Source organism: Copadichromis virginalis, linkage group LG14 (assembly GCF_057382275.1).
Source record: "Copadichromis virginalis isolate Kocher_CV1m ecotype Utaka linkage group LG14, C_Virginalis_male_GT1.1, whole genome shotgun sequence".
Classification (NCBI taxonomy): domain Eukaryota; kingdom Metazoa; phylum Chordata; class Actinopteri; order Cichliformes; family Cichlidae; genus Copadichromis; species Copadichromis virginalis.
This window is the reverse complement of record NC_140631.1, coordinates 23,745,512-24,031,310: the sequence shown is the minus strand read 5'-3', so window position 1 is coordinate 24,031,310 and position 285,799 is coordinate 23,745,512. Positions and strand designations below refer to the sequence as shown.

The following is a 285,799-nucleotide window of genomic DNA, read 5'->3' as shown; positions in this document are numbered from 1 at the left end:
AATGGGCTAATGAGACAGACAGATAGATAGATGGATAGATGGATAGATGGATGGATAGATGGATGAAGTACATTGGTCTAAATATTGGCCATGTATTGGCCATACAAAGCTCTAAATTGGATGTTGGCTGCCTTTTGTTCCTCTGTCAGTATGATCCCACACTGCTTCTGGGGAGGCCAATCCATCACTGATAGTGTTCCATTTTGTGTGTTTCTGTCCAGGTATGCTTTTACTGCATTGGCAGTGCGTTTAGGATCATTCTCATGCCGAAAAGTGAAGCTACTTCTAATCAGATGCTTTCCAGATGGTCAAAATGTGAAAGTACTTCTCTCCCTTCATACATGACAAGATTCCCAACACCACTGGCTGAAATTCAGCCCCAATCCATGACTCCTGCGTGTTTCACAGATGGCTGTAGACATTCACTGTTCTACCAACAGTTTCAAATTTGGACTCATCTCTCTATAAAGACCTGTTGCCTCTGATTTTCATTCCATACCTCAGACTCATCTCCCTCTTTCCCTTCTTTAAAAATGACTACTTGACAGCCACCCTTCCACTGAGACCGTTTCTGATGAGGCTTTAGCAAACAACAGATGGATCTACTGAAGGGCCACCATTTCTCCAGTTTTTAAGGACACACTACACGTGCAGACATATGCAGTGTTTTCAGCTAATAGCTCTTTAGGGATCAACTTATTGGCTAATAAAATACTATTTTATCCCTGTCAAACTTTAGTATCTTTAGCATCTTTTCAGCAATTTGAAGAAATGGGAACAAATTTTGTGATTAAATGATTCATGGCTCAGTCTTAAGTGGCTTTACAAACAAAACAACAGTCTGCTGAAAATGGACTGGATTAAAAATTAGTGAAAAAGCAGCTAAAGTCCAAAGAAAAACTCTAAGGACCTTCAGAAAGCCTGGAGAAATATTGCTCAAGACCACTTTTAATAAAAATCTGACTCCTAGGAAGGAAAATGCCAAAAATATGGGGGTAGCTCAAGACTTTTGCACAGTATTCTATGTAATACAAATATTTTTTTCTTTTTGATGCTTAAACTGTATTTGACTTATCCGTGCTTGCTAATACATCTTCCATCACTGACTGCTGCAGGGCTCATAACATTTCCACTATGGGAAGATAAGGCACAATGTGCCAATCGTTATTTTTCTGCACCTCCACTAACAGGTGCACTATGCCGTTCTCATTTTAACTACTGCAGTCGACCCCATTAAGCCCTAAACAAACTGAAACGGGCAACAGCTCCTGGTGGTTTGAGGAGGAAATATTGGTTTTCTGATAAAGGCCTCTTGAGTTCCTGCGTTAATTGGCCGTCAGAGCACAGAATTATCTTAATCCCTGAGTAAATGATTCATTACCCCACAGATGAGAGACTAAAAAAATGCACTGGGCCACGAAAAAAGATGCACAAGTGACAGCCTTGAAAATAAAATGTGTTTATCTCGCTCCCTGCAGGGAAAGTCAGGTTTTATTGATGCGGGGCAGCTGAATCATATTTCCTGCATGATTAATTTTTTTCCCCCCGTGCCTTTCTCTTGTTATTGCTTAGTATTAATCTGCTTGATACTGAGCATTAGTTGTGGTTTTCTTTACATCGTGCATTTGTTTCACGTCTCCCTCGTTGTCTTTTACCATATTTGGCCTCTCAAAGGCTGCCACAGAGAACTCTATCTACACTGCCATATCTGCTAGCATGCATACTTGTTGTGAAATCACAATAGTTACAGTTTTTTCACCAACAGCTTTATTCATTTTCACCACTTTATTGTAACCCCCAAATGTTTTATGCAGCTTTTTTGGATTTTGCGCTCTTCTATATAAACAACAAAATACTTACTGTACTACTAATATTCATATAAAATACAGTATACACATTGTAATGCTCTAATAGCAACTGAGTGTCAGTGGCCACCATCTTTCTGACCACAAGCAGTCATTTGCTACATCTAGTGGGCGCTACATGCCACTACATGGTGATCTATTTCCTATTCTAAAATATACATTAACATCCATACAGTTACAGGTGAGCCATACACAGCACTCTAGCAGATCAAACAGAGTCAGTGCTGTAGCTACAGCATTAAACAAACACATCTCACTGCTGTTCTTACTGTATATGTCAGACTCCTGTATTTTAAAGATCCAGGGCATTTAGGCCAAATTCAGAGAGCAGCTCCTTGTACTTTTGATGAAGAGTTGCGCTTTCGTCTTCCCAACCCTGTCGAGTCGCAGACAGCTGGGAACTCAGGCTGTCGAGAGTCTCCTGCAGAAAACATGGGCAGCATTAAAATGCAAGCTAAGATTTTCCCTTCAAGTCACCGACTTGTCCAACCTGATTTCCCTCCCTTCTTAACCACCTTTATCACTGATGAGTTGTAAGGGTGCACTGAAGGAGGTTTAATTAGATTCTGTGTCATACTTGGGAAGAGAGGAATAATGTTAATTACATATTAAAATCCTATCTCTGCGATCAGAGGCTGAGCCCTCGAACAGGGCTCTAAGCTTGACCACTTACCTTTGAAGATCTGAGCGCTGAAAATTTGCATGCACTGTCTGTAGCCAGCCAGTTGGACTCGGGCGCTAGCGAAAAGGTCAACAATGACCCCATCCCTCATCCATTACATCTTAATGGAAAAAACTCCCAGGAAGTGGAGTTTTTTTTTTCTTCATATTTGTCTCACTTAAATGTTTTGGGTCATAACACAAACTCTAATATTAGATGGAGATAACCCAAACAAAAAGCTGAGTTCAGTTTCACCTACCACACCCAGTTTAAATTGCTGACATAGCTGTTGAATCAAGTAACAAGAACCTGTCTGACAAAATGTAGCAGGCTAAAAGGCAACACATCATGCCACGATTGACAGAAAACAACTGAGAAACAAAGTGATTGACATCTATCAGTCTAGAAAGGGTTACAAATCCATTATAAGGCTTTAGGACTTTATGGGAAAAAAAACTTTATCGAGAAAACTTGGAACAGGGTTGTACCTTCCCAGGAGTGGCAGGCCTACCAAAAAAAAGCACTTTGATGACTCATCCAGGAGGTCACAGAAGAACCCAGAACAACATCGAAAAAACCGCAGGCCTCACTTGCCTCAGTTATGGTCAGAATTCGTGATTCAACAATAAAAACAGATTGGGCAAAAATGGCATCCATGGGTGAGTTCAAGAAGAAAAACCACTGCTGAAAAAGGAGGCGCTCATATCACATTTGCCAAGCAACAACTTGATGAACCCCAAGGGCTTTTTGAACATTTTCTGTGGATTGACGAGACAAAAGCTGAACTTTTTGGAGGTTCCCTATTACATCTGGCATAAAACTAACACAGCATTTCATAAAACGAACATCATATCAACAATCAAACTTGGTTTTGTGGTGTGATGGTTTTGGGCAGCTTTGCAGCTTCAGGACCGCATACTACTCATACTTATAAACCCTCCAATGTAGATGAATGAAAATAATTCTGCGAAGAAGAGTGTCTCAAATGGCATGTAAATGTCACAAATATGCAAAAAAATAAGAAATCAGGAAGAGGGCGAATACTTTTCTACAGTACTATTTGTGGCTTCTTTTTTACAGCAGTTTCTCGGTCATGTTGATTGCATAATTTCTGGTGTTATGTGCATTGATAGTTCCGTAAAGCTGCAAAGTTTGTAATGGCGTAGTAAGTTTTCTGAACTAAGCACCATATTTCAGGCCTGCTTATAGAAGAAAATTACTCACTTTGCATCAGAAGTTAGTGAGGACATTCTCTGCCTGTGCAGCTACACTTGGAAAAAAAAAACTACTCTAATGGTCATAAAAGGACATCTTTATTGATACGTACTAAGGTGTCAAAACTTGAGGATACAGGGGAAGTCGGCAAATGTCATTTTATGGGGGAAGAATTAAACCACATCTATACTGTACACTCCATCTAGTTTTTTAGTATTTCTGATCTACGATTATTAGACATAAACTGCAACAGTTTTCATCAGCATCATCATAATATCATATGAATCATTTTTAAGTCACTTAACTCATATAAAACATCCATGACAGCTCTATTAGCGTTTGCTTAGTTTGTCATTTTAGACTGAATTATCAGCTCAAAGCAATCATACATTCAGGAGCTTGACTTTCAAGAAACTGGTGTCATCACACTGCTCTTTCAAGAGTCACACATAAGCTGCAGGTCTGACCAACAAGAAGAAGTGCTAGTACCTTCCCATGACTTTGGCGGAACTAACTCTGAGATCAAGTTCTCTGAGGGTTGGCCTAACTGCACATACAAGACAAAGCTGCCCCACATTGTGCAAAAGGTTACCTCAAATGGGTATTTTCGTATACGTGTAGGCTTTCAAATGCGTATTGTTGCCACAGTGTGTGCTTGAACTGCCTTGTGTTGAAACTCACATGAAGGATCTTCTCATAGTCTGACTCCATGTTGTCCAGCTTTTGTCGAAGGTCTGCTATGATGGCATCCTTCTCCTGCTCCACTTGCTTACGCTCACTTTTCTCTTTACTCAGTTCCTCCTGGGATAGGGCTATACAAATACAGAGAGTAAACTCTTATGTGGATCCATTTGTTTGATTGTACTTTAAATATAGATAGACCATACCAAGGTCTTCCTTCAGTTGGCTGACTTCCTGTTCCAGTTTCTTCACCTTGTTGGTCAGTTCGGTCTGCATGGTTTTGTACTGGCGACTGAGGTCTAGAATGACATTTGCGTCAGCTATTTCAGACTTCATTGCTGATTCACTTTGAAAAGCTAATACAGCAATCAGCTTAAGCGCCCGGCTAATTAGATTTTTTGTTCCTCAAAAATTACCCTAACCTCGGCAAACACACCCCTTGTCCTCACTCCCAAAGGGATCCGCACTTTGATCAGGTTATTAAAAGACAGACTAATTTTGGATTCGTGCCCCATCTGTACCCACCCCAGTAGATGTCCCTGTGGTCTTGTCTCTCGCGCTGCAGCTTCTGTTCCATGTCTCTTACACGTCTCCTCAGGTCAGCTCTGTCTGACTGGACCCTTCTTAAAGCCTCACACTGTAAGGCTGCAGGAAGTCACACAAACACATGCAGGCATTGAACGTACAAACCAGAGGGAGCTTTCTTTGTTTTTTGTTTTCATAAGCAAAAGTGGAAATTACTTTCTTATCAAAACTTGTATTGATGCAAACTAAATTATCCATTAAACATGCCCAAATATGCAGTCAAGTTTTAACATGTGGGCTTTCATTTCCACTTGTATTGCTTTTAGACGTTTTAAAACATGTTTTTTTTTTTTTTAGTATTTTCTATCCTTTTATGGGCCAAAAGACTGATCTCTTAATAACTCACTTAAAATCTATATACAACCCAATAACATGGGAGATCAGCGATTTAAAAGGGAACAGACATGACAAGGAATGGATCTGCTAAGTCATTTTCAGTTTGACCCTTTATGTAATAATCATACAATCTGTTTTTATTATTTATAAAGGAATAAAACCTCAAGGCTCACCTATGTGATCCTGCAGAATGGCTATATCCAGAATACTGTGCCTATGCTTTTCTTCCACGTCATTTTGACCTGTAACAACACAGAAATATGTGTAAGAAATAGAAGATCTGCAGTCACGAAAGAAAAAAAAGAATCTCGATTACATTTTTCTGGACTTTTCTCTGCGGTCTTCTTTGTCTTCTTCTTCGGGGACATGCTTGCTTAAGGCTGCCTGTTCAACCCACGGACACGCACAGGCTCACAGAGGGCCTACGCTTACTGTATGGTGGTGAGACTCTGTTGCTGTGCACTGGTTGCTGAGTGAGCAGCCATAAAACAAAGTGTCCGGTTTAATTGATAGTTGAGTGACTTTTACAACAGCCAGTCACACATGACTGGGGAACGCGCACAGCGCCAGCTGCCTTCAGTATATGTGAAAGCGTCTTTTGTTGCTAGGGGTTACCGAGGCCCGAGCCGGGAGAACTCAGAGATGCACTCAGCATCTCACTGAGATTTTATGAATGCTCTACAGGCAGACGCGCGTGCTCGGTTACATTCATTTATCGAGAACGCGCTTTAAAAAGAAGGCGGGGAGTTTAGGGTTTGGGCAGCGGGGAGAGAGACGAGAGGGTGGGGGTTAACGGAAGAGGACGTACAGGAAAGGAAAGGGCCGCACATACACGTCAGAGGGGGGAAACAGAAAATGCTGGGCAATGTTTAAATCCCATAATTATTTATTCACCCTAGTTCCCGTCTATGACCGTGAGGCTTTCGCAGCTTTAAGTTCAACTTCCTCTCCTCGGTCGTCGCTGAGCGCTTTGTGTCGTCAGGCTCGCAGCTCGCAAACGAGTGCTGACAGTGTCACACAGCCTCTGAACTTCCCCTGAAGACACGGCACAGCCGAAAAGAGCTGCTGCTGACAAAAGAGAGGAACGACATCGCGGCTTGGACGGAGGCGAGGACACGCTCGAGTCCTGCGAAGAAACCGTTGCCATTGTCCTCCAGCTGAGGGCGAGAGGAGCCAGGTCTGGTGCTCCGTTAATTAGCCTGCGTGGGTCCCTGCAGAGAGAGAGGGAGACGCTGAGCAACGCAGCCTGCTAGCTGCGGCACAGAGGGGGACTTGTGCAGGGTGTGAGTGACCGTTGGGCTTGTTTTATCCACAATCTGGACATTTATCTACCAAATAATCATGTTATATTTACTGATGGGAGCCTTTATCCAATAGTCATCTCTTCCTCCCTCATTTTACCCCCGTCGGACCCTGGCTCGGATTCGCCGCTCGGGCGCTGTCCTCACAGGGGGTACGGGATCACCATCGCCCGGTCCAACCAACTCCAGGCGGCGGTTCGGTCCCCCTGACCCCCTGCCCTGCCTCACCTCGCCTGTCTGCCGCTGTGGCCGACCCTAGCCGAGCCCGAACATGGCTGGGAACCTGAAGAAAGGCGGGGGGATCATCGGAATGATGAAGGATGCCTTCCAGCCACACCATCACCACCTCCACTCCCATCACCAGCCCGGGGCCGTGGACAAAAAGACGGTGGAGAAATGCTGGAAACTAATGGACAAGGTTTGTCAACGTTAAGCCGTTAGCGTTTGCTTACGCGTCGGATGGCTAGAGCGACTGCTAGCTAACCGTAGCTAACTTGCGATAAGCTAGCTAATCTTCGCCTGCTGAAGGTCTGTTGTTGCTAAGTTAGCTAACAGGCTGGTACAGGATATGGTTAGCTAACTTTAGCTCACAGATAACCTGAACTCTTGTTTTGTTCGTCATGTGGCACGCCACTTTCGTAGCAGCTTAATATTAACTGGCATAGGAAGGCTTAGTTTATTACTTGGCAGGGTTGTTAACACTTTCGGGTAACTACTCTTTAGTTGTGAAACCGCGGTGCATAGCGTTACATTGTTTGACCACGGCTAAATATTTTAAGGTATATCACAATCTTTAGCTCTAACAGGGAGGTTAGTATTCTTTAAATATGTCACATAAGAGCTGAATCTAACGACTTTGTGACAGGAAATTGAAATACAAGGGCTCCCAGCACTGCAACGGTGTCTCCTGTAGCTCGTTTATGAAAAATCTATAGTCAGCTGTCTGTCAACCCTTGAAAATTGTAACAAATTGTTTAGAGAACAAGAAAAGTACGCATTTTACGTGTCCAGCTATGGTCTTTACCAGGGGAGAGTCATCTCACTGCTTTACTTCTCGGAAAAAAGCCTGCAACAGTTTGACCCCCAGTTTCCTGTGAGATTCACACACGGCTTTTTTGTTTCTCAACTTCCAACGCGACGCATTATAAACTATGATGCCTTTGCAAAACTACTAGCACATTTAAGTGTGTTTTGCTTAGTCGAGCCTCAATTAGCACAGACAAGAACACAAGTGGCAATGAAACGTTGATCTTTATTATCACCTTGTTTTCTGTGAATGTTCAACACTTCTGTAGAAAGCTTGTCTAATACAGACCAAAGAAGAGGGAGGCCGCTGATCTGATCTGCCACACATTAAACTACCTGCCACCTATCAGTCTGGCTCTTGCAGTTTACAGAAGGGATTATTTTGCCATGTTAATATGTTTTTTTTTTTTTAGAAACTGATTGACTGGAAGAAAAACAGCCAGATAAAGGAATATCTTACCTTTAAAAAAAAAAGAAAAGAAGAAGCTATACCTCACGTGCCAAAGTGATTTTACTCCATGGGACTGCGTAAAATAGCAGCAGAAGTATATTTAGTATTATCTAAAGTGAACCCACAAACCAACAGATACCACTGACCAAGACTTGCAGAACTATAACGCAGTTTCTCCTTGAAAACACCTCCCACGTAGAACTAAGTTAAATTTTGATCCTCTGTTACTTGCTGTACCTGTTCTTCAAGATCTGTATCTGTTGCAGTGGCTAATTATTATCTGTTGTCACATCAATTTTGTGCTGCCTGAATGCTCAGTGATAGTGTGACGAAGAGCTCAAATCACTTTATTTTTTCATGATGAAGATATGGTTGTTTTTTGTTTTGTTTTTTTCTCTGGCGGATAAAGAAAATGATTGTCAATTTATTTATAGGCAAATTGCTAATCAGGCCGTGGTTTTACAGTTGGGGCATGTGTCAATGTGTAAAGTCAGTATTCTTAATTTAGCTTTCCTGTATTAACTATAAGTTATCTGATGTTTTAAAACAAGTTTAACATCAGATCCTGTTCTTGTCTCTGTTGTTGCACTGCCACATCCTTTTGGCTAATTAGGTAAAGTAATACTCTAAACTAAAATCAGAAGTATTAGCTACGGAAATGCGTTTAGTAAGATTTTAAGTTTTGGCCAATATCAAGCCCTGAATTTCACATCATAATCTAAGACAGTCATTTATTTATTTATTTTTTTATTTTAATCAGTTTTATGCGTACAAGACATTGTTCGCGGTGTGGAGGTGTATAGTTGAAAGGTACTTAACATTTACACAGCTCGTTCTTCGTCTTCATTCTTTTTCATGCCTTTTTGGGACTAAACAAGTGTATCAAGACGATGATTGCTGCTTGGCCTACAACATGGATTGACTCTATTTAGTGTATAGACACTGATCATAATACCACATTACCTTCTCCTGCTGTGAGGAATCATTATTACTCTTTCAACATTGAAAACGTTTAGGGGACATTGTCTCACTAAAGTGTGAGAAAGCACTTAAAATGGCTGTTTGCAGCTAAAATCCCCCAAAATTCAACCAGCTCCAACTTGTCTTCAACCTGTAAAATACCTTGAAGTTCATGTGGAAAAATCTACATAATCACACCAGGTGTAGAATCACCTGAGAGCGAGAGAGAGACAGAAAGATCAGTGGAATGTAATTTAGCTCGGAGGGGATCAACATTTTACTTCAAGTCAGAAGCTTTAACACATGCTGACATAGAGCATTCAGCAGTTGTGACCTTGTACCAGCGCATGCATGGATTATGTTTGGCTGAGGGTTGGGCAGAAGTGTTAGCACTAAGCGCTTGGAGGCCTGGAGAAGGTTAATGGAATTGGGACACATTGTTGGTAATATTGGCTCTTTTTTTTTTTTAAGTTCTCCAACAGTCACGGCTCAGTTTGGTAGACTCAATCATTTTTATCAGCCAAATCATCAAGGTGTTTTTATTTTTACTTATTATGCATTAATATTTGTATAGTTTAATTTTTGAATCATGATAGTGGAATATGTTGCACGGTAAAACAATGTAGTCTATACAGCATAGATTCATATGCCTAAAAATAAAACTACATTAACAATTGTAATACACTTAAAAAGTTTTTCCATTGATGATGATTAATAAACAAAGTGTTTGAGCTCTTTGAAGTCTCATTACTTCCACAATGCCACACTGATGCCTTTTAAATGGAGGAAGCAAGGAAGTTCATAACGACATTCTTGTAATGCTGTTCCTGCCATATCTCTTTCGTACATTTTCACATGATCAGTGGACAATAATTTGGCCTGGTCTGCAAAGAATAAGCCACGTCCTGTTTTTGACATACAGTTGTTCAGTAACTGAAGCTGACAGCCTGGCTACACAGATGTATAAAAGCTCGGGCTGGAATCGGGACATGACACCCAAAATGTTTGGCTGTGTGTTTCGTAATGATTCATGAATTGACCCGGCAACACTGCAGTTAGATTTGTTGCACATTTTTGAGGATGAAACATGTTAATGCGCTCTCCTGAATGTCTTCAACGTTGTCATAAACTTGGTTCCAGTCATGGTTAACATGTTTTATAAACCCATGTGACAGATGATTGTCACGTTCACGGTTCGGGTGAGTCGGTGTTCGTAGATAGACACTCGTGTTTGTCAAAAAAAATTTGGCTTTTGTTTGCATTTGTGTTCTCGAAGTTGCTCACTTGAGGTTTTTCAAATTTGCAAGGCAATCATGTCCAAATGTTAAGTAGAGAGAATTTGAGTCTGTAAGGCAGAAGTAGCATAGGATGTGCAAATTAAAATGGGGAAGTGTAAACTCATTAACAGCTTCTGTAAACATGCTCAAGAAGTGGAACATAGAGGGACTACATGCTTAAAACATGCTAGTCAAAAGGGGATGGGAAGGGTGCAGGAATTCTTGTTTACAAAATGTAATATCTTAAAAAGGAGAGCTACTGTAGGGTTAGGACTATGCTCTACACCAGCTAAATCTCTTTTTCTTAAAGTTGAATCACAATGCACAATATGTATGCATTTTCTACTTAATGTTCAGTCAGAAGTCAAAGCCACATGTGACACATCACAGGCCCTTTTAGCATATTTTGAAGCAGCAGGTGCAGAACGCTATTGCTTCATAAAAGTTTAAATCTGCTGGTTAGCTCTTTGCACTCTCTCACTGAGCCTGCATAATTGTATGGGTTTTATTCTGGTTGGTGCAATTTTATCTCACAGTTCAAAGACACAAAGGTTAAGTTGGCTGATGATTATAAATTGGCTTTAGTTTTGGATTAAATGGTAGAAACTGCTGTCTCTCGTTGAGTTAGACATGTTATGGACTGGCTACCTGTCTAGGGTATCCCCCGCCTGTTGTGTTAGCTAGACTTCAGCCCCCTGTGACACAATTTGGATAAACACTTGGGAGTGTAAATCACCATCCAACTGTGTCTGTTGTGTTTAAAAATGTATATTTTCACATGAAATGCTGCGTAGCTGTAGTAAATGAATAAAAAATGCAGGCGACTAGCTACATAATTAATGTAGGTTTGCCATCTAGGTCATTCTGATAGTACGGTGATAAGTAAACTAACTTAAGATGTCACAAGGTATTTAAACTTTGCTACTCTGTCTATATTTTCGATTGCATAATATACAGACTTGCATCACTCTGACTACTCTTAACTTCACAAAATGTTTAGGGAACACTTTCTTTGTCTTTTTAACTTTATTGGCTTTTTCTGTTCTGCACGTCTCCTGTCTAGGCTCACAGACACTACTTTGCACTAAAGATAAGTGCTCTAATGCAAGAAGAAGCTAATTTATGTGAAATTCTCTATATGATATAAATACTACCTTAGTGATGTAGAGAGTGAAAATGCATAGTGACACATGGAATGGATTGTGCAGATTATCTTTCTGTTTCTCTGTCCCTTTAACTGCTCTTTCATCACTCACTTTCTACCACATCTTTTAGCTTGAGTTTTATCTTATGTATTCTTTCTAACCGTATCTTGCCCTCCCCCTCACATCCTCCCTTTCTGCAGGTGGTGCGGCTATGCCAAAACCCCAAACTGGCTCTGAAGAACAGCCCTCCCTACATCCTGGACCTGCTGCCAGACACCTACCAGCACCTGCGCACCATTTTGTCTCGTTACGAGGGCAAAATGGAGACTTTGGGTGACAATGAGTATTTCCGGGTCTTCATGGAGAACCTGACAAAGAAGACCAAGCAGACCATTAGCTTGTTCAAGGAGGGCAAGGAACGCATGTATGAGGAGAATTCACAACCAAGGTGAGAAAACTGGATGAAATACATGGAATAGATGCCCATCTTAATCGTATCAGTGTCTATGTTATAAATTATTTGCCTTCTCAAGTTCAAATGCTTTTCTCAACCTTGCTGAGCTGCTGTGTTCATTGTCTTCAATGAAACACATCTGAAACGGGAATTTCAAGGTGTGAAACCTTCTTAATGCAGCAGTTCATTGTGAATAATTCTGACAATGCAGGTACAGCGTGAACAATTGCTCCCACCCCCAGCCCCAAGGCTGGCTGTAGCTCAAGAAGCATCAAAACAAGAGGAAAGATGTGTTGTGGTTTGAGCATGTGAGCGTTTGTGGTCAAAATGGCGCTTAATCTACAGCTGCCTGCCTGCATGCTGCTTTGTTTTTGTGCCTTCATATCTCTGCCATCTACTCGAGCATAGTTTCGCCATGTAGTTTATTTTACTTTTTTGAAAAGTCACATGGTGCCTCCCGCTTGTCTCTTTCTTTTGTCTTTCTTGAAGTTTTTTTCTCTATCTAGAAACAGAGTGAAGTGTATAGTCTGTCCCGAAAATAAGTAGATGTCATGGCTTTGTTTGGAGAGACTCAGATTATTGAAAAGACATTCCATTTGGGTTTTGTTTTTGTTGTTGTTGTGTTTTTGTTTGTTTGTTTGTTTGTTTTTTACAAAAAACAAAAAAACCTCAGTATAAAGTGAGGTTAGTGGTAACTGGCAGCCTTTCTTGAGGTGCAGACTATACTGGAAGAAGCTGATCTTCTTTGTATATATTTACAGACGCCCTTTTAGTTTCATGTATGCTGTGGGTGAATGCTGTTGGACTTTGTTGTGATTTGAATACTTTTTCCTTTTACAGCAGATCACTCCAAATGACATGAACTGCCGTCAGATTTTGTGCCTGCAAGGACTTTGTCCAGAATATCTTTTCTCACTGGTAGTAGGCAAGATGACTTGCAGCAGTTTTTTTTGTGTTGTCAAGGAAACCTTTATGACAGACTGCCATCTTCAGTAGATTTTGGACCCTAAGTTATTTGAAAATGGGTGAACTGAGACCATAGTCAAAGGACATAATACCCACTATGATACCAAGTACATCGTACTTACAGGTAGTAGTTTTGCCTGAGCACACATGTTCTTCAGATGTCAACTGGGAAACTAACCATGGCAAAGTTTCCCAGGCATCATTTGTTTTTTCACAATGCACATTACAGAATGCATGTGTTAGTTTAGTCAAAGGAAGACAGCACAAGTTCTACCCACACATAGGGCAAAACTATTCATAGTTCTCCATTATCTTCAACACATAAAGGCACCTCCTTGGCAATTCCAACTCCAATCGAAAAACCCTGAAGGTTCCCTGCAGCGTGAAGAAAACACAGTCATTTGTTTAAGCCGCCAAACTGAATAAACAGGTTTTCTATAGGGCACAAAAGTGGATCCCAGCAGTAAGACAGGCGGTGCTATCAGTAGTAATAAACATGTAGGATCCTGACACAGTACATCTACTACTTGTACATCAAGACATTTGTAAATAATAAGTGCGATATCCAAGTTTCAACTGTAGGCTACTATATTTCTGCAAGATGACCTTTAGCATTTTGACAGTAGGAATCTTTTGTTGTAGTGGTATGTGGATGATTGAGAGACCGGAGGTGGATTGACAAAAAATTAAGAGGTATTGTTTTCTAAATAAAGTTTAGAACCATAGAAACAATAACATCAAAACAACACTGTTTTTAAGTTGTCATATATAAGAATGAATGAATGACCTGGCACCATATTTCTTTGCTGATCAGAGCTGATAAGGTTGACCGCGACCTTTTATCTAGTTTCCGATAGACTTTTCTTAGGATTAGTCTAGGACATTAAAGAAAATATAATTGTGATATCCTGTTAAATTAACACTGTCTAATTAACATTACAGATGGGTGGGACTGATAACATTTGCAAGCATCATTTTATTATTAGCCATAGCCGCTACCTTCTACCAATGATAACAAACAGCATAATGTTGCTATCAGGTAATTGCTAATGCTAGGCTAACATTTATTATAACTGTTTAATACTTAAAGCTTCGTTTTCAACAAAATTTACTGACGTTAGTGAGGAAAGGGCTTTATGCCAGTATTAGCCAGTACTAAGCTGATATTTGTACTGAGTGTGGGATCTCAAGGTGGTTCATCTCTGCCAAGTAAAGCTTATATGTGAAGTTGATCAAAAGTAGTTTATTTGTTATATTGGTGCTAATCCACAGACTGTATGTATAAGATGGAAGCAGCTTCCAGCTTTGAAAAGTGAACACCCAAATGTGGTAAACCTGCATTTTTAAAATAAAAAAAAATAAAATAAAAAAAAGTAATTAATTAATGGCCAACAGGGAGTTGCTCTTCCAGTTACACAGACTTCCAGTAGTATAAGTTTGTGGAAAATTGGCCATCGACTCCCTTTCTCTGTAACCTCAGTAAACACTTAACAGATGATTCAAGTCATGCTCAATAGAATATTAACTACATTTTGTAGACTTTGGTCATTGTGAGAGTCAGAACCGTGCAAGAAATGAGAATTTGTAACAACTTGTTACGGACAAGTCTGCAATCATGATATCAGGGCTACCCACCCTTGCTCATTGCTCATCTTGGGATGATGACTGACATTACTGTGGCAGCGTCTTGTTTGTTTGTTTTTTTTGTTTGTTTTGTTTTGTAATACTCCGTGTGCTAAGTCCTCCTTTGCTGTTGGCATTTTCTTAATTTTCAGAGTTTTCTGGAGTGTAACTATAACCATGTTACTATTGTCTGACCTCGGGAAAATTTTATTTGTGTTGTGCATTATAAATTTTCTAATTTCAAGATCAAGTAATCAAGTAAACTTATTCGACCATTCATAATTTAAGACTAGTATGCACTTTTTAATAAAGTCTGTAAACTTTGTTACAGTAATAAGGAGTGTGGCTATCACTTGATCTTAGTAAAAATGATAATAACAATAGAAATAAAAGTCTGAAAGTTTCAAAGTTTGCAAAAACAAAATTTTGCCAAGCACTTGTGATAAGATTAAACGTGCAGTCAAAAAGAGAGAGAGAGAGAAGCCAAAAAATGTATGTCATTGAAGAAGCCACTAGTGGTTTACTTTGGACAGCTGTAATGCTTCACCACTGTGAAAAAAAACCTCTAGAGCAGAGTCAGTGTGCAGCAAATTGGCTCACATAGTAGCCCTCTGTGGATAGTTGCTTTTCCAGTGTTGCTGTGCATGCTCTTTGTAATAATGCACTGAAAAGTCTACAGTCATACGTGAAAGGAAAGTGAAGATTTAGACTATTTATATGCCTGCAACGAGGAAGTGGATTTGTTGTATGGCTTGAATGACAGCGAGGAAAAAAATGGCTTAAAAGTGGGCTCATCGGTACCACCAGATTTTGATTATTGCAATAAAAACGAACACAGGTGGCTAAAATTTGGTAGAAATTTAGTTGATCGGAGTAAATTTCCCTCCAAGGCTAGATCACTTGATCACTTGCAGAACTAAATCAGAAATACATGGTTCTAATGTTTCTTCACACATTGGTGTAACCTGGTGTTTCCTTTGAACATAGTCTCTTTTTTTTTTCTTTTAAATTAAGCAATCATTTTATCAAGTCAGTTGTCAGATGTACATCCTCATCTAGTTGCTCAGTTCCTCAATAAGATTGTTTTCTTTCAGCTGCCATGACCGTAATGTTGCAGACATAGAAGCAAAAAAATGCCAAAGCAACCAGAGAGAAGAGGAAATGTCTATGTGAACCACTCCTGTATTTGACATGAGGCGATAAAGCTGTTTTTAGACATTGTGTCAATTTCTCTGTGAAATTTGTTTTTATCATTGCTTGATTAGACCAAGAGACTGTGCAGAAAGAAGGGGAAAAAATCGTGCTTGAAGGAGAGGAAATGGACACACAGACAGTAGCCAGGCATTACACACAAAGACTGCCATTGTCTCAAAGGAGAAGGCAGTGGCAGTGACACTAACCAATGGGTGTCAGCCCACTTAAAAATGCTATAGAATTGACCAATGACGGAGAGATGCTAGGAAACTAATAAAACAGAAACTTGGTTAAACAGAAGATGAGGATAATATGGGCCTCAAATAGAAAAATGAAAATGCAAGACCGACTGACACTTGTTATCTCCACCACTTTAACTTCAGCCAACATCAGTGCTTGTCAGCCATTGACTTCAGGGTCTATGATTGGGCTTTATGGCTATTTTCAAATCAAAGTGAAGGATCTCAAGTGTGTTATAAGAGCCCCAAATGAAAAGTGGGTGGATATGCTGTGATGCGATGTCGTGCAGACTTCTCCGCAGTTTTTGGCTTCTATTTATCCAGCCCCCCACTAACGCATAAGCCACGCAGATTGTTTAGCTTTAGAGATGAAGCAGAGTCGCGGTAGCACAGTATACGCCTGGGTTTGTTGAGCAACACTTTTCGCTTGGGCTTTGACTGTGGGAGCAGCTGAGTCGGGTGGAAACGAGGTGCAAACATAGTCACAGAGGAGAGGAAAAAGAGGGGGTTCGTTGTTGAAAGTCGAAGAGGGTAAGATGAAAGTGAGTCGACTCTAAGCAAAACTTAATTAACAGTGACAACCCATATTCGGTCAGAATCGACATGACACAGTCAGCACTTCCCCCTTGTTTGCTTCACTTACTTCCTCTTCTGGCTTTACGCAGCACAATCGAGACATTTTCCGCTGTAGGAGTTCACAAAGAGCCAGACTGTTAGTTTATTTTTAATATACAGTTTAGATTAGTTTTAAATTTCAACCCAAGACCAAATGTACATTATTGCCTGTTCTCAAGATGGCTAGAAGAGTAGGATTAGCCCTTAAAGCTCTTCCTTTTCTAAGCAGGAAGTAGAGCTACAAAGTCAGACCATATTGTGCTATAAAAAATGACCAGTCACTACTTCTGCACTTAACAGCCCAGTGTTTTGTAACTGTGGTCTCTTGTTGGCTGTTAATTGGTCTACGTTGAAAGTAATTGACTTTCCAAATCTCTTCTTGATTAATACAGCTTTTCTCTCTTTTTTTTTTTTTCAAGCCAGTTTATTCATTTATGTGCAAACAGGATAGGAAGACTGTGTTTAAACATTACTCATGGCACATTCTCTAAGAATAGTCATACAGTAGAAGGGTTGATCAATGTGTCCTCAGATAATCCCCTCTGCCTGCCCTCCCATGGGTCTAACCGGATACAGCTTTGACCTCTCTGAGAGAGTCTGTTTGATCATCTTCCTGGGCTAAGCTGCCATCGCATCCTGACCACCGTTGATAGGTCCAGCTGGTTACAGGAAGTGGTGAGCTTATAGACTGCACAGTCATGTATTGCGGAATAGTCTGCACTGCAGAAATATAATAATTGCAGTGCTGGTGTTTATGTAATATGATCTAATTTATCTTAGCTGTATTCTACCACTCTTCTGTTAGTGAGACATTATGACAAAACCCTGTTAGCACTCTGAGTATCCCCTGTGAGCACCCCCCCACCCCCCCCCACCCCTTTTCTTTTTCATATCTGAAGATGAAACGAAATGTCCCTAACTGACTTAAACCACCTTAAGCAGCAAAAGGATCACATTTGCAGCGCTATTTTTAGGATTTCTTTAAGAATTCATTTTGTGGTAAACTGATGACAGTATCACTCAGGTTTCACACAGCTTCATGTAAAGCAGACATTAATAAAAAAAAAAAAAAACCTTTGCTTCCTGTTTAACCACAAGGAAGCAAAGAAAAAGAAATGGTTGATTAGCACAAAAAGGTGAATTGCGTGCTTGGCGTTGCACATCATGTGAGGTATAACAGATTAGGTTGCTTCCCTGTTCCCATTTTGTACACATTAACAACATTTGCACACATACTAAGTTCAAGGAAATAATAAATCTGTCAAACACCTGTACTGGCACTTTGTATTTAATCATTAGTTATGATAAATTTTTGATTCTCTTCCACAGTGTCTTCGTCCCATCTTCCTCCCCTCCCTGAGCCTTGCTCTGCCAGAGGTTTCTTCCTGTTAAAAGGGAGTTTTTCCTTCCCACCATTCCCAAATTGCTTGCTCATGCTTGGTCATATGATTGTTGGAGTTTTTTTTGTTTTTCTCTGTATCTTTACCTTACAATATAAAGTGCCTTGAAGCAACTGTTGTTGTGATTTGGGACTGTATAAATAAAATTTAATTTCATTAATTTATGCTCTGAACCACTTATTGGTCACAATTTTCTGCTTGTCTCTTAGAGTACTTTTTTTTTTTTTTTTTTTAAATCATTGTAAGGTAAATGGTTTTTATCTTGGGAATGTTAAATAAAAACAGTGCCTTTTAAAGACTAAATAAGTAATTAAGTAATAATTTAATAATAAAACAGCATTCAGCTGCAGCCCCACACTCAGGAGTTAACATTTTATTCCACACACACCCTTTAGCCTTTCACCCCATTGCTCTTTCTCCTTCTGTGCTTACTTCCAACTTCCCTTAGTGACAGCACATTGCTCCAGTCCTTTGCACAATAGAAAAATGCATTCCAGGCATGTTTCAGTGATATTATTACAATGCTCAGTCAACTTCCTCCAGCTTCTACTCATTCAATGTTCCCTGCAGCTGGGCTACTGTACAGCCATTCATTAAAACAATGATTTGGGTCCATTTATCTCTGGTCAAAACACAAATGTAGACAGAGCCTCTCGCTAGCTCTGCATTTGTTTTGGTCCTAATCATCCATCTCAAAGTTAATTTTTCTTTGCTGCACCACTCACATCTTGCTAATGCTATAAGACCTGAATGAATAAAATATCCTAGCATGAACTGTTATTTTCCAGCTGTTCACAGTGTTGCTGTATTGTCAAAAATTCATGTACTCAAGCCTTCGTGGACAAAGAAAAATGACTGTGTCTGAGAAAAAGCTTTCCTATAGCATGGCTTCCTATATTTTTGTAAATGTACCTGACATCCACGTGAAACAAAGGTGTCTCTGTGGACACAGCTTTTGAATTTGCTTATCTAAAAACCCGTCTTATCACTTTAGCTACTATACTGTAGGAAAGGTTTGTTTCTATTATAGAATTGAGTTGAGGAAATTCTGCAGTGTATTTTGTTATGTCAGATAAAAGTGAATAGAGGAGAAATTTGCATGGATATCATTCATTCCTCCTTAATCAGTACATGCCTTAGTTTTGTGCTTTAACTAGACCAGCTCATTTTTATCATAGCTGTTGAAAATATTGAGTTTCTTTCAAATGGACAATTTCATATGAAATAATAGCTCAGTTAGAAACTTGCTAATCTCAACTGATAGCCCTGTACTGCTGAGGTTTTTAATCATTTTGAAGTTGTTAACAGAGGAAGTAGTTCCGGCATTACGTTTCCCACGAAAATGAAACACACTCTCACTGAAGTCTTTGTTAGTTTTTACACCTCACAAGAAAGGAAATAAGAGTCAAAACCTTTTAATCCTGAACTGTATTGAACAGTCACCCTGAAATCTCCCAATGTAGCTCAGGGTGACGGGAATAGGGCTCAGTCCTCCTTTTGCATACTCATGCCTAAACCAAATTTTTGTACAGCCTTAAGACGATTTACTCTAGCGTTACGTGTCATTTTAGAGAAAGCCATTGTTCAGTTTCCCCACCGCTGCTGTTCTGTGCTGCATTCAGTCTTATATGAATCACACCAAATGTGCTTCCTTCTCAGCTCAATTCCGTGTACAGACTGATATGACATGAAAAACAGCCTCTCTGTGTGATGCTACAGGGGGAATACTTGTTGATTAGTTGGTGCTGATGTAGTTGGAGTAATTTAAGGAAAGCTTTTAGTGGTTAGCCTAACGGCTACTGGTGATGGGAATGGAAAACACGGTTCACACTTCAGAGGCTGCGGGTGTTTCGGCTTCAATTACATTTTCCTACACTCGTAGCTTGGGGCTCTATGCACGGATATATGCAGGCACACAAATAGCAGAGCATCACGGTTATTTATGTCGCAGCGATATCAGTGAGCAGTCGACTCATGTAGTCCTCACTTAGATTATGGTGATTAGCATGATGCAACCCACTATCTTCTCTGCCTCGCAGGGTACAACAAGCAGTTGCTGTTTATGCACACAGAGATAAATGAGCTCAGATATGCACTCAGATATGTGAGAGGATTTGGCTGAAACGGAGCTGTTTATTATATAATTTATTTCTAATCTGGATTTAAGCATGTCTGATTTACTGCTGTGATAAAGTGTTTATAAGAAATATGAAATACATTGAAATGTGGTGAAAGACGTTTGAAAAGATTTTCCCAATGTTTTTATTTATTAAGGACTGCTCAGGAACAGATAAGTGTGCTTGGATCATTGCTAAAGCACACTGTCTCGTGGTTGTTGCTTGTTTGCTGTCATGGCCGTTTCCTGATATTGCTCTGGAATGAGGCCAGTTTCTGGAGGTTTAAAAGTGATGACTGAGGCAAACCGGAAAGCAGAATTTCATACACATTGTGTACACTCCAGTACAACAGCTACATTCATTTTTAATATCTTTGTATATTTTTATCACAGTTTACCACATTGTTTATTTATAAGTTCAGTGCTGGAGTTACTATTAACCCTGATGGAGAGTGCTCTCCCCATTTCCCTGGACCATCATGAGTCAATAAAAATGTGATCTGTCAGTGCCTGAAAAGTACAGGATGGTAGGACTGTAAGAGTGTTTCAGTTTGGAGAGAGCTTTGACTGGTCTAATGGATTTTGTGTGTCTCTGTGTGTGTGTGTGATCTCCTGACATTCTGACATTTAATTCTGGAAATTAATTTACTTTGTTCTGAAATACTTGTATTTGGGAACTTATCTTCATGATGTAGATACCTAATATGCCAAATCTTAATCAGTGGTATTAACACAGTTGCAGGCTGTGTCCTGTGTACAGCGCTTTGCATTCTGCTGAAACAGCAGTGGCTTCTCATGTTGTAGTAAATGAGCTTGTAACTGCTCGGTGTACTGAGGCTGTGTTGTCTGTTTCTCTTAGGAATTTTTCAAACTGAAAAAGCCAACCACAGACTCAGAAACAAAAAAACACCATGATAGTCTTATGATGCGATGCAAATGTGACACATTGGTGTATTTCCTCAAAAATGCTTTTCAAATCTATTGAGAAATTTACTGCTCTTGTGATTTCCCCAAAATCTCTGGATTACATAAAATTGTAATCCACTGGGAGTGAAGGAGGCGAACATAGGCCTATGTTTTTTCGGGTCTCTGGATTTGTCCTCAACATACTTAGCTCTGCTCTAGTTTTAATTATTTTATATGATGTTGTAAATGACTTTCTGGTAGCTTTGCCGAGCACGGCTTGTGTTTGATCTGCGTTTCCCTTTTGGCCTCGAGCACAAGCGATAACACAGCTGCGTGATAATACCAAAGCTACTTGTGGCTATCGCGAGTCCAGAAAAGCTCTCATTCTGTGAGGATGACCCATGCTGGCTGTGCTGAGGTGAATTAACGTAGCGTAATGCATTACTGGCCGGCTAGCTGTGCTACTTTATCACAACCAGCAGGAAACAGGAAGGGAGCAGCCAGCTGCAAGGTCAGAGGTCACTCTATAGTATGAGGGGGATGGAGGACAAAAACCTAGTGTTCAAAAAAAGGTTTGGCCTTTGACTGTGGTTAAGAATGACAGTGTAACTACAGGAAAAACAGAGCACTATAGAAGTATATGACAGTCTATATCAGCATGCTATTTTGTATGATTGTAGCACACTTACTCTTCATCGTCGCTGCTGGCACAGCACTTCAAATAGTAGTGACTGTTGTAAAGCTGGCTATTGAAGTATTGGCTACTGCCAAGTGTACACACAGTACAGAGATGCTGTTTTAGGGTGAGATGGGCTGAGAGATACTAAATCAGTTTATAGTTTAAATTAACTTGTATCTTAGCTTTGAATATTAATATTCACTCAGCTAATTTTAGTGCTTCCTCAACATTACAGACAAAAATATACAATGTTTTATTTTCAATGCTAATATTGTGCCATAGACAGCTGTGAAACTGTGATGCTAGTAGGACCAATGTTAACTTTCAGACTCCTTCTCTAGTTGTGAGTCACACTAATCGAATCACTACACACTGTACCTTTTACTTACAAAACACAAGATTGATGGATAGCAAATTGCTAATGCAGGTTGCTTTAACTGAAATCGATCTCGATCTAAAGCCTAGCAGCACCAAACATCATCGCAAACTCAGCAAGTAAGAGCGCAGTCCCATTTTTGACTGAGCTAATTACATAGTTCCACTTCCTGTATGAAGCTTCTGGTGCTTTTGTAGTTTAGGCAACTTAATTAACTTGCCTCAGCAGCTTCTTCTGCATGTTGATCTGTTTTATTACGGTAGTTTCTTGATTTTTAAAGCCAAAAGCATCTTTAGCAGTCAGCTTCGACATCCAGATTTCTCACAAGAGTTAAATGGTAAATGGCCTGCATTTGTATAGCGCTTTACTAGTCCCTAAGGACCCCAAAGCGCTTTACACATTCAGTCATCCACCCATTCACACACACATTCATACACTGGAAAGTAAGACTGAACCAAAAAAGACACTTTTTTTCCCCCAAAGACTTGATGCATAGTGCATGTTTTTGCTTTACCTTCTGTCTGAACTTATCCCACTGTGATCTAAGGATTAGCTGAACCTGGTAGGATTTGTTACTTTTTCTCAGTCTCACAAGTTGGCCACAAAAACTTTTCAGTTTATTCCCCTTCAGTGCACATGAAATTCACCTCAAACTTTGAATCTGTTAAGATCCAAATTTCAATGCTCATTGTGCCTATATAAATGTGTCTACCCCAAGTGGTTATATTCAAATGTATTATTACATTTGGTGAATTAGAATTTAAATTAAATGGTGGGTTTGAAGAGATGGTTTTATAAGCTCAAACACTTAAGTAGTCTCCATGATTGTTTTAGGTTCAGAGATGAAGGGAGTGGATGAGTAGATGAATAAGATGGCAAAGTAACCCTCATGAAAATGAAATGAAAGCTGTGAGTCAGTAGAGAGCAATTCCACACAAACTTGAGAGAGGTGAAGACTCTTTATGTGATTATGTTGTAGGTAAAAGAAAAGCAGGAGGGGGCTGTTGTAACTTAGATCTAAGTACAGAGTAGAGAGAGCTTGACAGAAGAAAGGATAAGGCAGCAGCTTTAAGGCTCAGCAGGCCAGTACAGCCAGGAAGCAGAAGTAACTGAGGGCGACCTCCTGCTGAGATGATAGCTGTTGAAGAAAGCACACAGAAATATAGTGTCACAAACATCTGTCATTCCTGAGATGATGCTGGAAAGGGAAGATGCTCTTAAATAGAGCTACATGAGCTCCTAAGGGAAATGCTGGGAGTAGTTGGTCTCATTTGTCACATTTCATCACTGAAGAGGCTAGCCTGGACTTCAAAGACAACAGCAGTCATTGCATCTAGCTTCAAGTCTTTGCTGTAGATTTTAAGTGGGCAGAGCATTTAAAAAGATTAGACATCAGGACTACAAGAGTGATTACTGTCATCATTTACTATCGCGAGGGTGTAAGTGTAAAACACTTGTGCAAGCCTTGCATCATTCCCCCCAGATTCTTGTATACCCCTCTGTGGTAAATGGTCTTCTTAACAAGTACTACTCTATTTTGGCAGGATGTCAATATACACTAATCTTATTCATCCATCTCTGGTCACTGTCCTGCTTCCTCATTCACTCTTTCCACTCCCCGCTTTTCCACTCATAGGGCGTGTGCTGTAGTGTGGGGCAGCTGCAGCGTAGCCGCGCTTTCATTGCTGTCTCTCTCGTGCATGTCAATTCACCCTGCCCGACAGCCAAGCACAATCTCCTTCTGTGCCGCCTCGTAAATCACCGCTTTCTCAGCTTAACGCTTATAATGCTGTGATGTGGTGCACGGGCATGGTGATAATGTTCAAATTCATTCTCTTATTTCCCAGTCAAGTATTTTCTCATCTTTATGTCATTTTCTTGTTTGGCTTCATGGTCTTCAGTTATTTCCTCCTTTGTTGTTGACCAACTGAAGTCACACCTATGTACTACGATGTCCTAACCTTTGCATCGTATTCACTCTAAAGATGCATGCATGCATGTACTTGTGAAATGTATGCAAGAACCTGAAGCTATTTCTAGATCATAGAACCAGCTAAGGACATTCTCAGTAAGAATGTCCTTAGCTGATTTGCTATTTATTTGTTATTTAAACCTGGAAGCCCGTTCTTTTAACTACCATCCATGTTTCGGCAGATTTGAGGAGCAAGAATCTGTTATCTCTATGGTAGCCTGCACTTCGCATTCAAATCTCAAATTTCTTTGTGTTCCATGATGGTATCCCCCCTTTTCACTAACATAGATTGAATAACAGGCTGACAAACAGATGAAATAGGATGAAAAGTAGTCAGAAGTCATACACAAAGGGAAACGATAAGGGTTTCATGTTTTACCAGACTCATCATTTCCATTGTATATTCTGATGTATTTGTTATATACATTTTGCAGTGACATGGGGGGAAGGGTAGGCTTATTTATCAGCCAATTAACAGTTTGTAAGTCACTGAATCCTATTGCCACCTCAACTCCATTTGGAGGAAAAAAAGAACAGAAAGTCACATTCCATGTGACACTGTATGTTTGGGTGTGTGTGTGTAATATGCTTTGGGTTGTTTTTGAACACTTGACAGTCATCCACAGCACATCACTGCATTTCTTTTTTGCATTGACACAGATGGCTGAGCAAGCAAGAATGCTAAATAGGTTATTATTTTTGGTGGACTCAGGAAACTGCATGTTTGATGTGCATTTGAATATTTACTATTTCTGTTTCAGTGTTTTCGCCAGTATTTTATCCACAAGTAAAACTGTACTTGAATACACTCATGTTAGCTGAAAACATTGTTTTCTCACTGTGTATAGCTTGTGACACTAAGTTGACTTCTGCTTATTTGCCGTAAACTACTGTGTGTGACACGTTAAAACTATAGTTAACACTGAGGTTGTGTATTTGGTGGGGGTTTTTTTTTTTTTTTTTACTTTTGAATTTCAAAAACAGATTTTGTTTTCTGGAAATTCCAACCTTGGTAAATAATACACACGGTATAATCTGAATAAAATCCAGCTGTGATGCTAATAAATTACTAATGTTACTCAGCATTTCTCTCTTGTGGCCTTTGCACGGTCTGGTGAACATCTAACAGCAATTCACTGTTTAACATGTTAAATCTGACAGTCTTCCCTCTTTTCCTGACTTCCACAGGAGGAATCTTACCAAGCTGTCTTTGATCTTCAGCCACATGCTGGCTGAGCTGAAGGCCATCTTCCCCAATGGTCTGTTTCAGGGTGACAACTTCCGCATCACTAAGGCAGATGCTGCAGAGTTTTGGAGACGCGCCTTCGGGGATAAGTAAGCACATTTGTGTGTGTATTATCATAGTGGTTCCTGGAAACTTAAAGAGTCACTTTTAAATTGTAAAAAGGAACTTCAATAGTGCAAATCAGTAAGAAGATATATGGTGATGTGAAAAGAGAATCTGTAGTTCTGTGAAAAACTAAGTGCTCCTTTCCACAGGAGTTGAGAGGATAAATAGCAGCCATTCAAATGAACTAGATTTATTGATTATCAGCAACTTTGATCAGCTCTACAAAAGCAAAGGTTTCAGCTATTTGCTGGTCTGGATGGTTCAGATTTGTGTTAACAAAATGCCACAATCTCATCAGTACATCAGTGGACATCCCAGCAAATTCAGGAGAAAACAAACTCAAACGACTAAAGAGCTCAATCTCAGACTCAATAGTCCGGCTGTCAAGCACGGTGATGGAGGGACGATAATTTGGGCTTATTTTGCAGCTACAGGACCCGGATGCCTTGTAGTTACCGAGCTCACCACGAACTCATTTGTGTATCAAAGTATTCTAGAATCATATGTGAGGTTGCGCAGCAGGGTAATGATCACAACAAGCACAGCAGCAAATCAAGGTGTTGTAATGGCCCAGTCAAATTCAAGACATCAGGTTGATTGAAATGCTGTGGTGGGACCTTAAGAGAGCTGTGAATTCATAAATATCCACAAACCTCAGTGTGCTGAGGCGACGGAAAGAAGAGCAGGCCAATTCCTCTGCAGCAATGTGAGAGAAAAAAATAAGATTACTTCCAATTATTGGTGCTAAAGGTGGTTCTACAAGTTGTTCAATCATGGGGTATTTTCCGCTTTTCACAGGATTGCTGAGGAAAAGGGTCTTTTTTTTTTTTCTTTCCCCTCTCACATGACTCTGTGGAACATCTGAGAGGAGAAGGTTTTGCCTTCTTTCACAGAAATCAGACAATGAATATCTTCCCTGGGACAAATGTTGGTCCAGTGACTAAAGAACACTAATGTCTTTTTGTGGTTTATTCACATGCAACTATGGACACAACTAATGTTCTGTGCGCACATTTTGGTTAATCAGTCACTATATACACAGACAAGTCAGATACCAAGGGGATGTAATCATCCTAGGGAACAATCGTTAGTGTGTATGCGTAATTATTCCCTAAAAGAAAAGGGATTCATAAATATTGCAAAGTTGAGTATATTGAAAATGTTGGTCAAAGGACTGAAATTCAGTTCACATCAGGTTTATATTTATGTCCAGTACAAAGATGACTTGAATATAATAGCATTTCCTCTTTATCAGATGTTAATCACTGTAGGTTTTACACACAGGCTATTCATGGCTGCATTTCGAGGTATGTGTTGCGTGTTAGATACAGACATACCAACCATAACCTGTAAAATGCTCTTGTGAAATGCATGTAGCATTTCACAAGTTAAAACCAAAACTCTTATTGCACCTTTACCTTCATTGTGCAAGACAGCATGCTGGTAGCCTACATTTAAGAATCATTATTTATGAGCTTTGAATTCTTGATGCTTTATTACACTTTTTTTGAGGGGATGTCATCATCCAATGTGTGTTTTTGTGTGTTACAGAACCATTGTGCCTTGGAAGGTATTCCGTCAGTCTCTCCATGAGTTTCATCCCATCAGCTCTGGGCTGGAGGCTATGGCCCTAAAGTCCACCATAGATCTAACCTGCAATGACTACATCTCCGTCTTTGAGTTTGACATATTCACCAGGCTATTTCAGGTAGATATCACACAGATGCACACTGCATCTTTCTCTTTGTTTTATAGTGGTCTCCTGAGCTAATGAAAGCAGAAATGTGCAAAGGAAGAGAGAGACAGAGAAGACCAAGATGGAGAGTAATTCCTAGGGGTTTGTTAGCCTTGGTCTAGGAAACGGATTTCATTTAAGCAGAACATAATGAACTTAAACTAATCAGCCGCATCTTTTTTTCCAGCTAACTCTATCAACTTATTAGCAGGATGTCTGTTGACGTATATACACCATCAGACAGCACTGACAATGAAAGTTTCCTCCTTCTCTGCCCAGCCAGTACACAAGGATATGTTCGGGAATTATTTTTCACTCTTTAATAGGCATCTGTTGTTGCATCATGTGGCCTAGATAAGTCCGTTTGTGCTAGAGAGCGACACTGCGATCTTTCTCAAAGAGTCATTAAATGTGCTTCCCTGAGGTATTTTATTACTTCCAGAAAAGTAATAAGTAGCAAGGTTGAAAGTAGAATAGTAGAAGTAGAATTTCTTTGACATGAAATCTTTGAGAGGTTAAGAAATTAAACTTTTATTTTGCTATCCCCTAAATTAACTGTGTGTTTTATAGCTCATATTACTGGTTGTCTACTTGCATCCTGTGTCAGAGGTAAAGGGCTAAATACAACCCACAATTTATATTTCACAATCATGAAGCAGCGCATTTGTTTCTGTGCCATTTTGTCATATACTTCTGGTGTGCAAGTGCTGCAAATTTCTCTAAGTATAGAATGAGGACAGATTTAAAAAAAAAAAAAAAAAAAAAAAAAAAAGAAGCAAAGGATATTGGGAAGGGGAGCACAAAGGCTGCATTTATCTACCTTCTTCAGGGCTTATCTGTATTTTGTAGTACAAGTTCTTTGCATCAGTATTGCAATTAAAACTGTATCGAATGAGAACCACTGATCTCTCGAGTGAACCACAATTTCTTGTATGCAACAGCTAATGTTTATTCCTCAGTGACATCACCCCTACTTATGTGTATGTTACTGACAGGCTTAATAAAGCCTAAACAGATTACAGACATTTCCTATGGCACTCCCTCTTACAAAAACGTCCTCCTCTAAATGTCCTCAAACGCAGAAGAGGAAGTGAGCCTGTGGCCATTTTAAGTTCTGTCCTTGATATGCAGCAGACTGTTATTTTTATTTATTTATTTTTTTATATTGCTTTAAAAGCCCTCTCAGATATCTCATCTCTCTTCATGCAATATCTTTAGGCTGAATTATGATTTGATTATAAATAGGCACATAAGAAAACATGCATTCTTAGTGCAGTTAGGTGAAAACGGAGTGGTTTAGGATGAGTTGCCCTTCAAATGTCGTTAAGATGTACCTGAAAAGTAATTGTACAGTTGCTGGATATAACCTTACTCATCAGACTTTATTGCACTTATTTAGTGCAGTCTGTTAGGGGGAAAAAAATACTAAAGCCTACAACAGACATGTGATAAAATATATTCCAGAAAAGAGTCCAGAGGAGACAGTTTTGACTTGTCACTTCCTGTGTTAAGTGCTGCTTACTGCAGAGCCAAATGGGCGGCGCTGGACCACGTCCAGCTCCCCCTCTCTGTGATTAAGGTTAGATTGAGGGTGGAGCTGGAGCTGGACTAGGCAACTGGCAGTGTTAGGTTTTCATTTGGGCAACTATTGTGATGCTGAAAGAGGACTGGATGGGTCTCATTAACATGTTTGCATCTCCTCAATTTTGCAGCTCACGTTAAGTGTCATATGTGTTAATTCTGCTTCCTTTCACACATCAGACAGACTAACGATAGCAATTGCAGAACCACCTACTCACCACAGCATGCATTCAGTGAGTGTGCTGTGGAGTAGCATGATTTTTTTTTTTTCCTCCCTGTTCTTCTTCATGTTAAATTTTTACTAGTTATTGTGAGCATTTCTGGATGTGGGTCAAGTCGCCTTTAAAGAAAGAAACATGAGCTCCTATAAACCAGGCTTTTTTCTCTCTCTCTTTTTTTTGAATGTACATTATGGAAAGCAGTCTACTAAAGTCTAGGAGTCTTCATTCTGTGATCCAGGTGGTGCCAAATGAGTTGCTTTGCTTAAAATACCTTTTTGCGCAGATTGATCCCGGTCATTGTACATCACAATGAGGTTTGCCGAACAGTTGTTTAAACCTTGAATATCACCAGTGATGCAATATATTTCACTCTTGCTGTGCTCATTCTGTTACTGCCATGTACATTCACACATCAGATGACTCACTTTCTCTGTGTGTGTGTATGTGTGTGTAGCCTTGGTCATCCCTGCTGCGGAACTGGAACAGCTTGGCAGTTACTCACCCGGGGTACATGGCCTTCCTCACCTACGATGAGGTCAAAGCTCGGCTTCAAAAGTTCATTCACAAGCCTGGCAGGTGAGATATCATGATACCAGACATCCACACCAGACTTCGTGAAATATTCATCAACACTGAATGTCTAACATGGTTCATAAAGCATTAGCTATATCAGACATAGATAGATAATTGTATAGGAACTTAATCGAGCATCACCATTTCTTTTTACCAGTACCACCTTGTAGTTGCTTGGTAACTTTACAGTCTGTTGTAATCTATAGATTACTTGGACATATTGCACAATTTGGTGAAAAATGCTGGGTGCAAAAGCAGAATATGCAACACGGGGCCAAAACAAAAAGCCTTGTTTTGCTATTCATGCAGCCCTACACAGAACACATATTCACTGCACTGCACTGTGCAGTGCAGTGAATACATAAAGCATAACTGCCCATTTGTAAATGCAGTTCATACCCAAAATGTTTCTACCATTACGGTGACCTTTCATTGCATGTATTTTTACAGTTTAGTTTTCTATCAACATATATTTTAGCACTGAGCAACATGATTCTGTACATTATTAGACACACGTCTCACACATCAAATCATCACTCTGGCAACTGGATAGTTGCACCCAGGTCCTATTTTTGTCCCTGGTAGAGGACAGAGAGGGCACAGTTTTAACCTTAATGCCAGATTCACTCACAATTAATGCAAAAGTTTGTGTGTTCATGTGTCTTAGTTTGTGTGTGAGGAACCCAGGGCAGCATGGCACTGGTACCTTGCATCAATGGCCTGATTGTATGCTGAAAGCTGATGTCACTTTTCAGGCCTGGCCCGTGTAGGGCCACGTTGACATTGGAGCAGTAGTTACTGGTTGATGTGAGTGCAGCGTTTTTGACGCTCTAAATTACTGTGCCCCATTAAGAGAATGATGTTGGTACTATGGCTACAACAGTTCTGTGCTAAACATCGAGGCTGTGACCAACACTTAGTCTTGCCAATTTTTAAGCCTATTTATTCCTTCCTCTTTTCTTTCATTTCTGTATACAAATTGGTCAGCTTGTGCAGTTAACTAGAGAAGTGCATATTGGGGGGAGTGGTCCATCTCTTATCTCTTCAGTTTTGTTCTTGCCTTTCTACTGTCCATCCCACGGCACAAACGGCTATTTTTATCTGATATAACATGCCGTGCATTCACCTCCAGCTCCACAACAGTGTCATTCTTATGAACCAGTATTAGTCCAGTTGCAGTTGATGTTAGTTATTGATCTTTTATTTTGATAAGCAGTGATGGGTTTTGTGTCTCTGTCATTCCTACAATCAGTTCTGTCCCAGTTGTCTTCTTTAGCAACGTCGAATGGTAACTACGGCAGTGGTGTAAACGCAGCTGCTTTAATGTTTCTATAATGTGTTATATACACGGAATGTAATGTGTGTGTCTGTGATGTGTATCCCATGATCTAGTATATATTTATGTACATATGTGTTCAGTATTGTAATGAAAATGCAAATTAGAAAAAAGTAGCTGATTTTGCCACATTCTGTTATGCATGTTTATTATGCAGCCTGCATATTTTCATTTGGATTGTGCTTACTTGGAAGGTATTTCTTGTGCACATTTTGCAGACACTGCTGCCCTTTTACTACATTTCATCTCATTGTATTTTATTACTTTTTTCAGAGTTAAATCTGACCATTTAACACCATTCAAGCTCTTCTTATTTAAAATTTTCCTCTCTTCTCAGTTACATCTTCCGACTGAGCTGCACAAGACTGGGCCAGTGGGCTATTGGCTACGTGACTGCAGATGGAAATATACTCCAGACCATTCCCCATAATAAACCCCTCTTCCAGGCTCTCATTGATGGTTTCAGGGAAGGATTGTAAGTCAACTGGCATTTTGTGAGCCTCACTTAAAATCATGTCATTTTCTTGCAGCTTTCCATCCAGAGCTCTGAGCTTCTGTTTTTTTGTCTTTGTCACTGGTTCAGTCTTGATTCCCTTGATTCAATGTAATTTTTACTTGCAGAGCGCCTCTTTTTCTCTCGTTCTCCTGTTCTGTCCTTTCTTCCTACAAAGCTTGCACAGTTTTGTGTGTGAGATTTGCTCTAAGCCAATTCAGATATATCATTTTACATGTTCCCATCATTCCAGTGTTCTAACCACAATAGAGTTGTTGATTTAGCTGACTGGCGTAAAACTCATCTTTTTAAGCCAGCGCTGATTCCTTTGTTTAATAACAGCTATAGTTGGTCTGTTCCACCGTGTAATCAAATGGTGATTTCAAGTGGGAAATCTTGAAAACTTTTCAAAGCTTATAAACCGCCTCTATCTTCGAAACATTTATCAAATGGTAATTACAGAGTCTGACTCATTTAGAAAACACTCACGTATTGTACATGCACAAACTCGTAGCGAATGAATGGACTGAACAGATGTTTTCATTACTGCAGCCTGTTAGGTATACATGCCACATAATTGCAGTAACTAATAATGATCATTACTTCTAAATTAACATACCTGCCAAAATACCCAGGGATACTTTATATAGATTTACTAATTTGTTGTGTCTCTACATCTGCAGCTATTTATTCCCTGATGGCCGGACTCAAAATCCTGACCTGACAGGACTGTGCGAGCCTTCGCCTCAAGACCATATCAAAGTCACCCAGGTCAGAGCAGCCTTCTTCTAAGACCCTTGAAAACCCTGTGTTTTTTCGTGAGCTTTTTATTTTATTGCAGTGTTAAAATGGTTTGTTACGTTTGGATGACTAAACAAAGGATTTAAACAATTTATACATCTGTTAATAAGATTGGTTAGATGGGATCCAGTACTGATCACACTCTTACAGCAGTGCATCCAGTGGGAGTCCTAAAGAATTTTGAGTATTATCAACATCTTTATTCATAACTTTGTTTTAAATACTGTAGAAGATCTTTTCAGACTCATACATGTTCTCAGAATTTTGTAAGTACAATGAACAGACTCATTTTGCAGCCACTGGACTGAAACTCAAACTACACCCCCACAACTACCTATTGCTCTAGATCCTTCCAGGCTTTTTTTTTTTTCTCTTCTCCTTTTTTTTTTTCTTTCAAAAGGATCTCAGGTGCTGTTGTTCCTGTGTGATGTTACAGTCTTGTCATGTTTTTTTTTTTCTCCCCGCAGGAACAATACGAGCTGTACTGTGAGATGGGCTCCACTTTCCAGCTTTGTAAGATCTGTGCCGAGAACGACAAGGATGTGAAGATTGAGCCCTGTGGTCATCTCATGTGCACTTCCTGTCTCACTGCCTGGCAGGTACAAGAGTGGGTGTATGCAAGGGGGTTTGTGTGGGTTGTTCATGTGTCATAACTCAAACCTGTTGAGAAGTGAACTGTCTGTTGAAGTGCTCTTTTATTCAGACATGTCAGACACAAAAAGAAAAAACCCTTTTCTCATCTCTGCATGCTCTAACCATCTGCCTTTTGGCCTGTGTTGCAGGAGTCAGAAGGTCAGGGAACAGGATGTCCCTTTTGTCGCTGTGAGATTAAGGGTACGGAGCCGATAGTTGTGGATCCCTTTGACCCAAAGGACAACAGCGGAGGGTCTTCCAAGAGCACATTTGGGGCTGAGGGTGCACCCTCACCCAGCTACGACGACGATGATGATGACAGACTTGAAGACCCTCATCTAATAATGAGCAAACTTGCCTGCACAAAGGTAAGACGGTGACAGGAGTCGGACTTGACTAAAAAAAAAGTTACTTCACTCAAAGTTTCCAGTCGTGGCACTGGGTGAGCTATTCTGGTCTTTTTCTATTCATAAAACGTTGAGGCACTTAACACCCAGAGTGCACCTCACAGGTTCCTACTGTCCTCTTATCTCCTGCTTTTCTGAGAGACCCTGTGCAGATGAAACGCTCCCTGCCCTGGCCTTTTCACTTCTTGTGAGCTTCAAGCTCACATCTCCTATCTAAAGTCTTTCATCTCCATCTTTCATGGCACCAAGGTAGCAGCTTTTTGTGCCTCTTTGTATTTGATATGTGGGGAATTCTCCTGTCTTACATCTTTTATGTACCTCTGAGAAACTCTGTGTGCATTAATCTGTTTATAGAGCAGGCGAATACCTGAGATCATACACACTTTGATGTGGTCCCGGGAATTTCTTTGGCTTTGATTGCTGGCCTGACCTCTTTGACCATTTACTCTATATTTACTCATTTCTTGTGCGTACTTCTTTGTTTCATCTGTGTTGAAACAAGATACGTTTGAGGAACTGCAGAAAAAATAAAGCTCTAATATTGAACAGTGCTGTAAAGTAACCTTATAAGGTTATGAGAGTTTTCAGTTGGCCTGATGTTATTGCAGAGATATGAGAGGAGATTTGTGATATTTGCAAAATGAGAAGTGGCATTTGGACTCCGTCTGATTGTGTTTGAATAATGCTGATCAGGTGAAATCTGTGTTTGGCTCTTTTGTGCGTCATCCAGGTGGAGCGTCCCCCATCACCTATGTCTGGGACTCCTCAGTCCTCTCTTCCCCCAGTGCCTCCCAGACTAGACCTATTACCGCACAGACCTCCCAACCCCCCTGGTGCCTCCAGCCCTGGAGTCAGCAGTAAGGTAACTAAATGTACACAAGAAGGGATTGTAAAAACTTACAAGTCTAATATTGATGTCCAGTCTATGTACAGTAGAGTGTGTCATGCCTTAGTGGGTGCCTAATCCTAATCTACTCAACTTTTGTGGTGGGTTCAGAGTCAGAGCAGGTAAGAAGGGGGAGGGGGAAAAGCCTAAGATTGAAAAATAGACTAGCTATGCGCTCGGAAGAACCTACGCGTAATGCTCCTTCATACAGGTAAGGAATTTAAAAATGGCGGTCACAATCATCAGGGCATTTTATGTTCAGATTTCCTTCTCTGGGAAACTGCCATATTTCCACATTTTTATTATCTTTTAAATGTAGATAAAATGAAACTGCAGATGAAAAGCTTGATTATTCTGCACATGATAAACAGCATCTTTGCTTGGTGTCGTTCATCTAAGTTGCGTGTATTGTTGGAAATGATGACTAATGCATAAACAGTGTCTTTCTTGCTAAATGGATTACTTCCAGCACTGAAGATAACAGCACAGAGCTTTCTTTGGTTTCACATTAATATCGCATGTAGTCTAATTGAGATCCCTCCTCCTTGGTTTTTCCCTCCAGGCACCATCTCATCACAAAGACAAGCCTCTTCCCCTTCCCCCAGCACTGCGTGATCTCCCCCCTCCCCCTCCTCCAGACCGTCCCCACACAGCCGGGGCAGCCCCTGATGGACGGCTTCAGAGGCGGCCCTTGCCCAGCACACCCGGGGAGCCCCCTCGCGATAAACTCCCTCCTACACCCCCAAACCGACCCCTGTCTGACTGGACCTCCAGGCCGGTTCCCAAGGCTCCCACCTCCTCTTCGTCATCCTCTTCGGTATCCTCTTCGTCCACCCAGTTCCCCTGTCTGGGCGGAGACCTCCGAGCAGGTGTCAGGGAACTCTCCAACAGGCACTCCCTCCCCTTGGCACTGCCCTCCGCCATGGACGCTCGCTCAGACTCCCAGAACAACAGCTCCCTCAGTCTGGACCACCAGCTGGTCAGAGCAACCACAAAACACAGCACATTCAACTGCCCTTTGATTCATTTGCTGGCACACATATCACTAAAGTTATTACTAACTTTCCAAACAAAACTGAAATTATTGAGAATACTGTTTATATGGATTCCAGTAAATTGTTATCTGTCACAAAAACAGTGACAATGACATTAAGGTTGGCTTTTTACTTTTTGGACAAGCAGGCCTAGTCTTTTTGAGAGTTTAAAGTCTTTGGTTCCACTGTATTCTGATACATAGTCTTCTACTTTACTACTGGCATGTCTGTGCAGGTCTAAATCCTAAGAGCTGCCTTTAATGTGTTTAATTTATTTATGATTCTTAGTTTTAACTACAAAAATATTTGTCTTTAGTGTTTCTAAGATGCCATCTTTTGTTTCCTTTTCAGAATTTTTCCACGGGAGTTGGTCAAGATTACGACAACCCCAGAGTCAAACCTTCTGTCTCAGCCAACGCCATTTATGCACTGGCAAACAGGTACGTTTCAGTGCTGCTGAAAGCATCTCAGTGGAGTGGATCTTGTCTTTCCTGAATCACTGACATGCTCTTTGCTTACTTGCAATCCACAAAGCTGTACAAATTACCTTGTTTGAAGTTGATTTATACTCAGTACCTTTTTTAAGGATCATTTTACATAATATAAATGGTGCTTAATAAATAATATTCTTGGATCTGACTGCAGAGCGTCCCCAGCTACAGCCAGGCCAGCAGGAGGAGATGAAGGACATGACAGTGATGATGAGTACATGATCCCCTCTTCTCGGCCCGTTCTGCTCCCCATCCCGACTCCACTCATGGGGGAGACCCCACCAATCCCAAGACCCCCACAGCCCGTGTCAGCAGTCCCGACACAGACCCAGGCCTCTGCACTGAACACACGGTACTCAGGCCTTTCTATTACTCTCTCGCAGCACATAAGAAAAATAAACTGTCACTATTGATTTATTTTTGCTTTTGGCCTTGCAGGCTGATTCTGGACGATGTACCTCATTCACTCCAAATGTATGAAGCCATGTTCAACGCCCAGCCCAGGTCACAACAAGCGAGAGATTCAGGTATTTGTGACCCACTAATCTCAGCTGGGCTTTGTGGGGCGGGGCCGTGTGCAGTGTTCAGGGCAATTCTCTTTCACGTAATACTTTGAATATGCAAAAATCTTACGTTTTAATCAGACAAGCCTCATCTGGATTTTCTGAAGTTTTATTTATTTGCTAAAACAACCACTGCACATCCTGGGAATAAACACCTCTGTATTGACATAAATGTGACTTATACTTCTGACTGCACTTGTGAGTTATCTGAAACTGTTTTAGACAATGTTAACCTGTTTAATTTCATCTGGTTAAGGTCTCAAGCATGTATTAAACTTTTAATCTCTCTGTTTGATGTCATATTCTGATTTCCGTTCAGACTATTCAGATTTGCCCCCTCAACCAGTGAGTAACGGTCCCAGAGACCATGAGGCTGACGACGGGGAAGAGGAGGAGAACGGCTACGACTTCCCAAAACCCCGACTGCCTTTGCCTCCCGCCCGACGGACCCTTTCAGAAATGGGGGGGTCTTTGTCTTCATCTTCTTCATCCTCCTCATTATGCGCTGCAGCAGCTTTCAATCGTCTTTCTCTAGATGCGGATGCTGGAGCGACAGCGCGTAAGTTTAACAGTTTATTGATTTAAAAAAGTGTTTTTTTTGTTTTGTTTTTTTTCTCTTTACTATGATTTCGGTTCTTTATCAATAAACATACCCATGCTTGCCACAGCTGATTTTAATGTTGTATTTCTACTTGCATTTCATCTGTTATTCAGCTTATCCTGCTTAAAAATGGACTTCTACTAAGTGCTTTGACATTTTAAATGTTTTAAAAGTTTTTTACGTCTGGGACAGCAGCTGCAGGGAAACTGCCTGTCTCTTAAAATCACTTGTATATAGCAATTTTATAACTACAGCCTTCACGTCCTTTCTGGCTCAAAATCAGCAAAAACTGCTGATGAATCAATAACTCGACGTCCAAAAGTTCTTTGACCAGATCACAGCCTGAAAAGTCAGCTAAAGCATTTTGCTTCCTGGTCTGGGGCCAAACATAATGCAGATTTTCCAGAAGCTCTCTGGAGTTAATATTAGACTCAGCTCTGGACTTTGATTGTCATGGATTGATTTCTTTTACTGCACATCATCTGCATTTGTGGGTGCGTGCAGATTCAAAGAAAAGTAAAGACCAGTAATTACAGAGAGCTGTTTCGTTACATTAGTGACCTTAAAATAGTTTTTTTTTTTTTTTTTTTTTTTAAATCCAAAGCGATGTCCTCAGAATGGTGGAAACAACCTGATGTGGGATGACCTGCTGTGTCATCAGAAACCCGTAGTGACCACACAGACGTCTTCCTCCAAAGACTGCGAGGAGCTAACACAGCAGTACTTGCCTCAGCAGACACAACACGGTGTGAAGAAAGAAGTTAAAGCAGAGAGTAGATAAAGGGAGCAGTGTTTTAGATGACTTAGGAGAGACTCCATGTTAGAAGCACCACCTCTGAGTTTAAGTGTTCAGGTGGTTGCTGATGAGACTGTGTTCATTATGTCCTGGCCTCTGTTGTGACTTGACATTTACTGCTGGAGGATGATTGCAGTGTCTGATTGTTCCCATCTTCAGTCCTCATGTCTAAGGATCAATGAGTGCTCACACAGTCTGATTAACTCTGAGATTCGAGCTTATGACTGGTTTATTGAAAGCCACTACACTGGAAAGGACATCAAATGTGTGTTAAGATAAAAAGTTCATAGCTTACCTCAGTGATCAAGATCCTTTGTTCCACATTATTTTCACATTATTTCCAGTAGTTTTATTTTCTGTCTTTGACCCACACTGGCTGTTATGTTTAAAACTAGTTTATGTTGGTTGTCATTCCACCAAAGCCAGACCCTTTGATTTCACTCTTCCCATTTCCTCAGCCTTCCCAGATCCAATGGAGGCACCAGAGAGACCTCCAAAGCCCCTTCCCAGACGAATCAATTCCGAGCGCCGGGCCAGCCCAGTCCCCCCCACTCCGCTCGGCGGCGGGGCAACAGGAGGAGAAGCCAACCCGCAAATCAGTAGCGAGATCGAGCACCTAATGAGTCAGGGATACACTCAGCACGACATCCAGAAAGCACTGATGATTGCACAGAACAATATCGAGATGGCCAAGAACATCCTGCGCGAATTTGTCTCCATTCCCTCTACCGCGCACATTCTCACATAGCACATCCTCCCGCCTCTCTCCTGTTTGCTCTCTTTTGCCTAGCTTGGCCCAGCCTGGTTTGGTTTAGGCTGGCATAGACCAGCCCGAAACCCAAAGCCACTGCCTGCAGCACTAGCTCCAGTGCTGGCTGACACCCTACGCCCCTGTGGATTTTTAACTGGCTGTTACTCCAGCAAGCTCGCAGTGTCTCGGGACTCTCGCCCTGCACTCCACACGCTTTCACAGTGTCTGGCCTTCTTTGAACTGCTGCAGCCGGCCTCTTAGTTTTCAACAACATCTCCGCAGGACTCATCCCGTGCGGAGCAACGACAAATAATGGAACGCCGTATAATTGCAAGGCTTCTGTAGGAATGTCGGAGAGATGGATTCTTATCCTTTCATTTTGAAGCCTCTTGCTGAAAATGTAACCAACACCTCACAAAGAAAACTAAAATGTATGTCTATATGAAAATTTAATATATGAGTAAATATATATTAAATGTGTGTAATATATACAGTACGTGCATATATAGTATGTGAAAATGATCGCAGCTTTGAGGGTCACGGTTGGTACAGGCGAAAAAAGCGCAGATGGGACCAGGTTAAAGAGTCGGTTGGGGGATTTCTGTAACTGGGTGAGGACGAGTCGGGGTGTCTTCCTCACCCAGGTTTGTTGGTCAGCAGCAGTTTGGGGGGGGAAAGAAAAAGAAAAAAAAAAAAAAAACATGCCGCAGAGCTTCTTCATTTGGAATTCAGTCTGTTATGGCCTTCGATTAACTGTTGCTTTGGTACTTTTTTTTTGTTTTAGAAACTGCTTGTTTTGTCATGTTGTTGTTTTTTGTTTTTTTTCAAAGTAGCATGAAGATGGTTTCAGGTCGTGTGTGTGTGTGTGTGTGTGTGTGTGTGTGTGTGTGTGTGTGTGTCAGTGTCAGTCAGACCTACACCTCATGGCCTGCTCTTAACACGAACCCCTGTTCCTGTACATCATGAATGTGGAATTACACTCGGTGTACTCAAGACTCGTGCTCTGTAAACGTACTACTGCTCGAACTTGTGTGTCAGGGCCCAGTGTAGCTGTAGAGCCTGGCAGTGAGATTAGAGGACGTACTAATGTTGACGCCCCTGCAGTACCAGACAGGCTGAACGCTTTTTTTCTTTTTTTTTTTTTATCATCATCATTATTATTTTTGACTAACTTCTTAGGCTGACTGGTTCAGATTTCTATCTCCAGCTCAGTCCGGTGTTACAAAAACAACAACAAAAAAGTCATTGATTTTACTTTGATAATATATTATTGTAATATCATAAATATTGTTATTATAATTAATTCAGAAGTGCTTCACTGCTGCTACTGTTGTTAGTGCTAAACAATTAAGACTTCAATGTACAATTGTGAATATTGTGTTTAACCGTCTTTAAAGTGACAGTATCATGTGTTTCTCTAGTCTGTAATGTAGCATACTTGAAAGTACAAGCGACTTGTGAGCACACAGCTCTATCAGGTCGCAAATCTTCAGTGTTTTTCTTTTCTGTTTTTCTTAACATATATATAAATATAAAATATACTCTGTAAGTGGAATCTGTAGAGGAACAGAAATATCACAAGCAAAATGTTCTGGGAATGGAAACCAGACGTTTTGCAACAGATTCAAGCTTCTCTTTCACATCGGTTTCCTTCCTCTGTAGGAGTTCGTCCTGCTGAAAGGGAGCGACTGCCGAGGCTTTTTAATCGTAGGCTCATGGGTTTGTTGGCGCACCCCTCCAAGTCTACAGAAAATCAGTGTTTGGGCTGACTGTAAGAGCTAACTCAGGAATAATAATGTATGTCTGAACAAGTGGTGTTCACCCTGTCTGTCAAAAAAAAAAAAAAAAACCCCAGAAGAGACTCATATTGGCATAGACAGCAGCTCACCTGTCCAGCTGTCTGTTCATCCAGGTGACATGTAGCCAAAAGTTTCCGCGTAATGAAGTCACACAAGTTTTTTTAATTACTCATTTTGGTTTGTCATAAGTTGCACATTAGTGTTTTGTTTTTTTTAAGATTATTTCCAGTGTTTGCAGGTCTATAAAGACAGCAGCTTCATTTCCAGGTACTAATTACAAATGCATTATGAGGAATTCATCCAAGCAGCTTCTAGGTACACTGACTGAACCTCTCCCAGCATATGAAGAATGTTTTTTTTGGGGGGGGGGGTTTCACCCACCCTGGGAGTGTGTGCATCGTGTAAGTCAGCCCTGTCTTATTCTGGGTGTCTCTGCATGTTGACTGGAAGCTTTGTGCTGTCTCGCCCTCTTTTATTTCATTTTGGGGTCTTTTTTTACTCTTCCTAGTTGCCTTGAGAAACTTCTTGAATGATGTTTAATGGACAGGAAGCTCCCCTCATATCATCAATACTGTACCAGTGTGTGTTTATATATTAAGAATGGCATGTCATTGTCTTGTATTATTTACCATTGTTTTTGTTTTTGCACATTATACCAGTTTGTGCTTTGATACTGTCACTCTAAAGAAAAGCAAATTGTATAGAGTTAGATATGAAAAGAGGAAGAAAATGGCTGTTATATTTCATTTTGCATTCCTGTACATGTATTTTGTTCCAAAGGATTTGTTTACTTATGTGAATAATTCAGTGAGCAGTGCCATATGTTTTTGTTTTTTAGATGTTTTTTGGAAGAGCGTTTGTTGGTATAGATGTGTACCTGTTGGTCTCCGAAGGCAAAATGATGCGGTATTGCTTGTGTTAATCTGTCCTCTATGCTTCTTCAGCCTCATCAGGCCTCAGACTCTGAGCTTGATGCTAACCAGGGGTATTTCAGTTATCTGCCAGAAGAGGGAGCTGTTGTTCCACACGGCTGCATTGCTTCTCAACAGTAAAAAGCTTCTTTTTTTTTTTTTTTTATTTTAAAGGTTTTTAAAGCTCATATCAATTTGGAAGTATGCACAGTGCTGTTAATAAAATGACAAGCAAAAGCCTTCAGGTGTCTCTTTCCTCTGTTTACACATATATTCATATTTAGCTTTGTATTCCTTAACCCTTGTGTGGTGTTCATATTTTTGTTACTCAGCCAGTGTTCATGGGTGTGGTGGACCCGCTAGAGTTTTGGCTTTCCAAATTAACACTATCAAACAATTTTATGTTAAATTACACAACAGATGTTTATTTCATCCCAATTACAAGACATATGAACAGCAAACATGGTTAATTTTTTCCCTTTACCTTTGTTAGATCACATTTATGAATTAATGTGCTTCTCGTTTTTGTTTTTTTTTGTGGGTTTTTTTTTTCATAAAATGTTATAAAAAAATAAATCCGTTATAATCAAGTGGAGTGAGTGGAAAGACACAACGCATTTACACGTGAAGCAATATGTTTCACAACTAAATGGGATCAGCTGCTCATCAATGGTGACATTAGGCCCAGGGTTGTAAAACAGGGGGAGGTGGTGCACACACTTATCCCACACTGTCCTGATGGCAGCTAGCTTGTCTCTCTGCCGTCGAGCTGGTCTGTCGTCTCTGTTATCAAAACAGATAATCCTGGAAATTTTGTGGAAATTTTCCAGAGACATTGATGCACGGAAAGGTTCTTGCCGGTTTCTGCATCCCACAGGGATTCTGTGGATTCCCCTTCGGACCTGAAAACTCCTGCAAGGATAAGAACCCCAAAGTAGGCCTTTGGGGTTCTTAGATGAATTTGGTCCATCTCCTTCCACCTCTCTCCAAAAACACACCTTCCTTCTAGATTACTGCAATCCAGAATAATTTTCTGGATGGAATCTGGGATGAAAAGCTCAAATGAAGACTTGATGTCCTGCACATGAGTAACTGTCAGCCATGTTGGCCCTGGCTTATCACAGTAACAGCTCTGCAGGGTGGCTCATTTCTTGGGCAAGAAGACCAATCAATTTCACCAGTTATTGACATCCATATTTCTTCACCTGCTGTCTGGTGGGCTTGTTCTGGTCCTGGAGCTGGCTGCTGATGGGGTACTCGTCTTTGTTTTGTTACTAAATGGTGCTCAACCTCATCCTCTTCTTCAAAGTCACTGTCAGACTCTGAATTTTCAGAAATGTGAAATATTCTGAAACCTCTTTGTCAACATCATCATCAGAAGCCCCTCTCTCTTCCAAAATCAATTGGATGGCCCTCGCAGCAGATAATCTTTTGTCACCTTGATCAGTTGTGATAAAGAACCACATCGGCAAAGTCTTATTTATAGTATTATGCCCCTAATTTGCAGGTGGGACAGGGTATGAGAAAATAAAATTTGGATCCCTCAAGAAAGAGGGTAAAATGTGCGGGAATGTAAGAGCAGACGGTGTTGATAGTTGAATTTTCAACAATGTTGCAACTTTGTGCGGGAGCGGGACGGGAAGAAAACACTATCAGCAGCACCAGAAAGGAGGAGGACAGAGTGTGGGAACACAGGACCTACACTTTCAACACTTTTATTAGACCTGGGTCCAGTGGACCCGAACACCTTGTATGTAATGTAAATGCGTGGGGGGAGGTACAGTATGAGGTCATTGAAAATTAGTTCGGATTTATGTTCTTCACAGAAAATAAGCCAAAGCCAATGAATTTCAGGTTAAAAAATATTAACTGTTTAATTTTTCTTTTGAAAAAAACTGAAAACGGGTCTCACAGACCCGAACACCATACAAGGGTTAAAACAAAACAAAAAAAAAACTAAAACTGGGGGGGGGGAAGTCATTTCCCGTGTGTAGCTCCAGTCAGAGTGCACAAGCTTCAGTGATTTTCTTGACTCGGCTGCCATTTGGCAATAACTTTTTAAGGTAAAACTAAATAGAAATTTGAATTTCATCCTTTGGCTCAGGCAGGAGTGGCTGAGAAGACTCTAAACAAGTTAACAGCAAAGCAGATGAAACTGAAAAAGAGCAGTGAGTGATCAGAACTGCAGACCGATTCGGTGCTTTGGTGCCATTTTAATAGTTGATACTCTTGCATTTTCCATTGTGATGCATTTGGTAATTGCATTAAAACCCAAAATGTGATTTGGCTGCCCGACCAGTAGATCACATGACCAATCATCAAATAAAACTTCAATGTAACCTAATAAACTTGCCTACTGTTTGTAAAGGGACTGCTAAGGATAATCTGCTTATTCATGCCTGCTTTGGTGTGGATGTTAGAAGTAGGCACTTTATAGGCATCCACTGTCCATGAACTCCCCTTTTAAATTCATTCAGATACTAATCGGTGTATATTTCTTTGATAGAACCCCTTGACTTAAAAACAGAGTCGCACATTACTCATTTAATGCTGGAAATTTAATTCACGCCATGTTCAGCAGCTATATGTTTTTAGTTGTGTGCACAAATGCCACACTGTCATGTTTAGCAGACCTACTGTGCAATACCTACAACTCATATTACTAATGTTCATTAACAATAATATTTGACTATTTGCCAGTTATCTGTGAGACAACATCCAAGGAAAAAAATATATATATTTTTGGTAAAACCAGTAAAGAACAATTTCTATTTCTACCTAAAATTCACAAGGCTCATTATTTAAAGTGGACCTGTTATATTTAGTTTCTGCCTCCACATTTTTATTATTAGAGGAGAACTGAATGACTCCCTGCTCAAAATTATCCTCATTTACATCAAGTTGCACTTTGTTCATCAAGAACAAGGGTGTCGAACTCATTTTGACCAGTTAAATTTGCTCTTTCCGTCAGTGTAAAGAAGTTTATTGCACATTTAATCCACAAGAAATTTTAATATAAGAAAAGAATTGCAATTATAATAAAACATGTCCGTTATTCTACATGATTTAGCCACAATGCTCCTTTGGGCTTATATTTTATCTTAATGCTGGTATCTCAAGACTGTCCTATATTTATAAAATGGAAACATTTAGTCGATTGACAGTATGTCTGTGTACCTGAAATGATCGTTATGTGCTTCCAGTATCAATCATTCTCCAGATTGTTCTTGACAAACTTCAGTCTGGCCTGAAAGTGTAATTTGAGTTTTTCTTGGGCTGAAAACTCGCAGTGCATCGCTGTGCAGGGCTCCAGTGATGTCTTTATCTTCCTACCTCTGTCAGGCTCGTCCTGTACTCTGTGGCTCTCTTTGAATTTTTTTGATGACACTTCCCAGTGGTACCTTTTATATAACCGATTTCTTTTGTTTTTAAGCATGATATTTTCTCAAGTGACAGCTCAAACCCATCCTAATGATTTTACACTGTGTGTAAATTGGAAGGTAACCAAGTTTTAACTTGTTTTTAAAGGTTTTGACCATTACAGAGTAGAGGCACAGCAGTGATTTGTAGTATGGCTAAATAAAAAAGGTCATATTTTTATGTCAGCAGACACATTTCCAGTTATGTTCATTTAACAGTCCATTTTTATTTGGTAGAATTTCACAAAAAAAACTACAAACAATCAGATTTGTTAAATATGTTATAATGTCTTCAGTGATATTATAACACATTTTATCTTTCAGTCTTTAAAAAGGCATTATACATTGAACAGTGGTCACACGCATCAACAGCAGAAACAAAACAGAGGCTTAACTGTCTTCAAACATGATTTGCATATGCGGAGTCACAGTCAGTCCCCTCTTCTCAGTAGTGAAGTCTAGTCTAGTTACCGAAATGAAAAAGAAAGGCTCTGGTTACATTTAAATGAGGAGTGGTTGATGTTTTAAGGCATCAAGGCTGAGGGGCATTCTCATGCCTCTCTGGGACACAACAGTTTTCAACAGTGTTTCAAGTTTTGCTCGATACATGAATTTCTTCATTCGTCACACAGGAATGTCTTTTTCTTATAAAGAAGGAAACATCATGCCGTGAACCCATGTGTATTCACCAAACACCAATACTCTCCAAGTTTAAAATTTCAAAAGAAATGATTACAGAAGTGAAGCATGTCATGAACGTATAGAACGATGAAAGATGGTGGCTCCTTCCACAACAACAAAGCCTGCATGAATCACCAAAGAAATCAGTGCGCTGAACATTAAATATAACAATAAAAAAATGGCTTCGAATGTAGATTCTAAGGCATCGGTCGTTTATAACTGGACTGCATAACATAGTCAGATTTGTTCACCTGCCTCACAAAATGACTAGTTAATATACTTTATACTCCGCAGGTTGTGTGAAAGTTGAGTGTTAGAGGAATAGATATCAAAATAATGTGAAAGGTACGCGATTCAAATTTTTCTTTCAGAGCCAATATTTGGTGAAGCTGTGAACTGGCTGTAGAGGTGAGGCATCGCTAGAGCTACAAAAACAATTCAGTGTAAAGACAAAATAATAAAAACAAAATATCTACTTAAACTCTCCTTGCTATCTTCCTTAAAAAACACAAAACCCCACCACACTATCTTGTCTTGCTTTTTTCTCTTTTCCCCCACATTGTGTTACTTTAAATAAAGAAATATATACATAGATAATAATATGTACATTAGCTCAGCTGTTTCAGGCTGCTCTTCGGTGACTGAAGGGGCTTGAGGTGATGCTTTTTGGGGTATAAAAATAGTCCCTTGTCGGCTTTGTGCTCTAATTATTGTTCTGTGGACTATCAGCAGTACACTGTGAGGAGAACCTGCGGCATTCCTTGGGGTTGAAGGGAGATTTCTTAGTTCTGAAATGAAACTTTCCAACCTTCTTCATTAAAGCTCGAGATGCATTCCAACAGAGGAGCTGGCACGTAAAGGGCAGAAAGAGAAAAAGCCATAGCTTGGAATAACTTCATTTGTCCTGATAGTCACGATTGGAATAAAAAGCTGTGGGTGCTTGAAGGCAGCAGCGGGGCCTGAGGCTGAGAGGGGAGAACGGGAGCAGCCGTCGGTGTGTCACCTCCTCACTTTCACGCGTGCAGACGCTCATCGGTCTTTACTGCAGAGAGCAAACAATCACAAAAGAGAAAGTTTGGGTGGGGTACTGGTAAGTTTGATATTCAGTAGAAAGACTATTCGATTTAGCGAGTTCAGTTCAGGATCAGATATGTACTTGGTCATTTGGTTGTTGCTTTTCTCCGTTGACCCCAAGGAGAATCGCCTCCTCTGTGTTGTCGCTTTTCATCTCCACCACAATGTTATCTTTGCTGGACTTCCTCTTACTGCTGCAGGGTCAAGAACAAGCCATAGTTATAACTGAACCTATCTGAAGCTTTATGCATTGTACCTGCTCACATAACAGGGGGCGTCACTTCGTGTGTCCTTTAAAGCCACACAAAAAATAATAAAATGAGTATATATATGTACACATTCATCAGTAAGTGTATTGATTTTACCATGTACTCCCAGTGCTGCTGAATATTTCTGGAAATCACAACTGCACATTAAAAAAAACTTTAAACTTCATCCATGAAGGGTCTGGGACTGACAGCCACCGTGTTTTTTAAGCATTTTCTGCTTCATGTGTGTAAACATGAATGTTTGTATTACTGTAATTTTACAGCATGGCTTTGGTAGTGTTACGAAGACACAGGTTTATTACTAAAGTACTTCTGGCAGGTGTATCACTAATATCACAAAATTCAAATTATGCCTGCAACGATCGATCGAGTAATTCGAGGGATTCAATTATAGCAAAAGAAAAGCGAACTTTATAGCTGCTCCATCCACTGCTTTGTTTTACACAGAGAAAAATCTGCAGTAAACTTCATCAAATTGATGATGATGAGATGATGAGATAGCCTTTATTTGTCAGTTGCAGGTATTTTGCCCACAACCGAGTTGTATTAAAATGTGCAGATGATCTATGTTTAAACGAACCATGTCTGATACCATGTTTAAACGAACGGCAGCCGCCCTTTTTACATGGAGGCGATACCTGCAGCAAACAGGGGTGAGTCTACACGGGGGGGAATAGGGTGTAATAGACCCATTGATTTTTTTTAAAGTCTTTCATAACATTTTTCAGACTGAAAGTGAAATAATATAAAATATTGCGTTAATATTTAAAAATATAAAACAAAAGCTTTTTTTCACAAGCCAACAGAAATGTACACGGGCCAGTAAAGGTAAATTTTTTATGCCTTAGTTTGGATTTCATACATATCTTATTTTATTGACTTCAACTGTACTTGAGATTATTTATATTTTTTGCATTTAAGAAAATGTTTTCTTTAGTAATTAAATTTAATATAGCAGGTCATCAAAGGCTTGTTTTCTTTCATATTTTTCTGACACGTTTGCATTAAAACATTTCAATTTCTAAAATGGAAACCAATGAGCAGTTCGTTTAGAAAAACCTGTGTTTTTTTATTGCTCATATTAATTATTGCTCAGAAAAGTATTTCTTATCTGACTACTGGATCAATCAATTGAATAATTGATAGATTACTCAGTTACTAAAATAATTGTTACCTACAGCCCTAAATTAAATATCACTTTTTACCAGAGAGCAACCTTTACACACTCTGGCTTTAGGAACAACACACCTCACAACTTTAACATTTAATGTTTTATGTTATTAAGTGCACTTTTGAATCAACTGTGAACACAAACTGTATCTAAAAGATGGATATAGACACCCTAGTTGTCGCCCCCTGCAGGCTATTAGAGAGAATGCAGCTTAAGGCACTTCCTGACTGGCTTCTCCTTTTAGACACTTTTATATCAAAGGGTCATCTATCATCTGTCTGCTTTCCCAGGAGTTTGGCTGCTAGTCTTTTCTTTTCATCACTTCCTTTTTCCCATGCTGTAAAACTCAATGCAGACATCATTGTTCTAGTCCAATCATCTTTCTGCCAATCAGCCTCCACTCTGCATACCTTAAATTGCCCTGCTCATCTCCCTTGTGCAATCAACCTCTTCCCCATCGCTGCCTCACACAAGTCACTCAACCTAAGCCTAGACCAGGGGTGGGCAACTCCAGGCCTCGAGGGTCGGTGTCCTGCAGGTTTTAGATATCACCCTGGGTCAACACACCTGAATCAAATTATTAGTTCATTACCAGGCCTCTGTAGAACTTCAATACATGTTGAGGAGGTAATTTAACCATTTAAATCAGCTGTATTGGATCAAGGACACATCTAAAACCTGCAGGACACTGGTCCTCAAGGCCAGGAGTTGCCCACCCCTGGTCTAGACTCTGGGGGGTTCTGCCCTAATTCCTATCACTGCTGGGATTTCATTCGGCTGTGATGGGCCATCGGAGTCTAATCACAACATAGCATAACTGAATTTTCTACATCGATGCATCATGTTCAGTTCTTTCTAATGGTCTAGAACTACAATACTGTGATACAGTCCAGCCATAAAATCACATTTTAATGTCTCCTTATGTGGACACATTGTGTGTTTATGCATGGAACTGCTGTCATTGCACTTACAAGTCTTGCTTGCCAGATCGGCCGCAGATCCTGCCCTTCTTGTACAGGAAATAGAGCACGCTTCCCAAGATAGCCAGAAGGAAGATGGCGATGATGATGATTGCGATAACAAAACCTTTGCTCTCTATTGGAGAAGAAGCACAAAACACCCACAGCTTTACTTACTGCACCCGGATTTTGGAATAGAATGAGAGCAGGAGACAGGAGAGTCTGATACAGGTGGAGATACAGTTTGCAATGCGCCTAAAGAGAGTGTGGCAGTAGCATCATTCAGGTGACCCTGAAAGATAAAGAAACGAAGTGGCTGTTTATCAGGGCTGCAGGAGCAGCAGTGCTTTTACAACATGCGCAGGAAGAGGTGAAGATGATGAACAACCCAATGACGCTTTGATGTTTTGTTCATCACCAGGGAGGGTTCTCGTGAAAGCTAGGAGGCGAGAGAGCGAGAAGTGTGCTCACAGAGAAGTGGAAGGAAGGCGGTAGAGAATCTGCAACAGCAGAGTGATGTACAAACCTTTCTTGATATTTGGTGATTTGGTGGGCGTTTGAACTGAGAAAAACCAAATGAACACAGGAATCAGTGGGCATATGCACATAAATACTTCATATAATACTCAAACACAGTTTAGATCAGGGACACGTGGCCCACTTTGATCTTAAGTGGGCTGGACCAGTGAAATGCCTCTTTCACATTTAATCTCCGAGATGTCTTACATATGCAGTTTCAACATTCAGATTTTCAATGACAAACGTTTAAATGACAAATGTTTAAAATTGCAGAGAAAGATCTGGCAGTTGATTGCCCAGTGATATGAATGGCAATGGAAGCGGTCTTTATGAATAGGAAAAGCTGTAAAACTTGAAAATACAGTTAAAAGTTCAAAAGCTCCTCCTTTCAAAGTTGTCCATTGGGCCAGATTGAAGTCTTTGCTGTGTCAGCTCTGGCCTGCGGGCTTATGGTTGACACCCCAGGTTTGTGTTGCTGATGTTCAGCAGAGTCCTGAATAAATGTTTTATTTCAGAGGATCTTATCAGTGTTTTGAATCGAAACATCAACTTTGATATGCAAACTGCGGTCAGCAGCAGAAGAGTCATTTTCCAGAGGGGCCCTGTTTAATCCCGTTTATCAACGCTTTGGGAGGAACGTGGACTCAGAGCAGTTTTCCTCTGAGGGGCTGAAAATTTCCTGGTGTGACATATAAACAGAGAGCAGACACAGAAAAACACAAAGCAGGACCCATAATGGGAGTCAGGAGACTCACTCTGAGTGCATTTAAAGCATCGGCTTTAAATGCACTCAATGATGAGAGTCACAATGATGCATGTACGTGTGTGAACCTTTCTCTTTTTATTTCCACATCATTTGCAAGCATGCCTTCATTCTCAAACTTTAAGACTACATTAAAACAAAACGTCTACATTTATAATAACCCAACACGCAGAACAGCAGTCGTGACAATAAATTAATAATTAAGACACCCTGTGACAACAACAAACCTCACTTTTAATGACCTATCTATCATACCACAGCGGTAACTAAGGCCTGCAGGTGTTTCTGAGTTTGCATCACGCCTCCTTGCTCTTATCCTTTCTTTCTGACTTACAGAAAAAAAACTGCCCCACAAGACTAAATAAAAGAAAGTCTGGAGACTCTGAATTTGCTGGTTATAAGCTTTCAATTCAATCAGTTCCATTCAGTTTTATTTATTTATTGCCAATTCACAACAACGGTCGTCTCAAGGCACTTGATTCTGCAAAGTAAAGAGCCAACAATCAGCAACAGCCACCTGCCGTGACTGGGTGTAGGCTGAACGGGAAGAATAGAGGGGAAAAAGAACGGGAGAACATAGAGAGGGTAGACAAAAGTTACAGCATGCAGCAGTGGCACATAAATGCATCAGGAGTGAAAAAAGGTGTGTGGAGAAGATCAAGCCCTATCTAAACTTTAACAAAAAGATTAATCCTAATGTGAAAATGATGGAGGGCGTCTGTCTCCTGAATCCAAACTGGGAGCTTTTTGATAAATGAACTACCTATTTCTGTCAACCAAGTTTAATTATGCATTTTGTAGCTGATTTAATTGCACGGTGGTCTTACCTGGGTCATTGACATAGTTAGTTGATGTGTTTTGTGTAACTGAAAGCAGGCAGAGGCACAGAGAGGAGGTTATTTGGGTCACTACACAGGGGCGCACATTTAACATCACAGAGGTTAACAGTGTCAAAAGGTCTGTATAGGTTCTCAGTCATCAAGGACATGCGAGCTATGAGTTCTTAAAAAGAAGGCAAATGGACTTGTGTAGCTTCACATCTCATCCAAGAGGCTTCTTCAGTTCTGAAACAACTGGCAGAGATTTAAACCCCACTGGGAATTGTCTCCTTGGAGGTTGAAATACCTGGGAAAGGATATCAAGACTGTGTGCCAATTTATTTAGAACTGAAGAAGCCTCTTGGATCAGAGTCGAAATGTCTTCCCAAACCTAAAGAAGTCCAATTGCTCTTTTTAAGCACTTAAGACATCAGTGTGAAAAAACAACAACACAGTGAGGAATATGAAAAATCACAGACAACACATTACAACACTTGGCAAAGCTCAGCATCTTTAGATCAAAGTCAAAACACACAGAGACATGGATGTGAACGGGGGGGACACGAGTAAAAGGGAAAAGTGAGGGGACTTTAATTTATACAGCAACAGTTCTTCAAGGTGGTTTATGTAGGACCCAACAGTGCTAGAGAGAAAACCTCAACATCAGAGGATTCCCCATTAGCACTCGGCAACAGTGGGAAGGAAGAACTCCTTTTTAACAGGAAAAGGTGCAAATGCAGCCAGTAAGTTCAAAGAGAAGAGAAAAAAGAGAGAGAACAAAACACAAGCTACAGGAGAGAACTGACAAAACTTAATAACATGCATTAGAGACATATTACGGGAGAAATGCTCAGTGCATCATGGGAGGTCTACCAGCAGCCTAAATCTATTGCATCATGAATAAGGGATGTCTCAGGGTTCACCAGATCCAGCCATAACTATAAGCTTTATTAAAAATAAATGTTTGAAGCCTCGTCTTAAAATGAAATAAAGCCTCATAGCGGATTTGAGTTCCATGTCAAAAATCAGGCACAGCAGAATGACTGTGATCTTACCGGTGTCATTGATAAAGGTAATGTTTGTTGATGGTATGGTAGTATTGGTAGTTGATGTGTTGTATATAACTGAAAGCAGGTAGAGAGGATGCGACTTCTGTTATCACACAGGGGTGCACATTAAACATCACACGGGTTAACAGTGACAACAACACAGAGTGAAATACAATCACTGACAACATGTTGGAGCGTTGTTTTAACTCAGCCACATTGGAACGTATTTATTTTTGCCATGTTTTAAGGTCATGCCAAAGCATCTCCATCTGAATTCAGTCTGTACTTTAAGTAGTCCGATCCTAAAGCTTCACCGTGTGAGTCATTCAGAGGTGGACTTGCTGGTGTGCTCTGGATCATGGTCCTGCTGTATAACCCAGTTGCTCTTAAAAACTGCATGTTGTTCTTACTATTTTTGTCTAACATTAAAATTTGTTCGCTGATTTGAAACATTTGATAAAAATATACTTAAAATAAATCTAGAAGGACAAAATACGGTTTCAGAGCAGTGTACACAGACATATTCAGTTCAATTTTAACAACAATAATATACAAAAAAATGCCAGTGATCAGATTCTCCATGAATAAACACTTGGCAACAGTGACATGTGGCAGTACCAGGCTCAGGGAAAGGCAGCCGGTGGGAGGGAAAAAAGAGAAAAAAGGGGAGAACAAAACACAAACTACAGAAAAGAGTTGACAAACATTAATAACATGCAGCAGTGACAGATAAAGACACGGGGAAGGATAAAAGGGGATTGAAGAAAAAATGTTCAGCGCATTGTGGAAGGTCTATCAGCAGCCTAAAATTATTGCAGCATAACTAAGAGATGGTTCAGGGTGACCAGATCCAGCCATAACTATAAGCTTTATTAAAAATAAATGTTTGAAGCCTCATCTTAAAATGAAATAGAGCTCTACAGCGGATTTGATTTCCATGTTAAAAAAAACAAAAAACAGGCACAGCAGAGTAATCGTGATCTTACCTGTGTCATCGGTTATAGTATTGGTTGATGTGGTAGTGGTGGCTGTTGGTGTGGTGTGTACAACTAAAAACAGTTAGACGCACAGACAGGAGGTCATGTTTGTTACTACACAGGGGTACACACTAAACAGCACAGGTACAAAATGACAGCAACAACACAGAGTGAAATATTCACAGTCACAACAACAGGTTACGGCACTTGGCAGAGCTTAGGCCATTTAGATGAAGAGAAAACCCAACAATAAGAGGATTGCCTATGAGCAAGCATTTGGTGACAGTGGGAAAGAAGAACTCCTTTTTAACAGGAAGACTGCCAGCAGAAACCGGCTCAGGGAGGGGCAGCCAGTGAGTGTAAAGAAAGAGAAAAGAAGGAGAGCATGAAGAGCCAAGAACAGAACACAAAGTATAAGATATAAGACAGACAAAAATCAATAGCATGCAGTAGTTACATATAAACACACAGGGAATGAACAGAATGTAGAAATGCTCAGTGCATCATGGGAGTAACATTAGTCTCAGCCGATAGCAGCACAAGTAAGGCATGGTTCATGGTCGCCAGTTCCAGTTATAATTATGAGCTTTTTCAAAAGGAAATGTTTGAAGCCTCGTGGTAAAAACAGAGAGTGTGCCTGTCTCGCAAATTCGAGCTGGGAGCTTTCTGACAAGTTAGAAATCTCTCTTTCCCAGTCAAATTTAATTTTGCATTTAGCAGCTGGTTTCATTTGCATGATGAAAAACAGGCACAGCAGTGTAACTGTGGTCTTACCTGTGTCACTGGATATAGTAGTGGTTGATCGTGTGGTAGTGCTGATTGTTGGCATGGAAGTGATTGTTGTTAATGTGGTGTTTAAAACTAAAAGCAGGTAGAGGCACAGAAAGGACGTCATTTTGTTATTTACACATGGGTGCCCGTTAAACGACATGTGGGTTACCAGGGTGAAGAATGTGAAAAACAACAACAAAAAATATAAAGATTGAACAATCACAGACAAGACGTTACATCATGTGGCAAAACTCAAGACCTTTAGATGAAAATGAATAGAGACATGAGGGGGGAGGGACATAGGTAAAAGTGGCAAGTGAGGAGAACAAATAAAAACATGCAGGCATGTTCGGTTCGTTTTTATGTAAAGTGCTATTTCACAACAGTCGCCTTAATATTAGAGAGAACAACCCAACAATGAGAGGATTCCCTTTGAGCAAACACTTGGCGACAGAGGGAAGGAAGAACTCCCCCGTGGTCAGAATGGAGGGTGAATGGAAAGAGAAGAGAAAAAAATAGGGAGACAAAACTTTGGAAGAGAAATGACTAAAGTTAATGACATGCAGTACTGACATATAAACATATCAGGAGTGAAAAGAGGGGAGTGGAAAAGACCTGGTCAGTGGACCTCATGAAGTCCACCAACAGCCTGAGCCTACAGCAGGATAACTGAGGACTTTTCCAGGATCACCTGTTTTATGAACAAGGCTCGAAGCCAAATCTTAAAAGCAGAGTCTGTCTCCTGAACCTGCTGTTTACCAATATTTCATAGATGAAGGCCTTTATGTCTAGCTTAATTAACTGATTTTTGTCATGTCGTTTGATAAATACAACTCAACATCATCTGCGTAGCAGAGACATGTAGACACAGAAGAACTCCATAAGTAACTTTTCCATGTAAGAAAGAATCCTTGTTTGTATTAATAGCTGGAACAGAAAACTAACAGAAATATATGATTCAAACAAAAGCAGTGGATTTCGTCGAATGCAGTGGTGTCCGTAGAAAAATCTTGTGATCAGCCATCTATGATGAGCCATCTGCGCTAAGATGAACTCTAAACTCTGTGACGAACCTGACTGAACTACTAACTACAAAGATTGCAGAAAGGAAGCACAGGCTGCATGAACTCACTGGTTTTGATGTTGAACTCCACCACTTTAGAGCCAAAGTCATTGCTGGCATTGCAGAAAACTTTCACATTGGAGGTGATCTTGAAAGTGACCACACTCTGAGTGCCATCTTCAGTCTCTGTTTGCAATGCATTTAGGTTCTGCAAAAAGGACAGTTAAAGACAGAAATAGAAAAGTAGATCCAAGAGCAAACAGGTGAGAAGACAGTTGAGCACAATATTGATATGGACTTCCAAAGACTAAAGGTTTGCATGCCCATCATCATCGTGAAGGTAAACTAGACATTAGCTAGTATTAGCTCTGTCAGTCCAATCAAATTTATTTCTAACTCTGTAAAATCCAACCAGTAGTGGCGCAACGGATCACTGTTGATCCGTGATCAGAACCGAAGATTCGAAAAAGAAAAAAAATATGTGTATGGTGGGCGTGGTCAGTCTGTCTGCAATAGTCATGGCCAACGCTAGCACTCCAAGTGAAAGAGCAGAGGAGTTTGCGGCATTTAAGCAGCCCTTTGCTGCCTAATCTGACCGTGCTAAAGCTGTTACAAAAGCTATTACAAAAGCTACTGGGGTGTTTATAGCTCCAGACATGAGGCCCTATTCCATTGTGCAAAACAAGGGGTTTAAACATATGATAAACGTGCTTGAGCCACGCTATGATATCCCGTTGCGTGTCCACTTCAGTGACAAGATCGTTCCAAGCATGTATGAGCAGGAAAAGTCAGGCATCTTCTGTTGCCCTAACTACAGATGGGTGGACCTCCAGGGCAACGGAAAGCTACGTGACCGTGACCGCTCATTATATCACAGCGGAGTGGTAGATACAAAGCCCTGTACTGCCCTATATAGCACCTAATTTGTTTTTTATATAATTGCGTGGAATGAGTATTGAGTTGAATGTTCTTTAATGGGCAAAAAAATTAATTTTTCTTGTCTTGTTTCGTTTTTTGCTGATCCGAAAATTGATCCGATCCGTGACTTAAAACCGTGATCTGATCCAAACCGTGAGTTTATTGATCCATTGCACCACTACCAACCAGTGCTGCTTAAATCAGTGAGAATCTGATGTGATGTCAGCTAAATGATAATGTTAGCATGCTAATGCTAATTAACCATTTTTACCATTTTGCTCTAGAACGTTAGCATGCTTTAGTGCTTTTAGCACTAAACAACTGCATAACTGAGGCTGATGGACATATCTAACACACACTTTTAATCATAAAACAAATCACTGCACAAAATATCTCGAGGCACAAAATGTCCGGTAGTTGTTGAAACATTTTGTTCAATTTTCCTGCATCTGTATTGCTAATCTGTTCAGAACTTGCTGATTTGTGGTTACTAAGACTATTAAAACTGTTCAAAAGTGAAGACCATACTCTACTAATGTGAAGTCTCACCCACAGTCCACCAGCCAGCTCTTTTTTAATCGTGTGCCGTAAACGGCAAAATACCACAACAGTATTGAAAAGAAAATGCATTTAAGTTAAGTTTAAAATTCAAGTTAAAAATTGTGTTCTACTATTTGTCCCACTGGACGCATTTATCAAAATGGAGGTCCGGAGGACTTTGGATCAACCTGTTGAAGTCACAACTGGAATAAGCAGATCTCTGTTGCGGCTGTGACTAAGCCGAGAATGAGAAGCTTCCCTCTGCTGTACCTTCCCATCAGAAGTTGTCCACATAATTGTGGGAGCAGGAAACCCTGTGGCACTGCAGGTCAGATTAACAGTTGTCTCATAAGTCTCCACTTCTTGGACATCTGGCCCCAAAATCTGTGGCGAACCTGCAGAATGAGTAGCAAGAAATACAACCTTATGCAATAACTATGCAGTCACAAACTTTGGACATGGTCTCATTTAAAGAAAATACAACTCACCCTTAACATTGACTTGAAGTGTGCTGCTGGTTTTCATCCCCTCCATCTCAGGAACGGTCACAACGCACTTATACATCCCTGCTGTTTCTAACGTTGCGCTCTTCACACTCAAAGTGTTGCCTTTTGACACCAACTTTTCATTCTAGACAAAGGTGAACAAAAAAAGCTTGTTTGACTCAACACGTTTAAATGAGCATCTAAGTACTGGGTGAAATAGGTGTTAGAGGCCTCTAGTCAACCTAACTGCTGGTACGACTCTGCCACAGTGTGAAATGATTGTTTTCTAGGTGCATCTTACTTGTTACTGTTAGACAAGCAGTTGTATTGTATATATGTATGTATCTATGTAACCTTAAACCAGGTTGTGGATGTCTGGAGAGAAGACAGGGCATTGCAGCTGGCCTTCAGCTCCTCTCCTTCCATCACCGCAATGCTGTCTTTAGGCGTTATAACAGCAGATTCAAGGTCTGCACACACAGACAGAGAAACAAGGCATACAAGTCAAACAGAGAACCTACTGGTAAAATGTATTTGATGAAAAACTCATCCAGAGTAAAACACTTACAGTTAACCGACACCGTAGTACTCCCTGAGATCTCCTCAAAGTTATCCGTTTCCTCAAAGGTGCACTCATAAACTCCACCGTCTAAACGCTTCACATTAGTCCGCACCATTGTCTTGTTCTCCACAGAGTATTCACTCTGCAAAGTTCAAGATTAACTTTAATGTCCTCAAAGTGCTCAGGAAAACATCGAATTGCAACCATTTCCACATAAATGAGGAGTATGGAAGTGCTGATTTTCTTACATTTTGGTGCTTAATTGTGGTGATTGAGGATGGATAGTTGCCATTGTTATCGCAGCGAAGCTCAAGTGTGTCCCCTTCCTTGATTTTGCCCTTTGGTGACTCCACCCAAATATTTACTTCAGTGGGGAGATCTAAAACACAGAGAGATGAATTCAAGATTAAACTGCAAACCTGAACTATCCTTAAAAATAGGAAACTGAGGCCTGTCAAATCATCCATCCATCCATCTTCATCCGCTTTATCCGAGGCCGGGTCGCGGGGGCAGCAGCCTAAGCAAAGAGGCCCAGACCTCCCTCTCCCCAGCCACCTCCTCCAGCTTATCGGGGGGAATGCCAAGGCGTTCCCAGGCCAGCTGAGAGATATAATCTCTCCAGCGTGTCCTGGGTCTGCCCCGGGGCCTCCTCCCGGTGGGACATGCCTGGAACACCTCACCCAGGAGGCGCCCAGGGGGCATCCTTGTCAGATGCCCGAACCACCTCAGCTGGCTCCTTTCGATGTGGAGCAGCAGCTGCTCTACTCTGAGCCCCTCCCGGATGGCCGAACTTCTCACCCTATCTCTAAGGGAGAGGCCATCCACCCTTCGGAGGAAGCTCATTTCTGCCACTTGTATCCGCGATCTCGTTCTTTCGGTCACTACCCACAGCTCGTGGCCATAGGTGAGGGCAGGGACGTAGATCGACCGGTAAATTCAAAATTTACCGGCCTGTCAAATCAAATTAAGGAAAATGTTATTAGTATAATATCCTATAATACTTGAACAATAGTGTTATTTTAACTTAGTGAACTTCATGAGAAACTATAGCATCCATTTCCACTTCAAAATATCAAAACAGATCCATTAAGAAACTTCTTGTAGTTTGTTTCTAGTTTTTCTAGTTTGGTGTGCAAGAACATTGCATGAACTGGAAACCAAATGCAAGCCAGTTTGGTTTCAATTGGTGAAACTCACAGTATACAGTGATGCTAATGTGCTGACTCTCGGTCATCTTGGTCGCTCCAGGGACAAAGTAGATGACTTCGCAGTAGAACACTGCATCTTTGTGCTCCTTCTTAACTTTCATTGTCAGCTCACTCTGGACTGAGAAAAGACCACTCGATTCAATAGTGGTGCTGGAGGTTACAACCACCTCTGAAAGAAATAAAAATACTGTAAACATAAAAGAACAGGACAGACACAAACTGAAACAGCTAAGGCATTCCAGTTTTAAATATCAATCTGCCTTACCAGGTGGAGTATTGCGAAGCGGCATGTTGTTTCTGTACCAAGTAATATTTGGCTTTGGGTATCCGTTTTTGACCCTGCAAGACCCAATCTAGTGGGAGAGGGGGTAGGTAAGGAAATTCAAATGATAAAATTGCATCCTCGCATTTTGTAATTTTAGTCTTTGATGTTTGTGATCGCCAAAACCTTTTCACCTTGGATGGAGCTTCTTCATTTACTGATATCCCTGTTTCCACTGCCTCAATTGTAGGAAAGGTTGGTGATTCTGCACAAGACGTAAGAAAGGATAAGAACTAGAAAAGGAAGCATTTAGAAAGAAACAATCATAGATTCTGATAGCTAAAAATTTCAGAAATATTGTAACACTATAGGTATGTTAATACAGTGAGTTCCATAATTTGTTGGACAAAGACACAATCTCTGCCTCCGGACACAGTGGACTTTAAATCGAAAAATCCAAATGCGATTTGAAAGCAGTTTTTAATTTAAGAGGTTTTGCAAAGTAATTGGACCTAAATTGGACAAAAAAAAAGGTAATTGGCCAGGAAAACTGGTAAGCAGTTTCATGAACAGGTGAGGTCTGTTCCATCTTCTTTTGTTTTTCTTCCAAAGCAAATGAAGCAGATACAATATCTGAAGTTGATCCGTTAACTTGTAGCAGCAGCAGTAAGAAACATATGGAAAATATGGAGCAGCATACATTAAGAGAGGATACTGATGACTTGCTTAATGAAAACAACCGTTTCAGTGCGAGAGAGCAGACAGCATAGAAAATGCAATAAAAGCTTTCAGAGTCTTACTAAACACTTGGAGCTGGGTTCGTCCCTCTGCTTCCTCAGGTGTGAGAGTTTTGATGACACAGATAAACTCCAAGTTGTCCCTCACTCCCACATCTCTGATAGCCAGCACAGCAGCGGTTCCATTGACGTTCAAGCTGATCCGATGCGTGAACAGTGTGTTTTGTTCTGCAGCCTCATGCATTGGTTCCTTGTTGTAGATTCTCTGTCTCTCCTTATTAGGTAGCACCTAAAGGTCAGAGTTTACAGAATCAAACATCAATCAAACAGAGAAACGTGACACCCATCACACATCTGTGTGTTTCTGTGCACGTTAAGCTTCACCAAACTCACATAGAACCACTGTATGGTGGTGCCGCCCAGGCCCTCGTCAGTTGTAAACATGCAGGTGATCTGAGCCGTCTCTCCAGCCATTACCTCCACTTTGTCCTCCATGTTCACCTCCACTATGGCCCATGCTGAAAAAAATACAATAAATTACCCACCAACATATATATATTTTTAAAAGAACTGACCAGATTATTAAGCAATTCGGTGCTGCACGTACAACTATTATCTACTTAGCTTTAAACTGATCTCTTTTCAAAGTTCTCATTTAAAAGAGGACCGTTACACTCTGACTCACTGACATGCATTATTTTCACAGCTCTGTAGCTGTTGTGTAGCCAGCTGCTGTATGACAGTTAGTGGCACAGTCAGCCTTTATGCAAATATAGTTTAAAATGATATGACTGATTCAGCAAACCAGTATAATGCTGCAACAGGGAACCATCAAGCTTCATACCAGGACACACTTTATTCTTTCTGTCTAGCCAGTTAATATGAGTCCTTCCTTTAGTATCCAGCCTACCCCTCTCCCTGCTGTACGCCTAGCCTCCCAGTACTCCCACTACTCCCATGTACTTTCTTCACTACTTCCTGCCTACTTTAAATTTTCTCTACTAACATTCACTCTACCACCAAGTCTCCTTGTCCTCTTTCCTCTCTCCAAGGATACACCAAACAACTTCTTGGCAGAAAAGCATGTGTTAAATGGTAAAATGGTAAATGGCCTGCATTTGTATAGCGCTTTTCTAGTCCCTAAGGACCCCAAAGCGCTTCACACTACATTCAGTCATTCACCCATTCATACACTGGTGATGGCAAGCTACATTGTAGCCACAGCTGCCCTGGGGCGCACTGACAGAGGCGAGGCTGCCGGACACTGGTGCCACCGGGCCCTCTGACCACCACCAGTAGGCAAACATGGGGTTAGTATCTTGCCCAAGGATATTTGGCATGCAGCCAGGAGGCAGCCTGGGATCGAACCACCAACCTTCTGATTAGTGGCTGACCTGCTCTGTCACCTGAGCTACAACCACCCCAGTGTTGGAGAAATTGTTTTTAAATCACATCAAACTTTTTTTCTGGCCCTGAATTTCTTGCATCCATACCAAGATATATGAAATTCGGCAATAACATCCTTATATCAACAAGAACAATGAACGCTTAACCACTAATGGAAATGGACAAGATGGAGATACAACAAACCCCAAACAGGCAAAGAATCAAAAATAAATAACAGGGAAGAAAGTTGTTGCGAGTCAAAAGAAAGAGGGAGATGCTATGACAGGAATGAGAAGCCCACCCATGTCCACATTAATGTGCTGCATTCCAACATGTCACCCTCTCACAGGAAGAAAGGCCCAATTTACAGGCAACATAGTAGCCCCACTGTTCCTTTATGATCTGCCTCTGAAGACCGAGTGGTTTTTCCCCCTTCCAGGATCTCCTGATGTGAGGCATCCTTTAAATCTAAAGGAGGGACCCCCAATTACACTTTACATCCCAGTGTCTCAGCGGATGCTTGAGATGCCAATGAGAGATATAGCCTGGAGGTCATGAGGCTGCCAGGTTTGATTTAATCTTTCCTGAGTGTCTGTGTATTGTGAGCGATGGCAGGAAACATCTTAGTTTATGTCAATCGAAGCTTAAGAGAATGTAAATATGATTCCTAAGTGTCCTGCAATAAGCAGTTTGAGCTTCAGGAACCACTGACAGTTTTTAACCAGATTCATGGTGAGTACATATTTAAAAAGACTAAAATTACATGTGAGTTAAAAATGATACTGTGTGTTATTTATAACAGTTTATCAATCTAGCTATGAGTGCATAGCTTAGCATGTAGCACTGGTAACTTCTGATCAAACACAAACATGGAAAAGTCCACTGGCACAAAGCTGATTTTACAAATGAAGATAAAAAGATACTAAAATAAACATATGAAGTGGTCAAGCTCACAATACAGGATGAAAGCAACAAAACAGCCACACACAAAGCAGCAATGTAAGTTTGTGTGTGTGTGTGTGTGTGTGTGTGTGTGTGTGTGTGTGTGTGTGTGTGTGTGTGTGTGTGTGTGTGTGTGTGTGTGTGTGTGTGTGTGTGTGTGTGAGGAAAACTATGGTCTGAGATCAAAGAATAAAAAAAAGAAAGAAGAAAATCTGCATAATAAATTGATATAATTACCTAATTATTATATTTCTGGATATATACTAAGAAAAATGGAACTGTTTTAAAACCATTTGCATTAAGGGATACAGTTTCTTGTAATAATCTATTTTTATAACTGATGCTCATGGCGGAAAGACTTCAGCCGCTTTAGTCTCTGCACACCAGTTACTGAGTGTCACGGTCCTGGGTCGGGTCGACCCAGTATTTTGAGTTTCTTATGTTTTGGTTTATTTTGCATTATGGATTAGTTATTCTCTGGTGATACTGTTTTGATTACAATTATATTCTGATTCTTTAGTTATCTGATGATGATGTTGATGATGATTATTTCTGGTTTAGGTTTTGTTATCTTGCCCTTATGTTTGGTTTAGGTTGCCTGTGCTTAGTCTTCTCTGCCCGTATGTCCCTCTGTTTGTCCATGACCTCATTATGCCTGTTTACGAGTCTGTCTCTGTCTGGCGTGTGCTTCCTGTTTTATTTTGTAGGTCTGTGCCCTTTGTCAGTGCGTTCAGCTTTGTGCTCTCCCTGTCTCGTCAGTGTAATCAACGTCAGCCGTGTCTCCCAGCTGTTACCTCTTTGCTCCGTTCACCTCTTGTATTTAGTGTCTGTGTCTTCCCCTACTCGGTGTCGCATCGTTAACGTCTGTTCACCCTCGCTTCCTCTGTGTGCTCCGTTTGCCAGCCAGCCTTCCTGCCTACTTATTCCGTTCTTCCAGTTTAGTTAGTGTTTTTCTGTTCTGCTTCTTACCAGCAATAAAGCTGTGTGTTTTGAATTACTTCCGCCTCAGTGAGTCCTGCATTTTGGGTCCTCTCTTCCTGCCTGCCCACACTCAGACATGACACTGAGGTATCAAACAGGATTGGTGAAGCTATTTTCGGGCGCACTGATTGGTCATTAAACAGTGATTTCATTCAAGTTGGTCTCTAATCTCAAACACAACCTTCTATGGAGCCAGTTAAGTCTGCAGAATAAGTTACCATGGTGATGTATCACCTTTGTAATAGTGAAGACACAGAGTTAAACCTGAAGTTACCCGGATAAGCCCACATCCTGCTTCTTAGGTGGACTTATTCTTGTTCCTGTAACCTGGACACAGTTCAGCTGTCATCACACAGCTGTCTACTGTTACTTCCATTTATACATAAAAAACAGAGCTTTAAGGCTTTGCTATTTATTGTTAAAGTCACAGTTAAGTCGATGACTGATGAAGCTATGGATTTTATTGGCAGTTGTGATAAATTAGAGACAAATGACACTTCCTTTCCGCTCTGTCATCGCTTCACCCTGCTAGCATTACAAAAATCTATGTGCTGTGATCCAAATGATCAAAGAAGACGATGTAAGCGTCGACACTAAAAGGATATTAAAGGTTTTAGCTTTTAGCTTGATACATTACCGGAAATTTCAGTGCGTTTTTTCCCCCCAAACATTTTAAGTAAAATATTGGTGGACACGTGTGGCTGTGCACTCTTTGTATTAATGACAAATCTGAGCATAACTTGCTGAGGCACTCTTAAGCAATTAGAGCTACTACTGCAGCACGTACACCTACGATGAGTGTGGAGCGCAGCACAGGGAAAACTTGGTAAAGCAGTTTTTGTTCCTTCCAAAAGAAAAACTCCAAATATGTATTTTTAGAAAGGACATTATCCTGCGTCCAACATCAAAAGACACTCCATCCAGGAAAAAGTGTCAGATGTGTGGTCTGGCAGTTAAAGTGAATTATCACAACACCAGGACTGTCCACTGATGAGCTCATCACCCACACACATCCCTGCTCCACACCTGTTGTTTCATCTAATCATCATTTCATTTACAGTAACAGCTGCCCCCGAGCTAAACCCCTCACTACTGCAACAACAACAAACATACTTCCTTCTCTTCCTCACCTCCTGTCTCTCAACCCCCGCCCCTTTTCTCCCGCTCTGCTGCGTGTTACTGTTTACTAATGGAGCTGGACGGATGCTTTCCTGTTAAAGAAATCCAATTAGTTTCTCCAACATAGACATTTCCTGGCCATTAGCGACGGAAGGACAACGCTGACTCACTCGCAGCACCCCATCCCCGACCTGAGGACTCACCTACAGTAACAACTGGGATTGAGATTGCTGCTGTGCAGTTGAAGCTTTATGTTTTGAAAACTCTTCCCCCATTACGTCTGACAGCTGGAGTGTTTGCTCATGGGAATCTCAATCACATCTCATTAGTAACTTGACCAGTATTCATCTCCACAGTGCATCCATCAGAGAAGCTCCCCGCAATGCATTGGATCGATGCTCTCCTCATGATGAGAGAACGGATATTAGTTGTTGTGCAGCGGATATCAGACTTAAATAAACGTGACAGAGAAAAAGCTGTGCAGCAGAAAGCTGGACCTCTCCACGGTTTCCACTTTGCAAATGATATTCTTTCCACTAACAAGTGTTGAGACAATGATTTCACATACTGATGTTGGTATTATTATATCTAAAATAAATCGATTTCCTTACCAATGTGTTTTCATGTTTTTCACAAATCTTGATGTAGGAAAAGGTCAGAAACTTTACCTGCCTTGTTTCATTCAAGTATCCACTCCGTTTTCCATCATGCAATAGGACCGTCAGTCAACTCTCGATATATTACGTGTTTATTCACTCTTATGTATCAGACCAAGCCATTGAGGAGGCCTCTAAAAATCAGTATGCAGCATGACAGCAATCCCAGAAATAAAGGGACATCCTCAGCAGCAACAAGAACAGGGAGTCCTGCAAAAGCTGACAGAGAGCTGTTCAACTGCTCATTAAAAAAATCTAATCAGCTAATCACATGGAAGTAACTCAATGCATTTAGGCAAGATGGTCAAGATGACCTGCTGAAGTTGGCTGAACGTGGCGTGGTTGTTGGTGCCAGATCGGCTGGTCTTAGTGTTTCTCAAACTGCTGATCTATTGGTAGTTCATGAAACACAACTATCTTTGGGCTTTAGTCTGAAAAAGGGTTTCAGACTTTTTTGGGTGAAAATGTCATTTTGATATCAGAAAACAGGAGAATAGCCAGATAGGAAGGCAGTAACAGTAACTAAAAAAAACAACAACACTTTTTACAACCAAGGTATGCAGAAGAGCACCTCTTAAGGTGCAACATGCTGAACCTTGAAGCCACAGCAGCAGAAGACCATATAGTGTGCCCCTCCTCTCAGCTAAGAACAGGAAACTGACCTCAACAAAACTGGCCAGCAGAAGATTCGAAAAATGTTGCCTGGTCTGAAAAGTCTCAATTTTTGGATGTTAGGGTCATAATTTGGCATAAAAGACAAGTATGGATCCATCCTTCCTCATATCAACGGTTCAGGCTGCCAGCAGTGATGTAATGGTGTGAAGGATATTTTCTTGGCAAACTTTGGGCCCCTTTGTACAAAGTGACCATCTTTTAAGTGCCACAGCCTATGATCACAGTGTTTCCATCTTCTGATGGCTGCTTGCAGTATAATATTCCTATATAACCATGTCACAAAGCTCAAACCATCTCAAACTGTTTTTCTGAACATGACAATGAGTTCACTGTACTCAAATGGCCTCCACAGACACCAATTCTCAATCCAACAGAGCATTTTTGGGATGTAACGGAAAATTTGGCATCATGGATGTGAAGCAACTGTGTGACGCTATCATATCAATATGGACCAGAATCACTGAGGGATGTTTCCAGCTCTTTGTTGAATCTATGGGGTCTCTGCATCCATCCGGGGTGGCTGTAGCTCATCAGGTAGAGCAGGTTATTGGTTGCTCCAGTCTGCATGCCAAAGTATCCTTGGGCAAGATACTAGCAACATGTTGCTCTGCAGTGCATCCATTGGAGTGGGAATGTTAGATAGAAAGCACTTAAGCAGGTGTGAATGTGGCATGTTGCATAAGGTTCTTTGAGTGCTCGGGTAGAGTAGGAAAGTGCTGCACAAGAACCATGTTTCTCTGTCTTTCTCAGCAATCTTTCATCTCACCTGATCTACTCCAATCTCAGCATGTATAATAATGGGGGATTGGAGCAGTTTAAAGTCGAGTGTGAAGCCGCTGAACAGGAGGAACCCAAAGATGAGATCACTGCTCATCCAGATAATTTCACTAGATCAAAATCAAAACTTAAAAAAGAAAAAAAAAACTGAATGACTGAAATCTACTTTTGAAAATGCCATCATATCAGTGATTGCACTAGTTGTCACAGAAAATGAAAAGTAATTTGTTTTTGGAGTGAAAAAATTTGGACTTCAAATTCAACAATAAATCAAAGCTCAAAGCTTTTTCTTCTTTGTAGGAGGAGGAAAACTGAATTCTGGATCTTACACATCTGCATATGAGAGCTCCATATGTGTGTCAGCACTGATAATCAAGCCTCAAAGAGCTCTCAGTTTGCTGTCTCAGTTTAGCTGTCCCTGCAAAGCACAGTCCATCCCAAAAGAGGGTGCACTGTATTCAAACACAAAATTAGACCCACTTAAAGATAAGAGGCTCACACGGCAGAGGCGCGCAGGATAAGAGACAATAAGCTCAAGAGGAAGTCATGTCAAAGACTCGCAGGAGTCTTTGATTTCATTGTTAACAAAACAATTGGTTGCTATCTGTTACTGTTTGATTAAAAATGCTTCCTGCTGAGCTCTTAGCATCTGTGGATGCTCACCCACACCTACAAAATCTCATTTCTTTCATGCCTCTGACTATGATAACAAGTGCAGGCAATTTTGAATACATACAAAAGTCTAGTTGCTGCTAATCAGCAAGCAAAGTGAAGCCAGGGTGCATTCATTTTAACACTGCAGGCCTCCATCTGACAGGTACAGAGCACAGAAGAAATGGTCCATGTGGTCGTTCAAAGCCTGGAATCTGTTTTACGTTTAGCACCGCGATGGATTCATTGACAGGCCTGAGTCTGCCGCCTGTTTCCTCTGGCAACGAGCCCAGACCGCAGATGATCGCCAAAGGAGAGGGCAGGACGCACAACTTCAGCACATTCACTGGCGTTTTACTTAACGGTCCTGTGCTCTTTTTAAAATGGTGGTCTAGGTGAGGAACAGCGCCCCACAAGGATGGCTTGAAAATCCATCGTTCACTCATTTTTCATCCAAGCTGACACCGAGCCAAAGACAACAAATACCTCACCACACCTACAGACAATTTAAAAAATCAACAGTTACCCAAAAGGAGAAAACTGAAGCACACTCATGCAATCCCACAGACAGTGCACCATCACGGTGCCCCACAGGAAACCCTCCACCCCCGTTTCTCATTTTCTTAGTTAACGTCTCTTTTTATTTTCCTCTGTACATAACACAGATACAGATGATTATCATTAAAAGTGCACAATTAACTTTAGCTAAACCAACAGCTCTGTGAAAAAAATAAAACATTTCTGCATTACATCCTTATGATCTGTTTCAGGGAGATTTCATCTTACACCGCACAGGAGGGAAATTCTACTTCTTTGTTTTCCAGTTAGATTTTTGACAGGAAATAAAGTGCAGGACCGTGACTCCAACAAACACCCCCCACCCTACCGGTGTGAATACGTTTAGCCAACATAATCTATCGGGCTTTCCTTCCTTAACCTGTGTTGTCAGTGCCTAAGCAAATATTGTAGGGAAACTAAAGCCTGGCATGTTCATTTTCAAAACCCTCCAACTTGACAGATTCATTTATTACCGATATTTCCTGACTGTCTTCATAAAAACTGTGTTTTCTCTGTTTTAAATAAGAGCAAGAGCAAGATTTCAGGTGAAACGGGGGCGCTATCTGTCAAAATATCCCAAATATGGAGGAACAGGCTGATGTTAAGTCTGCTCCCAGAAGGGGCCAGAAGCAGTTTCTCAGATTTGACAGAAAGAAAAAGATCAGATCAAAGCAAGCAGCGGCCGAGGAGACGATTACTAAGGTCGATGGAAAACAGACATAGGAAACCTGGCGTGGTTTTTTTGTCTGTCTGTGAGATGTGCGCTCACAGACGCACACACACGTCACTAAGCTGTAACTACTGACCTGAACTTAAGCCTCGGCTCATGAAATAAGCACATCGTTATGTTACTGCAAACATCTGATCCGCTGGATCAAAACATGAATGGACGACCATCGAATGTTATACTCCAGAGAAGAAGAAGTAACATGGAGGCAGCAGAGCTTATCTCTCTGTACTGCGAGCTGGTCAGTCCTATTTTTAATGGCCATAATCTGTGCGCTATCCTGTCTGGTGACAGCACTGCTGAGAGGCATAAAGGCAGCATAAACAGGACAGCACACGAGAGCTTAATTATCTTAAAAATAACAAGGACCGTATTGAATCTAATTATAATTAATATGCTAAATTTACTGCCCTGGACTCTGTCGTGAAGAACAGGATGCATGCCTCCCGTGTATGTAAACCAAATAATTTCCCATATGCGTGCTGGTGAAATGAGGCGACAGCTCGGTGACATGTTTCCAGCCCTCCTACATCTAAGAATAACAATGGCCTATCAAGCTTGTTTGCTTATATGATACAGCAGATCATATACCTCACTGACACCAGAAATAGGCTGAGAGAGTGAGAGGGAGCATGAGGAGGACGGTGCCTCAGCCAGGCTGCTTTTTGTACAGATGTAAATAAGTCTGAGAAAAGTGAATAGACCATAGATGAGATAGATCAGATAGAGAGGAGGGAAGAAAGAGGGAAAGAGAGGAATCAAGGTGGCTGTACAGGTTGTATTTAGGTCTCTGAGAGTTGCTGTGGCCTCTGACATTTATCACGCCGTAATCCCTCAGCGGCACACTTGCTGTATCTAACACGGAGGAAATGCAATCAGGCTAAAGATAAAGGAGAGAGCCATTCAAAGTGCCAGAACTTTTATTTGTTCCTGACAAGCTTCAGGGTGCAGTTTCCCAGTCGGGTCATGAAACGGCTTCAAAACCACTCAGCAGCCAGGCATTTGTAATGACAGCTATTCAAAGCAGCTGCCTTATCACAGAGAGGCAGCTATGGCTTTGCAAATGTTGGAACTGTAGTCTCTGTAAATTTTTCATCAGCCTACTTAATGTTTTTACCTTCCAAACAAGCTGTCTCCCCTTCCTGCTGCAGTCGGGCTTTTAATCATTTTTTTTCCCCACACAGTACAAAAGAACAAAAGATCGTCAGGTGAAGATATCGCACATAAAGAGAAAAAACCTCAGACGATACCGTGAATTAAAGTTAAATCACTAAACATTAAATCTTTGCATATTTAACAACGTATTAAGATCTCAATATGGTTTATAAAATACATTTACAAGTCAAACAGACTGTATAAAGTGCAGCTAAAGCTAAAAAGTAATAGTTGTTGAAGCAATAGGACTTCACTCACTCCTGATGAACGGTGTGTTTTTGAGGTGACCTGAGGGTGAACATAAAATACTGCAAAGTATTTAATTAAGCTACCGCATTGGTTTTTTACTTCCTTATTTATTTCTAAGTGCTGACATTATTTGGTTTTGGCAGTCATGGGGTACAGTCTAAATCTGATCTTTTTTGATCCCTCGTGGTTGACTAACACGTTTGTCCTATAGCAGCTACCGTAGCTGGGATTATGCCATTGAATCCTGAGGGATATGAAAACAGAATCTGCAATCTAATGACATGTAGCGGAGAAAATTTCACACAATTGCAGCTTTAAATGAGAAGATCATAATCTGCATTTTTGGTTCATCTTGACATCAAGAAAAGATTTTCTGCTAACTAAAAATACTAACTCCCCACAAATGTTTTTTTTTAATCTTTGTATAAATTAGTTTAGCTTGTAATTATTTTTATTATTATTAAACATTGATAAAGTAACTGTTGAAGTGGAAAAGTAAATTGCCGGATGTAGTTGGCATGTTGGCTAGCTAAAAGGTCACAGCTGGGCTAATATAAACACAAGAGGAACGCTGGAGAGGCCCAAAAAGGAACACTGATTATCTTTTTATTTATCAAATAAACAAAGAAATGAAGACGTTTTAGCTCAGTGGCTGAGCATGTACCCGCATGCCGCAAAACCAAATGTAGCAGCCTGGGTTTGATTCTGACCCGAGGCCACGTGCTCTCTTTCTCCTCGCTTTCATGTCTCCTCTTCACTAAAAACATCGATTAAAGGCAAGAAAAGCCCCCAAAAACGATTTGGGAAAGAAGATGGAGGATGGATGGATTACACTGATTACATTGAATGGATCAGTAGACTTTAGTTATATTTCTACTAATAAGAAATGAATGTTGCGTTAGCGTGACCTTGTACCTTTGTCTAAGATCAAGGAGGCAACAAAATAATTTCTGATGTTGCCTTTAGTTGCAATGGCAGATATGACTAAAAATAAAAGCTAAAAATAAAATTGCTTCCTCGAGTTTCCTTAATTGTTTATGGATACCATCCCCTTCCTCTGCATCTTTCTCTTTCCCTCTTCGATCATAGCTTGCTATAATCTACGCAACTAAAGTATCTCGCGTGCAGCTGGAGATTAAACTGCACCTGCTCATGTCACAGGACTCACGGTTGAATTAGTGAAGCTAAATAATATCTTCTTATCTTGTTAGAAAGAGTTTTAAAATGGATCAAAGTTCTTATCTATTTACACTATTAGCACTATTTCATTTCAAGATTATGTTACGTAAAAAATAAAGTATTGATGCGTCTATAACTGAGATTCTTCTGTTTTTTTCGGCTAATAACAGGGCTCAGTGAACAGGAATGCATCCACATTTATTCTTTATCTCTAAATAAATAAATGCCATTGACTTTCTCTGTAGACATATTCGACAGATTGACAAATCCACTGTAGAACAACTGAGTTTGGTCAACTCGTCTCAGTGAAATGGTGCAAAAGAATGTAACTCTTGCAAACACACAGTGAAGTCCTTGTCACATGAAGCATTTTAATGCACATATGCCACGCAAGACCAAGACCCCCCCCACACACACACACACACACACACACATCTCTGGCACAGCAGGCACATTTCTCCATAATGCCATGAGTAATCCACTCAAATAAAAGAAAGATTGACTTTTCTCCAGCATGGATTAATAAATATACATGATGTGTCACCACTGGATTTTGTTACGCATTTCTCATATCTTGCAAACAATTGTGCATGCTGTATTCGTGCAGATAATCTTTCATATTTTTATTATCCACAGTTCACGAAGCCAATTGTAAAGGATCTCTCCATTAACGCGTCAATACCAGAAGCCTCTTAGACCTGGGTGATTGTTCTGGTTTCCCTTCATGAATATGCATGCTCCTTTTTACCCTGTTGGCTTGCATTAGCTGTTACAAGTTAGTGAGGCTTTAGGTAATTAATCAGGACTCCCATGCAGAGGAGACACTGATGCAACTTTTGGCCAGGCGGATGGCTCCATGTTGGCTGCACACAGCAGCTCTCATGAGTACCTGCCGACAGCAGCAAACAGAAGCAGCATCTAAAAACTGGACTCAGTGTGAACATATCAAGAGCGATTCAACCAGATGACGCTCATCAGTATCAAACTAAGCACACATTTCAGATCATTAGTGCTGAATAGCCAGCTAATCACGCGGGATGAACGCACGTAGAAGGAACTTGCTAGATCTGAAACACAGCTGGAAGATTTATTTGCACAGGTGCAAACAAGCGTCTTTTCTCTTGCATTTGAAGTCATTAGAGTGAAAATTATCCAGGAAGATAACAGCTTGTGTGTGTTAGAAGAAAATGAGTACCAGTCTGATTTCTTTCTTCTCCTTTTTTTTTTAAATTGAGTTAAAAATATCCAAGTTGTTATAAATGTTTTGGTGTAATGACGACGGCAGAATGGTTTTATAAGCTGCCTTTGTTTCTGGAACTTGGAAAAAACATCTGGGCGTATTATTTTATGCATGAGATAATATTCAATCAATCAATTAACCAAAATCAACCATTAACAGATGAGTTGAATCAGCTGATGGCAAGTTATCTGGTTAGGTGTTGATTTTGCTGTTTAAGAAAATGTTGAGCGCTGATTCAATCTTTAGGGCACCGTGAGTGATTTTGACCAACACTAACACTACGCAGGAGGTCGGAGTGTACAAACAAGTGCAATAAACACCTAGAACATAACATCACCTGGGATACTGGGACTGTTATGAAGGACCGCACCAATAAAGTTATATAAAGCTTATAAAGACAGTAAATTAATCACATCATACATGTTCTTACACTTATTGCCAGGCAGCAGCCTAAGCAGACAAGCCCAGACCTCCATCTCCCCAGCCACCTCCTCCAGCTTGTCCGGGGGAACACCAAGGCGTTCTCAGGCCAGCCGAGAGATATGAAAAATTAAATGAATTAATATTGATTAAAGTAATATTGAGCAGAATTGATGCTCTATCCACTGAAACAGGATGCTGTGCCTGGACACCACATATTTAGCAATAAGCTGAAATCAATTCTGCTCAGTATTACTTTGATCTCTTTATAAGATTACTGGTGCGGCACTCCACAACAGTCCCAGTGTCTCATGTGGCCCATTGGGAAAATTAAATGCCCACCTCTGATCTAAAGGACAGTTTCACAGTATTGCTTTCATTTACAGCCGTGCGCCTGGAAAATAGAAAAAGACAGAGAGAGGAAGTAAGAATTAACTTATTGTACTTTTAAAATATTTATGCATTTAAAATGCATTAATTAGACCTTAGCAATTTACAGCATGCAGGCTGTAAACTATGATAGTTCAATTTATCTTTAATTCTATATAAAAATGTGTCTTCTTTTGGTCCAGAGAAACGGCACCTGTGATTTTTTTATTGCATCTTTATGAGATTATTTTTGGTGGGGGGTTCTGCTTTTACTAGACAGATGCTCTTCTGATAAAAAAAAAAAAAAAAAAGAAGATGTGGAGAAGGAGACTGGGCGTTTTTATGTTTTTGAACAAAGTCAGAGGCACACTAGGTGCAGACTTAGCTCACCAGGATGCCACCTTCTGATGTTGCACAGACTTTTAATCAAAGAAAGAACTGAAAGTATTATAGATGATAGAGGAAGCCATATTGCACTGCATTGCGAGTAGGAACAGAGCACTCCTCTGTCTGGGGCCCGCGCGGGATCAGGTGATGTTTAAATTGTTGAGTCCAATGACAAAGAGATGGACGGTGGCAGCTGTAGCAACCAAATTGCACGTTCTCACAATGCTTCAGAGAAAACAAGGTCAACTTGTCACGCTGACCTGCCAGACACTTTCTCCAGCACACACAGATCCCCGGGGTGTTCTGGAGCCAAATGCCGGCCAGATCCACTCAACATGCCATCAGAATTAACGTTTTCCAAAAAGGCAGAGGAGACGGAGTACACAAAGAATGTAAATACAGTGGAGAGAATCAGAGCAGACCACACATCAGGGGAGATAGCGAGGGACTAGGCTGACTATATTACATTTCAGCGGACCACCTGTTACAGTGATCAGGCGAAGCTAGACCTGGCTCGGGTCTCAGACTGTGTCTTTCAGAGAGGGCTCTGCTGACTCACAACTGTTACAACAGAACACTAATAAACCTTTGAATGGCTCTGTTATAAGGTCACCTCTGACAGCACTTGAAGTGTTTTAAACGGAGCTGTGGAAATTAAAAAAGACAGAGAGCTCTTTCTTCCCTCAACAATTAGCTGAAAAGTTGATGTTAAGTTAAGGAGGAGGAGGAGGAGGAGGAGGAGGAGGAGGAGGAGAAGGAGAAGAAGAAGAAGACTTGTGTGAAAATGCATTTTAATATCCCAAATATCACCACCCTGTTATTGTGAAGGCAGCACAGGTAGCTTCACTCTTCCTCACAAAACTAAAATGACACATAGCACAGCATTCATGGAGGATTCTACCATTACTTTATCCATGTTTTCTGTCATGTCACCTGCATATACCTGGAATAACGCCACCTTAAATCTACCAACCAGGCCTCTGCCAATGGTGAGGTAAGCATAAAGACCGTCTGGCTATGACCGGTGGGTTTGTTCAGTGAGTCAACGTTTTCTTTTCCTACTCGAATCACCAGCGTTTACTTTGTCATTCGTCCCATTTTGCTATCGTGATTTCTCCTAGTAACATAATCCTGACAATCCAGAAGCTCCACAGACACTTTCATAAGCCCACACGAGTCACATTGAAAAACTTTACTCCCATTTTTTGATTTTTTAATAAACGCCAAGGAAAATCAGGGCATTTAAATTAGTGTAAGAGTGCTGGAAATTTCTGAGCAGTCCCAGAACATAAACAGATCTGTGGACAGGCCTTCAGCAGCAGGTTTCAAAGACCTGAGGCCAGCCCCTCTTTGATACGCAGCTCTTTGGTCTTCCCTCTGCAGCTACGCTCCAAAGAGAGTTCACTCCCTTCCCCGGCCTTTGATAATTACTTTTTCAACAAGATGTACTTCCCCGTGTTCAGAGTTTCCTTATTATTCTATTCTGCTATGCCCACACACTCAGAAACTCACAGACTTTTAAAAATGTGTCCACTCTGTGACTTTTGACTTCATGTAGGATGAGGTCATTTTCCCATGTCTAATTCCACTACTCTCATAATATTAAAAAAAAAGAAAGAAAACACTGTGTAATTACTCTCACAATCTGACACACTGATGCTCACTTGCGTTACTGTCTATGAGTGTAGTGGAATAAATCTCACAGGGCCATTTCCTTATATCTGCTCCCATAATGGTACAAACGCTCCCTTCATCCTCTTTCCCACGTCCCAAGACTGCAAAAACGGTCTCCGTAATCAGATGCTCTGCGAGCAACCAGCAATAAAATAACACACGTAGTTTGGAAGTATGGGAAAGGCCAACAGGGACAATATTTTTGTGCTACGCTGATCGTAACGATACAGAAACCGAGAGGAGGGAAGGGCAGGGGGGGCAGAGAGCGGTCTCATGACATGGCTTCAGAAGTATGAGATGTGTGCTGTGTGCTGCTGGCATATTGTGGCTAAAGATAGATCCCTGATACACAAACTTCAAGCTTGCAATCCACTGACTCTGAGGTGGACAGAAATAACGATTCATTTTGTTTTTACATCCTTTGTGTGCAGATGTCGTCTTTTTAAGTGTTCATTAAAGCAGATAAAACGACATTCTTAAAGTGCGAGTATCACAAAGACTAATTCTTTAGCAGCTGCCATTCCTAGAGCCTGAAAACTGACAGGAGTGTATTTTTCTCACTGCACTTAACGCTTAATTCATACTTCTGTGGTCCACACGTGCAATGTAGTCTCCATAAGTGGGGAGTGTCGTTGCCACCCCTCGTTTCTATATATATTGCAACAAAGTTTAAAACAGGTTTAGAGTTTTACTGAAAGTAGTAAAACTTTTATCTTTTAACTTTTTAGGATCCCCAGAAAACCTGGAGAAGGGTTGCTCAAGGCTGCTTTAAAAATGGCTCTTTGGAAGCTAAAATATAAAGAAATGAGGGGTGGCTCAAGACACTACGAGCCTTTAAAGGGCTGCAGTGGATTTTTGGTTAATGCCGTTATTCACACTAACGTCATCTCAGGATCTCACAAAAACAACGCCAGCGTTGATGCTCACACATCTCTTGCTCACATGCTTTGGTCGCCAAAAGCTTTGCCTACTTATCACAGGACAAATAAAAAAAAGTCAGTTTTAAATGCCCCACATGCTGCGGTGTTTGTGCTGAATTATGAAGCAAGCCATGCGGCGAAAACAATGATCTCTTTTGAGAGCATCAGCTGTTTCTACTTCGAACGCAGACTGAAATGAAATGAATGAATCATATCAGCCACTTTCAGTGTCTTGAATGTGCAGCGTGACCCAGATACACGCAAATATTTCAGTTTCATCTGAAAAGAAGGAACTTTGTTTGGAAAAATAAATTAGCTAGAACATTAAAACTAATGAAGTTTTAAAACATACCCTAATAGAAGAGGGGGAAACACAAACAGTGGAACCGTTAACCAGCAGTTATCTGCCATAACTAAATACTGTGAAGCCGCAGCAAACACACCAGTCTGCTCTGAGGAGTCAGCGGCACGGCGTCAGGGCTGAGGGCTCGTAGGTTGCATTAGGTTAAAAGGATCCTAATGTGCATTAGATCAGCACAAAAACAACATCCATTATTAAGCAGGGTGTTGAACTAACAGAGAGCAGGCCGAGATCCCCAACAAGCCTCCCATCTCCACTTGCGCCAGCACAGCTCCCGGCGGACACATTAGGTCCAAGGATCAACACGCGTGTGAGCAGCTTCTACATGCTATCATGTTCGTGCTGTAAACAACACAACAAAGCATGGAAAATGAGATGATTTAAGTGTTATTGCAGACTGACACCAGGTGCACAGTGGTACACAGAAAGTAAAGGCTAATTTAACCCATGCAAATTAAATCACAAACCAACATGTTATATGTCAGGGCGCGCTCGGTTAGTTCTTATTGTTCCACACAGCATTTCTGGCTTTGGTTGTGGTCTCTGAATGTGAGACATCTTGGACAGTGTTTTTATTCCTCCGTGCAGATTGTCTCAGAGATTTGAGCTCTTCAAACCTTAAGTTTAAGCTGCTCTTATTCTCTTTCATCCACCAGATATTCACCAAATAAATTCCAAGTTGAAGGCCACACTAGTCTGTCCACCACAGGCCAATCATCCTGTCTCACCTGTCTCACGCTCCACACACACACACCTTTGGTAACAGCACCCAATGAGAGCTACATGAGAAAAAAAATCAAGATTTAAAAAAGAATTGTAGTTTTTCCCTTTTCAATAGCCCAACATATGACCCACACACCGACAACACTTAGCACAGAGACACAGAGAGACTGTGTGTGTTTGACCTCAGAGCTGCAACAAGAGACGGCGGAGCACTAAATCAGCTTCGGGGTGGAAGAGAGACAGTTTCCCCAGCAGTGCATCAGCCTTTGACGGAGACGATTCCACATTCCTCTGCAGCCACTGCTACTACTCCCTCACCTTTATTCTCACCAATTACATAACAATTCCTCCAATATATGATTGAAATTGATGCTGTTTGAAGCCTCCATCTCTGCTGTGGTTTCAAACTGAACTTTAGATCTCAAATTTAAAACACATGCACACTTTTTTCCACCCCTCTCTCCTGGGTGTCATGAACTGCTTTCAAGAACACGTTAGACTGTGCATTATGCCAGATTACATCAGTCGCACAGAGTTTTCCAACAGCTTTGCAGGTGTGCCCGCAGTGGAGTCTGCAAACCACAGTTCACTCTTGAACAATGGAAAATCAAAGGCCGTCCTCATAGACTCACCTTGTTTCCATCTCAAACTCCTCTGACAGCATTTCTGCAGGTACCGGTTTTACTATTCTCCTGCTTTAATGTCTCATTGATGTTTTTCAGGGTCACATATTCGCAGCCTGATAGCCTGCAGCTGTGTGGATACTCTTAGTAAAAGTTCTTTTCTTTGATAAGATTTTTGAGATATAAATGTGGTACTATACTCTGTAAAGAGAGAATTCTTGAGTTTTTTATTTCGTGGTAGTTATTGAGATCGTGTCTCAAAAATGTCCCTTAAACCTTTAGTGTCTCTCTTGTTCAGCATAGGTCTGGAAGTCTGCCTTCCACAAGGAGTGTAAGCCACAGAAGGTCAGCGCTGCAAAGGCTGGCTGTTTGCAGAGTGCTGTATCAACGCAAATTAACCAAAATTTGACTGGAAGGGAAATTTTTAGCAGAACATAGTGCACAAGCACCTACGGGAATTTTTGCAGATTTTTAATTAAAGTCCATTGGAGAACTTTAAAAGAAATGACAAATAAAATTTGCATTTCATTAGGAAATTAAGGTCCTAGAGTCTGGAGGAAGAGTATAGAAGTGCAGAATCGAAGGTGTTTCTGCAGTCAGTGAGGATTTGCCATGTCCTCCTGATGGTGTTGGTGGCTGGTGGGTCCGTAGTGCTCTATCAAGTCCAAAATCATGTTTCCATCTGTGGACGAACCAATTTTCCTTTCCAGCAGCACTTAGCACCTGCCCTTGTTTGCTGATCTCGTTATTAGCGTGTTTGATTGGCTAAACAGCCCACCTGACCTATCAAGACAAAGATGAGAAACACCCATCTCAAAAATTAGAGGCAGGCCAAAGGAAGCCAATGATGCAGTGATTTGTCATAAAGAAGCCACAACAAAGTATGGACTGTGTGAGTGAACACACTTGGACATCTCTGTACTGTAAATCCTTTTTGAGTGACCTTAGGAAATATTCCAATAATTGGAGATTCTGGATTTCTGGTCTGCATTAAGTATAAATGATAATCGTTCAAATTAAAGTAACGAAAATAGTATTAGTATTTCTCTTTACACATGTACACAAAAACTCTTTATGACCCATAAAGAGACATTTAATAGCAAAGACTCCTCTGCACCAAACATTGTTCCCACCATCACATTAAACTGGCATTCACCCATGTGATTATTCATGCTTGTGCTTGAATTAGTGACTGTGCAGTTTCTCGAACTCTGCAGAGAGCCATGCTGTATTTTTATATAAAGTACAGCTCATATAATTTGGCTCATAAAGTCTCACCATAATTTTTATCCCGAGGCCAAAGCATCAGCTCAACTCATCCTCCTCTAAGAAAGCAGATCCAGGGACAGGAGCATGCATACGTTCAACCTACATGCATGCAATATGATTTTTGTCCAGCTGTTTCCAGGATGTAGCCCAGACATATTCTCGGGTTTTGGGTTACCCACAGCAGAAACGGGGGGTGCATACACAAATGCAAGAATGTCAAAGTAGAGAAGAGATTGTGCACTCATTACAACAGGATGATTCATGGTTGTCACATTAGTAGAAAGGTTTTTGCGGCGTACCATGATATAAAAATCATTTCCTTACAAAATGAGCAAAGTGTGAGTTTTGCAATGTCACCAGCGTTATGAAGAAATTCTGGAGAGAAATTCTTTCACAATATGGTCACCGGATCACACATCCCACATTCTCTCTGACGTTGTGAAAGTGTTCGTTTCAACATTTAGGTGAAGTTTCTGCAATGCTCGAGAATGTTAATCATTACTTAAGGCCCGAAGATCACTTAAAACCATCAGTTTGCCATCAGAGTCGGTGTGACTGACAAAAATCATTCAAACATACCAGAATTTTAGTCTGGAAGTAATAAGCTGTCAGTAGAAATTGATCTATTTATTCTTAAATAGTCTCAAAAAAGTTTTTGACATTAGTAATTTCATAACCCAGATCTTTAGATTGTCACAAAAAGTCTGAATTTACAAAAGTAAGAGAGGTTTTGCAGGATTGGTCAATACTGAGAGCTCACATATGCAATTTGTACAAGCTGGCCACTTTATTCAGAACTGCAGGTGATTTCAGCAAAGGTGCTGAAAACATTTTGGTCCGTGATGACATGATAGCGTCACACAGCTGCTGCAGATTTGTTGGCTGTGAATCTCCCGTTTCACCACATCCCAGAGGTCTGTTTGACTACAGTGAATTCACTCTCATGTTCAAGAAACCGGTTTGAGATGATCTGAACTTTGCGACATGGTGTGTTATCCTGCTGGAAGCATCTTATCAGCTCGAAGCGATCTGACCTCTGACATCAGCAGGGCATTTTCACCCAGAGAAGTGCCTCTCACTGGATATTTCCCTTTTTCAGACCATTCTCTGTAAACCCTAGAGATGGTTGAGTGGGAAAATCCCACACAACCATTACTAGATCAGACGTACTCAGACCAGCCCGTCTGGCACCAACCATGACACATCTAAATTAGCCAAAATCACTTAAATCACTTTTCTTCCCCATTTTCATGCTCGCTTTGAACTTCAGCAGATTGTCTCTACAATGTCAATATCCCCAAATGCACTCAGTTGCTGCCACGTGATCGGCTGATTAGATGTTTGTGTTAAAAAACAGCTGAGCTACTCTACCTGAGAAAGAGTGTATATAGAAAAAGCACAGTGAAAAATATAAATGGATATATGTTTATGTGCCCTGGTGTTTTTGGGGGGTATTTAGGATATGTCAAATTAAAACAGGGTTCTGTGAATGTATTTCTATAACAAATAAATTCATTGGCAAAATGCTCCTAATGTGTTTACTGATAATGCTGCTTCCATGCTTCTGACGTACAGACACTATTAATAAGCCTTCTCTGTGAGCTTATAATTAATGAAGAGTGATAGAACAACTAATACAACAATTAAGACCTTTTCTCTTCTCCACGTCTATTCTCAGACAAACAGCTGATACTTCCAGTTAACATCCAGAGGCTATGGCAAACCGCAATTATTATTGGATGCATTTGTGCATCAAAGTCAGCCAAAGAGACATACCAACAATCCACATGGCATACTCGCAGGGAAGGAAAGCACAGTGTTTCCAGGATTAACTGTTGACTTTGAATGTACTGTTTGCACTGCTGGTTGAGACAGTCTAAATAAGAAGTTGAACAGTATTCAATGAAATCTGAAAACAAATCTCAATTTAACTGCTGCACACTGGTTTCTTGCCCCACCTTTCAATAACTACAGAAGCTTCAGTGATCTAAAAGCGTTGATGTTTTTGGCTAAGAGATTTCACGATAAAAAGATTTATCACTAAAAATCCCCACACAACATTTTGGGTTTATTTCAAGCTTTGATTTGCTATGAAATAATTCCACAGGGATTGTAATCGTGTCTGAGATTACAATCGTGTCTCTGCTCTGTGGAACAAGGATAAAAAAAAACAAGAAACAAGAAAAACCCCACTCTGCCATTTCATAATTATGTAAAGAGTTCGAAGCTTCAAAAACAGAAAGAAAGAGGAACAGTAGTTAATAAATGACTTATTAACGTATAGTTGGCATGCTATATAAAAGTACCTCAATATAAACTGCTCTCTAGTGCTCAAGTGTAACAAGTGTAACAGGTCAGATTAATTCCCAACAGAGTTGAATGCGAATAAAAAAACAAAAAAAAACTGAAGCTCAAAGATGTAAGACGACCCTTCATCCCGAGGCTTTTCAAGTGCTGCCACCCAATCCCTCGTACTGCAATAAAAAAGGTCAGAGGTCACTTAAAGAAATGAAAGAGATCAATCATATCAGAGGAGTTTACAGTTCCCATGCTTCCCAAGAGTCACACAAACTTACAAAGTTTTTATGTTTAGGCTACAAATATTGGTTTCTTGAAAAGTGTGTTCTGTTTTGTCTTGGTTTCTGGCTGTCTCACAGCTCAAACACCTTCCAGCGCTGACTTATTCATACCGTTTTCACATGAAGTCACAAAAATATGAGCAATTCTACCAAAGCCTAAAATGATTTTTTCCAGAAAAACATTTGTTTTATTACAAATGTATTAATCTGTTGTGACTGCTGCAAGCATGTGTGAATAAAACAGGCCTATTTTACAAAGTAAGATATCGTTTCTGTGAAAAAAAAAGAATGCAGTTTAGGAAGGAAACGCAGCTTCTTGTTTATTTCCTGTGGTAAACGAGTGTTACGTGTCACAGCTTATCAAGTTAAATTATCCACATTTTTTCCACCCACTTTTTGCCCACATGTCATATTTTTGCACGTATCATATAGCGAATACATCAGTTAACCATCTTTTATGCATGTTGAAAGAATTGGAAACTACCGGGTTACTTTTTAATACCAATACGGTCAGTAGAGGTATCAGCACAAACCCTTTAAGGACAAACAGCTAATCTTTTCTCACCGCTTAATGAAAAGTGGTTTGCTCACTTCAGGATGTCTTCAGTCTGCCCCAGGGACAGTTTTATGTTTATAACACTAAAGTAATTAAGGCCTGAGCTAGATAGAGGTAGTGAACAAGAACTGCAAAGCTTAAAAACAGCATGGGTGTGAGTTTAGACAGCCAGGCTGCACAGTGACTCAGTGTTACCCGTGTGAAATAGTAACCCTGCTTTAACAAAAATAAGACACGATGACAACAGGTCATTAAGTGGTAGCAGTGAGCTAACCTGAGAGGGCACGCAGGCTCTGTGTATGTGTGTTTATATGTGTCTCCAAGTCAGGAGTGTGTTGTCAGGACCAGGTGTGTGCAGCTGTCCGTCTGATCTGGACTTCAAAGCCCATAAGAGCAGCAGTAGGTGGTTATAGTTGGAGGAGAGCTGACTCCTCAAACGCTGTTCTAACTGAGGTGATCTTTAAACTGCCTGATATGAATGGATTTGCCCCGCAGCCAAATATAGAGCTATACATCAGGGTACATCATCACTATCCCATGAAATGCTTCATTGCACATCTGCAGATGAGGCCAATGCTGAGTTATGAGGCCTTCTGCGTGGCATAGCTGAAGGTGTGTTTCTTATAAACCCAAGATGTGATAAAAATAAAACATAAAAAGTTGCAAGAATCTTTGAAAATGTGCACGTTTGAGCTTTCTAACATTAATCCACCAGTAGAAGTTGTGAAATCACTTTAATTACAGACTTATTTTCCAAAAGGGAAAAAAAAAGCATTCTTGTTTGAGGGAAAATGTTGACAGAAAGTTGTATTGTATCCTGTTCTGATACGCCGAGCCTGAACAAAGCCGAATATCTGCTTCCTTCCCTTCGCTTCTCACAGTAAACACAAGTTAAACCGCTCGCTCTGGAAACAAAAACTGTTGATATTAAGATATCATTCAACAAGGCTGGATTGCAGAACGTTTCTTTGCTGGAGCTACATTATACAAACAATCATTTGCTGCTACTCAGGAGCACACACAAAATGGTCCCGATGACAACAGCACAAAGTCCTGGGAGCTTTCTCCACCAGTAACAGGCCCCCACCCTCACCATCGCTGGTTTGCTATATTGACCCAGGTAATGGTGATAATGGATGTTATTCCCATCAATAGGAAGATCAAACAGTAAAAGGAAACCTTTTGCTTCAACAATTCAGGTTCCCAAGTGCACAGCTTCAACCCATTATATTGCTCAGCGGGGAAATACTGCACCGGATCAACACAGGATCCGTAGAAACACTTGAAAACAAAACATTTCTGACTCTTACACCAAGCACTACATGTTACTACTAACACTGCCTGAAAGCCAAAGTATTACAAGTTTTTGCTCAACAGCTGTGGCCACAAATGGAAACTGCTGTCTGAGTTACTCTACAAGGTAGCGCAAGATTTCTATATATTTTTACTTCTGCGTTTCAAACGAAAGTAAAAAAAAACAGGAACCAAAAAACCCACCGTCGTGGTAAAATGCAGTGAAGCATTAAGAAAAAGTCCTAAAGGTGTGAGATAGACAGTCATGTTTATCAGCTACTGCTTACACCCCAACAAATATCACAGAAGAATCAAAGGTGGATGCTTTTTGTTTCTTGAACTTTGCATAAAAATAACTCAAGGGTTCAGCTAAAGAACAGTAAAGATGAATACACGCCATGATTCAACAACATTAGGTTTATCGGACTCTAACATCGTTGTGGAAGAATTTTTAATCATTCTTCTTTAGTTCATTGAGGTTTTGGGGGCTTTCTTTTATGCACAGCTCCCATCACAGCATTTGGCCATCGCAGCACCTTCAGTCTTTTCTTTTTCAGCCAGAATGTTGTAGATCTTTGTTCTGTTGCATGAACCAATGTCAGCCAAACTTTGGACTCTGATGGACAGATGGTCTTATATTTGACTCTAGAAGACTGTAGTATACAGAGGGATTTATAATCCACTCAATGACTGTAAGGTTGCCAGGTCCTTTGGCTGCTAAACAATTCCAAACCATCACCCCTCCACCACTGTGCTTGACAGTTGGTATGAGTTGTTTGAGCTGATATGCCGTGTCTAGTATTTACAAAACATGGCGCTGTGCATCATGATCAAACTTTGGCCTTGTGTGTCCAAACTGCATTGTTCCAGAAGTCTTGTGGTTCGTTCAGATGCAACTTTTCAGCCATCCTGTCATCTTCTTATTAGAGAGAAGAGACGGTCTTCTAGCAACTCTTCCAAACAAGCCATACTTGTTCAGCCTTTTTCTAACTGTACTGTCATGAACTTCATTTGATCATTTGGCATGCTAACTGAGGCCTTTAGAGTCTAAAATGTAGCTCTTGGGGGTTTGTTGCAATTTCTCTGAGCATTGCATGTTCTGGTCTTTGAAGCAATTCAATTTTATTTTATTTATATAGCACCAAATGACAGTTGTCTCAAGGCGCATTATATTATAAGGTAAAGACCCTTAAAATGATACAAACAAAACCTAGAAAACCCCAACAATGACACGACCCCCTATGAGGGAGCACTTTGGCGACAGTAGGAAGGAAAAACTCCCGTTTAACAGGAAGTAATCCTCAGCAGAATATTCCAGCGGATATTATATATAATGTCTAACTATAAAATCTCCCTGTGCATTAATACTCTGAAAACTAATATTCATTTTAAAGATACTGTTTGCATGATTTCTTTTTCAGGCTCTAGATTGTTTTTCACTCTTGCTAACAGCCATAAGCTCAGCAGGATTAATGTTGTTTAATGTTGTTTAATATTGCACTCTCACCGCCCATATCAAGCACCAGCAGTGCATGGCTCCTTTGCTCTGGGGTGTCCTGATAAGCCTGTTGCATAGGAATAGTGCAGCTCAACACTCGAAATAAGACAGCATGTGCTTATGACAAACTTTCTCCAGGCAACAACCCTGATTTTTGGCCATAGTGATTCTTCCATCAGTCGTAATATATATGCCAAAATAAATTTCAAGATTATATGCGACACTGGTGTGCTTGAAATTATCTGGGGTGTTATATATTGCCAATATAGTATGTCAGAACTAAATTACTATAAATTACTAATAATGGCTGAGTCATTCAATGCTCAGTGGGAGCAAGGAACAGAAAACTATCCAGGTCCTCCGAACTGCACCATATGTCACAATACAATGCCTGTCCCTCTGCACAAACTGGCCATATGCACAGAAATGAAGCAATCACGGTCCTCGCAGAGAAGGCTGAATTTACAGACTTCCATTTCCAATGTGCTCCACTCTGCTGATGCTCTGCCAGATTACTGGGCCTCAATTTTCTATGCTGCGGTCAAGTCACAACAAGGGTGTTTATTGTACATGACCGGCTCTCTTCTACTGAAAAGCAGAAGTTGTTTTGAGCGCATGAAACTGAGGCACAGCGTCTCAGCTGCAGCAGAAAAGGATGACCTTTAAATGAGAGAGGTCTTCCTGCTGCATGAACTGGCTTGATTAGGTGATTTCACAGGAAACGAACTCTCTCCTTATCAAGAGTCAAAGATAAAATCCAGCAACAACTGCAACTTTTCTCTGATGTTATTGGATGGAGTTTTAGGACAGGCACTCATTCATCTCCATAAGCATATTCATTCAAACAAGACATTACTGTGTACTCAGCAACTCAAATGCATCAGATTATAACCTCTAAAGTAGGTCCTCTATGATTCAAGTTTAGTTTAGACTTCTTTGTTGAATCTGTGTAGACTATTTAAATCTGTTGCCTGACTGATAACTTCACACATTTCTAAGGCGGTGCAAAGCAAGCTATGGCATAGATTTCAGAGCGTTTCCAGTTACTTCCAAAAGGTGTAGATTTAACACTGAAACACAGATCGACTCTCACGACTGCGTCCTCGTGTAAAACGGGGATTTTCCACTTTCTTTCTTTAAAAAAACAAATCAATAAAAAAAATCTCTGTTTTGAAAAAGATTCACATGAAAAAGTGATATCAAGCTTGATTAAGAGCATGTTAGTGCAACCGGTGGCAATATGAGTTGTTAACCCTAATCATTCAAAAATGTCAGCCAATCAGAACCCTAGAAATATCACAGTCTGACATTAAAAAAAGAAGATAAAGGCGCACATCTTTTAAGTTGCAAGATCATGTCTTTGCTCTTCTCTCCACATGCAGAAACTGAGTTTCTAAAAATCTTTACCCTGGAAGGAGTTTTTTCAAAAGCTCAGTTTTCAGTTCCCTGAAATGCAATTTACACCTGCACAGTTTTTAAAATATTTACACTTAATATTTCATCATTGTTCAACAGAAAATATGAATATGCAAATAACTTAATTAGAAAATTGTTTACATATTGTAGTGATATTTGTACCTCTAGAGGCTAAAAGATAAGCAGATAAACAGAAGAAAAAAACAGAAAACAAAACTCACAGCTAGTTCTTGTTTACTACTTTCAAATCTGTCTTAAAAGCTTCCACAGTTTCTGAAAATCTCTCAGTTTCAAAATTCTGATGCATGTGCGCAAGCAGTTGACTAGCGATTAGCCACATTAGCTGTGCAACATGCTAAAGTAAGCCATTTCATGTTGTTATTGTGAAATTACCATAAAAAAGTCTTTATTTCCTTGGCTACTTGTAGTGTTAATTCTTATTTTTTGAAAGCTAGATTTACAACATTTCTACAGTATCTTCTTACAGTGAATCAGCTCTTTCTGACTTCATATGATCCAGTTCTTTACCATTATTTCAGTCAGTTAGCTAGTCAGTATTATGTGTGTGTCAGTGTTAAGTAAACAATTTGATCATATTATACACTATATGAACAAAAGTACTGGGTGACCTACACATTACACCTGCAGGAGCTGCTCGGCCATGGAAGTCGATGCCATGAAGCTCCCAGCACACACTTTTGTGCTGATGTTATGCTAGCATTCACAACTCTTACACATGACTCGCCCCAACCTTCAGCGACTCTGCTTTGCAACTTTGCATAGTCTGCCACTTCATGGCTGAGTTGCTGTCGTTCCTAAACATTTCCACTTTGCATTAATATCACTTACAGTTGATTGTGGATTATCTAGAAGGAAAAGAATTTCACAAATGGACTTGACAGTGGCATCCTATTACAGCACAACAGTTGAATTCAGTGAGCTCCTCAGAACGACCCATTCTTGCAGAAACATTTGTAACAGCAGACTGCATAGTTAGGCTCTTGATTTTATAGACCTGTGATAATGGGAAAACACCTGAAATCAAAGATTAAGAGGTGTGGCCAAAAGCATATTGTGCATCTCTCGTGCAGTACGTACATAAGTAAATAAAATATGGCCTACACGGCTAGTTTATTAATGCTTGGTCAAAAAGATATCTATGGTCTGCTTTTTTTTTCAATATTTTACGGTATTGTATAAAATAAATCCATGATTGTGATTAATAGTCAGGAATCAACAGTTATTTTTCACCATCCATGTTACTGTCAACAGATATCAGCACAATTTAATTGTATTGGAGCTGCCAGCACAGGCATGGCTCCTGGAGGTTTGTAAAGTCAGAGAGGTGCAAGTCCAGGAAACAGACTTTGTAAGGGCAGAGAGCTTGAAGCGATCACAAACAATGGGTGTGGAGTCAAACAGGAGGTCAGCACAATACAATGATGAGGTACCTACACATTACACCTGCAGGTCATTAGGTAAACGGTGTTCAAGGAAAGGTGAAAAGGGGTAGATGAGAGAGCAACACATTCCTAAAGGAGGGAAGTGAGAGGCTTGCAGAGAGGAAGGGTTCAGGGGAAAGCACACTTAGAGCTTTCTTGTACAAACAAACAAGTAAAAAACACAGGAATATCAGAAAGGTCTCTAAAACCTAAACCGTACTGTGGAAAGCCCAGATAGCTGCCCTTTCTCACTTCCAGAGACACCACATACAAATGTACACTTTCATGCTCTCTAAAAATAGCATTCATCAGCACCTCCCTGTGGGTCTCACAACTTTTTACAGTTCTCTCACACAACTGATCCAAAATAAATCCGATTGACAATAAGTACGCAATCCCTTTGACATGCAAATGTCAAATTATAAACCAGTGTGGTGAGAGCTGTATCTCATACTAGGGATATATTTGACTTCTTGTTTCTGTGTGAGAAACAGCCGAGCCATTCACCACTGCCAGGGAGGCACTGGGCCACTCGATCACTGCTGGGAACAGACAAGAGCTGACAGAAAGCAGACAGAGAGCCACCTCACTGCAACTGCACCTCTAAAAATACATGAAGCAAGCAGCATTTCATACTAACCACAGCTTCATGCATGATATAAATCATGATCTCTCATTATAAGAATAGATTTTTATTCACTGTATAGGTGTGACAAGAGTGTCATGTTCATTCACAGCAAGAGCACAAAGTCAGTGTTTGTGCTCACCATTCACCCACATACATACATACATGTATACACATGAATTTAAACATATATTAACAGGAAAATCAGTTCACCTACATATTGCACCATTATAGCCGTGCAGCTGTGCTAAAATGCATTTTCTGTATGGACTTTCAAAAGATGAGGGATGTGAAACTTTTCAACCAGGTTACAACAACTCAAGTGTGTGAAGGACTTATTACTTTTAGCCAAATGTAATGTAAGCAAAAAGAAGGAGGCTGTGCAGCGTCACATCTCTGCAGCTGGAAGAAAAGGCGATATGAGGAGCCCTGCAAGAAAGTAAAGTTTCTGCGCTGCAACTTTTTCAGCTTCCTAAAATCTCTTTGGAAGGTTTCTCTGATGGATTTCCACAGAACACAAATTGCAGTTTAACAGCTGGTGCTTTACTGACAAACATCTTAGTTGAATTCCTTTCTGTCTTACATGAAAAAAAAAAAACACATTTGCATGTACGACAAATATCCCATACAGCTGTGATAACTATGCCTTGGTTCCTCACCTCCAAAAGCATGAAAGAGGAGCAGTAGTCCCACGAGCAGAGGGGCAGTGTCCGGTAAAGCCATGACTATCGGTCGGTGCTGCAGATGTCCGCGCTGAGGTGTGTGTGCGTGTGTGCGTGTGTGCGTGAAAGGAGTCTGACAGGAACTGGTCCTCCTGGAAAACTGTACAGAGTGAAAGAGAGGAGTGGCGGCGCAGCGTGGAGAGGCAAATGATGCAGAAAGGGGCAGAGACACGCTGTAAAGAAAGTCCTTCCGCACAAGTCATCCGAGAGCTGCTCTGAAAGGCATCACGTTTTATTATTTATTGTTTCATTTTCTTTAAATCACTCTGTCTCGGTCATTTCTTTACTCATTTAGTTTGATAAATACACTCGAGATCCGAGCTCCAGCTCCAGTGAGCTGTTGGTTATTTTTTGCAGCGGGCAAATAAAAGGGAGGACCTTCAGAGAGTGGAGCAGCAAGCGGAGGAAGAGGTCTGGAGTTAAATAGTGTGAAGTTATAATTTACAACTATTTTGTCGTTGCCAAGACTCAAATTTGATACATTTCCTCACCAAGCGTGTCATAACTTATGTTTTCTCAATAGGGGACCGTGACTAGTGGAGGATAATTTAGCGTGGAAATTGATGTGAGAAGGTGTGGCAGTTGTCCCGCCGTTTGAATTCAGGTCATGTGGTGCGTTTTTTGGCTTGGTGATCATTTCAGATTGACATCAGGGCTGTTTGCAGTGTTGTGCTGAGATAATAAAGAAGATACTGGTGGAGCTGAGTGTGGAGGCAGGAGCAGAGAGAAGGATGAAAAGCCTAGAAATATGGTATCTAATCAGATTCTTACTCTGGATGGCATTACCTTGGCCTCCAGTAACGCTGTGAGGAACCTTGGAGTCATTTTTGACCAGGACATGTCCTTCAACGCACATATTAAACAAATATGTAAGACTGCTTTTCTCCATTTGCGCAACATCTCTAAAGTTAGAAATATCCTGTCCCAGAGTGACGCTGAAAAACTAGTTCATGCATTTATTACTTCCAGGCTGGACTACTGTAATTCATTATTATCAGGATGTCCAAAAAACTAGCTGAAAAGCCTTCAGCTAATCCAAAATGCTGCAGCAAGAGTCCTGACAGGGACTAGAAAGAGAGAGCATATTTCTCCTGTATTGGCTTCCTGTTAAATCCGGAATTGAATTCAAAATCCTGCTCCTCACATACAAGGTCTTAAATAATCAGGCCCCATCCTATCTTAATGACCTTGTAGTGCCATATCACCCTATTAGAGCACTTCGCTCTCGCTCTGCAGGCCTACTTGTTGTTCCTAGAGTATTTAAAAGCAGAATGGGAGGGAGAGCCTTCAGTTTTCAGGCCCCTCTTCTGTGGAACCAGCTTCCAGTTTGGATTCGGGAGACAGACACTATCTCTACTTTTAAGATTAGGCTTAAAACTTTCCTTTTTGCTAAAGCATATAGTTAGGGCTGGACCAGGTGACCCTGAATCCTCCCTTAGTTATGCTGCAAAACACATAGGCTGCCGGGGAACTCCCATGATGCATTGCGTTTTTCCTTTTCAGTCCCCTTTTTTGTCACTCACTATGTGTTAATAGACCTCTCTGCATTAAATCATATCTGTTATTAACCTCTGTCTCTCTTCCACAGCATGTCTTTATCCTGTTTTCCTTCTCTCACCCCAACCGGTGGCAGCAGATGGCCCCGCCCCTCCCTGAGCCTGGTTCTGCCGGAGATTTCTTCCTCTTAAAAGGGAGTTTTTCCTTCCCACTGTTGCCAAAGTGCTTGCTCATAGGGGGTCATATGATTGTTGGGTTTTTCTCTATATGTATTATTGTAGGGTCTACCTTACAATATAAAGCGCCTTGAGGCGACTGCTGTTATGATTTGGTGCTGTATAAATGAAATTTAATTGAATATTGAACTTGAATTAAAGATGAGCAGAGATTCATCAACATACATAAAACCCCAGAGTCTATAAATTGTTTAAAAAAAAAACACCCAAAAACAAAGGAATAATATTCTTCAACCTAAAATCAGCTACAGCGCATGTTATCATTAAAAGATTGTGTGCCATTTACAAGACCAAAAATCAATTCTGGATGCCCGTGATCTTCAGGTTCTCAGATGGTACTGCATTAAAAACAGACAAGTTCGAAATAACCGCGCAGTCACTTCCAGACATTATTGTCTGTAAGCACAGTTCACCGTGGCATCCGCAACTGCAGGTTAAATCTCCATCATGCAAACAAGAAACAGCGTGTGAACGTGATCCTAAACGTGATCCTAAACATTTAGAATGGACTGAGAGAAAGTGGAAAGCTGTTCTGTGGTCAGAAGAATTGAAATTTGAAATTCCTTTTTGGAAGTCTTGGACGCCACATCCTCTGGACCAAAACTGAGAGTATCATGGAAACGATACGAGGTGAAATATTTGGACTGTATGCAGGCATTTCAGTGTCGTGATTTTGGTATTTGGAGCATTCGCCAAACTGACCACAGTCAAAAAAAGGTTCTCAGAGTAACCGAGGGCAGCAGTGAACTAACAACTGGCAAGTTATCATGTGGCTTTGGCCTGATTAAAATGATACAAGATAGTTTAGGAATTTAGCCCAACCAGATTGTCCCAGACGTAAGCGTTGGACGGCTCATGTGTGTAAAAACTTTGACTTCTGAGTGGGTTTCGGGTCATTTTTGAGGCATTTCAGTGACTCTTGTTATGCTACAGCATCTGTTTTCAAAAAGTAGAGGAACATTTTTGTTCAGGATTGAATAAATGTGGTTATTTAAGTAGTTGGAAGTTGAAAGTTTCCATTATTGTGGTTTTCAAATTACTTCACATAGCTTAGCCATTTCAGGACTACAGTGTCTGAATGTTTATTGGTCAACATCCAGTTTGTTTGTACAAATTCAGCTCTAATAATGCTGAAACAACAGTAGCTGATGTTTTTATTCCATCCATCCATTTTCCTTACCACATTTCAAATTTAAGAACTCAGGGGGGTTGAACTGGTTCCAAGTATACCCTGCACGTATCGCCAGTTACACCAGCCACTCACATCCACACTAAAGGCCCATACAGAAACATAAATTAACCTAACATCCTGGTCTTTGGACTGTGGGAGGTCTGGGGCGAAAACAAAAACAGCATGAAGTTGCTGTAACTGTTGTGATTTGGTCTCGGATCATGGCTGAACACATTCTGCAGTCCGCTCGATCCGTGCTGGAAAATTTCAAACATCTCAAATCTCCAGTTCGACGGAGACCTAATCTTTGAACGTCACATCATGAACTAAACACATGTCACGTTTTCTTTTATTATTTTGGAAATATTTTACAAATACGCTCTAGTTTAACGTTTAAAGACACTGCAACTTCTTTGTGCTTGCCTTCACAAAAACTCTTAAGCGACTGCAGACTGTAGAGATGTGAGCTGCCAGGCTTTTAGCTGGACTAACGAGGCAGGATCACATCACTCTCGTTTTGGCATTTGTACCCCGGGATTTTTTTTTGAATTGATTTTAAGCTTTTATTGATTTCTTTTAATGGCTCTGCTCTCAGCTACATCTCTGAACTCTTAGCACCATATGCACCTTATGCACCAGTATGTGCCTCGAGGTCTTTTCTCTGTTACAGGTGCCTGGATGAAACTAATACAGAACAGACAGGACATGAGGCTGTTGGAAGAACCTGCTGGACTAAAGTCAGGCTTGCGGAGTCGGCCACTTCCAAGTCAGGTCTTACAACCTACGTTCAGGTGAAGGATTTTCATGATGTTATACGAGTTTTTAATGGGGTTTGACCTGTCACTTTTACTACTAGTGCCTTATTACTTTGATATCACACAGTATTAAAATTACAAGGCTGTGCCAAGTTATGAACCCTAACAGAACAATGGACAATGTAAACAGACAGAAAACAAAGAACACAAAATATGTCCTTAAATGTTTAAGGCCCCCCCAAAATGATAGAAAACTAATTGTCTTCGCCCTCCAGAGCAGCCAAAATAAAAATATTGTTCCAGTTAATCCTGGTGTTTGATATGGAAGTGAACACCTGATTAACAGATCACTGTTTGTTTCAGCACTTTCCAAGACTGGCGTTTAATTTTAGTATTATTTGATCCCGTGTGAACTATCACGGTCCTTGCAGCTGGAGACCGATCAAAGGATGGTGCGACATGTCGTGCACACTGATCTCTGTAACCTTTGCTGCTGGTGTCTGCCAGCTGTTACTTCTGCCAAGCAGATTCCCTCTGACTGCAGATCAGAGCCACCTCGAAAAAGCTCCTGACACACTGCAGCACACTGAGAATCCTCCCATTCCCAGAAGGATGGTGCAGTCGCACCAAACCACATTATTGTTGTTTGATATGACCTGAAAAGAGGAAATGAAGCCATTGTCCAGCACAAAACTGACTTTAAGTGATTTATTGAATTCTGGTTGGACCGGAACATTTTGTCAAGGTTGTGTTCATGGCCTCACAAAATTGGGATTTGTTTTCCTGTGTTCTCGGCCATGTCTGCGATCTATTTCGAGCTGCCTTCGTGTTTTATTTGTTTTTATTTGGTGGCATCTAAATAAAGAGGTCGTGAGAGAGCTTAGGGTAACTTTGCCTCAATGAAAAAATTCTCAGATAAGGTTTTCGGGAACAATTGACCTCAGAAAAGTCCCTTCCACTGCAGTTTTTCACATTTTGTGAAGACTGCGTTCTGCGTCTTTAACACTTTAAGGTAAAGCACATCACAGATTAAAGATTTTTACGTCACAGTTCAACATCTCTCGCTCTCCGTGTAAGATCCTAATGTTGTGTCAGCTTCGTCTTGTGTTGTGAGAAGCTCAGCACAACATCCTGTCAGACGTGTCTTATTGCCACCACAGAGCAGGAAACAATTGTAATTGTTTGACCAACTATATATGCTTTATAGCATGTTTCTTAATATTTTTTCTGCAACATAAGGATTTTATCAGAGTGTCAAATCTGCTATTATCTACTCAAAGCGATTCTTAAAAAGTAATTACCAGCCAGGGTTCAGGGTTATACATTAATGTAAAGGAGGATGCAAACTGCAGTGTTGATGCTTTCATTTCCTTTAGAGTGAGGCACAATCCTTGTGGTTTGCACTGATAACGGAGAACTAACTGTTCTCAAAGCAGCTATATTGTTTTTCCAGTCAAGGTCATTAAGACTGAATCTTTAAGGCTGCCAACATGGGTGTGCCACAAAGAGTGTGAGTACAGTATAAGAGATAAACATAGAAACATTGGGAAAACCCTTTTTTCCAACAACCTCTTAAAATTCCTTGTGGACAAATTTCAAGAATGTCCCCTCTTCACCCTTTATTTAATACATCCTGGACAGGGCGTTTGGGAATATCAGGGGGCCACTGGGTTTGGGAATGAGGCAAACAGAAGGAGAAAAAAAAAAGCACACCCCTTCCCCCACACATTTCTCAGCACTGAAAAGCCCCGAAAGAGTTTATAAGGTCATTTTTCAGAGTTGCTGGCAGGGGAAAAACCTCCAGCTAGTAACTGTTAGATGATGCTAATTAACCGTTAACACATCTCCAGTTGATTTTTGTGTTAATAAATACGTAAAATTGACAGACGGCGTGTGTTATCGTGTGATTTGTGAGTAATGATTTACAAAGCGGCCATCTGGTGCCCTTTATTTCTAAAAACATAATTAACCCTCTGTGGTCTTGTTAAAAATGTTTTAAATGCTCAACACAGAAAGTCATAGAGCTGTTTTTATTTATTTTTTTAAGATAAAGGGAGACAGAGAGAGTTCGTGTGAAAACAGTGTTAAATGGTTAATATATCAGACAAGCTAAATGTTGAATTACAGTATAATAATGTGACACAGAAACAACACAGAGCTGAGGTTTATGGCAGAATTTTGCAGAAAATATTTATTAAAAAAAAAAAAAAAAAAAAAAGACAAAGGATGAACTGAAGCTCTGCCATCACGTAATGTCGCATACTGCTGTTTCTGATGTCATTTTAAAAAAAAAAAAAAAAAAAAAAAAAAAAGAATTTTGCAGCAACAAAGATTTTGAGAAAATTATTTTAAGACCTGGGAAAAGATTTAAAAACTTCATGGGACATATTGGGAAGTATTTTAAGTGTTTCTTTTAATTGTCTTTGTGCAAGTTTTATGCCCTGGGCATCACTAAAGTTTATTTAGTTCATGCTTGAAAAAATAGCCCAAATAAGTGCTCAGATGCCTGCCAAGTGGCAAGACTTGAACAATGACTTTGGCGTAACCTCCACAGAAGAAAAGCTTGCCTGGTTTTTACTGTCTTGTGTTTGTTTAAATGTTAAAATGTATAAATCTGTGGTCTTTAGAGATGCTGGCAGGTGAAGTTTGGTCTTGGTAACCTGGCTGTTTTCATATACTAAGGGTGAGTTTAAGGTGACCAGCAACTACCGAGTTCTTTTAGGGTGGAATATTTTCTTACATGTTACTCAGAGCATCTGCTTTGCACCTGCACGTACAGAGAAAGAAAGCTGTGTTATTCAAAAATAAAAAAACAGAATAAAACGTATTTACAAAAATGTCAAAACTACTTCTCCTTCGTAGACATATAAGATGCTTTATCGCTTTATCTTTAAAAGGTAGAAGCAGTTGATCCCCAACTTTATCTAATGCTTAATTCTACCCTTGATCCTGGCTTGTGAAGACTCCCTGTTCTCACACACTGACTTGAGCGTGCCCTTACCATGCACCCCTGTGGGCCATTCCTCAGTGATGGATGATCACTTTTGTACAGAGAGATGTGCTGCTGGGCTAAGACGACCACAGAGGAAGGAAAGAGAGGAAAAAGAGTCACTCTTTCCGAAGGCCACACTCAAGAGCAAGTTGTTTTGGGGGTTGTCTGCCCAACATGAGAGACAACTATTGTCAGTTACTCCAGTGGACGGGAAGGGGGGCTTTTCGGCAGCGGCTGGTATGGCGAGGGGGCTTGGGGAAGGAGTGGGAGAGCAATCTGAATTTCTTCTAAACACCGTCACAACAACAGGGATTGTGACAAAGAGCCACTTTCATAACCACACGGGCCAAGAACTGAGCATTGCTTCACCATGGTGATTATATGTAATGGTGGCATTAATCATAATGAATCCACCCACCGCTGACATGTTTCTTCAGTGTTCAGGCCTGGTGTTTCACATCTTCTGATTCGAAGCGAAGGCACATAAATTCAGTTTGTTGCTTCATAGAGTAATTTGAAATGAAAATGAGGATAAAAGAAGCATCTTACACACTAATCAAAAGATTCAATAGTGTAGTGTTTTACACATTTGCTTAACAAGGTCTACCAAAATCTACCAAAATCAAACATGCAGAGCTACCGGCTGTGGTGACCACAGCTCTGTCAGGGTACAGCTGACAATAGTCTTTCACCAATACTAAACAGCTGATTCACTGCGTAAAGAGAAACAAGCCTATGGACACCCTTTTCATCGTTTCTGTTCTTCTTTGTGTAGTAATCCCATAAAACTGTGATGTAATGCTGGATGCAGCTTTAATCACAAAGAAGATCCCATCACAGAGGTGCACCTTTTAATCACATTTCAGTTACTCAGAAGAAAAAACTCCACACATTGGTTATTTACAGCTTTGGAGAATCCACTGAGTTCTTTGCTCTTCTTTGTTTCTGCTGATGTCAGTCACTTTTCCGTCAGTGCAGAATGTAGTATTTTCCAGTTGAGGTTTAATTTTGGGGCATGTGGTACCCCTCATCTGTCTTAATGTCAGTTAACACCTAATCTGTCCTTTGCTCTGACACAGAAACCTCTCACAGTCGGAGAGCGTTTTTGTGAAGCAGCTACGTTTCGTACATTTTGTACTGCGAGCTTTTTCCTATCAGATCTGGCTGTGTAAGTTGAATGGACTGAAACACTGAAACATTTCAAAAATCTTTTAATCAATTCCTGATACCTACACAGAGAAAGAGTCAGATTAAACAGGATTTCTGTTCTTAGTTGCAGAGGTGTTTAAAAGTATTAGACCATCTGGGTGAGGTAGGAGTGATTTTAAAAAAAACGTATTTGATGCTTGACTCGATGATTAAAGTGATGACTAATAAAAAGTTTTTTTTTTTAAAGACTAGCTGTATGATTTCACGCAGGATCTTAGTGAGTGATGAGTCATGAAGAAGGAAGCTGCTACTGCTGCCTACAAACTGATGGACATCCTGCAGATGTGCAGAAGAGACCCTGAAAAGATGTGACTGAAAGACCGCTGAAGGACCTCTTGGTCATCCCAGTCACGTCTCTGTGAGTCACATAAGAAACATTCCTGCCATCTCTTTTGTCTCACCTTCTTTTGCAGTTTTCCCTCACTGCCTCTTTCGCCCATTGAATGAGCTGCAGAGGCAGCAGGCCTGAGGCAGAGGGTTACAGAGGAATGTGGGGTCCTGCTTTGGGTCTCGACCAGTCTGCACTCCAGTGATTTCTACTGTTTGGAGTTTGTGTTTTCCCAGAGAAGTCTTAAATCCACCGCCTACCCCCTGTGCTCTGTGTAAAACACACACATACACACAAACAGATGTAATCTAAATGTAAATTGATGTGAGTGTAGTGCACTGGCCAGCTGCCAAAGACATCAGTGAATCTCAAAATAAACCACAGAATCTGGGAACATAAAAGTTGAAGTCAAAGCTACAACAGCACATTTCAAAACTGTGGAGAAAGTGATGTAGTTTGCCTCCTAAAATGAACCTCAGTGGATCAGGTCTGTAAAATGCAGAAATCTGAACTTTGGAAATCAATTTAAATCTCATAGTTTAAAACTAAGCACAGGAATCTGAATGAATTGCACAAGGCTATATTTACACCCCAGTATCGTTTTTTTTGTTTTGTTTTTTTAAACCCCAGATGCTCTCCACACAGCTGTTGAAGCATCAGGGAGCAGGATAGCAAAAAGTACCTTAGGGTGGTCGGCTGCTCAACACCAGAGAAAGCTTGTGGTGGACTTCAGGAGGTCCAGGATTAACGCTACTACTCTGTCCATTAGGGGAGATGTGTGGCGATGGTACAGCAGTGAAAATACCTGAGAGTTCACTTGGATGAATCACTACGCAGGAGCAGAAAAAAGGCAGCTTCTGTTGATGTTTTACGACAGTGTGGTCACCAGAGTGATTATGCTGCGGTCTGCTGGGGTAAACTATGTGAACAAGTGTTACAAATTAGTCCATTGTTGGTATAATTAAAAGGATTCTATTTCTCATTCATTCGCATACTAGATGATTCTGCAGTCATAACTTCCATTCAGCAAGTAGCATCTCATCTATTTGATGTAGGTGGGAGGCAGACAGAGGTTGGATTGATGGTTAGCAAACTGCACATCATCCACACATGACTTTTTGTAATTTCACTAAACAAAGAAAAGCTAAACACTTTGGAAGGCATGCTCAAAGCTGGGTGCTAGGTTCTGTTATGCCTTTGACAAACATTGAAATGATGTACTTTGTTTGAAAAAATACAACCATTATCATCATTAATGCTGGGCTGGACCACCTTTTGTTTTGCCTCCAGAACTGCTTTAAGTCTATGTGGCATAGATTCAACGAGTTGCTGGAAACATTGCTCTGAGATTTTGGTCCATATTGACATCGTAGCATCACACAGTTGCTCTACATCCATGATAAGGCTCTCTTACTGCAACACATCCCATATCTGCTATATTGGATTGAGATCTGGTGACAAAAAAGAACTTTTAAGCACAGTTAACTCTTTGTCATGTTCAAGAAACCAGTTTGAGATGAGTTCAACTTTTGTGACAAGGTGCGTTATCCTGCTGAAAACAGCCATCAGAAGATGCTAGAGTGTGGTGATAACGGGATGAACATGGTCAGCTGTCATGTTTTGCAACTTACTTGGTTGGACTCAAGAGCAGGACTCAGGCAAGACAGTGAGATGTAGAATACGCTTTAGAATAGAATAGAATAGAATAGCATAGAATGTCTTTGTTGTCACTATACAGATGTACAATGACACACGGAGCATCTCCTACTCAGTGCAAACATGTGGGGGAGGGGGCAGAGGTGCAGAGAGCCTTAGATCCGCGGGTTACTGAGGTGAGGGTGGGAGGCAGGAGGAGCAGGAGTGGTGATCCAGTGGTTGAGTTTGATCTGTAGTAATAGCAGGTGTTCCTGAAAAGGTGAATGTCAGGGAGTGATCCGGGGTTGGCTAAGTCACTAGAGAAAGGTGGAGAAACAGAATTACACACTTGACTTGGTATCACCAACAACTAGCCTGTTTACCGCTCTAAGAGAGTGATAATCTGGTGGAGTCTGGATGGCTGCACTGGTCCTTAAGTATTGCCGTTGACTGGTGATGAGTAGCCTCCGCCCAGGTAAGGCAGACACGATGGCTGCCTTTCACCCACAGATCAAGGCTTCTTATGACAGTCTGCAACTATACTCTTCCCCGATCTGTTAGTTGTTTTAAACTTTAGCAAGTCGTCTTCCCCTTGTCTACATGTCTGTTCATTCTGTAACAGTTCATTGATGGGTTCATTTGTTTTCAGCTATGGCAGTGACAACCACTCTCACACAGCACACATTTTGTTCAGATTTTCTGAATAAAGCAAAACAGTTTAGTATCTAATAAAGCACACCACTCACCTCCAGTAACAGGAGAGAAAGGTTTGTCCTTCTCCCTTGTCTCCTGACCTCCTTGCTCACAGGAGATCGTCTGAATTGTTGGAGTTTTCTCTTTACTTTCCCTTACAATATAAAACACCTTGAGACAACTGTTGTTCTGCTATCATGTGACTGGCTGATTGGATATTTGCATTAACAAGCTGTTGAACAGGCGTACCTAAAGAAGTGGCTGGCAGTTGTATACATATTTTTTACAGGAGATTCAGAGGTAGGCCGTTCCTCCATTGATTACTTATGTCCTGTCCAACTTTCCCTTCAACTATATACTTTTGTTATGTACCAGTACATGACAAATTAAGACAAATTAGAGCTCTCCTGTCTGTGATACGGTTATATTTATGAAGTCAGCTGGGGGGCGTGGTTCGTGGTGTGGCAGCGGGAGACGCTGACACATCTTAGCTGCATTAGCTCATCATGCCTCCCCTGCTTGTAAGAGTGAACTGGGTCCTGAATGGCGTTGTTGTTGGTGGTGGTGTGTGTTCGGCTGGCAGCTGGAAAGCTGCAGCCGTGAGTGTAAGGAACAAGCAACTATAAATAAAGATGATGAAAAGTGTTGAAGTGTGGTTGAGTCCATTCTTACTGCCACATCAGTATTTTCACTGATTTCTCATTTGTTTTGGCAGTGTAGAATTAACATGATATTCATGATAGTTCACATAGATCTGTGAATAGATGCGTATAGTATCCATATCACCCACACAATGGAGTTAAAGGTTATTCTGTGGGAGTTTCTTTAATGGGTGGAAATGTCCCAGCAGGTGTGAAGCTCCAGATTGGATATCTGTGGATCCTCAAATGTTTGTCTTAGTGTCTCCAGTTCATCCTGTGCAAGCCCCACCCACATGTCCCTGCATGACCTTTTTATGTCCTTTTTGACATTGTATGTTCATTTTAGCTAAACAGTTCTGAGGAGGCAGCTCACAGCTCTGAGTTGAAGACAAATGGTAGCAAGTGGAGGTTTTTTTCATATAAAAAAGTGGAATCTACACTGTAAAAAAATATTCCGTAGAAAAACAGAAAATGTCCTGGTAATTTTCTGCCAGTACATTTTCTGTTTTTTTACGGAGGTTTGACGGACCTTTCTGTAAATGATAAAACGGAAAATTCTGTAGATTTACAGTATACTCTCTGTACTATTTACGGACATTTCCTTCAGCTATAAAACAGAAAATTCCGTTTATTCACAGTATATTTTCTGTATCATTAACTGATATTTTCCGTTAATAGAAAAATTGAAATTTCTGTTTATATTACTATTTCCAAGCACTTCTTTTCACTGTAACTCATTAAATATAGTTCTTTATATCCTTAAACGTACATTTCTATGCAATTACAACCTAGTACACCATGTACTCAAAAATTCATAAATTAAAACTTAAATTAATTTGTGCTTCGTACACAACAACATTGGTACAATTAATGTTAAATATTCTTTTATTCTCCTTAACTCAAACACTATACTTAAATATAATGACAGCATCCATCTTGTCATAAAACTACTAAACAGCTGATACATGAACAAAATAACTCACAAGCTTTCAAATTTGAGCATTTTTATTTCCTTGAAATCAGGTTGCCCTCATGTAAATGTGTTTATTTACATTCATTCAAGTGGCTACCAAGTGTTTTCTTCAAACAGGACACCTGACAAACAAAAAATGTCATATTTAACGACATGTTCACATTTAATAATATCCAGAGTACCTTTTAGTTAGAATCACTGCCTTGTGGTAGTTTTGCCTCAGCCAAATGGTTAAGGTGTGGTTTACATCCATCTCTGTCCACTTATGATACAGTATACACATGTAGTCAGTTATAGCCAAACACCTTTGATTACTGAATTGCATTCACTTCATTAATGAAGTGAATGTAATTCACATTTGTGTGAACATTTGTCTGAGATTAACTCTTTGGGCTCTTTACCTTACAATATAACATACTTGAGTCAAAATTTGTTGACTGTTTAAGTGGTGCCACATGAATACAACTGAACAGATCTAAAGAAGATGTTCCTGAACTTTGGGTTTATTCGAACAGGACTGATGGATAACCACAGGACTTTTCCCCATATGATAACTACAACACATAATAAATTAAGAGAGATTACTGTCCCAAACTTAAAGATAAAAGTGTATTTACGGGACTTGTTTTGTCAGTGAGGAGCAAAGTATAATTAGAAGTGCTTGTTCTGATGAAAAGTTAAACTGTAAACAGCAGCATAGTGAATAAGGATCTGTGTCCACGAATCCTCAGCAGTGACAACACTTAAACATCATAGTTCAAAATCCTTAATGCACACCTTTTTCTCCACGGTGTTCAAATTCTCTAAGCTGGTTAAGTAGAGGAAAAAGTCTGACATATTTCATGACCATTAAATGTTAGACAAGGCTCTGAAAACGAGGTTACAGTTACAAACAAAAACCTCTGCTTGTGCGCACAGACCCTAAATCACAACAAATAAGACAATAGTAAGACAAATTACTACAAAGTCTTGTTACCGCTCTTCATATAACAGTGTGACAAAGTCCTGAATGCAGCCTGCATGTTAGTACATCAAGGTCCATCTGAGCTTTAAGTAAAATACACTCAGCTTTTCCTTGGATTTTAAGAGTTGCTCAGTTCATACAGGAACTGCAGCAGTCGGAGTTAACGTGTCGCTGTGTTGCTCCTCCGTGTCAGCCATTGAGACTAGTCGCAATTTATTCTGAGGAAAAAAAGAGAAACAACAAGACATTTTTAAAAAGTTTGTATTTTTATAATTTTTTTTTACCTAGAGCATAAACAACATAAACAAAAAAAGGATTAGGGCTGTGCGATATGACGATATATATCAGATTACGATATAAAAATGTCTATCGTTTCATATTATACACTATTCTTTGTTTTGTGGTGTTGCAAAATAAACTGTTTACGGCAATATTTTTTTAATGGTTTTGATGGTCACTGTAGTTGCTATATTATTTCTTAAAGTTCTCTCCTTCTCTTATACTTAAAATAACCACACTATGGACGGACAAGTGACTGTTTTTACGCGTACTCTCGTTACCAACAATGAGGATAAAACCATCGTGTGGCTCCGCCGTCCGCTTGTTTATTTTCCACATAAACCTTTCACAATAAAGCTCAAGTTTCTGTTGAGACTTTTCAAACTAAACTGAAATGATATACATTATTCTCAAACATAAAATTTCAGAATATGCATCAAACAAATGACCTCAAATAAAAACATCAAGTAACTATAAATGGTGCTTACAGTCACCACGCAGATGAAGGCACAGAGAATACCAGCATGGCCAGCAAGGATGAGGCAGAACCAGAAGGACCAGTCAAAAGAAATCGAGGACCTTATTGTTAAATGAGGGGCTACCTCTGTAGCATGGACATGGTTTGGTTATGAAAAGTCTGACACGCCCCAGAAAACTGTACTATGCAAATTATGCCACAAACTGGTCCCCACCACCACTCGAACACGACAAACCTCTTTAACCACCTACACAAGAATCACATGAAAGAGTTTTGAGAGAGTTTACGAATGAAAAGCAAAAAAGAGTCGTCAGGTGCTCAAAATAATCCTTAGACTCAAACGTTAGAACAGGCTTTTCCTTGCAGCACGCCGTCTAATAAATACTCAGAAAGAAAATGGCGGCCATTTAAACTCATGTCTAAAAATGTATAGTTTCATGCATCGGTCAAAACACTCGACTCCAGGTACACGACGCCCAACTGAAAACATTTCACATAAGTCGAGTTGCCCGAGAATCACAGAATTTACAGAAAATGCACTATTTTGTGATATATATCGTTATCAGGAGAGATACGTCTTATATTGGGATATGAGACTTTGGTCATATCACGCAGCCCTACAAAGGATTATAATTCACGTAGAGTTGCATACACATAACACCATTCTGTTGCAACAAAAGCAGTTTATAATTAAAGTAACATACATACCTTGAAAAACTAAATCAACCACAACATTAAACTCACCTTGTGTTTGTAGAGAAGGTGATCAGGGTTTTTCTTCATTTCCTGAGACCAGCTGCTCTGGATCATCACCAGCTTGTATCTTCATCTTTTTTTTCACTCGGGGAAGTCTTTCCTTTTCTTGGCCATTGCTCTGCACTGGAAAACCAAAGTGTGTGATCAAAGGTGAAATAAGGGATATTTTTCCACTGCAGGACTTAAAGTGCTTCAAGTAGTGATAGCTGTTGATCCATTTCTCAAATAATCTGTAAGGATCTGGATTTTTAAGAAAGATACAAATATCTCTGCTTATATTTGGCTAAAAGCTTGATATAGACAAGGCATATAGAGCCCCTGCACACCAGCACTGCGCTTACATTATAGTTCAATCAAGAAATAGTTATTATTGATTTATTATTGAATTTTTTTAGTAATAATTTTTAGTATTTAATCACATTAGCACAGTGGGGTGACAAAAATATTCCACATACAAGAAATGCTGCTCAGCATTTCATAAATTACATTTTCAACAAATGTTGGAGTAAAAACACAGTTACAGGGAAAATGTGTCTGTCTGTAAATATTAACTAAACATTTCTATGTGCTACAAAATAGACATACTGTAATTGTAAATGTGCTGAGGTGAAACTATACTTTCAATAATTTTACCACTACAGTCTGTTAACCACCGAAATAATCTATGCTGGTCAGCTAGCTAAAAGTCTTTACTTTAGCAGCCCAAATCAGAGGCTAACAGTAGCATTTGCTAGCGTCAGCCAGTAAGGTCTGAGGCTTAAACTAGGGTTAGTGTAACTTTGCCTGAAACCCTTTAAAGTGTACAGTAGAGCCAACTGTAAAACACAGGTATTGATACAGTACTTATTAGAGTCCTAGAATAATTTCTAGAACCATGAAGTTCTCACTTTCCCAGTTATCCACATCGCTGACTTTCGCTAATTAGCTAGTTAGCAGTCACAGCTGTGTAATACCCAGAGAGACACAGACAGCTAACTATAATATTTATGAAAACTGGTTCAGCCACTGAAGGGCAAAACTGGTGGTATCACAGTAAAAATTATTTTAACATTAATTAAAATAAAGCTTAAGTCATGTTAAACCTAAATAACAATTATTTTAAAAAATGAGTCAGCAAAATATTCCTGACTTGTCTGGAGACAGCCGAAACCAGTTAACAAATAAATTAACAATTCTTTCTAAATAAAAACACGGAGTCTTTTGAAAAACATTATTTTAATAAAACGAAACATGAGTTTTAATACTTACCACAGAAATATGAAGGCAGTTTCTCCAACTTCAGAATCCAAAATCCAGATGAAGCCTGAAAGAAGCCTAATGGCTGCTCTTGCGCTTACTTTTCCCTCCTTTTCAGGTTCTTTTTCCCACAATGCATTGCAGTAGTTGAGAAATACAGAAAAATACCTGTAAATGACTAATACGGAAAATTCCTTCACGTTTATACAGTAGATTGTACTGTATTTTTACGGATTTTTTTTACAGTGTACAGTGTCTGTTGACTGATGAGAGAAAATGAAGCAACTCTATGTAGTGCACATTAAGAAAACTTATAGAAATTCTACATACGATTCCATATGAAAGCCACCCTTTGTTTCATCTCGTCTTTTAGAGGGGAAGGATTTGGTTGACCAGTCAACAAACAAAGGAAACTGACTAAGGGTCTGCTTTCGGACCAGAGGGAAGGTTAGCTACCATAAAAGGAGTAGGTCTAGAAGCTCTCCGCCAGAGACAAAGTAGTGCACAAGACCTTTTATAGCTTCTTGCACTGCCCCGTGTATCCCTGCTGCATCATTAAATGCTTAAACAAATGCTGTTTGTCAGGCGTCCAAAGGCTCAAAGCAGGATTTCCCATGATCATATCAGATAGAGTTTCCCTTTGCGAGGAACAAAGTCCAGCGCTGAATGGCTCAGATGGAGAGGATGAGGCAAAAGGCAAGGAAGGAAACTGTTTTGATATTGTTCAGGACCGCAATTCTTTTTTTGTTTCATTGTCACTGAAGTAGCTGATGTAATGGGAGGATATATCTGTTAATGTAAATGGAATGGCTTGAGGAAAATGTAAGATATGGTGATGAAAGGTCAGAGTACTGAAGAGTGGATTTCCCAGGCAGCTGTAACTGGAACTGACTTTCTTAATCCTTAAATCATTTCCTGACCACAACCCACACCTTCAATGTAAAGTGTGATGCAAAATACTGTAAGGACTTATTTTTGTCCCAAGAAAAGGAAACAGATCTCCACTGCATGACTGTGAATGTTTGTCCCTACAACATTAGAGATACACATATAAAAAAAATGTTTTAAAATATCTGGAACCCCAAAAAACTGAACAAAACAAATTCAAAAATACTTTCAAAAAAACTCTTCTCCTATGTGGCTAGTGTTATCATCAACATGTTCCAATCCCTGCGGCGTCAATTAGTTATGCTTTGTCAAAGCTGCTGGCGTGGCTAATTTAATTAAACACAGGGTTTCATTTGGCCTGTGTGCTGTGACGCACTGCATCATGATATAAGTGAGAGTGATCATCATCTCAGTGCATCATTTGTAAGTAGCAGGGTTGCTGTGCTAACAGGCCTGTCCACGATCTTTTCCATATCTCAACCAAGTTGTTTCAAGGGCTCAAAGGCTGCCAGCAAGTGGAAGTGAAAAACACTCCGGATGGGATTATTGGAATTGATACTTGAGTTTTTGAGACTTCTACATCATCAGTGTGAATATTTGATATAGCAAATAGGATGCAAATTAAAGCTCGTATATACTAATTAACAATTACTCTTTTTTTTTTTAAAAAAAAAAGAAAAAAAAGAAAAGCATTTTTCATGTTAAATAAACATTGTTCATGTTTCAGCTGCTTCCTTATGGGTTGCCATAGTGGATCATCTGCCTCCATCTCACAATATCCCTCTCATTCTCCTCCGTCACACCAACCTCTGCCTGTCGTCTTTCACTACTTCCATGAATCTCCATATTCAAAACCCTGTCTAATATATCTATTATCCCTTCTTTGCACATAGCCAAACCATCTCAGCCTTGCCTTTCCAACTCCAGCTCCACCTGAGCTGTCTCTCTGATGTACTCATTTCTAATCCCGTCTATTCTGGTCACTCCCATTCAAAAATCTTAGCATCTTCAGCTCAGCATCGTGTCTCTTTGTTAGTGCCACCATCTCCAAACCATACATCGTAGCAGATCTCACTACCATCTTGTAAACCATCCCTTTCAGTCTTACAGTTATCCTTCTGTCACTCCTCTCCACCAATTCCACTCTGTCTGCACCCTCTCTTCTTCACCTCTCCTGCGTGTTGCCTGTCGCTTTAGATGCTCTAGATTTTAATTCATCTACCTTCGCTACCTCTACTCCTTGCATCTTCACTGCTGCACCTGCTTCCCTCTCATTCACACAGACTTTCATTCTTCTCCTCTTCAGTATATTCCTTCATCTCTGTCTTCCAACAAATCATTTTGATCGTCTAACTCTAAACGTGACTATAAACATGGGCATAACTTTGTGCTGAACACTGGGGGGTGGGGGGGGGGGGGGGGGGTCAAGATCTTTGTCTAAATAAATAAATAAATCTGGGTAAATTCCCAGATGATTAAACATGCAACTATTTTGCTGGTAATAACTGAAATGAGTAAAGAAAACCATCAGCCTTTTTATCCAAGATAATTCAGAAATTTATTGGGGGGGTGGGGGGGGGGGGGGGGGGTATATTGGCTGGGTCTGATTATTTGACTATAAATCACAAGCCTAGAATTATTCTGTATTTAGTAAGATTTGAAACTAGCAGGAAAAACCATAAACTCATTAGGAATGTGCTTCCTGATGCTCCAGGTCATTTTCACAGATGTAGACTATAACTTCATTTTGAAAGCAGAGAAGTTTCTGGACATGAGAGGGAATGTAGATTTAAAGCAGAACATGAGGTTCACTCGTGAGACCTTGAAATGTGTTCATCTTTATATACACTTCACTAATGCTAGAAGTCACATTAACATTCAGTGTCGTAAATTTTGTTTAGTTTAAAAATAATGAAAAAGAGCAACAACAAATAAAAATGATTAAAAAAATAAAAGAGGGTGTGAAAACCCCCAAAAAAGTTAGTTTGATTAAGTCAATTTTATCAAAGTTATGGACAATGCGTAATTTTATTTCTGCATATATTTTTAATATGTTTTGAATGTGCGACTTTTTTTCTAAATCCACTTTTTTCCCGCTTGTAAACACCGGGGACACTGTGCGCATGCTCAGCTTAACGACGCACATACGTAAGCTCACTCGACCAAAACAAATATGGCGGATACAGTAATGATGGTAAAGACTCCAAAACCTTTTGTCTGTTTTTCCCTCGGTTTTTCTTGATTTCGTTTATGGGTTCGGCCGTTTTATAAAGTCGTCGTTGAGCCGGAGAAGTGTTTTTTGGTGGTAGTTTGACCGGACACCCAACAAAACGAAACCTAGAATATAAACGGAAGTGTGTGGACCTTTTTTGAAACTAAACATCCGCCTGTGCAGCGCGTGTTTGCTGTGTTATGTCGTTATTTCAGTGCATGAAAAATGGGGAAAACATGAAAAATAAAGACGTTGAGGTTCAACGACACGAAGAATGGTGTGCTGATTGAGAGGACCAACAATATGTAACTCAAAGCAAAGAAAGGAGAAATGGACTTAACGTGGATACAACCTGAGAGCACCGAGTGGTAAACAGTAATACTTTACAGAAATATTACCATGGGTTTGGTGAACTTTGTCATATCCACTGTAGGAAAATGTCTGGATGCTCTCTGCTTACTACTGGACCTGAACTTTGTCATCGTCCACACCGTGGTGCAGACTCTCCTGGCAGTTATCACCTTCATAACCAGCCTGCCCAGCCTCCTTTATAACTCGGTGCTGGAGCTGGGAAACCTCGTTCTGCTTTGCGCTGTGTCCACCGCGGAGGCGACATCAAACCTAGCTCACAGCACTGTGGCTAATCTGGGGAGCTTGTTGCTGGCTCTGGAGGGGCTCCTGGAGAGCTTGAAGATGGTGGGTTACCTGTCTATGCACGTCCTACTGCGTGGAAAGGAGCACTTGTGTCGAGGGCTGCTGTCAGTGATTGAGGGCTGTGGCATAGCAGTCAGCCTGGTGGTCTATTTTACCAACACAGTGGTAAACTTTGTGCTTATCGCTACCCAGAACGTCTACTTGGCTTTGGTCAGCATGTGGCAGACGGTTTCCACCCCACTGCAGAAGGCGCTGGAGCTCACGTTGACCTGTTTCACCTTTCTGTACAGCAGCCTGGCCGGCACATCAGCTTTGCTATGGACACCCTGCAAGATGGTTTTGGACTTCCTGGTTTCACTGGTGCACATGTTCATTAGCATCTTCATACTGAACATCTACGGCCTCGTGCTCACCATTACTATTGCACTGGCCACCACCGCTTACCTAAACCCGGGACTGTCCCGACAGATTGCTGTGCGCGTTGTAGAATATATAAACTCCTTTTCACTTCTCCGTAGATTATGTTTGGCTCTCAATTGCATCACTTCAGCCTTACTGTGCTTGCCTCACTTTATACGCCGTAACGTGCAGTACCTGCAGAGGATCCTCTATCACATCTACCGACTGGAGAGACGACTTTGGCAGCAGTTGTCTCACCAAAGCAGCCTGATTGGCCTGATGCTCCGACCACATCTTCACAGGCAAAACAATAACAATAACAGCAACAACAGAGCTGGAGGTGACGGTGACCCTGGGGAAGAGAGGCGGGACCCACCAGATGGTAGAGCAGGAGATGGAGCCCACCAGGAGGTGCTCAATCCAGTTTTACCCTCCTCCAGCACAGACAAGCAGCTAAAGAAGAAGTCGCGTTCAGGCGAAGATGGTAAACCTCTGCCAGCTGAGAGTCTGCTGACTCTGCTGAAGGAACAGGAGGAGAGGAAGAAGTGTGTGATTTGTCAGGATTGTGCCAAGACAGTGGTGCTTCTGCCTTGCAGACACCTCTGCTTGTGTAGAGACTGTACACAGATTCTTTTAAGGCAGCCCATCTACCAGCAGAACTGCCCGCTCTGTCGGCAAATGATCCTCAACACCATGGACGTGTATCTATGAGGGACCAGCCAAAGTGGATCAACTGGTGTCTGATACCAAGTAGCCTCACAGCCTATCAGTATCTACATGTATAAGTTTTACCACCACTGAGCTTTACTATATAAGGTTTCTTTTTTGTCTTTTCACTTAAATGGGACTTAAGTGAAAAGACCAGACCAGACTTGTTAAACATACTGGATAGCTCTGGATTATTTGGGAATTGAGAGATTTAATGATAGTAAGAAAACAAAAAGTCACCAGGTTGTCTTCTGGTGTCAGATGCGTGCACACGTTAACAGCACATGTTGTGCCCTGATTCCATACTATACACTAAATGTAAACAACACATAGTATGTACAAGTTCTCATGGTAAACATTTTCTGTGAGTATGCAAGAAGTCAACATATTTATATGTGCACAATATTTGTGCCATGATGCATCACAAAAGTGATACAGCTGTATACATTTTGAGAGAAAGCCAGAGGTTTTGTTTTTTCAGCTGTAAGCACCTCTTTGTGCATTTTGCATCAAAAATGTAAACACAAGCTTCTTTTTCTCACATGACGCCTTGGAAAATATCAGAATTCGTTCTGTTCTCACTTCTGAGAATATTCCTTAGTTTAGGTGAGGTAGCAGCGTGGGTACGCCTTGCTTGCTTAATTCTACGCATTATTTTCCACTCCGTTCCTTCAGGCATCATATAAACTTTATACCCAAGGAGCTAGAAGTGTAAAAAAATAAATTTTCAGAATGATCTCTGTTCAGGGATGCAATGCTTACAATGCTTTAAATATCAGTCACGTGTGCAACTGTGTGTGTGTGTGTGTTTGAGCTTTGCTTTAATTTTTGCCTTCCCAGTGTAAATCCATACTCAAATCCTAGAGTTAGTCTTGAGTTTGGGGGCAAGTCTCTAATTTAAGAGTAAGCTGTGTCTGTTGCTGTTTGCCACAGGGACGCACTGATTAATCAGCCACGCATCAGCTGTTTGCCAGTGTTAACCTTGTTGATTGCCTGCTACCCATTTAAGATGATAACTACAGTGGCCCTGCGAGGTCAAATGGACTGCAACTAAAGAAACATCAGCAAATAGAGAAAGAAAAGACTGCAAAAATACAACAAAAATAGAAAAAAACATTGCCAAAGCTAAAAAAATTTAAGTTTTTAGTTTCTGGGGAAACAACTATTTGATGCAGCAGCTGTGGAAGTTACAGAAACCAAAACGTGAAGGATTGCACTGAGACACACTCGACAGAAGCAAAAGATTCATTATCGTTGTAAAGGAGAAGCAATGCAAGGCAGTACATATTGTTTTAATCACACAATTCATACAGTACTGTAGATGTATGTTTGCTGTTAGCTGTTTACTGTTAGCTTGTCACTTCCACAGCTGTCCTGTCACGTTATTGTCTTCCCAAAAACACTTTAGTTTTCTTTGGTGTTTTTTTTTCCCCTTTAGTTTTTCCTTTAACAGTGTTGTTTCAGTTTCTGCTGTGTTTTGCGTGCTTTTACAGAATTTTTCAGTTTACTGGTGGGTTTCTTTTAAGATGCATTCATTTGACCACTCAGAGTTCTTAGGTTTGGTCAACTGAATGCTCAAAAACAAGGTGGTTAAGAGGTCTGGTATATTCTTAAAATTGTTTGTTTGTTTTAAGTTTCCCTGGCACAAATGGAGTATTAAATTAAAGTAAAATCGGTCCAAATTTCACCTTCAGTGCATCTCTCGTGTTCCAGTGTCGCTACATTGAGCCTCAAAAAAAAGCTTTTCTACCACTCATGTCTTAAATTGTTGTGATTTCAGTGGGCCAAGCTGTGAAGGAAGGAAGCTAACACTGTGCTTTTACTTTATTAGTGAACACATAATTCCACATGCTGTACGCATGAATGTTGTATGTATAAATGCAGCTTTCACCCTTTAGACCAGATTCTGTGAACCACTTCACCATTTTGTCTTTCCAGTCAGGCTTGATTCCATTTATTGTATCTTATTTCTTCCAGCTGATAGGGTCTTTCCTGTCCTCTGCCAGAGGTGAGTTACAGTCACAACTGACAAGTAATCCATAAATGGTTTTCCCTTTCTTTTGACATTGCTGTAAAACTGATTTCTGTGGTATAAAAGGACCATAAACAAATAAGGATTTTGCAATTTAATTTGCGGTTGTTTCTCCCTTTTTTTCTGTTTCATTTAAAATATTAAAATTGATTTATGTTAAAAGTTTACAGGACGATATTTTGTCACCAGTTATTGCGTTGTTATTGATGGTGGGTGGTGTAGAGTCAGATATGGAGAAGTTGTGTAATGGAAAATACTGATGATGTCATGTTTTCTACTGCAGGTGAAAGCGGTCTCGGTGTCAATTTGGAAGATTATTCATGATTCTAGAGCCTGTAGTCAGAATAGACCGCTCTCAGGTATTTCTAAAGCACCAATGGCAGTCCTAACTAAAGATTTCAGTGGGTAGAAACACATGCTGATTGCTGAATGTATGAACTGTGTGAGCAGTGAAGGACTGAGTTAACGACATGAATGTGTGTTATGTTTTTTAAATTGCCATGTGACTGTCTTGTGTTTGTAATAAAATAACAATCCCTGAAACTGAAGCTCTTCATCCAAGTGAATGTTTTTGTACGATTTTACCTGCAGAGGATTTTATTAAACAACCCATTAATTCATTAATCTATAGCATCGAACACCAAAAAGAAGTTTTAAGACCATCTTAAAATGCTTTGTCCAAACAGCTGTGCAAAGATGTGCGGTTTCATAGAAAACTGATTATTAAGTACACCAGTTCAGCTCCTCATTAATGCAAATATCTATAGACAACCACATGGCTGCAGCTCAGTGCATTTAGGCATCTTGACAACCATGTTCAAAACGAGCAACAGAATGGAGGAAAAGGTCATTTTAGGTGACCCTGATCAGCCGGTCTTAGGTTTTTCCATACAACCATCTCTAGGATTTACAGAAAATGGTCTGAAAAAGGGAAAATTATCCAGTGAACTGCAGTTTCTCGGGGTGAAAATGTCTTGTTGAAATCAGGTTGAAGTAGAATGGTCAGACCCTTTTGAACTGATAGGAAGGCATCCTGTGAAAGGTGTGTAGTATCCTTTGGAGCATCTCTGAATGCACAACATGTCAAGGCAGATGAGCAACAGCAGCAGAGGACCACACTGGGTGCCACTCCTGTCAGCTAAGAACAGGAAACTGAGGCTATAACAGAAGATTGAAAAACATTGCCTGATCTGATCAGTCGTGCAAGATATATCTTGATACCTGAAGTATTGTTCATTAGGCTTTTTTATTCCATAGTCGTTGAAAGAACAAATAGGTAAGATAAATAATAGAAGATGAGATTTGCTTTTAAATTTACAAATGTGAAACAGACAACTTGCTCTGACGTCGATCTTAATACATTTCTTTTTACATAAGGCACAAAATCTGCCAGCTGTACAAAGTGAACTGCAGAGGATGCAACTCTGGACAGTTGATGACATCGGTCATTTCAGGACTGAGGCTCTAAAATAGGCTAAATCTCCCTTCAGGTGAATTTTGAGGGAAGATCCAGTCTCAGGAAGGAGGGTACCACCTCTAGTTGAATGCCTCATGCTGTTTCTGTAAACATGTTTCCAAGTGAGCACAGATGCAAAAAGTATATTAAAACTAAAAAGAAAATAAATATTGCGAATGAACATCCTGTGTTCTTCCATGTTTTAGTACTGTGACCATGAAGTTGGTCAAAACTGGCTGACGAAAATGTGACAGGCTAGAAAAGCTTGACGGTTACTGTTATTTCCTGCAAGAAAAAAATAATTCACGTCTGTTGTGACACATCAGACACAAAGGGCGGTTTGGGGAAATGAGTGTAGCTGTGATTCAGGTGCAGCACATGAGAGGAAACAGCCACACTCAGAAAAGGCGTTTAAAAAAAATAAAATAAAACATGTCGTAAAAGAATAACCACAGGTGCAAATAATAAAAGTATCGATGACTGAGTCACACGCAGCACTGAGAGTCGCAGTGTTGTTCACTGTGGCTGTCATTAAATAGCACAGCCAGCAGTACTGTTAATACCCACACCTGTACTTCTCTCGCTATATGAAAATTCTATTCAATTTTATTTATATTGCGCCAAATCACAACAACAGTTGCCTCGAGGCACTTTATTTATAAGGTAAAGACCCTATAACAATACTGGAAAACAGAGAAAACCAAAACAATCATATTAGCCCGTTAAGCAAGCACTTTGACGAGAGTGAGAAGGAAAAACTCCCTTTTAACAGGAAGGGTATGTATAAAGTAATACAGACTTGTTACACATTTATTTTACTTATGGTAGCAAAGATGATGCAACAGTTCAGAGATAGTTTAGCTTTCACGTCTTTTGATTCTGAAGATAAAGGAGCTGCTTTGTGAATGAGGGTGCGTGTCTGGAGCTTGCAGAAAGGCTGCAGGATTAAGGGAGGAAAGGGGTCCTAATGGCCAGCTGGGAATACTACTATAATCCTACTACAATTCATCAGAGCCTTGTGGCTTACAGCTTCAGAGGCTTCATTCTCATTCCCAATGTTCCCTCTAAAAATATCTCCATATTAAACATCTGCTCAGATTTTTAAAGTCCACCTTGACCTCCATAAATATAATTCTAATGTTTCTTTTTGCACTTAAACTATGTTGCTGTTAAATCATTCTGGCTCTGGCTCAGCTGGAGACAATAAGACTTATTATTTAAATGACAGAGAGGTGAGGTTGCTACCTGACCCCCAACCTCAACAGACTGTAAGACACCAAAAGCAAATCCGGGTGCTATTTGTTGTCTCCTGACCTGTGAGCCCAGCCTCAGCAGTGTTTATGTTTGTTGCAAATGAGGGTGGTGTTAACAGAGGAGAGGAAGTTTGATGTCAGGAGAGGAGCAAGAAGAAGTAAACCGAGGCGAGCAAAATGCTCCGGGGATCTGACCTCTTCCTTCTGACCCCGGTGGTCTTGCAGTGTGGGAAAATCTCAAACTCCAGCACGCTCATCTTTGACTCATTCAGGCTCTACTTCTTCTGATTTTAAGCACCATCTAGGTAAAGGTTTAGAGCCACTGTGGCAGAGACAAGGAAGAAATGGGCAGCTCATTAGCCTCAGCCTCAATCCTAACCCTCACTCTACTGTAATTAAGAGATTTGTTGTAATGAATCCAACTAATCCCGATAGCCTTTAATAAACAGAGTTTGTGATGTATGGGCAGCTCAGAGGCTGAAGCTGGTAACCACTGAAGGAGGAAGCTGGATGGTAGCAGATCCAGCAGTTTTGTTGATACTTCGTGGTACTGTGATACCTTGAGCTTTAAACCAAAGAGAAGCACTTGCTACTTTTTGCTATGGCTGAAAGACTACTGAAAACAAAAATAGGCAGTGATGCTGATTTAAATGTAGTTCTTATAAGAAATATTCAGACCATGATTTGTAACACTGACTCTGTGAATGTAATGCAGCTTCTATTTTTAAAAAACACTAATCAACAGAAAATGGGCCATAATGTCAGCGTGAAGAAAAGTACAAGTGTTTGTACAAGTCCCTTTGACGGGACACACCCAAATCGTTTGTTATTTCTATGCCCATTGAAACTTTCTGGTCAAGAGGGACATAAAAGATCTGATTACAGTACTGTACAAAAGTCTTGAGACACTCCTTATTTCTTAACATGTTGCTGGGGAAAGGGAAAACAGATGTAGTGATTTATTGAAACAGTATGTGAGACTGAGCAGACTGGTGTGATTGTCTTCATTATTCAACACAGCCTGAACTCTCTTAGACAGTTTTTTTTTTTTTGTAATTTATATACGTAGTCTTCAGGAGTAGTTCTCCATGCTTCTTAAAGGACATTCAAAGCTCTTCTTTGGATGTTGGCTGTGTTTTGTTCTGTTATCTGTCAAGATGATCCCACACTGTGTCAATAATTTTGAAGTTCAGCTCTGGGGAGGCCAATCCATGGATGACTGTGCTCCACTGTGTGTGTTTCACTGCACTAGCAGTGTGTTTGGGATCATTGTTTTGTTCAAGTGTGAAACCATTGACAGTCAAATGGTTTTGCATGGAGAGTCACAATCTCACAGACATTTCCACGAATGATGTCCAAACCACGACGGAGCCTCCAGTGTGGCTACAGATGGCTGGAGACACTCACTGTTGTACCTCTCTCCTCAGCTCCTCTGCACATAGTGATGACACTTTGAACCAAAACTTTCAAATTTGGAAAGTTTCATCACTCCATCAGACCCGTTGCTACTGATTTTTCAGTCCAGTTCTTGTGTAACATAGCATGACAAGACCTTTTCTGCCTGTTTCCCTTTCTTAAGAATCGCTTCTTGACAACTATCCTTCCACTGAGACCGTTTCTGATGAGGCTTCATCGAGCAGATAGTAGATCAAACAAAGGGTCAAATACAGCTCTCAGATCCTGTGTCAGGTCTTTGCTGGATTTAGTTCCCATTTCTCGAGGGCATGACTTTCAGATACTATTCGTGATTAAAGATACAATTTAAAACTGGTTGTTTGCTAAGTTTTCTGTATTGTGTAGACACAACAATGGTTCACTCCTACAGTTACAGTTGAAAATCTCTACAACACGATTTAAATTCTAAATTTCTTTACAAGGTAGACAGACTGCACCATGACAGGAAGCATGACAGGAGACTTTTGAGAAGCACCGGTGCAATTTAAACTCATAAATTGCATCCTAATTTCCTTCGGGATTAATAAAGTATTCTGATTCTGATTCTGATTAAACTCCTGGATGTTATCAGGTGAAAATATGAAGTTCTCCTGGCGGTTGAATCATCATTCAGCCTACATGCTGACATGCAGCCAGTTCAAAACTCCATTTAGTACTCACACATTTTCACAGTGAGTCCTAATGTTACACCAGCTTTCATACATTCATAATGAACAGAGAAGAGCACAGAGTGAATCGCGAGGTTCACGTATTGATCTGTCTAAAGTACGTCTGAGCTGCTTCACAGATGTGGGTTTGTTTTATGATAACAGTTACTCTAATATAGATCCCGTCTATCAATATAGATACATTTGTATGCATGCATGCAAGTGTTTTTGTCTTAAATAATCTGATGTTTACAATTTTAAAATATTTCATTGTTTCTAATTGTGTTTTTGTGTTTCAGGAGCAGGAAATAAAGTATCTTGTTTCTCTTGTCTAGCTTGTCAAGTGTGCATTCTGTTAAAATGAGAAGAAATGTTTAGTAACTAAGGGAGTCCCTTTGTGACATGATGGAGAGTAGCTACTGGGTCACAAACTGAACTAATAAAATGTTCATTCCTGTGCAGCGTGGGTCTATTTTAACATCAGCAGCTTCTATTGAACGCATCATAAAGGCACCTCAGGAGTGTCAATACTGCTGGCTGAAATCATGAGTCCTGCCCAGACACTGTGAAGTAACAACACTATGAAGTTTGCAGGCAGTGGTGCTGAATAGCGGTGCAACACTGCCCCCTGCTGGATGAAGTGTTTCCATCAGCTCTAGACAAAATATGCAGCTTTGAGCAAAAGAATGGCAGGGCTATAAATACACACGGGGGTAATCAGGGGAATAGGACACAAGAGGGTAAGAAGACAAAACTGAAAGTGTAGCATAATATAATCTAAAATCATGTTACTAGTTTCTTCTTTTTCTTCTTCTTCTTTTTTCAGCTGCTCTCTTTAGGGGTTGCCACAGCAGATGCAACATCCTCTTCTGTCCTTTTCTTTTCCTCCTGCCAAGTAGCTCCATCTTCAACATCCTTTGTCCAATACATCTGGTATCTCTTTTTTCCACATGTCCAAACCGTCTCAGTCTTGCCTCTCTAATTGTCTCCAAATTGTTACACTTGAGCTGTCCCTGCACTCTGTGTGTTGTGGTCACATCTTCAGCTCTGCCACCTCCTTCTCAGCCTCCTGTCTTTTTGTTAGTGCCACCGTCTCCAAATCATGCACCATCTTGTAAACCTTCTCTTTTACTCTTGCTGCTATTTCTCTGTTACAAATTACTTGTGACTCTAGTCTCCACCTGCTCCATCCTGCCTGCACTCTCTTCTTTACCTCTCCTGTGCTCTGTCATTGCTTTGAATGGTTGAAACCAGGTATTTAAACTCATCCACCTTCCCTACCTCTACTCTTCTTTGCTTTTACACCTCCCTCCTACAAGTGTATTCAGTCCTGCTTCTACTGACGAGGAAGAGTAAATCATGACCTTACTTCAATGAACAAATAAAATCAGACAAAAATTAATTTTAGATCTTTTCTTTCTTCTTGGGTGCTTTGATTTGTAGCTTCTTTATCTGCAGCTACATCTTAATCCAAATGTCAGACTCTCATCTTCTTTTTCTGAAGTGCCCAGTCTGTATTTTAGTGAGTGATGTCACTGTCTGCTTTACCCTCAATTCTAAGCCTCAACATAGCGATGAAGGCTGTGAACTAATGGAAATAACTGACGTACGCCAAGGGAAAACTTATTAACTCATTGCATCCTTCTCCCTCCCCGAGCGGGAATAGTTAGAAGGACCCATCTGGAGCTTAATATTGTATAGGGGTTTGACAGAGAAATAAGAGAATAGCATTTCATCATGTCTGAGTGTATCTAACAAGGCTTTCTCGAGCTCTGGTCTTGTCGGAGTTTATTCGAGAAAATAAACAGTTCAGCCCCAGATCTCAAGAAACAGAGGGAGCGGCTCATCTGAGTAAACCATGAGATTAATTCACACCCACGATTATTGTTGGGAGGAGAGAGAGATGCTGACTAACATCAACCAGCTCGTAGTGTATCTGTCAGGGTACTTAGAGCGTTTGGTGAACTCATTAGGCAGAGGTACCTAGCATGAATCCAGTGGAAAATGAATATTTTCCAGCCTTTTTCATTTGGGTATTTACTTTAGCAGTTTTCTGCCTTTGGGAATTAAAGCAAAGGACTTGGGCATTATTCATAGAAATGCCATGTGAAAGCACTTTATGCAACTTTACACTAGAGAAACACTACATTTTGACTTCAGTACATTTGGTTTTTACTTTTCAGATTAAGATGTTACATTAAATGCATTAAATTTAAATATACAGTCGTGTGAAAAAAAGTGTTTGCCCCCTCCTGATTTCCTTTTTTTGTATGTTTGTCACCCTTAAATGTATCAGATCATCAAACACATTTAAATATTAGACAAAGACAACACAAGTAAACCCAAAATGTAGTTTCTAAATGAAGTGGTATGTATCGCATCTTTGGAAAGTTATGTTCAATTTCTATAGCCACATCCTGCCACACCTGCCACACCTTTTCTTAAACAAGAAATTGCTTAAATAGGACCTGCCTGACGAAATGAAGTAGACTTCAAGATTCTCAAAAGCCAGACGCCATGCTGTGATTCAAGGAAATTTGCAAACAAATGAGAAACAAAGTAACTGCGATCTCTCAGTCTGAAAGGGTTGTAAAGTCATTTTTAAAGCTGTGAGACTCCAGCAAACCACAGTCAGAGCCTCCCAGGAGTGGCAGGCCGACCAAAATTACACTGAGAGCACAGCAACGACTCATCCAAGAGGTCACAAAAGACCCCAGATCAACATTTGAAGGATTGCATGCCTCACTTGTCTCAGTTATAGTCAGTGTTCATGACTCCACTATGAGAAAGAGACTGGGCAGATTTCCAACGCTGAAGGAAGATAAAGGCTCGTCTCAGTTTTGCTAGAAAACATCTTGATTATCCCTTCAGATGTTTGGGAAAATACTCTGTGGAAGACAAAATTGTAACTTTTTGGAAGGTTTGTGTCCCATTACATCTGGTATAAAACGAACATCATACCAACAGTAAAATATGGTGGTGTCAGTGTGATGTTCTGCAGCTGTTTTGCTGCCTCAGGACCTGGAAGACTTGCTGTGGTAAATGCAACCATAAATTCTGCTGTCTACCAAAACACCCTGATGGAGAGTGTCCAGCTGTCTGTTCCTGACCTCAAACTGAAGCGCACTTGAGTTCTGCAGCAGGACATTGATTCAAAACACACCAGCAAGTTCACCTCTGAATGGCTTATGAAAATCAAAATGAAAACTTTGACTTGTGGCCTAGTCAAAGTCCTGACCTGAATCCAACTGAGAAGCTGTGGCATGACCTTAAAAATGCAGTTAATGCTCGAAAACCCTCTAAAGTGGCAAAGACGAGTGGCCCAAAATGCACAGTGCTGAAAAACACTCACTGCCAGCTATGACAAATGCTTGATTGCAGTTGTTGCTGCTAAGAGTGGCCCAACCAGTCATTAGGTTTAGGGGGCAATCACTTTTTCACGCAGGGCCATGATGGTCTGAATTTTTCCCCCTCTTTATAATAAACATCTTCATTTTCAAACAGCATTTTGTGTTTACTTGTGTTAAGAATACTAAACCCAAAAAACTTTTATTTTGTATTTTTGACCTTCTTGAAACATCTCACAACCTCATACATTTATTTGCAACTATTAATGAGGGAATAGACTGTATATAAAGTAGTTAAAACAGGTTCCAGATTTTCCATTCATTTATAATTATTACTAGCCCTATTATCTTACACTAGATTACATCCACAGCAGAACGAGGGCTTTTAACACATTTATAAGAGTATATTTATCAAATCATTCTCATGCATTGCTTTTTTTAAATAGCAGTATCAGGGGTAGTTTTACTGTTTTCCATTTGCACTTTGTCTTCAGTGAAGTATTTGAGTTCTTTTCCCTCTTAAAATCAGGCAGGGATGTTATCAGAAAGAGTCTCGCCTTTCCTGTTTGGAGTTAACTGTGCAGCTCCAGCCTAATGCCTGATCCACTTTCATTCATGGCCAGAGACATACTTCAGTCTAGTGTGTTTTCAAAAGTCTAAAAATGTATTAATGTCTCGCGTTAGAGCTGTAGACACTAAAACAAAATGCAATAGAACAGTGGCATAAAGGCTGTTTGAGAATTTGTGGCCTGACATCTGTTAGAAGAATTAACTGTCAGCAGTTTAAAAGCTGAAAGTGCAGAACAGACACAGAGTAAACTGTACCGTTCATTGTGTGCACCTCAGTACACCATGTGCTATTCGGGTTACATTGCCTGGTGTGTTCTTTATTTATTACACAAATACAGCTGTATCGTGTCACGGATGATTCACTTGTCTGTCCAGAATGTCTCAGTAAGGAAATAAAAGCGGCACATGTCAGGCAAACACAGCAGAGTTTTTCCAGTCCGAGTACACCAAGAAGCCGGTGAAGCTGCTGTCTGTCTTGGTGCTGGAGTAAAATCCATTGTACTCTGAGAGAGCCATCTGCACCCACACCTGATCGCCGGGGATGAGGTGAAGCAGGGAGCCGCCTGAAAGAGATGCTGGTTTAGGCCAGTTGCCATAAAACTGAAAATAAGAAGCCACAGCGTGTCCGTTCTTCATCAGGTCGAACTGCAGGCTGGCGCGGTACACCGTGGCGTGGACGGCAAAGTAGTAGACTCCAGGGACTTTGCAGGTGAAGCGTCCCGTCTCTGAGTTGTAGTCGCCTTGTTCATTGATCAGGATGGTGTCAAAGCGGACTGCGTCGCCCACATTCAGGGGCGAGGTTTGGCCCTGAGAGAGTTTGACACTGAAGGCGGATTTAGGAGCCACTGCACACTCGCCCGGCTGCCCCCTTTCCCCCTTTTCTCCAGGGTCACCCCTGTCTCCAGTCAGGCCTCGCATTCCTGTCTCACCTGGAGAGGAGGAGGAGGTGCACAAATATGAGAATCCTGCACCGATTTATCACATGCTCACAAACAAATCCATATAAGTACGTACCTGGGGCCCCTCTCTCCCCTCTCTCCCCCTTTTCCCCAGGAGCAGCATCCCTCCCATCCCTCCCATCTCTCCCTGGCTGACCAGGACTGCCATGAACCCCAGGAGAGCCTGGGATACCAGGGTGGCCAGTACACAGACTGGGGGGGATCTTATTGTCCTCTAACTGGTTGGAAAGATGGACTTGTAGGACGAGGAGGGAGGGGAACAGGGACAAGAGTCTGAGTGAGGTCATTGCAGTCTCAAGGCTGAGAGAAAACGAGAAATGGAAAAAAAACAGATGAACAAGCACAAACAGATCTGTGCACGAGCAACACTGCATTACAGACAATGGGAAATATTGACCTGACTAAACAAAAGAAAACCACAACTCCCACTAAAATAAAACAAAACATTATGAAAATAACAGAGGGATGAAGAGCGCATGTAATTTCTGGAAACTGCAGCATACATAAACACCAAATGGGTGATTTACACACGATTTATGCCCTTACAGTAAAAATGTATTAGTTTTTTCGTCAGACAGGCTCTGACAGAGACTTACAGAAATATGTCAAGTAGATTCAAACAGTCTCATCCTCTACGGAGTGGAAGCTCTCGTTTAAAACTCAACCTAACTGATTGATTGACAGTTTTATATCAGTCACAAAACTCAAATAACAACAAAACAAATTGTAAACAGAGTAAAAGTAAAAGACATCAGGTTTCCATGAATATCTCTATAGAACACGTAATTTACATGCTCCAAACTTATTTCACCCTATCTTCTTCAATAACAATATAATGTAATGACCTTGAATATTATAAACAATAATGCAAAACAGAGGCTTTTGTTAAAAAGTATAATATTTTGCCACTCACCACCTCACAGTTTGATTTATGGACAACATGTCAGCGTCTTAGATTTAGAGTAAAGATGGTGAGGGCTTCACTGAATTCGTTTCGGGCAGCACTCCAATCATAAAAATAATCCCTTTGGGATTTGTTGGACCTGATTATCAAACAAACTAAATATCATGTTTGATCAGAAAGTACATTTTTTTTGTTCCCATATGTACGACAGAAAACAAAGTCACAGCTGTATAACAAAATATTAAAACACTTAATTGAGCATGTTTATGTATACGGTGCAAAAAAGCCACATGAGCATGCAGGGTGCAGGGAGGTTAGACTGGACCAGAGGGAAGTCATTTTAACTCTTTGCATTTACATAACAGCCTAGTTTACAGATTTACAGCAACGGTCATTTCTAAACAGGTCGTTTGTATGACACAGGCTGCGATATGATGGGCATCATAGACAATTTCCAGCTCAGGAGGTGGAAAAAAACATCTTCAACTACTCGTTTAGCAAAGATTAGTGAGCTCTACAAATCAAAACATTAATATTCTAAACAGATGTTTCATATAAAAGTTTGTTGACATGCTGAATACCAGCTGGCCTACTCAGAAACAACTTACAGTCACACCTAACACTCAAATTCTCTCTTTCTCTCCCTCTGCTTCCTGCCCGTCCCTGAACACAAGCGGCCTCGGCCCTCAGACGACTCTGTCCAGACACTCAGGTTATCAAAGTGCTAATCTCTGCTAACTACTCTGTATAAAGTGTGGAATGTTTTTAAAATATATATATTTGTCCTGCAGCACTTCAAAGGCTTTATCTTTCTTTTCCTGCCAGGTTTTCTCTCATCCAGGATCCAATCAAAGAAGAAGAGGAGATAAAAAGCTGCACTGTTGGATCCTCTGCCTGAGAGCAGGAGGAGGAGGAAAGCTAACAGCTGTCTGAAAGCAGGTTTAGTAATGAAAACCTGCAGTTTGCGGTGTGTGACAATAATGAGAAAAGTCGGGTCTTGTTGGTCTCCTAATGGGAAGTTACCTTCACAACAGCTGCAGGAACAGAGAGAAGAGGGCAGAAAGAAGGACGAGGGGGGATAAAAGCAGAAAGTCAAGAGAGAGAAACTGTAAAAAAAAAAAAAAAAAAAAGGAGGAGGAGGAGGGATACTGAGTTACATGAGTTACATTTCTGCATTCTTGGCAGAAATAGAGAGCAGACATGAGAACAAATACTGGAGAGTCTGAGCAGATGTCTGCAGCCACTCCTCAGTAGGCCTCAGATGATTAGAAACATTTATGGTTTCAATAAAAGCACGAAAAACTCAATCTGCTGTTTATAGGCCACTAATATGTGAACCACAAGGTTCACTGGAGAGGATCGCTCAGTCCTCTGACTTACCATCTTTTCCTTTTTTCATGCAGACACTATCCAAAGCAGCACTGTAATCGCTTTGTTTTTGTACTTTTTTAAATCCAATCAGCATTTTTTTCCATCCAATCCACTTCACTGCTCTGAAGCTCTGATGGAAACTTAAGTTTTGCTACCTGGGTGGTTCAGATGAACATTTCAGAGCAGTTTAATGGTTTTATTGCAGCACCACAGCCATTCGGTAAAAAGTCTGGCACGTTGCCTTCAGGCCAGCTGGAGTTTGATGATGTTATCCACATTTACTGTAACTCAGTATCAGGCTGTTAAAGGCAAAGCTGCCTGCTTTATTATGACTCTCTCGTAGTGGGAAGTACTGTAACTAGGTAGAGACAGTAGACACAAATTCTAGTTATTTAATTTATACTCATTCAGCATGTTGCCATTGTTATTGTCATAGTTTTATTTTTACTGTACTACAGTGTCAGACAGCTCCAGATTCAGTCTGTAATGATTTAAATAAAGCTGAGGCATAAAGAAAACCTCCTTTCTGTGATAATAATCCAGTACTGTAAACACAGCAACATAAAAACTGTGTTATATTCTACTGTGTAGCAGCTGTGTACTTCTTCTTTTGATACTTGAGCATTTTTACTGCGTAATTCTCTCTCATAGTTGTAGCTGCGCAGTACATGACGCAATATGTGGAGAAAAAGAGCTTTTTGCTGTGAAATGAAAGCACTGATAAGCAGCTTTCATTGTTTAATTATAGGAAAGATTCAAAACTTTACCAGATGATGCGCTGAAGTCTTGAAGTTCTGCTGCTTCTGATGATGATGATGATGACGACGACGGTGATGTTCGTATATGTGTGACCAGTGAAAGCTGTTCCTCCTGGTCAGAGAGTCCTGCTGGGAAAAACTGAAAGGAAATGGTAATGAAGCCCAATTAGAAACTGCGGTGGGTGGGTGTGTGTGTGTGTGAGAGGAGGAGCCGTGGGTGGAGGAGACATGCAGAGGAAAATATGTGATGTTAGTCCAGCACAAATAAGAGAAAAATGGAGCTGAAAAACAAGTGACAAAACCAGCGTGAGGGGAGTGATGAACGGAGGAGTGTTTAGGATGTTGCATAACAGTGTTGGGGGAAACTCTCCAAGGCAAAACCACAGAAAGTTCAGAGGGGCTGCAGTCAAAAGAAGCAAATGTCCCCAGAATGCATTGCTGCAGCTGAACCTAAGCTGTCCTCAAGCTTCGTTATACAAAAACGCTGCTGCCTACAAAGACAGAGCCTCAAAGAAAGGCAAACACGGACGTGTAATGTGATGCAAGGAAGTCAGATGGGCACGCACACATACACGGATTTTCGTCTCCCTCCTCTGTGATTATCTGCTTCCAAGGTGAAGTAATTTTCTCCATCCAGATAGCATCTTCTAATATCAGGCCTCCACTCAAGCAAGACTCTGACAGTAATCCTCTTTTCCCATGTAATCCTTTGCTGGTAGCATTTAGTTGATAAGGGAAGAGGTCTTAATATGCTTTTGGCAAAAGGAGGCGGAATTTGAGCTGGTTACTTTTTGCAGCTTCCAGAGGGGTAAAAACAACATGTTTCACGGTTTTCATGCAGCACTGACCCCGAAAGGACTCAGCCTGTGCCAGAAGTGGACATGGTAGAGTTTGAGACCACAGCACTCTGAATCTATGTGGAGAAAACAGAGTGAAGCCTTTCAGCAACGTGCAGTTGACTTCCACATCGAGCAAAGTGAATACATAGGTATAAATGGTGTATTTGATCTTTTGCATTTGCAGAGGGATGGTGGTGTCGCTTTGAGGGTCAACATTTTGGTCCATGTGAAATACCTGAAAAACTATTTGATAGAATGCAGTAAAAGTTGCACATACATTCAAAAGTAGTTATATACAGTCTCACATGAACAACAATATATGACATATTACAACTTGTCATTATCCATCCATCCATCCTATTCCGCTTATCCAGGGCCAGGTTACGGGGGCAGCAGCCTAAGCAGAGACACCCAGACCTCTCTCTCCCCACCCACCTATTCCAGCTTGTCTGGGGCAACACCAAACGCGCCTCCGCAAATCCCTACTTTATCCTGGTGGAGGGGTTTGTGTCTCCCAGGGATCCCAGGGGCTATGTTTTCCGGGGGGCTTCTGGTCCCCCGGAAAACTGGTCCTGGGTCAGGTACCAGACAATGAGCGATTCAGAAGACTTGGTGTTCTATGAGTAGAACACCAAGGGAACAGTTCACCCTGCCTGGGATAGGGTTACCAGGGCCTCGCCCCGAAGCCAGGGCCGGGGAGGGTGCCCGAGGATGAGTGTCTGGGGGCCGAGCCTTAGTCCATGGGGCCCAGCCGGGCACAGCACGAAAAGGGGACATAGGCCCAACCTCCTGCAGGCCCACCACCCACAATCGACACTGTGGGGGTCGATTGTGTGCTGAGCAGTGGCCAGGCCCTGGTGGGCCAGTCCCCAGCTACCAAGTCCAAAACCTGTCATGGTTTCTTTAACAAAACCAAAGCCAAAATGCGTAAACAATGTGGAAATATCAAACACATCAGATTACAACTAAGAGGGTAAATAGCAGGCTATACTGCTCAGACTCGACAGGGCTCATGTTAAATGTTAAAGTCCTTTGGTTTGCAAAACTACAAACCAAAAGACTTTTGGGACAATGTCCTTTGGACAGAGGAGAGAGTAGTGAAGATGTTTAGCCATAATGCACAACCCTTGAGTTGGAGAAAACCAAACACAGCATATCAGCACAAACACCTGATATGTCAAGCAGTTGGTATGAGGTGTTTGGGGTGGAGGGGAGAGAGTTTGGGTTTGAACTCCTCTGTCTGACAGATAAAGCTTGGCTGAAATTAGGTCCTTCACGTGATCCCAGCAGCAAATCTACAAGAATCAGGGTGCTGCAAAGTCCAGAGCTCAACCCAACTGAAATGTTGTGATGGGATCTTAAAAGAGAGCTGTGCTTAAATGAATGTGACAAACCTCAAGAGTGGGCCAAAATTTCTCCACAACTATGTAAGAGACTGATAAAGTCACACAGAAAATGATTACTTCAAGTTATTACTGCCAAATGTGGTTCTACAAGCTATTGAATCACAGGGTGTACTCAGTATTTCTGCTTCTGCATTTTTGCTAAATAAACAATGACGCCATGTAATATGTCATGTGTTATTGGTCATCTGTTCATTATATTGACCACTCAAAGTGCCTTATATAAGTCACATTTAGGCATACATTCATACTTTACCCTATATACTTCAAGCCCCTCATTTAACCCTCATCCACAGCCAATTTAGAATCACCAATTAAACCAACATGTTCATCTGTGGACTGTGGGAGGAACCTCACAGTTGGCAGGCTCAGGGAGGACTCCACTCAGAAAGGCCAGGGTTCAAACCTGCTGTGAGGTCACAGCGTTAACCACTATAACACCGTTCCACTTTAACGTTTTGGAAAGTGTACTTTCTTTAAGCCGTAACACATTTCCCACAAAAACTAGTGCAAATCAACACAGCAGTAACAAAGAAAAGGACGAATGAAAACAAGTAAAAATGGGATTCGTGTAATTCTGTTTATTTATTATTAACGTATCAATATTTTATTGTTTATTATCATGGTGGTTACCTCTTATGTTAGCACAGAGAAAGCACACCCTCCAAAGCATTTTGCTGTAACAAGCACGAGAACAAAAACACATGGGTCTTTATGGGAAGATGGTGAGGAGGGGTGGTCAGCAGTTCCTTTGAATTTGAGTCACCCTGATGACTCAAATTCAAAGGAACTGCTGAGGAGGAAGAGGAGTTTAAGTGGCTCCTGCGGAGCTGCAACTGAAGTTGGGACATGTATTTAATTAGCAGCGCCAGATTCAGCACATTCTGGGTCTGCTACAGCGATTTCCTGTAAGAATCCATAAACTGCTGCTCGGAGGATTTGCTCCTAATTTGGACCACCTGACAAATGTAGCTTTCAGTGAGTCCTGGTGAAGTTTCAGTAAGAGTGTGAAGGTGTTGGACAGTTTTAGTTTGGGGTTAAATGTGTCACAGTCACACTGTTTAAAATGACAGATAAATTAAGCAAAAACAAACAAACAATTGGACAATTATCGAAACATGAGCGCAGCCTCTAATTTTAATGATGTCATTGCAGCTTTTCTTCTTCTTCTTCTTCTGTTTTTTTTCTAGCTCTAATGCCCATAGCTGAATGAGACAGTGGACTAAAGTAACACCTATAATGTCCATAAGTATTTGACAGACTTGAATGAGGAAAAGAAAAGGGAGAAAGGAAGAGGGGGGAAAAACAGTGGAGAAGAGGGACGGGGGATAAAGGGCAAAAAAACAAAAACCAACTAAATAAGCAGACAAAAAAAAATACATATATCAATCACCTGGATCACCTGTTGAGAAAGAAAAAAGAAAACAAGCAGAAGAAAAGGAGAGCAATACAATAAACAACATCACGATGATCTATGGGAATATAACAGTAAATACTAAATATTAAACATTATTGTGCAGCACGTAAGATCAACAGAACACAGTGTGCTTTGAGGTAGGAGCCAAAAAGGGTGTAGTTTGTGTGTGTGAGCACCCATGTGTACACCTGTGAGCATGGACATGCTTGTTTTTAAAAGGTTCCTTCATGTAATGATCTGATAGAGGGTGTGGGGGGGGCCACAGCCCCGTCCTCCAGGGCATGAAGCAGGTATGGAGGAGATCAAGACTCCAGACATCCAGAGGCCCCCAGAACACAAGAGACCAAGGAAGACCAACAGCAGCCGCGCCACTGTCCCAGAAAGAGCTGAGGAGAGCCCCAGATGAGGGGTCACTCAGCAGCCGCGGAGCAGAAGCCAGGGGGAGTTGCAGTGACGCGCCCGTGAGCTCCGCCGGCAGCCAGCCGTGCCTGAGTGACCGAGCCCCAGGCCGAGAGGCCGGGGGCACCCCTGGACTATTGACTGAGGACCTGTTTCATGGCTTCCTTGTTGTTTCAGGACAAATTAAGCAGATGATGAGACAAAGTCCAAATGTTCACTGGAACTCTCAATATGAGGTTCAAAGGGACACACTCAAAATAAACCATCTTGAGCAGAGATGTCAAACTCTTGTGTGACTCTTTGGGCTTAAATTGTAAGAAAAGGTGTTTCAATTGAAGAAAAGTTTCAGCAGCTCGTTGCCCAGACTGCCTTGTAATTCTAAAACAAAAGATTTTTTATTAATATAAAGCTAAAAGAAAAAACAAAACACCCTGAAATTTCTATAGTAATGGCCAAGATACATACCTGAAGTTGCTCTCCGATCCATTTATCAGAGCATGAATGTGTATGTTAGAAAAAAGTGCTTGTATGACTTGGTGAATGGGGCGCGTTGTATAGAGTGCTAAGATAGAGTAGAATAGCTCAAAATAAGAATCAATCCATTTACTTCAGATTTTATGAGCCTTGGGAGACTTTGCCCTGGAATTCTGGCCCCTGTATGCTTGACACTCCTGCATTAGAGGGCTAAGAAACCCTTTGGGAATGCCCAAATTAACAACCTGGTTCATCCTTATAAAATGAATACACTGATGAGCTCAAAGTGGAAGATCACAAATTCACTCTGAGTTTGAGGTCAAAATAGATGCTTGTTACCCTTTTTAGTAAACAGCAGTTATACCAATGAAGCATTTGCTGTGGTTCAAAGCAGATTCTCAAAGTTACATTGGAGTAAACTGAATCACTTTGGGATTACTGATCTGTGGGTGGACTTTTTAAAAGGTCTGCTCTGAAAAATTAGGTACCTCACAGAAGGTACAAAATTATTCAAGCTTGATGTTCACTGTAGGAGAATAAAGTAGTATTAGTCATTCAGCACTTTTGTATTGACACTCCTCAAACAAACTGAAACGAACACTATTTAATCAGACTATTACATCAAGTCAGTTAAATTTCTGGAATATTGATTTGGTCAGTTAAATAGCCGTGGAGGTTATTAATCAGTTTCAGCTGCTTTGGTGTCAATGGAATTAACAACAGGTGCACTAGAGGGGCAGCAATGAGACAACCCCCAAAACAGGAATGATTTTCCAGCTGGAGGCCACTGACATTTTTCATGATTGTCCTTTTACAACTTTTGTATTTGGCTAGAGTCACTGTAACTAGTAGTAGCATGAAGGGATACCTGGACCCTGTAGAAGTTGCACAGGTAGTCCTCAAGGATGGCATATCAATATGTGCCTTTGCCAATAGGCTGTGTCTCCCAGCACAGTCTCAGAAGCATGGTGGAGATGACAGGAAACAGAGAGTTACTCTAGGGGAGATGGACAGGGCCATAGAAGGCCTTCAACCCATCAGTTGGACCAGTATCTGCTCCTCTGCAGGAGGAACCAGATGAGCACTGCCAGAGTGCCTTCAACAAGCCACTGGTGTGAACATCTGACCGAACAATCAGAATTGGACTTCATGTGACCTGAGAGCCTCTAGTGCAGCCTGTGCTCACACAGGCACTGCCTGGCTGCCATTTGCCATTGAATACCAGAATTAGCAAGCCAATCATTAGCACCCTGTGCTTTACACAGATGAGAGCAGGTTCAATCTGTGCTCATGGGACAGCAAGGGTCTGAAGAAGCTGTGGAGAATATTAAGTTGTCTGTACCATTGTTCAGCACTATCAGTTTGGTGGTGCTGAACATGAAGGTCCGGGTAGGCATATCAATGCAACGACACACAGACTTCTACAGGCAATAGCATCCTGACTGCCATTAGATATCAGGATGAAATCTTTGGACACATTGTCCGACTTTGTACAGGACCCACTCCCTGGTGCACAACTATGCCCACCACCATGTGGCGAGAGTATGCAGTCAATCCATGGAAAATCAAGGAATTGATACCATTGAGTGACTTAATCCATCACAACACCTTTGGGACATTGTTTCAGTCTCAGAATTCCAGGACCTCAGTGATGTCGTCTCATTAGGAGCATGCCCTGATGTTGTCAGGCATGCATAAAAGCGCACTGGGTTCATACAAAATACCGATTAGCATTTTGAGTTGCTGCAATTAAATCTCAGCAGAATGAACAAAATCACTTTGATTATCGGGGTGTTTGATTTCAGCCCTCTGTGGACTGATCATTTTCATTTCCATCAAACAATGTGGCATCCTTTTTGTTCCTAACACATTACCCAGTCCATATCACCGCAAAGACCTGATTTTTCCCCCCATTGAGATCTGAAAAGTGTATATAAAAGCCAGAGTGTGCAATCCTTTACAAATCACATTTGAGTAAATGAGGCGAGAGACAGAGGAGTAAAGGAGACATGTTTATTATTTAAACTATCACTTAAATAAAAAAGTGCATAGAAAATAAACATGATTAGAAACTTTTCTTTTTACACTTATGTACAACTTTGTTTCCAAATTATACATTCAACCAAGTAGTTTGTGGTTTATTTTCACGGTGGTGGTTTTCCTTCATTTCGTTGATGTGTACAAAGAAAGATCGCCTGTTTTATGGGAGAAAATATGACTGCTGTGAATACCGTTATTACAGAGAGCGGGAAGAAAATGATAAGACAACGGCAGATAATCAAGGCGAAACAAACTAGCCCGTTCGTGATCCCTCTTTTCCACGTCCTACTGCGACACCGCAACCCACCCTAGGCTGATAACGTCTATACATGTGAAACAATCAGAAAAATTACAAATACAGGTTTAAGTACTTGTCTGACCTCTCCAAAACCTTGATTTGTAAAAGAACAATTCAGGGTGGATGTTGCACGAAATAAATAAATTAAATGTTTTCAACATCAGCATTATGACTTTCTACAAAAAACAGTACATGATAAGTACAACCAAAAGCTTCATAGGAGAGAGAGATAAAGAGGTGGTCAGGGAGACGAGAGAGGTTTCCAACGTGAAAAAAAAACCTGATCAAAAAAAACCAAACAAACAAAAACAAACAAAAAAAAAAATTAAATTAAAAGAAAAACGCCATTTTGGTGGTATCTTTAAAATCCTGGTAAGCCTCCACAAACCCATCTCCTAATTTTTACCGCATCAAGTAAGCAGTCTAAAAAGTCCCTGTTAAAACATTAAAAAAACTAAATTAAAAAAATAATAAAAGAAAATTAAAAAAGAAAAAACATTCACTACAACAACCAGAAAAAATGGATGACCTCAAGAAGTTCACAACCACATTAATACAGTTACATTTCTCATCACATTAAAAAAAAACAACAAAAAACAAACAAACAAACAAGAAACTACCCCCCCCCCCCAAAAAAAGTTCCTTTCCAGAAATAAAACAAAAAGAACTGCAACGCTCCCTGCTGCTGCGGAGGAGGAGGAGCGCTCACAGGCACAGCAAAACTGGTACTGGATATCAATATACAAAAGAGTGATGCACGTTAGATTCAGCGGATAGTACTGTAACACAAAACCATTATAGAGTACATTGAAACATTGCTATTAACCATTATAAATCTGCTGTTTTTGCTACTGTAACTAAGTTTGTCTGTCCATTCCATATATTGTATAGATACTAAAGTACAAGAAATTACTATGCATGTTTCCGTATAATATTGTTAAGTATTTATACTATAATTACAGATAATGACGTAGAAGTGCCACTGGTGTGGCGTGGTAAAATGAAGACCAAAGAAACAGCAGACAGCTTCCTTATTTGTATCTATGCCGTTTTAAAAACGGTGAAATAAATGACTTGTCGTCAATAAACACACTCTGACCCTGAAAAAAGCAGAAGTGGCTCTCGTGAAGAGAGAGTCGTAGACAGAGCCCTTGGCGCCGGCCGACGCTAGCGTGAACTGTTTGAGCTAACCTGTTGTCCTACAGACAGAAAACACTGCCCGCTGTTTTACGCCTCAGTGTTAATCCCAGTGCTGAAATGAAACTGCTCCCTGGCTTTGAGGTCGTATCGACATGTCTTCCACATCTACCAGGGGTTGCTGACACGACAACTTAACAAAAAAAAAAAAACCAAACAAAAACCAAACAAACAAAAAAAAGCAACAAAAAAAACCCCTAAACGAATATAGCTGACAAAGCATCAACATCCACCCACGTTGGGTGATGTGGAGGAAGAATATACATTCATCGTTGACCTTTAGCAGCAGAACCCAGCAAGCCCGGTTGTCAGTGTAGGACTGTGTACGCCCGGCTGGCCCGCCGGCGGAGGCGTCAGGGCTCTCGGTGGGAAAGGCGCAGCCGAGGTTTGTACACGCCACACCGTCAGGAAGGAGAGGGCTGCTGGTGTGGTCCCTGCCTTCACTTTGTTGAAGTAAAACAATAAAAAATGTAAATAAAAACAGAGTCAAGTGCACTTTGCTAGAGCCTCAAACACCACTGTCGGAGTCATCAACACCAATCCATAAATTTGAAATATCAGGGCCTGTTGCACAAACTCAGAGACGGTCTGTGCTTCTGGTTTCAGTATTGGGAGCTTTTCCTACGCCTGTTCAGTGCCTGTGTCACAGCTAAAGTGCAACCCATTTTAGCTTCACTTTTACAAAACCAAATGAGAGGGTGGTTGAGGGGCGAGCCGCTAACAACCTTAAAAGGCGGCAATGAAGTCACGATGACGAATTCCTTAAAAGGGACAAACGGAGCAATCGGCTTCAGTTGCTCAGTGGAACCAGTCACTCTCTGTTTAAATACTCTGTTTAGGACGTGAAAGCTTTTAAGAGAGAAGAGGCATTTACGAACTGAGGTGAACCACGAGGAGACTGGATGAAGGTACAAGAACGATCTCAGACTGCTGGTGAGCATTGAAGAGCAGTCACCACAACACCATGCTTCTTTTAATGTATACAATGGCTCTAGTCGGATATGATGAGTGCTATAAGTAGCATTAAAATAAAGGCACCTCTTCATTATAGCCAAAGTCTTTGCAAGGACATAACGCCTTAAACTGACGGGAATCTTTGTGGGGTTTTTACATGTAAATATTTCATATATTGCCAATCGGCTGCAAGCCTATCGACCCTTGGCTCATTAGTGACCGAACCACTTTGATAGAATCGCCTCCATAAGGGCTCTATCCTCGGTTTGATGTGGTGTGGAGACAATAAGGCTGGAGAGAGGAGAAGTCGGCTATGGATCAACAATCTAAACTCTCTCTCTCAAGTGCATAATAGTAGTTCACATGACTGCCATACTGTCAGCTAGGACTGGAACAATTAAAATAATAATAATAATAATAATAATAATAATAATAATAATAATAATAATAATAACAACAACAACAACAACAAAATAATAAAAAAATGTCAGCTCTGACCAAACGGCCCAGGATAGATAAAAGAGCTACTGGTGGACTGAACTTAAATGGGGACCAAGCCATAGATAGACCAGCATCAGTCTTTGGAATCAAAGAAAACATTCAGGGTACGAATTTTAAAAAGAAAACAAAAACAATTATTAAAAAAAAAAAAAAAAAACTCTGGAAGGCAGCGGGATACAAAACATAGAGACCAAGTATTAGTGTTTGTAAACCCCTATTTTCTACAAAAATGGCAATAAAATAAATACAATTTTTTAAAAATATAAATACCATCATTAAGTGCTATTCACTAGTGAGTGCTTTTAAGGTTTTTTTTGTAGAAAAATATACATTATTTACATTTTTTTTTTTAAAAGCAAGCATGATATTTCCCTGTCCATAATAAAAAGACAAAGAGACAAGACTTTAGAAGACTTAATACAAATAAAAAAGAAATAATTTTTTTCCTCTTTTCTATCAGTATGTTTATCACAACAGGCCAAGAAGAAAACAAGCCGAGTGAAAAATTCAATTCAAGGGCGCAAAAGTTTGGTTCTCTTTGCTGCTGTAATTTGGAAAGTGACTCAAAAGTCCAAGCTTATACGATTACCCGAACGAGTTTGATAACAACAACAGCATGCACAAACTTGCAGACGTCTCTGCGTCTGGAAAACAGGCCCCAATCCCACAAAAATAAAGAAAAATCAATTATAAATACGTCTACTCAAGCACATCAGTAGGTTTCTCTGGTCCCTCGGCTGTCAGTCCACCAGAATCTCTAGCTGCCTCGCTCTCTCAGGCCAGAGGCTTCATCTCACTTTCATGTAGCTACCAAGCTGTCAGACTGAAAGTCAATTTTAAGATGGTATCAACCTCAGATATCATCCTTTACACAAACTGACAAAAACAAATCTTTTTCTCCCTTCTTTGTTATTTCCACTCTTCCTTCCTGTGGCGACTGCTCCCCCTAGTGTTTCAACCTGTACGGCTCTGATCAGGCTGCCATACACGAGCAGCTCCTATTTACAGTGTTAAATGTACACACCTACACACTTTTTTTTCCTTCTTCTTCTTTGGGAAAACAAAAAGTCAGATTAGGGGAAGGTTCCAGTAAAATCACAACAATTCTGAAGGCATCGAGGCACATTCAGACGGGGAGATGTGCATCAATAACAGTTGACACTTAGATCAACATGAAAAATAAAAGAATTTCTAACAATTTTCTAATTTTTACCTTTAGTAAAAGTCCCTTCAACAAATTGCACTTTGGTGTAAAATTGAACCAAGTTCTTTGATATTTTTTTTTCCTTCTGTGTTCACATCTGAGCACAAGTAGACCAAGACATTTAGAAAATTAAGGAGGATGGGCCAATGCATAAAAACAAAAATATAAATAAATTATGAAGGGGGAACTTTCTGACATGACTTTCTGACTCACCTCTGAGTGCCAAATGAAAGCGAGACATAAGGAGGCACAATATGTTGGTATTTCTACAAATGGCGCGTCCTCCCAAAAAATGGCCCTTCCTGCATATACAGTGCAACCGACAGCTGCTGAGCCTGCTGTGCTCAAAACCATCAGCGGAGGGCGCCGACGGAGCTCCTGGCCTGCTCGCAGCTGTGGTCCATCATAGACCAGACGCATGAAATCGCCACAAACCCGCGTGCTGCGGGTCATTGTGGTGCTTTTGCTCAACAGTCCTCGTTAAGGTCCTTCAGGTATGGGCATCAGTTGAGGAACTTGCGACACTTCTTTGCGCCGCAGTTGCACGGCAGCTTGTTGCTGGCGTCTTCGATGGGGAACTTGTAGTCATAGGTGAGCTCTTCCCCGCAGTAGATGCGGCGCGAGGCGAAGATGACGATGTGCTTCTGGCTGTCCACGGTGATCACCCGGGAGTAGCAGTTGGGCTCGCAGGAGTGGTTGATGAAGCGGGCAGCGTTGCCGTGCACCGTGGCATCCACCACCTCGTAGTCATCGATGCGAAACATGTAGCAGCCAATGCCCTTTGAGGAGAGAGAGGACAGTTTGTATAAATAATCGAGTTAAGCAAATGACGAAATCATCGGAAATCGTTCAAGTCCTCACCTTCCCATCGTAGTATTTCTCCCGTTTGTCAGTGAGCACAGACCGAATGACGTTCCCCGAGTATTCGATGACCATTTCTCCTGCTTCGATGGTTTTCTTGCAGAAGAGGCCGCGGCCATGGATAGGAGACCTGACGGGAGGATCATAACAGTGGACTGCTCTCAAAATTAAACAGGCAGCTATCTGTTATTTATCTGAGCACTGAAAAACAGCTGATAATAATAAAAATGATGACACAGATTTAACACCACTGATCTAACCTGTAGACTCCCACAGTCTCCTTCGAGGTGGCCTTGAGCTGTTTGAATCTCACAGCAAGTGGAAGCTCCATGGAGGCACGTCTGCGAAGGGAAAAAATTATGAATGTAATATTACATTTCTTTCTTTAAATAAAGCATAATCATTTTTACAAAAAATGAGTTTTTATTCACCTGGCAGTCCTGAGCTGCACTTCATCATCATCGTCTTCCTGCGGCCTATACTCAGGAGGTTGGCGATGTTTTGAGGCCAAGAAATTGAACATGTCGAATACTGACCTCCTGGTGGAACAAACAAGAATCTCAATAAGCAAAGCAGCATCCCTGGAAACAGTTATCTGTACGGTTTATTAACAGTGTGCATTATATAAAGTGCCATTTCTGCTCCGATTGACTTCTGGTTTCCTGACACGTGCTCTACAATTTCATGGTCAGAAGGTGTGTGTACCATACTGACCTGTGGTGGACTTCTGCACGAGCCGAGCCGTGGGGGTTGATGGGAGGTTCGTCCGTTTCCTCCGGTTTGTGGAAGCGGAAGCGATAGCTTCGACAGTGCCTGGTGCCGTACAGCTGCTCCAACAGGAAGACTACAGCCTCATGGACGACCCCGAGCATCCTCAGTCCATTCACACCTGGAAGGAGCGGAGAAACACCTTCATCATGAGGCTTTATTCAAGTATATATGTAAAGTACCTCTAGTTATTATTTCTACACTTTTAAAATTACACCTCACCTTCAAAGGAGAGCTTTTTGAGTCGTGCACTGGAGCGAGCTTCCTGCACTTTATCAGTGAGGGATTTCCAGGCCTCTGTAGGGGAACAGTCGGTATTTTATGCCCAGTGTGTGGTTTCGTTTTTGCAGACTTGATTAAAACATTTTTATTTTTTATCACAAAAGCAATTTAAATTTGAATTCGTTTTGCCAAAGCAGGCGCTACAATCAGTTGTTTTCTTTTACCTTCAATACTCTCACAGCGGATGTGGAACCCGTCCTCACTGCAGATTTCAAAGATGATACCCTTTTTGGGTTTACTGTCTAAACCGTTATCCCTGCTGTTGCCATCCTGGTCGGGCAGTGAGGTCACAGGAAGAGAGCCTGCTCCTCCAGTTGCATGAGGTTTGTCTTTTCCCACCACTTTCCCTGGTAAAACGTGTCCTTCGGATGTCTTCTTTTTACCAAGTACACTAGAAAAGATGCGAACCAAACATTAAAGCTATACCGTATGACGATTTTGAAAACAGGTGATTAATACTGATGCTTCATACCTCTTGTTGGTCGTCTTTTCCGGTGGCTTTCCTGTGTCCACTGGCTCAGAGGAGATCGGCTCTTTGGAGCTGGTTGGGGAGAGGATGGGAAAGGTTGGAGTGTTTTTGCATTTTACTGAACAAAAGTGGGTTGCTTGAACAGCTGTTACGTGGTTAAGTCAAACAGTATAGCTATGATAAATAGAGCAACCATCATCAATAAAGAAGTTCAGTCCAGTTGACATATTTAACTTCTGTGTCTGAAGACACACTGAAAACTATTCTGTGCAAAAAAACAAACACACAAAGCCCACATTCATTTAGGCGAGACATCTGAAGAACACAACATACTTTAACCATTCGTTCCACGAAGAAATGAATCCCAAACTTAGACATTTTTTCAAATATTCTGAACACAGTCAAAATTGAAATTTCTTCCCATTATTACGGTACGTGAAAGTAACATAAAAACGATTTCTTGGCTACAAGTCACAGGTCTGTTAGTGTCTCACCTTGGGTTAGAGGATGGGTGCTGTCCTGCAGGGTTGCTGAAATGTTCCTCAGGCAGAGAGGCCTTAAGCTTCTTCCCGCTGCTTACATCTAGACTCTGCCTGCTCCTCTTCCCTTTCTGTTTGCCTTTCTCTGCTCCTGAAACTGCAGCTGCTGCTGACACTACTGTGGAGGTAGGTGGCATATGCTCTGATAACTTGGAAATAGGAGTTGTTCTACTGCTCTGGGAGTGCATGGATGTCCGTGTTTGCGTGAACACTCCAACAACACGTCCCTTGGTGGGACTTAGAGGAGTGGATGGAGCAGGAGCTAAAGTAACAGTGCTGTTTCCACATGAGTCCACAAGCTGGGGTCTGTTAATGGGTTGAGACTGATGTTGTAAGTGAACACTGCTGGCGTCTGTCTCTCCTTGCTGGTTGACAGCCATGCTGATAGTCTGTTGGGAGGGCAGGACGCAGATGCTGCTAGCTATTGATGTCTGAACAGGGGAGCTTAGCTGTGACATCAGAGGAGCTCCTCCTGCTGACTGAAGAACCACAGACTGATCTGACAGGCCCAGGGCGTGTGGACTTGCTTTAAAAAGGAGGTTGCTAATCTGCCCTGTGATCTCAGTTGAGCTGAGAACAGGGGTGGAGAGTGATACTGATCCTGGGGCAAGAAGTCCAGCTGCGCCACTAGGGGGAACAGACACAACATTTAACACTGACTGGCTGGGGTTCAAGCCAGAGACTGAGCAAGGCAGGAGATGAGCAGAGGAATCGTGGCTCAGGATACCAGGCTGGGCAGTACCAGAAAGCCTCTGCTGAAGGAGAGTAGTGGGATCTAAGTACATCACCCCGCCGGATTTTGGTCTCTTGATTATATTGGGCATCTTGCGTTGAGAAGTGGAGAGAGTGCTTAACTCAACTAGGCCACCAGGTTGACCGGGGATGCTTGCAGTAATCTGAGGGGAAGACAGGTTGATGAGGGTCATATTGGGAGGGCCTACTTCAGATGGGGCCAGAGTGGGCTGGTTACGGGAGCGCCCTGACTTTTTGCTTTTTCTTGGCAGAAGACGAGAAATGGGCCTCTTCTTGCCATGAGCAGAGGCAAGTACAGTCGGGGAAGAGGTGAGAGAGGACGGACTCGACACTATGGCAACACTGGGACCTAACTCGTGTGGTCGACCGGCCTCCGAGACCAGAATCTGGGACTGGTCGTGGGACTGAGACGGCAAACCAATGAGAAGTCCTGAGGTGGTGCTAGGGATTCCTGTCTGAAAGCCTGTCTGTGTGGGTCCTGTGAAGGTGTGAATCTGAGAGGGGTGAGGCATGGTACCCAGAACTTTGCCCCCAGCAGGAAATATTGATTGGGTTGAAGACAAGCCAGTATTTAACCCCGTGGTAAGTGTCATGGAGCTTAGCACTGCAGGCGAGCTAGAATCCATCACTCCTGTTGCACTAATCTTTTGGGTGACACCATTAGGGACAGTCTGGAGGACATAGAAAGGCTGGAATTGTTGATTGACTAAAATAAGCTTATCAGGACCTGGTTTGATGACTGCTGGGCTGGACACTTGAGCCTGGGAAGGTCCTGGGCCTGGTGCTGGAGTGGCGCTGCCTGCAGCTGCTGCCGCTGAAGTCGGGAGGTATTTCTGACCCTGAAGAGGCAGCGAGGGTGAACTTGGCAAGCCGGGAGTACCAGAACTCCTCGGAATATCCTGGTTAGCTGGTGCCTCAACTACCTGGCCAATAGCAGGGCTAGGAATAAACTGCTCAGGAGTCATATGACCTTCTGAGACCTGCGTATCCCTGTTTGCCAACGACGTACCATCATGCTGATTCTCTGATGGTGACACGCCTGGCCCCGCTCTCTTTTTGTCCCCACTCTTTTCCCCGCTGATGGTCTCTGTGTCCGAGTTCAAGCCCAGCATGGTGCGGTCTGAGGTATTTGAGATGAGACTCCCAGCGCTGTGGTTCTGACTGGTGCTGACAGTCGGGCTGCGTGTGGTCAGGACAGAGAGGTCAGACGGCAGCTCCAAAGGAAGATACGGCTCCTCCACAGATATTGAGCTATTGACACTACTCTCTACGACCCCTCCGCTTTCCGCACTGGGCAGCGGCTCGGAGAAGTCATCAAACAGAATGTCTTTACGTCTGTTGACATCCACTCCAACATAGCTCTCATCCAGCAGCAGCTCAGAAGAAGATGGCTCAGACTGCTGACCCAGAGCTGGCAATGACATAGAGGGGGTGTTCAGGACAAACTCCATAATATCTGATGGCAAAATGTTCCCACAGTCATCACTGTTGTTGTTGTCAGAGTCGGATTTAAGCAGGTCTGTGCTGAGGGACAGCTGGGCCTCGAGAGGATCCTGACCCTGACTCTGCGGCTGGGACTTGACCCCACCTCCGAGTGGAAGACAATTTTCCTTCTGATTTTTTCTGCCTTCTCGGGTGTTTCCACTAACTGCTCCGCCACTGCTGTCGGCCTCTTTGCTTGACTCGTGGGAGTCGGCCTTCTCAGTGTGTCTCTCTCTGCCTCTCCTCTTGGGAGTGCTTTTATGTGTGGTGGAAGAGGACGTGGCTGTAGTGGTTGTGGTGCTGGTGGTGCAGATGCTGGTATCACTCTCCGACCCATCATCGACGCCATCAAGCTGGCCGATACGCTGCTTGCCCAAGGTCCTGTTAGGCACAGCAAAGCACACATCAGATTATCAGAGTCAAGGAGATATTTCAGATAATTCACTTCATAAAATATGTGTCTACTTACAAAGCGCTCAGCATGTCCTCTTCAGCTTTTTGCTGAGCCCTTCGTTGCTGCTGCTCCTCGTCCTTTAGAAAACGCTGAAGCTGGGATCCTCTTCCCAGACACTGGTCTAATCCTTCTATAGATGGCAGGCCCTCACCAGGATTAATTATTGTTCGAGTGAAGTTGTAGTAATAAGGATCCTTACCCCTATGTTTCATTCCACTGTCTTCATCCTCTCCACTGTCTCCAGATGAAGATGTGGTGCTCATATCGTCCGCTCCATCGACCTGCCCCTCAGCTGACTTCTTGCGGCCACCCGTCCTCCTCTTAACCACAGTCCCGGCTCCGTCACCGCTGCCATAAAAAGGAAGGTCTTCCTCACCATACGAGCGAACCCCATAGAAAGGCGTGAGACCGAAAAACATGTTGGAGCGTGCGCGTGCGCTGCGTCGAGGGTAACGCCGCTTGGCCGACCCTGATCCGTCACTGTCATCTTCGTGATGTTTATCCTCCATACCCCTGTCATGGTCATCTTCGGGGCCAACGCCCTCATCCTCAGTGCCTTGCACGTGGAGACCGTGGTGGTCTCTGAGCTCTCCACGTGGGCGCTCTTTATGCAGTTCCTCTTCCTCTGTGTGAGTCTGGGTGTCAGATTCAGAGCTGTCACTGCTGCTGGCAGAGGAGAAGAGAACAGTACATGCGGAGCGATGACCCCCCTGGCCAGCAGGAGAGACTATGGGGGCAGTGGTTGTGGGGCAGGAGGACGAAGAAATACTAGTAACGGTGGTGGTCCCATTAGGGTCACTCTTAATATCAGTCTTTAGTGGAGCTGTAGCTGGGGGTTTAATTGATCGCTTTTTCTCTCTGGAGGACAATGAAAGCTGGTTAGTTGCTTGCTTGCTGTGAGACTGTGAAGAGGTCTTCATAGTCTGGTGCAAGCTGTCCAGGCTGGAACTGTTCTTCCTCTCTGGACAGGAGTAACTGTCTCTGTTCTTTGAGGATGACCTGTCCCCACCCTGGGTATCGTGCTTCTCTCCCTGAGCCTTCCCATGGCCTTTGGTGCTGTTTCCTAGCATTGGAGCTTTGCTTTTGCTGCTGTTGTGAGAAGTAGGGTTGGTAGCGTGCGTGTTGGAGCTGCCGGCAGCTTTAGCATTATTGTTGAGAAGGGGAATCTTGTTGCTGATGTTGACGTTTTGAAAGGTCTTCTCTCTGTCACGGTCTTTGGACACATCTCTGCTGCCTGCTGTTTTAACTTTGGGGTGTTTATCTTTGGCAGCTGAGGCTGCAGCTGGAGAGGCCAGGTGCACGGAGCCTCGTTTAACAGCATCATCCTCCGCTGACGTCCTCGAAGGCCACAGAGGCTTTGCGGTCGCTGCCGTGCCTGAACCTGACGAGTACTCGTTTGATTTCCGTGTACTGGACTTCTGAAATGGAGGTTGCGGGGAGCCGGATTTTCCAACAACAGAGTCCTTATGGAGTGATGATGATATTAAATTTCCAGTGCTGCTACTACTCTCCTTCCCTGAGCTGGGCTTGTCCTTGTTCTGGTTATTGTTGGACGCTGGGCTGGACCTCTGACGAGGCAACAAACTGAGGCTTGCCGAAACATCCTGATCTTTGCTTCCATGTTTCCCTTGCTTGTCTGTCTGCTTGGTGCTGCCACTTCTCTGCTGGCTTGTGTGAACAGCAGTGCCAACGGGAGGGGAAGACTGGCCTGAGCCTGCAGGTCCCAGTCTTGGGTTCTTACTCTCTCCTCCAGAGTGTTTAGACTGGCTGTTTGCGTTACTGTCCTTCCCTGAGCCAGAGTCTTTGTTTCTCTCTGTGCTTCTATAACTGGAATCTCTCGACGGAGGTCTGCCCTTGTCAGCATCTCTGCTGGATGATCTGTCTTTACCTTGGCCTGAGTCTTTTCCTGTTTCCCTGCTATATGGTCTATACTTTTCAGAGTCCCGTAGTCCTGTATCTCTATTCAGTGACCTACCTTTGTCCATATCCTTATAGCTGGGATCTCTAGAGGATGACTTACTTTTGTCAGTTTCTCTAATGCTTGATTCTCTGCTCGCCTGTTTTCCCTTCTCAGTGTCTCTGTTTGTTTGTCTCCCCTTTTCGGAATCTCTTAAATGATCTCTACTGATCGGTCTGCCTCTGTCAAAGTCTTTCAGACCAGAGTCTTTACTCAGCGGCCTCCTCTTTTCTGGCTCTTTGGTTGACATTTGGTTCCGGTCAGAGTCTTTCTGCCCAGGTTCTCTGGATGATCTACTCTTGTCAGTATCCTTAGAGTCACGCTCTCGACTCGGGAGTCTCCCCTTGTCTGCCTCTCTCGTCGCTTGGTCTCGGGAAGGTTGCTGTTTGCTTCTGTCCGAGGAGAAGTGTCGACCTCTTTCTTCGTCTTTTTGAAGTGGGCTCCTTGCTGAGTCTTTGCTGAAGTGTTTGGACTTTTCGGGGTCCCTGGCGGGGGAGGGAATGAGTGGAGGGGGTGAGGTCAGGGGTCGTGACAAAATGTGAGATGTGGCGGTGATTCCTCTCTGTCTGTTAAGATGCTGGGGCGGAGGGGAGAGGGAAGGCGAGCTGTGACGACGTGAATCAATATTCCGCGTACCGGGATTCACCAGGGAGTCTCCCACTGTCACAATCTCGTGACTTTGGGGCTGTGAAGAACCTCCTAAAATAAAATAAAAGAACTGTTAAATTCAGACTAATTAAGCCAAATAATCAGTTTGAAATCAAAGTTTTAAGTGAAAAAAAGGCTGCACATTTGTACCTGGAGATGGCATGGGACGAGGACCTATTGACCGTTGACAAGGGGGGTAGCTGGGATGTCGGTTCCTGGTGTAAACCCTGAGCTTGGGGGTGTTGGCAGGGGAAAGTGTGTCAGAGCGCCTTGGTGATTCAAATGGATCAGGAAAGTCTAGAAGTGAAAAAGAAAGAGAAATGCATTAGCACATTATAGCTCTGAATATGGTTCTCACTGTAACACACACATTTCTGAACTATGTTACCTGTTAAGGAAGGTGGGCTGTGTGCTATTGTGCGATTCTCCTCAGGAGCCATCATGTTCTTTAGATCAGAATCTGCCACTGGAGGGTGACAAACTAGGATCTTGCAGGTATACACGCAGCGTTTTCGTGCATCTAAAGTACTCCAGTACACCCTCGAACACCTGCAAAGACAATTTATTTAGTTGAGCAAAGATGGCAGCTTCCTTCGCCAATCAGCAATTTAACTGCACAGAGCAAAATAACACTGGCTTTTAAAACAGCAAAAAGACTTTAAGATAAAGGTTAAAAGCAACAACAAAACTCACTGGTATCCCACAGGAAAGAGTTTGCGTTTGCAGTCTGAGAGTTCAGTTAGTATTCCCAAACAATCAATTGCCATCGAGCCTGAAATGATGATATTTAAATCAGCGGTCAGCAGAGCAGGAACTGCGAAAGGTCAGGGAAATGTCACAAAAGAATGTACCAGCAATCAACCTACCAATCATCATGTGGACATTTTCAGGCTCCAGTCCTGCCAGCCACTTCCTCCTGAGATTAATGCCCTCCATGTCCACCAGGATCCTGCGGGTCACCTCAAACCCAGACACCACCTCAAGAAAAAGTACATAAACAGAAAAGGTAAAGAGAGAACTGAGAATCTAAAGTCAAAGCCCTGGCATCGCATGGTTTTTCCACGCAAAACACCTAAGTGTGCTTTTAGTGATATATAATGAGATTTCCTTACTTCTCCTTTGATGAGGTCCCTGTGCTTTGGACAGTAGACTTTTTTATCTTCCAGGAAGCTGCAGTGGCACTGGCGGGCACACATGAAGTGGTAGTTACTGGTGCAAGAGGTAAGGCAGCAGCTAACGGTGGCTCCTGGCTTTTGACACTTCTCACACCGCTAAAAGAAAGTACAAATTGTAAACGTCCAATAAAGGTGCACTGAAAAAGAGTGGAAGATTATAAGGCACTAAGTGTTCTGGTTTACCAGCTGTTTTCCCCTGAGAACAGCCATATGAACATTTTTCAAAGACCCGTCATCATCCTCGAAGACCTCTGCGGACCACAGAGCACAATTCACATGGGACCACTCATTCTGACCGATGTACAGCAGCCTGCCTCCCTCCTAAAACAAAGAAAAGAGTGAAAAGTAAGAAAGACTCAACCTTGCGGTCTGCGTCCTGAATTTTGCTGCTACCGGTAAGGCACTCACATTGGTGTTCTCGTCTCCATACTTCAGGCACAGGACGCACTGCCTGTTATCTGTGACGCCTGGTGGAGGAGGGAGCTCTGGGCTGTCCTCGCGATCTGAAGAGAAAGCAAGAATTCAAACGCAGCTTGAATCTATATGAAAACCAGTCGACAAAGCAGCGTGCAAAACAGCACGCACGCAGGCATTAGTAACATATTTGTAGTCCGCCTTACCAGGCGAGAGTAGGGGCGGTGGGAGTATAGAGGGAAGTAGCGGAGGAGAGGAGGCCGGAGAATCAGGTTCGCCGGGGGTCTTGGGCTGGGGAGCAGGGATGATCTTCTTCATGAAGTGTGGGTGCTCAGCACGGGAAAGCTCCTGTCTCTCCTGCCACTGGGCGTAGTTGTGGTCTAGGGACGGCGGCAGCACAGCGTTGGGGAGGAGCCCACTGCTGTGGAACAACAACAGAGACGGGCACCATTACCTGGCAACCTATCAGCAATGAAACTGATTGGGGGGGGAAAAAGCACATTTATTTTTGTTTTGTTGCAAATGACCCCATGTCACATAAGCAACTGATGACAAAATATGATCACGATTTGTTACGTGGGTTTAACCTCCACCCAGTAAAGATATAGCAGATGATGTGGATAAATAATGTCGGGTTTTTCAATAAATAAATGTAAACCATCTGCTTCATTGAATCAACACAAGTTATCAGCAAACGGTGAGAAAAAGCCTTTTATTCCCGTTCATGTGTTCTTTCTGATTCATTAGTTGACTGCCACATTTAGAATAGGTCATTGCCATTGGAATATATTGTGTGACAAGTAATATCTACCCCTATGGTACAGATGATATGCTGGAGCTGTTTTTTTAAGATACTAAAAAAATAAATAAAGTCTGAGCAGCAAGTGAGCAGTGACACCCATGTTAAATAACCACATTCGAGGAGTTCTGCCAAGTCAAGAAAGCCTGGGTAATTGGTGTGATGTAAAGTCTCACACTTAATAAGCCAGCAGAGGCTTCTAAAAGCAAATCCACCCAGCAATGGCCACAGGATACAGAAGAATCATTGGTTTCCTTGACTGGAGCACTGATAAATAACACAATGAACTAAACTGACAAGCAAACCGCAATTAGACCACAAGTATTTATCAGCGAGTCTTCAATTGAAATATGACACTGTTACGGTTTCCCCTTCAAACAATGCCCGAAGGCAAAGCAGAAGAAATAGTCTGAGAAAGCAGAGCGACTGAGAAAGTTGGTGAATGGATATGTGTCAGAAAAACTCCAACATGCAGAGCAGTAAATTTCCATCAACTGTCTATTTAAAGACTGAAAAGTTAGGGGGGAAAAGTCAACTTGTAGCTATTCCCTCTAAAAAATGTCAATGTTCTTCTCTCTGTACACATGAGGACAAAGTATTTAAATTAAAAGCAGGGGATTTTAAACACAGCATTTCCAAATGTACTAGTTTTCTTCAGAAAAAACACAATACTAGAATAATTTCAGGGAAAAAAATAATTACCAGGTTCAGTATTATTAGCACAAACCACAAACCACTGCTGTAAAGTGATGGGATTTAACTTTGCAATGCTCAAAGCTTGTAAAATCAAGTTTAAACTCAGGGTCATCTTCCAAATAACACACAATATAAAAACATCAGCAAGGGTTTGAGCTGTAACTTGAGAAAACATCATGTCAAAAACTAAAGAAATCAGTTTAGACTTCAGAAAAAGAACTGTTGATGCTCACAAAGCAGGAAACAGATATATAAAGTCACCACAGTGTTTCCAAGTGTCATGAACAGGAGTGAGAGGTATCATCAAGAAATTCAAGGAGAGCCAAACAGAACAGATCCAGCCTGGCAGATGTAGGAAGCAAAAGATTTCAGACTACAAAACGACTGCAGACCAAAAAACCCCTCAAATTCTGCATAAAGAGACACCTTTGCACCAGACTGAAGTATATTAAGAAATCCTTTGGTAGGATGAGAGTAAACTAGAGCACTTTGGCCACAAAGACGATGATTATATTAGGAGAAAGAAGCGAGAGGCGTACAACCCAAAGAAAACGGTGGAGTGAAGCACGGTGGTGGGAGTATGATGCTGTGGGGATGTTTCAGTGCATCTGGAACTGGGAGAATCTCGTCAAGGTGAAGGAATCATGATGAAAGAAGGATATGTGAAGATTTTGATAGAAAACCCAACGCAGTCACCAAAAAACCCCAAAAACCGGGGTCTGGGTTGTTGCTCTGTCTTCGACCGATAACCCAAAACATCCATCCCTCTTGGTGAACGACCTCCAGAAGACCAAAGTGAATGTTACTAACTGGTATGCAGGCTGCTATCAGGCCAAAGTGACTGACTATTGACTATTAGCATCGTGGGAGCAAATAATTCTGACCCTCATAATTTTTGGTTTCTGTGAAATAATTTTGTTCCTGTGTGGAAAATAAAAGTAGGATGTTTGGAAGTGCTGTGTTTCAAAATTCCATTAAAAATGATTACAAGGGGAAAAAATAATCCTGCCCTTATCTATTAATAATATGAGTTCTTCAGTACAATAACAATAATATTAATTCTTAGCACAAAGGCATGACATGACATGCTCATATGTCATGTGACTGGAAATAACTACAGTTTATCTCTGTGATCCTGTCTTCTTCTGTCTTTAAAAACAGCACTAGGTATTGTATAGTATTGTATATAGTATAGCCTGGGACCTTTAACAGCCACTGCCAGAAGGAAATGTTGTATCAGCGATATTCTCCACTCAATCATCAGTTGATCAAGTTGTTAAAAAAAAGTCTGGATTGAAGTGTTTTAGCTCCCTATGTTTGAAAACAACAAAACGATTTCCTTTACCAATCAACGAGACACACGGACTATCACATGACACCGTGATCTCAGCCCTTAGTTTGCATTTCCATTAAATATCTCGGTGGATGTTTGTACAGCAAACCCACACGTTTTATTCTTTTCAGTTCACAGCGCTCTGGTTCCCTCCTATATACAGATGATGATACGGTGCCTCCCAAAGAAACCACATCTTGCTTCTCATTTCAATAATTACAGACCAGCAGCTCTTGAAAACTGCAGTTCTCTGAGGTTTTTGGACAGGCTCACTTTACACGAGTATTAAAGTGAAATCTTCTTCTCTGTAATTACAAACATAACTTGCGATACAAGTTTAGAAAATCGTGGCAAATAAAACACTTCACACAGTATATTAAGACTGAAAGCACTGCCTTCTGGGTGGCATTGCTTAGCTACTGAATTTCAGATTTTGCTCATATTAGTCTGAGCTCATTTTAACTTCATTTTAGCAAATCTTTTGTTGGTTATTTTAAATGCATTTAAATAATTATCAAGAACCAGAAACACTTCTGAGTGCCAATACGAGCCAATCGGAACAGGTAGTGAACACTCTCGTATGAGCTCTTGCATTTGCTAAGGTATAACGACAGACACTCACTTGGCAGAGACTTTTTGGCTTTCCCAGAATCTGGACTCTTTCACTTTGAACCATGGAAAGGTTCGGTCCATTTGCTGAAACAGAGAATGAATTCCATTAACGTTACACATCAGCCTACTCAAGCACTTGTGCAGACCTGCATTTGGAAGCGATCGTGAATGTCGTTGGCGCAGCTTTAACTCGATTAGGACAATTAACCTGTAACTGATGAAGGAAGAAGAAAACGCTTCTCACAATGTCTACGTAAACGTGTGTTTCGCTGTTGTCATTTAACCTCATTTATGCTTGCTGTGTTTCCAGCCGTGCCATGAGACTTGAGCTGATCTGAACTTCTTACCCGGATGAAAAAGGACTTGACCATGCTGTTGGCTTTCCTGCTCTCAGGTTGGCCTCCGTCACTGTTGATGGCTGTCTGAATGATTCGCACGATGTCATCGCTAAACTCCAGCTGGGAGAGAAATGATGAACACAAATGGCACACAATTAAGCTAATGAACATTGGTGGAAAGGACATTATCTCAGCCATCTGTGTTAATTTCCCATTACACAGCACAGGTCTGACCAGGGAGTCAAGATGTGGCTACACATACCAGATTAAAATCAAATATCAAACATGCTCTAAAGTAGGGCTGGGCTATATCATACCGTTCACGGTATGATGACACATGATGAGTAATTTTGGGCAACGATAGGAAAATGAAATATCGCGATAGAATATGGGTAAAATGCGCATGCGCAGTGCCTATGTTTACATACGCACATGGCGGCGACGCAGAATGAGAAGAGCAAAAGTGGATCGTTAAATGAAACGGATGAACCAGAATTGGTTTGTAAAAATGCTGCAGCTTCAGTGGTGTGGAACTGGTTTAGCTTTCAACCGTCAGATACACATCAAAGCACTATTTTTGGTAGAGCATGCTAGCGAGCCGTCGTTATTACCGTGTTGTTTGGAAAATACGGCACACTTAAAATCAATCCTTTTATTTTTCTGAAAATCGACAGTGCCCCTTATAATCCCGTGTGCCTTATGTATGAATTCTGGTTGTGTTTACTGACCTCGAAACGATTTTATGTCTTATGGCTCGAAAATCTGTCAAATCTTTTAGTACGACTTTGCTAAGCTACAAAACTGCACCGCTTCATGGATTGTCGGAGCATTACGGCTATCGTAGGCAGGAGCCTCGCGGAGTGATACGTACTGTGCTTCGTCATAATATTACCGTATTGTGTGTGTATAACCTCTTTTTAAGTTTTGTGGATGTTATACATGGTTATGCTGAGGACATGTCGGCCAGTTTCCACTGGAAATGCATTTTGGTTAAACTGTCAGCAAGGAAATTGCACTGTTACATTTTTATATAACTTTAATGCACATAAAAACAGCTGCTTGTTTAAGTGAAAATACATTGATGGGGTTTTTTGCACTAATAAAGTTGTGGAGTTGTAAAGCATTTTGTCTAGTGTCAATTATATCGTCAGTTATATCGTTATCGCAATTTTTCAAATGTATATCGTGATAAATATTTTTGGTCATATCGCCCTGCTCTACTCTAAAGGCTGTGATTTAAAAAGAAAAAAAAAAAAGTACAATCTGCTTCAAGAGAGCTTGTGAGCTTTGTCATATGTTTAGAGAAAAAATATCTGTGGTTAGCCTGCACAGATCCTCGACTACGTGTTCTCTAGTTACAGAGACTGATGAATTGCTTTTCATTAAAATGCAGCAGACAACACACTTGTCATTCCAGTTTGTCAGCACGGCAGAGATACCGGAAAACAAATGGGCCCCTCAAAAAAGAAAAAAAAGAAAGAAAGAATGCACACTTACCAATGAATTGTACCGGCCTTGATCCATCTTTTTCTCAACAGACTCCAAATCTGGAGGGGAGTCGCTGGGAGGTGTGGGGGTTACTTCTGTCAGGACTGGAGGATCTGGGCCCTCCGGGGAACGACGGGATGGAAGACTCTCCTCCGTCTCTGGATTCAGCTCTGGTGGCTTCACCGCCTGCTCCAAAACCACAGAGTATAGCTCTGACTGATGTGGTAAAATAAGCTCAGGCTGTTTCTGGTCAAAATGTGCCTTTATCCATCAATATCCATCATAGCACCACGTGGTAAAAAAGTAAAACTCACAAAACTATAAAGTAATAAAGTAAAATAAAATCAGTGTTTCCCACACACAGACTTTTCTTAGCTGGCCATCAAGGTATATAAATACCTGCCTAAGTTTATTTGGTAACACAAATGTTGGTATTTTTTAAATTTCTACATGTTTAAGAGAGTTTAGCTGCGACTAACCAGAAAGGCCCTTATTAAATTTACTTGGCAGTTCTCGACTTCACAGAGGCGACCTCAAATTTATTTCTCACAAAGAAACTGGAAAATGAAAAATGTGCAGAGGAAATCCTTAAAAATGGCAGTCTGCAGAACCTAAATCTGTGGGAAACACACTGCAAATGATGCTATAATATAAAAATCTGATCAGTGAAATGTTTGCAATATGGCAAAGACTCACATCGATTTGCAGGCGTGTATCTTACCTGTCTGTACCGTAGCAGGTGTGTGGATGTGCGTGAGTTGAGCAGTGCAGTGAGGACGTTGCGAATGCAGCCCTGAAGTTCCCTTTCCAACGCCGCCCTCCACTCAGGCGGGTGTCGTTCAGTACATTTGGTACATGTGTAGGCAACGCTCTCTGGCTTTGACAGCAGTTCATACATTTCATCTGCGACACAGCGAAACAGCAGGTCATTAGGTTTATTGTTTTTCTGCATGTCATCAGCGTGACAGCGCTCAGAGGGCGGCCTGTCAGTCATCTGCTCAGACACTGTCGAAGCACACAAGTTGCTACAAACTGATGAAGAACATACTGTCAATGTATTACTCGCTATGCAGCTTCTCACCTGTGAGATTCTCACACTTTGCATGAACCCAATGGTTGCAGCGGCCACACAGCATCATTTTGCTGTCATAATCATCATCGTCATAGCACTTATCACACAGTGGGCAGAAGTTCCCTGAGAGAGGAGATTAAAATTCATCAAGACCAATAAAATACTGCTTACATTCAAATGTTGTTGTATTTTTTTGTTATTGCTGGTGATACTGATCAGTCATCTACTGAGCTACCTGCTCACCTTTAGCAAAAAGTTTGGCACAATCGTGACACATGGAGAAATCATGTGACCACTGGGCATCCCAGGACTTCCCAGGTTTCGTGGTGCCGCAGCTCTTACAGCGCACACACTTGGCGCAAACCTGAAAATAAGAGGCACATAAACAACATCGTTACTACACGGTAGAAACTCGTAAGCATTCGTTTAAGGAGTGGAAAGTGTGTGAAAGTGACGCTGTAACAGGAGCAAAACGTTTTCCTAGACGCTGGCTGTGCGAGGTCGCATCCATGTAAGTAGCACAATCTTGAGAAGAAGGAAACGTGTGAACTTGGGAGAGAAATGTGCGAGCATAATGCTATAGTTTGGTCACGCAGTCGTGCAACTGTGTTACATAAAGGTGAGAAAATGGTGAGGGTGTTTAAGAGAGGAGGAGGAGGAGGAGGAGAGTGTGTGCATACCCAGATTCTCTTCTTCTTGGTGGGTCTGGTTGGGTAGTTGGGACCCAGGCACTCTGGGTGATAGCTGTTGTGGCACTTGTCGCACTCTAGCAGCTGCTGCTGCAGGGAGAGAGGTAGAAAAAGTGACAAGATGTTATTTGTATATCGAGTTAGGCAGCAGTAACATTTTCATCCCTAACAAATAGTTCTGCTCCCTGCAAATCAGCAACAAAGGCTTTGACCCATAATTGCAGTACTCGCCTTTACCACCAAGTGTCACGCTGAAATAAATGAATGGTAGATACAGCCATGCAGTATTTTTTAAAAGATGAACGGTGCTTCTTTTACACAGACGTCTTGCTCTAGTGCTCCCTCCAGTTTATAGCAGGGCACATTCATAGCGTGTGTAACGGATGGATAAACATCATTAACTAAGGCATTATGATGCAGCTTTAATGTGAGCTGTATAGTGCTCTTGTCGACAGCTGCTTAAGGGTTGAGCGCAGTTGAGTTTTTCTTGTTTTTTCTTTGAATAAACACAGTTATCCCATTTAAAGTTTTTCCAATATACAGTTAATGTGCTGCAGGACATTTTCATCACTGAGCTAGCAGGGATCCTAACCCAAAATGCGAATGACAAACATTTATTAATAATGACCAACAAGCTAGGCTGGAGGCTGCAGTTTGGGGAGGGCCTTACTGAGGATCAGCAGCAGCACCTGTGCCTGCAGGATACCCCCTGACACATCTGAGAGAGGCTAACAGAGAAAAAGGGGAGTGATGGTGGAGCATTTATAGCCGTAAGAGCGGAAGGAGAGTGTTTGAGATGTTCCTGAAGCTCCTAAAATTTAGATAAATTATCAACAATTACAAGTTGCAAATAGTCAAAGTTTTATGATCATCCAGCACTTGATGTGCTATTTCTGCAGCGGCCTGATTTGCCCGTAACTTCGCCAGCTGAGATTTAAGTTAAGCCACACTCAGTGGTGGAATCGGAATGCCAGAGACCTACTGCTTAGAGGCAGCTCCTTGGTCAGAGACGAAAGCCAGTCAAAATAACGATTTACTTTACGCTCGCTAGATTTAAAGATCCAGCTCCAAAGAATCTTTTTCTTTAGCCTTACTTTCTGCTTTCCCCACTAAATGGGCAGTAACCAACAATTTCACATATCTTGCAAACATGTACAGCTGTTTGACTGCCTTTCTTCCACCTGATGTGTTCATTCATATTTCTAAACCCACAACCATACAAGGCTCACACCATGCACATTTTACACATGGCTTCAGTTAAATGATAAAAACATGGCAGGAATCCAAGAAGCTGATTAAGTGCTGTCTGCTGGCTAGACTAGCAAGCATCTTTCTAGGGAAGATTCTCCAGTCTTCACACACTGTCAGTCTGAACCAAGCTTCCGTGAGCGGCTTTAAAATGTACAGAACTGTATCGAATGGCTTACTTTAGTTTTCTGGTGCTGGCGCCCACAGGCCTGGCAGTATCGGCATCGTCGACAACACCAGTTCTCAAACTGCTCCTGGAGAGGGCGCTCCGATTCCCCCAGGCAAAAGAGATGGAACGGTTCACAGCATACCTGGCAGAAGACAAACTACATGCAGAGAGAGAGAGAGAGGAAGACGTGTTTGAATATAAGCTCAGCTTCTGCGTGGATGAAAGGAAGCTCAAAGGGGGGAGGGAAAAAAAGAAAATCAAGATGATTTTTACCTCCGCATTTCCACTGCTTGCACACAAAAAGCAGAGCACCCTGGGTGTGATAGGCACAGAGGTGAGCAGGCTGAGGCCACCAGCCTCCCACACCTTCTCCACATCATGGTTCCTTTTGAAATCCACTCTGATACGATGCACTCCGTCGCAGGGTGCTCTAGAATTCACCTGGCCCCTAGTCGAGGGAGTGCTCTGCGAGTTTAAAGTACTGCTGCTCGGGGGTTTAGTGGTCAGAGGCTTCACAAGAGGGGGTGACCAAAAAAACAAAAACAGTGTTTGACAAATGCTTATGGCAAAAGTTTTGATGGACATCTTATACAAGTAAAACTTTATTACCTTGTCTTTTGGTTTGTGTCTAGTAGAAACGGGAACAGAGCGAGAAGTTGGCTTCTTTAACTGTTTTGATTCAGCTATTAAAAAGAAGAAGAAAAAAGCGATGATATTAAAATAAGAACAAGGTAAAAATAAAAATGCCGTTTATTGGGAAAAGGTATGGCTATTTACTTACCTGTATCTGAAACTAGTGTAGCTGAGCTCTGCTGTTGCGCTGAAAGCTGCTGCTGCAGCGGCTGTGTTTTTTTCTTGGGTTCATTTGGCGAAATCTTGGGTGAAGCATCCTTTTTTGAACATGCCTGACTGGTAAGTGTCCGTTGCTGCTGCTGTTGTGATGACGGCTGAGACTGTGTAGACTGAGAGGGGGAATTTTGTGCAGAAGATGACGATGAAGAGGAGGAGGAGGAGGAGGAGGAGGAAGAAGAAGATGAGGAGGAGGAGGAAGAAGACGATGAAGTGGAAGAAGATGACGTGGAGGTGGAAGCCGGTACAGGTTGCTGTGGCTTGTGCCCCTTTTTACCGGGGGCACCGCTTGGGGCCGTGAGCTGCTTGGGTTCTGACATCGGTGCGGGAGACTGAGCCTGGGCTGTGGACGCGGCGGAGGCCTGAGGGGGATCGGCTGGGGCAGGGGAGGATGCGAGGGCTGGCGATGATTGCTTGGATAATGGCTGTCTTGACTTCTCCTCTCCCTGCCTTAGAGGAGGAGGAGGAGGAGGGCTCTTTTTAAGGGGAGGTTCCTCTTTTGCTGGAGCAGGAATGGGTTTGGGGCCAGAGTCCGAGTTTGGTCCTTTCACCGGATTGAGGCTCTCTTTCTTTTCCGGTGGCCTCTTTTTCTTGTCCTTCTTGCCTTTACCTTGCTTTTGAAGAATCTTTGAGGGCATCCACTGTAAGTTCTGACACTTTCTCATCCTGAAAAGGAGATTCACAAAATTTTAGCTTCCATCCTGCCTTTAATTCCCACCACAATGACGATGTCTTTGATGCATCTATACTTCTACCATCAACTGTTCGTGCTGGATGTTGATCTAATGAATCTTGTTAGTTACAGTTACAGAAAAGGAGGAAGAAGAAGACATTTTAAGACCGACTCTGACTCTATAAGTGTATTGTCTAAGCTTTGAAAACAAACCAAAAAGATGTATTCACTGGCAAATACCTCCCACTTCATCAGCATAATGAACGAGCTGGATACAGTAACAGCCCATTATATTTTGTCACATAGCATAGTTACATTTCCAAGAACGTGCATGTCAAGCTGCTGACTTCAAGTCAGGAATAATACTCACTTGCAGCATTGCTTTTTAATGTTTCGCCCTCCAAACTTAGGCTTATCCAGACAGTTGGTACATTCACCGCAGTCTTCTGGAACCTGGCAGCCTGAGCACTGGCCACAGCGCCGCGACCGTCGGCCCTTTTTAGGAGGAGCTTCTTGAACGGCCTTTTGCCGGGTCTCCCGTGGCTTTATGGGAGGGGACTGAGGCTCTGCCTCTTCTGAGCCCGCAACTGAAGACTTGTCTGTAAAAAAATCCAAAAAAGGAGGATTTCATTATTACTGACACACAGTTTAACACAGAGAGAGTCATAAAATAGCACTATTAAGAAGGCAAAGATGAAGAAATTTACAATATTGATAAATAAATTATTTTTTTAAACAAATGAATGAATCTTAAATTCTGGCTTATTTTAAAATAAATCAATAACAACTTATTTTTTAGCCACTTTGTCTTTAACCTAATTCCCGACCATCACTATTAGGTCATCTCGCCTCAAAAGTTCGCATGTAACAACATGACATGAGACCAGTCAAAATAACAGGGACAGGGCAGCCAAACGCTTCTCACTCCATCACCACTCCACTGTGTACTTGTGTGCCCATCAATGATTGAATTTCTCTTCTCCTGTGATTAGCCTGTCATCATTGTGTGCTCCAAACTGTTTCAGGACTTCATTCATGACACAACATTTGTGCCATGAATAAAAAACCATTTAGCTCACGCTGCTCTGCAGTATTAGAAGTGTACACATGTCACAGTCCCAATTAAGACCCCGCCCAGAATAGCCAAGTCTTGCACAAGCTGAACTATTCTCTGTACCTTTTTTTAAAAATTAAAACGGTTAAAGATTACCATGAAGTTTACCATTTAAAACAACTAAGCAATAATATCATCCACACCAAAGAGTGTTGATTTTTGCACTTTATAGACAATTCAGTAAACTTCAAGTATGCAGGTGTGTCTCACCATCATTCCCCATGGAAGATAGGATCTTCTCTCTCTCCTCCCAGGGCAAGGCACTAAGTGTGGGCATGTCATCAGGGAACACCGCCCGGTTACGGCCAAGAGCCACAGCTGCACGACGGCATACATGCTTGATGCGCGGTCCACGGACTGATGCCTCCGACGAATCACTCTCTTGACCCTGCAGACCACCGCAAAAAGTGCACCGAATACTCATAAAGAGCATCATGATAACAAATATGCAAGACAATCCTACAAATGCACAAACTTGCAATGCAAAAAGACAGCATGTTCAGCTTATTGTTAGATGTTAGTTACGTTAGATGTGAACAATCTGACCAGTGTGCAGGTGAAGATTAAGAAGATGTGGAAACAAGGCGTGTCCTTAAAAACCCAATTGACATATTAACAGCAAAAAATAAAAACAGATGAAGATTCTGCATAAAGGACTTTCATAAGCAAAGCTACTGCTGTTTTGTGCATAATGCATTAAGCGAGGAGAATTCCCCTTAAGTAACACCCTCCATGGGACTTTCCTCCTATCAAGTTTCAGTCTGAGTACAAACTCAGGTTTCTATTTATAGCAAACATTCATAGCATTATGTCAAACTCATTTGCTTGTGACTATACGATTTAAATGAGAAAACCAGACAGTCTTTTTGTTGAGACTCTATGAGGGCGACGCATGAACATGAAACTGACCTGGACCTTTGCCTGATCTGTAGGTTTTAGCTTGTTCTTCTTTATCTCAAAGAGCTGGGCTTTGGCCTTCTTCAGTAGTCCAACTACCCGCTTGTCAGTCACAGGGTGTTTCTCTGAATTTGATAAAATTTTTCCAATAGAGGAAACAGGAAGCTGTTGTCTGCTGGGATGCACTGGGAGGCTTGGTGTATTTTGGCTGGGAGTACTTCTTTTCTCTTTCTCTTTTTCCCCATCCTCCATCTCTGCTCCCTTCTCAGAGAGCCTGCCTTTCTTAGGCAGACGTCCTTTAGTAAAGGACACAGGACCAGTGGAAGGTGGCACATCTGAGGAAGCGGTGTCAGAAACCGTGTCAGCTGATGTTGATTTCTTTCTCCCCGGAGCCTTTTTTGGAGCAAGACCATCAGAGTCCCTCCCATCTACAGTAAACAGACTAGAAGGTGCATTAGGGGAGCCATCTGGCGTAGAAACCCGACTTCTTTTCTCCAAATCCTTCTTCCCTTCTCTCTTATTCTCCTTCTCCTTCTCACGATTTTTCTCAGAATCTCTCTCTTTTTCCTTCTGAGCAGGTTCCTGGGGAGTGGACAAACATTTTTCTTTACCTCCCTTCCCAGCTCCTCGCCCTGTGTCTTGGCCACTGGGAGGAAAGAGAGGGAAAAGTGGGGAAGAACCGGATGATGCAGCTGACATGGGAGGTGGGTTTCCAGTGGCCCCTCTTCGATTATCGGGTGTTCCTTGTGAGGCCAGTATACCGTGTGATACCGTGGAGAAAGTGTTGAAAGGAGCAGAAGTTAAGGCACTAGTGGCTAGTGGGCTTGCAGACACCCCTGGCAAAGAGCTGGGGTTACTACTGGAGGCAGAGCCTGGCAGCACAGATATCTCTGAGGCCCCTTTCCCCATGGACATCTGGCCTCCTATTTGGCTGCTGCGTCTGGTCATCGAGTGGGATGGAGACCGTGGATGGCCACGCAGTGTTCCCGGAACCGGCCGTCTCCTACGCCGCTGGGTTCTGGTGGAGCTGGGTGGCGTCTGGTGTGGGGAGATTGATCCAGGGCTGCTCCCCGAAGATGACTGCAGGGTAACTGACTCAAATATCCGAGAGTGAGCCTCACTGGGTGTAAAGCGTGGAGCACGAAGCAACGGGCTGCGCTTTTGAAGTGGTGAGTCAAAGCGGGATGATGGGGGGTGCTGGTGGTGAGCGTGGGGATGAAGAGGGGCAAACAGACGAGTCCCACTTCCCGCTCCGGTGACCGGTGCTGGAAATGCAACCGGAGCAGCTCCCCCTGCCCCACCAACACCCAGCCCGACGTCTTCAGGTGTGAGAGGTGGAGGACGGAAGTTGTCAAATACCGGCTTGCGTATAAGGCCCTCCTTGGCATATTTAGCAGAGGAAAAGTACTGCTGTTTCGGGTGGGACAGGGATGTCCATCGGAAGGTGGGCTCTCTCAGAATTGAGCGACTTCTTTTGTCTGACAAGCTGGGCAGCACTGATGGTCCAGGGAGGAATGGTGGGATGGGGTGAGGCATCCAAGACGACTGGGGGTGGTGTTCACTAATAGCAGCTGTACCAGTGGAGGTTGACTGGGGAGGCTGTGGAGGGGTGAGGAGAGGGGGAGGTGAAGAAGACGAAGAAGCTGTGGATGAAGCTTGCTGGGAATTTACAAGTGCAGAGGAGGACATCAGCACTCCTGTTGGTGGGCTGATGATTGGCTTTTTCATCCCAGTGGTGAGCGTCTCTCTTCCCCTCTGTTTCTGACCCCCCTGGCTGACCCCCTGCCGTCTCCGGCCTCGTTGATTCCTCTCTGCCAGCACATGCTCTGCCTCCGGTTCAGAGGGAGGAGACGCAGGCTGTGAGGTGTGTAGCAGGTTGGCCTCCCTCTCTCCCTGTGAGGACGGAGAATGATCCTCTGGCTCTGACAAAGCCTGCGTGGCCTCCGAAGCCTGGGAGTTGCACGATGAGTCATCCAAGCTCGGGCTGCTGGACCTGGAAGACTCTGCAGAAGAGAGTTGTGAGGAATGCTGTGACACAGCACTTGAGCCGCAAGATGGCGCGCTACTGCTGAATCTCCCATTGGCTGTGTTGCTGTTGCTGCTATTCAGAAGACCGGCAGCTGTTGATGGAACAGAGGGAACAGGGGCAGGAGATGAAGGAGGCGGGAGAGAGTCAGTCGGGGCAGTGGTACCAGCGCTAGTAACAGCAGATGTAGAGGAGACAAGCACAGGAGAAGGGGATGAGGAAATGGTGCAGGCAGGTTGGGCAGAAGTGGAGACAGATGAAGGGGCTGTGTCTAAGCGGGGTATCTTTGTATGGGGTGCTGGGGTTCCAAAACTCCCCTCATCTTCAATGAAGCGCTTGGGTGTTTTGATGATGCGAAGGGAGACGGTGCTGACCACGGGCATGATGAACTGCCTGATGTTCTTCAGCGGGGTCTTCCTGATGCCAGCTTCAATGGCTCCTCCCCCACTACCCCCAATGGCTACAGCTTCTTTCTCCAGTCGCTTCTGTGCTCCTTTCTTAGCACGTTCCAGCAGCTGTTTGGCGATGGTAGCATCAGGGCGCTTACACGGGGGGACGATTCTGACTGGCTTTCTGTGTCGAGGGCTTTTTCTGAGGCCCACCGCTCTGCCTGGCTTGGAGGGAAGTGGGGAGGCAGGTGGATTGGAAGAGTCTTGGTCCCCAGTGCCATCCACACTCCTTAGCATGGGCTGCTGAGGTGTGTGTGGTTCTGCGGCCCCACCTCTGATCCTGAACGTTTTATGTTTCCCTTCCCCACATTCAATGGAGGTAGACAGCTGGGCAGCAGCAGCAGCTGCTGCTTCAGCTTTGAGCCTCTCAGCTGATGGTGGTCGCCCACGTCTGCGTCGGGGAACACCGGGCAAAGTCTTGAGGCGTGACTTCAGAGGGGTGAGCTTGGTCTCTGTCAGCCTCTTCAGGTTGGTAACTTTGGATTCACCCCGTCCACCTTTGGAAAACCTCGCCTCAGTATCATGTGGCTGAGTAGAGCCCACTGCCACCTTCTTGCCACCCTTTCTGTCCTTGTCCTCCTCTGTGTCCAGCTCAAACCCAACCTGCCTGGTGTCCTCCCCTGCTGCATGGCTTCCCGTAGTCCAAGCTTTCTTGCTACTTGAAGAAGGGGGTCGGCCTCTTCTCTTTTCTCCGGTCCCAGGTGGCCTCCCAGGTAGCCTTTTCACCCTTTCAGCTGGTCTTTCAGGTCCCTCAGGTTTGTCCTGTTTTGGGGAGGGAAAGGATGATGGGGAAGATAGACTTGCAGCAATTTTCTGGGCGGACAGGACCCGTGGCGGGCGCCCTCTTGGCTTCTTCTCCTGTATAGGTGGTCCTGCTGATAAAACCAGAAAAACAAATAAATAACCAGGCACAAACAGCAACACCTATAGAAAAATTGTACAGGTAGAGTCATCTCAAACTGACTATAAAGTCCCTGGTAGCCAAGACGAGTTAAAATTTTACCTGAGGAAGTTGTTGAAGGGCTCTGTACTCGCTTCTGTTCAACAACCGGTCCAAATCCTTCAAATGCTTCTTCCTACAACACAAGAAAGGGAAAAAGATGAGTTGCCTGTGATCACACCATTTTGTAATGCTAAAATACAGGAACAGACCATATTTAGAGCATTAATCATAGTACATAACAGTGAGATGGCCTAGATGAGCAACACTTGAGTCATTATTGAATAGTAATAGAATGCATTTATACAGCGCTTTTCGGGACCCCTCACTCTCACATTCATACACTGGTGGAGGCAAGCTACAGTTGTAGCCACAGCTGCCCTGGGGCAGACTGACAGAGGCGAGGGTGCCATATCGCGCCATCGGCCCCTCTGGCCATCACCAGTAGGCGGTAGGTGAAGTGTCTTGCCCAAGGACACAACGACCGAGACTGTCCGAACCGGGGCTCGAACCGGCAACCTTCCGATTACAAGATGAACACACAACTCTTGAGCCACGATCGCCCGAAGACAGACTACTCTAGCTTACTCTGGTGCTCTCATATTTTTCTGGTTTTTGGAATAGCATGCCTAACGTTTGAGAAGACTCAAACCACCACAGACGTCTAAATCTTACTGGGTGACTAACACATAGCAATGTACTCCTGCTCCTTGAGTTACAGCACTTACACAGGCAGACAGAGCAAAGAGGCACAAAAGACAATGAGGCCTGAAGTGCAGAGCAAATACACATTAGTGGCATCTTTTCAACAAGAGGAGCAAAAATGTAAAGTGTGGCTTTAAGGCTGAGCCAGAGCAGTCTGAGCTTTGGATTCACTTAGATACATCTGTGCCTTTAGCTGAATTCAGACACTGAATCATGGTCACATGTTAAAAAATATATCAGTTTAGGCAATTTTAGCATGAAACTTTGATATGTTTCACCATAAAACATTTCATCCATGGTTAATAACTGCCAAATGATGTGACTTTAATTACTCAGTAATATTGAATTAATTTCAATATTTTGGGAAATTATGTAAGCTCCACTCTGGCATAGTAAATGTATCCTTCCTCTCATGTCTCAATGTACCCTTGAGAAGTGCAACAGAAAAGAAAAAATCCCTCAGTGATGATTAGCATCTTTGGGCTCCTCTGTGTGCTACTACTTCTTACAATCAATGTGCTTAAGAGTGGAGGTGAGTGTGTCATTTCGTCATGTTTATTTATAGCAGCACGTGGGGATGCAATAAAGGTCTCGCTGGCCCAGTTTGTAGAGCAGCTGCGATCTAAGTGTAAGTGCAAAATTACATGCAAACTGCTTTGCACCATTTAAGAGTTACACACGCTGCATGTGGCTGAGACGCACGACAAACTGTAGGATCTAATTAGAAAGCATAAGAAGCATTAATGTGTGCTCAAATGCCGGTTTTCAGCTGTTCCACATATAAACAAACAACAATAACAGACATCAATACCGCTGTTTTTCCTGGCCTGCAGTATTTATCTAAGTATCCCACTCTGCTCATGGTGCATTCAAGCTTTTCTTTTTCCTCCCCTTTTTTATGCTTCGCTCTGTTTGTATTTCACCCTCTTCTCACGGTAATTGTAGCATCCTCCTCTCTGAGCAAACTGGTGCTCTGGGTTGGTGTTTGTTGCAGAGCGGAGCGGGGGGGGGGGGGGGGGGGGAGTACCGATGGACAGCACTGAGTCGCTGTGATAATGTGAGCAGTCAATGACATTACAGCGTACTTTGCCAGAGGCAAGTGCGTAGGGCAGGCAGCACAGACGCATGTACCTGCACTCACTCACTCACTCACTCCCACATTCACTCACACACACACACCCTTGTGATCATGTACTAATTCTGTCAGCCACACATACACAGTTTGGTGGGCGGGGTGGGGGGTGGGGGATAGCACACCCCCCTGCATGAGCTGCACATCAAGATGTAAACAAGCAGAACACAGGAGTGAAAATGGGGGGAGGGGAGCAAAGACAAGGCAAACCAGCAAGCTCGACGAGCTAAAGGAGGAGGGTCGTGGGAGGAGGGAGAGGAGGAGAGAAAAGAGACAAGGAAGCAGCATCTTGACCACATGCACCATCAACAACGGAGGGAGCGCACCGCTCTCTTGGGAGCAGTGAGGATGAAAGGGGATGAGGTTTTGAACATGCTCGTGCAGAAGCTTGCTAAATCCCAATCTAAACATGCCTCCCACACACAAGACAAGACTCCCCTTTCCTCCCCCCGCCACTCTTAATCTTGCTTGCTCTCTGCCATGCTTCCTAACGCACATTCAGTCAGTCAGTCACTCATTGCTAGCTCGCTCCCACTGACTGACAAGCACTGAGCAGCAGCGCGTGGAACATGCAGCTCACCATGAGCTCAATAGCAGTGCAGGCACAGGGAGGTAACTTCAAGAAGTAAACAAACACCGTAGTATACTACTGAGGTGAAGTGTTTTGTACTACGTTGTCGTGCGACGTGCAAGTGATGAAAGGGGTTACTGGAAAGACCAGAGTTTGTCTTTTTTGTTGTTGTTTTTTTCCCCCTTCCCCTTTATCTCTTAAGCTGAAGAGCACCCTTCATCTTTGCTCGCTTTTGCCGTCGCTCTCACCGTGTGAAATCCTGAGCAGTTTTACTTCCCTGCTGGTCTGTCATTTTTCATCTTACTGATCAATGCATACATGAGTTAAGTGATATAAATTACTTAAAGCTGGAGCAAGGGAAACCAATCTGATTCATGACAGAAGCATCATTAATTTTGTCAGGATGTGCAAGGGACTGTCCCTGACAGGTGTGAAACAGATAGGAATTGGGTTGGAGGTTTATTTCTCTGTATCACTCTGACAGAGCTTTTTGCACTTTGACAAAGCTAATGGGACTTTCACCGCCTTATAAGACAGCATTTAGGAGAAATCAAACTGACTACAGATGACGGGCTGCAGATGATGGATCTGTTTCTAAGGCAGGGTATAAACCCAGCTTTGATCTACAAAACGTATTCCTTGCTAAACAGGTGGGTTTCCAAACGGCATCTCTCTGGTTTTTTTGGATAGGTTTCTTAAATTCCAGATTTAGCAAAACAAGAGCAATTCTAACCACCTACTGTAAGTTAGCCCTTGCTAACCAAAGTTACACTTTTAGGCAGGCGGAACAGCAAAAGCAGACAAAATAATAGAAGCAGAATATGTATAGAAAAAAGTAAAAAAATCTTACTGTGATTTGTCAGCATGTTCCCTAATGATTTACTGACTTTACTTTACAATGAATATTTAAATTCAGTGGAGAAAGTAAGGAAGAGATGTACAACGCTTCATAAAGAAGGCTAGGAGGTGCTGAGAAGGGTTCATTTCCCACCTGAAACTAGAATCTGCAGCAAACCTTTGCAAGCTTTAACCATGGCCACAACTTTTCCCTTTTATTGTTTGTCTCACCTTTTTCAAGTGAATTACCACTATGACTAGATATCAACTCTAAACCCCTACCCAGCACCAATAGTGGTCGTGCATGATTTGCAGTAAAAACAAATCATGTTGTTTTTTTGGGGTTTTTTTTATCTCATGCTGAGCTTCAGGCCAGCCCCTCAGTTCACTCTCTTCCTGAAAGAAGTTTTTTTTTTTAAGATCATTTCTCTTTCAAGCAAATTTCTTCTACCTGGCTCTGCATCATAAACAGAATTGCTGGAGGAGTCTGCTGCGCCTGAGATGACTATATTAAGGGTATCCCCCTATCTATATCAAACAGAGCCAAGAGTAGAAAAAAAAGTGAGTGTAAGTGAGTATTTGAGTCAGAGGGATTATTTGCACATGTGCTGAAATCCTTACTTTTACCATGTTTAATATGAGCATCCGCCACTGTTGCAATATATATGGCAGAAAATAAAATAAGGCCATTTTTAAGTTAAAAAAACTTTTTCGTAATAAACTTCTCTCACTCATACTAAAAACACTTTAGTTCACAGCTGATATTTCTGCTTTAAAACGCGCCAGTCATTTAATGAGCACGGTTGGCTGTAATGTTAAATATACCTGATGGGCAGTAAAAAAGTTTACAACAAGCAAACAACTGCTGTCACAAGTGACGATTCACAGGTCAGTAACAAACACATTAGCATACTCTGCAGCTACCCAAACACCTACCACATCAAGATCTTACCGGAAAACCTAACCGCTACTCATATAATCAGTCGCAGTTTCATGACAGCTTATGACTTTTATGTGTTTTTCTATGTTTATGAAAGGTGCTGGCATCCCAGGGTCTTAATTTTCACTGATTTCTGCATGTAAGGCTGAACCTCCATCGACATTAGCAGCAACATGGAGAAGCACATAGTTTTATGTTAATGTGATATTCTATAATAGAGACTATTTTGATGCATTTACCTGGCAGTTACATACAAGTGTATTAAATGCAATAAGCTAAAGAAGAAAGTGGATAAAGAAGCAGTTGGACAAAACTAATTACTAGAACAAGGATTTAAGCCGGAAGCCAATGCCAGACACAGCTGCAGTGTGGAAAGGGCCTCAGTCAAAGGAGCTACCTTATTGATCCTCGCCTTACCCTGACTGCAAAAAACATTAAATTAAATTAAATAAAAAAAATCACATACACTATTTGTGTGGAAATATCATCAAATTTACATAAGCTCCATTTAAACTCAGAAGTTACCCACTTTCAGACATCTGAACAAGTGATGAGGAGCAAAAGGAGGACAGGAAAGGGATGTCATATAGATTTATAGGTTTTCCAGGGTTATTCTGACGCTAATAGACACTCTATAGGAAGTCATTCTTCCCCGGTAGTCTAGAAAAAAAAAACATTTTGTTGACTCATTCCTGGAAGCTTTCCTTTAGATTTACGGCACAGACACCATGCTCTGCTCCTAGAAATGCAAACTGGCAATGAGCTCATAACCCTATATGTCTGTGATGACATATCTGTTCAAGAAGGTCTCAGCAGGGAAAGCAGTGACACTGCTCTGTGACCCTCCCTGTCAGCACTGAGCAAAAGGTGGGCATTTGTTTTTTCAAGTGTCCAAACACTAAGTGCAACTGCTTCACATTTGTTCAACAGCGTGCAGACCAAAACAAACACACTCCCGTGTTGGGGTACCTTGACTTTCCACACCTCACATGTGAGGAAACGAGGAAACTGTCAGTGGACAAAGGCAAACAGACTGATTGCTTGGGGAGGGGGGGGGGCAGAGTGTTGTTCTCTACACAAACACACACAAACATAGTAACACTTGCACAGGCTGGCACACAAACACACATTCCCTCTGAACCATCTAAGGAGGCAGCTTGAATTAAAGTTTTAATCAAAATAAAGACAAAGCAGACACGCCTACTCCTGATTGCAATGAGGGACATAAAGTCTGAGGGACACCCCTACCACCACACACACACAAGCGCACGCACACGCACAAAGAGTAAGAAAGACGACACAATTGCCGCCTTTCTCCCAGTCAGGCAACTCTAAAAGCAGAGGTGAAAGCTCCTTGCCGCCCGCTGTAGCTGAATAAAGCTGTGGATGGGAGGGGTGGGAGGGTCTGTAACTAATTCTCCACCCAGCGTTATCCCATTGGGAGGTGGGTGGGGAGGGTTGCCCTGCACCCTTTGATATCCCTGCCTGCGCTCTTTCAGCCGCCGCACTTTGTGAGGGCTGGAATAAAAGCAGACACAAAGCTCTTGCTCCAATCCACACGATGTCTCGGGGATGGGTAAGAAGGGTCCAGGAGGAGGGGTGTGTGTATGGGTGGCGGTGGTCTTCTATTTAAATAGGCCAAACACCTGCTGGACCCAAGCGCCTTCCGCTCAAACACACCATTTCTTTCAAACCAGTGAGGCAAAGAGACATTTAGGTTGATACATCTATTGAGCTGTAGTTTTGTATGAATGATTAAACACTGGTAATTACATGAGAGTAAAGAGGAGGCAGCAGAAGGCAAGATGTAATGGACCAAGAACGAAAAAGAAAAAATTATGTTTAAAAAAAAAAAAAAGTCAGAACAGCATGACTTGGGTTAAGGCTGTATGGGTTTTAAAGTCACTTTTAGAAACAAAGATCAATGTGGACTACATTAGATTATTAAAAAAAAAAAAAAAAGAACCAACAATTTGGCCAGATCAAGAAGATGAATTCCCAGCAGACATACAAAAGCTAATAAATGCCAAATTTGGACAGCAACAGCCAACAAGCACCCTTTTGAGCCACCCCAATAGGCTTAGTAATCCATTCCAAAGTGGCAGCTGTCAGAAGAAAAGTTCCTCTGCCTCTCAGACAGGGTGGTGTGTGTCTGAAGTGGATTTGGGTTTTTCTGCCTGGATGAAGGAAGGAGGGGCAGGAGAGTGTCCGGCTGGCGCTCTGTTCAGGGTCGCCCTGTGCACTCAGCAGGCTGCAGTGAGCCTGAACAATCCTGCCTAGATCTGGCCAGACAAGCACTACACTGATTCTCAATGAAATCACCATGCTGTGTCCACAACTTCCATAGGATTCAGGTTCCAAGGGGAATTAATGATCCAGTCTGTCTCCATGCATCCTAAACTAATGCTATAAACTGATACACAGAGCAGGAGGAACTGTTAATAAGTAAAGCCATTTCTTAATAATATAATGCTCTTGGGTAAGGCCCAAAATAGCATGCTTTCTTATCAGTTGGACAAAAATGGGAGAACTCTTTGCCTTAACCATTTCTGGACAACCTATGCTTACGTGCACAGTCACACCCCAAAAAATCACTATGCTGTGTCAGAAATCTTCATACAACTAAAGCTGCCCTAGGGTGTTACAGACAAATCTCTCTACACATACATTATCAGTGCTCCAAAGTAAAAAAGGGAGGGAGCGAAAAAGCTTAAAAAGCCATTTAAACACAAAATTAGTCAGTAAAGTTAGTGTTTCCATGGGCCATGTAACACTGATTTAGTACAAATGCACTCCAAAAGTAAATAAAGCAGTTTAGAGGATTTAATGGTCCAATCATGGACTCGCATATATTATTTCAGTTTAAAAAATAAATTAAACTTTCTCTTAAAATTTCAATAAACTATTATTAACTACTTTTCAATACTCCATAACCCCCTGCAGCTACATAATAATAAAATGTATTATATTGTCCAAAGGGAGATTCCAAATGTCAAATGTGAGAACAAAAATAATTTTTTTAAACTACAGCTAAACGTCTCAGGAGCAAACATGCACATACTGCTGTGCTTTAGTAAAAAACAAACAACAAATAAGTAGTGGTCCATGTTGAGACTGGATGGTGGTAAACATCCCCACACGGTGTACTCCCACTGCAATGAACGCATGCTGCTCATCATGAAGAAGGAAGATGGTAGTTCGCTAAGGCGAACACACCCCCACATCACAAGGTCCGTCAAGAAGGGGCTCGTTGTTATTGTAGCCAGCCCTGCATGCGCACTGTCACCAGCCACTGCTCTGATAAAACACGGCGAATTCACACACTAAACCTTATACACATATACACTCAATAACGGCCAAACGCCGTGTAGCTGTGTATCAGGCGTCATCTCAGAACATTATAAACCCGATATTATTTTGGTACTAGCTACGCACTGACTGTGCAGAGAAGGGGAAAACATGTCCACCTCCCATTTTCCTATGCATCAGCAATAGCCCCGATGGCTAGCGCGACGTAGTGCGTAGCATGGTAGCTGCCCTAGCTTAAAACTAAACAGCAATAGATCTGATTTCGTTTGGAGCATGAGCTCAGCCAAGTTTAGCTCCGATGCTTTAACCCGCTACGTAGCAATATGCTAATCGGGGAGGAACGCAGCAACCTCCCGGGCAAAACTGCAACTTTATAACGCCGCTCACGGAGAGGAGGAGAAGAATGGTGGTGTAGTTTTAGCTGTAAGATGTAGACAGCTAACGTGCGAGCTAACCGAGCAGCTACGTTGGGAGGTTGACACCTCACCTCAAACAGCCAGTCCTCGGAGCAAATACGAAGCTATTTAGCTGGCAAAGATAACCTTATAGAGAGCTGGGGCAAAGGTAAAGTGAATAAGGAGTAGCCGTTCTCGCTGGAGACAGACGCTAAGTTCACGTTAGCTAGTTAGAAACCACAATTGTGTACTCTCACCTCCTTCAAGTTGACATGTCTTGTTTTCAAACACATAACACGCTATCATGAAGCTACGGTGCTGTTACACCGCAGGGACGCCACCATTTATTAAAAACGTGTTTAAATGCTGGTTAGTTGCAGTGGGTTAACATTAAAGCTAATATGTTAACGGTAACTTTTACCGTGTTAGTGTTTATGATTTTGAAAGCAGGCATGAAGGCTTCATACCAGGCTAATAACAACTTGCTAACTAGTAATCCCACCTTAGTTACGCCATATACATTGGTCACCAAATAAACTAGTATCGCTGTTGTTTGTTACATGTACTGTATGTTGTAATAGCGTTGGAACACCGAGGTTTCTTCTGGCCGAGCTAGCGTTAGCACTGGTTCACCCAAAACTGAGTGGATGTAGCCCGTCCTCACACTCCTGCACTGAGGAGCAGAAAACTTTCTTTCCAGTAGAGCTGTGGAGACTAGATATCTATAAAATAATTTGGCGTTTTTTCTTGCTTCTAACTAAAGTTAACGCTGTAACGGGTTACTGTAGAGTTTAAGGCCACATAACCAACTCAAAGTTAACTGAGCATCTTGGCAATGACAAGTTTGCTCAGAGCCACACTAAGCGTCAGGGAGACGGAAAGATGGTCAACGTTTGGGTACAGTAACCGTTAGCTCCCTGCCTCACATGTAACCAGCGGTCCTCCGCGTGAACTCTGGCCCCGCAGCTGTCTTACCGATGCTCCCGGGTCATCCCCGTCCTTACCTCCGTGCTGCTAGAGTCGCTCGATTCCCCCAAAACATCCCGAAATTTCTGCAGGTTGCTCCCGATAACCGAAGAGACCTGTAGTGCAGCATCAAACCCGGGTCCGAGCCCAGCTGCATTAGGGTGGGCTCCCGAGACACTCCGCAAAGAGGCAGTAACCCTGATTCGGCCCGCTCTCCTCCCGGTACCGGAGTTGCTGCTCCCTCCGGGCCGAGCAGGGAACCGCCACCGACAGCTGTGCGCCATTTTACACTCTCTGCCTGTCTGCCCTGCGATCGGAGATACCTCAGTGGGCGGAACCCTTACCGAGCACTCCACATAAACAACCTCTACCAAGCGCAGCGTTCTCACTGGCCGAGAACATCGTTATGCATGTTGCGGGGCGGAACTGAAGAAACCCCGACAATGCATTTTCTCAGCGGCCCTATTGACTCTGCACGGCTGATTCCAAATCAGGTTCAGGGGCTTTGCCCGGGAAGGAGGTGCGTTTGAATCACCGAGGAGGAATAGACTGATATCTTACAGCATGTGTTGTTTCTTATACCAGATAAACAAGATAAAGCGATAAGTGCGTTTTTTTCCTTCTTTTTTGAGCTGCAGCCAAACCCAGAGATAACAAGATAAGATACTCACTGTAAACAATCTGGGTCACAGTGCGTGTGACTTGAAGCAGGAGACTAGCATGCCACAACATAATAAAGCTATTCGCTTCCATCAAAAGTGCATGCTTAAAAAAAAGAGAAAAAACATACATAATGGAAAAAAAATCACTAAAAATACTTGGCACATTTTGTCCATGAAAGCAAGTAGCCTACTTGTGTGCAAACGGGCCCTGGGTATACTGACCCAGGCAAGATTACCCTCTAGAAAATTTTTACACGTGGTTTTAAAGGGATGGACATGGTGAGAAATAATACTCTGTTAGGCTGTGGCATTTAAACAATGCTCAGGTACTAATCAGCCCAAATTTGGGAAGAAATATCTCCCACACCTTTACAGCACCAGTAGCAGCCTGAACGATTGATACAAGCCAGGACGGATCCATGCTTTTATGTTGTTTATTCCAAATTCTGAACCTGCCATCCAAATGTCACAGCAGAAATCTAGACTCACCAGCCCAGGCAATGTTTTCTAACTTTCTGTTGTTCAATTCTGGTGAGCCTATGCAAACTAACCTCAGTTTACTGTTCTTAGCTGACAGGTGCAGCACTCAGTGTGGTCTTCTGCTGATGCTCTTCTGCATACCTTAGTTGCAACTAGTGGCTATTTAAGTTACTGTTGTCTTCCTTTCAGCTTGAAAGCAGTCTGGCTGTTCTCCCCTGACCTTTCTCATCAACATATTTTCACCCACAAGAAATGCCACTCACTAGATATTTTCTCTTTTTCAGACATTCTCTGTAAACTCTAGAGATAGTTATGTGGGAGAATCCCAATAGATCAGCAGTTTCTGAAATACTTAGATCAGGCTGCCTGGCTCCAACAGTCATGTCAAGTTCAAAGTAGAGCCAGACTGGTATATCGGTATTAGCATTTTTAATGCCCCCAAAAATTAAAATCGTAAGGAAGAGATGGGAGAAACACCCTTCAATTATGTTGTGAGTGTTGAGGTTTCACAGTCTGTTCACCAGCGGGCACTTGGCAACTTCCCTGTTGGTAATACTTACATGGAACACCAGGAACACAACCAGCCAGCACATAATCAAGGAATCCATGACTTGTGACAATAAAACAAGATCATTTTCAAACAGCGTAGTTATGTTATCTCTGTAAGGACTCATAAATAACTACACATAAGTGATAGGGATATCTGTTTATGTTTAATGTGTAACACCTTTTTTAAAACACCTAGTATTGTTCTTAAAATCAGTCTAGATCAAAGGGACTTGTAAATCACTTTTGTTCTCCATTCAGATGCTCAGTTTGAACTTGAGCAGGTCATCTTGGTCATACCTCATTTACTTTAATTCTATCTTTTACCCCTCTGTTCAACACTTTGGCCGACACTTGATGTCTTTTAAATGTGCTATACAAATACAGCTGACTTGACTAAATTCACTGATTTTCTGCCATTTGGTTGGCTGATGAGATATTTGCCTTAATTTGCAGTTGGCCAGGTGTAATTAATAAAGTGGCCAGTGAGTGTAAGGTTTAATTGCACTTCTAGTCCCTGTCCAAGTAAAGAAGACATCATTTCATGTGTTCCTATAACCTGACAGTGCCTCACAATGTGTATTACTGTTCTCAAAGTAAACGTCGTCATTTGTCACGAATTCAATCTGTCACATGAGAAAGAGAACGTAATTTCGTACATAACTTAGATTAGTTTATTTCTTAATCATAATGTACATTGAAAATAAACATTTTATAATCACAAATAAAACAAAAAAAAAAGTGTTTTAATTAAAATCATGTAATCGGGTGGTAGATCCTCAATACAGAAATCAGAGCATGCCAACAAATACATAATCACCTTCTTACACGTTACCATCTCGCACACAATTGAATTAAAACCATTTAATTCAAATACAACCCAAGAGCATGTTACCTCCTTCTGTTGTTCTTCCCCTATATTCTACTGCCCAGCTTCACATATTCCTCAAAGAAATAAACTCAATCATGTATGTTAAGAGTATGAAACAGATCAGCTGACATGTACTGCAAGGCTCTTGGTTTTAGGCACCGTGTCTATTGTTCATCTTTGCCAGCACGTTTTCACACGAAGCTTGTACACAACACAAGTCCTGTGTTTTAAATGCAAGATCAGGATGCTTCGGTTAAAATATCATGAAGGTTAATTCAGAGGGTGACAGTGACAGTTATGTTGTACACAGCCATTCAAAGTTATTAAACCCCATATCTCTGCCCTTAAATCTCAAGAAAAGTGAACACCACTGATGGCCAGTGTGCCACAGATGGGAAAGAGAAGCACTTTTGCAGTTTGGAGCAGCTCCGGTGAACTGAAGGTGCAGAAAAGAATGAAATGATCTCATTCTTGTTTGAACTCTTTCACCCCATAAAGATGACATTTCACAACCTGCCCAGTACCCTTAATGATAAGTTTTGACAGCTCAGTATATATCAATTAAAACAACCATTGCACATGCAGAGGCCACCCTCGTTAACGTCTAATGCAAACTAGGGCTGCCACAAACGACTATTTTGATAGTCAACTAGTCATTATTTTTGCGATTAGTCGACTAATCAGATCATGCATCCATTGGACGTAAAACTACAGCTTATTACACCAGCATGCATCTGCTCTCATATAATCATTAGCTTACAGCTTGAAGTGTTTAAAGTATGTTCTAACTGAAAATAAAGACAAGATGATAGTTTATTAAATTTTAATGAAATTTGCAGATTGTCTCGGTGGGGTTTAATAAACTCAGCCGTCTGCTCTTTGCTCCCTAAAATATAACAGGACACTGGAATAAATTCTCTACCATCTCACTGTTTAATCAGTTTTCTGTTTGATGTTTATTCAGCTGTGTGAAAACTAGAACTACTCAGGAACAAATAAAAGTCTAAGTGACTCATATATCATGTTTAACCTGAGTAGTGAAAGACTGCGGGGGTCTGACAATGATGTGCCGGAAGTTCGGTGTTCTCGCCGTCTCGAGTGAGCCTTGACCACCCGGTCAGCTATCAAGCTGGTGGGTAACAGATGTGTCTGAAAACGTCGGAGCACTTTTGCAAATATGTGATGTGTTGATAAATCGAGCAGATATTTGAAGTTCACACAGCTACATTCTCACCTGAAAATATCTTAAAAGTTTATTTTGTGACCCAGAAAGAGTAATATTAAAACTAAGTAGCTGCCGCCATTGTTGGAAACTGGAATTGGCTGAGCCATAGTATGAATTTTGGAATAGGTTGGGCCGGAAGCATACACCCGACCCATCCTTCAAATCTGGGGAAAAGGAGGACGCATTTGGAGAGGTCCTCAAATTTCATTGTGTCTTCGTAACGTAATCGGCCTCAGAAGGATGTGGTCTCTGAATTTGGACAAAGCTACGATACAGAAGACAGCTTCTTCTTCTTCTTCGGCATTTAACGGCAGCTGGCATCCTTGTAGATGCATTGCTGCCATCTTCTGTTTCAGTCTGCTTATTCCTGCATCTTTCAGGATATTAAAAAGCTTCAAACGCCGCGACGACTATAAAATTTGTTGTCGATGATTTTGATAGTCGACGTAATCGTGACTAGTTGACTAATCGTGGCAGCCCTAATGCAAACTCAGTCATTTAGGCCTGAAATATGACAGAAATCACTCAGTTCAGAAAAGAGCTTTAAGGGTTACTCCTAGTAGGCTTTAAAGGGGTAAAGAGTTAAGATAAGTGTTCCAAAGCTTTGATGTAACTCAAATAAGAAATGCACGTAACAACACACTCATAGATAACCATGTTGCTGCTCTGTATTTCTACTAAAATTAGGCATTTGTAGGTATTAACTGAACTATCAGCCATGTTTATTTCCCCCAGAAGTATATTCTCTGCCTGTTTGATGAGAAATAGAACAGCTGGTACATTTTTAAAAAAAAATTTAATATCCAATAAAAGACTCTGAGATAGTGCCCGAGTTGTCTAAATGCCTTCTCTTACTTGATTTTATTCCTCTTTAGGCATGAGCAGTTATTTTTCAGCAGCTTTATTCTCTAAAAAAAGCTAGACTAAATAAGAGTCAATTATCCATTTGTGCCAAATTGTAAATAATGTTTTCTTAATGCTGGCTTTGTTTGCTTGTTTGAGTTGCCCCCTGGAGATTTCACACGTCAGCTGTAATATCCATGAACAACTCTGTCACAGCAAAACAGATTAAAGTTAATATTTAAGGAGATTTAATATTCAATCTGACATCTTTGAGACCTAAAATATGATTCAGATTGGTGCATTTTATCTATATGGTCTTTATCCTTTAACCTTAATTGGCTGGTCTTATATAATCCTGATGAGATAATAAGTGCTTCACTACAGACAGGTGCTTGAAGATCTGAAGAGCCTTATCGATACGTCTTTAAATACAAACAACTGTTTAGGGCTACACGTGTCTAATTACAATGATCAAGTTTATTTTTTTGAAAGCCTCCAAGTAACCCTATGTTCTAGTCAATGAAATAAAAGTCATACACACAATTAAATTCAGACTCAGCTATGCCTCACTTTTAATGCTATTTACAAGTTGCGATTGAACCCAAGAGTGCAAACATACGGGGTGTTAAAGCACTTTGAAAGGCAGTGTGTGAAATACTCTTTATGAAAGTGAAGTTAGATAATATGACAAAAATACTTACCTTCCGGTATAAAGGGCCAGGTGGTTGGACAGGAGTATGTACAGTACATTAAAGTGCTGCTGAACAGATATTTCTGACTATATTAACTCATTAACACAGTACCCAAGGATGTATCACTCTGCTAGTGTTTTCAATAGAGCATCACGGGAGGAAAAACAGCCACCGTGTATGGATTTTGAAGTTCTTACCAGCAGGTGGGCTACAGTTTGCCAGGACTGTTGTCACACGGACGATTTATTAAGAATGGAAGCTGCAGGGAAAGGCTAATGCAGTGTCAGCTGGACTGGAGGAGTCAGAATAAATCCAAAGAAATAAGCACACTGTGGATCTGCCATGAAGCAAAGGAGCAAGTGCGGCCAGGTAAGAAAAATAACAGCGCGAGGCAACGCTGTTTGTCACAGTGAGATCAGGGCTAGCCGCTGGGCCCCAACTGAAGCTTTTCTTGCTTATGCTTCTCCAGCCACTGTAAGATCTGCTGTTTGAGTTCATCATTTGGCCTGATTTGGTCCATTGTCAGAGGACTGCGGTTGAAGGGGTCTGTCTGGTCACTAAAAGGCAGACACAATTAATAAATGGTCATGACTTCTATATACCAACTTCATAAAGATGAACACATTTTCCATCCATCCATGGAATTTGCTTTTTTTTTTTCCCACATCTGCGTGGATTCTCTCTAGCTCCTCTGGCTTCCTCCCACAGTCCAAAGAAATGCACGGTTTAACTTAATTGTGACTGGCCATAGATGTGACTGTGAGTCTGAATGGTGTTTTGTCTGTTAGCCCTGCGATAGACTGGTGACCTGTCCAGGGTGTACCCTGCCTTTCGCCCTATGACCCTGAATTGTTTAAGCAGAAGAAAATGGATGTATGGATGGCTAATTAGATGGCTAAATCTAGCCTGCTTCGCTCTTGCAACAGAGATGTATGTGTTTGTGTACACATGTATAATTAAGGTCGTGCTTGTACATCTGCCTCTTTGAAATGATGTGTGTGGAGAAGGGCTGCACTGGTCCATCATCATCTCCCTATTTCTGTCTGTCGATTCTACTTTAAAATAGAACTTAATGTATCGTTTGCTGCTATTAGAGCATCTTCTCAACTATTAACCAGTGGGCTTGTATGTGTGTTGGGGAAAGAAGTTACTCTGTGTGGGGAGGGCATGATAAATGGTGCAGGAGACATACAGATGCAGATTAAATGTGTTAAAAGAACTAAATTAGGCCTAAATTTAAAACCAGTAAAAAGAAAAAACCCTAAACAAAATTTTTTTTAAAAGTTACAAAAAATAGCCCAGCATATCTTCAGACTTCAAAGTGTTTTAGCTGTTCAACTGATTAATTACAGTTGGCTTAATCATTTACAGTTGTATGTGAACAAGGTTCTCACACAGGTATAGTCAACCTTCTGTTTTATCACACCGGAAGAGGGAAAGAAACATCCACATATGTCTGGATCATATAGGTTATGGTTATGGGCAATCTCACAGATGTATCATCAGACAGTGTAGAGATCATCCAAACAGAATACAGTCATGTAAAAAAATAAGGTTTTTACAAGACAAACCCTATAATTGCCACTTTGTAAAGCCACTTTTAACAGCAATAACTTAATGAATCGTTTTTTTCTGTATGACTATCAGTGTCTTGCATTGTAGAGGAAGTTTGGCCTACTATTCTGTGCAACTTTGCTTCAGCTCCTTAAAATTTGTAGTATCTGTTTATGTACAGCTCTCTTAAGGTCATGACACGCCAATTCAATCAGGCTGAGGTGTGGACTTTGACTGGTCCACTGCAACACCTTTATTCTTTTCTTTTTCAACCATTCTGTCATAGATTTGCTGCTGTGCTTGACACCATTGTCATGTTGCATTACCCAGTTTAGCCTAGCTTTATCTGTCAGACAGATGGCCTCACATTTGACATAATATTTTGATATACAGAGGAGTTCACAGTTGACTCAATGACTGCAAGATGCTTAGGCCCAGTGGCTGCGAAACAAGACCAAATGATCATCTCTCCCCCACCGTGCCTGACAGTTGAAATGAGGTGTTTGGTTTTCACCAAGCCTGGCGCTGTGCATTATGATCAAACATCTCCACTTTGGTCTCATCTGTCCAAAAGACATTGTTCCAGATGTCTTGTGATTTCTTTAGATGCATTTTTGCAAACCTAAGCTCTGCTGCAATGTTCTCTTTAAAGAGAAGATGCTTCCTCCTGGTAGCCCTTGCAAACAAACCATACTTGTTCATTTTTCCCCCTAAAGGGAAGGAGTAAATAATCGGTTCATTTTTGTTTGTTAGCAGTGGAGCATCTACAGTTTTCAAGATATTATTTTGTGTGATGGTAGACAAGATGATAGATACCATCACAAAAGCTCAGTGTGATTTCATTTTGTTGAAAACTGAGTCAAGGTCATACCAAATGTGAAAAATCAGTAAAAACTTACTGACTTACCCACAACTTTTTATGGATCGTTTTCAAATCTCACAATATATTAGGCCTTGGAGGACACGAGTGACATGAGGGGCAATCACTCCCCCCCCACACACAGAGCCATATAGGTTCAGATTTTTTTTTACCCCTTAATAAGAAACACCTTCATTTAGAAACAGCATATGATGTTCATTTGTGCTATTTTTGTCTAATATTTAAATTTGCTTGGTGATCTGAAACATTTAAGTGTGACAAACATACAAAAAAAGGAAATCAAGAAGGGTTCAAACACATTTTCACACCATTATAAATGCTTCAGACCAACAAACTGCCAAAACATCTCATTTTACAGCAGCGGCCACGCTTGCTTATGATCAGTCAGTCAATTAATTAGCAGCACTTAGCTGCTACTTGGAACATGGAAGCAGGGTGAGGGTGTTCTCATTTTTTCACAAGAAACTTTCTTTTTTTTTTTTTTTTTACATGACTGTACTTTCAATTCTGGGCTTTGTAAAAAGGAACAAACCTGAGGAGGTGTCTTGCTATAGTTGAGCGGTCTACTGTTACATTGGAAGAGGGGAGAAGAACAGGGTCCAGCATCAGGGTGGACATGATGGGATCCAAGAATTCATCTGGAGCATCTGCATATGTCTCCTCTTCCTGCTGCTGTCTGTCTGCATGAGACTAAATAGAGGCACAATGGAAACAAACATTCATGAGTACCTCCTATCGTCTTTTATTACTCTGGTAGCCTCTCCAAGTAAAATGATACCTTTATTTTATCAGCGAGGAGTCCAAAAGCTACAATCATATCCCCAGGCTTGTTGATCTTTTTCAATACTCTAATGGTCTGGGAGAAAAGAGTAGGAGAATACGATCGCCCATCCTTTGGGACAGTGGCACAGAAATTCTCCTCATCGCTGTTGGAGAAACAAAGCAACAGTCTGTTTCAGGATCAGATTTAACAGGGATTACAATTAAAGAAATGTAAGGAAACTGATATTTTTCTCTGTAGAAGAATGTTTTAAACATACCCCAGGTTTAGGTAGATTGTGCAGATGTCAGAAACGAGCTGCTGAGGTTTGAAGTCAAACTCACTGAAGTCCTTGACTTTAAGAGCGCCCATTTTAGGGCCCGCCAGGTGCTGCAGGAAGTAGTTAAGCATGGAGATGATCCTCTCAGCCAGGAATGGGTGCACAAAGATACCCTTAATTTCTGAGAAAGAGAAAAAAAAGAAAAGCAAAAGGCAGAAATAATCACAGTGAATGGATGAGGACAACAATTAAATGGGTTCATGAGTGTAGTGGAAAGGATGTGTAGCGGTCTTTTCTGCCTGACCTGAGGTGAGGAAGGCCAGTGTGCCGATGGTCTCATTGGACATGATGTTGTGGAAGCGTCCCAGCTGTCCAAACATCTGCAGGCTGGACTCTTTCTCTCTTCTGGCATCAGGGGCCAGGCCTTCCCAGTCCCCTCGATCCCTCTCCAGCTGCAGAATCTTGATTTTACTCAGGTACTACAGAGGAAAGAAGATTCAGCTGAAAAACGGAGTCTAAATCACATCAAAAATATCTTTAAAAACAATAAAGTTATTAATAATGATGCTACTATAGAACCGTTTTAGAAAGAGATATGCAGTAGATGACAAGTACTGATAGATTAAACTAGATTTCACCATCAGAATATTGTATAATGTCAGAATAATATTCCAGCAATGTTCAGAAAACATCACATAATACAGAACCAAGGCTGAAGGTTGTGAAGTCAAAATACATCACGGTCTCACCTGAATGGCCTCATCCAATAGGAAGATGGCATCATTCATCAGTAAATTGAGGAACCTGAGGAAAAGAGGGGGGTTCATGGCCTCCAGGTTTTCAGATGCATAGTTGGCCAAATGCTGAAATAAAACATACCAAACTAAATTAAACACATTTATGCCAGTTTGCAGGTATGCACTATCCATTTGTTCCCTTATTATGACTACATGGTTAAAAGGGTTTATACCAGCATGTGTTAAGTGTTAAGCAATTAATTTTATGTTAAAAAACTAAGGAAAAACTTTCCACTTTCACTCTGTCTCTTAAGCAGTAAGTGGTTCTTCATTGCTGGCTAGCTCCCCTGAAACAGGAAAATCCACCTGTTGGCCATAATGATGGGGTGTGTAGAGCACTTTATAAAGAGAATAGTGTGGAGAAGAGAGTAAATCAGGTGCCCCAGTGGTTCGTTGACTGAATTCGACACTGTCCCCGCCTTGTGTGACTTTTTCCACTCAGTGGAATCAGTGCTGGCAGAGCAGATCACCACAAGATCCGAGCAGCACTACGTCGTGCCATTTTAAGGTGCGATTTAACCCCCAGTTAAATGAAGGTTAAGTCTTTTTTTCCTTCCAAACACACCCAACAGTTTACAACATGATGTGTTATTATATGCACATAACACTACAACCACAACTAAGTTTGCAACAGTTATCAACAGGAAGGGAAAGAGGAAGGGGAAAAAATACTGCCACCTTACACCCTTCTTCACTTTTGATTGATGTGTGCAATGGACCAAAATCAAACAAAAAGAAACAAAAAATAGGAGCCTTCAAAGAAGAGTCGATAGAATTTTTGAAAACCTGATTTCCTTGTCTTGCTTTAAAAATTCATTAGGGAAACTGCGCTCAAAATGCCTGACCACATTATCTCATGGAGTGAATTGCTTCTTACTAGAAGTGAGGAAAACTGAAGCCCGAATGTAAGCAAAGGAGAGCACGAGGTGGCTGCAGAAGAAAAGTCAAACCAAGGAATTTCATGTTGCATGGCTAAAAAGTACAATCATCACACATCTAACATCTGAAATTTATATCTAGAACATCAACATTACCTTGATGCTCTCTCTGTAGTTGTCTTTTCCCCACATGTATTTAAGAGCTGGATACATAGGCCTTCTGTAGTTGAATTTCTGTTCAAACTGATGAGGATCACCTGTGGGGGGGGACCAGAGGAAACCTTAAACCCCGCATGTTTCAGCTCTCCTTCCTGTTTGCTTACACTTCAGAGTTTATCTCTTTATCTTGTTGTGCAGAGCACGTCCAGGTGAGCACACAAAACCTAGCTTCTTCACTGTTCACAAAAAGACCCTAAATAATACTACGCCTCACCAAGCCGAGCTCTTTTAATCACAGATTAAAAGAGCTCGGCTGTTTCAGCTTTCCACCTACAGATCTTTAGAATCTAGAAAGTCTAAACTGTGTTGTACCTGTGAATTCAATGTCTACAAACACAGTAATGAGGGCCTCAGCCAGCTGGGGTGCGTGTCTATAGGAGCAGAAAACTCTTTCTCTCTGGAACACGATTGGCTGAGCAGCACCAGGGGTCACCGGCTCCATGTGGGGCATCACTGCCTCCAAAACCTCGGCAAGCTTTGCTCTTAAATGAGGGTTCTTCATCCTGTTGTCCAAACAAGACATGACAAATCTGAGCGACTCTTCATTTCATCTGACTGAAATCACAGACATGGTCGATAAGGTCACTGACCTCTCTACGTTACCCATGAAGACAGTAATAAAGTTTAGAATCTGCTCTAGACTTTCTGCAGACGTCTCCAGGATGTCTTCTGCAAACCGACGAAGGAAGATGAAAAAATCTCCCAAATTTTCTGCAAAAAACTCTGACAGACAAAATGCAGATTAATGACTATCGTGTGAAATGCTCAATATTATTGAGATGAGTGACTAAAAACTGCGATATTGCATGCACAGATGCAGTCATTTCAAACCAGTCTGTAGTGTCTGCTGTGAATGAATCGCATGTACAAAAGCTTGCAGTGATTTACAAACTCACACCTTGAACTTTGACAACAAAAACGCAATTAAATGATCAGTGATGTTATTTATTACATGCCGGTGGGGTGTGGTAACATTCCGTCAAAATGATGTTTGCATGACGTTTTATGAAGTGGGGTAAGGCTTTTTAACACAACGTTCACACCTTCAAATTTAAGGAGGCGAAAGAAAAACGCCTGATCCAACTCAATCCTGAGAAAATTAAGAGAAATTAAAAGGCTGAACATGTTGGCCCAGTATGACAAAAAGTAAACCTGAGTGTTTCACCCCATTGTATTTACTGTATAGTGAAATATCTGACGTACCAGGTACATAGCAGAGCATCGTGTTCTGCAGGGAGGGCAGGGGAAAACTGAGTGCTACATGTTCAGGCCCCTGGTTCCCCATACTGAGCTGAACGAGCAGAGCAGCAGTGGAAGCTTGTAGGTTAAGGCAACATTGCAGCATGGCAGGTTGTGTAGTGGCAGCTTTGGTTGAGAGATAGACAATCATCAGGCGCTCAAACTGCTCCAGGAGCTGCTCCGACATTGGGCTGCCTGTTCGCTGGGCCTCCTGCCACGTCACCTGGAGCCGGTGGAGAGACTGGCTCATCTTCACCATCTGCTCATGGAGTCTGCATGCACACATTATGCATGCAGACAAGTGCACAGACACAGTGGGAACAAGATAACATACGTTGGAAGTCTCAGTATTCTCTTTAGCTTCTATATGGAAAAGATCTGCGTTTGTCTGACTGTGTTTACCTGTGAAAGCCTAGATGCTGGGTGAGTTGTGTGAGGATGAGGTTTTCAGTCAGAAGGCTGTAGGACTGCGCCGACTCCATCGGCTGCTGGGGAGGCACAGGGATCAGGCAGGTCTCCTTGTCAAGACCTGACATAAGAAAAAGTGGACAGTTTATTTATTACCAAAGGCGTTAAATTAACAATCTTGAAACCATTATAAATAAGGGTCACTGACATCCAGTACACTGACCTCGTGCATGCACATTGCGATTCCTCCTCTCTTCCTCACTCAGCTCTTTGAGTGCGCAGTAGGTTGGGTTGAAGGTGAGCAGTTTAGGTGAACGTGGCCTGCAGAAGGGCTGGCACAGCTTCAGCAGAGCTGCACCCAAGTTCAAGAAAAATGCATCTGAGGCGTACATCTGAAAGAAGATCTCCGGCATCTGATTGGCCCAGATCTTGGCTCGGCCAGCATTAGCTTGCAGGCAGCTGCCCAACCAGGTGAGCAGCAAGTGGCGGGTCTCACCAGACCGCTGGAGCAAGTTTTTCAAGATTTGGTGCAGCTTGTCATGAAACTGGCCCATAAACTGCAAACCAGTGAGAGAAGAAAAGGTCATTGACTCTGGTGTATTTTCAGTTTGGCAAACAGGCAAACAAATCAGGAGCAGTAAATGAAAAAGAAAGCGTTTACCTGGTGGATGTTGGCCTCTTGGACCTTTGTTTCCTGGGCGCTGGAGCGGGAAGGGTTCAGGAAGTAGCCGTGCCCTTCTACCACACCTGGGGTTTTCAGCAAGCAGGATATATTGAATACTGTCCCCAGTAGGCTTTTCTGGTACTGCAAACCATTAGCTGGGTCTTTGGGCTGGATGTGTTCAACGAGTACCTGTGAACATAGAAAAAAGAGGATTTAAAATCGTCTGCTGTTGTCAGAGGGTGCACAACATTACCACAACATTCGCTAAAAGTCTCTGTACCTTGGCAATATCTTTATGGTGGCTGAAATAGAGGAGAACATCCAGGTAGGAGTAGAGAAGAGGCTGGCACAGGTCCAAGTCCTTGACACGTCCCTGGAAGATGTCGAACACCGGTACTATAACCTCCTCAAAAGTCCGCACCTCCTGATCAGACAGCAGGCCAGCAATGACCTCCTCCACAAATTCAACCACTTCGTCTGGATCTGAATCACAGCAGAGACATTTAGGCAGAAAACTTTACACATAACACTTATAACTTTACTCAAAACTCAAGACAAAACAGTTGGGCCCAGTCCATGACCTACGTGCTCCATTGAAGCTTTCCAGCAGCAGGTCCAGAAGTTGTTCGTAGACATTCTGGCTGATGTAGATCTCTGGTGTGAGCAGGACTGTTCGTGTGTTAGAAACGGTCAGATTCTTACAGCGAACAGCAAACGAAAGTAACTTCTCTGGTACCTTTGTGATCTGGAGGTGAGATAAAAAGAAAGTGAATGAATTATGGAAAAGTGTGGGTTATTTTTATGTTCCAATTACTTAGAATACTCTATTAACAGATGGCCATCTCTAAAAATAGTACCACTAAAGAGCGACAATTACAATCATGCAGAGGGGGGAGAAAAAACAAAAACCCAGTTACCTCTTCCTTAGCCCTCTGATAACAAGCAAAAAGGTAAGGGATGGCACATTTCTCTCCAGCATCCCGGTCAGCAGACAGGTTAACAGCACTGCATGACGTCATATAGATGAGCTGGTTTCCCGGCTCTAGCAGCAGCAGACGGTTAAAAAGGGCCTGGAGGACAAAAGAAGAAGCATCACTGACACAAATCAGTCTGACCAACACATTTCGAAAGCCCCTAAAACAACGAAGTCTTCATGTCAGGCATTTTCTTTATGAAAATCAATTTTTACGCAATGCGTCAAAATGTAATGTTTTTGCATCTGATGGAATACGAGGTTTCTTCAGCCACTTTGCCAGACATGTAGAGGTTCACGGTAAGGTGAGAAATGAGACGGAAGAAAAAAAGTGATAAGATTAAAAACACTTTATTGACATTTGACCTGTTCTATGTTGTCCATGTCCAGCCAGTCCTGCCCATCTAGATCTGCAGCCATCTCCTCCAGGTAAACACACCGAGGAGGGATCCCATTACCTCCTCTCAGACTAGGGTCACCTAGGGGGAAAATAAAAAAATAAAGTCAATTAAGATGTTTTTACACATGGCAACTTATTATCTCTTAGACTACGTGCACTGAATTAACTGGTGCTGAGAAATAGATCAACAGTCCAACAAATAACTGCTACATTTCCTCAACATCATCACTCATCCCTGAGTAGTGGTGGAGAGACTCACACAATAAGACCTCACAGTAGGGATGGTTTTTATATTGTCTTAAAAGGTGCTGAGTCATTTGTTACTCACAGGACAGCAAATCAAGACAGTGTGCTGCATCCAATAATACCTATAATAACAGAGCTCGGTACTATTTAGGAGAAACACACTCATCACCCAGCACCTGACTGCCTTTTAGATCAAAAGAAGGAAAATCAGCTGACAATATGGCATGCAAGACTTTAGTCTGCACAAGCCTCTCACGCACAAGTTTTTAAATAGTCCTACCTTAGGTATTTAGTATTCAAAGGTATTGGTGATAGCTGACCAATTAAAGCAAATTCTATATCATTTTCACACTGATGCATTTAATTGATGTCATTATTACGAGGTTTACATTATAGTGAATCTGGATTGCTATAGTTCCATGTCTCCCCTCCAGATATAACACACTTACAACACAGATTTGACCAAACGAGCACATAAGTTTGTCCACCATTTTTGACCTGCTTTGAATTAGATGTGTGTGGAGCTGATCCATCATCATCATCATCATCATCAAATGAGAGAAAATGGAGTATTTCTAACTTAGGGGCTGATTTTTAAATCAGAGCTTAACATGACTGAATTTGCAGAGACACTCCTTTATCTCATCTACTTAAGTTTTTCCCCCCCCTGTTGGTGTTTCTGTGGGTTAAAAACTTGGCCGTGTGTGGGTATAACCTGGAAAGAGCACAGGAGACGGCTGAGGATGGCCAGCAAATGTTATAACCTAATACCATTTTAGCCGTTTGCCTCATATCCGCCCACTCAAGTTATTACTTACAGTAAAGCTAAATCAATCAGCATAACATGTCAGTGTTTGAACATGCCTTTATATTGGAAGTGCGATGTATAATCCTGGTATGTGTGTGTGCTTCTCTTCCACACATCCATCTTTTGTTTTTTCTCTGTGTCACGGCCACACACTGTACAATATGGTGGGTGGATAGTCCTAAAATAATGGGTGCATGTTAAGCTCCTCTGACTGCCACCCAGCAACGATGCTATTGGTCATCGGCAATGCCATTGGGGGTTTAGTATAACTGGACTCTGGATCAATCACCCAACCCTAGTAGGGCTTAAGTCCCACAGATACAGCCCAAATTATTTTAAAAAGTTTAAAGTTTACATATCAGCATGTGACAAAAATCATACAGCCAGCCAGGATTAGGAGCTAGAAGTACTGCAGCAGTGAAACCTCTATGGTATGACTCTCACAGAGCCCTAATTTCAACACTGGTGGGTCAGTCTGAAATTAACTGATGAGGGAAAGAATGGTCATTTCAAAATTGATATAATGCATTTAATTTTGTACCTTTTTGGCCCTTTTTTGAGTTTAGAAACCACAAACAATACTAAGAAGTAACATGAATAGATGTTTTGATCCATATTATCCATACTGAGTTAATACCCAGGGGCCGTGCAAATCACAGTCAACTTACTGTTGTCCAGAGTGATGAGAAATATTCGCTGGATCATGTGATTGACATTGAGCTGCTCGCACAGCTCCTGCCGGGACCGGAAGGAGCGGCTAATCTCTGCCACAGAGTCGTCATTGTCATCAACGCTGTCTGAAACCGAGTTTTCTGACTCCGACTGGCTCTCACCCGAGTCCTCCACTGTGAAAGCACATACAAAAGCCAAACATGAAGCAGCAGGTTAGCATAGCACAGACAGTCCAATAAATTAATATTTTGGCTAGTTTAAAAATAGATAAATCTCATCCGTGCTACAAACTGGTGATAAAACTGCCTTTTTCGAACAAAAAGAAAATCGAGAAAAGTTTCTAGGATCTAAAAATGATCTTGACTGATGGCTAAAAATCAGGGGGCAAGTTATAGAAGGGCATAAAACTGCTTCCATCTTGACATTTTTCACTGTATGAAATGTCATTAAGAAATGCAATTAATGGGACAGAGGATGATCTGAAAGACCAAGAAAACTCTCAAAAATAATCTCTGATACAGAAGTGGTGGTGCACCGTTTTCATGCAAAGACCTTTGGTATAAATAACATGAATTTGGAAACACAGTCTGAGAAAAATCATCTTATTGTTCATGAAGTGATACATAGGTAACACTGGAACCCTGCTGTGTGCAGCGGCTTTCAAGAGAAATCACTAGAAGAAAAACTTACCTGGAATTTCATCACAAAAATCAACATCTGAGATAAACAAGTTACTCTGGAAGCAAATGCTGTGACTGTTGCATGGGGATATCCTCCTTTGGGGTGGAACTGCGTGATTTACAGAAAATGCACAGATGCAGGCATGCAGTTGCTAAGGTCCATTTGGGTCTACTGATAGAAATGTTGTCATTGGGCAGTAAGCAGAAAGATCCATTCTTGAATTTTTTTTGTGATAGCATGGAGTCATCTGTCAAGACTTTCTATTACAATGTGCATTAACTACACCTGTGCCCCTGGGGCGGACTTCAAGCCGACCTTATTAACGTATTCCAGGAATAGCTAGTCATCAGCAGTGTCTGCAGCTGTCCACACAACAGAGTATAATCAACTTTTACATATCAGCACACTCAGACAAGCTGGCTTCTATAAAAGGACGTGACCTATGATTATCTACCTCAAAGCCTACACACTTTAATTCCAGACAATGTTAGGAGAAGTTGGGATTCTGTCCAAAGTAACACACAACACAAATCAGTCTACTTCAGATATGTTCTGACTGCTTCTTATACTGTATGAAATGTGATCATTCTACTCACGTGGTGGTTGAGTAGAAAGCTGTTGAGGTTTCTGGCCTGATGCAAACTGTTTGGCATCAGCCAGTGAGCTGAAGAGGGCAGCAAAGGGGTTGCGGGAGATGTTCTGGTTGTTGTTGCCCTGGTCAGTCATCTCATTGGGGCTCAACACTTACTCCATCCAAGATCCCAGCTCTAGGGACTAGCTATCTTTTAAAAAAAAAAAAAAAAAAAAAAAAAAGGGGGCAGATGGCAATTTCAGCACACTTAAATGAACAGTATCATCATCGCACACAAACAAGTGTATTTTTGTTTCGTTTGGTCACTGTTACTTTGATTTAATATGCAGATCTTCATGATGTTGGCCACAAACTCATCTGTCCAGCACACTCAAATTCAACATGTTTTACTGTCAGCACGTTGTTGCCTTCAGGGTACAGTTGCACAACCTCAAGTACTATTAAAGAAGGCAGAGCCTTAAGGGAACCAGTAGCTCTGCTTTAATTTGTCACATGACTGTCTGGAGGCTAAATGCACTTTTTGCACCTTCGTCACACCTCCCTCTGCACCTCCCTCATCTCTCCCTACAAATATATTCTGAAAATGACACAATTAACATTCCTTTTAATCTTAAGTTGTTAAATTGCAAACACTGGCTTAAAATAACATCTTGCTATTTAGGGCTTCTCACAACATTTTTGGTTTTAGTGTGTTTATCTTACATATTTTACATCATCTTACATATTAAGCCAGTATATAAGCTATAGCTCTTTTGCACACATCTCTTTTTCAAATCTCCATGTTTTGTCTCCTTTTCTGTCTTCATTTATTTATTTGTATTTATATGTTCTATTTCTATTGTATATATTCATCAGCATCTGTGGGTGGACAGCAAAGAAAGAATTTCATTGCACAGAGGAATGCCTTTTTCTCTTGTGACACATGACAATAAACACTTTGAATATTGAATCTTAGTTTCACAGCTTAATGGTCATCATAACTTTCTTTTCATCTTTACAAGGTAATAGAGTTATTAAATATTATAGGTAGTAAATATTTCAGTGTATTACATTTAAACAGCAATAATTTCCTACATAGAAAAACTACTAGTGCCCACCAAGGACATTTTTTTCTTTTTCTACACAACAATGAGACACGTCGAGGCATACTGTATATGAGAGCAAGAACTGTATGTAAGACTCCAGTGACAATTTAGTCAAACTGGAGCTCCAACAAAGCCAAATATTCAAGAAGACTGTTCCTGCTTAAGGTGGAAACAACAAACTTGTTTCACCACTTGAGGGAAAAACACAGTGAAGTACTACCAGACTATAAAGGAAGAGATTCAAGCAGCTGGTGATGTGAAACCCAAAAATAATTATGACACCTTGTTTCAGTGAATTCACACTTTGAATTAGGTAGTACATCATCAGTGACAGGAACTCGATGCAAAAGAAGGGCAAAGAATGCCCTTCATTTACTTATAGTTATAAATACACCTGACTGCAAGCATCAATAAAACATTTACTATGTTGTTTTTTTCATCATAAATATCATTACTGCAAACTGTCTTGAAATACTCAGCATCTCAAACTGAGTGGCTTGGAGACACTGTTCGAGTGACAAGGCTGAGGTGGTTTGGACATGTGCAGAGGACGGATAGTGGATATATCGGATAAAAGGTTTTGCACATAGAGCTGCCAAGCAAGGAGAAAAAGAGGAAGACCACAGAAGAGTTTCATGGATGCAATGAAGGACCTGCAGATGGCTACTGTAACAGAGGAAGAGGAGGATGCAAGGAATAGGGTGAGATGGTGATAGATGATCCCCTGTGGTTTCCCCCTACAGGGAGCAACCTGAAGAAGAAGCAGCAGCAAATGTTCTTGAAACATCATGATATAATTTTTAAGGGCATATCGCCCAGCCCCAATTTAAACTGAATAGATCTGTACTAATTCAGATGAATTTTAGTCTACAATAACACAGCACTTTGCAAGTTCTCATCGACACCCACAAGAACCCTAAAACAAGTATTTATATGCAAATGCCTTCAACACATTCACTCCTGCATGCTGTTTCAATACTGCAGTGCTATGAGACAGATACCATATAGAAGGATTTCACTTTGACTGTAACTGTATTTTTTGATTATTAAAGTTTTGCACCCTCAAATTGCATTTTAAATGTCTTTAAATAATCTGTAGTCACTATTTTTCCTCTATAAAAGTAACACAACGCGGATCAACGAGGTTTAAAGAAGATGGTAAGCTGTCTAAATGGGCACTTGTTGTTATTACTATAAAACAGAGTGTACCTCCACGTGTATTAGACATCGTGAGATGATAACCTGGGACAAAAAGGTCGTGGTCTGCTGAACCCTACTTTCTGATGATGTTCGAAAGTTTTTAGCACGACAAACAGTAACTCAGTAACATTAACAGTAACATATGGACTGACCGCCAGTCTAGGTAGAGCTCACCTCTTCCGCAGATTACAGTTACTGTGCATAGTCAGGTTTATCAGTTCAGCACCTTACAGCTTTAACTCTGACCACTTTACGAAGACTACTTCCCAGCTAGTCACCTTTACGCTGTTCTGAGAGAGTCACATCACCCGTTAGCCGTGTTAGTGCGCAGAAGATGAGCTGCTTGACGGTTTTGTGCTAACTAGCTAGCAGGTGGAGCTAGCAACCCTGACCGCCCTGCTGGTGCTGGTGCTGGTGCTGCTGCTAAGCTGAGCTGTCATGGGGTCACCAAGGCTCGATTTCAACTTTAATTTCATAAACTCAAATGAGGATTTCAGGTATTATCAACCTCAATAATATATACAAACGATAAAGACGGCTGTCGTACCTGTTTGACGAGAAGTAATGTGTATTTTGAGTTATAAAATTGCTTCTTCGAAACCAATGCCAGTTCCTCAGTAAATAGTAAACGTTTTCTTCTTTTTCCTAAAACGGCTGCTGCGAGCTGTATCAGTCCGTCGGCGCCACCGTTCGGTCAGGAGTGATTATTGCGTTGGAGAATTTCTTAATTCACTTAAAATAATAAAATAATATTTTATTTTTTGCCATCTATAAGTTTAAAAAAAATTGAGTCATTATGGCCTTAAAATTGGAATTTCAAGTTTTCTCAATTCCAACTTATTTTCTCAGACATTTGGGTTAGTAAGTTAAAAAAAAACACAAAAAAAAAAAAAAAAAAAATATATATATATATATATATATATATATATATATATATATATATATATATGTGTGTGTGTGTGTGTGTGTGTGTGTGTGTGTTTTGACGTTTTTTCAGCACTCTGCTGGTGGTAAACGCCTGTTTTCAGTCTATTTATTTCTAAACTTTACATTCTTTCTTTTACACGTTTTGACAGTTTATAAAACCATAGTAAACCTTTCTGATATCTTTTCAGAGCCTGTATTGGTATTGGTTCGATATTAGTGTAATAAGATCGATACTTTGTTTCTGTCCTCTAAATTAAATAATTTTTTTTTTTGGGGGGGGCGAAAAAAATGAAAAAATATTGAAAATACATGAAAAGCTGAAAGGTGTGATTTGTTGTGTGAACCAATCATTGTGCTTAACACTGGAAGTCAAGTATTTCAAAATGTTGAGATTATAAGATGAAGTTGTGATTTATGGCTGGCAAAACCCCTGCAGCAGAAAGACGCTTCTACAAAAAAGAGAGGAAACGGGGGACAAGAGGAACCAATTAAACAGGCAAAATGCACAACAAAATATATAAAATCATTGCAAGTGAGGTTCAACACAGCAACAGACATGCAATATAAACACACAAACAGTCACAAGATGCAGAATGACTGCAAAAAGATGTAGACAGAACCGAATGAGATGCAACCTGAACAAAACTACAAACTGAGTCTTTGAGTCTATCTCATTTGTAGAAGTTGTCTTTGTGATTTAACTGACTCTCCCACTTTTTTCCTACTAAATTACTTGGATTTGTTTATGACGTCTTATCTCAGAGCTCATTTTACATATTTACGCACAAGTTAATTTCCATGAATTCCCACAGAGCTGCTATCCAAGCAAACCTAACATGAACCTAAATATCCAGTAGTAGTGTAAGTCTTCTACCCACTCTAATAAGACCATTATTACCATTAATCTTGAATGAAGTACGCAGTTGTTATTGCACATGTTTGGTTTTGCTTTATTCTTAGTTCAGGAACCTCAAACACTGATGATAATTTACCCATGTCTCGACATCTGGAAGTTTTCACATTTACAAAACTACATGGCTTTAATAAATCAACACTTCTGAGTAGCAGTGTTAAAGGCAGTGAACATATGCAACTCTGAACACAAATTATAAATATTAAAAAATCTGATAAAACCTCAGTTGACTGATTTAAGGTTGACTTGCAGTTATTTAACATGACTGAGTTAAGTGTAACTACATTTGCTTATTTTTTAGCACCTCAGCTGCAGTCTGTCCAGTGTGTCAGATCCTGTCAGCTATGACACATCTGCCTCCCACTAAAGCCTGAAATGTTTGCTGGCCATCAGCAGAGGGCAGCAGCAGACGTATTGTTAGAAGCCCATTTCAGATTATCAAACCGCTCAAAAAATTAAACACTTTCATGAGAATATTAATCAAGTCAGTTAAACTTCTGGGATATTAATTTGAGCAGTGAAGTAGCGTGGGGGTGGGTTGTTAATCAGTTTCAGTGGCTTTCGTGTTAACGAAATGACCAATATATGCACTAGAGAGGCAACAGTGAGACAACCACTAACACAGGAATGGTTTTACTGGCTAGGTTTGTTGTCTCTGGTAGCATGAAGCAATACCTGGTCCCTCACCTGCTAGTGAGCCCTGTGCTCACTGCCTGGCACTGTGGAGAACAATTAGCATTTGCAATAGAATACCAGAATTGGCAGGTCCATCACCAGTATCCTGTGCTTTTCACAGATGAGAGCAGGTTCACCTTGAGCACATGTGACAGACATGAAAATTGAAGAAACCATGACCGGTTTGGTGGTGGGTCAGTGATTATCTGGGGAGGCATATCCATGGAGGGACACACAGACCTCTATAGGCTAAGCAACAGCACCCTGATTGCCATTAGGTATCAGGATGAAATCCTTGGACATACTGTGAGCTGCTACATTTGACTTCAGCCCTCTGTAGGTTGATCGTTTTCATTTCTTTCAATGTAGCCTCCTTTAATTCCTGACAGAATACCCCATCTCCATATTTGTGTATTGTCTTCAATCTTGCAGCTTTTCCCCTATTAAAGCCAGAATATCTTCAGTAAATAACTTTTATCATGGAGAGTTTTGAAGACAAACAGTGGAGAAAAATGAGACCTGACTGAGTATCATTTAATGTTTTATGAAACTTTCTGTCAGTCCTTCCAGACTTGGTCAGTTTGTACAAAGCAGCTTCAATACTGAACAGTGCTTAACATAAAATAGAGTTTCTGCTGTCCACAGACCATATCAATGTCCAGACAACATGTTTGATTTTTAACTGAAACTATGAGAACAAAATTATAAAAATAACAGATTTCTTCATGTACAAGAAAACGTACAGCGTTTCTCAAACACATTTAGCAACATTGACAATAAAAAAAAAACCCAAAAACAAACATAACTTCTTATATCCAACATGATAAGGACAAATTTAGTACAACGAAAAATGTAGTGTTTAATCACTTACTTCATGAGCATCCTTCTCTTTGATGTGTTAAATCTTAAATACTTTCCACTGAGCTGCTTATTCACCATTTTACAAAATAGGGTGCGATATTTACAGTTAAACCTTCAATTGTAATTCTGTAAAAATGTTGTCACAGTCTTCGTTTTCAGAAGCCTCAGCCTCTCAGTGAAATGTGTTTCAGTCTTTGTTTGCAGTGGCTCCTTCTGTCTTCATGGCTTTTTTTCTCCTTCACATGATGTACAAGAAGCCCCACTAGTGAGTTCCCTTTGACCTTTTCTCTTGGTGCATCTGCTCCACAGTAGTCCAGTAGTGTTCTAGCACTTAGTGTTCACTATTTGCTGTACTGCACCCCTTTGCCCCGCCTTAACCAGTCCCTCCACGGGGATTGGTTTTTGTCCTGATCGCAGTCTGAATTCCAGGAGGAGGCCGACGACTGGCGTGACCAAGATGAAGCCGTTCTGCTGGGTCTGCGAAAGAATGACATGCTGTTGTTGGAGGCGGGCTTCTTCTGAGGCTGCTCCAACTGCTGCTGGGACTTGAGCTGCTGGTTGATGAAGATCTGGATGTCATCCTGGGGAAAGGTGGGGAGGAAGAGGAATTGAGCAGCAAGACTTAGGAGCCGGGGCTCAGTCTGGTATCCCATGATTGGCAAAGATAACATGTTAGTACTAGAGTCGTAGTATTAAAGAAGCAAACTAGTTATCATTAAGTCCCACGAGAAAACCAACAAAGTACTGACTCTTTAAAAAACATGGAGCTGCCAGGCAGGAGGAAAAGAGGAAGACCTCAGAAGATTCATTGATGTGGTAAAGCAGCGGCCGATGCGCTGCAGGTTTTAGATATCACCCTGGGTCAACATACCTGAATCAAATGATTAGTTTATTACCAGGCCTCTGAAGAACTTCAAGACATGTTGAGGACATAATTTAGCCATTTAAATCAGCTGTGTTGAATCAAGGATACATCTAAAACCTGCAGGACACCGGCCCTTGAAGCCTGGAGTTTCCCCACCCCTGTGGTAAAGGATGAGATGCAGAGGGGTGGTGTGACAGAGGAGGAAGCTAGGGATAGGGTGAGACGGAGGCAGATGATCTGCTCCCTTTAGGAGTCGCAGCAGCAGCCGGAGGAGGAGGGAAAAGAAAAACTATATTGGTTTAAAGCTATTGATCACAGTCTTGAAATCAAACCATTGGGAGATGGATTGAGACAATGTGCTTCTAGGCATATTTGTTCATAACAGTAAAAAGAGGTTATAAAACACCTTCCTTGTCAGCGTTCAGATTCATTAAATCTATGAAGTTCTGAAGGCAAAACTGGTCCAATAAAGTGACTGGTCAGTGCCTATGACCGGTCACTTTTATTTACTCAAACGGTCTGACTTCCGTTTGAGTAAATAACCTTTTCTTTGCATGCCTTTTGTATTAAATAATCATTTATATTAATCTTACATTACTTTATTTTTTTATAATTTATATGTTTTTATCTTGTGGTTGCTCAGAAACACAGTATTTAAAGAAGTGAATCAGTGGTTTGCTCTAAATATTATCTGTATTATCTTCATCAGAGCATGAAGGCTCAGACACTGAGGCAGATGGCTCAGCTTGGCATAATTACTCAGCAGCAGAAGGGCTCAGAGACACATGCCGCTCTTATCCCTCCAAACTGTCAGGACATGGAGATTTATGATGGTGCCTGTCTCTGACTTTCTACTCTAGAATCTCAGACCGATACATCAATCTCAAACGCAGGCAGTGCCTCTGAAAATGTGGCCTTCCCATCAGCGATGCAGGTGATTAAACGTAATAAGAATGTGCTGAAGCAGAAGGCCCTGCAAACAGGCTACGAGATGATAGGACAGTGTGACAAAGTGATGCGAGAAAGATCATTAGACTGGAGGTCTACAGAGAAAAGTGAGTGGTTTACCTGCCAGGCCTCCAGCTCCTGTGATAGCTCCAGTTTGCGTTGGATGGCTTCCAGTAACTGGTTGTTGAGCGACATCATATCGTTTTTACTTCTCACCAGCTCTTCTTCCATTCGGTTTTTCCTGCAAAGAAGTCACACAAAGATCTTTAAAGTAAGGATTTTAACATCCATAACAAGTTAAAACTCAGGGCTGAGCCATGCTCGGGAACTAGGAATTAGTGTTTTTCAGTTTTAAAAATATAAAACATGTAATCTGGAAAGCTTGAACTTTCTCACTTGAATTGGATAAATAAACTCATTACTTACTTCGCAATAGCTTCATCTCGGTCTTTGATGGCCTGTTGGACAACTTCAGTTTGATCTTGAACGCTCTGCAGCTTCTGCATCAGTTCAGCATTTTCTTGCTGCAGCTGCACATTCTGCAGGAAGACGATAAGAGCTCTTTAGACCACAGTATAAAATACTACATAATGAATGTTTATCTGCTTGTCAAATGCAATTCTGAGGCACACAAATATCTCTGAATTTAGATACCGCATCAAGATCAGTAGGGTCAGCACTGGTGCAACCTTTTTGTCATACAACTGGTGCTGTCCCTCTTTGACGGACGGATCTGTTCATCCCTCGGTTACCTGATCTCTCAGCTCCTGTGTCATGCTCAGATTCCCACTCTCGTCACCCGTCGTTTCGACAAAACCCCGATTCAGCTCCTGGGACAGAGGCATTAACAGAGAGATCAGGTGTCAGCGGTGTGTGCATCAAAAGGACTTTCTGTGGCGTTGGCCTACTTGTGGAGGTGCACTCGCGGAGGAAGGGGTGAGGCTGGCCCCTTTAGTTACACTGACAGACTCATGTTACTGCTCTGAATGTAAGATAAATGCCACAAGACACAACTGGACTATTGTAAACGCTCGCGCAAAGCAATCTGTCCTGTGTGAACACCCTGTGGTGCCTCAAACAGCCACTAGGGGGTAGATAGGTTGGACTGCTATAGTATGTGAGCAGGCTGCTTTCTGGATCTATGATTTATGCTTTTCCTGCATCTGCGTCCAACCTCTAGCAAAGAAAAAACAAAGTAAGGAAATAACTCTGCTTTCAGTACAATTGTCTCTCATCGTACAACAGAAAGCGATGCACTGTTGGAGTGTTAAACGTCGCATCTCTCACCTGTAAGTTGTGTGTTTGAAAAGCAATAAATGCGCTCTGCCGTGTTGGTACAGCCCTGCGTTTCTTAGACGTCAGAACTTCAGATTGTTTTGTGTACATTTCTTTATGATTCGAGGACATGACAAAACCTACAGTGTACTATTCCCGTCCTTCTCATGTTTCAAACAACAAGGTCAGCCTTTTGTTCGCATTTCCTCTCCCTGCCCCATTTGCTGTTCGTGTGTGCGCAGCTCACCTGTGGCCTGGATGCCTGTGAAAGAGTTTGAGCCACGCCCTTCAGCCGATGCAACATGGCCTTCAGGTCTTCCTGCTGATCGGCGACTTCTGACTGCTCTGAGCCGTTCAGCTCCTGGGTCAGCGGGAGGAGTAACTGAAGGATGGACCCCATTTCTTGCGTTAACTATGAAAAAAGGAAGAAACGTGTTGATATGTGCTTGCTGTGACTTTCAAAATAGTGTCAGCCGCATTAACACATGAACCAAAATATTAAACGTGCAACAAAAGTTACATAGCTTGGAGGATGCTGCTCGAATTCTGACCTACATTTAGGTCCATAAACTCTTTGCCTTACCACACCATCACAATGGATTTTAAATTAAGCAATCAAGATGTGATTGAAAAGCAGACTTTCAGTTAACTGAATTAACTGCTTAGGAATTACAGACTTTTTCATAAAATCCTTTGCAGGGAAGTCTGGCTGCAAAGGATTTTAATCAGTCGCCTGGAGATCAGGCGACTGACTTGGCCATTGAAGTATATCCCATTTCTTTTCCTTGAGAAACTCTTGGTTGCTTCTACAGTATGCTTTACATTTCACATTCACCCTACTGCTTTGGACCTAACAGCATATTAAAAGGAATTTCTGTGTGTTATACAAGTTATTTCTTCTTCTCTGTTCCTGCGAGCATTCCCCATCTTCTTCTCACATGTCTTGAATGACATCATGTATTTATACGACTGGAGGAGTCAGCATTACCTCATGGGCATATTTAACTTACCTGAGTCATGTGTATCACGTGACAGTGCTTATCTGATCATAACAAAAATAACTAAACAGGAACAGTTTCAGGTGATAAACAGTCAGTTGTTTGCATAAGTTTTAACACCCCTGACTCTGAGAAAGTTCTATATTTAAGAGACAATAAAATCAGCCTGAGTAAAAAAATGCTTAAAAATTGAACAGTAATTGTGGCTGCCACAAAAATAATGAGCTTTATGTTTTAGTGAGGTATTGCCATCATATACCCCACATGTGACAACAATGTGGAAAGTCTCCGACAATGTGGTAATGACAAACAGGAAATGTGACTCACGAGTGCAGCAACACATTACTTTTTCCTGCTGCAACACAACAATAACAGCAGACACACGGACGGTGAGAAGACGTTTTCTGCTCTCTCCCAGACACAACTCCAACACGTGACTTCTGCACAAGTCCTCATCCAGGACTTCACTCTGTACAATCAGGAGCTTCACGCCTTGGTGACAGTGTGACAGCAAACACGCTGTCACACTGTCACCAAGAACTTGCACAACATGTTCCTGCATGGCGTCCCTCTCTGTAGAGAGAGCTACCGTGCTTTTGCTACAACATTTTCAAACGCTTTCCAAAATTCAGAGTATAAATGATGTATCTCTGGTGCTATAAATGTGCGATCTCATTCTCAAGAAAGACAACTTGATCATTTCATTTCCAGTCATCACAGGAACACAGTTTCCCCTCAAAACGCACGTGACCTGTGAATCATTGCAGGCCCACTGCAGCAAAAGCCAACCACAGTATGGAGATAGTGTGCAGCTGTTCCTACACAGAGCTGTTTGCATGTTTTTCCAATTTTGTCTTGCAGTGACTCGACAGCATTCACATTAGTGCTATAAGAGGAATTTTACTTTTTTTCCTAGTACTTTTTTGTGTGTGTGCTTTACAGTACGTATAATTTTAGATCATAACACTGATACAGGATAACACATCACAATGTTGCAAAAAATCAACGTTGAAGAAAAGTCATGCTTATTGCACCTAGAGATACTAAAATACCAACAATACAAATACAGAAAAATAAATGATAAATTATTCTTACTGCTTCGGGGGCACAAATTCGTAAACTTGAGAACAGTTTGGGACTGCAGTTTCTACCAATCATCATTCAAACAGGAGAAATTTAAGACGTTAACTCTTCAAAGCTGTGGACTGACAGATAATCGGTGCTCAAATAAGTATTAAAGGAGCAGGATTGTTTATGTGAGGCTAACACAGACAGTAAAATTGTCTCTCTCTTAGTTTTAAGATCACCTGCACTTGATTACAATGATGTTGTGCATCTACATGCGCCCCCCTGCATTCCTTTCTCCCTCATCACTCTGTCTTCTAAGTGGAGTGATGTTTATGTATAAGGTCACGAGTAGAGCAGGGCGATATGGCCAAAAATATTTATCACGATATATATTTGAAAATTTGCGATAACGATATAACCGACGATATAATTGATGCGAGACAAAATACAACTCCACAACATTACTAGCGCAAAAAGACAACCTTCCATTTATTTTCACTTAAACAAGAAGCTGGTTTTTATGTACATTAAAGCTTTATAAAAATGTAACAGTGCAAATGCAAATTCCTTGCTGAAAGTTTAACCAAAAGGCATTTCCAGTAGAAATGGGCTGACATATCCTGAGCATAACCATGTATAATATCCACTGAAGTTAAAAAGAGGTGCTTTGCAACATTAAACTGCAGTGTGCAGTACGTATTTTTCGCACCATAAGGTGCACGGGATTATAAGGCACATTAAGTGAAACAAAGCAGTGAGATAAATCAAACTTTATTAAACTCATTCTTCTTGCTTCCTCCACTTCTGTACCATTGATTCATTAATGTTGAATTCTCTGGCAGCTGCTCTATTCCCATGTTGTTGCAGTATATTAATGACTAACCTCGTATTGTGGATGGATTATCTCAGTTGTTCTCCTGACTGAAGTTTGGTCCGTTTACAGCATCCTGCCATGCGATTGCATTTGTCTCTAACCATGAAGAACCTTCACGTTAACTTTTATAAGTGGAAAAGTGTTAGTGTTCGTCCTCCAGCTTCACTGTTTATGTTATGCTAACATAGCTGTGTCGCTAGCGATCACGTAGCACATCATTATATACCAGCTAGCCCAACTTCAGTAACCCTACAAACGTCACTGCTGTTTAGTTTCCTGTCTTCATTTATGTTGGAAGTGATAGCAGAGCTGTACGTTTGATTTTTTTTCAGAAATCTCTCAGTCAGAACATGCAATATCATGCTTAGGTAACTAGCGAAACTAGCGAGCTAACTTCCGCTAGCTTCCTGCTAACTTCTAACTCCGTTAAATGTAATAACTTTTGTTTTCATGGATGCCTGGAAGTTAAACTTTATAGTTACACCTGGTAAAGCAGCAATGCTGATCGTTTTATTAAAGATGAAAGAATTTAGACAGTTTTTAACTCTAAGTGATGCTGCAGTGTTGTTTGACCTGAAGCATACGGAGTTTAGGACCCAGATTACTCCCAGATTTAAGAGCATCTTAGTCCGACAAATATGACAATAACAACGGCCACTTGCATGTTCTGCAAAAAAATGTGCTTTGTTGTGTATCTGACGGACAAACACCAAACCAGTTCCACATCACTGAAGTTGCACCATTTTTACAAACCAATTCTGGTTCATCTGTTTCACTCAACAATCGGCCATGTGCGTATGAAAACAAAGGCACTGCGCATGCGCGTTTTACTCCCATTCTATCGCGATATTTCATTTTCCTATCGTTGCCTAACATTATACCGGTATTACCGTGAACGGTATAATATGGCCCAGCCCTAGTCACGAGACATCTTACCATTAGCTTTACTCTTATTCACAGTGAACTTTATATTTTTAAATTAAATTGAAATGAAATACTTCAATCAGCCACATGAGGCATGTTTTGGATGTTTTTTTTATAAAACAATATGCTTTGACTGTATTAATCAGTAAACCTACCTCTTCTTTGCTGACTCCGAGGCCTGTTATCTCCAGGCTACTTTCCAGCTCAGACAGCAGGGAAGTGTCGCCGTAGCTCCTGGCTTCCTGCAGGGACACCTCCTCCTGAAGCTCCTCCACCTGGGCCTGCAGCTGCTGTGAATGACCCCGTGCAGCCTCCACCTCTTGCCGCGCCTCGGCAAGCTGAAAAGCACAGAGAGCGAGAGGCACATGCACACATGAACGAAAACAGAAATGTGACAAGGATAACACGTCCGACAGATGAAGAAGCTACGATAAAAATCACATTATGAATCCTGCTAGATTACACAGATCCCTGCTTTTAGCCTAAGAGTCAAATGAGCTCTGGAAGGAGCTGTAATAGGAGACTCGTGTAAGCAGACTGTACCAACAAGAGAAAGAAATCCTGACATGCCAGATTCCAGCCTAAAGCCAAACATGAAACTAAACGAACACGAGTGGAATCCAGAGTTGCGGGTGAGAGATACAGTGACGGGAGTGAGGTGATTGTTTAGCGGTACTTTCCGCAATCCCACCGAAACCCAGGCTGGCAGAGAGGGAGCAGAAAATCTTTGTCATTGTGGTTCTTTTAGTCATGCACTAACCACTTGATGCGGTTTTGCTGCCACAATGAGCTCTAATCAGATTGCTTATGTACTATGGAGCTCGAATGACAGTCTTGCCTGCGCTGTACTGTATTCATGTTTGTACCTGCTGGCTGTGCTGCTCGTTGAGTTGGTCGTGCAGAGCCAAGCGTGCGTCCAAAGAGGCCAAACTCGCCCTCAGTTCTTCGTTTTCTTGACAAACGCTCTCCAATCGTTGCTCCAGCACCTGTTCCTTCTGTGAGAGACGCAACACCTGGAAAAACAAGCAGAAATACAGATAACAAAGTTATTTCTTCCCCTCAGGGAGGAAAATTCTCACTAACTCACACCACTCCCTTGCATCGCAACAAAACAATCCACTAACAGGAGGAATGAAGCTGATATTTGAACCTTCCTACTTTTACTTGGAAGGCTATCCGTTTTCTCATTTTCGGAAATGAACAATTTATCGAGAAAAGGATGATTTACCGAGAATCTGTCTGACTGTATTTATCCTATTCAGGAGTACATCCAAAAAAGAAGGTGAACTTGCTCGTCACAATTTCAAAAGTCATTTCAAAACAGATATTCCTTTTTAAAAACCTTTAATCAAACCATTATTACAAAATAAAGTGTTGTTTTAGTACTTTTTTTCCCCAGTTTCTGCTGCTGGTTGTCCAGGACTTTCATTATTCTTCTGTTTTATGTAACCACCACATCCATTGCATGAAATAAAACGCATTATGTATTAGAAAAGATCACTTTTTAGACAGACTGTTTATTTGCCATTTTACTTTGCTTAAAACATTACTTAGAAGACGTTATTTTAAGAACCATGTAGGTCTAAACATGACCAGCAGGTATGGGCCAGACATGAAGAGATAGAAGTTCATTTATGACTCGCTTCACTGATGCCAAGTAATTATTAGAAAGGCATTTGAGAAAAAAATTGATACAAAAATATGATATGCTACAAGAAGAAGACCATATTTTAGCATAAATATGAAGCTACACCTCTGTAAAGTCACAGTAACGGCCGCACGTGTGCATTAGAGTACTTGCCTGCTCTCTCATGGCACTCATCAGCTCCTCGTCCTGCTGCCTGTTGTGACTTCCTTTTTGTTGCAGCTCCTGTTTCAGAGCCTGCAGCTCAGTGGACATGGCTCTCTCCACCTCCATCGCCTACACGTGCACAGAAGAAAGAGAACACGAACGCAGGAGAGTCACAAAGGGAGCAAATGAAATGAGAAATATGGAGAGGGTTAAAAAGATCTCAGCCAGAGACTGGCGTCACACACGCGTATCAGTTAAAGTGAAAATCCAAAATGAAGCCTGCCTGTAGCCTGAGCTTTAAGAAAATAAAAGTCTTGGCTAAAGCTGAGATGAGAAGAAGCTGGGGATTAGTTGACTAAATTTAAATGTGGTTGGTTATTGGTTTTCCTGATAGCCTGCAGTGCTTCCAAAACCTGGGGCAAAAACAGGACAGATGTAAAAGCTAACAGCATGAGTGATTCATTCATTTTCCCCCATTTTCAACTTTAACCATAAAACACTGAATATTGGAAAACTTGAAAGCTGATTCAAACACAAAAGATTGGGCAACATTAAAAATTTGGGAAGCTGCTGTGCCTACAGGCCCTGTGAAAGGCCCCCCCTTCTGCCCTCCCTTGTCCTGGACTGGGACCCTCATTTCCCCTTACTCAGCAGTTCGGCGGGGCCCTGTCAGGTCCAATCAATGCCACATAATACAAAATGAAAGGCCGGCCTCTACGGCAGATGGAGCAGAGGGCATCTTGATCTTGGTGGTGACATCATCATGCCACATTAAACAACAATGGTGAACTCGGACATCACCAGAGTAAAAGCTGGAGGGAAGAGCTTGAAAGTATGGAGGATGTGAGGCAGGTTTGTGGGACATAAGTAGAGGGAAGCGTGTGTCTGTGTGAGTGAATAAAGGATAAAAACAAAAAGCAAGCAGACACAGTGAGAAGAGAAGAAGTCTGGGTTTAAAAATGAACATTTCAGTATGGGCCTCTTTCTACAATAGAGGCACCGACTCACTGAGAGCCACCAAAACGAGGAGGGGACGGAGGACACTCCACCCCCCCACCCCCCCCCCCCACCCCCTCCACGCCTTCATGAGTCCACACGCTGAAGTATCCAACAGCTGGCTTCCACAGCTATAACTAAGCCCCTTGGGGGGCACAGAGAAAAGATGGCTTTCCCCTGGGATAAAGGAACGTTGGTGCAACATCAAAGAACAAAATGAAAGATTTATATCTCTCTGTAATGTATATTGTGTTTTCCTTTTTTGTCTGTGAGCTTGGTGATGCTGACCGAGGTTACGGGGGCTTGTCTTAAACAATGTACACAGTGAGGGATTTGTCACAGCTGCCCAATAAAATGCTACCAGTGTGAGTGATATGTGACCCTGAGTAGGAAGCAGGAAGTGAAAAAGGTAATGTGATCTGCATCGGTTAACCTGACAGAAAACAAGATATCAACAGAGTGACCAAAAAAGTAGAAACACCTGTCTGCAATGGTCTTAACTCTTTTTGTATACAAGTTATTCAATATTCTGTATGTATGCACACACAGTACGTTTGAGTTATATCTAAAAGGTTATATTATATTGAAACTTAAGTGAAACCAAACAATAAAAACTAAAAGTGAAATGAACAGAAACCCCCTTATTAAATAATAATATGTTAAAAAGTATTTTAAAAAGTGTATATCCATAACAACTATATAAATACACAAACACTTATTGCTGGCATCAGTAAGTCATCCTATTTGCCTTGGGCTATTACCAGTCATGAGGCAAATAAATCCCACAACCAGTACAATCTGGTTGTGTACAATCTGTCTATTATTGGCCAGTGTCAGCTCATAATACCCCCAGCAGTAAGTCAGGTCTACCTGAAATAAGCTCATAGCAAAGTCCTAAACTTACCGAGTTTTGTTGTTTGTTTTTTAAAAACAATTGAAACGAATGAAACGCATGAAAACATGCAGGAAACTATCAGCATTTCCAGCTCATCATCCAGTAATCATACTCCCATTCCAGTCTGGTATTTCTTATCCAGTAGATGTGTTTATATTCAGTTTTCTAATGCACTAAAAATGTTGCACAAGACTTCAGCCAAAATCAGCAAAATACTAAAATGTTTTTACTTTCACTATATGCAATTATCTCATTTCCTTACAGTCATACTTAATGTTTTTCTTCAGACGGTAAACTGTGGTTTTCCTTGTATGAGACTGCCAGGAAACTCCAGTGACAAATTAACAAACGAACATAGAGAGTGATTCATGTTTGACCAAAGTCTTTTCAGCCTGGTTTACAGTTGCAGCGATGGTTTGTAAGAAAACACCCTGACATCAGTCACCTCTCCCTGAGATTTTCAACACTTTGCTTCTGCTCCGGAGCTCCTGTTTTAACAGTCTGCACTGTGTGACAATTTGGCACGCATCAGTATTGTTTTTAATGCAGCTGCTTCCTCATGTGCACCAGGACAGAAGTTCACAGCAAATCTTTTCATGTTGTTGGAAAATTCTTTTTCTCTCTGGTTTCAGTTTATATCCTCCTCCAGATTCCTGTCATGGTCTACTTACGGTTTCATAATTAGCAGATTATGTTTTCATCTGTGAGAAACTTTCGCTTCATCTTACCATTTATCTGTTATGGTTAGTGAAGCACCTAAACTGGTTATCCAGGTATTAGCTTTTAGTCCATAACTCGCTTTTTGATGGCTGCTAGCCATACAGCTAATGATTTTAACTATTTATATACATTTTAAGGTTTTATCTAACATTTTGGAAAATCGTTTTTTCATCACATTTTCATTTTCTGAGAGCTGATAACTCCATTTGCAACTGTTTATCTATATTTTAACGTTTTAGCTGGTTTTAACGGAAGGTTTTTAGCTTGTACTTTCAGCTAGAATTTTATTAATGAATGCATCTGTCTTTTAAACATAATTTAATTTTTAACTGTTTATAAGGAGTTTTAGCTAAGAGTTTATATTTTTTTATCTATATTTTTCAATGACTACCAGCAACATGGCTAACAATTTTAATTCTTTATACTTTAAGCTAATAATTAATTTAAAAAAAAAAACAAAAACTACTGACTAATCAGTTAACTGTTTATCCACACTTTTAGCTACCCACTTCAAATGCTTACCCATGCTTTTGATAACAATTTTATTTATCTATACTTTGAGAAATGCTAGCCACATGGCAAACAATTTTTAACTTCGACATTTTTTCATTTTTAGCTAACAATTTAATTCATTTCAGGGGCTTTTTAGCTTATAGTTCCATACAAAAATTATACATATACATTTCTTTCTCTACACTCCTAAGTTACCATTTTAAATGTTTATCTACAATTAGAACAAACCATTTTAATTGTATAAATATGCTTTTGATTAACAACTTAATTAATTTACCTTAACTTTCAGCTAAGTTGGCCACTGGTTGACCACCAGTCATTAGGGAAAAATGAGTATTCCCCAATCAGTTGCAAGTGGTTGCTAGAAGTTAATGGCTGTCAACTGCCCCAGGTCACACAGGTCTCCTGACCAATTAGTGAACCTCTGGCAAGCACCTGTCACTAGACAAACATGTTTTCCCCAGTTGGTTGGCAAAAAGCCTCCTTGTGATTACTTTGATTGTTAGCATATTGCTGTGGAAATTTGGATAGAAGTGACGGACTTGTCTACAAACAGTTGCCAGCTATGTCAGTTACACTGACACTGAAAAGCGCTTTTTGTAACATGTTGGCTGCAGTGCTGCAGTACCGCAACTTCTACTTTGAATGTGAATCTCCTCCATTTCTGGTTTACATCACACTTTTTCAGGTTATACAAACACTTGGCTAGTTAACAAGTACTTGGAGACCAGCATAAAAACAAAAAATAAAAACGACAGGCACTTGCGTTAATCTGCTAGCAAACAAAGCCCTTACTGAGAGGTTCTGGTGCAACACTTGCTTTGCAACAGTTTTACCCAGTGAGAACCGAGAATCTCCAAGAACCACTTTCAACCAGTCAGGGAATACATATTTTCCCTAGTGGTGGTTGTAAACCCCCCCAAAATTTCTTATGACTTTATAACATTTACTATCTATTTCTACTCAATGTTAATGGTTAACTTCTCTTCTCAAACCAGCTCAGGTCCATTCGGCTTTTAAATTAAAATGTAATTTCTGCTTTTTGAAGATTAGTTCAGCTTTGATTTATTGATTAATTTAATGCAATTCTGTCTATTACACATTAAGTATATAAACTGAAAACAGCAGCTACAATTGATTAGCTCATTGACATATTCAAGTTTCCTAAGTATCCTTGAGTTTTGTTGTTTGTTTGTTTTTTAAGTTAAAAGAAGAAACCTACTGTATAGCTTACTGAAGCCTGAACATGACACCATGAATAAACCGAGCTCTTCCAGTCAAAACCGTGAGAAACAAAAACTCAATGAATTACAGCACGACTCACCCCACCACACAGCTGTCCGACAGAAGCAGCAGTATCTTTCACCACATCAGGCAAAGACTTGTCAGACATGGAGCGTCTTAAGATTCAGTCTCTTCTCTCAGCTTCACAACTACACAGACCAGAGTTACATTTGGCTAACACTGGGCAGCCCAATAAAGTATTTCCTCCACCTCCCTCTCCCCTAAAACAGCTCAAACAGAGAGATACAAGCTTTTATCTAAATTGGCATTTTCCTGAACTTCTAGGGAGTCTGATTTCCACACACCAAGTCCTTCAGTATAGCCACAGAGGGGGAAGGAAGCTCACAGTTCCTTATTTCGTGGACCTTGACTCCTTACAAGCTCGTGTCTGCTGTTCATTCTGCGTGAGCAGAGGTTTGTCGTGTGGAACGCAGCACGTCACAACAGCAACGCTGAGAAAAACAATCCTCACTTTCTCAGCCTGGAAAAATACTCAAGTTTGCTCCAGCTGTGTGATCCAGTCAGCTCCACTGATAAGAAGCTGTCACCAGCCTGCTTTGTGTACAGTGTACTGCATTTCTGATCAGATACTTATGATCATAAATAATTTACTTCAACACTCATGAACTCCTGAAGACGTGAGTCAGCGGCATGTTGTCAGCGTCCTTATGATGTCAAGCTAGTTAAAGGTTAACTTTGTGTTACTGAATAAACCAACGTAACAGATTATAATGTTCTGATAAAAGCTTCTATAATATGTCTAATAGATTATCTAGGACATTTTTCTATTACATTTCACAGGTACAATGACATAAAAAAGTGGCTAAAATAATTATACGGCAATGAGTTTAATTCATTTGCCTGAACTAGAATTTGAATAAAGCTTCTTCCAGGTATTTTCCAAGCTTCCCTCCCTCTCTCTTGGATTTAAAATTAAGTCATGCTTGAAGTTTCCCTCCCCCTCTTGTTTACATGTCGTTTCCCTCCTGCTCTGCACTTGACATTGCTGATTTGCCTGAGGGAAACTGCTCAGGTTTTGATATGCAGCTCCCAGCTGACTCTAGCTCTATCGCTCTCTTTCTCATTTATCAAAACACTTATTTGTAGTAGAAGTATTTTAGCTGTGACCTTGCTATGAGCCTTCAAATATCCTCAGAGTGTGGCATTGCTTTAGATCAAATACAGTCAGGCTGATACCGGAGTAGTTCACACGGGAACACCGAGTTTCAGTGGGTGGATTGAGTAACTTTCTAGTTTTACTCAGACGGCCTGAAGCTTTGAATCTACTGCCGGTGTTTGTTTCACTGAGGCTCGGTTACTTTTTGAGCAAAGATGAAAAACATGAATCTACCCATCCAGGTGTGGGACTCACAGCTTTGAGCTCCTCCTGGAGCCGCTGAGTGTTCTCGTTGTGCTCCAGCTGAGTTCGACTCTTGTCCCTCTCAGCCTCGCTGAGCGCCCGGGTAAGCTGCTCCACCTGGGCGCTCAGCTCCCTCGCATCCCGCTCCAGGTCTCCCATCTGGCTCTCCCACTGGGACTGGTGGCGCTCCAGCTTCAGTCGCACCTCATGTTTTCCCTGCTCCAGCTCCTATCGGAGGTGGAAAAGATAAATGCCTTAACAGGTGATCTTTAGGGTGGGTGTAGCAAAACAAAGATTTTAAAATATAAAGCAGTAAATACAGTTCAGTTGTCTAGCTACGACTGCAGCAAATGAAGCTGTTTGGCATCGTGAGAGTGTTGTTGGAAGGCATTTGAGTGAGCACAAGCACCTGTCAACCTCATTTAGTGCTCTGACGGATAACAGGAAATGTCCAACAGCTGTAATTTGAATCCGTAACAATAGGGTAGCTGATATCATTAAAGCTAGAAGAGGAAAACATCCACTCTGCTTTCATCCATTCCTTTGGAGCTTAAAAGATCAGTCAGTTTGTCAGTCAACAGAAAAGTCATCCAAGCATTAACTTGCCATGACACCTGATTGATCCAGCACTATTTTAGCTCAATGGGTTGTGCAGGTGACCCATAAGGTGTAAGGTAAATAAAGAGGACTGGGTCTGAATCTTCCCCTGTTCTCTGTCTTTCAAACTTTCCTGCCTTCTCTCAACTTTCTTAAGACAATAAGGGCTAAAAATCCCCCCACTCAAGAAAATGACTGTTCCAGACATTTACCACACCTCTCTGGCAAATTCAATCAGAAAAGTTCACGCAGCACGTTTACATCAATTTAGACACTAGCGCACCATTGTCTTGTCCTTGGTGTGATTTAAGTGACTGCCATACCTGACTTGATGCGAGCATCTGATAGAGACATCAGCATCACCCGGGGAAAGCAATGAGGTCATTATTTTCATATCACAGCCTCTCAACGTGATTTGGTGCTGGTGTAGTCGACTGAGACAAACACATGGATGCCACCGGTTCGCTTTTATTACTACACTTTCTGTCTGACTGCTGAGATCTCGTGAGGAGTTGAAGTGTCTCACAAGTATGCAGCAAGACTACCTAGAAGGAATTTCAGTACTGACAGGTCTGCTAAGATAGAAATAGTTTTACAGTCGCTGGGAGAACACAAAAGATCGCTTCAGAGAGAGTTAGTAAAGTTTAGCAACGCACTAGCATTTCTGCCTGCTTACATTATAGTTTCTTTATACAGTTACAGCTTATTTAACGTTGAATATATTGCATTCATTATTTTGTAAACCAACCAGTTTAGTAGGAACACCTTAGCAGTGCCTTTTTATGCTGCTTTTTCCATTTACAATTGTAAATGTCTTTTCATGGGATGGCCAAAATATTGAGAACACGTTAATAGTGCGGTCGGAGGTCCCAATAAATGACTCAGGTGACTCAATGTCATTAATGTTGAATATTTAAGTTGGTCACCTTAACTTAAATAAATAGAGCTAGAAAGATTTTTACGCGTTTTCGTGCGTAAAGCTGGGAGAGAAACAACAGCATACAATCTTTGGACATCGGGAAAACTTCTTACCCGCCCACTTCAAACAGCAACAACCATGACGTAATTCTAAACACTTCAACCCGAACATTTCACAGAATGTTTTAGATTATTACAAAACCTACTAGATTATTAGTTCACCTGTAGGGAATCGGATTCTCCTTACCTCCAGCTTCTCTGCGTATTGCTCATGAAGTTTTTCGCTCTTCTCCTTAAGCTGGCGGTTTTCTAGGAGCAATGCGTTTCCCAGCTGGGCTGCCAAAATAACCTCTTCCTCCTTTTGTTTTAAAGCAGCCAGAAGTTCACTGGGGTCCTGATAATCTGTCATTTCCTCCGCTCCATAGTGGAAAAAGAAATCCTCCTCTAGGTCCATTATTTCCTTGGACTTGAAGCTCCAATCATCGAGTCGATCCATAGCTAATCCAATAACACCTTATTATAGCTTCTTATATAAAGAAAACACGCGGGAACGGTGCCATAAACGCGCATCTGTGGATGCCCACTCATGACACCTGCGTGTAGCTGCTGAGTCGAGCAGAGTGTAAATGTAAGTGAAGTCGAACCGAAGGTTGGAGCTGTCTGGTGAAAGCAGGCTGCTCCCTCCCTCTGTCACCCGCAGATGGCGGTTTGTCTCCGTGGGGTGTTGGTTTCAGTCACCTGAGCAACTGTCACCACCCAGCTCGGCAACCACATCGATACCTGCCCTGCCGCAGGGCTCAGAGTGTGGAAAATGGAAAATGGAAAGACACACAAGCACCTGCATGGTGCTGTGAAACAGTGGGAACTGTTTTTCTTGATGTTTTACCGGACTGCAGCATATTGTTTATTATAATCATTCACTGTGGAGGACATTAGTCAAACAACAGATGACGTCCCATTGCAGCATCACGAAATGCACACATGTGATACCAGTAAACTTCAAAAACCAGTGTTTCTGCTTTTTAAAAAAATATGTTTTCATACTTTGATAAAAGTATTTATTATTCTTAATTTGATGTAATTTGATGGTACTTACAGGCCGTTTTAAATGTAATTTATTTGTTATGGTTTCATTTCATTCAATTTGGGTTTTTTATTATTATCAGTTTATCACTTTTGAAGCACTTTGAACTGGAATAAAGCGTTAAATTGTAAATAGACTGGTTCTTATATCCTGTTTTTCTATTTTATTCAAAGCTACATGTATCTCTCTCTCTCTCTCTCTCTCGCTCTGTCTCATTTATCCATTTACACAAGTCACACCTTTTTCTCTACATGCTGAATATGTTTATTAAGCTTTTTCTTTTCTTTTTTAGGGGGGGGGGGGGAATGAGCTTCTACATGCTCCTGTTTGGGTGTAGTATGCATACAGCTTGTAAAATGTAAGATTATACATCTGCATGTTTATTTTGCACTTGTTCACATGAACAGGACTGCATTGTTTTTCCATGCATCCACGTTAAGTACACATATTTACACATGGAGATTTTTTTTTATTACTACCAATTTCTTTTAGTTTAATCTTCTCAGTTATTTATAATTTGTTAGTGTAAAGTTTTGGAAATGGGTTATATCTTCATTTTTTAAAGTATGCAAGTCAGTATTTCATGAAATCAGGTGGAACTCTGTTTTTAATCAGGCAGCAAGTGGTTAACAAGTTAGCCTTATAAACAAAGGGAGTTTCTGCCTGCATTGTGTAGACGCTTTCCAGGGGTCAAGGGTCAGCCTTCACAAGGTTTCATGGAGCACGGGGCAGTGTCAGGGGAATAAAAGACAAAGCATCCTGACGCATGGCAAGGCTTTTGTAGTCAGGGAAGCCGCAGCTTCTGTACATATGGCGGCAAAAGCAGACGCACTGTACATCAGGGCCCAACACGCCTCGCTGCCATTGTTTCCATTGTTCCTGTTAGTTTGGGGGCAGCTGATGTGGCGTAAGTGTGACGAGGAGGCTCACATGCCTCCTGCAGTGAAGTCCAACGAGGGACACGTGTGCTGAACAGCACACTCAGACCTTGAAGTACTTGTGTTTAAGAGTGTGTGCACAGAGTCAGACATGAGAAGAGGAAACATGTTTGCATTTGTTCAATGAAAGCCAAACTTGCTTATAAAATCTATTACTGAAAAGATGACTCAGGCCACAGAGGAGCATCACCCTTTACTTCAAGATTTTCTCATCTAACATTTGCTGCCTATTGAGTTCAAGCTACACAAGCAGAACCATCCACCATAAAACTCTCACTGATGTTTTAAATAAAAAAAAATCCCTGACAACAGGGATACTGCATATAACACTGCAGCAAACATCAGCTGCATCAGCAAGACGCAGGATAGTGCTGAGAGCAGTAAATAGTGTTCAGCGTAAATGGTGTATCAAACAGCTGAACAGGAGACATGACTGTGATATTCTTAGTTGAGTTCATGTTCAGCCACTGTACATAATGATAATTTGACAAGATAACAGACATTAATTAATTAATCTAGTTAATTTGCTCATAATATTCACTCCAGAGCAGAGGATGGAAGCTGGTGTTAATACGTCCTAATGAATGGAGCTGTGTTCACGTTTCAAACATCTGTATTCTAACATGACAACTGAGATCTGATTTAAAGTTAAATTTGAGTAGCAGAAAACAATACATACATATATTACACAAACATCACATATCACGTATCTAATATCTGTTTAGTTGCATCCCACCTTTCAAGGTACTTAATGCCAGCAGATTTATCTTTGGTTAACACAGCAGGCTATACAAGACCTCTGGTGACCCCTAACGGGCAAACAAACGCGTATTCCGTCCTTATAGGACAATTTGTTCCCCTCAAGAAGTGAGAAAGGTGTGATGTGTGGGGGCAGAGTGAAACTTTTTTCATTATATCACGGGAGAAAGTTTTAAAAAGATGCCGTCAAATAGAGATGCATAAAGTGGAAAGTTGAGGGAGAGTAAGTATTACACGAATAGTTTGAAACCTTTGAAAAGCTAAATGTACTACTTTATTCACTAATTCTGTAACAGAAAAATAACCTAAACTTATTCATACAAAATGTAATGTTTTTCTGTTCTGCTTTGCTTTTATATATTTTTTAATAATTATGTTGTTGTTTAAAAAAAACACGATTACTTATTTTCTTTTTTAAAATTGGGGCAAATAATACTGTTAACTTTTATAATTTTTCATACACTTGCTCCACAATCTTGTACTTTTGTGTTCATATTTTGTAAAATCGTTGGACTTTCTGTAATTTATCCTTTGTTTATTCATTCCCTCTCTAGTGAATGACTTGGTTATTTATGAAGTTGTTGTGCGCACTCCGGCCAGCAGGGGGCGGTGAGCGTCCTGGATGTTAAAGGAGGAAGCACCCCTTGTAAACACACTTGAACTTCGCAGAGTAAAGAATAAGTCGTACACGCCTGTCTTCATGGAGAGGAGCGCGGGGACCGTTTCAGCCATTAAAGCTCTGGGGTAATTAACATGTTTGTTTTTCGTCGTTACGAAACTTTAATTTGAGAAGAGAAACCTTATTCTCTGCCTGCTTTCTGGGCTTTTGACGTATAATGACACTTGCCGATACGCCTGACAGGTGAATAGGTAATCTCACCTGTCGCCTCCACTTACTTCCTGGTCAGGTACCCGGGCAGCCGCTGCCTCTCCCGGTGCAGATGTGACGAGCTTCCCTGTCCGCTGCTCAGCTGGCTGTGCGCAGAGCTCAGGACTCTCTGCCCGGAGCTACGAGGTGAGGCTCAGGCCTGAGATTTTCATTCATAAATCTTTGAGAGAGGCTTTTTCATGTTTAACCATTGCCTTTAATACAGCGCATTCTCCCAAGGAAGGAGGAAACCATCTCAGGATTGTGGATTTTTTTTACTGTTTCACGCAGAGGGGTCACTGTGGTCTCAAGTGGGCCGACTCAGCAAAGCAACTGCTTAAGAATCGACCTTACTTCTTATGTTATGTAAAACAAAATGCAAGTCCTTTCTGAAAACATCCACATTAATTCACCAAACCAGTTACAGAACAGCCAATTTAGATGCCTTAAATAAATAAAAATAACAGGATATTTTTTACACGTTGACAGATGCTCTACTAAAGTAAAACATCTTTGCATGTTGAGTAGAATTGGATTTGGAAACATTTGGATAGTGACACCATTTTCATAATTTTACCCGCAGTTAATTTAATATGAAGCTACTGAGATGCACCTCACATTAGCTGTAATTTATGTGCATTATATAACTACAACCAAAACATGCTTTGGTAAACAAACTGATGGTTACTATGTTACAAATATAAGCCATGAAAAAAATCAGATCTTTCTGACTCAACTTGCAGTGAAATGTGTTAAATAAACTGGCTTAATTGTCCTTTTTTAGACTCAGGAGGGTCAGGTGATGTGCTGCTGGCGGGAGAGCTGAAAAATGTACTATCAAACATATCCTCTCCCCTCGCTGTGCTGACCTCCGAGGTGTTGGACCCGTCCACTCTCAACAAAGTCGCTGGTGAGAAACAGGACTGTGGTGGATACTGTTGTAGTAAGAACAGATGATTGCAGTGCTCGTGGATTTAGTGATCTTTTGCACATCTTGCAGAGTTCCTTGTATCAGAATTGCAAGCAGCTCACATTATCAAGTACAAAGAGTCACATCCTGACGAGCGGGCGACAGAAGCGGAGTCTGAAAAAGAGCAGCGAGTTGAAGATCTGAGCCGTGACTTTTGTGAGGAAAACGAAGGCGATGACGGTTTGGGTGAAAACAGGAGGAAAGCAGAGATGCAAGCAGAATGGATTTTACTTCTACGTGCTCTCAACATGGACGCCTCCTCTCGGTTTGAGGACGTTTTGAACGAGGTAAGCTTGAAATAACAGAGATTGAGCCATGAATAAATTGCGAATACAGACTGAGAAGCACTGAAAGAGGAGTTTACAAACATTTGCTTTAATGCAGGTGAATGAGAGGCTTTCTCGCCTACCAAGTGGAGACATGACCAAACCTCTTCTCAGCACCAGCCTCAGCTCAGAGCAGTGGGTAAGCTGCCAGGCCTGTTTTCAGCTCACAAGACTTTAGACGTGACTCTAATGTGGCATTTACATCTTTGCCTGTTTCTCAGCTTCAAGTGAAAAAAATGAATGAAATTCTGTCTGAGGACTATCGGCGTCGGCGACAAATGATGGTCACGCGCTTTCAGGTTACGCTTGAATCATTTGCATGGGGAGAGAAACAAAAGGTAGGAATGTTAAATAACTCTGTTTATAAACTCCTACCTGCCTGTTAGCTGAGTTATTTTACTCTGAGCCTTGGTTCATCTCTTCAGTCTATTCCCTTTTAATAAGAAAATCTTAGTTCAGCAGTGGTAGTGCATGAGGAAGCTTTGGACTGCCCATCTACCTGCAGAGGGCGTCTCCTGTCAGATGTGGGCCCTATAAAAATTGTGCTCTTGTGGCTCTTGCCTGTGCTATTGCCAGTCTGTCAGCCAGCTGCAGACAAGAGCGAAGTTCTAACATGCAAAGAGCTGAAGTGAAACAGAATGTTAAAAACAATGAAAAGTGTGCACTGTAGCCCCTTCCTCAGCTTTTCATAATGTATTTTTTCCACTTCTGGTGAACTCTGCTGTTCCTTATTCCGGCCCACTTTTCAACCAATCAGCATTTAACTGATGCACAGTGTCTTCCACATGGGGCACTGCACAGTTGAGATTTTGTTCGATTGCAATGGTGGTTTAAAAACCCGTCTCCAGAGGCAAATACTGACACAACCTTGGTAGCATAAATTAAGCATAAGGCAGATTTCTTCTACTTGGGTGCCCCTCGCAAACAGAAGCTTTGAACAGCAGGTGGAGCTTTTACATCGGAAGTCAGATTTTGGAGCTGCGAGTGATTTCGTGCCAAGTAAACCCCATGGCAGGCTTCCAGGCAGTGTGTGGAGTATAACATAATGATTATTCATTTATTTACTGTGCTTGAAAATGGCACCTCAGCACAGAGAGCCTGGTCAGTACCACGTGTATGGTTTATTTAGCAGTCACAAATACAGAACACTGGTTGTAAAGATTACAAGTTCTCACCGCTGCCACCTCGGATTACAAAGGTAGGGTTGGTGTGATGTCTCTGACTTTTTACGTGGGAAGTTCAACTTGATTCAGGGTTTTAGCTGAAAATTCCAGCTGCAAACTTGAAATTTCCAACTTCTCACTGAAAATGGAATACAGCACGTATCCACGAGATGACCATTTTAAGGGTGTCTTTACCGTCTGATATCAGTTGAATGCAAGAGTAGTAAAGAAGTGTTTGAAACTGAGCGTTTAGTGTAGTCTGAAGCCTAAATGTTTAGTTTGCAGGGATTACTTGTTCATATGCTTACCTCATTAGAAACTTTGACTGTTTAAATATGAGAATTAATACAACAGAAAATATGGCACGGAATAGGTCCACTTTAATGTGACTGAGAATGAAGAAACCCAGGTTAGAGTAACATTTGTGAAGACACTAAGCAGCACTCTGAAGTTTATTTAATGCACAAAATGAGTTGCGGTTCTTCATTTGCATCTGCATCAAATATCTCCAAAATGCATGAGAACCCTGCCTTCTCTAACACCTGTAACAAGTAGAGTGTATGTAATAAAGAAGATGAGCAGCACATCTGAAGCCTCAATCTGAGATTTTGACTGTCATCATTTTCATCTTCAAACTGAAGGAGGGTGGATGTGTGTTCATGCAGGAGTGATTGCAAGTTAGGCATTCCCTGATTCATCATCTTTCTCTTTTTTTAAATCCTACTTGGTGCCGTAATTGATAAAATCAATGCCATGCTGCAGTAAATAGGACTTAAAACTGCTGACTGAGATGATAAATTCATTAGGAAGGCTCATAAATTTAGTGAGAACCCATTTGTCTAATGTCGTCTTGCAAACAGGATTTCCCATTAGGAGAAAAAAATGTAGTTTTACTTCACTCTTTAGACCTATAGGCTATGTTGAATCTTTATATACAGTATGTCTGTTACTGTCTGCAAGATCAGGGTGTTATTAGGACAACACTGACATCGTGTGGTCTGACTGAACTGCAACAGACTACTTTTATGTCAGTCGGCTTTAGGCCATCGTCAGAGCATGTGCTGGTGACGCAGAAGATGAATATCAGACATCTCCATTCAGTCCATCATTTATTTACAGGAGCGCAGTGCTGCGCTGGCTTCGGCGCCTAATCTTGCGTCCCTCATCGGCTCTTCCCAAGTGTCTCCATCTCTGCTGCTCGCTGCCAGAGAGGATCAGTCCTTCATTGACCCGGTCAAAGCTGGAACAAGCACCTCTGTTTACAAGGTACAATCATGAACGTGTCTGTGATCCTTAATGAAGATGCCTCTGACTCCAGCTAAGTACCGTAAGCATTTTCTTTTTTCTTTTTGTTGTTGTTTTTTTTCTGGTGTCACTAGACGTTGATGGGCAGTGTACCAGACAGAGGAGGACGACCTGGGGAAATTGAGCCTCCTATGCCAGCATGGACAGGGAGAAGCTCGAAAGGCAACAGAGGGGGACGAGGAGGCGGACAATCTCATAAGCATAAGAAGAAGAAAGGGAAAAAAGATTAACTTGTCCGTCTTTTTGGCCTTACTTATCAATTTAAGAAATAAGCGATCATTTTGCTTTATTGAAATCCTTGTTGCGAGGTAAACGACGATTGGGAAGTGCTATATATAATTTTGTAGTTATAAATCTGTGTATAATTTATAGTTATAAGTCATGCACATACCAGATTGTGTACATTTCTATAAAAGCAATGAAGTACTGGTACATGACCAGATATTTTGGTAAAAGAGCAGAAAATGGAAAAAATGTTGGCTTTCCACATTTATCAGTAAGTTTGTTTAAGAATAAACCTCTGAAACACACATCTGTTGGTATTTTGTGCAATTTACATAAAGCATCTTTTAAGGATTATTGCATGAATATTTTATGCTCACTTCACATTTTGGAGACAAGAGTTCCCCTTGCCTTTTTTAGGTGATTTCACAAGATAGCAAACATGTTTATGTGGAATGAAAAAGCCTCACTTACATCTTAAAAAACTGAAGGGTGACTTTGAATATCTAAGAATGTTGTTTTATTGTTACACATTAACCAAGACTCACTTCCCCCTGAGAGAGCTCCTTGTTACAGCATTGAGTCATCTCTCTAGTGCCAGTGTTTCCACTTCAAAGTCTAAATTGCCTAAACAAGGAAAAGATCATCCAAATATTAATTATCTTAAATATATTTGGAATAAACTGGTTTCAATGTTTAATTTTGATCTTGCCAAACCCAAAGTTGTGCTAAGGTAAAGCTCATTTTGACCAGAAGTTCTAGTAGTCCACAGTGATGTATTGAAATAATTTCAAGATCTTGTACACCAGTTTAATAAACAAGTTTCAATTGTTTTATTATCTGAAACTCCACCCTCAACCATCTGAAATCTGCAGATAGTTATGGATTAGATTAAGTAAACTTTAGAAACTGTGAACTTTAGGAAATGTTATTTTAACATCTGTCTATTCTTCTCTGTTGATTCTTCCTCTTGAGTTTTCAAAAAAACCCAAAAAACATGAGAAAGTGGTTTAAGTCTGAAATTGGATGAGAAAGCATGAGAAAGGAATTCTAGGAATACTGAAGTAACGGCTGATGCAAAGAACATCTTGATCAATTTAAGATTATGAATTGCTTTTAACAAGCTGGGACCACATCCTTATTTCAGTTTGATAACAGCAGATTGAGAAAGCACAAATTGAAGCTGTGGTTTGGGAACGGCCTCAGAGGGGACTGGCTGCAGATCCCAGGCAGATCTAATGAGAAGTGACTGAATTGGGGGAAAAGGGGAGAAGTGTGGGGCATGAAAATGAGTACAAACAACTTGTGGCGCTGGAGGCATATACCAGTGCATGAGGTATGGTCCTGCACCTGAAATTCAGATAAATTATCTCCAGTTATTGGACACCATACAAGTTTTGAGAAAAGGGCTGGAAGATGCAAATATATACTTTGCTAAAGAGCTTCTTATTTCTTTCCACCGTTCTGCATTGATGGACGCAACATATCGGGCAGAGTTGAAGTTCCGATTTTAACTGGGAGTAACCAGAATTAACAGGATCAGACGAGATTGTTTCAGAGGGACAGCTCATGTTCAGCAGCTGGAGACAAAGTTAGAGACGCAAGGCTCAGAAGGTTTGGACATGTGCAGAGGAGGGATAGTGGATATTGAAGATAGAATTACCAGGCAAGAGGGGACCTGAAGATTCATGGATGATATCTGATTTAGAGAAACTGCAAACAATAATTAACTTATTTTACGACACACATGCGTTCAAATGTGTTTTTTTCTTTTTATTTAAAGTTCTGAATAAACCTTATGCAGCATTTCGTGGGTAAAAATACAGATATATATACACAGTTTAAAGGACAAAGAAATAGATATGAAGCACAGTGTGAGACGGCCTTGATCCTACAATATGAAACATGTAAATAATATTATATAACAATATCAAAAACAGCTTGCAAGTAAAAGCAGTCCGGAGTTCATTTTTTTTAAACAAATATTGAATAAAGCAAAACCGTTTAAGACTTTGTTGATGGCACAGAAAACAATTCTAACCTTTAGCCTAGATGAACAACGTAATGCGTTACGCAACACTCACCTGGCGGAATCGTCCTTGTTGTGTATCCTGCACACCGGAAGTTACTCGGGAGACAAATGATGTAACACGCGGAAAGTTCCGGATTGTCTAAAGGTCGCTGAATATAAAGCGGTGTGACAGCGTCAGTGTGTATTTATTTAAACCCGCAGGTAAACTTACCTAAGTGTTCAACATGCCGAGAGGAAGCAGAAGCCGGACGTCCAGGATGCCCCCTCCAGCCAGGTAACACTTAGGGTTTAATTCCCTTTTGTTAAAGAAAGGTAGAGTAGATATTTTTAGTTAGCACAAATGCTAACGTTTAGGTAATGTCATAGTGCCGTATGTTAGCCAGGAAAGTGCAGGTCATGAAGTGCTTCAAGTATCTTATAAGGATAATTTCAATTAAAGCTTAATTGCCGGTTAATCTGGGTATTGCTCAGAAAGTTACTGTGTTATGAAAATGATGAAGGTCATTGTCTTTATCGTGGTTTCCTCTGTACAAATCCCCACATGCTAGCAAAGCCAGTGGAGTTGCATCAGCTTCTATAGTTTTTCTTCTAACCTGCAGCTAAACTGAGACTTTATTCTTCCGAGTTATAACGAAATAAGTCGCACAATGGTTGGAAGTATTTCTGTTTCTCTTCTCCTTGTGGGAAGAATAATCCCTCTGTGCCCTCATTTCTCTTTCACTAAATATATCCGAAACTAAGCTGAATATATAGCTGAAACTAAGAATTGCAAGAACACATTTGACTCTTGGTGCTTAATAATTTGTACCAATGTCTCCACCTGTAAGGCCAAGCTGCTTAGGGAAAGACTGATTATTTTCCACAGTGACATGTTTAAAGTTCACTTTGAACACAGGTGGGCTTACTTTATCCAGCTACGGGATAACACTTTTTCTTAGCAAGTGAAGAACAGATCCCAGGAGGAGACACAAATCCCTTTGTGGTTGCATCAAGAAGAGCATCTGAATATTATTCTCGCTTGTGAATAAGTGATCAGCTGAAAGTAGCTCTTTGTTGTCTTACTAGTGTGGAGATATTCTCTGAATCAGAGCTTCACCTTTATCCAAGCTTTCATAAACCTTTGCTGTGATTCAGAGTAATAGCTGGAATAACAGATGTCAGCTCATATCTGTTTTTGATTGTGTTTGGTAAAGTTGCTAAAAAAGTTCTTAACAAAACGTTTTTGTTACAGCCGGGCTCCACCATCCCCTCCACCTATGGCCCGGGCTGCTCCCCCTCCCTCCTACGCCCCGGCTCCGATGCAGGCGCCTCCGTCCGCTGTCGGCACGCCAGCCGCAGCGCCCAGGCAGCCGGGTATGTTTGCCCAGATGGCGTCTACAGCCGCTGGGGTGGCAGTAGGCTCGGCGGTAGGCCACACAATCGGTCACGCCATGACTGGAGGTTTCAGCGGAGGACACTCAGAGCCTGCCAGGCCTGACGTCACATACCAGGTAAGCCCAGGTTTAGCCAGCCACAGGACTGGAACAGTTTCAAGGAAGATTAGGGTGTCTGAGACACAGTATGCAGGGCCTCTGCAACATGGAGCAGGTGACAAACAAACACCACATTTTATGTAACGCATGGAGTTACATGCACTGTGGTAGTTCAGTATAACAGCCAGATGGAAACAATATGATGAAAATTGAGACTTTTAACTAAAAGCAGTGAAGGAATCATCTTGCTTTCATTAAGACTCCTGTGTGCAATCAGTGCTGGTTGATTAAAGATGAATTACTCCCTCTGCTCAATCTGGGTTTGTTTTTTGGTTTTTTTTATGTTTACACGTGTGATAAGTTTAATTTGAAAATACAGACACAGCTGCTGAAGGTAAACATCAGTTATGAAAAATATTTGGGGTGTTTATAACCAAAACAAAAGTCCAAAGGTCAAACGTGGTTTATTTACATTCACACAAGTGCAGGGAAATATGCATAATGATGTTTGTCTCATTAACCCTGAACCCAGTACATCACTATTATCTTTATGCAGTTACATTCATAGTAGATTTTAAGATATGAGTGATGACCAATCATTTACTCTGCTTTTCTTTATGACAAAAAGGACTTGGAAACCACACGCTCTTGAGCAGTTTGAGGATCGCAGTTTTAGATATTTCAGCATTTTTATCGATAGATGTGTAAATAGATTTACTTTGTGTCATTAATGGAAGATATTCCATCTTTGTGATACAAAACTGAAGCTTGTTCTGACATGTTAAACTCTGTTTTGATCTTTGTCACACACATGATTTAATCCTCTGCCTTGTGTGTATTAGGAGCCATACCAGGCCCAGCCTGTGTACCAGCAGGGGGCCCCTCAGCAGCAGCAGCAGCAGGTCTGCTCCTACGAGCTCAGGCAGTTCGTTGAGTGTGCCCAAAACCAGAGCGACCTCAAGCTCTGCGAGGGCTTCAGTGAGGTGCTCAAACAGTGCAGGTTTGCTAATGGTGAGTGAAACACGTCCAGGCTTTGTATAAATGGAGACTGCTGTCTTTCTGTCTTCTAGTCGTTGCTTTTCATCATTATTAGTAATTTGTAGGGGTGCAACGATACACAAAATTCACGGTTCAGTTCGATACTTTGGTGTCACGGGTCGATATTTTTTTCAATACAAAAAAAATGTTCATGCCTTTTTAATTTGTCATTTATTAAATTTTCACGGCACATTCCGCACCACATCTCTGTGCGTTCAGCATTTGTTTGAAGCCAGCTCACCTCCTGCAACCACTTTTCCGAGAATACGTGCTTCTTTTGTGGTTCGGACTCCTTCTGACATTTGTTTGGAGGTGGAGGAACACCACAGTAATTGCTTAAAGGAGCTTCTTCGACATCTTTAAGAGTTCTAAACAAGTGTCTGTCCTCCTCCAGAAAATCTTATGTACGCAAACGCGCGTTGCAACTTATCTTGTGCGCGTTTTTTATTTTGACAGCGAATGCGCACCTGCGGACCACTTATGTGCACCCCTGGTTATATAGCTCGTCATATCGCAGCCATAGAAATTCTTTTGTCCATGAAACCATAAAGCTGCACTTTCTTTTTGCCTTATAGTCTGATTTGTCATAACTTTTCCGTTTTGTGGAAAGCTTTTCTTTGGCTGTCACTTCTTCACCCTGACCTGTCTTATTTGGCTCAGCAGAACTAAAATATATATCCTGCTGCTTTTACACACACACACACACATAACGCTCAGCGATTCTCTGCACGATCAACCTCTCATATGTTTAAGCTTGCTGCGGGAGATTTCACTTGTCATGTTTGCATAGTAAGCTAACGATTAATAAGACGATGTCAGAGGAATTGGTGCACAAATTATCATCACTCACAGATCAGTGCTGTCGCTCTCTATACACAGTTTGCGCGATTGCAAAGTGAAAGCAAAAAACAAGCGCAAATTCAAATGCGATTTCAATATGTCACATATTGACAGTGGCTCACCGATGCCAATGACATAATTACCCAGCTACATTTCCAAAAGAATGCAAAAGCATTGACATATATTTTTCCTTCCTACGATAGCCCGACGGGCAGGGCAGAGATAGATTTTGGTAGCCCGACTGGAAAAATCGCTAGCCCCGGGACGTCGGGCTAGCGATATTGCGAGCCCTGTATCTGATTGAGGAATCACTCATCTTTGGAAAAGAGAGTTTATTACAGAGAAATGTCTCTTTCCAAAATAAAAGCTATACTATACGCTTCTTCTGGTCTATATTCTCAGCAGCATATTAAACATATCAGGTCCCCATAAGGAGACTCATGTGCTAACTGTAAATGCCGGCAAAGCCACTTTACTTTGCGCTTTTATTTTGAAGAGTACCTTAGCACTTCCTCTTTTATTGTGTCAGACTTCCTGTTCTGTTCTCGGTGAGGCGACGCAAACACGTTGCTTCAGAGTGAGTAAAAGCGTTTGTTTTTGAGGGTACTCATGCAAAACTATGTGTTTTATTTATCTGTCACATGCTATAACTTTGAAAGTTTACTCAATGTGGTTGAATTCGTTTTTTATTGTGTATGCATGTCATTTGTTTGTGGTGTGGAAAGACTGGCTAAGAGATGCGCATGGAGGAGGTTGGCTAGCTGATTCAGCATGATTAGCACCCTTGGAAGCAGAAAGAGGTTGGTTAATGATTGCAAATGATTGTTTATGTATTTAAGAGACAGAATGGTTGTTGTTAATTCATTTTATTAAATGCTGTAACATAAGTAGTTTAAAAACTATTGATTTATGTCAATGTCACTATTTGAGTTAATCAAAATAATTTTCTATGGTAAAATGTGAACATTTCTGCACTTTTTACGTAAATGTTTAATGGTATTTGTTTGTGCATCTTTATAGTTTTCACGGTGCCATATTGTCGGTGGTTTAAAGAGGAGAGAATAAAGTTGCATCAGTCGAAGCTCTCTGCGTCACGAGTGGTAATTCCAAGTGGGCAGCTACAGTGAAAACTCCTTGACTGCAAGAGACCTGCCATCCCTGCAGAGATCCTGACACCATTTCATCAGAGATCCAGCTACCAACCTGTTACCAGCCAGCTGATTCCACTCGCAAGGTTAGAAAGAACAGCATACTAAAGCTCAAGACTCCAGATACTAAAAGAGACATTGACTACCAAGAAGAAACACGGGACTGCTTACACACATGCACAAGCTTAATGCATAACTAGAAACTCTTTAAATAATGTTACGAGGCCAAATTAATTCATGGACTGCCAACACATAATATTCCTGAATCTGGTTAATGTTTCTTGGTGAGCGAAATGTGTTTTTTGTGGAATAATAATTCACAGGATGTCTGTTTATGAAAAGGTTTAAAAGGTGAAGCTCATTAGCTAATTTATGAACATTTGTTGTTGCTGTCTTACGCTAAACATACCTTTGAATGTCCATAATCAGTAAATGTTTGACACAGCGTTACTCTGTGGTAAAGATTAACTACAGCTTTAAAGTATAGTCAGGCAGTAAGGCAATCAAAGCTACAATCAACTTAAGGCAGCTACGGAAACAAAATGTCACTACCAGAAGAGCAAACAGACAACCCCACAAGCGCACCATGCGAATCCAGCTCATCAGAAGAAGAAACAGGCAACCCTATGAACGCACCATGCAAATCTAGCTCACGTGAGAGAAAATTAACAGAGAAAGGCCTAGAGATGCAAAAGCACGATATCAGAAAGCGTGAAAAATCATTCAACAAGACTTATGACTCTTGGAAGCTCGTAGCAAGGGAAACTAGAACAAAACTAAAATTCCTCTGCTCAGCAGAAGACCTGAATAAACTGCAGCAAGACATTGAAGCAAAGCACGACGCTGTAAGTTCACAGTATGAACCTATCCTGCGTAACAGTAACACCACACCTGACATTGTCAACAAAATGGACGCCTGTGTTACGCTAACAAAGGAGGTATGTAACCTCATAAGTGACCGTCTAAAGACCGTTCATGAGGAATATAATAACCATCTTGAGAAAGAAAGAGTAAGAGAAGTGTTAAGCAAGAACGAATATGGGTCTGTTTTTGGCAACAGCATAACAGAAACTGCAAGCTCTATAGAGTTGTCAGAGCAATTGAGCCGTCACTCTGGCTCATCCTGTACCCGCAACAGTAGAGTAGATGCAGAAGCAGAGCTTGCTGCCAAGCTGGAGCAATCAAAGGCTATGGAAGAAATTCAAGCACAGCAAGCACATCTTCACAAGTTAGAAAGTGAATGGAAACTCAAAGAGGCAAAAATGTTGTCAGAAATTAAACTAAAAGAGGTGGAAATGCAACAACAGTTGGAACAAGAAAGAGCAAAACTACAGCAGTTACAAGCAGACAAAGAAGTTGCTATAGCAATAGCTCGCGTGAAAGCGTACAACAGCCTTGAAGGGTTTGAGAACCACAACGGGGAAATTGATAGTAAAATTAGCTCTGCTTGCTACAGAAGGCAAATTGAACCTCAGCTGAATCCAAATGCCGCATCATTCCAACCCCACAAAGCAATTCCAGAAATGACAATGACCCAGGAGTCTGTCAGCTTAGCACAAGCAATCGCTAGCTCATTAAGTATGAATCGCTTGCCAGTCCCTGAGCCTGCCACATTCAGTGGGGACCCTTTGCAGTTTACCGATTGGAAAATGTCATTCATTAATCTGATTGACCGAAACCCCCTTCCAGCAAGCGAGAAGATGTTTTATCTGAAAAATTATCTCGCAGGAGAAGCACGCAAAGCGGTAGAAGGTTTCTTTTACCAAGATTCAGAAAATGCATACAAGGGAGCATGGAAAGTCTTAGAGGACAGATATGGGAACCCATTCATTATACAGAAAGCATTTCGTGATAAACTCATGAGATGGCCGAAAATCAGCGCAAATGACCCACTAGCGCTACGAGAGTTTGCCGACTTCCTCAAAGGATGCTCTGAAGCAATCCCACACGTCAAAGGACTAGCTATCCTAAACGATTGTGAAGAAAATCACAAATTGCTCAAAAAACTGCCAGAATGGATCGTGCGCAAGTGGAGTCGAATTGTTGTAGATGAACTTGACGAATCTGGCACCTATCCAAATCTTGCATGCTTCACAGACTTCCTGAGTAGAGAAGCACGGATAGCTTGCAACCCGATAGCTTCTCCACTGTTGATGAATTTCAAACCTATAGATGATCGAATCCCAAAGAGAGCCAAAGTCTTCAACACAAACATGCAACCAAAGAGTTCCGCTCAGGAGAAACAAGACACAAACATTAGTAAATCAAAATCACCTTGTTCTGTTTGTAAAAGTGAAACTCATGGAATCTCAAAGTGTCCCATCTTTACAGCTAAGAGTGTTGAAGATAAAAGGGCATTCATCCATGAAAACCGGCTCTGCTTTGGATGTTTAAGAAAAGGTCATATCACCAAAGATTGCAAAAGACGACACACGTGCAACATTTGTGAACGTCGTCATCCAACCTGCCTGCACGAAAACAGGAAGCACAGCCCTGCAGAAGCAGTAACAAATAGTTCCGCTCCCACAGAAGAACCTGTAAACCAGGAAACACACAAGGTCATGTCTCATACATCAACACAACGCGTTTCGGCTACCTCAAGTATCGTCCCAGTCTTTGTGTCTTCTGTACAAGAGCCACACAGAGAAATACTCACCTATGCATTGCTAGACACACAAAGTGACTCAACATTTGTCTTGGACGACATACTTGATAAGCTGAATGTGGATGTCCAACCAGTAAAACTGAAACTCAGTACAATGACGGCTATTGACACAGTCATCTCGAGTAAGTGTTCATAGTTTACAAGTTAGAGGACTCCACTCTGAGAGTTGTATCCAACTACAACAGGCTTATAGCCGCGACTTTATCCCAGTTGATAAGTCGTACATCCCAACGAAGGAAACAGCATTACTGTGGCCTCATCTCAGAAGCTTGGCAAATAAGTTGCCGCCTCTCCAAGATTGTGATGTAGGGCTCCTGATTGGATATGACTGTCCATCTGCGCTGGCTCCTCTTGAAGTCATCATAGGTGACAAGCATGAACCCTTCGCACAAAGGTCAGAACTAGGATGGAGTATAATTGGCTCATCAAATCCCCACCTAGACAGACAAGGAAACCAGAGCTTTGTGCATCGGCTCACAGTAAAAGAGTTGCCTGTTCCATCAGCGACAGATGTTCTAAAAGCCCTGGAATCAGATTTTGCTGAGAGAACCTATGAGAACAAATATGTGTCCCAAGAAGATGTCCATTTCATACAGTTCCTCAGTAATCACATCACACAAAGGAAAGACGGACATTACGAAATGCCTCTCCCTTTCAAAGGGAACAGCCCACCCAACCTGCCAAACAACAAGAGGTTAGCCACGGTACGTCTACAGTGTCTCAAGAAAAAACTAAAGGCCAACAAACAATACTACGATCAGTACCGAACATTCATGGAAGAAACCATCAACAGGGGTGATGCAGAGCCTGCTCCTATAGCATCTCAGGGGCAGACCGAGTGGTACCTGCCACATCATGGAATCTATCACCCCAGGAAGCCGGACAAACTAAGAGTTGTTTTTGATTGTTCGGCCAAATCCCATGGTGTCTCTCTGAATGATACCCTATTAACTGGACCTGATCTTATCAACCCTCTGGTTGGAGTGCTTTGCAGATTTCGGAAAGAAGCCGTGGCCGTAATCTGTGACATTGAAAGAATGTTCTATCAATTCGCTGTCACCCCTGAATCCAGAAACTATCTGAAATTCCTCTGGTGGAAAGAAGGTGATTTGGAGAAAGAACCTCAGGAGTACAGAATGGCAGTTCATCTGTTTGGAGCTGCATCATCTCCAGGATGCGCCAATTTCGGTTTAAAGCATCTTGCACGACAACATCAAACCGACTATCCTCTAGCATCAGCCTTTGTGGAGAAAAACTTCTACGTTGATGATGGATTAGCCAGCGTTTCATCAGTTGAGGAAGCCAAAGAACTGATCATTCAGTCACAAGAGTTGTGCAGAAAAGGAGGCCTGCGCCTTCACAAATTCAACTCAAATGAAGAAGCTGCTCTCTCCAACTTAGACCCTTCTGAAAGAGCAGCAACCATTGAACCTCGTGGGTTTGACCCATCCCCTTCAGAACGCGCTCTTGGCATTCAGTGGTCGATAGAGGACGACACCTTCAGTTTTAACATCAGCCTGAAAGATCAGTCTTCGACTCGCCGTGGTTGTTTGTCCGTCATTGCCTCACTCTACGATCCACTTGGATTTATCGCTCCATTCAGCCTAAGTGGAAAACTTATCCTACAAGAGCTTTGTCACAGAGGCATTGGATGGGACGACCCACTCCCAGAAGATGTGAAGCCACGGTGGGAGAAATGGATAAATGGTCTTTTCAAGTTGAAGGAGGTCTCAATTCCAAGATGTTACCACCCACACGACTTCCAAAACATTGTCAGAGTAGAGCTACACCATTTTTCGGACGCCAGCTGCTTAGGATATGGTGCATGTTCTTACCTGAGATATAAAAATGACAAAGACGAGGTTCATTGCAGCCTTGTGATGGGAAAGGCAAGGGTGGCACCCTCAAAGGTCACAAGTATCCCGAGGCTTGAACTCGCAGCAGCGGTGGTTTCTGCAAAAGTAAGCGTCCTGTTAAAGGCTGAGCTTGACATGAAAATTGATGATGAATTCTTCTGGACCGATTCCCAAGTGGTACTTGGTTACATCAACAATGACGCTCGCAGGTTCCACATATTTGTCGCAAACCGTGTTCAACTCATTAGAGACAACAGCAATCCCAATCAATGGTATTATGTGGACACCTCAGAAAACCCAGCGGATCATGCATCCAGAGGGCTTCATGTTTCAGACATCCACTCTACAAACTGGCTGCAAGGACCAAAGTTTCTCTGGGAACGTGAGTTACGTCTAACACCTAGCACTCCAGCTGAGTTACTTGTTGGTGATCCCGAAGTCAAGACAATTCAGGTGCTCGCAACTGACGTCAGTACCTTCAATGATATTCTCGATCGTCTGAATCAGTTTTCATCTTGGACAAAACTCATAAAGGTGGTTGCAAGAATCAAAAGACTGAGATCTCAACAAAGGCATACTGAACATGTGACGATCGAGGAGCGTGAGAAGGCTGCTGAAGCAGTGATAAAGATCGTACAGCAGCACGCCTTCCCTCATGAAATAAAAACGTTTCAAGCCAAAGGTGACCTTCCAAACTCAAGCTCTCTCTTCAGTCTTGACCCCATCTGGTCTGATGGACTCTTGCGCGTTGGTGGGAGATTAAAGTGGTCGTCTCTTTGCCACAAAGTGAAGCATCCACTCATCGTACCAAGCAACAGTCATATAACCAAGCTCATTGTGTCCCACTACCATGCTAAGACATGCCATCAAGGTCGAAGCCAGACACAAATGGAGCTTAGAGCAAATGGATTCTGGGTCATTGGTGGGAGCAAGCTGGTGGCCAAAATGATACACACCTGTGTGCTTTGCAGGAAACTTCGACGACCTACAGAGAGCCAGCGAATGGCTGAACTCCCTAAAGAACGTCTTGAAGCCTCAGCACCCTTCACATTTAGCGGCATGGACTGCTTTGGCCCGTTCATTGTGAAGACAGCACGCAAAGAACACAAAAGATATGGTCTGATTTTCACGTGTCTGTATTCAAGAGCTGTCCATATTGAGATGCTTGAAGATTTGTCAACAGACTCTTTCATCAATGCATTGAGATGCTTCATCAGTCTTAGAGGAGCTGTCCAACAATTACACTGTGACCAAGGTTCTAACTTTGTTGGTGCCAGGAACGAATTCAAGGAAGCACTTAAGCAATGCGACGCCAAGCAATTGGAGACCTTCTTATCTGAAAAACAGTGCGAATTTGTCTTCAACGCCCCTTCTGCCAGCCATGCAGGAGGTGTCTGGGAAAGGCAAATAAGAACGGTTAGGAATGTGTTGAATGCAACCTTCGCACAGTGCCCAGGTCGGCTTGATGATGCCTCCCTCAGAACGCTGCTATATGAAGCCATGGCTATTGTCAACAGTCGCCCATTATCAGTTGACGGAATCAACGATCCTCATGCACTGGAACCTTTAACGCCGAATCATCTCATCACGATGAAAACAAAGGTTGCTCTTCCACCCCCCGGAGTGTTCATGAAAGAAGATTTGTATGCTACAAAAAGATGGAGAAGAGTCCAATACCTTATTGAACAGTTCTGGGGCCGCTGGAAAAGGGAGTATCTGCTCAACATATCAACAAGGCAAAAATGGCACTTACCTCGGCGTAACCTCAAAGTCAATGATATCGTTGTTATCAAGGACGACAATCTCCCACGAAACCATTGGCAACTAGGTCGAGTTGTGGAGACCTTTCAAGACCATGATGGCTTAGTCCGTCGAGTTAAAGTGCGAGTTGGAGAGAGAAAGCCTCAAAGAAAGCAAGATGCCCCTTCTAAACCTTCAATTATTGAGAGACCAATCCAAAAACTAGTACTACTCCTTGAGAATTAAATAAAACAAAATATGTTAAGACAATAATAGTTATGTTTATACACTACCTCAATCCATTAAGTATACCTACCTGTATAACTCTGATAGTTCAATTCAGTCATCCATTTATTAGTGTAAGAAATCCTGTACAATTCACTTGCTTTGTGAATTTGTTCGTTCATTGTATCAGGATTTGGTGGGAGTGTAAATGCCGGCAAAGCCACTTTACTTTGCGCTTTTATTTTGAAGAGTACCTTAGCACTTCCTCTTTTATTGTGTCAGACTTCCTGTTCTGTTCTCGGTGAGGCGACGCAAACACGTTGCTTCAGAGTGAGTAAAAGCGTTTGTTTTTGAGGGTACTCATGCAAAACTATGTGTTTTATTTATCTGTCACATGCTATAACTTTGAAAGTTTACTCAATGTGGTTGAATTCGTTTTTTATTGTGTATGCATGTCATTTGTTTGTGGTGTGGAAAGACTGGCTAAGAGATGCGCATGGAGGAGGTTGGCTAGCTGATTCAGCATGATTAGCACCCTTGGAAGCAGAAAGAGGTTGGTTAATGATTGCAAATGATTGTTTATGTATTTAAGAGACAGAATGGTTGTTGTTAATTCATTTTATTAAATGCTGTAACATAAGTAGTTTAAAAACTATTGATTTATGTCAATGTCACTATTTGAGTTAATCAAAATAATTTTCTATGGTAAAATGTGAACATTTCTGCACTTTTTACGTAAATGTTTAATGGTATTTGTTTGTGCATCTTTATAGTTTTCACGGTGCCATATTGTCGGTGGTTTAAAGAGGAGAGAATAAAGTTGCATCAGTCGAAGCTCTCTGCGTCACGAGTGGTAATTCCAAGTGGGCAGCTACACTAACGGCTGTCTAAATGACTCGGGTAAAGTTTGTAGCATGCATGCTTGTTGTTTTTGTCTGCTTCCACTTGTCTTTGCACTAGGATGATGTCGGCGTAAATGTGCAGTCATATTCGTTGTGTTCCCACTAGTGCTGTCAGCGTAAATCTCGTTGAAATGACGTTAACGCCACAACACTGCAAATCTCCGTTAACGATCGCCCCGTGCATGGGGCTAGACGGCCAACACGTTAACGAGCTAACTGCGCTAACACACTAGTTCCCACCCATGTAATTGAGCATTGCATGGCACATCCAACATACTGTTTTACTTTAGTCCATGACGCGCTTACCTTCAGGGTCATATGTCACATGAAAACTAAAGTAGTTCCAAACGCCACATCTGAATGAGGGTGGGGGAGGTTCAATTTGCCATGTTGCAAGAAGAGCTTAACTTCTGTCTGCTAGCTTGCCCTACGCTCAGTGGATCTGCGTTCGACTACTCCGCCTAGGCTGCACTGTCGAGCGCAGATCCACTGAGCGCTCAACACAGACAGCATAGTCAGAAGGAAAGTTGATAAAATAAATTAAAAATTTTGTATTGTTCGATACATATGCGTACCGAACCGAAAGCACTGTATCGAACGGTTCAATATCGATACGTGTATCGTTGCACCCCTAGTAATTTGATATATTTAAAGTGAGTGTAGTTACGAAATGCTATAGTTTCTGTTGCATTTGCGGCTAGCTAAACATTTACTACGTATGGGGGGGTAGACGCACAAGCTGTTGCACATTTTCAGCATGCTCCTTTCATAAAATTCTGTTAAAGTACTGGATCTTCCTGATGCATATCAAATAGATCAACATCAAGCTGTTGCATTTTCAGTCTCATTTTTCTCTTTTCAAACTGAGTTTAACCCAGCAAGCATCGAGGCTTTGAATGAGCCCTTTGTCGCTCACATATCAAAGCCAAATGACTTTGCACTATTCTAAACTCCTGTAATACCCAGTGTGGCCATAAGGGGGAGCCTTAACCTAAGTATGTTAAGTCATTTTAAACGATTTAAAGTATTAACTGTCCTTTATCTCTTTCTACAGGTCTGTCATGAGAAGAGATGCTATCTGCAGAATGAAGATCACATCTCCTTATTAAAGATACTGAGAGGGTGTAATTCACAATCAATAAACATGTTTTAATGATAAATTGTCATCGGACAGCCTCATTTCTCAGACTGCTGCAGAGCTTGTAATCATAGTCTTATAAATAATGTTTATATATTTTGGTTTTAGCTCATGTTTGAGGTTTATTTTCAGTTGTCAGTGCATGCTTTTAATTTAAATCCTGTCTCATGGCAAGACTTGTAGAGAGAAAAAAAGGCCACTTTCACCTTCTGGCTGCTGGGTTTGATTCAGACTAATAAAGGACTTGAATTAAAACGAGACTGTGATGGTTTTTGTTTTTTTTTTTTGTTTTTTCCCCACATCTCCTCATCATATGCGCTCTGTATTATTACACTGAAGCATTTCTGTTTTCACCTGTGCTTTCTTTAATTAGACTTCAGCAGCTACAAAGGGGTGTCCCGCACCTGTCCCGTCACTCTGCTTTCAGCGCAAAATTCACGAGCTGCAACCTGCGCGTGAAGTAATGTTTTGACTCTAAAAGCGTCGTGGCGAGAGCACGAGCCGCGGGGTATTATTTCATGGATGGGGTTTTTTGTAAGGACTCATTCGGGGTGTCCTTCTGCATCTGCCGAAGCAAATAGTTATTTTTGGCACCTGACATTAAAGCTCACCCTCTGCAGAATGGCAGCAGCAGACCCGCAAACGCGCCATAGCGCCGGAGTCTGACTGCAGCTCTTTGTTCGTCCTCAGAAACTCACTGTGCGCGATTTGATGATGGATTGTCTTCGTATCAGGGACTGACGGACACGGTGAGGGACGCCGGCCTTTTAATGCGTTTATATTGCAGGTCACTCTGGGACAGTGAGTGAGCAGTTGAACGGGTTCACACGTGGTGGCGTGGGTTGCTTTATTAGTCTGCGCTGTGTTTGGTATGACATTAAGTTTGAAACGATGGCTTCTTGTATTCACCCAAAACACGTTCTGAGTTTATTGGACTTTTGTTTGCTTTACTGGAAGAAGTGAAAGGAGACAGGTGGGTACATGTTGTAACGACGGGAGGAAAAAGTCACCCATCTGTTTTTTTTTTTAATCATTTAAAATCAGATGTTTAAAAATCAGATATTTTGCGCGTTAGAGCATCTAAGAGGAAAATTTAACCACAGCCGTGTTACTGAGACATCATCATTTTTTCAAACTGCTCTTTTATTGAACTGAAGCGACACAGTGATGTTGGCACATGTTACAGGCTGTAAAATACGAATTTCCTGTTCAGTATTCAGTGCGCATTCACTGGCCAGTCTCGTTTCTGACTACAGTAAAAAGAGAATGTCCAAACTACACGTTTTCTGTTGGATATTTATGAAAACATTGCTCTTTTTTGCACATTTATTCACAGAATTGCAGAAAATATTTATTCTAAAAACTCCTGTGATGTAAGTAATCAGATGGAGAAGTGGGAACTGATTTCCATTAAAAATCATGAGTTCAGTAATTTAAGGGTTCAAAGTGATGTATGATTTTCAGAAATCTCCACACTAATAGAACTTCCACATTTTTCTGTTTCAGCCCTGTCTATATTCTGACAGGTTTTAATAATAACTTTGCTTATAGGCCGTTATAATCCTAAAAACATGGAAATAATGCTAATAATCATCATCGTTTTGAAGCTTTTCTTGAGATTTTTGCGCCGGAAGTGCATCCAAATGAGTAGATATGAGAAGTTTGTCTCCTGTAAACACTAAAATGTAGTTTCAAGGTAAGTAATTAATTGGGATCAGGGACGTTCTAGTAATTTTTAAACGGAGTGGCACTGCGACAACCAAAGGAAATAAGAATACTTAAAGATAAATAAAATGGATTAAAAATAAATCACACTGCAATTTAAAAGGAAAAAAGGTATCGCTGTCTATGGCGACGCCCTAGCAGTTAAGGGAACATACTTAAGTAGGTGTAAAATGCCTAAAGTAACTGTACTCCATATGTTACATAATGTTATTGGTAATAATTACAATTAAATGATTCATTTGTTGATGATTTTGATTACTTAAGTATCACTCAGTAGCTTGATCTGTAATAATGCAGTTTAATTACTTAACATTCTGCTGATAAAGCTTTAAATTTAACAGTATGGCCTACAAAATACAGCTGGCACGCCTGGTGCCCAAACACACATCTGGACAGCTCCTGCTGGTGAAGCAGCTAACTGGTGAATATCCGTCAGAACAGCTTGGAAGCAGTTCTAGTGTGATCAGATGTGCAAAAAGCCTTAAAGTAGAGCTGTGTTTAGTGAAAATGCTGGAGTTTTGAATGCATGTTCTGCCTGCAGCCTGAGGTCAGCTGCAAGAGGAGATAATTCTGTACTATTAGCCTTGAGCTGGAAACATGACCAAGGAGGAGGAGATCCCTGACTGGGTGGGAGCCAAAGAGTTCTACGACAAGTATGAGCCCAAGGAGATTCTGGGAAGGTATGTTTACGAAACCGTCGTTGTAACGTGACCCATAGCAGAGGTTCACCCAACTGAGCTGAGCAGAAAACTCTCCATTGGACTTTGGACTAAAGAGTGCACAGTTTTACCTCTTAAAGATTAGGTAAACTAGACCTATATGTAGCCACATGTGAGGGTTCCAGGATTAAGATCCACTTGAGCAAAACCCCAAAAAACAATAATGGTTTATTGTTTGTGAATTTAACCCAACTCGTCTCTTCTTCAGAGTTTACACAAAATAACTTCAAAGAGTAGCAAGGCAGAACACAAAAATGGTAAAATATCTACTTGCTATTAGTTTGTAGATTCATTTAATGTTACAACACACCTCAGATTTAGACCTCAGTTCAAACAGCTATCATCCTCTGCACAGAACAAGCACTTTCCCCAAAGTTTCCCACAAGCCCCTGAGAAATGGGAGCCGAGCCAGGGCCTGCTCATTGTCATTCAGTCCACCAGCTGTCAGAGGGTGGTGCTGTTACGTAAGACACATTATCCAAGGAGGCCACATTTATTAACTTCAGCACGCTTCAGACAAAGTGTTGGCCGTCGGTCTGATAGATTATGTAATTTCACCCCCTTTTCCCACATGCAGGTCAGGAGGTCACAGGATGTGGACAATGTGTCCTTCTTCTAGTATTCTTCATTCAGAGAAAAGTCACTGGAGTTCCTTTACTGTGGTCACCCTGAAGTTTCTCTTGTTCATTCATAAATCGCCCTCTGAATTTAATTTCAGCAGTAAGGTTTTCAGTTTGCTTACTTGATGTTTTTCTCTGTTTTCCTGGACGTTAATGATAAACAAGACAATCTTCATGACAAGCACATTCTTCACTGTTTTTACTTGCTCTGTCAGACTGATAAGATGGTAAAAACACACAATACTTCCCTTTAGTCTGACCATGTCACTGATTTCTGACCAAAAACAGTGCTGTTTTGAAACGGTTAAACACATGATTCATGATGAAAGACACGGTCACAGAACATTTTATCCAGCAGTTATCACAAGTTGCCCTCCTACCCAAACCTAAAAACAACAGATGTGCAGCTCGGACGGCTGATGTGTTTTTTTTTTCATCCTCAGGGGAGTGAGCAGCGTGGTGCGCCGCTGCGTCGACAAGCATACGTCTCAGGAGTACGCGGTGAAGATCATCGACATCACCCCCTCTGACAAGATGACGCCGCAGGAGATCGAAGAGATCAGAGAGGCAACGGTGAAGGAGATCGACATCCTCAAGAAAGTCTACGGGCAGGAGAACATCAGTACGCATGCTTCATTTAATCAGTTTGACTGGAAAAACTTGGGTTTGTTTAAACTTTGTTCTTCTAACATGGCCAAATATCAAAGTAACTCTCTTCTCCAGTTCAGCTCAAAGACTGCTATGAGTCCAAGGCCTTCTTCTTCCTGGTTTTCGACCTGTAAGTGTTTCACATGGATGATTCCTGAACAGGTATTTATGTGAAAATCAACCAAAGCTTTTAGTTTCTTTTTCCCAGAATGAAGAGGGGTGAACTTTTTGACTACCTCACAGAAAAAGTTACACTGAGTGAGAAGGAAACACGGTCAGTGAGCATGTTATTTATTAAAAAGACAGATAAATTCCGCTAACTCTTAAAAGGACTCTTTAAAGGTTTGTACGTGTTGTCTTTAGGACGATCATGCGGTCTCTATTGGAGGTGGTCCAGTTTCTCCACGCCCAGAACATCGTTCATCGGGACCTGAAGCCCGAGAACATCCTTTTAGACGACTACATGAACATCAAACTCACTGACTTTGGTTTCTCTGTGCAGATTCAGCCAGGACAGACGCTCAAAGGTCAGTGAAAGCTTCCATTACTGCAAGGTGTGTTAGCAGTTCAGAAACCTGGTGGCTGTAATCATACAACTTGTCAAAAGATGACAAAAATACTTAAAGCATTAAAAACTTTCACAGGTTGGCTGACAGTTAAACACCAGTGCATCATTTCAGACCCACCACTGAGTTGAGTGAATATTAAAGTTACAGTTTACAGCCTGCAGTGCACTCGTCAGGACATCAGCTGTTGGTGGTGAGCGGAGAATCTGGGTCTGGTTGCACAACAGCTCCCTGCTCTCTTAGCTGCTCTTACAAAGGTTAAGAAACAGGACACTCTGATCTATTTGCTGCAGTTCCAGACACTCACAGTACACTGACCTTTCAAATAGACTTCTCAGAAGTCGGATCATTAGCAGTGCGAAATGCCAAGCGTCTAATGAAACTGTGCATCGCTGGATAGTTTTGTTCAGTCGGTAAAGACGTAATGGGCTTCTTCCATTAGGCTGGAGATCTACTTGACCCAGCAGCACTTAATCTAAATGTGCTCAATTAATGTCTAAATGCATAATACTTTAATTATGCTATAAATGTTCCCTAAAGATGGATGTTAAATTAAAGGAAAAACCTAATCTCTTGAGTGAGGGGATCTTGTGGCTCTGTTATGCTGAGGTGGAACATTGGCATAGTTTGTACTGAGTTTCTCAAATCAATACAATGCTGTTCAACGTAATGTAATATTTCTAGCGGGATGTAGACCTCTCTTCCAGGGTGAGATCTCCATCCACAGGGCATGAGAGCATGCTGAATGGCTTGATGATGATAAAAACGAGGAGAATCAGAAGCTGTGAGCAGAAGTTCTCACACTGTCTCTGCCGTGCCCTCCTTCAGAACCCAAAAAGTTTGTACTCCACCTCTCACACAATTCTTTTTTATCAGTCACCGACAATAGTCACTCTTTTGGAAGTAGCTCGATCTGCCCAACCAGTTGTGGTAAAAGGAGTTCTTCCTTCACACTGTTTCAAAGTGCTCACTCACACAGTGGTTTTCAGGGTCTTTAGCGTGCAGTATAAATCCCTTTGAGGTGAATATTGCTGTGAATTGGATCGGTTAAACAGTATAAATAAAATTGAACCACACTGAGTTAAATTGAAAGAGTTTGTTTTGTCTCTCCAGTAGAGATGCACTGATTCCCATTGAATGTGATGTCCAAACACTTCCCTAAGATACTGTATTATTTTTTTCTTTTAATATATCATCTATTTGTGTGTCACTTTTGTAGTTGTAGAGATATTAATAGACAATGAGGATAGTAAATATTTAACCCTTACATACCGTTTGGGTCAAATTTGACTCAAATCTATTCAGATGGGTTTTAGATCCACCAGCATGAATCAAATCGAAGGAAATGGCGGGCGTCTTAAAACTCTGCGTGACATGTCTGTGTGTATTTTGTATAGGAAAGTGGTGACAGAGTTCTGTCATGAAAAATACTGGTGTTCCCTCCACATCTACCCAGGTTCCTGCAGAGACCTGCCCATGCAGGTCTTTAAAGGACCATCAGGGGGATCTCCACACAGTGAAATAGTAAAACAGCACAGGATCGTTTATGGGTCACATAAAGAACAGAGGTCATACAGAAGTCAGAGAGTGCCTTGGGCAGACACACAGCTGTAATAGGGCTGCACAGTGGTAGAGTGGTCAGCACTGTTGCCTCACAGCAAGAAGATTCCCAGTTGAAATCCTGGCTGTAGCCTTTGCATGTTCTCTCTGTGCCTGTGTGGGATTACATCAGGTATTCCTGCTTCCCGTCACAGTCTAAACATATTAGTTTAGTTTAGGTTAACTAGTGATTCAAAATCCATGGCCTCCACGCCTGATTTACACACTGAGGGCAATTTTTAGGGTTCTTGCCTAAGAACAATTCTACATGTAGACAAGGATAGACTCATGAATACATGTAAATGAACACCTCTTAAGCGCTTAAGCGTTATTTGAAATTCTGTAAAAGTGGTTTTATGTTGACAAAGATCAGGGAATATGCTCCCTTTAATAACATGTATTTACTCTTCCTGTCTGTAATGCAGAGGTGTGTGGGACTCCTGGTTACCTTGCTCCTGAGATCATTGAGTGCTCTATGGACGCAGGACATTCAGGATATGGTACAGCTGTGGACATGTGAGCGACCATGAAATCGGTTACCAAGTAACAAAAATATCAATAGGAGGGAGTGTCAGCTTTACTCTCATGTTACCAAAATTGATCTTATGCACCTCAGCAGTGTGTTAGAATTATCTGTGTACAAAATAATGACTCATATTATCTGTTGTGTGGCTCGGCTAATACGTGTTCCAGGTGATTAGATTATGCATGTACACACTGCACAGTGAACAGACTAGATAAACTTTGTTCTGGCTCGTGTTTGCAGATGGAGTTCAGGTGTTATCATGTACACGCTGCTCGCGGGCTCTCCACCGTTCTGGCACAGGAAACAGATACTGATGCTGCGCATGATCTTAGCGGGGACGTACGACTTCTCCTCTCCTGAATGGGAAGACCGCTCAGACACGGTCAAAGATTTGGTAATCTTACTTTTGCAGTTTGTTGCAATCTCAGTTTTATAAGTTAGGTGATAAGGTTGAAACCTTGGAACTAAAATAATTCTTCCTCCAGATCTCGCGGATGCTGGTGGTGGATCCAAAGCAGCGTTTCACAGCTACAGATGTTCTGAACCACTCATTCTTTTCACAGTACGTGGTGCACGAAGTACGACAATTCACTCCGTTCAGGCGCTTCAAGGTGAGAAACACAAGATTTTATCAAACTAAAAATCTTAATAGTTTTCATATTTGAGGGATATATTTTATGGTATCTTTATCATATCTCGATCAAAATATAACCCTAATTCCAAAAAAACCTGGATCTTGCTCCCCCTAAATTTCTGTCTACTACAACTTTACTGTCTTTGATAGTTCATAAAGAAACCATAACCTTTTCTGAACTTTCTCCATCAGGTTATTTGCTTGACCGTTCTCGCTACAATGCGAATCTACTGCAACTATCGCCGTGCCAAGCCCATCACCAAGGAGGTGATAAAGAGCGACCCGTACGCCGTGAAGCCCATCCGCAAGCTCATAGATGCGTGCGCCTTTAAGATCTACGGCCACTGGGTCAAGAAGGGCCAAACCCAGAACAGAGCAGCACTTTTTGAGAACACGGCCAAAACCATCCTGCTTTCGATCGCCACTGAAGCGGACGAGCCCATCCAGTAACAAGCAGCGTGGACTGACACGTGCTGAGTTTTACATGGGGAAACATTTAAACTTCTTTCTTTGTAGAAAAGAACTGCTACAACTAGTTTATGCATAATGCAGCATTTTTAAAAGCAGCCGTAGTGACTACAGGGGGATTGATTTATCTCAAGGACTGAAATGTTTGGCAAAATTTTCAACCATGCCACTGGTGACATTGTGCTTGCTTTGTTCTAAAAGTGTACTCAACCCATTGTCAGCTTGTGTCCTATGAAAATGCAGCTGCTGTTCTTTAGATCGAATGCAGCCCCTCAAATACAAGGTGTATCAAAAAAGAATAATCAGATTTCAAAAGGCTATACTTTTTAATGAACATAGAAACTTATGGTAAATTTTAAAGTACATGGCTGAATATACAAAAAGTTACGTTTGCAAATGCCTGATGCGTCTCCCTCTGCAGTTAAACCTCGCCCATACTTTGGAGAGCATGTGGGAAATACCTGCAGTTTATCTGGCTGGAATATAAAACCTGCGTGATTTACAGTTTGAGAACTATGTGCCTACTTAATCGATATGCAGAGTATGCTCTGGTGGCAGCAACTCAAGGGAAGTGTAACTTTAACTTGTATGCTATGAATCTATTTATTAAAACATGTAAAACCCCAAGTCCTGCAAATGGAGGGGTACTTCAGCTCTGCAATTCTGTGCTTTTCTGTCTTTCTGCAGCATTTTTAAGCTTGAAGTAGAACACTGACACACACAGACAAAAAATAATTACAATTTTAAAGTTTATTATCAACAGAGTGAGATGCACATCAAAAAAAACATCACAGGTTGACCGACTTCAGACAGATTTGAGTGTGTTGACCGTTGTCCCCACAGTCTTGCTTTGGAAGCTTTCATCCTGCAGAATTTAGAAAAACAGAATAAATCAATATGAAACCATCAGGAATAGCCAAATGTGTGTTTGTACTCATTCCCACGCAGCTGGATGAGCTTGAGGAAGGCACTCATCCACTAATTTAGTGGAAATGAGACGTGGCTGTTGCATGGTGTCTGACTGTATCCAGCACAGAGCAGCTGGACCAGAATTCGTCCATGCCTTTAAGTTAACAAGTCTAATAACATACCATCCTCGGGAAGTTCCCCAGAGGCTGGCGACAGGTCGAGCTGCACTTCATGTAAATGTTTAGACACGCTGAAACAGAAGGAGAACCGAAGCTATGAGATAAATCTGAGCTAATAAAACAGGAAACAAGCCAACAGCACAGAGCATCAACAGGGAGGAAGACAGCAAGCAATGTTGAGCAACAGATCATTAATATACCGGCTGAATCGCTTTGAAGGAACGAGGCCGTTGATGTATTCACTCTGACGTAAGAATGAGAAGCACAATGAGCACCCTCATCCTGCTGAGTCAGTTTGTGAAAGCATTCATGTCGCATGGTGTCTGACTGTATTTACTACATCCAGAGCAAAACAGAATTCAGCCATGCATTCAAAATTCAAGCTGTAATTTTATTTATAGAGTACATTTCACTACACTCAAGCTTTCGGCTGTTCCCTTGGCAATGGAGTCACGGCAGAGGGTAGCTTTGCATGTTTGATATCCAGATCCCCTTCCTGATACAACCCCTAGAGGGAAATTCATTTCCAGATGGAATCGAATCAATGACCTTTCACTTGACAAGTGAATGGGTAGAAAATAAAAACATAAAAAAGGTATGTAGGTTTAAAATGAAAACTGCAAAATAAAACTTACTACAAAGTAGTAAAACACCAGTTCACACTTATGAGCCGAGTTCTGGGAGAATAAAAGGTTTTGAGCCTGTTTGTAACTGATCTCAGGTCAGCAGGTGGCTCGTTCCAAAGATCAGGAGCACTAGCAGCTGAAAAGCACCCTCGGCACAATATTTTTCACTGCCTTTTTCCAACAACACCTCCTCGGCTCCACTCCATTCTACTCTGTTTTGGTCACTGTGTAGTAATTTCCCTCGTTTCCCCTTCAAAAATGGTGAGTTTGGGTCTTATGAAAGAGTTGCTCTCATGACTTACCCCGGCCAAGAAAACAAAAACAACCTGGTACCAGGTACTACCACTTAATGGAAAACGCTTAAAACCAAGTTGAGCTGAGTAGATGCTAGTGAAAAGAGGAATTACATGCATTTCTGGGGACAATTAAACATCTGCATGATGATCTGAGAGGTCAGACAATGTTATAGACACTGACCTAGTCAGATAAATACTGGGGAGGCCAAACCACTCAGTGCTTTGTCAACTAATAGAAGGATGATAAAAGAAGGATGATAGAGCATTACAGCAGTCCAAACTGCTTGAGATTAACGCAGTGGTTCAACTCAAACAACTACCCACTGTGGTGACCGCTTATGAATAAGGGACCAGCTGAAAGTAACTTTCCATTCAGAATATTCAGTACGAAACAACATCTCCATAGACACTCTGAATAAAAGCCACATAAAGTGTAGTGATGGAACAGACTGGGATAAGTGGCGCGATATGGCAGCCTCGCTTCTGTCAGTCTGCCCCAGGGCAGCTGTGGCTACAACAGTAGCTGCCTCCACCAGTGTATGAATGTGAGAGTGAATGAATAGTGGTATTGTAAAGCGCTTTGGGTGCCTTGAAAAGCGCTATATGAATCCAATCCATTATTATAAGTGGAATACTTTTTTTTTTTGCGCTTGGGAACACACTTACCCTGGTTATATCCTGAAAAGACACGTGGTTTTGCTTTGGCATTAACTAACTCAGTCACTTCCCCTGTGTTTCATTTGTACCTTATAGTATATTAAGAACCGTGTGCATCTGCCGGTCGCTTCAGCCACATGGAGATCTGCGTGTTTCAGGATGGGAGCTCCCGCATGATTACTCCGGATATCACCTCCAGTACCACCCTGTGCAACAAGCAACGACGACAAAGCACAAATAAACACAAATGCACATCCTGCACAGGATTCCACCTTTAAGCTGTCAGGTAACACCTTATCCACATAGTTACAACCTATGAGAGTGTTCTTACAGCATGGTGGCGTTACGGAAAATAAGTAAATTAATTCACAAGTGAACACAATTTACACAAATTATCGGGTCCACCACGTGTGCATGGAAACACGTGCCGTTAACTAAATACCTTCAACCTGAATGGGGAGGGAAAAATCACCTGCGTCACGCTACAGCCTCATATTTTAACCTTCGTTTCTTCAAGAACGTTTTCCATTCACAAAACTCCACGGTGACTTCTACATGATGTCTATAAGGCCACATCTTCAGCAGACCAAAGTACGTCCGGATAAACCACGCTAAAGACTTTTCCTCTTCTTTTCCCTCCAGTTTGTGGCGGCTGAAACAGAAACAGCTCGGCGTGCACCAGCGCCCCCTTCTGGATGGGAGGTTAACTGGAGCACATATTAAATCAGAGCGTCACAGTTTCTTTAAAGAATCTGACTCATAGATAAAGCCTTTAGATTGAATTTTACACAGGTTGAACTGTCTTTTTAATTTCGCGCCTCTTTAACAGCTCTGTGTGCCTCTTGTTGCTTCTTATTAACCTTTATGGTTGTTTTTCTTCTTCTTTGCTTATTGTAGGAGCTTTTTGCTTACCTTTCTTCAGTCATTTTTCATTTTCACAGGAGCTAATATCCAGGAACGTTTCCAGGGATAAAATGTTGAGAATTCTTTATATCTTTGTGTTGTTTTCACACCTACTTTGTGTTATTTAAAAAATGTTTTAAATGTCAATGTTAATTTTTTTTTATATTTTTGATTTATTTATTTAACACATTTTATTTCATGTAAACTTAATTGGTAATGATGACAGATAAAAACATCAAAACCTATTTAGATCTACAACACCTAAAGGCAACACACACACATTGTTTTCATTGTTCTATAACTTATTTGGGCTTTTACATTGCATGTCATAGGTTGGTCTGACTTCCCTGTATGTTCCCTGTATGTTTATATTGTTTGTGTCATTCAAAAAATTAACTGAATATTATGAATTTTGGTATATGTTCATGCAAAATGCCCAAATAATCAATCAATCTAGTAATCAAGCTGTATTTTGCCAAGATAATTGTTTAAAGTAAATTCATATTCATCTTCAAATGCACACAGTGGACTCAGCAAATGGTGATCAGATCATATGTGCATTATTTTTCCTGCTTTTTGTATGTAAAAACATATTTTTGCAAACACACAGCAAATTATACCCATTAAGAGTATAACAGTGTAGAATAAATTATGACATTTATTTTATGTACAGAGTACAGATATGAAATACCTTAATGGTAATAACTTGTGCTCAGAGTTTGTGTACTTTATATTTGATGTTTTATTTATTTAGTTTTCATAGTTTTATTTCTTTTATAATAATGTTTGGTCTTTGTCTGGGACCAGGGTCAAGAAGTTTAAGAACAGGTGAAAAAACACCTGACACACTCAGAGATATTCAAATCTAAATAGTAAATAGGGGGAAATATGGCGACAGTGGGAGTTTCAATGTATATTTTTACTTTTATTAAAAAGTAAATGTGTACTTCATGCTGTTTTTACACAGACGAAACTGACTAAACCTAAAACTGGGTGGTTAAGCCTGATGTGGCAGCATGGTTATGTGCTCAAATTGTGGTCATAAATATTTTGTACTTGTAAATCAGAATGCGTATATTTGTACATCTGTAGATAAGAATTTGTGTGTGCGTAAAAAAGATTTGTGTGTGTAAAAAGAATTTGTGTGTGCGTAAAAAAGATTTGTGTGTGTAAAAATATTTCCCCAATTACAAATTATTTTTGTTAAGGCCTGGTTACAGATACAAAGCAAAAAAATTGTTAGTTAAATTTGTGATTGTCATGACATTGACCATTCGGCTGAAAGGAAGAAAAATCGGGTCAAAGTTCGTACTTGTAAGTTGAAACTTGAGTGCAGAGTTTCACACGTATTTTTTTTGTTTGCTTTGTATCTGTAACCAGACCTTAACAAGAATTAGTAACTTGTGTAAATATTTTTACACACACAAATCTTTTTTACGCACACACAAATTCTTATCTACAGATGCACAAATATACGCATTCTGATTTACAAAACTGATTTACAAGTACAAAATATTTATAACCACAATTTGAGCCCATATTTTTTCTTAAATCTAGCTTCATAGACAGTGTCACATCTGTGCCTGATTTTGAGAGCAGGGTTCCATGATGTTAATTAGCCTTTATATGTTTAGTGTTTCATGTCCTCTTAAAAGTTGGTGTCTTGCAAATTTTGGAGGTTTGTTTGTGTCTCTTTTTCATAAATTTCTCTCTTTTGTAGTTGTTACATATCTTAGTGGCCATTTGAAGCCGATGTGACTTAATGTTATTGTTTTACTTCGTTTTTGTCTCTTTTCAATCGCTTCCTTTCGCCTTTGCGCTCGTTATTTATGGTAGTTGTTTTTCTCCCTCTTTCGCCGCTGGTGTCGTCATGGAACCGAGCCAGCGATGTAGTGGGCGGGCCCTAATCGGCTTCTCTCTGATTGGCCCACCATTCAGTGCTTTTCTTCCTCGTCCACGAGCCGACCGAGAGCTGTCGGCTTTTATGCTGAAGCTGCTGTTCGTGCCTTATCGTCGCTGCACTCGCCGGTAAGTACTACAGGACTGTCCTAATGTTTTTAAGTATTTTTTTTCCTGCCTGGTGCTGTCTCTCGAGTTGTCGGCAGTTGAGCAGCGTTCAAATCAGCTGCACCGGACAGATAACAGCCCGCTTATTCTCAACGTACAGCCGTGATATATCGTCATTTTCATGACTATATGTCTGTCACTTTATATCAAAGTGACAGATACGAACCGTTAGGCCCAGTTTCAGTGTCTTCACGTTTGTTGTTGGTTATGCTGCCCCTCAGTAGTGACCCTCTGGGTGACGCAATACGCGCAGAGTATGTCCATCCCGGGCCTCTCCTATGGTTTGTTTAAGCACACTGCTTTTTGTAACGCACTTTGGCACACATCATCGGCTGGGAGGTGATCCCCGTCGATTGCACATAGGTATTTGAGTGAATAGATGCGTTTGCTGCTCCACTGGATGAAAGACATCCTTTCTATACAAGACTTAGTGCATTAGTGAAATCAGGCAGCCGCTGGCCAAAATCACAGACCTCACGTTGAATCAACAAATGCAGCACGGGACCCTGCTGATGACAATTACACCCTCCCCCCAACACACACACACACACACACAGTGTGCATCTGCAGCAGTGAAATTTGTTTCACCAGACTGCATCTTTTTTTTAATGTAATTTCCCAGCATGATGACAACGCTGTCGCAGACAAAGGAGCTCTTCAGGAGAGCTGAAGCTGTCTGCTTTGATGTGGACAGCACAGTAATCAAGGAAGAAGGCATTGATGAACTCGCCAAATTCTGTGGTGTGGGGGATGCAGTCACTGAAATGTAGGTGGATTTTTATTTTTTTTAATGGATTTGTTGTGGGTGTTTAGAACAAACAAAAATGTGTTACTTGGACGTTTCAGGACACGCAAAGCCATGGGCGGCTCAATGACCTTCAAAAAGGCCCTGACTGAGCGTCTTTCCATCATCCGATGTTCCAGAGAACAAGTCAACAAGCTGATAACAGACCACCCACCTCAGCTTACTCCAGGTGTCAGGTGAATTAATGTAGAAATAACTGACCTCTTTAGGTAGATGTTGTCCTCCACATTATAACAATAACTTATATGAATGCATGGTTGAAAACTATTGCCAAAAACAAATAGGAGTCAGCTGAAAATGCAGAAAGCAAAACCTTCAGAGTGTGAATCACAAACCAGCTGTAATGTGTGCATACAAACACAAAATTTCTCACACACAAGACAGACACAGACCCTGTGAAATACTGCTGCTGACCTTTCTTCCTGAATCACAACGTTTCCGTCCAGCTGACCAACATCAGGTCAGGTAAACAAACAAAATGTTTGCACCTGATGAAGTTCAGTTGGACGGAAATGTTGTGATTCAATAAAATAGTGGTAAACAAGTTGGTTCTGGAGTGCTGCTTTAAAAAACCCAAACAAAATATATCTGCAGTTCTAGCGATGTGAACGACACTTGGGATCAAGAATAGAAACATTTGTCTGCTTCATCAAGTGAGCGCATGTACACTTCTGTGAGTTTGCAGTAGATTTTGTGCCACTGTAACTTTACTGCACACTCTCTTTTGGTTGCATTAGTAAGATATGCACATCCAAATGATCAGAGAAAATTTTGCACTTCCAAAAGATTTTCAAACTTTAAACACATAACCTGCTCTGGACGTGGTCAGTATGTTCAGCATAAGATGCTATGTTGATCTAGAGAAAGAGAGTCACCTTCCTGACACAGAAAACTCTGACTTTAAGCGCTAAGCTAGCCTAACCCATTAACCGCTCACCTCATAGTTTATCTCTCTGGCCTGACACTGAAAAATAATTGCCCTGTGCTTAAATGAACAATGTGGTGAATCAGGCCCTGAAATCATGTATCCAACAAGAATGGAAAAGACTTTTGTCTGTCCACAGTAATCACTACTGGTTAATCAGTCCTAAAAGTCTACAATCAACTTGTGCTTGAGATCACATTTGGTCACATTTTCCAGGCAACAATCTGTGAACTGAGAGCTGGATAAGCTACCACGTTCTGGTTTTACTTTGTATCCATTTTATTTTTTGATTAGTTTTTACCTTATTAAGTCATGTGTTTGGTCATATTTGTATTGGATTTCACTGAGCCACATACCGTTCTCCTTATTTCAACAGTCTGTAATTTGTTTGTGTTCAACTCCTGTAACAAAGGAAAACAAAGGAAAAATTTCCCAGCATTGGGATAAATAAAGTGCATCTTGTGTTATTTCATTTTGCAGTAAAGTGGCAAAGCCGTGTCTCCTGGAAATTGTTCTTTCTTCTTCTACATTATTGCATTTTTGTAATTAAATTTTAGGAAACTTCACACGGCACAGGGCAGCAGAATAACTCTCATTGCATGTGAATGTCAAAAAACATTTTCTTCTGAGTGTTGATGTTTTTCCATTTCTTTGTCCAGGGAGCTCGTGGACCGTCTGCATGAGCTCAACATAAAGGTGTTCCTCATTTCAGGTGGCTTCCGCTGCATTGTTGAACACGTGGCCACTCAGCTAAACATCCCTTTGAATCACGTTTACGCCAACCGGCTCAAATTCTACTTCAACGGTAAGAGCCAGCGGCGGGCTGTTTGTGATGTTCTTCTGTTCTCACATGAGTGGAAGTCCAGGCTAAACCCTTTGAGTGGATCATTGAATATACACAACAGACCCTTAGGTTTAATCTAAGTCAGGTCTTTTGACTGGTTAAGTTAAATTTAATAAAAATATCATCTTCCAGGAGAGTACGCTGGTTTTGATGAGAGTCAGCCCACAGCTGAGAGCGGAGGAAAGGGGAAGGTCATCAGCATGCTGAAGGAACAGTACGGCTATGAGACTGTGGTGATGATCGGAGATGGTGCCACTGATCTTGAGGCCTGCCCTCCAGCTGTAAGTGTCGCCGTTTGCCAGTGTAAAAAGCGATTACAGTGTGATTACAGTATTTCACCCTTTTATTTTGTCTTCAGAGCGCTTTCATTGGATTTGGCGGGAATGTCGTCAGGCCGCAGGTCAAGGAGAGGTCTTCGTGGTATGTGACGAGTTTTGGGGAGCTACTGAAAGAACTGGAGAAGATTTAAAGGTGCTCAAAGATTAGTTTATGATTTTTAACACGTTATACTTGCACCTAAGGGTGTGCCACTGGTAGATTTTACCAAGTGGACGTTTTTCCTTAGACCTTGATAGATTTTTATATTAAATCAAATGTTTATACTAGTGGGAGCAATCGTAACTTTAATAGCTATGTTGCCCTTTTTTATACTACAAGGTACTAAAACACTACATGGAAGACAATCTTAAAAAGATTATTTTAGTGTTTTTGCAGTTTACATGAAAGCTTTTAGGTGGACTAGAACGACTCCTTTGTATTATGGCACGTGCAATGAGAAGTGAAAGTATTTTTAATCGGGTTTCTGTTCTGTAAGAGCTGTAAGCAGACCTGTCAGTGACAGTGTAGTGACTCAAGTCAGAAAAACACAGCATTAAAAGATGAGTGTCCACTTCGCTGTTTGAATGACTTTAATCTGTGTTCTTGTCCTTGTCTCTACATTGTTCCCTCTGAACAGAAACACCAGATCAACATGCTTCCTTTAACAATAAAAACCGTTACGGTATAAAGCAGCGTGACTGTGATCACCTGCGTACCAAATTCACTCAGTCACTGATATGCAGAACACCTGTTTTAACTGATTTGTGCCTCGTTAAGATACGTTGGATAAAAACGGACTTTAAAACCACGCATGCCGTCCTGAGAAAAAGAAAAACTGTAAGCCATAGTTACAAACACAGCACCACTAAACATTAATGTTACCAGGAAATGTAGGGACATCCACGAAAAGCAACCAAAAGGAGTAAAACAATGATTCATAATACACATCAAATATAAAATTATGGTATCTGCATTTCACACACTTATGATTTTGAAAGAAATATAGTTTCTATTCATACAAGGGATCTCTTTTCAGTCTGAAATGGCATGGCTTTTACATCAAAGTTTCTCAGCACACTAAAAACATGATGTACTTTAAAGTTACATTAAATAAATAAATAGCTCCTGCAGCGAGCTTCAGCAGTACTATTTTTAATCTAGCTGTTCCCACACTTTAACGCCATACAGCTGCTCCTTTTGATTTTTCCTGTCAAGTAACTTTGGTTGGCTCTAACCTTGGAAATGAAATCTCTCCATGGACCAATTTTGATGTGGCACCACATTTCAGACATAAACACATCTACATATTTTAACACTCCCTCCCAAACCTGAACTCACACAGAAAATACTGCGTGTCTTAAAAGTGGCGTGGAGCCTTTCAGTAACTATTTGAACTGCAGATAAATTTCAGAGACCCGACTCGATCCAAGCGACATCCTTCAGTAATAAAACAGACGTTAACAAAAAGAGAATGGACGTTGTTTGGCAGCACTGACAAAGATTGAACCCATGATGCTGATGTAACATTCAAAGGAGGTGCCGCTCGATGTCAGCTTCCAGCTGGCTTTTCATTTTACTGCAGCGGCGAAGCCTTTGTGGGAATCATGATCCTTGAGTCCATGTGCTGAATGAGTGGGACTGGGAAAAGATGAGTTTAAAAACCTTTGAGGCTCAGAAAGTGACAAACTCAACAAAAAACTTTGTAAAGTTTTCAGTCGCACAGCTTTGAGTTTACAAAAAGACTTATTGTGCTCACCTGTGTAATACACCACCTCGTGCCAGCCTTCCTGCTGCCACACAGCATTCCTCGTGTCTTCTCGGGACTGAAGGTCCTTGTAAGCTGTAATTAACAAATCACTGCATTATAATGCTGCAGTATAAGTACATGATTTTAAGTTAAGACTTAATCTGGTAACTTTGTAATGATCAAATTAATCACGGAAGACATTTTTAGGACACGTGCATCTGTAAAGACAAGCTAACAAATGTTTCCTCATGTTTGAGCTCCACTTTGCTCTCCACCAACTTTCAAGCTCCTGATGGCTCCACTTGTTTTTTTGTTTTTACCTGCTAGTTGCTAAATTTTGCTTAATTTACGGAACAGCGATTGTGCGGGTTTGCTGAGAGGCAGTTTCAGCCACTAAACGTGCTCCTGTGCAGTCCTCCAAAATCTCAACCACATTTGTGCTTCTCCCAGGAATGGGAGAAAACCCAATCAAAGACAAAATACAGCATGAGAAGCACAGACTGTGGCTGCAGCAGAAACTTTCAATGCTTTGAACACTCAGTTTCACTTCAGCTCTTTGCTCTCCTTGATGGATGACTGACAGACCAACAACAGCACAAGCAGGAGTAGACAGACCAGTCATACCACATATTTTGTTTGCTTCCCCCATCTGTTAACAGACAAAGTCTTGCAGGTGGAGGGAGAGTCTGAAGCTGACAATATGCTGCCACCTCTCAACCATAATTTCCTTGTTAGGCTGTGGGGTTGTGCTCATGATGTCAGGGATAGATGGTGGTCAATTTTAAGGTGATTTTTATCAAATTTCCCTGCGGATTCATTGTTCTGCGATTAATAACAAATTCAACCTGCCAGGCCACGGTTTCATGTCACTCCTCCACACATAACTCACACTTGCAACACAGACCTCTGTGCACATTTAAGTTAATGTGTATGTGTGCGAATTGCGTTTGCTGTTCCATCATATTCATCATCCAATGGGAGAAAACAGGAGGCTGGATTTACAGAGATCCTAACATTGTCTTGTCTATGTGTGCTGAGGCAGAGTGAAGAAAGCAGGATAAACAGGTGAAATATTTTACACAGGAAAAAACCCAAACTAGATTATGTAGAACTGTAGGTCAATTCAGTTCAACTTTATTTATATAGCATGATCTCCATGTCCTCCACACACAGCTGAGTTTTTCACCAACAAAAATGTCAGATGGGGAAAAGTTTCCTATTTTGACCCAATCAGTAAATGTTGTATGTTAACAGGCAAGCATTTCTTCATGATGGAAGTGAGAAAAACTAATGTAGGCTACCTGTTTCTCTTTCACCCATGCACATTTTTTTGTGCATATAAGTTATGGAGGGTAGACAGCGATGCCTCGGGGTGGGCAACAGGACTATCAAGAAAATCGCCTCATCCCTAGTGTACAGAGGGCCGTCTCTCCCTCACAGCTGTATGCTCATTCTTGAGAACAGTGAGACCGTTTTAATAGATTTGTTGTAGTTTTGGTCCGCTTTGGTCTGAGTGACGTAAATTATGTGAGAGGTGAGCGCGAAGCTCTGACTTCACATCACAACGAACCAAGTTTGCACACTCCCTTCAAGCAGACTTCAAAGCAGTTTTCACAGGAATGACTATTTGCTCGTGATTAAAGCTCTCTGGAGAGCTGGGTGTACTGCAAATTGGGATGATAACTACCTCAGTTAACATTGCACACATTTATCTATCAATTACACGCCTCAGGAGACAATCTCACATTGCCTCTTTTGACCAAACAGCCCAAAAATCCAAATATATTAACTCTATAATAACAAAGAAAAGCAGAAAATCTGGAACATGACATTTCTGGTATGTATATCCAAGATAAATTACTGTTAACTGTTGTTGATTTTCTGCGAAGCAACTAATGATTTCAACATTAGCGTAATTATCTAAAGTCAGCGTGGAAGTGTTTGAACGTACCCCAGAGGTGATGAACCATATAGAGGTTTCCAATCTGTGAGAAAAACCCTCCCACAGCTTCTCTGTTCTGCTGGCGGTATCGAACGGCTCTGGCCCTGCAGACAAAAGCACCTTTGGTCACAGCACAGGCCAAAAAAAACACAAAGGCTTCATCTGGCTTAACACCAGACCACCACAAACACACACATGAAATATTTAACCAGCATTCAAAGGATTTCAACATCATCCCCGAATACCTCCTGATTAATTCACACGACTGGATTTTCTCAGCTAAAGCAGGATGGCAATCTGCTCCTTTAGCTGCGATTATAACTTCCAACATCACATCCGACCGCGAGACGTGACATCATCATGACTTACTGTACGCATGTTTATGAATCTAAAGACTGGCCAAGTCTTCGTGAAACGAGTGAGGAGAATGTTTTGAATCTATTACATTTTCCTCCCAAAGCAAACATAAACATATTCAAACCATAATCACTGTCTGGATAGAAAACTATGAAGCTCGAGTCTCATCAAACTGGTGAAATACGAAGCAGAAGTTTAAACCTTTAACCGCACAAATTATATTAAATAGCTTTACTGGCATTATCTGCAGGACTATGGAGGTTTATTTAAAAAAAAAGCTGGTTAAAGTGTGAATGAATACAAACATTAAGAATAAAAAATAAAAATAAAAAAAAAGCTGTCACAGTGTGTTTTTTTTGCATTAAGGCTGATTTCCTAGCCATGATTACTGAAAAGCACAGGGAACAGGGGGAGATCAATCAATCATGTGTGCTTTTCTAGGAAAAGGCAAAGCATAAAGCTTCAAAGCAGAAAATCTTACGTCTAACTTAAAAATCAAATAATACCTCTAATAATATTTACATATAAAACTGCACACAGGCTAAGTTTGCAGGATAATGACAACTTTTCTTCTGAATATGTAATCCCAACCACTAATAACTAAAAGAAATAAAACTATGGTCAGACAGAAGAAATTTATCTGGAAAGCAAAGGCTTGTGCAGAAAGCTCACATCCTCAATTTAATCCATCACAATCTTCGCTGCTGCACCTACTGATAAATGCTGATCTGCTGGCTCTGTGAGTCCACGCAGCGGCTCTTTCCAGGCTCACATTACTCAACTATTATATACACGTTTGTAGTGTACACACTGTTACACTAGCATTTGATTCTTGGCTTGAGGGAATGACAGCATAGCTTCAAACGTGGGGGTGTCTCTGTGGAATAGCTCTTATTAATGACAGTGTGATGAGGGAGCTTTCATGTAGTACAACTGTTCTGTAAGTACAGTTCAGTGAATCAAGTGAATTCAGGCTGCCTTACCAGTAATTACCCCACTCGATCATGGTTCCTGGCTGCGAGAGAGAAAACACAATATTCTTTATTAGATTTAAGCATATATATGTAATGGAGAACTTTCGAACTTCTTTCCAAAGTAAATATATTAATGTGAAAAAGGAAAAAAAAATGGCAAAGAGGTAGTAACACAGGTATTTTGTCAATGCGAACAACTACACCCGAGAGAGCGCCTTCAATCATTCTCTGGTGCATAAGACGACAAACGCCCTGCTGTTTCAAAGATGCAATCTCAGCCTGTGATGAGGGGATAATAGCGAGCATTCATCACATGTCACAGAGGGGTGCTGGTCTAGAGACAGTTTGATTTTTTCAATTATAAAAAGCATGACTTAATCCCCGGTGGATGGCGTGGTTTCGATTAAGCGTTTCTGCACGTTAGTGATCATCCCGTGATGGTTAGCACAACACTCGGGATGATCCTGAGTGTCGTGCTAACAGCTTGAGGGGAAAGAAGTAATTTAAGTCCACAGAAGGATGTCAGGATGGAGATCATCAGTTTTAAATGGGAAACACGAGGTAAGAAAAGGATGGATAGTTTAACAGCCAAGCCCGAGCTGCTGCAGTGAGATGTGGCAGCAGATAAACAATTGTGTTTTTACCAGAGAGTCTTTAAAGTCTGTCCATGGACAAAAGGTGTGATCATGAAGAGTGAATACTATCTGTCACCTTTTTTTTTTTTTTATAATAAATATAACCATGTAAGTTTAGGGAAGCTCTTCTAGTGCTGTGAACGGCTGCACAATTTCCTTAAGTGTAAACTAGGGAGCAATCACTTGAATACAAACTGACAGACAGGCAAAGTTTTAAAGTGTAATAAATGCAGAAAATGAGTAAAGAAAACCACCAGAATGAGACATTTGTTAAACTAGCAACTTGCTGATTTCATACACTGATAGTGCGTTTAGCTTTTAAGGCATCATTGTTAAACTTGGTGTAAGAAATCCTCACTGAATACAGTCATCTGTTTCAGTGTTTCTGTTTCAGTTGCATTTATGTGGCCCATTTTGGAGCTGTAGAACACATTCTGGAAATCAGACTTTAACACACCGAGCCCAGTCCTGACAACGATACAGGCTGCAGCTCAACCACTCACCCTGAGCTGGTAGGTCCTGAGCTCGTATACGTTTGGTCCCGTTCGGGGTACTGGCTCGTTCCAGAAGCTGAACTCCAGGAGGAGCTGATTCCTGCGGGACAACAGCATCTTTCCTCGCTCCTTCCTGTAGGCTGTGAATTCCTGGCAATGGACAGACATTAATCAGTGAGCTTACTCAGACTTATAATCCCCCGGGTAAAGCAAAGGGCCGTGTAGTAGTACCTTGTTCTGCCTGAGCTTGTTCATCACCTCAGTAAGAGCTGGGTATCCACCTCTGTAACGCCACAGATGCACTGGGGAGACAATTTGTCACAATTACAACATCACATCAAGTACAAACAGAAGGATCATCACGTAGCAGAGTAAAGATATCCAGATGTCCGGCTTTTAACGTCTGACATAACTACATCCATTTGTGGTCAGTGTAAATAAATACTGGGAGGGAAATTACTGTGGTGTAAACACTGCAACAAAAAAAATAAACACCTCCTGATCATTAGCTTGCAAGACAGCTAATGATTGATGCTGTACTTGCACGTGAATATGCGGTGTAACACGCATGCTGATTGCAAACTGTGCGGATCGCAGCGCTGTTATACCGCAGATGTCTATGTGTGTTGATATTAGTAATCCTACCAGCCTGGTCTTGTTCTCCATACCAGGTATTCCAGGTTCCCACCAGCTCACAGGGGTAGTACTTATCAGCGTGGATGGAGGGCAACACATCCTCACTGTGGCAAACGAGAAGCCAAATAATTAAATGCAGTACGACCAGCATGTGTTGTGCTTAAAGTCCATGGGTTCCAGTCATCTTAGGTATGAGCATGTCTGGTTTGTGGAGGACAGAAGTCATACCAGCCCATACATCATCTTACAGGAATAGACTGGATAATTTTTTACACGAAGTGTCCAGTCCTTGATCCTCCTCCCACTTATGGTAAAGCTTCCTCTGCACTAAAGGTTCACAACATCAAATGACAAAACACTCACCAGAGTTTGTTGTATGCATCCAGGCACTCTGGCTTGACGTTATGGACTGAAACAAAAGTTTAAATGAGAAAAAAAGTCTCATTACTAAAGGTCAAAATGTTGTTAATGTAATGCGGGGACCCTAAAGGCAACTTACACTGAATCTTATAGAGGTTACTCTCCTCATTTTTGGTCAGTAGGGTGGAGTGTGCATCTTTTCTGGGATCAACTTTCCTCACAAACAGTGACTTGAACCAGCTGTCCTCTCTATTTCTACAGCTGGAAGTTGCAAACCCCCTGCAAACACAGGCCACCATGAAAAAGAAACACACGGACACTGCAACGACTTCGGAATGACTGACTTCCTAGTCTATATGTACATGCACAGCCACGTAGTATCTGTTTTAGGGGCTTTGGTGCGGTTGTTCAGTTGAAAATGTCAGACCCTCTGATGCACACGGTGATCAGTGCATCTGCATGCTATCTGTAAGTCATGCAATTTTTACAAGGTAGCAATATAAACTGTCAAATTGACCTTGAGCGTTTTAGATGCTTACTGTCAAACGTTGACAGAAACTATTGCTCTTTTGAGTTTCCCAACAGTGACAGAAGCGTTAGTCTTAAATATCACGTACTAAATAAACGCACATAAGCTGAAGCTCCTGGTTAAGTTCAAGCTGAAAGGCCACAGTGGACTGGCTAGCAGTCACTGGGCTAGCTTTACCGGGCTACTCGTAGCCACCAACAGATCCCCACTGAAAACACTACACAGCTAACACAGGAAGCTACAGAGATGACTGTTGAACATTCACGATGAAGACTGCCCCACCTGCCCCACACCGCGAGCTGTCCGGCCGAGTGGGCCCCGCTTTTAGCCCGACCCAAACCACCGCTGACTCTCTGAAGGACTCCAGTCGCCATCTTCAACTGTGCTAATGCTCCGCGGAGCAGTGGCTGGTACCGCGCCTCACCACCAGGTGGCAGCAGAGCAGCACATCCACACATTCCCTCTATGTGTGTCTGCAGGGACCAGAACATGCTGGGCACTGAGCATACTGAGGAATGCAAAGGATACCCGGATCAACTAATTACAGACCCCTGGGTACAAATCTTTGAGAGGCTCCAGCAAACTTTGATTTTTCATAAAGATTTCGACATATGTGTGCAAAATGATTTCTAATCATTAAGGAGAGGACTGCGTCTCACTGGGAAATAAAAAAAAGACCATTATAACTTCCTTAGGTGTTAAAAGGCTTAACAAATGAAAAAAAAAAAAAACAACAACATTCCTTTGGAAATAGTCAGGTACAAGGACTGGACTGAAAATGAGTGAAAATGCAGCCAATGTCCAAAAAACAAAACAAACAAAAAACCTGAAGAACTATTGCTCAAGACCACTTTAAAGATTACAGAAAAGTCTGGCTCCTTGCAAGTAAAACAGGAGTCTCTCAGGAGGAGTCTTGTATCAGTGCTTCCAATTTTTATGCTGCATGGATGGGCCACCAAGTGTGGACCCCTGGGCTCTTACCCAGAATGCCCATTGGATAATCCAGCCCACAGAGATATGAACTTGCAGACAGTAAACGTAAACTTATAAAGTTTTATATGGTAATAGTATTTATTGACAATGAGTATGTTTGCATGTACATTAGTATTTGACTTTTTCAATTTATGGGGTTATTGATTTACTGCTTTCTTTAGATTGTACACTGATAGAAGTATTGAGTGGTATTTAATTTATCATATTTTAATAGATTATATTTTTTGTACCTCGCCCCACTGTCAGGTCAAACTTCATACATGAACATGTTTACATGTGGACTCAAATCCAAGTTTTGATTCTTTCCCTGGTTTCGATCATGTTGTGGTTATTATGTTTAGGTCCACGTGAAGTAGGTGTGATACAGATGTGCAGATCAGGTCATAACTGCTGTATGTGTGAACATCCTGACTTTGTGATAAGGCTAGTATGCCTTTAAAATTATATCATATCTAGCAGTTTTGGTACATCCCATGTGTAACACCAGGACACTAAAACTGAAGACACTGAATTCAATTCAAACATCAATTCATTTTATTATATTTTAAAGACATTCTGAGGCATTTGAAGCAAAAGAGAATAAAACAAAATAACAATTAGCTTGCTGTTAGCTATCCTGAATACTCAGGATAGGGCAAACACAGGTGTAGTTCATTTATTTGTTGGTAATTCATAAAGCTAATAAACCATAACTCTGGGGTTAAAAACAAATCTGAACGCAGTCGTTATCTAGATGATCACCTGTACCAAGGTTCACTGTTTGTCCCATGCACTGACTGCTCACTGTGTGTCTGCTGTGGATTATAGCCAGCAGTAAAACTATCTTCTGTTGACATCCTCTGAAAAAAAAATGGGGCCCTCAGGTAGATATGGGATCCATGGAGATCGTGATGGATGTGAATCCCTCTCTTCTGTAGGACCTAATACAGAGTATAGTACAATAGCCTTTAGTTTAATAGGTTCACCTATGTGAAAATCTTTCAGCAGCATAAGTGATGATAACACAAAAAATAAATCTTTCTTTAAAATGCATTTTTGGTGGAATATCTAAAATACACAAATCACTGCCTAGCAAACTAAAACTGTTTGAGAGAGGGGAAAAAAATCAGCATGTGGTGATGACATATGGCACAAAACATACAACACTTTCTGAACAGTTGTATTGATATTTGAGTTACTGTTGCCTTCCTATCAGCTTGTAATTCTCCTCTGACCTCTGGTATGGTATGAGTCTGAAATACTCTGCCCAGCCCGTCTGGCACTGACAACAATGCCGCCTTCAAAGTAACTTAAATCACTTTTCTTCCTCATTCTGATGCTCTGCTTGAATTTCAGCAGGTGATCTTGATCGTGCCTTCATGTCTAAATGCACTGGGTTGTAACCCCCGATTACATACCTGAATTAATAAGCAGTTGAACATTTGGATAGTAAAAGGTGTTAAAAAAGGGTCTTATCAGAATGATTACATACTTCACAAAACTTACTACACTTTCTGAACAGGTGGGGGTTCTACAGTCTAAGTCATAACCCACCAGCTACTACCCAGACCACTGTCCAGAGACAGATCAACAAAATCTGTCTGTAACTCTGCTGCACTCATCTATAAAATCAAAAGAGAATTGCATCTTTAGAATTTTAGGCATCCATCCTTTCACTGCTTTAACCATCTCCTCTCCACTTTCACCTTCAGATGAGTCAGAGTTGGACTCCAGCTGGAGGATGAAGCGCTATCTTCACACACATAGTGCACGATCATTTCCAGAGCCTCGTGTGCACTGTAAAGTCTTGCCATCACCAAAATGACTGCCCCTGCACTACTGCTCACACTTCTAACCATGGCTGCAGTGCAGCTGCATTAACGTCTTGAGCAAGAACCAGAATAAAGTCCAAGTTTGTTTTGGTTCTTGCTGCAGAGATATCACACAAATACACTCATACACATGTGCACACGCTCACACACCATTATCCAACATCAATAGCAGGAAACATTTGCCATATCAGCAGAAAACAGAAAAAAGGGTGAAATTTTGGTGCATGCTTTGAATGGTTAAAAAATAGCGTCACCTGGTGGACAAATGTAAAAATTAAAAATCGAAGGCAAGGAGTCCAAAATAAAGTCTTAACATAAAGGAATGCATGTGCCGATAAATGTGGGATCAAAAGATTATTTTTTAATTATTTTTAATCGGTTTGTTTTTTCAGCAATAGGATAAAATGTGGGGGGTTTGTGTAGCTTAGCCATTTAAAGCTAATTTCAGGAACTAAGACAACAATTCTAAAATTTAAATATGAGCTATATTCATTCAGCACAGCCAAAGCATGAAAGCATGAAAAAAAAAAAATGCCACAAAATATCCCCAGGATATTAAGGGTTAAATACTAAATGTAAATATGTAGTTGACGAGGGACTGACTGATATTTTGTATGTTGCAAGACTGCGTCACAACTGCAGGAATTCAGAACAGTTGTGATTGATTTATTATTTGAAAGAGCGACTATATAGCTAACAAAGACCATATTGCTAAAGCCCACTTGGCTTTCGGAGAAAGACTACTTACCACCAGTGGAATTCAGAAACTATGGAGGGATTTGTTTTAAGTTCAAAGACATGAATCATGTGGGAGTGTTTTCCTCATGAAACATTTTTGAATAGCAAAGGGCAAAATATGGATATGTCTGGGAATTCAAAGACTGATTATATCCAGTTAAATTCTGTGCTTTTACTCTGGAAATTTGTCAAGGTGGTTGATTCTCACTTAATTTTCAGCTGGTGATTTTTTTTATTTGGTTGTTTATTTTAAATAAAAGGACTCCCCTCGCCTTTCATCACAAACATTAATGTGAATTAAAAATTAAAAGTGGGGCTTCACATCAGCGCAGTACAACTCCCGTAATGTCAGTGTTAATCTGAATGGATGTGAAGTAGTTTCCCAAGGGCAAATTTTATTAATGGAAGAAGTGAGATCATCTCAGCTTTACTGCAGCTCTACATATACCACGATCCACTACACGTGTAGTAAAAGGTATTTCATGGGGTCTTATCACAACGTTGACTAAGAATTGATAAACTTTGATTTTTTTGTTGTATTTCTATTAGAATATGCATATTTCTAATATATTTCCAAAATTTTTAAAGCACAAAATAAACTTGTGGCGCTTTCAGGGTTATAGTCATAAATGGTCCTATAAGAGCGCAGCCTTTACTTTATTATGTGATCCAGCTTGACAACGTACATGTAAAATGCCATTAAACCATCACAGGCCTGTCATATTGTGTTGTATTGTACAGAAGTTATGAGATGTCTGACAAACACTGGCAATGTTACCAGCTGTTTAAAATAACAATCATGGTTTTGATTTTTGGAGTTCGAAGAAGGTCAAGAAAATGACTGAGTCTACAGTAATATACCATCCATCCATTTATTCCCAACCTTTCTCAGTTGCCATACAGTGAAAGGTCAACAGCCCATCACAAGGCTAATGCATCCCACTTGTTGCCCATTTAAACCCTGCAGTTACCCTAACAGGCCTGTCTTTAAACTGTGGGATGAAGCCAGAGTAGATGGAGAAATCCCGCACAGGCAACAGGAAGAGCGTGCAGGCTCCACACAGACAGACCTCAGCCTGCTGTGATACAACAGTGCTAACCAGCGCATCACCGTGCTGCTTATAGTCTGTCATTTATGATGCTTGCACCTGAGTGAAGATAAGTGTAATTTTGCAATTGAGCCCCTGGACAATATAACGCTCTGCCTGAGAGTAAGCATAACAAATTTCTTACTTTATTTAAATGTAACTAAATTTCAGGCTTCACAGACTTCTACTTTCCTTCTATTAATCCTTTATTATTTTTCATGTCATAATAAATAAGCATCTCCAACCAAAACCGAATAGCTGGCTTATCTTTTCTTTGATCGTTTTTGGTCATTACAGCACCGTGCTGTAGGATTAGGTGCTTTCCTGCAGCACAACAATGAGCTGCAATAGCTAGAATTCAATTTTAGATGCAATTAATTTCTCTCAAGCAGACTCTGAGAAGAACAGCTGTGAAAACAGCTGATATGAATCCTTCACTAATGCACCAGAAAATCATGGAGTCCATTTATCAAGAAGTTTAGAAATTATTATTATTTTTTTAAAAACCCACCTCACCCTATCCTCTCGTGAACATCATGTTCAGAGTGAATCTTTAGAAAACTGAATACCTCCAAGCCATATCATCTGACTGGCTGTCTTTGCCATTTCCCTCTCTCTTCCCTTATTATCTTTGGCTTTATTATCAACATGCCTGCTGGTAAAACCTTTCCAAGAAATGCTGCCGGACGTGTGAGAAAATACTTTGAACATTTTGTTTATAATCTTCACTTCTTATCTTGTGTGGGCACTCCAGTGAGTGAATGCAGCTCTACATCACACCGTGGCACTAAGGCATTTTTAGTGTCTCCCTTAAGTAGATTAATAACAAAGAATAAGTCTGTGTTTATATTTTATGGATATAATATAGATAAGAAAATGAATGAACTCCTCTAGAGTGGTAAATTACTGGTTGGCAAATCACCATCACTCAGCTTAAAGCAGAAAGACAGCCTCTCACAGCGTTGCTCTTTTAAGGAAAATCCTCCAGAAAGTCACTTCCTTCCTTTCCATATTCTTTATGTTGTCTCTCACTGGTGTTCAGTAACAGAAGTGGATGAAGTATTCACATCTGTTTCCCAAGAAAATATGACAGACTCTACAGAAAGGAAAAGTTACAATCCTTAAATATTCTTCTTTGGCAAAAGTAAATCAGTAATACTGTCCAAATGTACTCAAAAATATTTTTTGATATTATTATTAATACTGAGTATTATAATGAATAGATATTTTAGCATTGTAGTTGGAGTTAATTTGGATTATTTTAGTTATTTTGTGCAGTGTCAGGCAGTTTAGTCTTTAGTGGGTATCATCGTTTATAAGATAAGACTGTATCCAGACTAAGTGGAAATTACAGCTTCCAAAATATATAGGAGACTGAAGTACTGAGCTTACATGTAACTTTGTACTACATATGTAAACAATAATTCTCAGTTTAAAACAACTGTGCAACTGTAGAAAAAAATTCCCAGGATTTGATTCCATTAAAAAAATATTTTAAGAAGTATTCACACTGGCCACTTTATTAGGTACACTTCCCTGGCACTGGTTTTGGGCCCCTTTTGCATTTTATGCAAACATTAAAGACGACCATGCCACATTCAAAGTCACTCAAATCGCCTTGCTTCCCCTCCCTTGTGCCCGGTTTGAGCTTCAGCAGGTGGCCTTCACCACGTCTAAGTTGCTCGCATGTGACTCCCCGATTGAATATCTGTAAAGCTGTCTCACACAGAGAGCTTTACTTATAATGTAATGTTGGTAGAAGTTAAAGGAAAACGTTTTTTTGTATTTGAGTTCACGTCATGTCACATTAAAGCTTGAACAGTCTTATTTTTCAATTAAAACCAGGTCATATCTTCCTGTTACACACCTGTTATACAAAACGTTGCTTCAGGCAGTTTAATGACCTGTATATAATCGTACCCTCTGTCCTTAGACATTGGATTCGGATAAGGAAAAACTTACACAAAAATGCTTTAACAGAGGAAAAAGGAAAGAAATTGAAGGAAGGGGAGAATTTTTAAAATTTACTGTCTGTCTCTTGTTGAAGCTCAGTGGTGTTGACTAGAAACTAAAGATTCTCTTACTCTCTGGACACTGAGGCCCGCTGGATCTGCTGGGAGTGATGATGCTATTTTCCAAGAGTAATATTTGCTCAAACACAACCTGCTCTGGACTAAGTTAGCTTCTCTGCATAAGTTACCAATGGGATATACCCCGGTAAGAACTGTACTCCATGACACCGAAAACCCATGACGTTACCTCGCTAGCAGCTACATCCTGGCCTCTGAAAAAAAGGATGAAATGCAAACACACAAATGGAAACAGTCAGGCATGATTCACACATAAAGGAGAAAAGGGACAGTGAAATTCGTTTTCCCCGTCTGTCTCCTCACTGTTTGTGTCTTGACTGAGGTCAGGACATGGATTTCCGCCGGTTATGAATTGCAGCGCAACTTTCTAAAAGACTGATGACTCTATTTACACAGCCTAATAACTGAAGGAAAGAGCCATAATTTATGGAGGGAGAGCAGGTGACCCAAATGAGAGCTCTGACACCAAAGCACAGTGTTGAAACCGAAAATTATACAAAAGAAGTGCAAATTGAGAACAGTTGGTTGAGTTGTCAAAACCTGATTAACTGTGCCAAATTGTTTTTGTGTGTGTTTCTCTGTCTAGCTGATTTATTTCTAAAGGAAAAAAATATGAATCATACTAGATCTTATACAAGCGCAATTATCAAGTGTTATGTCTGAGTTTTAACCTTTGTGTTCGACAAGGGCACAGTCTCTGGATTGCATGATGTGTTCTATCTTAAATGGTATGACTATCAGCCTTTGAGAGAGGACAGAGAAGGGTCCTGGGAAATAAAGGAATCCTGCGTAGTTACTGTGGTATTTCCAGACGCTGGATCCGGTCCTCCTTTCCGTCTCTGCCGCTGCTGCATTGCACTTCTTCTCTGTATGGTAACACATATAGAAAGAGGTTGAAAAGGTAACTATACAAGGCTAAACGTTAGGTTTCTAAAAAGGTGAGAACCACCTTCTTCAGCAGGTCTTTTTCACCTTTGAGATGTGTCTCTGGAAGCAGTTTGGCTTTTATGTTAAGTCTTAAGACACAAGGGAATGTGTCCACAGATTTACAGTGATGTTTTTCTCATACTCCACTCTATAAGGTCACCCCACTGATTTGGATTTTTTTTTTTTTTTTTTTTTTTTAATGAAAAGCCAGACAAAAAGAATGGGCCGTCTTCCCAATACTCGACTTGGATGTATGTGAGGGAATGTGCTTTTGAGATATGATGGATGAATGGTTAGGCCAGATACTTTCTCTTCTTTGTTCTGATCAAAGATTCTGCTGGTATTTCAGACCACATGTTTTCTTATTTCTTGGTAGAGGTAGACAGTTTGCCATAATTAAATCAGTCATTATGTGATCTGCTCCATTGCAATTGGAACAAGTGAACTAGTATCTGTTCAGGAATATTTAATGTTTCTCACTGAAACAAATGCATGCAAAGGCTTTGTTGTGAGTAAATGGACTATATCACAAGATACAGCGGCATGTGATTTAAAATTTTTTTTTTTTTTTTAATTTTTTACAGTCGATCATCCAGGAATTTTTTTTCCTCACAGAAAAATGATCCACTGATCTGCAGCTACATCTGCTGTCATGTCTGTTCAGTCAGGCATTTATTTTCCATATTATATTTCTCCTTCAGAATCACAGGTGGCTGAAGCATCTAACTTTTATTAACGCAATGACCTAATATCCCCATGTGCACGAGCAAAGTTGTATTGATCTGAACTGAAATCTTTGCAAAGGATTGATTAAACACATGGGTGGCTCATCATCTGATATTAAACTGTTTCTGGTATTTGCTTCCACTTCCAGCACTTTAATAGTTTGGAATTTATAATGATTGTTGTTCCATTTGCTCTTCGCAGAGCAACTGCATGTTGTCCAGATCTATATCAGCTTGATTATGTAAAATAATTAAAAAAAAATTGGATAATACTTTGGTCTAAAAGCACAATTTACTTGTAACATACAATCCAAACTTCGTTGCACAACCGCTTCTTTAATCTTGACTGTTATGAGGATTCCCCCAAGACCCAGAATAAAAGCTGCTGTTATTAAATAAGATTAAATTAATTACAATTTCATAAAATAGGAATGCTATGTTCTAGCACGGCCCACTTCTAATCAGGACTTCTCAACACCTGACACTGTTGAGCCAGGTGATGGCCAAGCCGCTAAGACTTTACTCAGATTCTTCTCGCTCATGTTCTGAGGTAGATTTGGGTAGCATGTGGGTCTAGCCCAGGGGTCAGCAACCTTTAACACCCAAAGAGCCATTAGGACGCGATTTCCACGCAAAAGAAAACACTGTGAGCCGCCAATACTTTTTGACATCTAAAATGAAGATAACACTGTATATATTGTTTTTTACCTTTATGCTTTGTGTGAACAACTAAGGTCTATTGCTTGTGAAATCCATGAAGTGCTACAGAGAAAATTACATTTTATTTATGTAATTAACACATTTTGAACTCTTAAAGAAATATAACAAAAGGAAAGACACCCATGAACTAAAATGATCCATGTAGCAAACAAAAACTGCTGTGAGCACTATGCTGCTAAAAAAAATGAAAATAGATATTTGCAAAATTCTGCCTAAATATGTATTTCACCTGGTTAATGTGTGTGGCGGGGCGTGGTCTGCAGCGCCGCTGCAGGGGAGGCGGACGCACCTGAGCGGCACTTAACGTCTGTGCTCTCTATGCTGTTTTGTTGGTATGTGTCGGGCTGTGAGCTGAAAAGCTGCAGCCGGCTGTATGCGTACAGCAACCGTGTGTGAAAAGTGGTAGATGCTGAAAAGCATGTTCATGGAAACATCATCGGGTCTGCCGTGGTATGTTTACAATGGGACTTCTGCTCCTGAACCTCTGCGCACAGCGTCTGCAAATCGGGGCTGTACGAAGTCACTTCATCTTTACGCAGGACTGTAAGCTGTCATCTGTGAGGCGCGAGCGGTGTTTGTTTTTAACATAGTTCACGGTGGAGCTGCTGACATAATGTGGATCCGAAGATCCATAATTGGCCTACCTGGGGGTGAAAGTCTTGATAAAGGCATGGCGTTTCGGCGGGTATGCCGGCTTCCGCGAGTGTGAGGCTTATTTTGAGCGATCAAAAAATAATAGAATATAATTTTATATTTCAATATCATACTCTTCCAATTTAGAACTACAAGTTATAAATAAACATAAATAAAATACACTTCAGCTAAATACTTAAAAAAAACTAATTTATTTTCCCAGACCACCGGAGCCGCACTATAAGGACTAAAGAGCCGCATGCGGCTCCGGAGCCGCATGTTGTTGGTCTAGCCTGATGACCTTTACACGTTTCATGCCTTGGGACTCAAACCCCCAACCAGTTGTTTCCAAAACTGTATCATTGTCGAAACACTGTTGCTGTGTGATAACAATGTTGTGATCTAAGCAGACCACAACAAAGAGGAATACCAGGGGCTGAAGGAACACCTGGAGCAGATGTGGAAGGTAAAGTCTGAAGTGGTCCCAGTGGTGATGGGAAACTGAGTCCAGGCACACTGCATAGTGCAGTGCAGGGGTGTTAAACTCATTTTACATCACAGTCTGCATACAGCACACCGGCTGGCACAATGAAACTCAGCTTTCTGACAGTGTAAAGTTTTTCTACATGATAAAGAAAAAGCTGCTGTGACAAATAAAGAAATCTGTCAGTACAACTCTTTGGACCTAAATAGTAAGAAATAAATGTGTAAAATTACAGAAAACATTCTCAAAGCTCATTACCCAGACTGATCAGTGCTTTGTTTCGTTTTTTTAACTGTAGTCGTAAAAAACAAACAAACAAAAAAACAAAACAAATCCATAGAGGGTCTGACACACCAGGCAAGACCCCAGGTGCAGGCTGTGTAAAGATGCCCCTGAGACAATACAGCACATAACAGCAGGGTACAGTGTGCTAGCAGGCAGGGAACGCCATAATCAAGTAGCCGGCATAGTATACTGAAACATGCCTAGTTTCCCTTGGAAGTCCCGAGGTCCCGAGCTAAGATCACGTGGGACTTCCAGATACAGATAAACAAACGGTGATGGCTAACCAACCGGACATAGTAGTGGGGGACAAGCAGAGGAAAACAGGCGTACTGACAGATGTAGCTGTACTGAATGACAGCAACATCAGGAAGAAGGAACATGAGACGCTGGAGAAGAACCAAGGGCTCAGAGAAGAACTCAATTAGATGTGGAGGGTGATAAATACCGCATGCAGGGGCAAGAGGGAAATTTTTATATATTAAAAAAACAAACAGTCCCCTCTTGTTCCTGTGGGCGGTCTATACTTCCAGCTTGGGTTCTCTACCAGAGGCCTTGGAGCTTCGAGGTGTTGCGCAATATCTTTGCTGTTCCTACGACTGCGCTCTGCTGGACAGAGATCTTTGATGTTGTCCCTGGTATCTGATGGAGTCACTCGTCTGCTCCAATTACCACTGGGACCTGGAACCTTCACCCTCCACATCTTCTTGAGCTCTCCTGCTGTATTTCCTGCTGTGCTCTTTGTGTCCTCTGTGCCACATTTAAGAAATCCTGGAAAAGCCTCTGGTTGTTAGGTTTACTTCTCTTAGAGGAGAAACAAACTCTTACTAAACAACTGCAAAAACAGCTAACATTTTTCCAATGCTTTTAATTGTAATATGCATCCTTTTATTTATTTATTTTTTCAGTTAAATGCAGACAGGGCACTTCCAAAGCTGTCCCTGCTGTCTGTGAGAAGGGACAGCTACCTGCAGTATATAAGAATGCTAAAAGGATATGCACATAAGCATAAGCAGGTTAGTGGGCAGTAGAGTGTCTCATTTGGAAGCGTTATTTAAATTTTGCTCATTTTATGTCATTTTTTAAGCTAGCTACTCCATTTTCATCAATGGTTAAAATCTATTTTTCTTCACTTTTTGATTAAGTTTAAGTATTACAAAAAAATAAGAAGATATATAGTCAGGAATAAAAAAAAAGACAATGAACTTCCTAGACAATAAAGATGGAAACATATCCAGGTAACATTAAATATTTTTCTATACATTACGGTGATTTATGACAGAATAGTTTCTATATGTGACTATTTTTTAATTTCAAAACGCTTTATTCCATATAACACGAATTCAATAAAAATTTTCACGTAACAATAGATTATATAAGATAAAGTTAGATCAAAGTATGTTTGATTTTGTAGTAGCAGCTGGGCTGTGAAAGTTTCTGCAACAGGCAGTCATTTATTTTGGAGGTAAGTGAGCGCGTGTCATGGCCGGGTATGTTTGCAGTGTGGACTCAAATGCAGACAAGGGAGAGAAGAACTGAGGTTTAAACAAAAAGCGAGCTTTTATATGGCTGTACACAAGGTACAGAGACAGACCAGCACTGAACAGAGGAAGACAGAGGACTAAAATACACAGAAGGATAATGAGGGAAGTGGAAACACCTGGGGGAACACAGCTGAAACAAATGAACCTGACGCCACAGGGGAACTAACTAAAAACTAAAAACACTGAACATGGAAACACAAGACTTTCAAAATAAAATGGGAAATATAATGGAACGTAGACATGACACACGAGCTTGACTGTGTGGACACGCAGACTGGACAGGAAACATGAAACATAATAATAATAATAATAATAATGGATACTTTATTGATCCCCATGGGGAAATTACTTGTTTTTCTCTGCATTTGACCCATTCACTCAGTGAAGCAGTGGGCAGCCCACTAAGCAGGCGCCCGGGGAGGGGGGCATTGATGGTCATATTGACTAAACTAAAACTCAACTAGACCTTAACTAATAATAACACCAGAACTTCACATTTTTTCAATATAACATAAGAAATCAAAAATATAACATAACTGAAAATGCTGGATCGTAGACCCAGCCCCCTGACAGCGCAGGGTCCTTTCTGCTTGAACCTTGCATCTTATCCCTGTTTCTCAGCAGCTCTCCTTCTTCCCACACTCCAAACATGCTGGTTAGGTGATTAATAATTTGGCTTTAGGTGTGAATATGAAAATGAGCAGTTGTCTTTGATGGACTGCTGACCAGGGTGTACCCTGCCTCTCACCCTTACTGGGACAGGCTCCAGGACCTTCCCGGAGACCCTGAATTGGATAAGCGCTTAAGAAAATGGATGGATGAAGATCCATGCTGTCTCCTGCACCGCATAGATGTGATGCTGCATTTGATTATAGTCAGAAGTTGAAGCTGGAACTGAAGAACTTGTCTTGACCTCCATGCTTTTGCATCAGGCTGCCAAAGCAGAAAAAAACATGCCGATCTGAAGTCCTTTTGGATGCAAACAAGCAACACTGACGAAAGCAGAACATTTGGCTTGTAGAAGAATACTCTGAACAAAAGAAAATACACAAAAGGTAAGATTTACTGTAATCCAAGTAGGGTGTTTAGAAAATATGGCTGTCTAGATAGCTATTTTCAAAATAGCTATCATGTTTAGTTTTCAATAAGAGGAGACAGGAAAGAGATTTTCTTTAATAAATTGAGTGCATTGATTGCTTTATTATTAGAAACAGCATTATAGTTATTTATTTATTTATTTTTTGCAAAAGACGTGAACAGATTCATATTATTGGCTGTAATAAAAAATAAAGTTATTATTCATTGCACATCACTGATTCAGCCAATTCATACTAAATTCTTTAAAACAGACATTTGATCTTAGAAATAATTCACCTTTGCAATAAAAGGCAGGTGCACAGTGCTGTAGATACTGGAAAAGGTTATTGTGTAGTTGGCTATTTAGTTCATCACCTTTCAGCTTCAATCTCTTTAGAAGTGCACACTGATGTCAGTGGATTGTGATTGGTGATTGTGGAGTGGGAGATTAAGATAAGGATAGAGGGTTACACTGTTTGCTGACAAGTGCCTGTATTTATGTAGCTTTGGCTAAAAAAGGAAGAGCCTCCCAGAAGAATGCCACAGATTGGACTGCTGAGAAAAAACAAACAAACAAGAAAAACCAAACCAATATTTCTGTTGCTGTTTTGCTTAGATACCTCCCAAGTTGGATGATCTGTAGTCAAGGATACAAAACTGGGTCCAGGTTTGCATGTTTTTGCAAGCATAAAACCTACTGCTTCATGCACATTAGGTAGCATCGGAAGCATCAATGATGCCTCTTTAAAGTACTTTCATGCATAGTTATGTGGGGAATTATAGGGGATTACATGAGCAGAGGTTGTTACAGTGTGTTTTCCTGCATGTGATTGTAGACGAGACCAGATGGTTCATAGTTAACCCCGGAGACTGCGAAAGAATGTAAGATGCCAGAATTTTGAGAGTTTCCAGCTTCTTCAGTATTAAGAAGTGACCTTAAAAAGGTTTCTATTCATCATGATGAGTAAGCTCTTAAAGCCCTTTCAGAAGATGACATTCTGCAGAACATCATGGCTGTGAATGCAATCAGTGAGCAAAGGAACTAAAGCATTAGTTTCAGATGTGATAACAATATTATTTACTCGTGATACTGAGACTGAAACTTCCTGTATTCTATGTCAGGGTGTATCATAATCATCATCCGTCTGTGCTACTATTATCAAATTATGTGACATGAATAAAGTTTGCTTTGAAATAAAAAAAAGCAGGAACCAGGCGTTTTACTTTTGCACTAGCACAGTCATCACTGACCATTTTGCTAATTAATGCAAATATCTAATCAACCAGACATGTGGTAGCAACTCGATGTATTTAGGCATGTAGACGTGGTCAATATGACCTGCTGCAGTTCAAACTGAGCATCAGAATGAGGAAGAAAGGTGATTAAAGTATGGTCTTTACTGTGACGTTAACGTTTTAATGTCAGAATTTGGTGTAAACGTCATGGTTTCCCAGTCCGCCTGTGCTGACTCGCCCCTCTCTGTCTATTCTCTGTGTTATTCTCTCTCTCTGTTCTGCCTTCTGAGTTTATGAGCAAGTTAACCACACTCTGCACACCTGCAGGTAACAAGCTCACCTGTCAACAATCATTTCATCGGCCTGAAGGTTGAAGACCTTTAGTTGATGCCTGATTGTTGAGCTAACACTGCTAGTAAACAGACTACTCTTCCTTGTGTGTTTTCCCTTTGAGTTTTACTTACCTCTATTCTCTTCTGCGCAGAAGCCTTGAAGCAGATCTGAGGGTGTTTGCTGAGACAGAATCTTGTGGAGGAAAGGATTTATGGACCTGCCTGTTTTCTGACCTTGCATTTCACTAGCTGAAAACATTTTGCAAATCATTCTTTTGAATAAACCCGGGAACTTTCTGAGCCTTCATTACAACACTAAACAACATGAATGCATTGTTCCATCCTGCCTTCAATGAACGTTTCATACTGCTGCTGGTGAAATGGTGTTTTTTTTTTTTTGCACATTGTTAAACACCACAGCCTACCTGAGTATTGTTGCTCACCACGTCCTTCCCCTTCTGACCACGGGCTACCCATCTTCCAGTAATTTTAATGGGAGATTCACATCTTGGAGGCACAGCTGGCAAATCTGCAGCAACTGTGTGATATCATCATGTCAATATGGACCGAAATCTCTGAGAAATGTTTCCAGCACTTTGTTGACACCCTCATGCAGTCACTTTTCCTCAAAGGCAACCATGTAGCGGTTCTAAATCATCAAACTACATAGTTTTTGTTTAGTACCCTTGCTGACACATATTAACAAGCATTCAAATGAAGATGTAAACAGCAGTAGAGACATGCCTGCATAAGTGCAATATTAGGGGAAACTAACACAACTGCAGTGTAAAGCTTGAATTAAGAGTTTAATGCTTAATTCTATTGACGGCTCAAATTCAGATCTAAAATAGAGATATGAATGCTCACAGTGATTTTTGTTCATGAGCCCTTTTTAAAAGGAGCAGATTGCATAAAAATGCATACTGAAAATAAGGTTAATGTTGACGTAATATTCCAGCTCCAAAAGAGCGACCTTATATGAATTCCATGTGTAGCAGCAGTGCATCAGAATCTCTTGAGATTACCTCAGTTTAGTACCACATGTGGCCTTGAATGACAATAACAGGTAGGTCATAGAGTGATTAGCACCAAATGACAAATCCAACTTGCGTCTCGGAGCCAGTACAGAGTAAAGCTGGATTTCAGTGGCAGACAAATGCAGATGTGCTTCCTTCATTGTGCAACGTCCCCATAAAATTGATATGAATCTTTATGTCTGTAGATGCTGGTGTAAAGCTGGTGCAAGCAGTTGCACTAATACTGAAGTTAACTACATGTAAACTACGCCTGAGATTTTTGAGGCCGCTTATTGCGGAGGTAAGCTGATGACACAGCTAATGCCTCATTCCCATTTCCTCATTGTAAGTACCATCGAGGTTTATCAACATTTTATGAGATACCGTGTTACCTTTCACTCAGCCAAATGTTTGCAGTATTAGGTCACATGTAGTAGGCTGTTCAAAAGCTTGGCGCCAGACTGCACATCTGAACTTTATTATAAAACACTGTTTCCATGAATGAAATTGAGATGTATAGGGACAGAGCTGTATTTTATTTTACTTTATTTAACAAAAACAAGGAAGATTTTGTATCCTGGCTCTCTCAGATTTGAGAAAAAAAACCCTCACAATCATGCAAATAAAGATATCACAATTGTACAGTGTTGCATCAACTTCTGATAACGTGACAGTGTCGCGTAAACAAATGCTGAGGGTCAGTCCTTGAGCATGTGCGCTGTGCTAAACATGCAAAACATGTCACCAGTGCATTAGACACAGGGATGTTGTCAGAGGGTACATCTTTTTTTGCAGGAGGTTGCAACAGATGGTTTCAATTAATGGGGAAATCCTGTAGGGTTTATTTTGGTAAGACTTTTGCTTGTTCAGTAATATTCTTGTGGTTGGTTCATGTTTAGTATGCAGATGCACGCATCTCTGAAACTGGCGATGCGTTCCAGCGAAATTACGAGAAGTTCCTCCAAAAGAGATGTTGTTGTCAATACAACAGAAAGATCTTCTGACAGAACGTGGCAAACACGGCATCCATGTGGTGGAAAAAAAAATCTTCCCTGAAAAGTCAGTGAACCGTGGCTTCCTTTTTTCTTTCGGTGAGTCTGGATTGATTCATACGTGTCAAACTATGGCCCGTGATTTTAGCCAGGCAGGACAAACGTAATGGCACGTCATTTGTTTTTTTGTTTTGTTTTATGAAACGCACTGATTTTATTGGAATCAAGCTTGCAGGAAAATGTTCTCGTCTGTGCTTACGTTGTTTTTGCCTCATTGTTACTGCAGAATAATCAATAAAATGCGATGTGAATGACAAGTCCTAAAGTCTTAAATAGCACTTGTAGCTGTGAACTCAGAGATTACAGCTGGCATGCATTAGTGTGCAGCATCATCTCTTTTCTTGGCCAGTGGATTTTCATAAATTTCCTTTAAATGTATTTTCTATAATGCTTTGAACAAACTCATCGTTCAGTCATTACACTGGTGTCAACGCCCTTCTTTTTTGCAGTTTTGAGCAATAATTCCGTGTTAGTGTATTCTGGGAAAGCTAAACCTTTTGATTATGATATGCAGCATGTGTTGTATTGCTCCACCACTTGGCTGCACCATAAATCAACAAAGCTAATGCTTGGAAATCAAATCAAATCAAATCAAATCAAATCACTTTTTATTGTCACATCACATGTGCAGGCACACTGGCACAGCACATGCGAGTGAAATTCTTGTGTGCGAGCAAGAGAGCAGTGAAGTGGGATTTAAGCATTTTATGGCTGAGTTTAGGGAAATGATTACTCCAGATCTTAGTGCTGGAAGCTGCGTTCGATTTGAAATATTTGTTTCCAAAATTAAAAATATAGTGGGAAAAAAAAAAGTTTGACCAAAGGATTAGCAGCACTGTTTTGTCTTCAAGGGTAATGTGCATTTCCAACGCTCTCACTGGGCCAGTGTGTAATCCGCTCAAGTCAGCACTTGTCTGACTGACACCTTGACCTCTGACTCTGAAATGTTGTGACAGAGTAGCTGCATTGAAAAATGTTCAAACGTCTGAAAAAGAGATAAAAGAAATGTGTCCCTTACGCTTCCTGGAACAAGATGAAAATTGCAAATAAATGCCTAACCCGAGCGCTTGCCCAGAAGTGCACATTTGCCAACAAATGAAAGTCAAACTATTGCATTAGTAGTGTGGCAGTGTCCTCATGACAGGCTGTAATATTATATATCTATGGTCCAATCAAGTCTTTCTTCAAGTGTAATCATGAGCACAATGCTGCATTCTGGTTTGTCAATACTTAAAAGTCCTGTTGCTGGTTGTTATTCGACTGCGTATCGGCCACACTGGTCTGCCAAACCAGCTTGGATGTCTCCAGTGAACTTCTGAGAAGCCAAATTCTCAAACAAACAGGATCATCTGGTGCACTTGGTGCCAACCTGACCCTGAAATCTAGGACTGATTTAGTCTTTTTGATGCTACCCAGATGTGAATCTCCACAGGGCTAACAGTGCTGTAGTATTTACTAGCAAAATCCACCATAACCTGAGTTTGTTTGTCCGTTTTGTGACAAACATAATTGTTTTTTGTGCATGTGTGTGTGTGGGCTGCCATTTAGGTTAATCAAGTATTGTTATAGAGTATCAGTGTTCATTTTCATCACATGTAGTTTTGCCCATTGAACACTGGTTTTCATTCGGTTGATGATTTTGCTGTAAATGTTTATGAGTTTGAAATTTGTTGTTTTTAACATGATTTTAACCATCATTAGTTTCTTTTCACGCCTGAGATGCAGTGAAAGCGGATAAACGCAGTCACTCAGTGGCGTGCTGTACGATAGATTAACTACTGTTTTAATATTTACGCAGAACTTTTTTTCCTGTCATATCAAAAAGCATCGATCCGCAGGCACTGAACCTGACACCTTGCTTTCATTTTGTCTGCACTTTTTAATTCTAGTCTATCCTGTACTTACAGGGGAAATCCCTGTTAATAGTATGTAAACACAATGAACATAGTGAAAGGGTAATCTAAGGAACTGTAGTTCTCATGCACTTGGCAGTAAGGAGTAGGTCTGTTCATTGGCAGCACTCACCTGCCAATTTATTAGGTATGCTAGCACCGGGGCACCTTTAGAGCACCTTTAATCTTTCAAGGCATAGAAACTTGAAACTTTCCTCAGATATTTTGGTCAGTATTGACATGACAATATCACACAGCTGCACATGACAATGTGAATCTCCTTTTCCACCCAAAGGTGTGCCACTGGATTGAGATCTGGTGACTCTTGAGACCCAGTGAAGCACAATGAACTCATTGTTATGTAAAACCGAAAACTTCAGAGGATGGGTACACTGTGGCCATAAAGGGATGCGCATGGTCGGCAACAATACTCATGTAGACTTTAAATGATGCTCAGTTGGTACTAAGGGGCCCAAAGTGTGCCAAGAAAATATTACTCACACTATTACGCCACCACCAGCAGCTTAAATCAGTCATACAGTGTGGGATGGATTCATGCTTTCATGTTCTTTACACCTAATTCTGACTCTGCAGAGGCAACATTTTCTCACTTCTGGGAACCTGTGTGAACTGTAGCCTCAGTTTCCTGTTCTTATCTGACAGGAGTGGCACACTCTGCCCATCTATTATCTAAGGTCTAACATGTTGTGCATTCAGAGATGCTCTTCTGCATACCTTGGGTGTTATGAGTGGATATTTGAGTTAATTTTGCCTTTTTATCAGCTCAGAGCAGTTTCCCTATTCTCTTCTGACCTCTGGGATCAACAGGCCAATTTCACCCAGAGAACTTGTGCTCACTAGGTATTTTATCTTTTTCACACCACTCTGAAAAAGATAAAATATGGCTGAGCAGGGAAATCTCAGTAGAAATATCTGAAATAATGAGAACACACTGGCACCAACAACAATGATGTGGTCAAAATCACATTAATCAGTGTGCAGTATACATTAACCATTTAGCATAGAGCAACATTTCTTTAAGTTTTCCTACAGCAGCACAGATAGATCAGCAGTTGGATCCTTGCACAGACCACCTGGAGGATCATTAACCAGGAAAGCAGTTGCATGTTACTTCATGTCTAAACAGACTAGTAGCCCCCTGTGCACTTTGCATTTTTGTAGGGCTGTTACTCAGAAAAAAATAAATAAAATAAATGACACATTCACCGCCAGAAAAATGTGAAGGCACAAGTGATTTATTGCAAAGAAGTGAAATAAACACAGGTTTTCTGTTGTCCCATTGTGCATTTGTGACAGAGACGTATGACATGGGAAGTTTATTTGAATGTGACCTCATGTTTCTGGCTTCCTAGTTCATCAGCAGCCGTAATGTTACCCCTGGAAAACACATCAGGTTCTCTAGTTCTCTAGTTAACACTCACTTTTACAAGGACCGTGAAATTTGCAAAGCTGTATGTACATAAAGTATTCAGTATAATGAATGATCATGTACGAAACACATACCGCATGATAATTTGTACGGAAAAAGTTTATTAATGTTTATTTATACTGGTTAGTGTTTCACATTCAGTGAACTTTGACCAGAAGACTTTTGGTGACTCAGTAAAGTGTTTATAACTGAAATTCTTCCACAAATACTGACATATTTGGTGCAGAACAGCAATTTAACTGCTAAATGGCATAGGCATTCAAAAAGCTGACTTTTATATAGAAATATAACCAGGATGCAACCAGCTGAGTCACATCTCCTATGTCAAAGAGATGAGTTGTGCTCATTGGGACACACTGACTCAGATTAATTGCAACATGTTGGCATCTGTCTGTGTTTGTTAATTAGACAATAGTTATGTGCAAACATTTGCCAATCTGTCTAAGAGTGATTGGAGGCAGTCTGAGACAGAATGGATTTGTTTGGAGACAGGTTGCTTCAACTTGCACAACTGACAATATTGCCCAGAGGTTAAGGATGTTGCACGTTGCACCTCTGGGTGACCAGTTGGTTGGTGCAACTACTCGTCAGTTACCAAACAACAACTAAAGGAGGTTACCGTCCAATTTTTATTTATTTATTTAATCTAATCGTTAAATTAATAGTGCTTTTGGCAGAAATGTCATTTAGTTTTAGTGATTTCATTTAGTTTTCTTTTGCTTTTATTCACAATTCACAATGAATCCTGCCTTGAACACAGCTTAGTGGCAGTGGACCGTGATGAACACTGGTTAATACCACATAGCTTCTACAGTAGCTATCTGTATGGTGAAGGTTTATATCATTAGCACTGACACAAATGTGTTACAGCTGAAAAGCATTTTTAATTCATCCTATTTATATTGAGCAATATTCCTTGAGTTGATTTCAGAAATAAGAGTGCATTCCTCTCTTCTTACGATTACCTGGGGTCTGATTAATGGGAATAAAAGCTGAGCCATGAAGTGGACCTGAAACACATGACAACAATAAATAAGGCTGTCATCCTTTTTTATTATTTTATGTGGATGTCTGCTAAGTTACAAAAGTCCTATGAGTTAGTGTTTCACACAGAAAACAGTGCCTTGCTTGTTGGCAGTCCAACCTTTTGTTCTGTTATCTGTCTACAGCACCATGGAAAAAAATTTGCCTAATATCTACAGAGCAGTTTGTTTGGCCGGGCGCAGACGATGCTCATAAGAATAAGCAGCTGCCTCACGGTCTGCCATTCTTTATTTCCTTGCAAGGGAAATTACAGACTAGCTTGTTTTAAAGATTAATTCTTGCACGAAGATTGTAAAGCAGACGCTTCATTTCGCTAGTTGTGAATCCCGTGCTTCACAGATCGTGCAATTGCAGGAAACCTGCTTTACTGAGCATTAGCTCACACCAAGCCTGAACACTGAGCAGAGTCTCTCCTCAGTGGATGAGCTAAGCTCAACACTTAGCGGTAAAAAAACCCACAACACCCACAAAACAATCGAAGAGCCAACAGATCCAAGACGCCTGCATGATAACGACATCACTGCTAACAAAAACACATGAAATTGAAAATAAACAGTCCCATGACTCTTGGAGCTCTTTGACACAAACTTGTCTGTAGTTACCGCCCCATCGGGTAGCTACAATATGTTACCCGGATCATCTTTTGTCTTATGTCAACTTATCATCGATTCATGATTTGTACAAATCTAGAATCAGGAAATGAGCAGACCTATTGCACCCTGGACACAACCTGTTCCAGCTTCTCCCCAACTCGCCAAAACAACCAGACATCTGTAAAGTTTCTTTTTAAAGACATCACTCTGATGAACACACACACACACACACACACACACACACACACACACACACACACACACACACACACACACAAGTTTATATAGATACAGAGTCCTGCATAGTATCTTTGCTGTTCCTCGGACTGCGTTCTTTTGAACAGAGGTCTTGGATGTCTTTCCTGGGGTCTGCTGCAGCCAATCACCCAGTTTGGGGGTCACTGTCCCAAGTTCTCCTATTACCACAGGGATCACTGTTTCCTTCCCCTTTTCAAGCTCCTCCCTTGTTATTTCTCACGTTTCTCAAGCTCCTTCTTCCTGATGTTGCTGTCACTTGGATATATCTACATTTATCACAACGACAGTCTTCCTCTACTTTTCCACCTCTGCTATGTTCTGTGACCAGTTTGTCCGTCAAGATCTGGAAGCCCCACGGGATCTTGGTTCGGTCATTCTCAACAACCCTGGGGGCAGGCGTGTCCCATTTTGACCTCGGGACTTCCTGAGCATACTTGGCACAGATGTTTTTCTATACTATGCCAGCCACTTGGTTTTGCCGTTTCATGTATTCACCTCCCGCTAGCATCTTGCACCCTGCTGTTATGTGCTGGACTGTCTTTACACTGCCTTTATCAGAGTTTGTTCCTGTGCTGCCATCTTTGTTCAGCCATTAGTAGGATTTTTCAATATCAGCCATTTCTTCTGTCTGCTGGTGGTACGTGCCATTCCAACATCTTCATCCACCATTGCAGATATAAATACAAATGTATTTGCTATTGCCTGTTTTCTATTCTGTTAAGTACACCAAGAGCAGAGAAAAGAAGAGCCCAATTCCTTGTGTGCATACCCTTACTTGGTCAATAAAGCCGATTCTGAGAGCAGAGAGCTGACATGCCACTGCGGTTATGAAGCCACTGCATTATTGGCCATCATTTTGTGGTTGGTTTGTTATTTTCCTTGTAATAACATGAAACATTTAGAGATATTTCGTGTTTTTTCATATCCATTAAACATTAGCTGTCAGTTAAGTCAGGTTAAATTACCACCACCCTGATAATAACATGCTGGTGGTGGTGGTAAGGCATTTGATTTTTAATTGCAAGGTTCAACTCCCGAAATGTTTTTTGTGCAGTGATTTTGCATGACAGTATTCTTTCCTTTAATCTTTCCTTGTTCTGTGTAGTGTCAGTGGTGAAGCACTTGCTTGTCAAATGGTTCAGTGTAGCCACTGTGTGGGTCACATAGTAAGCAACATGTTTTGGTTTCGGGGTTTTTTTTGTTTTTTTTTTGTGTGTGAAATTTAAAAAGACGTTTAGATGAATACCATAATTAGGGTGCAAACTCTTTGTTAGATTTGTGCATCCACAGTCTAAGAGTTGTGTAGAAACTAGCCTTTTTAATACACCTACTAGATGTGGGAGACACAAAAAAAAAACAACCCAAATCACACAATTTAACACAAGCAGTCATTCTACTCTCATCATATTCATGTACCGTTTGGTTAAGAACCCAGTGTTTAAGTCCATGCCCTGCAGAAAGTTGTATTCTCCTAGCAAATCCCAGTCTGATCATCTCAGTGGTAGTGAATGGAGTAGAATACTTGAACAGGTTAAAGGTAGTATATAGTATGTATACATACTCCAAAAGCTAAAGTGCATGCTGTTCCCTCACAAGCTCTCATTCTCTTGTTCAAAACAAGGTTCCTTTTATGCTTTCCAAATTGTAAAATACGATGCCTTTCGAATGTTATCACAGATGTTTGGCAATTTACACTTTCATATTGAAGACATATCTTCAGGCTTACACTCACGATGTGTCTGCATTAGTGTGATTTTATGAATTCCAAGCGTAAGCAAGCCCTGCCAGCATGGTGACAGGCAGGATACAGCAGTGCGGCTAACTGCTTATCACTTTATTGTTTTAGCGTGTTTAGCTTTCCCAGGATATGCCTGACTTTGTTGAGAGTGATTGCTGACAACTTAATCAGAGGTCATGTGAACTGACTTGCAGCTTTCTTTCTCATTTATCTGTAATGAACCAACAAATTGTTTTTATTTAACAGCTATGGTATAGAACACTGTGTCAACATGCCCGACTTGTGCATATATTATATGCACACAGCTGCAGAAATTTATCTTGGTTATGACAGAGCAGTGGTCTGTTTCTGCTGGCTGAATTGACTGTGGTAGCTAATTCTCATTTTCAGCCATCATTTGTCAAAAGAAACAAAAATAAACATGGAATAAAAATGATGGCTAAAATTTAAGATTTGTGGTTATTACTTCAAGAACAATGGTTTACAATCCTTGGGAACCAATATGCCTGCTGTTTGAGAATGGGCAGGTCCAAACATACCAATAAAACATCCATCCAGCCATCCATGCAGCAGTCTAAGCAGAGATGCCCAGACCTCCATCTCCCCAGCCATCTCTTATAACTCTTCTGGGAGGACACCAAGCCAGTTTAGAGATATAATCTTTCTAGCATTTCCTGAATCTACCCTGGAGGTTCCTCCTGGACAGACATCCCTCTTTGACTAGGTGCAAATAGTCAAAGACCTCAAGTGGCTCCTTCCAATGTGGAAACTCTCATATGAATCCCCCCCAAATGGCTGAACGCCTCACCTTATCTTTAAGGCTTCCACCATGTGTATCCACAATCTCATTCTTTTGGTCACTACATGGAGCTCTTAACCACAGGTGAAGCCAGGAATGTAGAGCTACCAGTGGATGCAGATGCGTGTTTATGAATCTCAGCAACACGTCATATTTTCATCTTCTCTCTCCTTTAGTTTGTGTTTTGTCCCGTCTCCCTATGCTGTCTTTTTCTTCCCCCTTTTCCCAACAACCCCCTGACCAGATGTGGCTGTCCTCTCTAAGATGCTCGTCTTTAATGTAGCCAGAATTTTTTCGGAACTTAGCGAAACAGCATTATCTTATTTTGCACCTTAGTTTTGCAGTAGTATTTTGTATTATCTTGCTCGTTGACTTGCTTTATTTTTGTTTTATGTATATTTATGTCATATTTAATATTAAAATCTTTGTAATCTTTTCAGTGTTGACTCTTCATTGTTAGGTTTCCCCAGAAAAAGCTATTTTTTAATCTCAATAGACGAGTGACAGAAAACAGTCCTGGCACTGTCCAACACTCACTGGGAACCAGTCTGACTTATTGCAGGCTATGCAAAGCTCTCACTACAATTGTAATGAGAGCTCCCCCTCCACCACCCCCCACAGGACACCCTGAGGAATGCACTCGAATGCCTTCTCCAAGTCTACAAAACACATACAGACTGGCTGGACAAAGTCCCATGTGCCCTAAAATATTCTTTGGAAGATATAAAGTTGGTCCGGTGTATAGAATATACTGGGCCAAGTTCAAGCACTGGCGTAAATGTAATTTTCTTATAACTTATATGATTTACTGTCTGCAATATTTTATTTTAAAATGCTACTAAAAGAAAGAATGACAACTTTAGCACTTGGATAAACCCTCCTAGCTTACCTGCTTAGAAATATAAGATATGGTATCTGTCATTTTGACACATAAAGCGCTGGGGTCATTCGCAATGTGGGAAGTGACTTTCTGAACAGTATTTGATTAATTATGATCATTATTACTCATTATTGCAGTGAGATAAATGCTTCCTTGATTTGTTTCGTCCTAGCTGCAGGAGATTCATGTTGGAAAACGGTCTTCAAGGACCACCTCAGGCCACTGCTAATGATTTGTTAACACTCAGAGACGTGTGCACAGATAAATAACCGCGGTTCAGAGAAACATATTGCAGCTCTAAATATGATTTGCCAACATAAGGTTCCCTTTGAAATCAAAAGTCTAGTCGTTGCTAAGAAAGCATGACAGAGAAAACAAAATACCTCACCCATATGGCTGTCTCATGCTCCAAGTTAGCAACATGTCAGCGCTGCTTTACATTCTTGGTCTGCTTTTGTTTGTTCTTGGCAAATTTATGTCATCCACTGTTCTCCATGCCCTCTGGCTGTGTCTCATTGTTGACTTTTTGTATTACTTTTTGCACATTATTCATATTTATTGCCACACACTAGCTGGAAGGGTGTCACCCACATTTTGTCCCTTTTAAGTGTTGATATCACGATGATATTAAAATGAATATTATTATCTAATATTAAATTCAGATTCTGACCCATGAAATGGGCCAAATAGAAACTTACATTGAACTATGATTTCATTTAACTGTTGCCAGTCTCTAAACCTTTCCAGATTGGAAAGCCCACCTAATATCTGATAAAATAAACTGTTGTTCTTGTGAGTTGTAAACTGCTATTTGAAGGTTATAAAGAACATAAGAAAGAGACGATTTAACCAGGCCTTCTATACCTGTTAACACTGCATTTGTGTCACAGTCCATTCTATGAAAAAATGAATCTGTTTCTGTTAATTTCAGGTATCTGAAGATAAGACTGTTTTCTTTACTTTAGCCATCTGGGATTCTGGTGTCTTTGCTTGAATGCTGGCACGGCGGTTTTCTTAATTCATTTTTGGCAGCCTGGACTGCTGTTGGAAGGTAATCAAAGCAAATACAGCCCTATGTCGACAGGTGTTTTGCTTTTAAAACACAGACTGAATTAAAAGTGGCGGCATGGTAACAGCATCTTTCTTCCTCCTGCTGTCAGCCCAGGTGTTTAATGCTTGGTCAGATCCTTCACAGCAGAACTATCCGATTCCCTAGAAGCTGTAAGCTGTATGACACTTTAAGAAGTTGATGCTTTTTTGGAAAGGACCTGACTTGTGTCATTTTTGCTCTGTATGTTCCTGACAGAGACCCACAATTCAAGCACTCTACAAGTCTACAGGTCATTCAGAGGAAAGCTAAAGCTGGAGCAGGAGACACCATCTGTATCTAAAGAGTCACACCTGATACCGATAGTTCTTTAAATCTGAAACTTTACTGATAACAGAAGATATACTCACTGATCACTTCATTACTTACATCTTGCTAGTACCAGGTTGGAACCACTTTTTCCTCCATTTTTCATGGCACAGCTTCAACAAGGTGCTGGAAACGTTCTTCAGAGAGATTTTGCACGTGACATCACACACACGTCGTTAAAGAGCTGTCTGCCATACTGGACGTGATAAGTGGTAGCGATCACATCCAATCACTCATAGTTTACATAGAAATTATCATTACTTTCCCCCCTCACAATGCCTATATTCTGCAGGTAAGAGCAGCAATCATGAAGGACAGAAAGAGAATCTTTTTTTAATCACTCTCTTGTTTCAGATAGAAGAATAAGAAAATAATGGATAACAGTATAACAATTATAACTTACTTGAATTTTTAAAATTCAGTCTGTTTCAAGCAGAGTATTTAAAATTTTTGCATTCATATTTTCATAATCTCTTCTTCCTCACCTTAAGCCTCACTTCTGAACTGAAGTTAGGGTTCAAAATTTAGAAATCCTACATGAATATAGTTAATCTTAATGCTGTTTCAATTAGTTATCGTCGGCAGATCAGACATGTGACCCTCACATTTCTGGACTCCTGGCAGTTTGGTTACATTCTCTCATCATATTATAGTTTATTTAAGTGCGAGTCTGCCCATGATAGAACCACATCAAAAAAGTTTCAGTAACAGCAGCCAACAGCAGCACTTACTGACAGAAAATTACAGATATCTTCAACAATTCAACTCAGTGTCAGTATCAAAATCTAATAAAAAACAAGGTAATTCCTGAGCAGTGACCGTGGTCCACTTAATCCATCAACAGTAGTTCCAGGCAGAGTCTAGTGACTCAGGTTTGTACCCATCTTGACACAAAATACAATCACCATTCTGGTAGACTGATGTTTAAACTATGCTCACAGCACCATCAGCAGCTTGAACCAGTCACAAAAAGCACGATGGATCCATGTTTTCATGTCGTTTATGTCAAATGCTTTTTTTTTTTAAAGATTTTTTTTGGGGGGGTTGCCTTTATTGGGAGCAGGAATAATTAGATGGGGAAGTGAGAGAGAGAGAAAGCAAAGACACACAGCGCCTGACCACAGGTTGGACTCTAATGGCACCCTAGTGGCAACCGGTGTGCCCCTCTGCTCCTGGTGTAGCCAATCTGCATCAGGGTTTCACATGTTTTGCATTTAGAGATGCTTTTCTGGATACCTAGGTTGTTAAAAGTGGTTATTTGCCTTTGTTTTAGCTCAAAGCAGTCTGGCCATTCTTCTCTGTTGACCTCTGGTATTAACGAGGCATTTTCACCTAGATAACTGCAGCTCACTGGTCAATTTTTTTTTTTACACCATTTTTTGTAAATCCTATAGATGGTTTTGTGGGAAAATCCCAGTAGATCAGCAGCTTCTGAAACAACAGGGAAATGGCATGCCTAACAGCATAATTGGCTAATTAGATATTTGTGTTAAAGAGCAGTTAAACAGGTGTACATAATAAAGTTGCTTGTGAGTGTACAATTAAAATATATTTTATTTAAACAGTAAGTAATTAAAAATAAGCCACTCTTTATTTCTATTCAGGGAAAGGCAGTTTATAAATTACTAAAGCCTTGACATGGAATTGTCATAGATCCTATTTATAATTGCAATGAATAAGTTAAAAAATCTGTCTCATGGAAAAAATAAATATACCACTTATCTACTGGATAAATGGAAACTTAGGGGTTCCATATCAGATCCCTGTAGTTACAATCCTCTGACAGATGGAACCTGGGTTATGTAACTGTCAGACATAGGGTCTCCTATCATGTGCATCATGTAGTGTCCTCATGCCAAAATCTAAACAGCTCTCAAAGGGCATTGTGAATATCTGGCACAGATTTAAAAAATCTCCAAATTATCTGCAATAAATTAGTCTTGTACCATCAAGTGGCACAGATTTCAAGCAACTGCCCATTTATCCAGGACTGGCTGGAGACTTGAGAAAAAAAACCCTTTTCAAGAACCCCCAGATTTCATCGCGGTGTCTGTAAGTATGCAACACTTGGTCAAAGTACATGTCTAATGTCTAAAACAGATTACAGAAATGTGACCTGGACGTCAGGCGTGTCAGGAGAAAGCCACCGCTGTCCAAAAAGAACATTAAAACAAAACTACCTTCTGCCAGTGTACATGCTGGCAACAAAACAGACTTTTTGAAATAATGTGCTCTTGACAGATGAATCAAAGATAGAGCTGTTTGGCCAGACTAACAGTGTTTTAGTGAGTTAAGTTCCCAGCACTGACTAATTTTGAGTGATCCATTAAAAGCTAAACAAGAGGCGAGACTAAATGAGACTTGTTGCTTGCCACCTTTTGGATTCATTCTCATTTATCAGTAGTCAGTCCAAGTGGTTTTATTTTACAGTTAGAGAATGAAAAAAGTGACATACACTTCTAAACTTGTATGTGCATAAACAGTATTATGTTTGAAGTGCTTTGGGTCATAGCAAGTCATTACTCACAGCTCTGGACACTGTATCTAAGAAGCAAAAAAGGAAGCAGATTTTTAGACTAATAAGGAAATCTGGTAATAGGGTAATACGGTTTATACCAAGCAGATTTTCCTCAGTGATTAGTCATTTCAATAAATAAACCCATCCATCCATTTTCTTCTAGTGGGACTAAAGCCTATCAAACCTGCAGGATTGCTCTCCCCCCGCTTCAGGACACCTACACCAGGAGATGCCGGACTAGAGCAGCGCAGATACTGAAGGACCCGTCCCATCCTGGCAACAAACTGTTCCAACTTCTGCAATCTGGTAGAAGGTTCCGCATCTTCCGGGCAAGGACAGAGAGACTCAAGAGGAGCTTCTATCCCCAAGCCATCCGTGCTCTAAACACACACACCCGCCCTCTCACATCATCTATAATTGACTGAGTCAGGACTCTTCCAGACACTAAACCAAGGCACAATGTACATTTCAATTCCTTTATTTTAAATATGTTTATATTGTCTATCCTGTAAAATAGTCAGATGTCTATTCATATTAATGTACAGAATTCACCTGCTTGCTGCTACTACTGCACATTCACCCAATGTATATACTACACACATATATATATATATATATATATATATATATATATATATATATAATGTTTTTCCTCTACCCCCCCCCCCCCCCAATTTATTTTTTGCACATGTCGAGGAGCATGTCAGGCTACATTTCACTGTGTGTTATACTTGTATAACTATGCATGTGACAAATAGAGAACCTTGAACCTTGAACCTACCATGGAGTGAGAAGCAGAGTACAGGGTACACGCTGGACAACAGACAGGCGACCGTCTGTTGCAGGGCCAACACAGAGGGATAGACAACCATTCGCACTCACATTCACACAATAATCCTTACCCTCAAAAAATAAACCTTTGATTTAATATGTTACACTTTATTTTTAATAAAAATAATTGCTTAATGTTTACTGAAGGAAAAAAAAACTTTGAGTGCAAGGATAGTGTTATTCAAGTGAATTTAATGGTATTTGATAATTAGACCCATCATGGCGTAACAAAATCCCAGCGGTGATAGGATTTAGGACAGGACACCCCCAGGGTCCATACACTGATGTGGTGAAGAGGTAGACTGAGGCTTGGATGGAGCTTTGAGTTACTTAGGTGAGGTGGGGATGGGGAGGAGGTGGGTTTCACGAATGAGAGTCTGAAAAGGAGAGCACAGATTTAAACCACACGGAGAGGCGGCTGATTGGCTCAAAAAAGAGACAATGCCAGAAACAATTTGAGTTCAATGAATCCTGACATTGAAAACCTGGTCCTTTGATGTTTCTTAGATGAACGTAGACCTGACCAGCAACCCCAGATCATAAGATTTTCCCCACAGGCATATGATGGGCACATCACTTCATTGCCTCTCTCCTTACCCTGATGCAGCCATCACTCTGCATCAGGGACTCATCCGACCAGATTGTTTCCATTGCTTTGGAGTCCAGTCTTCATGGTCTATGGTTAATTGAAAACTTTTTTCCCGATTAGCTTCACTGATAAATGGTTTTCTTTAGGCTACACAGCTGTTTGGTCCCAATCCCTTGAGTTCTCTGTGCATTGCGCAGCTAAAAATATAATGAATTTCATTAAACACAGCCATGGGATATACCTTTGATTTTTTTTAATGATTGCATTTCACCACACGTTTACTCTGACTACATTTCTTCCTCAATGATTGTTCACAGTTATCCTTCCAGGGTTTAATAGTGCGCTGGACAGTTCTTAACCCACTAGCTTTAGCAGTCTCCTATTCCCCAGTCACAGACTGAGAAAGTAGTTGACAACCCCTGCGAACCACTGCTTGCTAGAGACAAATATCCGTTCCCTGATTGGTTGCTGGAGGTTGTTGTCGGCAGGTGAAATCAGTTGCAAAGAGGATGCTGCACCAAAAACTCCATTGTTATTGCTTTGAATGTTAGCAGATTGCCACAATTGCCTGTAGTTTGCATGGAAGACCTCAACTTGTCTGCAAACACTCGCTAATAACAGAGTAAAACTTGTGTTTCACAATTTGGACAAGGACACCTTCTCAATAAAAGTTGTTTCTAACAACTGCAGCCAACACATTTCAGAAGCTTTTACTAGGAAGGTGAACAGTCTTTGTTGGCAGATTGTGTTGCACTTTTCACATTTTCACTGCCACTTGCAGAGTGGACGGTGAGTGTTTGCAGACAGTTAGGAGGCAGCTGTGGAAATGTGCTAGAGACCAAAGCAATCATAACAAGGTTTTTGGTTCAGCATGCTCTTTGTGACCTCTTTGACACTGTATGAGATGTGAAACTGCCACAGCATCCAGGAA

At 41.2% G+C, this 285,799-nt stretch overlaps 14 protein-coding genes, 2 long non-coding RNA genes and 2 other non-coding genes across 32 annotated transcripts; 7 read left to right on the top strand and 11 right to left on the bottom strand.

The window, feature by feature from the left end:
* Positions 1-1,516: 1,516 nt before the first annotated feature.
* drc12 (dynein regulatory complex subunit 12 homolog) lies at positions 1,517-6,134 on the bottom strand. The gene is made up of 6 exons (XM_085430047.1): positions 5,660-6,134; positions 5,517-5,585; positions 4,948-5,067; positions 4,629-4,721; positions 4,423-4,553; positions 1,517-2,286 (listed from the first exon to the last, which is right to left on the bottom strand). The coding sequence occupies exons 1-6, from the start codon at positions 5,709-5,711 to the stop codon at positions 2,158-2,160; spliced, it is 594 nt and encodes a 197-aa protein (XP_085286173.1). The 5' UTR covers positions 5,712-6,134; the 3' UTR covers positions 1,517-2,157.
* A 781-nt stretch (positions 6,135-6,915) lies between these two features.
* Positions 6,916-41,246, top strand: cbl (Cbl proto-oncogene). Of its 2 annotated transcripts, none has more exons than XM_085430044.1 (16): positions 6,916-7,062; positions 11,704-11,951; positions 25,232-25,378; positions 26,946-27,102; positions 29,386-29,507; positions 31,178-31,315; positions 32,017-32,104; positions 32,602-32,733; positions 32,917-33,135; positions 33,905-34,036; positions 34,623-35,039; positions 35,446-35,534; positions 35,740-35,937; positions 36,024-36,112; positions 36,468-36,707; positions 38,004-41,246. In XM_085430044.1, the coding sequence occupies exons 1-16, from the start codon at positions 6,916-6,918 to the stop codon at positions 38,291-38,293; spliced, it is 2,853 nt and encodes a 950-aa protein (XP_085286170.1). In that variant the 3' UTR covers positions 38,294-41,246. The 2 variants fall into 2 exon arrangements, with proteins under 2 accessions (XP_085286170.1, XP_085286172.1); XM_085430046.1 differs by lacking the exon at positions 38,004-41,246 and adding an exon at positions 37,354-37,464.
* Positions 41,247-44,627: 3,381 nt separating this feature from the next.
* Positions 44,628-88,653, bottom strand: mcamb (melanoma cell adhesion molecule b). 8 transcript variants are annotated; one of them, XM_085430037.1, is made up of 20 exons: positions 88,361-88,650; positions 59,645-59,769; positions 59,315-59,540; positions 58,709-58,779; positions 58,518-58,605; positions 58,242-58,421; positions 57,293-57,423; positions 57,051-57,186; positions 56,837-56,952; positions 56,486-56,627; positions 56,268-56,392; positions 54,609-54,747; positions 53,480-53,566; positions 52,715-52,777; positions 51,735-51,803; positions 50,689-50,727; positions 49,106-49,141; positions 48,592-48,715; positions 46,263-46,374; positions 44,628-46,148 (listed from the first exon to the last, which is right to left on the bottom strand). In XM_085430037.1, exons 1-20 carry the CDS (start codon positions 88,422-88,424, stop codon positions 46,146-46,148), a joined length of 2,076 nt encoding a protein of 691 aa, XP_085286163.1. In that variant the 5' UTR covers positions 88,425-88,650; the 3' UTR covers positions 44,628-46,145. The 8 variants fall into 8 exon arrangements, with proteins under 8 accessions (XP_085286163.1, XP_085286162.1, XP_085286165.1 ...); XM_085430036.1 differs by lacking the exon at positions 44,628-46,148 and having other exon boundaries at positions 46,161-46,374; positions 88,361-88,653; XM_085430039.1 differs by lacking the exons at positions 44,628-46,148; positions 88,361-88,650 and adding an exon at positions 72,309-72,327 and having other exon boundaries at positions 46,161-46,374.
* Positions 88,654-100,567: 11,914 nt separating this feature from the next.
* On the bottom strand, positions 100,568-104,632 carry LOC146693991 (uncharacterized). The gene is made up of 3 exons (XR_014914845.1): positions 104,279-104,632; positions 103,019-103,153; positions 100,568-101,735 (listed from the first exon to the last, which is right to left on the bottom strand). It is a non-coding gene; the product is annotated as an uncharacterized LOC146693991 (long non-coding RNA).
* A 2,650-nt stretch (positions 104,633-107,282) lies between these two features.
* rnf26 (ring finger protein 26) lies at positions 107,283-111,707 on the top strand. Its single transcript, XM_085430033.1, has one exon. It carries the CDS (start codon positions 107,766-107,768, stop codon positions 109,128-109,130), a length of 1,365 nt encoding a protein of 454 aa, XP_085286159.1. The 5' UTR covers positions 107,283-107,765; the 3' UTR covers positions 109,131-111,707.
* Positions 111,708-118,118: 6,411 nt separating this feature from the next.
* Positions 118,119-124,084, bottom strand: c1qtnf5 (C1q and TNF related 5). Its single transcript, XM_085430032.1, has 3 exons — positions 123,889-124,084; positions 120,902-121,146; positions 118,119-120,816 (listed from the first exon to the last, which is right to left on the bottom strand). The coding sequence occupies exons 2-3, from the start codon at positions 121,131-121,133 to the stop codon at positions 120,296-120,298; spliced, it is 753 nt and encodes a 250-aa protein (XP_085286158.1). The 5' UTR covers positions 121,134-121,146; positions 123,889-124,084; the 3' UTR covers positions 118,119-120,295.
* Positions 124,085-130,410: 6,326 nt separating this feature from the next.
* kmt2a (lysine (K)-specific methyltransferase 2A) lies at positions 130,411-169,060 on the bottom strand. 2 transcript variants are annotated; one of them, XM_085430030.1, is made up of 34 exons: positions 168,693-169,060; positions 159,863-159,935; positions 156,397-159,734; positions 155,698-155,875; positions 154,744-154,972; positions 153,633-154,366; positions 153,461-153,534; positions 153,125-153,361; positions 152,862-153,008; positions 151,426-151,524; positions 150,989-151,109; positions 150,755-150,868; positions 150,395-150,576; positions 149,683-149,859; positions 148,195-148,305; positions 147,858-147,931; positions 144,614-144,828; positions 144,402-144,496; positions 144,177-144,314; positions 143,931-144,089; positions 143,685-143,796; positions 143,512-143,590; positions 143,207-143,367; positions 142,969-143,115; positions 140,229-142,869; positions 137,480-140,140; positions 136,989-137,057; positions 136,681-136,907; positions 136,457-136,531; positions 136,181-136,355; positions 135,898-136,005; positions 135,727-135,807; positions 135,467-135,596; positions 130,411-135,384 (listed from the first exon to the last, which is right to left on the bottom strand). In XM_085430030.1, the coding sequence occupies exons 1-34, from the start codon at positions 168,936-168,938 to the stop codon at positions 135,109-135,111; spliced, it is 13,683 nt and encodes a 4,560-aa protein (XP_085286156.1). In that variant the 5' UTR covers positions 168,939-169,060; the 3' UTR covers positions 130,411-135,108. The 2 variants fall into 2 exon arrangements, with proteins under 2 accessions (XP_085286156.1, XP_085286157.1); XM_085430031.1 differs by having other exon boundaries at positions 156,397-159,731.
* Positions 169,061-171,004: 1,944 nt separating this feature from the next.
* On the bottom strand, positions 171,005-188,979 carry ube4a (ubiquitination factor E4A (UFD2 homolog, yeast)). 3 transcript variants are annotated; one of them, XM_085430026.1, is made up of 20 exons: positions 188,857-188,979; positions 186,029-186,214; positions 184,748-184,924; positions 182,992-183,104; positions 182,570-182,722; positions 182,238-182,397; positions 181,933-182,135; positions 181,650-181,841; positions 181,212-181,545; positions 180,983-181,109; positions 180,545-180,852; positions 179,932-180,064; positions 179,654-179,844; positions 179,279-179,379; positions 178,197-178,310; positions 177,752-177,926; positions 177,448-177,628; positions 177,186-177,333; positions 176,940-177,097; positions 171,005-174,530 (listed from the first exon to the last, which is right to left on the bottom strand). In XM_085430026.1, exons 2-20 carry the CDS (start codon positions 186,156-186,158, stop codon positions 174,395-174,397), a joined length of 3,234 nt encoding a protein of 1,077 aa, XP_085286152.1. In that variant the 5' UTR covers positions 186,159-186,214; positions 188,857-188,979; the 3' UTR covers positions 171,005-174,394. The 3 variants fall into 3 exon arrangements, with proteins under 3 accessions (XP_085286152.1, XP_085286155.1, XP_085286154.1); XM_085430029.1 differs by having other exon boundaries at positions 186,029-186,210; XM_085430028.1 differs by lacking the exon at positions 188,857-188,979 and adding an exon at positions 188,484-188,668.
* Positions 188,980-191,342: 2,363 nt separating this feature from the next.
* LOC146693986 (BICD family-like cargo adapter 1) lies at positions 191,343-208,422 on the bottom strand. The gene is made up of 10 exons (XM_085430025.1): positions 207,960-208,422; positions 206,210-206,425; positions 200,439-200,558; positions 199,504-199,650; positions 198,793-198,975; positions 195,021-195,185; positions 194,251-194,328; positions 193,925-194,037; positions 193,619-193,739; positions 191,343-192,266 (listed from the first exon to the last, which is right to left on the bottom strand). The coding sequence occupies exons 1-10, from the start codon at positions 208,206-208,208 to the stop codon at positions 192,027-192,029; spliced, it is 1,632 nt and encodes a 543-aa protein (XP_085286151.1). The 5' UTR covers positions 208,209-208,422; the 3' UTR covers positions 191,343-192,026.
* Positions 208,423-211,115: 2,693 nt separating this feature from the next.
* LOC146693985 (tRNA-splicing ligase complex subunit FAM98B) lies at positions 211,116-215,655 on the top strand. The gene is made up of 8 exons (XM_085430021.1): positions 211,116-211,237; positions 211,402-211,508; positions 212,146-212,271; positions 212,362-212,618; positions 212,716-212,796; positions 212,879-212,995; positions 214,940-215,086; positions 215,200-215,655. Exons 1-8 carry the CDS (start codon positions 211,116-211,118, stop codon positions 215,353-215,355), a joined length of 1,113 nt encoding a protein of 370 aa, XP_085286147.1. The 3' UTR covers positions 215,356-215,655.
* Positions 215,656-217,476: 1,821 nt separating this feature from the next.
* Positions 217,477-230,663, top strand: chchd2 (coiled-coil-helix-coiled-coil-helix domain containing 2). The gene is made up of 4 exons (XM_085430024.1): positions 217,477-217,653; positions 218,611-218,869; positions 219,694-219,862; positions 230,320-230,663. Exons 1-4 carry the CDS (start codon positions 217,604-217,606, stop codon positions 230,328-230,330), a joined length of 489 nt encoding a protein of 162 aa, XP_085286150.1. The 5' UTR covers positions 217,477-217,603; the 3' UTR covers positions 230,331-230,663.
* Positions 226,958-229,226, top strand: LOC146693984 (uncharacterized). Of its 2 annotated transcripts, none has more exons than XM_085430023.1 (2): positions 226,958-228,693; positions 228,842-229,226. In XM_085430023.1, exon 1 carries the CDS (start codon positions 227,287-227,289, stop codon positions 228,382-228,384), a length of 1,098 nt encoding a protein of 365 aa, XP_085286149.1. In that variant the 5' UTR covers positions 226,958-227,286; the 3' UTR covers positions 228,385-228,693; positions 228,842-229,226. The 2 variants fall into 2 exon arrangements, with proteins under 2 accessions (XP_085286149.1, XP_085286148.1); XM_085430022.1 differs by having other exon boundaries at positions 226,958-228,916; positions 229,137-229,226.
* Positions 230,664-230,894: 231 nt separating the features above from the next.
* phkg1a (phosphorylase kinase, gamma 1a (muscle)) lies at positions 230,895-238,560 on the top strand. Of its 3 annotated transcripts, XM_085430020.1 has the most exons (11): positions 230,895-231,152; positions 232,670-232,808; positions 233,911-234,089; positions 234,191-234,245; positions 234,324-234,389; positions 234,479-234,642; positions 235,376-235,519; positions 236,706-236,796; positions 237,047-237,200; positions 237,292-237,417; positions 237,633-238,560. In XM_085430020.1, exons 2-11 carry the CDS (start codon positions 232,726-232,728, stop codon positions 237,888-237,890), a joined length of 1,320 nt encoding a protein of 439 aa, XP_085286146.1. In that variant the 5' UTR covers positions 230,895-231,152; positions 232,670-232,725; the 3' UTR covers positions 237,891-238,560. The 3 variants fall into 3 exon arrangements, with proteins under 3 accessions (XP_085286146.1, XP_085286143.1, XP_085286144.1); XM_085430017.1 differs by lacking the exon at positions 235,376-235,519 and having other exon boundaries at positions 230,915-231,152; XM_085430018.1 differs by lacking the exons at positions 230,895-231,152; positions 235,376-235,519 and adding an exon at positions 231,178-231,376.
* On the bottom strand, positions 237,838-241,239 carry LOC146693979 (uncharacterized). The gene is made up of 4 exons (XR_014914844.1): positions 241,048-241,239; positions 240,665-240,781; positions 239,000-239,067; positions 237,838-238,773 (listed from the first exon to the last, which is right to left on the bottom strand). It is a non-coding gene; the product is annotated as an uncharacterized LOC146693979 (long non-coding RNA).
* LOC146693981 (small nucleolar RNA SNORA15) lies at positions 238,835-238,971 on the bottom strand. The gene has a single exon (XR_014914971.1). It is a non-coding gene; the product is annotated as a small nucleolar RNA SNORA15 (small nucleolar RNA).
* On the bottom strand, positions 239,228-239,365 carry LOC146693980 (small nucleolar RNA SNORA15). The gene has a single exon (XR_014914970.1). It is a non-coding gene; the product is annotated as a small nucleolar RNA SNORA15 (small nucleolar RNA).
* Positions 241,240-243,405: 2,166 nt separating the features above from the next.
* Positions 243,406-247,251, top strand: psph (phosphoserine phosphatase). Its single transcript, XM_085430016.1, has 6 exons — positions 243,406-243,506; positions 244,168-244,311; positions 244,392-244,526; positions 245,935-246,080; positions 246,252-246,400; positions 246,478-247,251. The coding sequence occupies exons 1-6, from the start codon at positions 243,463-243,465 to the stop codon at positions 246,586-246,588; spliced, it is 729 nt and encodes a 242-aa protein (XP_085286142.1). The 5' UTR covers positions 243,406-243,462; the 3' UTR covers positions 246,589-247,251.
* Positions 247,010-254,519, bottom strand: LOC146693977 (protein NipSnap homolog 2-like). Its single transcript, XM_085430015.1, has 10 exons — positions 254,394-254,519; positions 253,722-253,861; positions 253,586-253,631; positions 253,232-253,326; positions 252,818-252,888; positions 252,596-252,736; positions 251,467-251,498; positions 250,136-250,230; positions 248,194-248,277; positions 247,010-248,075 (listed from the first exon to the last, which is right to left on the bottom strand). The coding sequence occupies exons 1-10, from the start codon at positions 254,483-254,485 to the stop codon at positions 248,011-248,013; spliced, it is 861 nt and encodes a 286-aa protein (XP_085286141.1). The 5' UTR covers positions 254,486-254,519; the 3' UTR covers positions 247,010-248,010.
* Between the last annotated feature and the right edge of the window lie 31,280 nt (positions 254,520-285,799).

Bases quoted from the DNA above. Each gene is read 5' to 3' on its own strand.
- drc12 (XM_085430047.1), bottom strand. From the start codon at position 5,711: ATGTCCCCGAAGAAGAAGACAAAGAAGACCGCAGAGAAAAGTCCAGAA. The intron at 5,586-5,659 runs GTAATCGAGATT...GTGTTGTTACAG, and splicing joins AGAGAAAAGTCCAGAAAAAT to GTCAAAATGACGTGGAAGAA. The intron at 5,068-5,516 runs GTGAGCCTTGAG...GACTTCCTGCAG, and splicing joins CATTCTGCAGGATCACATAG to CCTTACAGTGTGAGGCTTTA.
- cbl (XM_085430044.1), top strand. From the start codon at position 6,916: ATGGCTGGGAACCTGAAGAAAGGCGGGGGGATCATCGGAATGATGAAG. The intron at 33,136-33,904 runs GTAAGACGGTGA...TGCGTCATCCAG, and splicing joins GCAAACTTGCCTGCACAAAG to GTGGAGCGTCCCCCATCACC. The intron at 35,535-35,739 runs GTACGTTTCAGT...ATCTGACTGCAG, and splicing joins ATTTATGCACTGGCAAACAG to AGCGTCCCCAGCTACAGCCA.
- mcamb (XM_085430036.1), bottom strand. From the start codon at position 88,424: ATGGCTTTACCGGACACTGCCCCTCTGCTCGTGGGACTACTGCTCCTC. The intron at 57,187-57,292 runs GTAAGAAAATCA...TGAACTTTGCAG, and splicing joins CCACAATTAAGCACCAAAAT to AGTGAATACTCTGTGGAGAA. The intron at 53,567-54,608 runs GTGAGTTCATGC...ACCTGCTTTTAG, and splicing joins GGAGTTCAACATCAAAACCA to TTTTAAACACCACATTAACA.
- rnf26 (XM_085430033.1), top strand. From the start codon at position 107,766: ATGGGTTTGGTGAACTTTGTCATATCCACTGTAGGAAAATGTCTGGAT.
- c1qtnf5 (XM_085430032.1), bottom strand. From the start codon at position 121,133: ATGACCTCACTCAGACTCTTGTCCCTGTTCCCCTCCCTCCTCGTCCTA. The intron at 120,817-120,901 runs GTACGTACTTAT...CCTCCTCTCCAG, and splicing joins AGGGGAGAGAGGGGCCCCAG to GTGAGACAGGAATGCGAGGC.
- kmt2a (XM_085430030.1), bottom strand. From the start codon at position 168,938: ATGGCGCACAGCTGTCGGTGGCGGTTCCCTGCTCGGCCCGGAGGGAGC. The intron at 147,932-148,194 runs GTAAGAAGTTCA...TCTCTGTTTCAG, and splicing joins TCAAGTCCTTTTTCATCCGG to CAAATGGACCGAACCTTTCC. The intron at 136,006-136,180 runs GTCAGTATGGTA...TTGTTCCACCAG, and splicing joins CGTGCAGAAGTCCACCACAG to GAGGTCAGTATTCGACATGT.
- ube4a (XM_085430026.1), bottom strand. From the start codon at position 186,158: ATGACTGACCAGGGCAACAACAACCAGAACATCTCCCGCAACCCCTTT. The intron at 177,927-178,196 runs GTGAGACCGTGA...TTTCCTCTGTAG, and splicing joins TATTGGATGAGGCCATTCAG to TACCTGAGTAAAATCAAGAT. The intron at 177,098-177,185 runs GTATCATTTTAC...GCCTCTATTTAG, and splicing joins TCCTCGCTGATAAAATAAAG to TCTCATGCAGACAGACAGCA.
- LOC146693986 (XM_085430025.1), bottom strand. From the start codon at position 208,208: ATGGATCGACTCGATGATTGGAGCTTCAAGTCCAAGGAAATAATGGAC. The intron at 200,559-206,209 runs GTGAGTCCCACA...GTGCACGTGTAG, and splicing joins TCCAGGAGGAGCTCAAAGCT to GCGATGGAGGTGGAGAGAGC. The intron at 193,740-193,924 runs GTAAGTAATGAG...ACTTCTTTGCAG, and splicing joins CGAGATGAAGCTATTGCGAA to GAAAAACCGAATGGAAGAAG.
- LOC146693985 (XM_085430021.1), top strand. From the start codon at position 211,116: ATGTTAAAGGAGGAAGCACCCCTTGTAAACACACTTGAACTTCGCAGA. The intron at 211,238-211,401 runs GTAATTAACATG...CTTCCTGGTCAG, and splicing joins TCAGCCATTAAAGCTCTGGG to GTACCCGGGCAGCCGCTGCC. The intron at 212,996-214,939 runs GTAGGAATGTTA...ATTTATTTACAG, and splicing joins CATGGGGAGAGAAACAAAAG to GAGCGCAGTGCTGCGCTGGC.
- chchd2 (XM_085430024.1), top strand. From the start codon at position 217,604: ATGCCGAGAGGAAGCAGAAGCCGGACGTCCAGGATGCCCCCTCCAGCC. The intron at 217,654-218,610 runs GTAACACTTAGG...TTTTTGTTACAG, and splicing joins AGGATGCCCCCTCCAGCCAG to CCGGGCTCCACCATCCCCTC. The intron at 218,870-219,693 runs GTAAGCCCAGGT...TGTGTGTATTAG, and splicing joins GGCCTGACGTCACATACCAG to GAGCCATACCAGGCCCAGCC.
- LOC146693984 (XM_085430023.1), top strand. From the start codon at position 227,287: ATGGAGCTTAGAGCAAATGGATTCTGGGTCATTGGTGGGAGCAAGCTG.
- phkg1a (XM_085430020.1), top strand. From the start codon at position 232,726: ATGACCAAGGAGGAGGAGATCCCTGACTGGGTGGGAGCCAAAGAGTTC. The intron at 234,090-234,190 runs GTACGCATGCTT...TCTCTTCTCCAG, and splicing joins CTACGGGCAGGAGAACATCA to TTCAGCTCAAAGACTGCTAT. The intron at 237,201-237,291 runs GTAATCTTACTT...TTCTTCCTCCAG, and splicing joins CAGACACGGTCAAAGATTTG to ATCTCGCGGATGCTGGTGGT.
- psph (XM_085430016.1), top strand. From the start codon at position 243,463: ATGCTGAAGCTGCTGTTCGTGCCTTATCGTCGCTGCACTCGCCG. The intron at 243,507-244,167 runs GTAAGTACTACA...GTAATTTCCCAG, and splicing joins TATCGTCGCTGCACTCGCCG to CATGATGACAACGCTGTCGC. The intron at 246,401-246,477 runs GTAAGTGTCGCC...TTTTGTCTTCAG, and splicing joins TTGAGGCCTGCCCTCCAGCT to AGCGCTTTCATTGGATTTGG.
- LOC146693977 (XM_085430015.1), bottom strand. From the start codon at position 254,485: ATGGCGACTGGAGTCCTTCAGAGAGTCAGCGGTGGTTTGGGTCGGGCT. The intron at 253,862-254,393 runs GTGGGGCAGTCT...CTGTGTTTGCAG, and splicing joins CAGCTCGCGGTGTGGGGCAG to GGGGTTTGCAACTTCCAGCT. The intron at 248,278-250,135 runs GTACGTTCAAAC...TGTTAATTACAG, and splicing joins TATGGTTCATCACCTCTGGG to CTTACAAGGACCTTCAGTCC.